At 37.8% G+C, this 288,358-nt stretch overlaps 3 protein-coding genes and 2 non-coding genes across 6 annotated transcripts; 3 read left to right on the top strand and 2 right to left on the bottom strand.

Annotated features, from left to right (window-relative positions):
* Positions 1 to 29,847: 29,847 nt before the first annotated feature.
* Trnaq-uug (transfer RNA glutamine (anticodon UUG)) lies at positions 29,848 to 29,919 on the bottom strand. The gene has a single exon. It is a non-coding gene; the product is annotated as a tRNA-Gln (tRNA).
* Positions 29,920 to 46,891: 16,972 nt separating this feature from the next.
* On the top strand, positions 46,892 to 46,963 carry Trnaq-uug (transfer RNA glutamine (anticodon UUG)). The gene has a single exon. It is a non-coding gene; the product is annotated as a tRNA-Gln (tRNA).
* A 115,920-nt stretch (positions 46,964 to 162,883) lies between these two features.
* LOC134536808 (uncharacterized) lies at positions 162,884 to 199,029 on the top strand. Its single transcript, XM_063376753.1, has 4 exons — positions 162,884 to 162,973; positions 169,446 to 169,587; positions 193,454 to 193,633; positions 197,179 to 199,029. The coding sequence occupies exons 2-4, from the start codon at positions 169,446 to 169,448 to the stop codon at positions 197,559 to 197,561; spliced, it is 705 nt and encodes a 234-aa protein (XP_063232823.1). The 5' UTR covers positions 162,884 to 162,973; the 3' UTR covers positions 197,562 to 199,029.
* Positions 199,030 to 221,752: 22,723 nt separating this feature from the next.
* On the top strand, positions 221,753 to 257,972 carry LOC134536800 (cysteine protease ATG4B). Its single transcript, XM_063376740.1, has 10 exons — positions 221,753 to 221,991; positions 226,883 to 227,013; positions 230,220 to 230,384; positions 232,595 to 232,772; positions 235,825 to 235,904; positions 235,994 to 236,160; positions 238,930 to 239,008; positions 246,003 to 246,157; positions 246,998 to 247,169; positions 257,463 to 257,972. Exons 2-10 carry the CDS (start codon positions 226,896 to 226,898, stop codon positions 257,522 to 257,524), a joined length of 1,176 nt encoding a protein of 391 aa, XP_063232810.1. The 5' UTR covers positions 221,753 to 221,991; positions 226,883 to 226,895; the 3' UTR covers positions 257,525 to 257,972.
* An 8,106-nt stretch (positions 257,973 to 266,078) lies between these two features.
* LOC134536790 (protein phosphatase 1L) lies at positions 266,079 to 288,142 on the bottom strand. Of its 2 annotated transcripts, XM_063376719.1 has the most exons (5): positions 288,064 to 288,142; positions 287,556 to 287,822; positions 282,150 to 282,615; positions 276,658 to 276,788; positions 266,079 to 267,151 (listed from the first exon to the last, which is right to left on the bottom strand). In XM_063376719.1, exons 1-5 carry the CDS (start codon positions 288,115 to 288,117, stop codon positions 266,762 to 266,764), a joined length of 1,308 nt encoding a protein of 435 aa, XP_063232789.1. In that variant the 5' UTR covers positions 288,118 to 288,142; the 3' UTR covers positions 266,079 to 266,761. The 2 variants fall into 2 exon arrangements, with proteins under 2 accessions (XP_063232789.1, XP_063232796.1); XM_063376726.1 differs by lacking the exon at positions 288,064 to 288,142 and having other exon boundaries at positions 287,556 to 288,047.
* Positions 288,143 to 288,358: the final 216 nt, after the last annotated feature.

Below are 288,358 nucleotides of genomic sequence, written 5' to 3'. Positions count from 1 at the left end.
TTTATAAACGTGCTGGTAGAAGAGTTAAGGTTGGACTTTTACCGTAGTTACGTTTCTTGCGTTTCTGCGTTCTTGACTAACAGTCCGACACTTTCTCCCGTATCCCGTGGGGATCTGTATCAACTGGCACGTCAGCTTGGCATTTAGTGCCTGGGTTCACCGGAAGGTCATGCTAGAAATGTGCGAGAAAAACTGCTGGCTGATCGCGCTTGAGTTTATGTTTGCCCTTCCCAGAAAGAGACAGCATACTGCAATCTGAGGAAATAATATTGGTTAGAATATTTATTTTGACACACTACGAGAATATTATGCACAGAAATCGGGTACAGAATATGTAACGTCACGAGATCTTTGGGGTTGAATTTTGATAAGTTCATATTAAATACCTTAGCCACTTAAATACCTTTAGAGTATGATTTTAATCATAAAACCTTTTTTACCCTATTTTTACTCAATTATTAGTGGAACCTCATAAATATATTGGATTTCAGGTAATTGCTGATATTTGATCATTTTTATAAAAGTGTAATTAATTCCAAACATTTTGTGAAATAAATAGACACATTAAATTTCCAGATGTATAAAATATGTAATTCATAACAAAACCATTAAAAAATATATTTTACAAAGTGATTATGTGTAATACGTTTTTTATTGTTATACAAATTAAATGCATTATTTTATCATTCCCGTTTTAGTGAGTTAGTGGATATATTTTACCTTGATGAAATCTCACCTCCTATTTATTAGATAATTTAGCCAATTTAAAACATTTATAAACACGCACTACTTATATTTTTTTATTATGTTTATGCCGTCGTTTACAATTAACCTTCATTATTTTAGCTATGGCTATACTTAGAATAATGAAATAAATACTCCTTACTACAGATACTTTATTTTAAGATTTTTTTAAACAATTGCTTCTTTATTTGAAATGTAGAGTACATATATTAAATTTCATATCTCACACATTGGTTGACTCTTAGTTATGCTAAGTACTTAAACAAAATTTATATTTTTTACCCCTTTCATCTTTTCCCGAATGAATGCCTATATGAAAATTCAGAACTACAGATTTAGTAAATATGGCAATATCTAACCAAATAAAACCAAACTCTTACAATTTTTTTTTAAACCAAAGATGTCAATTTTAAAATATTTATAACAAACTTACAATTATAATACATTTAAATAAATTTATTTTGCAAAAACTGATTTAGTGGCTTCCATTGCGATTTTATTTTTTAAAAATAATATGGACCCCTTTTTCAACTTTATAGGTATTGTTTCGGAGAACGTTGAATAAAAGCATGTAGTTTAAGCTATGTTGATTAATCATTGAAAATATCGTTGAATAAGAGAATGTAGTTTAAGCTATGTTGATTAAGTATTGACAATATATAAAATTAAGTTTAATTTGATCAGAATTCATTATTTATTTTTGTTACAACCATATTTACAATATTTCACCCCTTAAACAAAATAATTTCAGGAAGAAGTAAAAAAAAAATTTTGATAGATTATCCATGTTTATAAATCCTACTGCATAACTTACATATAACTTTAGCTTCGGAGATATTACTTTTACAGTAAAACCAAACTGACCGTCTTCGCACACCTTTTGCGGTTGAATACATAAAAATGGTAAAGATAAAAACATGCTATTAAATATTATAGTGTACGTTATTAATTATCAGTTTATTAGCTTCAGCTTAATTTACATGGATTTATGATTTATTTCTACAAAAACTAACTGGATTTAATGCATTTGGGCCCTAATTTCTAAAAACGATAAAAACTACCAACGTGATTAATTATTAAAATTAATTATGCTCAGTTCCTTACGTACAGCTAGCTTTATTTGCTATGAAGATATGATTTTTTTTTCATTATAAAACAGAACTTACCACATTGTAACCACCTTAAAGGTAAAATTTCATAGACATTAATGATTTCTAAATGATACAATTAAAATTTAGTTCTGTATTTGCTTTTATCAGTCATTTCGAAACTCTTGGTATAGTTATCCAGAGAAGCCTGAAAATATAGGAACCTGCTTGCTACTGTTTATTTGGTAAAATATTGCTGTTTGTACGAGTGTGATTGATATTAGATTATAAGATTCCCAAAGATGGAATTCTTCAACTGTCTAAATATGCGTTGTATACTAATATTCTAAACTGATAATAAATTTGTTTGGAAAAATAAATCTGTACTTAACACGAAATTATGAAACAAAATTAATAATTTTACTTGACATGTGTTGGTATTAATAAATTAAATATAAAATTTAAAAATGTTGGCTGTTTGTTTCGGCATCGCATATAAAGTACTAAATATATTTCTAAGAAAATTTATTTATTAGTAAGACATATCCGTAACTTAAACACTAGATTTTATGTCATTATGAAATTCCACATCCAAAGGGATGAACAAATGGCAATATGTTGTTATAGTAATTAAGTTGTAACAACCCAGGCTCCTTCCCTCCCCACTTATTAAATAGTTTAACTAACAATTTATTATGGAGTCCCATCATGTTCAGTGCATTGGTGAAGTTTTCTGATATCCTTGAAATAATAGCTTTTTATTCCTTTTAAGAAGTATTTGTGTGTTTGTCGTGTATTTTATGATATTAATTTACATTATTTAGTGCTTTTTAAGTTATTCTGACGATTTGAATAATTAAAGGGGAATAACCCCCAGGTATTATTATTACCTGTTTCGTTGTGTATTTACGTTTTTGTGTGTTTTCACGTAATTTTTAAGGGTTGCTTGGTTTTGCTTTGTTCATAATTACGTGTTAACGTAATTTTCTATTTTTTTTTTGCCACGAGTTTTTGTTTGAATAAGATAATGCAATAATTTGCCTGTTGCGTAAGAATGAGAGAGAGAGAAGGGGGGGGGGGGGGAGTGTGTGTGTGTGTGTGTGAGAGAGAGAAAGGACTCGGGATTGCTGTTCCCATCAGCCAGTAGTGACTGGTAATTTTTAAATATATACATTTTTATTGGTTAAAAGTGATGTCACCAGACCACGTAATTTTTTGTTGGTGTAATCTCTATCGAAAACGCCTCGGAGCGAGGTGCATGAAATTGTATACTGCTATAATTTTGTAAGGGCTGTGCTGTGATTGGCTGGAGACATCACGCAGCTGAAACTTACTTCTGATAGTACGCATTTACACGTAGCCTTGTCAAGCACTGAGCAAGGTTACGATAGGTCGTGTGTCGGTCGTTGGCTCATAAATAAATTATATATTAATGTGCGTTAGAGAGATTTTCGCGGCTGTGGTCCGGGCGCTACCGTATTCAAATCAACCTTTTTTCATCGTTTGGAACATAAATCTAGAATTGTGTGACTACAGTTGTCGGTAATAGCACAAAACAAGGATCGAGTGAGCTTCGTCTTTGTTCCGAGGACGTAGTCCTTCGGCTCGTACCGTGCGTTCGCGTGCAACCACGGGATTTAATTACAAACTATCTTTTAATATTCATCCTTCGTTACCTGCGAACAGCTTGTTTGTCTTGAAATCAGAGAAGAAGTTATGTGCGACTTGATGGTAAATTCTACACGTAATTTTTCTCGTGGTTTGGAAGATGGCCGCCATGCGGACTGTGAAATTTTCTTAGAGTACCTATTAATAAAAATATGTTAATATCAGTTGGTGTCTGAGTGACATTATTCCAGTATCCAGTCGTCTGCAGTAACATTATTTTGGAACTGACGCGTGTTTTCTATGCCCAAGTATTTATAAGCGTCCACTCCAGGCAGAATATTTTGAGCTAGCCGAGGTGGTCTGAAGTGCAACGAAATTTATCTTCGAGCCTAACCAAACAAAAGTTATAATACTAATTGCGAATATGAAATATGCTATAATTAACTAAATAATTTGTAACATTTAGTGATCTCGACAGCTGCCCTGGCGAGTCATGAGCCAGTGGTGGAGGCGACCCGTGCTTCTCAGGGTCGCTGGGTCGACGCCGCCGTCGGGAGGGGGGATGGTTGGGTTATTCATGACGGGGCGGGCCGCGTCGCGGGGACCTTGGCCGCCGAGCAGGTCTCCTTGGAGGACCGCCCCCGACGCCTCGCGGCTGGGAGCTTCTCGCCGCAGCTTTCCCTGGCGCTCGCTCCGGTCGCAGCAGGGAACAACACTACGTGCAGTACGAGCAGAGGTGGCCTGGACATGCTCCCGTTTACCGCTAGAGTCGTTCCCGCGCATTCGCACGGTCAATTGCGCACCTTGTCCCAAGACGTTCCACACAACAGGGATCCAGCGTGTCCCATTGTGCACGGTAACGACTCTAGAGATGAACAGACAAGGGCGTCGCCAAGGGAGGGGGGGTGTGTGTAGGGGGGCAGTTGCCCCCTCCTAGAGCCCTAGAGATTCAAAAAAATGTAGCCAAATGCAAAAAAATACATACTTTTCCCACAACTTGCCACCCCCACCCCCCCCCCCCCCCTAGCCCATTGGCTGGCCATCGGCTGGCGACGCCCTTGTGAATAGAAGCATTTCCGGACCGGTAGGCTTAATTAAGGCAATGACTCACCAAAGCGTAACGAAAAATGCAATACTGAGGAGTAGCATACTCGATGGCGGAAAGGAGAATGGTGGAGGGATGATAACGAACAAAGTAGAGATTCGGACAACTGTAGGATTCTTTGCGTTTTTTTACATTTGTGAACCTTCATTATGTACTTTACTGCTGCATTGAATTATTTAAGTGTGAAGTTTTACCTCTAACTCGCGTGGTGGCCAAGCTTTTTTTTATTATTATTATTCAAGACGAGCGTTCCTTTATATCCTGGCGCTACTACGAGGACTGCTGAAGAAAATGCAAATGACTTGGTAATGGCGGGAATTGGTGTTCCCAAGTGGTTTCTTACTGGCCATTAAATTCATAGCTGTCAGCGAAGGTATGCGCCCTCTGTCTTCTCTCTATTTAACGTTGCTTTCCAAAGTGCGACTCCCAAATCTCTGTCGATGTTGTGTTTCAGCGCATGTACAGGTTGTTCTAGTGATTGATAGGGCATTGCGCCGAATCACGACGTGTGCTAAACTTACAAACTTATGTTTGCTTTAATGTATGGTCCATATGTAACATTTGTTAACTATACCTATCAAGTTATGAGATTTTTTTTCCAAACTTAAATGAATACCGGTAGCTGTTCGTCAAAACTTAAAACTTAAGTACACACATGCATATTAATTATTTTTAAAATTTGCGCTCACTGAAAAATGTATACATATTTAAAGTAATAAATATTAATTAATAAATAAATATTAATGATTCTCTATTGTAAATTTTGACACGTTGTTAATCTCACAATCAGTGTAAGTGTACGCAATTACGAAAAGAGAATGACTGTCAGCCATTATTGCTATTTATGGATTAAAAATATTCACTTAGATTTCAGTGTTGTGAAGTAAGAAAAAAAGTATAGGTTATATATTTTTTTCCAAACAAGTGGCCAGGACTGCTTGCTGAATGGTTAAAAGATGCAGTGAAGTGTCTTCGCTTCAGTGCGCCGGAAGACAGCGTTAAACCGCTGCAGCGATCGTGTCTCGTCGTCCTCGCATCGCCAACCGTGTGAGTGAGGCCACTACTGCGTGGAAGCGACGTGTCGTGGCGGGCGCGGGAAGCGCGGACACGCCGTGATGGCATCTCCGGGGCCGTGCGCGGCGCGTGCTCGCCATGGCGAGGAGTCCTGCAGGCGGAGCGGTGCAGACAGCAGGCCGTGATTCCGTCCACGTCTCTCCATGGAAGACAGCCAACTGGTCTCACACCTGCCGCAGTTAATCGCTGGTTTCCAGATTTTAGACGCGCCAATTGCGGATTTATGAGAAATAGGTTTCGATGGTCGAGTCATATATATACATACATATATACACATATTTCTATAGGTAATTTATAAATATATAAATTTAATCAAATTGTGGATTTGATCATCTTGTAAATAAAGTCAGTTAGTAATTTATTTATTTTTAGATTCAGAATTTATTTCGACTTTACCAATAGTTAATCTATCTTTTATGTTACCAATTTAATAGTTTTCTCAAACATGCCTCCTAACTTCAATACTTCAATAGTAAATAAAATGCAGCCATGAATGTATTATGCAATTTATGTTATTCTCAACTACCTTTTCCTGAAGGGTGTCATTGTCCATTGTGTGTTTTTGTTCTTCGTTTTTTGTACTGTTATTTATGGTTGTTATTGTTTGATTTCTGTCGTGTACACCGCTGAAGACTCTTCAATGCATGTAACAAATGTAATAAATAAATTACAAAAAAAATGATGTGTTAAAAAATTAAAATGTAGTTACCTTAAGTTTATTTCTTTATTTTATTATAGAGAAACATGAGTCTGGTGTGTTCTAGCAATTTCTTTAGAGTCTGGGCGTGTATTCGAATTAAATGGTAGTAACTATATTTATTTTTATGTCAGGGCACAGGACACCCGCAAATCTTCTAGGCTCACCAGTGAGCACTTTGATAACCACTGCTCTAGGTATGCAACGCGTTGAAACTATTGAAAATCAGTGAGGTTTGACAGCGAATCTGTTGTGACTGCCTCATCGATGGTTATTAGGGAACCGTATCACACGCTATCTTGGTTATTTCATTTGCGTGTGAATTTATTCCGATAGATTTCTTGTATTTGTTGTTTATTTACAAATTTTCTCACCATATATTTACGAAAAGTTATTTAGAGCTGTGATATGCCATTACTAGAGACCTGAAAATTTCGCGGGTTCATTTCGCGATAGGATAGAATCCAAATACATTTGCCTTTCTTGCTGCTTCAGTGATTGGGCCACAGTGTATCTGAAGGACTCTGGACCAATGAAAAACGTTCGACAGAAGAAGTAAGGAATCAAAAGCTTCCCAGTTAACACGTGTCATGAGTTAGTAGCCAATCAGCAGGTGTAATCTGCACAAGTACATAGAGGATCATGGAGTCTATCCTAGAGGTCATTGAAAACGCGAATTTTTCCGGCCCCTAGCCATTACGCAAGTGTTAATAATTACTTAACACTTTGTGAATTTTCACAGTTATCAAATTATTGTTATTAACTATGTGTTTAGAAATTTATAGGCGAAACATAAAATGTAGAAGAACTATCATGTCAAATTTACAGGATAATATATTAATTAATAGTAATGACAAAGGAAATTAAATTATCATCACGGCATGTGTAACTGAGCCTTAATAAATCCGTTTAAACGGACTCTAACAAGTGCCATTTATTTTCAGTGGTTTAATATACTTGCAGAAGTTTTCTTCTATAGACATAAGTTAATTTCTCAGAAACTACCAGAGCGGGAGGTAAGAAACTAAGCACTTAATTACTGTATTATTATTATTATTATTATTATTATTAGAAATTTGATTGTTAAGGGGGAGAGAAAGAGGTAAAATTTGTTTGGTTGAAAAACATATCTCCAAATCTTTAAAGTGGTTTGTAATATATTGGGTACGAATAGTAAAGATAACAATACTACCAAATGCTTTGAACTATTCTGCGATATTCCATCTTTTAAGGCTTTTCTTACATTAAAAGTTGATAGTTTCATTCACTCATCATTAGTATAAATTATTTAAGGGATATTTTGTATAAATTAACACGATGCCTCTCTTGTATTTGTTGGTTTTGTCTGAAATATTTTCAACAAGTAATAACTAAGTAAGAGTAGGTAATATAATGTGCGTAAAAGGTCACGCAAGTGTACGTAGTTATAATCATTTGCGCGACTTTCTACACTCATTATATTGCAATTATTCAATATCTGTTGAAAATATTGTGACAGAACAAAAAATGCAAATGTGATATCGTTTTAATTAACAGAATTAATTACTTTGAATAAAAGTAATTACGAGAAATTTAGAATCAACTTTGGCATCTAGAGCGTAAGAAATTAAGAAAAAACATGCATATTAAATTACATATTGTATTTTTTTAATTAAACTGTAAAGTGGCTGAATAAAAATCAAGTTTGGTTTTAATATAAATAATCATACTTCCAGATAAAATCAAGCTAGCGCTAAGACACTGAGACCGAATAAAATATATAAGATATTAATGTCTATATTTATTTCGAAATTCTAACTCAAAATAGGTGAAAAGGAATTCAGTTTTGTTTTTAGAACAAAAAATTAATGTTAATGAAGCTAATAAATCAGAAGGTTACTTATTTTAAATATTTTATACTAATACAAAAAAATTCAAACTTTTTATCACGTTTTAAAAACACACACACAAGGGTGTTGCAAAGGTGGTAAATATAGTTTTATTATAAAAGATTATATACTTTTATTAATTAACTGAATCTGATATATTGACAATGATTAATTAAATATTAAAACTACATTTTCATATTTATAATTTTTTGAAATTTAATTTCGTACGTTGTAACAATAGCTTCTTAAACAATTGTTTTCAAACGAAAAATCTATGGACACCACTTTATCAGTTTATAATAGACTAACTGAGGCGCCCGTGTTTCGATGCGGGAGTATACAGGCAGAACACTCTCGCATTGATCATTATACATGCCCCTCCTCGTGAGTACGCCACTAGCATGCCTCAAACGAAAAAAAAAAATTAAATTGAATTTTAAAATCAACTAAACAACTATAAATATAACTGGAAGAAATATTGGATTCAAAAATTTACTAATGGTTTTCAAGTTTTCATTTATTTAACCAAATTTACCTACCTGCAATATCTGGAGTTGCCCGGGTTAATACTATGTTCTTACGCAGTGAGACAACTTACAGTTTGAAGCAGTGCAACGAACGGCATTCCTGGTACATTTAACGAATTAAAAAATTCGCTAGAGGCCATCAAGAATGCAATAGCCATTAGTAGTATAGTTTGGGGGCTCCTGCGCCTGGGTTCTGGGTGTGGTACCGGTGCCGGTGTCCGCCATATTTGATTGTGACGTCACGGCGGCCATCTTGGATGGTTGTGACCTTGACCTTTGACCTTGACCCCGACGGCCATTTTGGATCCGCCATCTTGGATCCGCAATTTTGGATGACGTAATTGTGTGTTCTCGAAAATTCCGGTGATGTGTTTTCCGCCATTTTGAATTATGACGTCACCGTTGCAATTTTCGTTACGGCCGCCATCTTTAACTTTTTTATTTATTATCCGATTTTAACGAAAAAAAATTAAAATTTATAAAAAAAATTCAAATAATAAAATTTTAATAAAAAATATTTAAAAAACAAACATTAACGACACGGAGTTCGGAGTCCTCGGTTCGAACCCGACGAGTGCAAAAAAAAAATAAAAATGGTGACAGGCTCCTTCCTCAATGGTGGTTGCAGGCAGACTGACTCCCACCACTTTTTTCAAAGCATACATATCGTCACCTAGTATGACGTCATGTCCGCCATCTTGTCTTCGATGCTGGAAGCCATCATCATTGTATCGTCGGCGAGAGTGCGCCGATGACATGTTAGTTTAATTCTTATGTGCTAGAGTGCAGTAATCATTTATTATTATTGCTGTGACACCCGCCATCTTGAAATTTGGCCGACATCTTGAAAATCCGTAATTATTTAGCTAGAAATTCGGAAAAAGTTTCAAAATACATTAAATAAATCACTCATTAATTTACATATTGATTCGATCGATTCCCGACCTCGGTTCGATACCCGATCGATGCAATAATATTTAATTTTATGTAAAAAATAATAATTTCAATAAACCATGTTCAACATTCTTAAAGAGACTTTAAATCCTCTACTACCATTATCCTATCAGACATCAAGACCAACATATTGGTAATTCATAATTGTAATGCTATAGATGCGGGAAAAAATTCAAAATTCATTAAATAAATTTGTAATCTATATACTGATTGAATAGATGGATTCCTGTCCTCGGTTCGATCCCTGGCCGATACCAAACAACTTTAATATTTTAAAAATGTACCACCAAGGTGGCAAGTTTGAGAAAAGAAAAACACCACATGTTCTTTTAAAAAAACTTTTTTTACATACATTCTACACTACTACAAGAACACAAAAAACACACAGACAATTAACTAAAGTTTTGTGGATCTCTCGATGTCTGCATCTGCCACCCACGAATTAAAGCGAGGTGGAAATCCCCACCACTTGACGTAGGACAGTCCGTTTCTTCGTTTTATAATCTTCTCCACCAAGTACGTATCGGGATACAATGTAGGCTGAATCTCTTCGGCATAGAAGCCGCCATGGATTGGTTTGTGGCCCAAATCTTCGAGGTAGAAGATCCTAGGTTCTGATTCACGAACAAGTGTCACACAGAACTCAGGACTCCAGTTCGCAGTGAAACCTTTCTCGAAGATACCTTTCTGCTTGAAGATTCGCACAATGTCACCGACGTTAGCTTTACGCTTTCGTGGATCTTTCTTCTTCGTGTTGGAAAACACTGTTTGAAGCAGGCGATTGTCCGTTACGTCCTTTGGCTTCATTTTCGTGGTAGAATGCACCGTGGAATTATACTCGCTTATTAGTTTCGGAAGATGTCAAGCCACTTATAATTTCTGTTAGCCGTGAACTGCCGCCACATCTTGGAACGCAAAGTTCTGTTAAACCTTTCGACAACGGAGGCTTTGACGTTACTAAATGTAGAGTAGTGTTTGATGCCATACTTCTTCATCAAAGCCTTGAAGGTTGCATTGTAGAATTCTTTCCCGAGGTCCGTTTGCAGGTGCGACGGTACACGTCCATCACGCAAAATATTGTTCATGGCCTTGGCGACTTCAGTTGCAGTCTTTGATTTGACAGGTCTAGCCCAAGCGAACTTGCTATAAACATCGATGAATGGCAACATGTACTTGTAACCTTTATTCAATCGCGAATACGGTATCATCTCAACAAGGTCCGCCTGGAATAAATCATCAATTCCACGAACTATGACTTTGCGACGAAGGTATTTTCGTCTAGAAAGAGCATGAAGTTCGTGTGCGATTCCGGTTCGACTCATTGTATGTAGCCGGCTTCCCTCAGTTCTTCAAGTATGGAGACTATTTCGTTGATGTGCGAATAGTTTCCTACGCTAAGCGAAGCATGTAGAATTCTAAGGCGATCAACTAATTCATTGGGGTCGTCCCAATATACATACTCAAATGTCTGACCACTTTCTATCTTTTTTAAACCTTCGCCATGTATTGTTAGTTCACTGAAGAGATTAGCGAGAATGTCGATTTTTTCATGATCTTCGTCTTTATATACACCACTATCTGGAACGTTATCGCGAAAATGTGCATTGATTAGCTCTAGCAGTTTTTTGTACTCTTGTAAGTCTTTGTGAGAATATCCTTTAGGCTCCCTGCGAAACAGCAATTCGTACAGACCCGGAGTCCCGCGCGTTTTGAACTCTTCTACACGAACGATATTTCCTGGTAGAAAGTCTATTTCTTTAGCACCGAGGAACCACTTATTATGTTTTCTGTACACTCCGTAGGTCGTGTCATTATTCCGGCTCGTAAACGATATCAGGTATGGTCGGACCATTGCATTCACTTATGTCCCTTTTTCGGTATTTTCTTCTTGTGCATGGACTCTGTACTTGTTAAGTCCTCTTCTTCTCGATCTGGTTCATACTTTCTCTTCTTTACAGTCGGCATTTCATCTTCAACTTCTGTCTTCGCAATGATGGCTGGTTCTTCCTTGTTTTTAAGTTCATCGAGGCGACTAGTGTTTGGTTTAAATATCTCCTCATTTTCCATCTCATGTGCAAGTCTGGTTCGTCTAGCAAGTAAATATTTTTCACGAACAGACTGTATAGCTCGATGAAGGTCACTGGCCAGGTCCGACATTGTACTCGCTGGAAACATATTGTAAGACTTCCTTTTATAATTTTTATTCGTTCACAGAAACTTCTTTCTTGTGTTTGGCTAAATCTGAATTTGATGACAAGTGAGATAGTGATGCTTTCAGACTACTTTGAAAAGTTCTCAAATCGTCACGTCTTTGTGCATTCGATACTTCGATCATGTCGCGAATGCGAGAATCCGAGGCTTCCACACGCTGGTCGATGGCAACGAGATAATCTAGTAATTCGTTTTTCACAGTTTCTACTTTTTGAGCCAGTAGTGAAATGTATTTGCGGATAACGTCGTCATGAGACTTGAAAGCAGTACGTAAGTCTCGACTGCTGCGTCCAAATTTGGAAATTATATGACTCATGTTTGACGATAAACTGATCGAAACCTCGTCTGTACCTGCCCTTATAAAGCGACAAGGAGCACATGTCTTTGAATTCCTGGAATGTCATGTTGGTGTTTACGTGATCGTCATAAGCGTAACGTAGATTAAGTTCGTCCATGCGAAAAAGTTTTATGACATTTGTGTTGTCTCGTACGAGATGTTTTGGAATACGACTGTACGTCTGACACAGGTAAACGCAGTCTACTTTGGATTGTCTGCCCATGGAAAAGTACTCTTGTATTATGCCTTGTTTCTCGCACATTACATCGTCGAAAACAAACACGGAATTGGCTTTTGTTTCGCTTGGAGGTACCACATCCGCATTATCGCTAAACGGAAAATACTCCAGACCATCCACCGAGCGTAGAACGGCGGCCTTGTGCTGGTACTTTGACTGTTGCAACGACTTGGAATACAAGTAAACGTTCTCGAACCGAAGACCGTTTGGCTCCTATAATAAACTCAGTAGAACGCACGTTTTGCCGCAGTTGGACGGACCCGCCATTATGCAACGTACGGCAGAAGGCAACAGTAAGCCATGTCGTGATTCACGCGCACTAAATACATCGTCTTGCGTAATGGGCACGTGCAAACACACATCTTGCTTGAAGACCTGCATTGTATTAAAGTAATTGTATAAAATCAAACACATTTATACTTTCTGGTCAGTTGTGCGTAATGACTCGAAGAGGTAAGAACAAAAAACACATCGGTGCAGGACTCGTGATTTCGCTGATAAACAATCTGCCATTCGAGCTACACATTCCCGGCTACAGATTCTGCGGCCCCGGCACTAAACTAGCGAAAAGGTTAGCTTGCGGTGGCATGGGCATTAATTCTCTCGACGAAAAGTGCAAGCAGCACGATATCGCCTACTTGCTCAGCAAAGAATCTGGAATCCAGACACCGGGCCGACGAGATATTGGCACAGGAAGCCGAAGATATAAGTAAATCGTCGAACGCGGGACTAGGAGAGAAAATCGCAGCGTGGGGCGTTTCCAAAATCATGAAAGCAAAGACGAAATTAGGACTGGGTGCTCGTCGAGCCAGCTCCATCAAGTCAAAGACTAACTCACACAAGACCAAACGCAAGACTGGTGCAGGCGTGCAAAAAGCCAAGCAAAAATTACAGACTCTCGACAAGAAGATTATAGGAGGATTTCTTCCTTTGCTTTTGCCTGCATTGGGTACTCTCGGCGGCCTCATCGGTGCAACGAGCGGTATAGTGTGGGCAGTCAACACTTCGAAGAATGAACGCAAGCAGTTAAAAGAAGCACAGCGACACAATGTCAGCATGGAAGCCATTGCCACGGGTAAAAAAAAACGGCGCAGGACTCTACTTGCAACCTCACAAATCAGGTCGAGGCATGAGAAAGAAACGAATGAGAAAATCCTAAGTTCTTTGCCGAAACGTCCGCTCACCAACGTAGATTTGATCAGGTACGCTCGACAACTTAAAATACCAAATTTCCTTGGCGTGTTTATGCGAGACACTTTGCCCAGCAAGCCAAACACCCACGAACGTGCCATCATTAATTTAGACACGTCGGCGGGTCGAGGCACGCACTGGGTGGCTTATGTATAGTCTGGTAAAATGGCCGAGTACTACGGTAGTTTTGGAAATTTACGGCCTCCGCCAGAACTGCGACAGTACCTGGGCCGGTCCACTACGTTGTTTTACAATTACGAAACGGAACAGAGGCCTAATCAAACAAACTGCGGACACTTGTGTCTTCGCTTTTTAACAAACAAAAATTAGCTGACAAATAAAAATTGCTACTTAAAGGTTGTGCAGTGACGATAAATTATTAGTCATGTCGATAACACTTACCTTGACAGGTCACGCATCTGAGCTGCGGGCGGTTCATTTCCCGCCTCTGGATTTAGACGGAGAATGGTGTATTGGACTCGTAGATTTTCAAACGTATAATGCCATACCTAATATCTACGAGGAAAACTGCAAGATCTGCTTCCTGAAAAGTGATGGGACCGCTCATGAAATACAGTTACCTGTTGGCTCTTACGAAATTAACGACATTGCAAAGTACATCAGGGATATGTTACCACAGGATGTAGACTTTCAACTGCATGGAAATCCAAACACTCAAAAAAGTATTTTAAAATGCAGTGAAAATGTAGACTTTACGCAACACGGAGCATAGGTACGATGCTGGGATTCGAATCAAAGGTGTATGATACAGGAAGAACGTACGAATCTACACGCGCAGTAAACATTTTGCCTGTGAATGTCATAAGAATAAACTGTAATTTGGCAAGTGGAACGTATCTCAACGGAAGACTAAGCAACATGCTGCACGAGTTTTCGTCGATGGTCCCGCCAGGATATAAACTGGTCGAAGTACCGCAAAGTATCATTTACGTTCCAGTCGTCGTAAAGTGCGCACACGAAGTCGTCGTCAGAATCGTTGACCAGCGAGAACAATTAGTGAATTTTCAAGACGAAGAAATTACATTACGTCTGCACTTGAAGCGATGGGCATAAAGTTCGTAACACCGAACGGTTATAAAAGAAATCGTATTGTCATGAATAAGAACAGTTCTCAACCAGACATCGGTGCATTAACACCTGACAGCATAAAGTATCTTCTCAGTATTGGACAAGTGCCGAATAAATATGGAAGACGAAATCCTCAACGTGGAAGATCCAGTCATTTTTGAAGACAGCATTACGAAAATGGAATTGCACGAGTACCAGCCTTTCCTGCTCGGACCGTACGCACTACCATTGGAAGTACGCATTGCTGTACAGCACCAAGATATTTGTACTTTACCTTCGCAGTCATTTCTACGTATAAGAGGCACCCTTACAAAAGCGGATGGTACGCACCGGACAACGTCATCAATATCCTGCAATGGTATTCTTCACCTAATCGAGCGCATTACATATGTACTCAATGGTGTCGAGGTAGACCAGACGAGAGATGTAGGCATAACATCTGCTATGAAAAATTACCTTTCGCTCACGCCAAATGAACTGTCTGCTGCAAAGATGGTCGGTTGGGCTCTCGAGGATGAATGTAAGCTTCCGGTTTATGCCGAAGGGAAGTTCGAAGTTTGTGTTCCTCTGTCTATGCTTCTTGGATTCGCTGAGGACTACAAGCATATAATCATTAATTCGAAACAAGAGCTCGTACTGCTTCTAGCCAGCACGCACATTAATGCAATTGTCGCCGCTGCAGAAAACCCTCAAGATGTCTCGCTAACACTACAGTCTATGGAGTGGATGCTGCCCCACATCCAAGTGAGCACCGTTTAACGAGTCAAGATGTTGAAGAACATAGAAAATGGCAAGAACTTTGATGTGCCATTCCGATCCTGGAGCCTGGAAACTTATCCCGGCTTGCCTCATAGTCAGCGTATCAATTGGATAGTAAAGTCCAGCTTCGCTACGGAAAAACCAAGATACATCATCGTCGGGCTTCAGACCGGAAGACAGCTCTATGCAGTAGTAAGTCTCTCCGTATTCGATAACTGTCAAATACGCAATGTAAAAATATTTTTAAACAGCGAAGGTTATCCGTACGTTGACATGAACATGGATTTTGAAAGTGGAAGATTTCTTCTAGCATATCAAATGTATGCCAAGTTTCAGCAAGCTTACTATGGGCGGAGACAGTCACCGATACTAAGTCCCGACAGTTTCAAGAACAAGGCCCCGTTAATGGTGTTTGACGTTTGCAAACAGGATGATCGAATAAATTCAAACATCATCGACTGTAGGATCGAGATAACGACTAGCGGAAATAGTCCGCCAAACACGTATGCTTTATGTCTGATACTTCACGATCGGCTTGCATCGTACAATTGTCGAGACAAACTTGTGAAAATTCTGACATAAATACAGTTTCGTTTTCGATAATAATTTAGTTACGACCGAGCATTGCTAGCGACAAGATGTACTGCAACCTGCAAGGTTACCAGAGTAAAAATGGATTTGTGCTCAAGGAAATTAGCGTCACCTCCGGAGACAAGACTCGAACACGCACTTTCCGACCTCCGTATCCGTGGAAACTACTAGACGAAAAAAGTAAACGGTCGAATGAATGGCTATGTAAATATTATCACGGACTAGAGTGGGACGAAGGAAAGATTCCGTACCACCAAGTGAAAAACACTATTGAAGATTTACTAGTTCAAAACGAAATAATCTACGTTGCCAGACCTGAACAGAAGAAATGGCTGAAGAAGTTGTATGATGCCTTAGTTGAAATTGTAGACCTACAGACCGACTACGGCTGTCCTTCCCTGCGCAACCTTAGTGCAATATACGACGTGCAGCCAAGTGACAAGTTTGAATGTGTCTGTGCCTGTACAAACACGCAGTTAATGCAGAAATGGCACACACAGTGTTAGTAGGAGCCTGGATATATAAATGGTGTACATCCTTACGCGCCTTCAGTCGACGTTCGACCTGTAAGAAGATGTTTACGTTTCATCCTGCTAACGTGTACGTGAGCGCAAGACCTAGCTTCAGGAGTGTCGAGTACAGCTACTGGGATTCAGGGTGTCTACGTACATATACAGAAACCTGTGATGGAGGCAATCAGCATTGGCGGTTTGCGCACTTTCCTATGTCCTACGAACCGACTCAGCAGCTGGTATATTGTTGCGAACCTGGAAACTGTGCTGTCTATCACATGAGACCACACACAATCCTTCCTGCTAGCATCGCTGAGGTTGTCGCCTCGTCTGCATGTGCAACACCAAACATGGACGTGTTGCAACATGTTGCGACCTGTGATGCTTCTACGCAGACTTCCAAACGGTGTGCGTCTCGTCGTGAATCTGTCCCAACTGGCACTGAGCCGAAGCCCAGGCGTAGACGTGGTTACAGACGTCACCGACCATGTCTTGTCAGAGTTGTCGACGTCGCAGAAGATGACCAGCTGGAAACCTGTGTCCTGATCCCGTGACCGGCTAACCAGTTGGAACCGGAGTCAACGAACCAGTTGGAACCGGAGTCGACGAGTCAGTTCGTGCGGCATTAAAGACTTTGCTTGTGAAAATGCTTGATTCCTTAACCTAATATGTATTTGTGTATATTTTATAAATAAATGTGTAAAACTTGAACTCGTGTGTTTTTTATTTCTACAATTTTTAGGTACCTAATAGGAAAAAAATAATTTTAAATACAGACATTATTTTGACTCATGTAGTATACCAGTAGACCACGGGTATATAAGCGAGGTTCAGACGACTGGACCCACAGTTAACCTCTGGCCGCGGTGCAGTACGGACGTGCTCTCTCCAGTAAGTTTCGTGAGATTTAGTTACTGTTCCAATGTCGACCGGAATAGAATGTTTACCTTCAGCAGCGGGGACCTCGACGGCAGCAACGATGATGGAGTCGGAGATCCCGATACCGACTGCAGAGGAGACCATGGCGGCGGAAAAGTTCCCGATACCTGCTGCAGAGGAGACAACGATACGTGCTTTTCCATCATCAGCTGAAGTTTCACCATCTGCATTCCAGACTTCAATTAATGAAGAGCGTACAGCGCATCAATGCAAATATTGTGACGCATCTTTTACAAAACCTACGAATGCGCGCAGACATGAAAGAAGCAGTTGTCTGAATAATTTACTGAAACGAATACAACTTCGGTTCAATAAGTGCGGTAAACTAATTTCACGTCTCGACAGCTTACATCGTCATTATAAAAAATGCTCCGAGAATGCTAATTGCGAGTATAATGAACATGGTTATTGTTTTGACTCATGTTTTGAACAAGCTAATGAGACTATATAAGTGAGACCCTGGTGATATGGACTTTAGTCCGTCTTTGGCTGCGGTGATGAACGGATCGGATAGTTAGACTTGTATAACATAATAGACCTGTATCTAGCTATTCTTGAGAACTCGATGGCATCATTACCACTATCTACACCAACCTGGATCGAACGTCTACCATCGACTACAGGTACCATGACGTCAGCGCCGACGATGTCTACAGCTACACCTGCTCTCTCAGCACAGCAGGAGATTTTGACGCGTGCAACATCTTCCGCAGAAAAGACCTCAAAGGCTTCAGAAGTTAACATGTCAGCAGTGTTACAATGGTTGTCAACAGTTCCAGTGGCATTGATGAAGGAAGGAGCATCCAGCGGTGTTCCATCACCCGACTGCACGTACTGTGAGAAGATCAAAAACTTGAAATTACGGGATTATGTAATACACAATTGTAGTAATAACTCTGAACGCATTAAATATCAGTGCAATAGGTGTTTAAGCAAGTTTGTACAATATGGAAGATTAAAACGGCACCTCAGGAATTGTGATAGACTGGCTGTACATTCATCGGAATCAAGCTGTATATTTTGTAACAAATCATTGGCAAATATTCAAAGTGCACAACGACACGAAATATATCACTGTCCTTTTAATGAAGTCGATAATTCGTTTTTGTGTGAAAATTGTGGTGTACCAATATGTCGACCTGATAAACTGAATAGACATTTCAAGTCATGTAAAAGACTTGGTCCATACAACAAGAAGACTGTTTGAATCGAGAAATCCACAAGGCTTTAGTAATTTGTCTGTGTTTTTTTTACTTGTAGTAGTGTAGTATGTATGTAATAAAGTTTATTTTGTGAAAGAACTTGCGGTGTTTTTATTATCTCAGACCTGTCACTTTAGTGGTACTTTTTTAAAATATTAAAGTTGTTTTGTATCGTCCAGGGATCGAACCGAGGACAGGAATCCATCTATTTAATCAGTATATAGATTACAAATTTATTTAATGAATTTTGAATTTTTTCCCGCATCTCTAGCATTACAATTATGAATTACCAATATGTTAGTCTTGATGTCTGATAGGATGATGGTAGTAGAGGATTTAAAGTCTCTTTAAGAATGTTGAACATGGTTTATTGAAATTATTATTTTTTACATAAAATTAAACATTATTGCATCGATCGGGTATCAAACCGAGGACGGGAATCGATCGAATCAATATGTAAATTAATGAGTGGTTTATTTAATGAATTTTGAAACTTTTCCCGAATTTCTAGCTAAATAATTACGGATTTTCAAGATGTCGGCCAAATTTCAAGATGGCGGGTGTCACAGCAATAATAATAAATGATTACTGCACTCTAGCACATAAGAATTAAACTAACATGTCATCGGCGCACTCTCGCCGACGATACAATGATGATGGCTTCCAGCATCGAAGACAAGATGGCGGACATGACGTCATACTAGGTGACGATATATATGCTTTGAAAAAAGTGGTGGGAGTCAGTCTGCCTGCAACCACCATTGAGGAAGGAGCCTGTCACCATTTTTATTTTTTTTTTGCACTCGTCGGGTTCGAACCGAGGACTCCGAACTCCGTGTCGTTAATGTTTGTTTTTTAAATATTTTTTATTAAAATTTTATTATTTGAATTTTTTTTATAAATTTTAATTTTTTTTCGTTAAAATCGGATAATAAATAAAAAAGTTAAAGATGGCGGCCGTAACGAAAATTGCAACGGTGACGTCATAATTCAAAATGGCGGAAAACACATCACCGGAACTTTCAAGAACACACAATTACGTCATCCAAGATGGCGGATCCAAGATGGCGGATCCAAAATGGCCATCGGGGTCAAGGTCAAAGGTCAAGGTCACAACCATCCAAGATGGCCGCCGTGACGTCACAATCCAATATGGCGGACACCGGCACCGGCACCACACCCAGAACCCAGGCGCAGGAGCCCCCAAACTATACTACTGCCATTGCTAGGAGGCCAAGAATTCGTCAACAGTGCAATAGCCGTTGCCATGGAGACGAAGGAATCATCAACGATGTAACTGCCGTTGCCATGGAGATTTAGTGGTCGTGAATAAAACTGAGCTTGACAAGAAAATACCCTGAATAGCTTAAGTACCCGCTTCTTTTATTCAAATACTTACAAATAAGCCCCCAAAACCCTTATTGGGAGCTTTTTTTCAGAACAGCTCACTCTCACTTGATGTCCATGTAGCATAAAGAATATCGCTGCCAAGATTCAAGTCTGTAGGACATATACTTGTAAAATGGAAAATTTGATCTTTAACTATATCTTCCTTCCACCCCAACACATTTTTTTTTAAACTAATTGTTGGAAAACGTGAAATTTTAAATTCCAACTCCTCCCGCAACCACACTTGGGAGTTGATTTTCGGATATCTATATAATACAAGGAACATCTATGTCGAGTTTCAAGTCTGTAAGACATATAGTTAGTTAAAAAACAGGAATTTTGATTTTCAACGACCCTGCAACTGTTCCTCCTCCCTGTTTGTGAACAGATTTTCGTAAAATCCGTTCTTAATGGATGCCTATGCAGCAAAAGGAATACACCAAACAAATTTCAAGTATGTAGATATTATTGTTCCGGAAAGTTCGTAATGAGTGAGTAAGTAAGTCAGTGGTATTTATTTCACACACACATATAGAGACAGAGAGGTTTTTTGATTTGTCAATTTAATTGTAATATAAATGAAGATTTATTATGTTCTTTTTTATTTTCTTAAGGAATACCGCCATATTTACCAAATCAGTATTTCAAAATTTTCAAATAGACCCTAAATATTTTCACTGAAAATTAAAAGTTTTTCCCTCTGCTATTTTATTCCTTTGGGAAAAGAGGGAATATTGAAATTTTTTAATTAAATTATTCTGTACATATAGACCAAATTGAATGGATGGGTTTAGGTAAACTATGCGGGTGTTTTACATTTTTTTAAATATAATGGCTTATGAAATGAGTAGGTGTGATTTCAGCAAGTTAAATTATATTTCTGACAACACTAAAACTGATGTTATAAAACTACATGCTTACGCAATACCACTGTCTAAATTTCTAACTTAAATTATTTTGTTTTGAATGAAATGTTTTATACACCTGCCATTTTATTATTTTTATTACTTTAGTGAAAAAGTTTGGAATTAATCACATAGGCCCTACATTTCTTAAAAACGTGCAATGTCAGCAAATATAATTCAATTTTTGCGAACGAAGCCGTGGGTGATTAGGTAGTTAGGATATATATTTACTTATTTCGAAGTAGAAATTCAGTGGCTGACGCAGGTTTGGGGGTGAAGGAATAAGGGATATACATCCAACCCCCCACCCGAAGTAATTAATTAAAAAAATTACAAAATATAAGGGATTAAGCGATGTCTGTAAGTTGCTGTGTGAGAAGCCACGTAAATACGCCTTCTACTGTGTTGGCCCATATTTCAGTGTGTTATTGTCAACAGTGATGTAAATTTGATTTTAAAGCACGCGATTAAATTTCAATTTTTTTTTTCATACTCCGCCAGTTCCCACCCCCTGAAAAATTCCTGTATCCGCAATTGTAGGAATTATAGTGAGATTTTCCCAATCTAAGATGGCGGGGTACGCCCCCCCTCCTTTTTAATCTCACTTAATTGTGATGCAAATTCTTCTCGTAAGCCAGTCCCGCGGTAGCATCGCGCGTGGAGCAAGAGAGACGAACAACAGTTTTACGACCTGCCTCACGAATGGCAGTCTCCTGGGGGGAATCCCGGGTGAGAGCGCCCCGACGCCTTCCCCCCCCCCCCCCCCCGGCGCTCGTGAAATGTCACGTGACATCCGCGTTCCGGGACCCGGCGGCGACCTTGAGCGCCCGGCCTTGGCAACTGTTCCAAGAACGAGGCGGCAGTTCCTAAATCGCTTCGCTTCCATAACTTTTGTTGCTGCTCATCGTTTCAATAAATAACGTAACTACCCGAACGTAACCAAAGGAATTCGGAATGAATGTGTGAGTGTGCGAGATAATGACAGTATCATTATAATAATTTTAATTATATTTTAATGTTTTTTTCTATTTAAAACTATATTTAACATGTATTAGATTAGTATTTAATATTATTTTAGTATTTTGTATTTAAAACAATATTTAATAGGTTGTAAGTTAGTATTTAATTTTACTTTAATTTTTTTTTATATTCAATATGTTATTTCTAAATTATTTATATTAGTACTAAACTTGAATGTTATATTGGTTGATGATTTATCAGTTATTGAGGTTATTTGTAATTCTATGTTGGATTCCTAGATATAACTTATTATACGTTGTTTATGTCTGGTGGTTCAGTGTAAGAGAAGGCGCGCATGCCTTAACTGCGCCAAAATAAAGTCGAAATAAATAAATAAATAGATAAATATAATGGTTTATAAAACTAATGAGTATTTATTTAATGGCATTTAGAAACTTAAAGGCCAATTTTTATGTCAACCGTAGTATGAACTAGAGGAGCATGTAATATTGCTCGATATAGATTTAAATTACTGTTTGTGTGTAGCTTTGGTCGTTATAACTTAATTTTTTATGTAGATCATTCATAAATCAATAAAAACATAGTTTTCCCACAATCCCACAAACCTGAGTTTTTCAGGTATAAGAGAAGTCCAAACTTTAATGATTTATGAATGATATATTATTAATTAATTATTACACAGATTACACAGAAAAGGTTAATTTGAAAAGGTATATTTCTAAAAATACTATTAAATAAATAAGCATTAAATTAAAAAATAATTAATTAACAATCAAATATAGCGATATTATAAAATATTTTTTAAAACAATCAAAAATTCGAAATTATGGAGGCAAAATAATTTAGGATACAAATCCCTTAAGGTTTACGTAAAAAAAAAAAAAAAAAAAAAACAGTGAATTTTCTCTGCATATTTGTCTCAGTTACCGCACGGTTTCACATGCCGAGATAGTTATTGCAATTTCTTGTCCTTACAATTAATTAATCTCCTGCACTGCTAGAAATTACAGTAAATTTACATAGTTTTCAACGAAGAATTCACCTAAATAAAGGAAGAATACTTCGGTATTTAAAATTACAGATTCTTCGCGGAAACTGCGCCGTATTTTAACTTCCGAGTTATCTGTTTTGTTCTAAACAATAGTAAACATACACTTGGACAAAATACGAGTGTTGACTGTAGACTTCACCAGTTTTTGAATGAAAGTGAACTCGGTGTTCGTAAATGTACAAAGATCCCTGGATAATTTGTACCCAGCATTCTTCGTAAATTGAAGGTGAAAAATTTTAACAGTGTATGGACCAGTCAGGAGCCAGAAGAAAAACACAATGGGATATAATTTAATTGGCAGCACAGTTTAAGAAATTGCAACTTGTCAGTGTCAATTAGTGCAGAACATATTTTTTAACAATGTAACTTAAATTAATACACTGTGGTTTCATGTCTTGGAGGTGGAATGTGCAAGGTTGCATAAATAAACATTAACTGATTCGTTTTTTATAAGTTACTTGAAGGTAAATTTATTTTGTCTGCTGTGAACATTTTTAGGCTGGTTCGTTCACAAGCCATTTTGGGATTTTTGTGGCAAGTCTATGAATCAGTTCCATTAGTGCATGTTCGCCGAAAACCCTGCAAAGTATTTCTGTGCACCGAAATTATTTGCCACAAATGTATATATTTAATTTAATATATTTTGCAAAGACAAATAGGTTTGACCCTTATCACAGATGTGTTAGTCGTGCCCAACTGGACATCCAACGTGTCTTTCTGTATGACAGTACCTAAAGTTATAGATTATCGTTTGCGAGCATTGATTAGTAGATGCCTATATTTTCAACTCGTGCTTAGCTTAAAACCGGAATACGTTGTGAAACTGCAATCACTCATTGCATGGGTTCCGATATTTTGTCACGTTATAATTTGTAAGAAAACAGTAAAAGAGTACAGAATCCATATTTTTTATTCATTCTTCTGCAGACCTTTATAAATTTTGTCTTATTGCTTAAAACTTTCATAATGATTATTTCTTATTTTTTATTAAATTTTTTTATTCAGAAAATATATTTAGTTTAAGTGATGCTTTATTTTGTAACAGCTATAAGTTATTTATTTATTAGTTTGTCAATATGTATAATTTTTCTGAAGCCAAACAAACCACTCTTAACAAAATGGTAATGGTCATAAGCTCCACTTTATGCTTTACGAAGGACAAAACAGAGAAGATAGATATTTTTAAATTAGGCTCATCCCCTATTATCCTCCACCCCCCCCCCCCCTCATTACAAAAGCTGTTCGCGGTCCACCGCGGAGGTGGGTGCATGGTACAGAGAGTGAAGTCGTCGCTTTGGTTAGCAAATGGGTTTTCAAAACAAGTCATTGTTTAAATGCAAACTGGGAGGCTACTTTTTTTATTATATCTTTTGCAATACCTAATTTTTTTTTACTTTTGTTTATTTGAAGTATAATGAAATTATTATTATCTTAAGTATCAATTTGTAAGAAATAATTGTTTTTGTATAAAAATCTTTTTTTTTTGTTAAAATATATTTATGTCTTTGTTAAGCTTTGTGGATTTAAAAGCAAAACATATGGACTTCAAAAGACTTTAAACATCATAAATTAATTTTTCCTTTTGTTTATATTAATATTGTGGTTAAGATTAATTATTGAGTTATTGCACTTAAGTGCAGGAAAGTGTAACATTTTAAGTTTCTCATCTCTACGTATTGTCATATCTATGGTCATCTTCATATTGAAAAGGAAAAGGTAGTACTTTCCTTTCTGTTTTTGTCAGCCATAATGTAGACTTCAAAATTTTTGTGCTCGTCACGTATCCATCGACATCCATGTCGAAAGTTGTGTATTTACTACCGCATTAGGTGAGTTTTACCGCCTTTTCCCCGGGAATCATTGTTTTATAATTATTTATGGGATAGTTATATTTTTTTGTTGTTAAAAACCTTGTTTAGCGGTCCGGGTGTTGGCGACCTCTCGCTGCCCCATGCCTGAGGCATGATCCATAAGCTTCGCCCATAACATCTGGGCACCCCAGGGCTTGTCCCGTGGTTCTACGGTGATGGGAGCCGCCAACAAAAATCCCAGGAAAGTTTTCGACGACTAAATCCTAAGCATGCAGCATGGGTAGTTAACCTGTTTCGGCCACGCGTATCTTCTTGCAATTTCATCGACTATTTCATCAAACTACCCCTTTGGCATCGTAATCTACATTTAATTCCTGAGCAATATTTTAATTCTTTCTGTATCTTAAATTTATGATAATTATTTTGAAAATGTAACTAAGTAATAATTATTGTGAAGATGTAACTAAGTAATAATATTTTTTTTTGGGGCCCCATTTTTGTTTTGACTGTACGAATACTCAATTAATACTCTTTATCGTGTTTTAAATAAATATGTTTTGTTATGGCTGACCCGATATCTGTGTATTTTATGTTGCAATTACCTAACCTTTTTATTTAATTTCTTATCTATATAAATTCTTAACAGGTTATCAACTTTTGTTCGGTAGTTTTCCTCTCTACTCATTATTTATTCAATACAACAAAGTGCCGTGCCATTGAGCCTAAGGTCCTGGAGTCTTCCGTCGTGATTTACCTTGGTGAGGTTTGGTAAACCGAGCCAAGAGTAAATTAACGGCTCACTTCCGACAGAGTACGCCAGTATTGTGGAGCGTGGGTTTGACCCCTTGGTGCTACCCCGCTAAATTAAACTGATATGAACAACAACAATTTAACGTCTCATGAACTCCTCGTTTCACCGAAGTTAGAAACTAAATGCCGTGCAGTGTCACAAGAGGCAGAGAATGGGGATTGGCTGCCAGAATCAGGCAGACGGACTCCGAGGCGCGCAGCTGCTGCGAGGTCAACACAAGAGGCCGAGTCCTGGGAACTACAGCGGCCGTGATTGCGGACACAGGGATGACAAACGCAATGATAACAACGACACAACTACGTTTCAAGGAAAAACATTTTGAATGTTATAAAGTTTTCCACTTATGACACGCATGCAGGCCTGGACCACCTACCATGTAATTTATTTTTGTAAATGGAACATAGATATTTATGTAAAATTATAGATATTTGTAAATTTGTACGTTTACGTGAAAATAACTGTGTCACTACAATACAGTGTTCGCAGCAATACTAGGTTCGGATTTCAACCCGTGGCATTAATGATTTGTGTTGCTCCGGTACCTCCAATAGTTAAAGTTATTTGTAAACCTTTCCCTGAACAGTTTTTCAAATTTAACTGTTCTCATAATATGCATAATAACAAAATTAAAATCCAATTATTTGATGTTATACATAATTTCCATGGTTAAAAAATATATATTAGGATTAAACATCATTGAAAATATAAAATTAGGCCGGAATTTTCTTAAGAAATACTCAGTATTACTTTAAAAAAAATGTATTTCATATGTGCAAAAATAACCGTAGCCATGTGTTGTACAAAGTTGTAATATCTTCCTTGCAGTGTTACAAACTATTTATCAGCACTGGTTTCCAATGAAATCTTTTGTAAAAGTACGGAAGATGTTTTCCAGGGCAGTGAAGTGACCCAGGTGCAGATTGCGCGCGCCTCCCTGCTGCGGCTCGTGCGGATTGTGGACAAGCAGCTGGCCGAGAGCAGCCCAGGCACTGCTCAGGGCCACACGCGGCTGTGAGGCGGAGAGACGGCGGGGACCAGCACAGCGGCCACACGTGTCTTCGTCGTGACGCTGAGGCCCGCAGACACGAGGCGACCACGCAGCTTCAAGGTGGACTCGCAATGGTGCGTCGCGTCCACTCGTCACCCGTCCGTTCGTCCGTCAACTAGCCGAGTGGATCACAGTTGTCCGCACATCCGTTGAATACTTCTCCATTCTGATGCTGCCAACTGACTAGACAATTTTTCTTATGTAGGTATATTAGACTGGCTATCGATGAATCATTAAACAATTTTTCGCTCTGATGTTTATGAAAATATTTTCAGTTGATAAAAATGCCTACAAACGTAAGTTAAAAAATATATAAACCTTTTTAGATGGCAAAGATTGCCGGCATGATGTATCTTGCTAACATTTTGGAGGTTATTTCAACTGCCCGTCCGTCGAAAGTTAAGGCTTGGTAAGTTTTGATGACGGACGGGTGGAATTTTCCCGGCCATCTGTTAAAAATGGTCATTTTAAATTAACGAAGAACGCTGGTTACCAATTATCGAGATATCTCATCAATTCACGGCTATCTTCTTAAACTTACGTACACTAAGATCACTTATTACGAACATGAATTCCAAAGAATTTTTTTTGGTATATTAACAAAACATTCAAAAACTGATAAAGTCTACACTAAGAAACTGTTATTTTGTCCACCTTTATTTAGAAGGGGGAAAAAATCAGAAATCTCGCAAGTCTAAATACAACGTGGTTTCTACGAAGATTCAGCTATATAATATCATGAAGAACCCTTCGTTGATTTGAGGGGAATTCTTGGTTGGAAAGACCGTAAATTGACTGTAATCTCTAGCAGCGTGGTCACGTGGTTGCCGGACGGGTGACGGACGGGTCATGGCGAGTCCAGACTTGAGGTCGGCGAGCTCGCCCGGACGCCGTCCACGAGCGGCCAAGGCTGCGACGGGCGAGCGTCTACTCCGGTTCACCTGCGCAGCGCCGAGACCAGCGGCCGACCACGTGACCCTCTCGAGCGGGGGTCGAGGCCGCCGCGGTCACTCCCCTGGGGTCAGGCCGCGGCTAGGCCACTGGCGGATCCCTTTCCCCTCTCAGAGGTCAAGCAAAGGGTCATGTCGTTTGCCATACTGTGCCTTGTTATGCTTCAGATGAACGATAAACTGGACGGCTTTTACGTAAAAGAAACCGAGGGACCATATTTTTATTTACCTTCACCAAATTTATAAGAATCCTATAAATTTTGTTCATACAAATACAACCAAGCTCCTTGAACCATGTTGCTGCCATTTGCGATGCACTGAACCAATCACCATCCAGGAAGATTTAAAACCTTAACCTTAAGTCTTCTTAGTTTCATGCGTGGGTTGCTTGGTTACTTTTATGTAAAAACAGTCCAATTACGTTTTGTGCAAATGACTTTACAATGACGATTTTGTCGAAAGGACTTTCAAACTTTTAATATAATGAACGAATATTAATACTTTTTCAAATATAATTTAAAATAATACTTTGAAAAATATCTCAAAAATATTTGGAGAACGCATAAATATTAATAATATGTTTTTGTAGTTATATATATAAACACACTCACTTGTAAACAAACTGTGTTATTTAATGCAGTTTTTTGGACAAACGCAACTTCAGTTTTGCACTGTTTGTCACGAAAAAAAATTCCGAAAATCAAAAATAAATAAATAAATAAAAATATGAAGATACATAATTCACAGAAAAAAAGACTGAACCAGCTGATGTCGGACAAACGGAACCAACGATGAAACTAAACAAGTATTATGGACAACACAATGACGACAGCACGGACAAAAAATGTTCAACATATAAATATCATACAGCACAAGAATTCCGTTGAAGGAACTTACTCATGGAAAAAATTATATAAGAACACAGTGGGCTAACAACGACGAGACAGATTAAATGCAGGCAGACAACAACATATAAACACAGCGATGAAGATAAACAAGTACTATGGACAACACAGCGACGATAGCACCGACGAACACAGAAGAAGATTTCCAGTGACAACAGTTGCGATGTTTCGGGAACTGACATCTGATCTCATCATCAGGCACAGAATAGAGAATTATGGGGTTGTTTATGTTAGAGCTCCTCTCCTTGCACAACCAGTGGCAGGCGAGGACTATCTTGATTGATCGCGCACAAAAGGGGTGATATTATTGGCTGATGTGCCTTAAGGGCCCCGCCTACTTTGGCACACATACGGTGCGCAGAGCTTCTGACAAACCACGTGATGTAAAAACTGCTAGGTATCCGAGATATCCTATATCCGAGATATCCGAGTGGTGTCTGTTTACAAAAAAAAAATTAAGAATACTCTAAGGGCAGATGAGTAGTTCTGGTTCCGTATTTTGTTTTTTTAGAAGAGTAAATTTGGCTAAAATGCGTGTTTTCAGAATAAATTAGGTATAAAACGTCCGATACAGATTCTTGAAAGTATTCGAGGGACTTGCATTACATCTTTATCTTCATTTCTCCGCCATATAATGTTACGGTTACCTCTCAACTCTCAGTTGCCCTATGTCCGACGAGAAGACTGCGCGCCAGTTCAGAGCCTTGCGCTTACAGGCGATACCGCGTTAGAAACACCAACGAGCGACGCACTTATCATCCCAAATCACAAACACAAATACGCCCCTGACTAGAATGGACCCTTAAGTCAACCAGCATAAGTTTTTCTTTTCAAAAGAATGGACTTCGGTGGATGAATGGTCAAATCACAGAAATGTTGCAAATGGAAAACGTGGTGGATTTTGCCATAAGTCTGTGTGTTTTCATCATGTTATCCATTTTTCACTACCAATTTATGTTGTCAATTTTCCGCTCTCATTTTAAACTCTCCGTTTACTCTAATGATCTAGATGGCCATGAGATATTTCCCATTCATTCATCCGTCCTTCACTCATTAATTCATTATTTTATTCTTTTATTCATTCCATTCATTCATTAATTCATTCCTAAAGATTTTCTAGTGGCTACAATACCAAATTAGTATTCTTTTAAATCCGCATATGTGCAGTTAAGCGGGTTAGATTGGGAATGTAACAATGAAATTTTATAAAAAGGTAAATACATATTATTGTATTATATCTTACCGAAACAGAAAAAATGTACAGGTTCCACCGAGATTTGAACTCGGATCGCTGGATTCAAAGTCCAGAGTGCTAACCATTACACCATGGAACCGTTATATATAAGCCAATTTTCTTATTATTATCTGAATATTATATACTGATAAAAACAAAGTGAAGTGGTTGCTCGTTATCTTTACTGACCTCGTAGACGTGTGTTGTTACCGACTGATGGGTGATTTTTAAATGGTACTAAAGTCCCAAAAAAGGTGGTTTTAAATTTAATACATATTTTCATCAACTCAAGGCGAATACACATTTCAGTGTAAATAAAGTTTCTCATGTCGTTCTTCTGTCATGAACGCCAAACCAAGTCAAACGTCCAGTGTAAAGAGGGGACCTCTGTCATTTATTGAGGTACATTTGAACAGTCATTGTTGGTAGTGTGATATTACTTGGACCGGCGTACTTAAGAACTATGGGTGTACATGTGTTTAATCAGTTTGTAGTTCAGGTTGGGAAGCTACAGTTCACAGGGCTGAGAGTCACGCCCGAACATTACGGAGGCTCTCCAAAGTTCGCCAATCGTTCGTGCAATTTCGGTAACTCATATAAACCGAGCAAATCAAATTCTCTTCGAAGTTTTCAGACTTCGTAAAGGAGACATTAAATAAATTTAATTCACAAGAAGTAGAAAAAAACTATAAAAAATTATTTGGATGGAGAAGAGAAATAATTTTTCTAATTGCTTGAAAAAATGGTGGTTTTGTGTGTGTATAACTGTATACATAAAAATTTACATCCAAAACACCATTATATATAACTTACTATGTGTGAAGACACAGTGCCGTCTAAAAAAGGAAAGAAAAAAAGGGGGATGGGCAAAATCATTGTAGCCCGGTTGAGTTTAGAAATATTTTTGAAGTGTATACATCTAAGCTCTCGGTGTATGGCATTTCGTGGGAGTAATTTCGTGAAAGGAGCGGAAGTCACATGGAACGGAAATGTGTAACCATGGTGCTGCCATCTGTGGCAGATAGTGCAAACCAATGTTCAAAAAGACAATAGGAAACTTAATAGTATTAACTCTTTAATAAAATTTAATAATATGAACAGTATTTCAATAAAATTTCTTCTCGAAAATCAGGTCCAAACCCGGGGTTTAATATATTAACAAGTATTTTTTCTCTTAAATCGGAGCAGTTTCATTATATATTTTAACCTTTCGCTCTGCAATTCAAATGATTCGATAGTCGACGTAGCTGCTACGGCAGCGAATTCTAGCGCCGGGCGTGGAAACGACATGTGATTCACGTCCAGAAGTGCAGTTGAAAACACAATTTGCGTATATTTATCACGCTCGGAATTATTTTAAAGAATTCTATGTTAAATTTCATTTCCGAGTTTCTTATCATAAGTGTATTTGCAACATGAGAACACATTAATTTGCTCGTTACCGAGGTTAGATGTTTACTCATTTTTTGCGAGTACTGAAAGACTCGCTCGTATTTTTTTATTGTGTTTGTGTTTCCAATAGTATTGCTGAAAAAAATCCATTGAAAACCTAACAATTTATGAAACACGCACATATCACGTTTACAGTTATAGCCTTAGTAACGTGTAGTCTTTAATTATTTTTTTTTAATTGTGGGGTTTGAAAAATTGTAGGTACATGAAGTAAAGGGGAGGGGCCCCGAAAAATTGTTTTGCCCCCGGGCCCTTAGTTCCTATCGATGAGCCACAATAAAAACATAGCAGGGACTAAACTAAACAGTATATATAAATTAATAGTAGTTTAAAAAAGTAAAAAACTGAATTTGACATTGCCATTTACATGGAATATGAGGCAGGGGACAAACAAAATGTTAAACTTGCATTCAGGACCCGAATTCTAAACCTATTTTGTTTTCCATGGCTGACTGCTTCCTCAGTTTTCCTGACTTGACATGTATGTCTCTGTGTCTGATGAAAATGGCCTGAGCTCACCCTCCTGTCGACAATATGGTCATCAGAGGAAGGGTGATCAGATATTGTTGAAGCATTGTTTCCAATTTGTGAACAATCCAGATTAGACCCAGCTGGGAGGCGAATATGTTATCCACCAGCAACATTCCTTGTGGCACTGGTCATCCCTGTGAGACAGGGATGACCAAATTTTAAGTCATTGGTACAGATTGGTCATTTACCAAGAACACAAACGAATGAAAAAAAATAGTAATCTAAGAAACAAAAATTAAAATTTGAGACGGAATTAGGAATAATGTATTTTATACAGAACTCTCATTTAACACAATGTTAATAATGGGTTCAACTGCTACTAGCGCCGTTAGTTCGCAAGCCGCCACGAGCTTCACTAAATCCGACGGAGAATGAAGGTAAGTTTTCAGACCTATCTATATTACCGTGCTCAGAAGGTTCTCCGTGGTGAACGAAAACCCGTGACGTGTGATCCATGTTCCGTGAAAGGGGATCGCAGACGGTTTCGAACGAGGCTAGCTTGGAATCATTGAGAAACGCGGAGTTGCTACGATGGGGGATATACAAACCCCTCAGCAGCTCGCAGCCAGACAGTAGAAGTACTTCGAGACCGCCACGCCGCCGCCGTTGCCTGCCCACGCGACTTCACGCTGCCCGAGCGCTCTTGACTGTCGAACCCGTTGCTGCGGTGGTAAGAAGGTTCGCTCCCGAGGTGGGACACTTGGACTATAGAGGTCGTGTGTTGGTCAGAAGGTTGGACTCGCGGGGCGAGTAGCGAGTGTCGACACCGCCCACGAGTCACGCAGAACAACTCGGGAGTGGCTCGACTGGAAGTGAACGTGGCTTTGCATTCTAACCTGACCGTTGAATAGCATTACAATGATTATTTTGGAGGGAATACCATTTTATGGCAGACAACGAGCGACATTCCGAGCAGAAAGTTAAGTTAGTTGTGTAATACTCTCTACTATTGGCGTTGAATTGTGTGGTGCTCGTTAACCTGGAAGTAGTGAAGATACACCGCAGATAACACTGTTTCTTGAGAGAGAATTGCTTACCGACGACGACCGAGAGGACGTCAGGCCCTGGGATCAGTGCTAGTTGGTTGCCGGGTTGACTGGGGACTACGTCAGGGTCGGGAGGTACGCGCCCGCGCGTCCTGGAGCGAGCATGGAAACGCGGCGGACGTTTCTTCATCAACTGGAGTCGTGGGCGGCACGCAGTTGTGCCGTCGTCCGGGATTGTGCTGTGGAAGTCCGAGCCCGAGTTTTCACTCGCCTGCCCAGCTCGGACAACTCGCCGGGATGTCAGCAGTTCAGCAGGCGAGTTACCGCTTCAATGTGAGCATCCGATTTGCGAGACGATCTTAATTAACGAGGCGGAATTTACGTTTATTTGTTCACTATGAGACTGAATTAATTTGAAATTTCTAGTTTTTTTTTGTGACAAGGGTTTTCATATGTACATAAACAATAGTAGATAGGTTAATACCTAGTGTTATTTATTGTCAATTTTTTGTTAGTTTTGGCTCGTTTGTTGAGATATTCACGACATTAATATTTTCTAGGCCATGGTTTCAAGAAGTAACAACACAGTTCTAGGAATAAGTTTCTCAAGGGCCGAAAGCGATGCATTGTCTTACGATTAGCTTTAGCAAATTTGGGCTTTGATGCAAGCAAAGTGTGTAATGGCCATTGCACGAAACTCAGACATTGCGTTCATTACACATCGAGTTTTTACTTTTTGCAAAAAAAAAAAAAAAAAAAAAGACAATCGTTGAGGGGTTATATAACAAGTACTTGTAATAAAGGTCTTTAGGTATGATAATAGTTATCTAAATTATTAAAATACAATTATATTTGTCTTACAGTCTCGTATTTTAGTCAAACTGATAGAACTTTTACTAGAGAATAGATGCCAGCACGTTAATTATCGATCGTCGATGGCATTACTTCATCGCACAATTGTGAAATCACGAATACATTTGCAGTCAACTATCAGTGTTTGATGTATCGCAATGCATTGCGACGCATACAATCATCAATCATTATGTAACCATGACCAAAAATACCAAAGCCAATATGGTTTTCAAACGAATAAATTAAAATAATAAAAACTAAAGAAATTTGTCATAAAATGTATACGAAATACAAAACATTATCATTATTCACGTTTCTCTTCTCAGAGGAAACTGGTTAAGTAAAAAATAAATAAAATCAGATAAAAAAATTAGTGACAGGCTGATATGATAAATAAACTCAAGAGTAACCCTAACAGTTTCTAAAGATATGTAAATCTTATGAAAGATGGCCAGAGGTAAAATTTAAACCTACTAGTGAATGACACACGTATTCAAGATTCTAATACAGTAGTTAATATTTTTGGTAAATACTTTGCTAAGACATGTGTTAAGTCTTCAGAAACCGTAGATAAAATTATACTTAAAAATTTCAGTTAATGAAAACTGCAGTAATGACAATAATATATCGTTACCAACAGTTAATAAGTCTGGTTATGTGGGTCATTAGAAATCAAGTTAAGCCACTGGATTTGATGACATACCTAGTTTTATAATCAAAGGTTTTATTAACACATTCACGTCACTATTAACACATATCTTTAACACTAGCCTAAGAAATTCCAGTTTTTCCTCTACGTGGAAAAATGCAATTGTGAAACCAATATTTAAAAAAGGGAAACAATAATGTTAACTAATTATAGATATATATCTTGGTTTTGTAGATTTTCAAAGGTTTTCGAAAAAAAAACTAAATATACACATTAATTTTTATCTGAAAAAAAAAATAATTTCTGAAAAACAACATAGGTTTCAATCTGGGAGATCCATTCTAACAAATTTGTTTGGTTATGGAAATGATCTTTGCACCAATAAAACCTCCAGACAGAAAACTGATGCTATATATTTTTACATAAGAAATGCATTTGATACATGCCAAAATACCTTAATTCTTAAAAAATAATGCAGTTCAGGTTTCGACAAGCAGTACTTAGCTTGGTTCTCTAATCGTCTTACGAATAGATACTATTCATTCAGAGTCTCAAATGCATCATCTGAAAGCTTTTCTGTTACATAGGGTATTCTTCAAGGCATAAATAATGTTACACGTGCAATAAAATATCCAAAGATGTTACTATATGCTGATGACATTAAGTTTTTCAAAACCATAAGTAGTAAAAATGATTGTGAAGCCCTTCAACGTGATATTTCGGCTGTTCATGCAAGGTGCTCTGGCAATAGTACATCACGTAATTATGAAAACATATGTTGTATCAAATCGCAAGTGACGCCACTAAACGTGTGGTCCACATAAGATATCTATATTATATACTAAACTTCATTTTAATCAGCATGTGGACAATCTTCATTGTTCTACATCCATAACTTTAGGACTAATTAAATTCATTACTTTTCCCGCAACAACACCTGACGCTTATATTGTGATTTTTCTTCATCCTAATTAGATCCAAATTAGAATACTGATCTGTAATCTGAAATTCAGTAACAGTTAGAGACTCCAATAGACTAGCAAAGATCCTGGGGAAAAAATATATATTTAGATAAATATATGAAAAACTCCAGTCTCACAATTTTCAAGGTAGCTAACTTAAGCTAAACAACCATTCACACAATTTCACAGTATATTTAGTATAGCGAACCTAACACGCCATCCACACTAAATTAAAGTATTCTTAATGTAAATGACCTAACCCACCGACCACTCAATATCCACATTTTTTGTAATATATAAACCTTACCCGCCCACTCGTTAAAATGGCAAACTTCTTCAAATATTACAACACTCGTAGACAGTGGCGGATACAGGAATTTTTTTCTACAATACTATTGACAATAACACACTGGCATATAGGCCTACATTATTAGTCGTAGGCGACGTGGCTTTTCATACAGTTAAACATTTCAACAAATAAAAAAAACTTTTATACATTTTTTTTCAGAATTATCCAAATCAATATTTTTTCTCTTTTTTAATGGCTTAAGTATCTTTGTTACGTCAATTGATTCCTTAAGTCGCACTTTCAATTCAAACTTTTTTTTTAAACCAAAAAAAATATAATCCCGTTATTACACGAAGGCAAATATTCTGGCGTGTACAAAAGATTTTGGGTAGCGTAGGCTTCCCGCTTGAGGTTGTGTATACTTTCATGCAAAGTTGAAATGTCAGAAGTGTTTTCCATTCAGGTTTGCGTGGTTATTTGTGAATACTGTTTAAGCAGTGTTCAGTATGAGTGGGAGAGACAGATAGTGTGCTTTATCTCCAGATAAGACGAATTAAGGACAAGAATGTCCATAAGTGTATTCAATGAATATTATTAAAATAGCTCATGACAGATGAGTGAAATAGTTTTATTTTGGCAATGTAAAACTAGACAGAAAATGACTCTTTCAACTTGAACGCGTCAATATAAAATTAACAATATATTTCACTTCTCAAAAAGATGTAATTAAAAACTTTGTAATTTCTGACTAACGAAAGCAAGGCTCTTGTTTTTATTGCAGTTGTCACAAACCACATTACTCAATGTATTTTTTTGGCAAAAATCCAACCCAATATGATTAGTTAATTATTTAAGTAAATATTCGATAATTTAACAAGCGTGTGTTAATTATTGGAAATAATTTTTTTCTTATTTTGTTTTAAATGTTTTATTAGGATATATGATCTTCTTCAAGCCTGCTTAAAAATAATTCTAGCTTGCTTACATATATTCTTTTTGAAGAATAAGTATCATAAAATAAAATTTTGCAAAATATTATGTTTTGTGTTTTACTATAGGTGCAAAAATTAATTATTACATTTTTAAGCCAATAAAAATAATTGTTTATTTACTTACCAGACCTCCGCTGCAAATGAGATAACACTAATATATGTGCTTAAAAACTGATGTATGCGTTAGAAGGTGGCAAGGAACTTGCCAGAACTAGGAAAAGAGTACATTTTTTGAATGATTCTTTTCCAAACAGAGAAGATTGATTTTAGATTTTTGTCACATAAAACATTCAAAAAGAAAACTAGTATTATTGTTGCTCAAGTGATTAGTTTTAATCACGAAATACTGTTATACTTAAGGAGTAAATGCTGCTCTTAGTGTTGACAGCTATGCAGAAGCTTGGTTTGGTACTTAAATATAGCTTATGTTTATTAGAAACCAAATGGTCTTAATGCATTTTCAATTTTTATTTTGGTGTAACATAAGCTTCTAGCTGATACACAAGAGTTCTGGATAATACGTAGGTGTGTGAGTTTTCTGATATTCAGTAATTCGTTTAAACGTCAAACGTCAAAAAAAAAATCAGGTTCCTGAACTCCATGTGCGTTAGAAGCGAAACTGCTCAGACTAGTTGTAGTTCTACGTCAACTCACACACACACACAAATACATACATACATATACATATATTTGTGATTCGGAGGCTTTTATATTAATGCTAGTACAGTACAATTACAGATTATTTGTTTAAATTGTTATGTATAAAATTAAAATACAGTTAATAGTAGTGTAAAGAGGCTTCATAATAATGTGTGTAGGGGTAAAATTAAAGTATCCGCAGACACAAGGTGACACAAGCGACGGTGCTTACTCAGCTCCCGCTAAAATACCAAATCCAGCTAGCTGGTAGAACATATGGTGAGGTCGGGGAGTTTAGAGAACAACTGTTGATGTTCGATAAATTGGAGAGACTCAACCGCAGTCAGACGTCACGGGAGGAAACAGAGCGCAGTAACGCGTATCAGAAGCATGTGCCTATGCACAATACATGGCAGAACCGGGACGTCAAAACAAAGGACGACAGGCGAGCTTCCGTAAACTACATGAATTGGCAATACCAAGATGAGAGTCCCTATCACAAAAAAATTTTTAAGGGACAATATCACTCAATTGCTAGGTGCCGCCATAGATTTACATGTAGACATGCATGGCGCCACTCTTTTCACGATAGTTACATTTTCCATAGCGCTCTGAGCGTTATAATTTATGTTAGTTATGGTACTAATCTTTACACTTAAATGATGTCATCTCCTTGACTCGCCCCAACGGCTTTTGAGAATTTTCACTTCAAGATCTTGCACACCTATGGTTTGTAAGAAAACACAATTCTCAAGAGCTCATCAAATGCGTGGGACTTCTTGCGGGGATGAGGTGCTTGTCTATGAGTTGTGCGTTGCTGGTGGCTTATTTTATCAGCGCGTAGCGTCATCGCCAGCGGTGGGAACCTTGTCATCGAGTCTTTGTTTGTCTTCTCTCGCTTCCTGGTTCGCAGCGAGTGCTGTGAGTGAGTGGAGTTCTTGGGCTCCTAATCACAGACCGTCGTCCGCCACGCGGAGACACACGTTTTAAAATACGCGTTCTTCAAGGCCACCTGAGAAGTCTGCACTCGCGTGTCGAAGCCAGGAGCAGGCTTGAGCGGGGACGGATTCCACACATCGCCTTGCATGGCTACACTGCGACATTTTTCTTGTAAATGCAACAGTAATAATCACGTAAAATTTCAGATGATTTTTAATTTGTATGCTTACGTGAAAACAATTCTTACCACTACATAATATTGCTCGCAGTAATAATGGGTTCGTATTCTTACCCGGGCATTTTGGCTTTGTGATGTCCCAGACTCTCAAATAGTTATAGTCATTTGTAAACCGTTCCCTCAATAGCATTCCAGTATTACACTGCGCACATTAATTAGTATAATAAAACAATTTAAAACAAAATTATTGACTATTAATTTTTTTTCCAATGGTTTAAAACAGTTATGCTTGAATGAAACATGAATTGACATATAAAATTGTGTGCCAATTTTCGTAATAAATACTCAGTATAATCTCGAAAAACGTATTTCATACATGATAAAAACCATAGCCATGTGTTGTACAAAGTTACAATATCTTTCTTGTAGTATTACAAATTATTTATTGATTTCCATTACTTGCTTTTCTTCCATACTGTTACGAGCAGAAAAAATTGTAAGGAAAGGGTAAGTCCAATTATTTAACTTGAGTTTTATTTCTTAGATAATATTTATTATGCTATTAAATGAATAAAATCAATTCAAGTATATGTCCACAAATTAATTACTATTTAATTAAGTCCCCATTTAATTCTCCCCGCTGGAGCTCGGCTAGTCAGAAACTGCTCGAACCTTACAACGCACCTCTGTCAACACACTATCACGCACTACTCACTCGTTAGTCACACGCTCAACACAGTTCCGGATGCTTCGTTCCCCAATGCACAAATGTTCGCACACGGAGCCCGTCGCCTGGTGTCCACTTTCGCTCACCAAGGGATCAGTCGCAGGTCAACCTCGCCAATTATACAATTAAAAATTTCTCAGCTTTGTTCAGGAAAGGTCTCGGAGCCATTCAGGATATTGCGTCATCAGGGTCGGCTTGACAACCGAAGCTTCCAGAACAATGGCGTTCTCGTTACTTCACTTCACACCAACGGGGCTCTGAAATCATGCCGAACTTTGGGAGGGACTACAGGCACTGCTCTAATTGGATTACCACGTCGCGGGCTGAAGGGCGCTACCTGTCCATGAGGTGGGGACTCCCCTAAACCCACGCTGGCCGGCGCGGCCAGTTGGCCTTCCTCGTTGCCTCTCCTCTAGTATCCTCGTAGCAATACGTTTGTTATTGATCACTTTTTATATCTTTCTAGTATCATATAAATCACTTACCTATGATAATATTTTATATTGTTTTTATTTGTTTCAGGACTAAAGAGAAATTGACAGCTTTATGTAAACTATTTGAAGGCACCATGTAAACTATCAATTATTTAATATGTCTTAACCCTAAAGTTTTCTTTGTTGCGAAGAATGTCTTATTTAAGTTACTTTTAATATATTGTAAATTCACGGTTATTAATATTTTATATAGTAATTTTTGGTTCCATGTGTAAGACAGTGTCATTATTAACTCCTCTGAAGGTCACAGGGACAAAACCTTATAAAATAAAGGCAGGACTCAGTGTAACATTTACATTACAGGTATCTTATGATATCGTGTCAATTAAGAAAACACAAATATTAAAATTTTATATTGGTTGTTTGGAATCGATAATTTTACATTATATTATAATGTATATATTTTGAACCCTTTAGTAATTAGTGCGCATGGTAAATAAACTAACAGTTGGGATGATTGGAAGGTAGGAAGCAAAGATCATGGACAGCTCCAAGAAAATTTTGCAAGAGTAATGTAAACTAAGTATATGCATAAGATTTTTAACTTAACAACAAATTTCTTTATATTCGGGTCAGATATAACCAGTTCTGAGTAGAATATAACACACACAACAGACAACAATGCTGGTAAATATTTTTATTAAAAATATATATCTTGCTGTATTTGGGTAATCAGGCTTGAAAATATTTTATGAACATCAGCGAAGGTTTTACTGCAATTTGTCAGTTTTAGCGTGATACATTAACTGTTGTTGTTCTCGAGCAATGTGACGGGTGAAATCACATCATGATATGGTGTTGATGATTATAAGTTGTACTTATTTGCTACTAGTATTAAAACGTGGAAGTAACTGTCGTAAATTTATGTTGGAATCACACAGTGCCTATTTTTAATCAATAATAACAGCTTTATCACCTTAATTGTCAATTTTTTAACTTCAGGCTGCACGTCCAATTCCACATTCGAGCAGTTTACGTATGACTCAGTTTGACACAATATTAAGAATGTGAAATTCTCATGATTTATTATCATCTACATTTGTTTTAAAATAGATACTAACAACTTTTATTGATAATACCTACCATCATTTGCTGCTGCTAAGTGGGAGATTAAAAAATAAATAAGGTCGGTATCCCCACAAATTTAACACAATACACTTTATACTGAGTACTACAATTAACGAACAGGAGTATAGTTTTCTACGGTTATTTAGAGTACTTTTCAGCTAATTAAATGATAATATTTATCGTCAGTAACTGCTCTCAATGCCACTTACACACACGTTGTCATACATGTTTCAACTGACATATCAGTGTAAGTTGTATAGATTTTGACGTCTTTGCGCAAAGAAAACACTTAGAAATAAATAAAAACTGTCCATGTAAGCTGGAACACACAGCAAACAGGTAATATCGGTACTACATTTGCTGTATAAAACCAGATAATCCGTCAAAAAACTTGCATTCATACAACTTGCAATTTGTCGAAAATATGTTAAGACTGTGGTCCTGGAGTATTGCATGGATGTCTTTTTTTTTAATTTAAAAGTGCTCCAAGAAAAACAAATTAAGGTCGTGTTCATGAGGCCTGAAGTGGAAATATAAAAATATCGTTGAATTTAAGGCATTGCAGCTAAGCTGAATTATTCTTAATTCTTGATAATAACAATTGGTTATAATTTTTAGTGTGTTGGGAACCCATATAAGACAAGTCATGTTAAACTTGAATTTTGTTGTGTTAAGAATTTGTTGTCACAAGTCGATTCTAAAATGTTACCGAAGTTGCACGAACGAGTGGCGAACTTCGAAGAGCCTCCGTAATGTTCGGGCGTGACTCTCAGCCCTGTGAACTGTAGGCTTCCCAACCTGAAGCACATATTGATTAAACACATGTACACCCATAGTCCTCGAGTACGCCGGTCAAAGTAAGGTAAATATGTATTGTACGGATTAGCGCCAAAAAAAATCGTACAAATATGAAATAACTTTCATTATATGCTATGTTACGTCCTCTTTTCAGAACCGCCTGCGGAGATAAAAAATTCCAATTACTTTTGGAGATATCGAATTTTTTAATATTCATTTTTTGGCGATTTTTTTAAAAAAAATTTTAAAAATCCGAAAATACCTTTATTCTGTGCTCTTTAACTTCTTCTTTTCATTAAAACCGGCGGAGATCAGAAATTCCAAATACTTTAGGAGATATGGAATTTTTTAATTTTCATGTTGTGCACTGTTGCGGCGTTTAGCGGGAAGCCTACGATTCACACATCCTTCTGGACATACCCGAATACTCACGTTGGCAAGCCTTCTTTTCTTAAAATTAGCAAGAAGTAATTAAAAATACTTTAAAACACTGTGGATGGTTGGTTATATTAGGTAAGTATAGCTACATTAAAAAAACTGTAAAATCATTTTATGGTTGCTTAGCAAATAACTATTTAATATGTAGCTATCCAGCGCTAGGAAACCGTTTACATGATTTCACAGTATTTTTAATGTAGCTATCCTAACCAAATCAACCATCCACAATGTTTTGAAGTATTTATAATGTAGCTAACATAATATAATTGACCATTAGTTTTCATGAGTTGCATATTTATTTACAATAAAAAAAAAACCGAAGATGCACGATCGGGCGTTTGCCTCTCGTCTGTTGAAAGAAGGCTTGCCAACGTGAGTATTCGGGTATGTCCAGAAAGATGAGTGAATCGTAGGCTTCCCGCGTTCACCATTGTTGCTTGTTTACAAGTATGATTTTTTTTTTTTTTTTTTTTTCGCGACGTAGTTGAACGACTACATCACGTAAAAAGAAAATTACGTGAGTTCCTACTGTTCATTCTTTTTCCCGGCTTGTTAGGTCAGGTCAGCTACATTATAAATACTTTTAAACTAAACAACCATTAAAATTAATTTTTATTATTTTTAATGTCCGTTCAGTTTCAAAGTATTTATACTGTAGCTGACCTGACCTAATCTACCTTTGTCCCGTTTTGTTAGGTCAGGTCAGTTACATTATAAATACTTAAAACTATACAAGTAAAATTAATTGATATTATTTTTAATTTCCGTTTATTTTGAAGTATTTATCATGTAACTAACCTTACATAATGCAAAATTTCAGTTTTTTAGGCATTCACGCACACACGGCAAAATATAAAATGGCGTCTGTTGAATGATTACATAGGGCTTGTATTGCAAAATAAGAACGGCGATATCTCCAAAAGTAATTGGAATTTTTAATCTCCGCAGGCGGTTTTGAAAAGAGGACGTAAAAGAGCATATGATGAAAGTTATTTCATATTTGTACGATTTTTTTTGGCGCTAATCCGTACAATACATATTTACCCAAAGTAATATCACACTACCAACATTGACTGATCAAATGTACCTAAATCAATGACGTAGTCTTTACACTCAACGTCCGACTTGATTTGGCGATCATGACAGAAGGACATGAGAACCTTTATTTACACTGAAATGTGTATTCGTCTTGAGTTGATGAAAATATGTATTAAAATCAAAACCATCTGTTTTATGACTTGAGTACCATTTAACAATCACCCATTAATTCGTAACAACACACGTCCACGAGGTCAGTTAAAGGGCCGTTTAGGCGAGCAACAGAAATTGGCCAATATTCGGCAATTTCTTGCCCCACATGGCCAGCAATATTGTCCGTCAACATGTTTCCCGACAATACTTGCCACCAATGTTGCCAGGAACTTTTCCGGCAATGTTGAAGCAATACGAGTTGATGGGCAATATGCATTTAGACGGTCAAGTAAGTTCAGTGTGTTGCCGGAACTCGCCGACGTTGTATGTCATGGAAGTTGAAGTCGCGGCTGCCGCGTTCATAGTAATACATAGAATTATTCTAAAACGACGTGCAAGAAGAAATAGAACATTATGGATGAGAGCTTATCTAGAAAGACGAAATCAAAGCAGCACGAATTTGTGTAATGAATTAAAACTTGACTCTTATTTATTTCAGAATTTTACACGTATGTCTAAAAGTGATTTTGAAGAGTTGTTAAACTTAATTGGACCAAAAATCGAGAGAAAGGACAGCACAATGAGAACAGGAATCCCTATAGCTACAAAGTTAGCTATAACCTTACGATTTCTAGCTACCGGTGACAGTTTTAAAAGCTTAATGTATTTGTTTAGAGTGTCTACAGCTACAATTTCTATAATGATACCAGAAGTCTGCAGAGCATTGTGTGAAGGTTTACAGCAGTACATGCAAGTAAGTATTTACAAATATAACAAATGTATTAAATTTATTTTTTTACACACAAAAGAAAATGTATTAGGAAAAAAATTCACAAAATTAAGGACCAATCTAGCGATTGTTGCACTAGCTGGCTAGGTAAACTTCACAAAGTACAGTACTGCCATCTTCTTCAGTTGTTTCTGTAACATATTGCGGCACAGGTGTAGGTGTGCTTGAAGCAGGTGGATGAGCAGGTGGTTCTGGCGATGGGACATACTGTGACGATTGCGAATAAACAGTGGTACCGCCTCTAAGTGAGGAAATTTCGTTATGCACTGAAGATTGGGATGAGCCTGCTTCTTGTTGAAACTCTGTACCGGTATAATGCCCCATATCAGCTTCAAATAATAGCTGAGATATTTTGAACTGCACTTGGTTCGCCACATAAGTACTGTATGTACTCAATTTATAGGCGACATGGTTCCCAAAGTGTGTGAATTGGTTTCTTGACTTGTTCACCCCATCCTGAAGAAGACTGTATGCCTCTTCCAACTGCTTCTCTTCTCGTTCCTTCTGCATTTTTCTTTTTTTTTTCTGTGGGAAAACTTCTGTACTGCATTCATTAGAAAGTGATGGGGAATGACCTACCTCTTCATTATTCTCTCCGTCGGAATCCTGAAATATACATATATTATCTTAAATCATATGTACCGCAAACCAACAAAACAATCTGAAGCAACATAACTACCACATATAACTTCAAACCTTCCCGAAAGGAAGAGGGTGGGGTTTTTCCCTCTTAATTCCTCTTACTTGCAAGGATAGTGCAATATATAAATAAATAAATACGAATAAAATTGTGTGGAAAAAACACACGTTTTTTGACTGAGTATAATTAAAGTAAAACTGCAATGATGTACTGGTAAAAAAAATGATACACTTAGGTACGTTTTGTGCGTCTATTAACAGCACAGGTTGGGTAAAATGTATTTACTCAACAAAGTGATATATTAATGCATGTGTTTGTACTTTGAATTTTAGTTAATTTAATGTTTCTTATTTTCAGGTACCAAATTCAAAAGAAAAATGGTTGCAAGTGGAAAGGGATTTTTATAGCAGATGGAATTTTCCTCATTGCTTGGCTGCAATAGATGGAAAGCATATCGCCATACAGTGTCCATCCAACAGCGGAAGTAAATATTTCAACTATAAAAGATATTTCAGTGTTGTCTTATTTGCTGCTGTGGATGCTCAATACAGATTTTTATACGCACATGTTGGATGCCAGGGATCTATATCTGATGGTGGCGTTTTTCGTAACACGTCATTCGGAAAAGCTTTACTCAGTGGGACATTGAATATTCCCACTCCAGAAGCATTGCCAGGAAGAGTTGAACCATCGCCTTATGTAGTCGTGGCTGATGATGCTTTTCCGCTGACTGAAAATATTTTGAAACCATATTCAACAGAGTTAGGAAAAGGTTCTCCGAGACGAGTGTTCAACTACAGGTTGTCACGAGCTCGTAGAATCGTTGAAAATGTATTTGGTTTATTAGCCACAGTTTTTCGCATATTTAGGTCTGTTGTGAACTTAAAAACAGAAACAGTGCAAGATGTAGTGTTAGCCTGTGCCTATTTACATAACTTTCTACGGAGGAATCCTCAAGCAAGAGCACTGTATTCGCCACCGGGCACATTTGACACAGAAGACACGAACACTGGAGAAATAATGTCAGGTTCATGGAGAAACGAATTTACAACTGCAATGAGGGATTTGCCACGATTACCAAGAAGGGCCCAAAAAAGTTCAGAACAAGTCAGGGAAGAATTCAAAGAATTTTTCATGACTCCACTTGGAAAAGTGTCGTGGCAGGACAAACATTTGTGAGATGTGCCAGTATTTGAATGTGTTAAAAAATAGTTTTGTACAGTAACAAGTGTTAGTGGGTTTCAATTTATGTGTGGAGGTAAAATTCAGTATCGCATATATTGATCCCTTGATCCTGATGGCATGAACCTGTATTTTTTTTTGTTGTACATGATGCTTGCTGTTTTAATTTAGTACATAGAAAGATCTTGAACATAATCAAAACTTGTGTTATAACAATTAATAATAATCGTAAGTTGAATGCAAGATATGTTTTTATTTTTATTAAAATTAAAATTGTAATTCTTTGTCATGTCACAAGTTTTTATTTGTGCAGGATCTTTCGACTTACACAATTATAACAGCAAGCATCATATATCACATGATCAATATTTATAGGATTATGCCATTAGGAGCGAGGGATAAACTTGGATACGCGATACAGAACAATTACAATTGTTGTCTCATTTTTTGGCCAAAATATTGTTTTTATAAAAAACACAAATGTGTAAACAATTTCTTTGATAATAAAATGTATAGGCCCCTATGGGAAAAATAAATATATAAGCCTATACTAGCTGTTCAGAAATATAAAATGGGTCTTACCTCATCTTCTACAGAGAAGCTTTCTTTACCCGCATCTGGAATATTACTGCTTAAAATAAAGATCATATGTTTGAAGAGGAACCACGAACTGTCTTCGTCAGCAGCACCACTGCCACTTTTGTTTTTCGTTTGCAGCTTTTTTTTCTCGCTTTTCGCGTAAGTGCGCAAACTTTTAAATTTTGACTGCGCTACTTCCCCCGAAACATCAAATTGTTTGCCAATGTCAGCCCAAACATATTTTTTTAAATTCCTGTCACGGTACTTTGCATGTGATATTTCCCATAGTTCAGGATGTAGCTGAACTTCGTTAGCGAAATGAATCAATCGCTCTTGACTCCACAACATACTCGGAAAATACGGAAAGCTGCAAAGCACACACTCGACTCAAAAGCGCTGGACAGACTGGCAATATTGCCGTGTGTCCCATCCGCCGTGGGACACTCGGCAACCCTCGGCAATGTGTGGCCCGCGCCGAAAGTTGCCGGAAATATTGACCAAGAAAATGGCAATTGTGGTCGTATTGTCGGCAACATTGCCGAGAGTTGCCGAGTATTGCCGGCAACTGTATTGCCGCCACACATTGCCGGGAAAAAATTGCTCGTCTAAACGGGCCTTAAGATAACGAATAGCCACTTCACTTTGTTTTATCAGCTATTGCCTTTATAGATACTAATGAAAACATCAGTTTAGTACGGTTCCATGGTGTAATGGTTAGCACTCTGGACTTTGAATCCAGCGATCCGAGTTCAAATCTCGGTGGAACCTGTGTATTTTTTTCAATTTCGGTAAGATATTATACAATAATATGTATTTACCTTTTTATACAATTTCATTGCTACATTCCCAAGCTAACCCACTTAACTGCGCATGTGCAGATTAAAAAAAAAATACTAGTGTAGTTTTGTAGCCACTATAAAATCTTTAGGCATGAATGAATAAATAAATAATATAATGAATTAATTAATGAAGGACGGATGAATGAATGGGCAACATCTCAAGGACTTATAGTTCATTAGAGTCTAAGGGGGATTTTAATATGAGAGCGGAAAATTGACAACATAAATTGGTAGTGAAAAATAGGATAACATGATGAAAATACACAGACACATGGCAAAATCCACCACGTTTTCCATTTGCAAAATTTCTGAATTTAAGGCAGGTAGGAGGCAAGTGATTTGACCACTCATCCACCCAAGTCCATGTTTTTTAAAAGAAAAACTTATGCTGGTTGACTTAAGGGGCCTCCCTAGTAGCATCAGAAGTTAGCGGAACACTATGTTTTTAAAATAATGATGGGACTTTATTAATCGACACTACGAATCTGAAAATTTTTCACCCACGAGAAGATAATACACGAATTGTCTGTATACTTTTACATTTTTGTTTTTTTCTATCAAAATATGAAATAAAAAATCACCAACTTGTCCAACTTTGGGGCCATTTTATACTGCTTAGGAGAATGACAGAAAAAAAGTACAAGTCTAGAAAAAAAGATAATTTTTTTCTGAAGAAATTCATGTATTTAAAACATATAGTCATCGCTTTGAATTCCGAGATATCTTTTCCACAATTTCCGCAAATCCTGAAAGTTTTCCGCCGTCTCGTGCTGCCGCTCGGCGAAGCCAGCTCGCAGGCCACAGATCAGGTAGCGTGGTGGAGGAACCCGTTCCCGGAGGGGAGTCAGGCTACCTGTGTGTGCGTGCGTGCGTGCGTGAGAGGGAGACAACCCACAACCGGCACCGGTAAAAGATAATCCCGTGACCGAAAGAAATTCTCAGAATTGCTTTTAGTGTGCCTCGCCACAGTACCATGTGCTCGACTTACTCTGTGACTATATTCGTGTATCTCTAAAACATTGCTTTTGTTTAAACTACAAATATCCTAAAGCTTACCATACTAGATCATGTAATACGAAATAAAGTATTGAAACTAATCAATCAACACATTGAAAGTTGTCCTACAAACTATTTATTGGTGGCTTTACAGTCTCGCTAGCTAATTCGACAAAATTTATATTTAATTTTTAACATGAAAATACACTTCTTTGTTTTTCCTTTTATTTTTAATAAAAATTCAAGAAACAATTATTATACTACCCAATATTTTTTAAAATTATTTTAGTTTTCCAAAATGATTTTACACATCTTACAATGCCGGGGAAAAATTTTATACTGGTATTAACCAAATGGTTAACTATTTACAAAAGTTTTGATACTTAAAAATGTAGGTTTTATATAAAATGTATCTTAAATTAAAAGAAAAATCGTATTTTGAAAACTAAATGTCATTTTGCTATGCTTTTTGGTTAGATAGATATCTGATTGTCTGCACTGTTTTAAAAATGTTCATGGAATGATAAATAAAAAATAAAAACTAGGGAAGTTCTATATTAAATAAGCTAGTCAGAATTATGTAAATGTTCCTCCTGGCGCAGGAATCACGAGGAGGATTGAAGATGAGGTCAGTGACCGATCGCTCACATATGTAGTTATGGATGGAACGTTATTAATTACAAAATTCAAAAACCATTTTGAAGTTAAAAAGTATAATTAGTGGCAATGTTTAATAAAGATGACGTAAATTTTCAGATAAACTTATTTCTACAGCTCAATTTATTAATAAGGGCAGGAAATAAATTTTTTACAGCAATTATACAAAATTATTAAAAAATTTTAAATCACAATTAATTTATCCAAAAACCAAAATTAAGTAAATATTGCCCACACATTACAACATCTACGAAAGAACCTTGCAAATTATTTTTGTTAGATGCATTATTTTGCATTCAAGTTCTTTATTTTTTTATACTTCACCTACTTATAATTGTTACATATTTGGCACATGGTCCATCACGCCCAATTAAAGGGCCTGAATAAGTAGAACGCGTTTCTGATCAAATTGCACGCCTGTTACTTTACATGCAACCCGGAGCGGTGTGAAATAAATTATTGTACATTCGTGACGTTGGCAATCAACTTAAATATTTATGAGTTAAAACCAAACATAACTATAACGGATAATCAAAGAAATTTTGAAATTTTGAAAGTTTGTTCTGTTTTTATATAGTACACAAAGCAGTTAAACCATAAATTATTTGTTGTTGAAAAAAATAATCCTTAACCTTTCATGCTTTTTTTCATTTATTTTTATTACCAGATATTTCCGTTTAAGTAATACCTATATATATAACAATATAGCAATCTAGAAAAAAAATTAAGGTAGCCTTATTCCAAATATGTTATGATAGACGTTAGTTAACTAAGAATATAAATTCGCTTTACAACCACAGCTTGTACACAAGTAAAAAAAACATGGTTCTACTTACAGGCCGTATTGAACGTAGGGTAGGTTTATGACAAATACAACAGCAATAAACATATGGCTGAGTCTGCTTTCATGTACACTTTTTTTTTAAGTTATCACTTTTAAAGCGGGTAAAGGGTACCTATCAAGTAGCTAAGCATTACCCAAAGTGAATGTCGTGCTCCAGAAAATGTTCGAACTATGTAATATTTGTATCACTGTTGCGTTACAGACCTGCAACTTTTTTCAGTGCGCGATGTCACTCTCATATAAAAATATGTCGTGTTTAGCGCAAACGTGTTCGAATGAATCCAAATCGAGCTGCCAAAGAATACCTATCGATGTCGGCAACATACATAAGTATACAAACCAACGTTTACAAGTGTATTCATACGTAAATATAAAACTGGCGGCGGACCATGATGCAGTTGGTTCTTCGCGTACAGTCCACTGACGGGATAAGAAGCGTCAAAGATCTTATATGGCTATTCTGTAAACTTGTATGTCATTTCACTGCCTGCTTTAGACAAACAACATCCATTACTTTTAGCTTTGGCTTGAAAAGAATTACTCCGGCCGACTTTCTTATATGACTTATTTCAGCTCCTCGTGTGACCAGTGTGTATACCTAATTTGTCCGCGGCCTTATCTTTGGGTGAAAGTTATTTGTAAGGGAAGTTGTATCGGTAATGTTCATCATGTATTACATAACAATTCGACTTAGATACGCACATGTGTTTTTAAAATATATGTTTAATAACTTGCAATACAAAGTATGTGTTGAATTTCATGTATTGAATTTTTTTTTTACATTATGTACGAACATAATAATCACAATATTTCATGAGAAATTTTTAAAACATTTTACAAAGTAATCTCTAATTTCTTCCACACCTCATGGTTAACCTTACTATTTTATTTCACGTTTCAGTTTATTTAAACTGTTTGGAATCATAATATGACGGACAATGAAGAATATTAGTTTCAGTAAATTTTATGAGAGGATTTACTTATTACATTAAATATACCTCAATTTTTACCTCAAAGGAAAATAGTTGCATATCATTAAATGATAAATATTTGTTTCCCATTAATATAGTTTATGAACATAACTTATTGTGATAATACCTACATTAGTTAAATTGTGTTTTTGTAATGCTCTCCTATTGCAGTAAAATTTTTGGGCATATTGAATAGCATATAGTCGATCTTTCACATAAGCTTTTGGAATACATAAATATGATATATTATGTTCTCGTGATTTTAACAATTAAATATTTCTTCGCATGAAAAAATTAATTAACTAAAAAAATATTTCAGTAATTTATACTCAAGGACTAAAAAATTTTATTTTTATAATATAATAATATTGTATGTATGTATACTTTTCTGAAAAAAAGTAGGTTCAAGAAAACAAGTTTTCTTTTTTTTTTATTTTGTTCTTGAACCTACTTGACAAGCGATATTGAACTTCAACTTTATACTTTCGGTATAGCACTTTTCGATTTATTTTCTCCAAACGGGAATTTAAAGTAATGAATAAATAACATTTTCCTCTCTAATTATTGCAGCCGTATACTGAAAAGTTTAACTTTCCTTTATTTGCATGACGCGGAGCTCCTAACTACACAAAATTTTTGTTATTTATTTTGAACGTTGTATTTATGTTTCCTTACAAACTTAAATGAACCTCTTAACATTTAATTTCATCAAAAGTTATACAATATAAGTATCAAGTTAAAATATTTTTAAGTGTAGTTGTGGCTATTTTCTTGTTGAAAATGACACTCTTAAGTTTGAATGAAAGTGAGATATGATAAAATTATATTTGTAGTTAAAAACAGATAATTCATTTCAAATTCAATATTTTGTTACATGCATATTTCCAAATAAATTTGACAATATATTAAATTCTATGCATTTGAATCTATTCGTATATTCTGCAGCATAATTCCTATAAGCAAATACTTATTACGTACAATGTACTTTTAGTCCTGTCGTATAGTTATGCAAAAAATTGTATCAAAAGTATTGTTTCTTCTATGCGGTTATGGTTTTAAAAAAAAAATAATTAATTTAATTTATTTTTAAATTCGGTTGTCAGTAAGAACATGCATTTAGTGTAATACGACATATATTATTCTGTTTATTAAAACATTACTATCGATAACTCCATTTTAGATTTATCTGTCTATGTTATATTTCAAATTGATTCTTTTTCTTCGGCTTATGACAGCAGCAAATTTTGTTTTATCGCATATGTAATGTTTTTATGTTTTGCATATTATAATTAATGAGTTAGTATTGTTGGCGGGTGAGGCTTTTTCACAAATGGACGCGTTCTTGGCGGCTAGCAGGTAGGACGCGTGTATTACGCAGGCTGGATAGGGAAGTACGACTGCGGGCGAGCTCCAAGATAGAAGCAACGGGAGTAGTATCACTCGGCTATTTGTATAGGTTGGGATAGCTGTGCGAATGGTAGAACAGACCACGGGACTATGGTGAGGAAAAAGGTCCCAAGCTCGACATCCCGACGATGAGACCGTTTACGAACTGTCGATGGATCATCAGGAAAGTTAACAACTTCTTCAGAAACTTGAGTCCCTCTTTCAAAATTCAGTTTAATACCTGGAGATGACTATATTCGGTGTTCTACCAAGCGAAGCATACTCTTAATTCATTACTAGTTGATGTTTAATATTTTGACGCAAAATAAAATTGTGAATCAGCTTACTTTGCTCATGCCAGGTTTTACAAGTTTTGTCAAAGTTAATTAAATGAATAAAAATTGTGTCCCTTTGTTGCTGGCTACCCGTAAGAAATTATCATGGTGAATAATAATAATTTTAAGTCGACATGTAATATTATGATTTTTATGGGATTGTGTTTTGGTAATGGTGTGTGTAACTGTCTTGTGTATTTTATTACATTCACTTCACGTAACGAATTGTCTGAACGTAATGTTATTGTTTGTTTGTTTTAATATTTCGTTTTATTGAACAAATATACATAGTTTGCCACTTCGAGCGACTACAGAAATGACAATACAATTAGTTTACAGTGTTCCAAACATTTTAGTTTCCTCTACTGTACATGGGGCGAATATTTTTTATGTTATGTTTACTGAAACCATTTTACGCGCTAAGTGAGATGTTGCGATTGAGTAGAAGGGAAAATATGTCTTAAAACCCTGCGTAATGTTATGAATTCCATTCATTCGTTTACTCTGTGATCCGGAGGGTCTAATGTTAAGACTGAATACATGTGCACTTCCTCTATGCAGAGTGGCTTCATTGAGATGAAAGCAAAGCTCACGTTGATGAAATACTTATTAATTAAAAAATTAAAATGTTGTTTTATGCTTCAATTTCTGTTAGTGTCGTACACAGATTAAAAATGTAATGCAGAGTTCCTCAGTTTTATGTATATTGAAATTTGCTCATGTGTAGAGTAGTTATTAAAAACATAAAAAAACATATATGACGAATTGTTGTGTATTATTTCCATTAGGCGTGACCATGAAAATAGATAAGATTTTATCATTATGTGAAATCTACATTTTAAATGTTGGCGTTTAAATATTTATGAAAGCGTGTGATCTTAAAGCACTATTTATCTATTTAGGAAGTAGGTAGTTTCTTTGATTTTAGAAGGGTTTTTTAAACAAACAACTAAATTAATTCAAAAATTTGAACTACTGCAAGCAAAAAATACTTTATTCCATTTTTATTTTAAAATTACCCATTGTATTCTACCTTGCTTACACTCTATTATCGAAAAATATATATTTTTTGACAGAGATGAATACCGTAAATTAATACACAAAACATACATGTTTTCGTATGATACAATAATAGCTAGTGACAGTGACGAAACCAAAATTATTTTGATAGTTTGTATAGAAAATCCCCAACAGTAGTGGTGGTATATTTAGGGATTTCTTTGTAGATGGGTACTATTCCACAATAAAAAGGAGTTATCGTCAATTATCAAAGCAGCCATATTTCGTATCTTCTTTGACAGCCTAAATACAGCACCAAATGACGTACTTGGCTAAAAATTAATTCCAGCTGCATGCGTAGATTCCGGGAGGAGGGGAGAATCTCAGGGTGGCCCGAACCTCCCTGAAATAAAAAAGTCCGTCTGAGGGGGCCCGCTTGCATTTGCAAAATCTTCACGTTATCCCGTGGGCCTCATGGGAATCCTACAAATTTTCGCCCGTGATTCCAGCTATACATTTCACTGACACCTTGAGCACAACAGTCAGTGCACACTGAGTTCTTCCATACCACCCGCACTTGTCTTCGATAAAATCTGAACTCAGGTGGATTCAGCGTGACTGACTAAGCCTGCAGTCTGAATCCACCTGTAGGCCGCTGTTGCAACAGCTAAGAAATGTACACTGCTCGTAGTGAACAGTCTGTATGTAACTCGAAACGGGATTCCAGTTCATTCGTGTATACTTATTCATCATATTATGCAACGTTAAAGTCATTAAAAAATATGCAAAAATAAAATAAAATGCTAAACATGTAATAAGAGCCAGAAAATAATAATATGCAGTAATATTTAGTGTAACTAAATACGACGTGAACCCTAGAATACAAAGTTGACGATGTGTCGTTTGTGGGAACACTTGTTTGTTCCTGACATTTTTTTTCTTTACAGAATTTAAAAGTAAGTTTGACATGCACTTTTTATTCAGGAAGTAAGTTAAAAACTTATTTGTCGTTATTGCGATTTAAAAAGCTGATTTGTGTCTAAGAGTAAAAATAATTAATATTATTTTCATCATTTTATTCCCAGTTTTATTACTCAATAATTAGTAGGACGTGATTTCTCGTCGCGGTGCGGAATACTTTTATGAATGAAAGCATAACTGTTCGTGCAAAACCATTCATCACACAAATGTCAGTTCGAAAGTATAATGTTGGAAATTTTTTTAATGATATAATTTTTGCATTCCCCCCCCCCCCCACCCTGAAAACACACGCTAACACATCGATTGTTGGTGACAGCATTTTTTGTAATGTATGTAAATCTCTTAATTATGTAGAACGTTAATTAAAAAATTAAAATACATGTTTTAAACAGAATTGACGATTGTTTGCATTTCATGGATATGGACTGGATCGCAACACTAATTTAATGTTTCAAGTTAATAAACACTGTCAGGAAGCAAGCAAGGCAATATGAGAACATTATCTTTTGGTTGAATGTAGCGAAAGGGAAAAACAGTCACCTTTCTTGCCACGATCTTGTTCGCAGATAACGCAGGTATAAGTAGTAAATGGACTCCACACAATGACAACCCTCCCATTTTTCCGCCCCCCTCGCTGAAACGCCCTCTCCCCCCTCCACCCCGGCGCAGGCGACAGGCTCAGGTATATCGCCCCGCCCAACCACTGGCCGTAGCACGTGGCCAGTGGCCCACCGCGCTGAAGATTTTTACTAGGGAGGCCCCTTAAGGGGCCCTTCTAGTCAGGGGTGTATTTGTGTTAGTGATTTGGGATGATAAGTGCGTCGCTCGTTGGTGTTTCTAACGCGGTATCGCCTGTAAGCGCAAGGCTCTGAACTGGCGCGCAGTCTTCTCGTCGGGCATAGGGCAACTGAGAGTTGAGAGGTAACCGTAACATTATATGGCGGAGAAATGAAGTTAAATATGCAATTCAAGTCCCTTGAATACTTTCAAGAATCTGTATCAGACGTTTTATACCTAATTTTAAAAACAACACACATACACACATTTCAGCCATCTTCTAAAATTGCAATTAAAAAACTAAATAAGGAACCAGAACTTCTCATCCGCCTTTAGCATATTCTTAATTGTTTTTCGTTAACAGACACCACACGGATATATTGAGTAGTTTTTACATCATGTAGTTTGTCAGAAGCTCTGCGCACCGTGTGTGTTCCCGGGTAGGCGGAATCCTTAAGGCAAATGGCTAACATACAAACTGGTCCTAAATTCACTTATTCCCAAGGTTTTACTCAAATTCACCGCCCAAAAGTGATATATTTTTGATTTATCAATGTGTTTACATGTGACTTACATACAAAGGTCCTACATTGAATTGAAACTCTATTTATATTTAATTGAACAATATTAAAAAATTTAACGTCCCCGCTCACTGTAATCAGGTATACTTAGTGAAGGATAGACCATTAACTTAATAAAAAAAAAGTGCACGAAGTGGGACTCAAACCCTTCAAGTCAGAGATTAGAAATCATACAAGTTTGACTCCTACACCGTCCGGAGAGGAAACGTGTGGCGGACACTCCCGAACATGGCCGAAGGGTCCCAAGAGGCAAGTCCAAACTAAGCAAGCCACATAATGTAAGCCCATTAGAAAATAAACATTTTGCCAGTTCATTGCTGGGTTCATTTATGCGACGTTGTGCTATCCAGCTTATCTGTTTGGTATAATCGCTAGGTTCGTCTGTCAATGTGCTGTCCAAGGTTGTTGTTTGTATTTTTTGTTTTTGTTGCAACTGTCCCGTTGTTGTCAGCCCACTGTGTTAATCTGTGCGGCATTGTTTTCTGACTGAATTCATTTCACGGAATCCTCTAGGATGTCTAGGAATTAAAATTTGACATCAAGTGATTTTAGCTTGTTCTTTTGTGTTTATGTATTCATCTTTGTTTTACATTCTTAAGTTTTTTCTGTTATATTCAGTATACCAAAAATGGCTTATGTCCATGAAATTGTTTTAAATATTTTTTTCTTCATTACAAGGATAATTGAAGGAACTTGTTGTGCTAATAATTTTTCTGATAATTGTCCAAGCACGGACCTTAATAAATTTTCTTTACAAAGTATATTACGAAAATAATGCATACGTATTTATTGCATTTCAAAGCCAATTTGGTATGAGTGGACATCATCATATAAATTGCATTTCTGAAAAATTCATCTCCGTTAGGTTAATCCTATTTAAAATGAGAAAACAGGTCTTAAACAAAAAATACGGTTCAAAAAGGAGTGCTGTGTAGTTAACTAAATTTACACCACAGAATCAGTCAATCATTAAACTTTATTGTTCCCTGCTTTTCCCTGGAGTGATCTCAGAATGATATGGTAAACAGAAACAAAGATGTTTGGACCGGGGTTTGAAGCTGGTTCCAGCGGTACTCCGTTAATTACAGATTGGCGATACGTTAACTAAGTTATATGTGGTCAGCTACTTCCCGTCAACTTTAGCAGTCATTATCCAAACCAGCTCGGCACTTAAAATATTTGCGAGTAGTTTATTACAAATAAAAAAAAAACAAATAAAATGTGTAGTCATGAATCAACCACACATACAAATATATGTGACTAATTTAACTAAAAATAATGGTATAACACAGTGTTTTTACAAGTGTGTGTGTGTGTACACGCCTACATCACTACAAAAATCTTATTTTTAATATTTATGCGTTCTCCAAATATTTTTCACATTATTTGCAAGGTATTATTTGAAATTATATTTCAATATGTACGAATATTCGTTTATAAAATTAAAAATGTGACAGTCATTTGAACAAGATCGTCACTGAAAAGTCATTTGCAAAAAACCATAATAGGACGGTTTTTATATAAAAGTAACCAAGCAACCCACGCACGAAACTAAGAAGACTTAAGGTTGTGGTTTTAAATTTTTCTAGATGGTGTTTGGTTCAGTGCATCGCAAATGGTAGCAACAGGTACAAGGAGCTCTGTTGTATTTGTAGAAGCAAAATTTATAGTTTTCATAGGTAGGTAAATAAAACAAAATATCCCTCGGTTTCTTTTACGTAAAAGCCGTCCAGTTTATCGTTCATCTGAAGCATAACAAGGCACAGTATGGCAAACGACATGACCCTTTGCTTGACCTCTGAGAGGGGAAAGGGATCCGCCAGTGGCCTAGCCGCGGCCTGACCCCAGGGGAGTGACCGCGGCGGCCTCGACCCCCGCTCGAGAGGGTCACGTGGTCGGCCGCTGGTCTCGGCGCTGCGCAGGTGAACCGGAGTAGACGCTCGCCCGTCGCAGCCTTGGCCGCTCGTGGACGGCGTCCGGGCGAGCTCGCCGACCTCAAGTCTGGACTCGCCATGACCCGTCCGTCACCCGTCCGGCAACCACGTGACCACGCTGCTAGAGATTACAGTCAATTTACGGTCTTTCCAACCAAGAATTCCCCTCAAATCAACGAAGGGTTCTTCATGATATTATATAGCTGAATCTTCGTAGAAACCACGTTGTATTTAGACTTGCGAGTTTTGTGTTTTTTCCCCCCTTCTAAACAAAGGTGGACAAAATAACAGTTTCTTAGTGAAGACTTTGTTAATATACCAAGAATATTTTTTTGGATTCATGTTCATAATAAGCGGTCTTAGTGTACGGAAGTTTAAGAAAATAGCCGTGAATTGACCAGATATCTCGCTAATTGGTAACCAGCGTTCTTCGTTAATTTAAGATGATAATTTTTAACAGATGGCCCGGAAAATTCCATCCGTACGTAATCAAAACTTACCAAGCCTTAACTTTCGACGGACGGGCAGTTGAAATAACCTCCAAAATGTTAGCAAGATACCTAATGCCGGCAATCTTTGCCATCTTAAAACGTTTATGTTTTTTAACTAACGTTTGTACACAATTTTAGAAAAATGAAAATATTTTAATAAACATTAGAGCGAAATTTTTTTCATGATTCATTGATGGTCAGTCTTATATACCTACAGAAGAAAAATTGTCTAGTCAGTTGGCAGCATCAGAATGGAAAATTATTCAACGGATGTGCGGATAACTGTGATCCGCTCGGCTAGTTGACGGACGAACGGACGGGGGACGAGTGGACGCGACGCACCATTGCGAGTCCACCTTGAAGCTGCGTGGTCGCCTCGTGTCTGCGGGCCTCAGCGTCACGACGAAGACACGTGTGGCCGCTGTGCTGGTCCCCGCCGTCTCTCCGCCTCACAGCCGCGTGTGGCCCTGAGCAGTGCCTGGGCTGCTCTCGGCCAGCTGCTCGTCCACAAGTCCGCGGGAGCCGCAATCGGCGCCTGGGGCAGCCGACACAAGTCACTTCACTTCCGTACTTTTACAGAAGATTTCATTGGAAACTAGTTTGTAACACTACAAGGAAGATATTACAACTTTGTACAACACATGGCTACGGGTTTTTTTTTACATGTATGAAATACATTTTTCTAGATAGTACCTACTGAGTATTTCTTACGAAAATTGCGGCATTTCAATTGACATTTAATCCTATTATAATTTTATTTTATCCATGGAAATTACAGTCGAATATTAAACTATTGGATTTTATTTTTATTATTATGCTTATACTTATGAGAGCAGTTAATTTTGAAAAGCTGTTCAGGGAACGGTTCACAAATAACTTTAACTATTGGAGGCACTGGGACAACACAAATCATAATTGGCCGGGTAATAATCCGAACCTAGTATTACTGCGAACACTATATTGTAGTGACACAGTGGTTTTCATGCAAAAGTACAAATTTAAAAATCGACGCTCTCAATATAAAAGTGTCTAACTCCACTTTTTTTCGAAAATCTTGGTTTTTTTTTCTGTTGTGATATATCATTCTCCATATGCCCTGACTTTGGTAAGCGCGTTGTTCAATTTTTTCAGTTCGAAAAGTTGCCGCACGAAAATTGTCTAACTGTGGCGCTCAAATCTTCACAATAAGAAAACCACCTAACTCCAGTAAAATGTTTCAAGATCTGTTAGCTAAAATTCTCATGATTTATTTATCAATCTAAGGACTTTGTTATTAATATATTAACTGAAAAAATTGTGATTTACATCTTAATAAAATGTATTGATCATAATTGATTATTTTATTCTTAATGCTATCGTATTATTATGTCTTAAATTATAGGTTATGTTTAATGTTATTTTTTGTAAACAGGTGGAATCAACAAAAAAACTGAGAGGATTATCTTTTAAAGATGACAACAATGAAGTGCAAGTAAACTCTACTTTAGATAAACAAAACAATATTAATGATCGATCAACAAGTGAAGTTGTGGAGTATTCAAACAAGCATGACAATTAAAACGCTAAAAAAAAAAAAAAAAAAAAAAAACACTTGTCATATTGATGATTCTGATGCACCGGGACTTGTGCCGTATTCTTTTTCAAAAAGTTCGGGTTTTGAAAAAAAAAACAGTAAATATTCCAAGAAAAGATGTAAAAAACGTGCTGTAAATAAAATGAATTGGAAAAGCAATGAAAATAAACTCAACAGGCAACATGGGCGAAACTATTCAAGCAAAAAAAATATGAAAAAAGGTTGGAATTGTGACGTCATTAAAAAAGCAAAAAATTTGAAACCAATCTGTCATTGTGCTCTGAGTAAAAAAAAAAAAATATCTCAAATGTTTAGAGTTTAACGAAGATCAAAGGACTGATATTTTCGTAAGATTTTGGAAAATGAGTTGGAGTGAAAAAAAGGTTTTCGTAGATGGAACAGTAGAAAGTTGTTGGGTTAAACGTGAGTGTGACCAAGAAAAAAGTGACAATTCGTGACGTAATTTAACTTTTAAATACAATTTACCTTTATTAGGCGAAAAAAAGTTTGCATAACTATGTTCTGTAATGCTCTATGTACTGGACCCACAACTATTCAAAATTGGAAAAAAATCAGACGGCGCAACTAAATCAACTTCAAACGTGAATAGTACTGCTCCAAAAGAAAAGACAAAACCAAGTCATCGGCAAGAGAAAGAATATGAAGAGTTAGAATTGTTTTCTGAATCCTTACCAAAAATGGAGTTGCATTATTGTAGAGCTTCGTCATCAAAATTATATTTGCAGCCAGAGTGGCAGTTGAAAAAAATTTGTATGAATTTTATGTACATAATTTGTGTAAAGATCGTAATATTAAAGCTTTGTCTTTAACAACTTTTAATCAACTAATGGACGAAAAAAATATCGAGTTGTATGCACCGAAAAAATATCAATGTGACATTTGTGTTCGTTATAGAGTAGGAAATTTTAATGAGAATGACTATCAAATTCATATAAAAAATAAAGATGCTAGGAAAGAAAAATATTTGGATAAATTTAATGAAGATTTTGTTTTTACAATGGATTTGCAGTCAGTACTTTTATCACCAAAAGCTCAAGTGTCGTCATTGTATTATAAAACAAAACTTTCAGTTCATAATTTTTGTTTGTTTAATTTGAAAACTTCAAGTGGATGGTGTTACATATGGAATGAAACAGAAGGAGGTTTAAACTCTGACAAGTATGCTTCAATTAATTTTTTAATTTATCTCAACACATGTCGTGCCTTTTCTACCAGAGTCAAATAAAATAATAATATTTTACTTTGATGGATGTACATATCAAAACCGCAATTGTACTCTAAGTAATGCTCTCGTTAAAGCTGCAAAATTATTTGATATTACAATTGAGCAAAAGTACTTAGAAAAGGGGTATACACAAATAGAACCTGATTCTATGCATGCAGCAATTGAAAGAAAATTAAAGAATAAAATAATCTATGTTTCAGCAGACTATGTTGATGTATGTAAAACTGCAACGAAGAAAGCATACACAGTCGAGTACTTGAATTTCAAAGATTTTAAATCATTTAACAATAAAAATTTTATTTTTCAATACGCCCAGGAAACAAAACTGGTTATCCAGTTGTTACTAATATAAGAGGAATAAAATATACACCTGGCGGTGATATTTACTACACATTAAATTTTTAGAATTAATGGACTATACTACCTCAAAGAAAAAAAAAGTAAAATCCTGTTTGACTTATCAACAACTACCCAGACTTTATCGCGCCAGGCTCCAAATAAAGAAAAGAAAATATGAATATTTACAATAATTGAAGAAAACATTGCCCATTGACTATCATCAGTTTTATGACATTCTTCCGTATGAAAAATAAAACGGTGACTTGTTTTTTTACGTATTATTAAAATTATAAGCAGAGTAGCTGCCTGACCCGGCTTCGCACGGCTATACCAATGGAAAAAAATTAAGCCACATCTTCCATTTACAGTAATGGTAATAAAAAAAATTCAGTGAAAATGTATTACAATGCTGTATAATGTACCAGAGATAAAATGAATAGCACCGATGGTTTCCCGACTCGTGCACGCAACGTACAACTGATGTACCCGTACTTCGCTACGGCAGTCTACAGGCAGATCACTCTTGCGCCGCTCATTATACATGCCCCTCCTTGTGGGTACGCCATTGCCGCGCTATGCCCGTTGCCATGGAGACGCAGAAGGCATGAACAATGCAAAATCCTGTTCTCATGCAGACAAAGTACCCACTGTTCCCGGGAAAATTTGGATTTCTAGGTGAAAATTGGTGCTAGTTAAAAAGTTTTTGAATCTAATTATTGAATATACTGCTGGTAGAAAAAAGAATAATTTTTAGTATGGTACTAAATTTTGTTTTAGACAAGAATCAAACAAAGATACCTTTATCAAACCCAGGGTCTCATCCGCTCAAAATAAGTATTATTTTAATACCATGAGAATCATAGCATGCATTAAAGTCCACATTCTGTGCAACTTAAATCACTGACAATGATGGTTTGCTTTTTACTGCATTCACACACACAAATTAAGTTCACTCTACGAGCAAAAACAAAGGGTATAAAATTCACACATATGTCTAGTTAAAACTGTAAAAAACACAGTCCAAAATTATGCAACAATTGAGATAAACGTAGCGCACAAACCATTCTTAGTTTTTATACAGAATGTATCATCATTCATGTTACAACGCTTGAGGGTAGAAAGCTCTTATTATTTGCAACCATTTTTGCCAATAAACATGTTGCTGGAAACGCGTAGTTAAGCCCCTGTAGCCCCAGAAAGAGTCAGCGTAGGCAACCCGTTGGGCTTTGTACGAGACAGACGATGCTGTGGTGAATTACGTGTTTACGACGCAGGGCAGCGCTCGAGAGGACTGTACGATGTCGAATGCTGACCCCCGCCCCTTTTTATTTCCGTTGGTGGCGCCCTCGCATCTTTTGTTCGTGCCGTGCCATAGCACTGCGCAGCGTGACATCGCAGTGTCGCAGTGTGTTGTGATATCACTGGTGGTCTGTCGTTGACTGTTCTGTCGTACAAGCAAACTCGTGGTGTCATTTATTTCGCTGTGGTTCTGAAAAGGGCGACGTTTTAGTGGAGCTCAATGGAGTACACGTTTAGTGAGTACACGGACATGCTGCTTGTTTACGGGGAAGCTAGATAAAATGGACGAGCAGCCCGTCGTCTGTACGAAGAACGATATCCGGGTCGTAGGATTCCAGCTCACAACCATGTTTGCAAGACTGGTGCTCCACGCAGGGTTCGTACTCCCAGTTTTGAAGATGTACTTCAGAGATTTGAGGAGAGTCCGGATACAAGCACAAGGGCAGAAGGTTCCGATATGGACGCTGACAAAATGGCTGTTTGGCGAGTTCTTCATGAGCAACTCTTGTACCCGTACCACCTTCAAAAAGTGCAACACATGGGTCCGGCGGACTATCCTCTTCGCATGACCTTTTCTCGTTGGTACATTCGAAGAGTATTGAGGAACCCCGAGTTAGCGGTTTCATTCAGTGATGAAGCCAAGTTCACTCAAGATGCTATTCACAATTCGCACAACAGTCATGTTTGGAATGTCAATCCGCATGCAACGTGTGTTACAGCTCGCCAGGAACGTTTTTCAGTTAATGTGTTGGCCGGTATTGTTGACGGCGTGCTCATCGGGCCATTTTTTCTTCCGCCACAACTTACCGGCGCCGGATACCTCCACTTCCTTCAGAACGAACTACCAGGTCTTCTTGAAGAGGTTCCATTGCATGTCCGACGTGTGATGTGGTACCAACATGACGGGGCACCACCTCATTTTTCCCTGCAAGTGCGAGAGTATTTAAACCAAACATTTCCAAACCGATGAATTGGACGAGTGGGCCCTGTCGCATGGCCGGCAAGGTCACCGGACCTAAACCCGTTAGATTTCTTTCTGTGGGGTTACGTAAAAGGGCTTATCTACGCTACGCCAGTAGAAACGGTAGAAGAGCTTACACAGCGAATCATTGAAGCGTTCGAAATCATAAGGTCGACTCCACACATGTTCCAGCGTATCCGTGAAAACATGATTCGTCGTTGCCACCTCTGTGTCGCTCTAGGTGGGCGTGTTTTTGAGCCGTTGCTTTAGGCTGTCATGTTGTTAAAACGTATGCAACAATTTCAATGTTGTGAAACAAAGCCGAAGCTGTGATTGATTTCAGAGTGAAATTAAAATCTGTGCCACGATTAAAAAGATTATTTCTCTACTCGAACGCTCGCACATCCACAACATAACACTCTACAACGGGTTGCCTACGCTGACTCTTTCTGGGGCTACAGGGGTTTAACTACGCGTTTCCGGCAACATGTTTATTGGCAAAAATGGTTGCAAATAATAAGAGCTTTTTACCCTCAAGCGTTGTAACATGAATTTTGATACATTCTGTGTAACACAAACTAAATTGTAAAAAACATTAAAGTAATTCACGGTAGCAGACTATTAATGTAATACTAACATCATAATGTATACCTACACTGACGTGAAAACATCTCACAAAGTTTGGTAGATTGAGCGCTGCCCATAGACCATCGTACCTATTTTGCTGGGACTGGGAATGTTTTTACTTTTTCCATTCTAGATATTTTCTTAACATTTTCGGAGGGGGTTTAACCCCCTTCCCCCCCCCCCTGGGTGCGCCACTGAACCTAAACCATCTCCTCCCAAGCTTACAGCATTAGCCCTTTTTTTTTAACAATGACTTGTTTTGCAAACCCATTTGCTAACCAAAGCGACGACTTCACACTCTGTACCATGCACCTACCTCCGTGTTTGACCGCGAACAGCTTTCCAATGAGGGGGGGGGGATAATAGGGGATGAGCCTAATTTAAAAATATCAATCTTCTCTGATTTGTCCTTAATAAAGCATAAAGTGGAGCTTATGGCCATGTTGTTAAGAGAGGTTTGTTTGGCTTCAAAAAAAATATACTGACAAACTAATAAATAAATAAATAAATAAATTATAGCTGTTACAAAATAAATCATCTCTATAACTAAATATATTTTGAGAATAAAAAATAAGAAATCATCATTATGAATGTTTTAAGCAATTAGACAAAATTTATAAATATCTGCAGAAGAATGAATAAAAAATATGGACTCTGTACACTTTTACTGTTTTCTTACAAATTATAATGTGAAAAAATATCGGAACCCATGCAATGAGTGATTGCAGTTTCACAACGTATTCCGGTTTGAAGCTAACCACGAGTTTAAAATATAGGCATCTACCAATCAATGCTCGCAGTCGAACATCTATGGGCACTGTCATACAGAAAGACAAGTTGGATGTCCGGTTGGGCACGACCAACATATCTGTGAGATAAGGTCAAACTTATTTGTCGTTGCAAAATATATTAAATTAAATATGTAAAATAATTTCGGTGCACAAAAATACTTTGCAGGGTTTTCGGCGAACATGCACTAATGGAACTGATTCATAGACTTGCCACAAAAATCCCAAAATGGCTTGTGAACGAACCAGCCCAAAAATTGTCACAGCAACAAAGTTAATTTACCCTCAAGAAACTCTTAAAAAACTTATGAGTTAATGCTTATTTATTTAACCTTCACATTTCACCTCCAATACATGAAACCACAGTGTAATAATTTAAGTTACTTTTTTCAAAAATATGTTCTGCACTAATTGACACTGACAAGTTGCACTTTCTTAAACTGTGCCTTCCAATTAAATTATATTCCATTGTGTTTTGTTTTTTTTCTGGCTCCTGACTGGTTTATACATTGTTAAAAATTTTCAACTTCAATTTTCGAAGAATGCTGGGTACAAATTATCCAGGGATCTTTGTACATTTACGGACACCCAGTTCACTTTCATTCAAAAACTGGTGAAGTCTACAGTCAACACTCGTCTTTTGTCCAAGTGTATGTTTACTATTGTTTAGAACGAAACATATAACTCGGAAGTTAAAATACGGCGTAGTTTCCGAGAAGAATCTGTAATTTTAAATACCGAAGTAATCTTCCTTTATTTAGGTGACTTCTTCGTTGAAAACTATGTAAATTTATTGTACTTTCTAACAGTACAGGGGGCTTAATGAATGGTAAGGACAATAAAATGCAATTACCAATTCGGTATGTGAAGCCGTGCGTTAACCGAGACAAATATGCAGGGAAGATTAACTGTTTTTTTTTTTGTTTTACGTAATACAATTAAGGGATTTGTATCCTAAATTATTTTGCCTCCATAATTTAGAGCTTTTGATCGTTATTTTAAATAATTTTATATCACTATATTTGATTGTTAATTATTTTTAAAATGTGCATTTTCAAGATGGTGGATGAAGTCATAATTCGGTGGAATGTTCTAGAAAACAAAATGGTGGAATCAATGATGGCCGCCGGGGTCAAAGGTCAAGGTAAACTCCAAGATGGCCGCCGGAAGTGACGTAATCCAAGATGGCCGCCGGAAGTAATTTAATCCAAAATGGCCGCCTCGAATCCCTGAATCCCGACCCCTCACCCCCTGCCACCATACATACTAAATACACCTATTCCAATATGTTCGAAGTGATAAGGCCAAATTTGTTTCAAGTAAATTGGAAAATGCCTACGGTGGACCGAACACCATCAAGATATTTCTGGGGCCAGTCACAACGTCCTCAAGGTCAAAAAGGCCCATCTTAGTGAGATAAAGCCCTATTGTAATGCTCCATATTGTGTATATTTGTACCATAATAGTTTTTAGATAATTTTATTAAATTGTTTTAAATAATTTTCAGCAGTTTATGAGTTTATAGTGTAAGGTTTGTACTCAATCTTTTAAGCATTTGTTTTATTTTGTGATCTTATATATTTGTGAGTTAGAGTAATTTAATTTTTTTCTGGTACTACTATTTTCTTATTCTAGCCTTGATCTTACTACTTTTAAATGTAACTGTTGGCGTTGTAAATATTTGAGTATTAAGTCTAAAGTTAGAAACACACAACTTAAAAATTCCATAACTTAGAAACACAACGTGTAATCACATAACTAAGAAACATCATAACTTAGAAACACACCACTTAGAACTATCATAACTTACAAACACACGACTTATAACTATAATAACTTTTAAAAACACACAACTTAGAACAATAATAACAAAGAAAACCGTATCTTAAAACTCACAACTCCAAACAACTCAACTTAAATATCATAAATTAGAACCCTCTTTACTTATTGTTACACAACTTAGAACTGTTATAACTTAGAAAGACGCAATTTAGAATTGGCATAACTTAGAAAAATCCAACTTGTGTGTTTTTAAGTTATGTTTTTCTAAGTTATAACAGCATCCCAGAGTTCGTAAACAAACACGAGGTATTGCTTTGCAAGTGACAATTCGGGAAAAGGGGAACCACAGTCACTGCTTCTGAAAACTGTCATCTTTGAGACAAGTTACTTGACACAGGCTATAAATGTTTTCACTTCTTATCTACCTTGGGTCAGTATTGGCCTAAAGTATTTTTTTGTGGCGTTTGTAGTGGTGGTGACGACGAAACCGTAAGTCATTTTTCCCGCACTTTTCGTTGCGTGAGGCTACGACCACATTCCTCCAGTCGTCGTCGGGTCGGACGAGGCGCCCCGCGACGTCGACTAGGAAGTTATTCGCGGGCCGGTGACGCGACGCCGGCAGTAAGAGTGGCGGCGGGAAGACTCGCACGTCGGCCTTGACAGAGTTTCACACACTCACACACACTCACACACGCTCGCGAGGTGTGACCTCCCGTGGCCTCCCTCCCTCCCACAGGAGACCGCTACGACGACCAGTTCCTTCTCTCGTGACGTCACGCAGAGGCGCGTCAGCTGTCTTCGGCGAGCTGGGCCTGTCGGCACTTACCGACAATTAGCAGAGCGGTGGAACAACTTTAACCCGGCATGACGGCCATTTCGGACCAGCGATTTTGACTGGTCTTCAAACGTTAATAAAGTGTGAACTGCAATACCAAAGAACAGTTAATAAAGAGTGGAATGATATTTAAAGCTAGTTGTAGTAACCGACTCTAAAGAAATAAAATAAAAATAAAAAATAGCACTAATGTTTTAACGAGTCTCTGACATCACCTTGCATCCGTGATTCAGATCACTTTTTTGAAGTTATACTATTTAGGTGCTTTATGAAAAAAAATATATGTGAATGAATTTTTACGATACGCGCAGCATGAAATAAAAATTGGCATGGTGAAAAAACGCTACATACAAATACAAATTATATATATTATTTTATATAATTAGTGATTGATATTGAATAGTGATCCATATCATTTAAAAAAATTAATAGTTGTGAATAATAGTGATATAAATTTAGTTTATAAAATATTTAAAGTGTATTTATATGAGTGAGATTGCTGAGAGAACTTAAATTGCCGGCAGCTTGGCCTTACAAACATAACTCTATATTGTAATTCGTTTTATAAATAAAATAGAAGTATTCATGTAAAATTACATATATGTGTACAATATTTACATTTAAATGTAAAAAAACTGTATCACTACAAAAAAGTGTTCGTGGTATACTAGGGTCAGATTCTTACCAGGGCATTACGTTTAGTGTTGTCCAAGTACCTCCCAAAGAACTCTTTGAAGGGTGCGGGTCACCTCAACTAACCACCAATATGATACTGTTTTATGGGTGGTGGTTACTGTAGCTAACCACAAAAATAAAGTCGTTATGTGGGCGGTGGTTACTTCCTCTAACCACATTATTTTCGTGTGCTCCCTTTTACGGGTCGCGGCGATTCTCTCTAACCACACGTTGTAGTTGTCCTGCGACCCAACAGATGGCAGGAACAGTACCGCGCCACATTTATATGTCCTGTTTATTACTCGAGCCACCACTTTACTCAGACTCGCCATTGTTTCTTGCGTTGCTACGTATTATAGTGCTTTTTACTAGGAATTTTACTATTATATGTGTGGTAAGTGTTTGCTTTTATATTTAATGTGTTTATATAAATGTTTTAATAGTATTTGGGCACTTACAAATGTTCGTTTCTATTCCAGACAGCGTATTTGCATGTGGTTAGTGCTGCTAACCACTGCCCTCCCAGAACTTCAGGATAAATAACAGATCTAATATGCCTCGGCAAAAAGGTTTATCGGAGGATGAAATTTACCGTTTACTGTTTGAAGAAATACCTTCAGAAGAAGATAGTGTCATAGACTCCGATGACAGTTCATCTGATCCTACTTACATAAATAAGAATTTGAACAAAGAAAAAGTTTTCAACACAGTGTCAAGCAGCAGTGAATCTGAACAAAGTGACAGTGATGTGCCAAATGTTTCTAAAGTACTCTCTCGTACAGCTTCATCCAGCTTCGCAGTTACATGGACCCAAGATACTCGTGTTCTTCCAGTGCCTCCCTTCACAAAAGAAAGTGGTGTAGCAGCAAGAATAAAGAACAAAGCAAATATCAAGCCATTGGACCTCTTTTGTGAGTATTTTGATGAAACGCTTATCAACCATATTGTATTTCAGACAAACCTTTATGCTACCCAAACAGGAAAACAATTTGTCCCTACTGATGCATGTGAAATCAGGACATTTATTGGGATAAATTTATACATGGGCATAACCAAAAAACCAAGCTATAGAGACTATTGGAGTTCTGAACCTGACCTCGGTGAGAATTACATTTCTAAACTAATGACTGTGAAAAGATTTAGCTTCCTTTTGAGCCATCTGCATCTAAATGACAACACCGTAGCTCCAGACAGAAATAGTGTAAGCTATGACAAATTATACAAGCTTCGGCCTTTGCTGGATCATCTTTCGAAAAAATTTTTTGAATGTTACCAACCTCACCAGAAACTGGCAGTTGATGAGTCGATGGTAAAGTTCAAGGGGCGGTCGTCCCTCAAGCAGTATATGCGAGATAAGCCTATAAAACGGGGCTATAAGTCATGGATGTTGTGCGATGAGTCATCCTACAATTTGAAGTTTGACATTTACACAGGAAAGACATTAGGGGCAACAGAAGTAGGGTTAGGTGCAAAAGTTGTTCAAAATTTGTTAAGTGGTCTCGAAGGTTGTCATCACATTGTTTTCATGGACAATTATTTTTCTTCTTATGATCTGTTCAGCAACCTGAAGTCAAAAAGTGAAATATATGCGTGTGGAACAATAAACCCTAGAAGAAAACACCTACCTGCACTGAAGGATGAGAAACAACTTGAAAGGGGTGAATTTGATTGTCGTGTTAGTGAAGATGGAGTGGCTGTGTACAGATGGAAGGACAACAAGGCAGTGAACTTGATTTCAACATGCCATGATCCACTGGATGTTTCTTCTGTCAACCGCAAAATGAAAGATGGAACTGTAACAACCATCAAGTGCCCTCAGGTTTTGAAAGACTACAACTCACACATGAATTTTGTCGATAACTTTGATAGACTCAAATCAGATTATGCGATCAACAGGAAAAGTAAGAAGTGGTGGATGAGGTTGTTTTTTCATTTCATCGACTGTTGTGTTACGAACGCATTTATAATGCACAAGGAACTTCCTGTAGAACAATTTACAAACAAAGATTTTCGTCGGGAGGTTTACAAAGGGTTGCTAGCTCCAAGAATAGTTGCTGTGATAGCATCCACTCCATCTGGAAGCAAAGGAATGTCTCCAGTCGCAATCAAGACACATAAACCATTTGTAGACAAGAGTATTCGCCATGAAAGCAGCGGGCACCAACCGGTTCATTCAACATCAAGGAGATGTGCAGTCTGCAGTTCTAGGAAGAAACCAGTTCGTACTGTGTGGATGTGCACTGTATGTAAAGTGCCCCTATGCCTTAGAGCAGGAAAGGAATGTTTTAGAAGTTATCACAGTAAATAGCTTAACTGTTATGGAAGGATAAAGTTACTTGGAAAAGTGTTGGTTATAAACAAAACATTACTGTACTGTTTGTTACATTTGATTGCCTAGTGGGGCTGTGGTTAGTTGTCTAACCACTTTTCATGATCATAGATTATGATTGTTTACAAGTTATTTTAAGAATGTTTCACAGTAGTATACATAAAAAGTAATAAATATTTAAATATAAGTCAGTTGAAATTAATTCGTGAATTTTTTTTTCTCTGCCCCTGTCAGGTATTTTTTTGCTCGCCATTTCCGCCCTTCACAGGTATTTTTTCGATCAAAATTTCTGCCCTTCAAAGAGTTAAAGTTATTATTAACCGTTCCCTGAATAGCTTCCTAGTATTAACTGCACACATTAATAAGCTTTATAAAAATTATTAAAGTCCATTTATTTAATATTTCATTATCTTTCCCATCGTTTAAAAACGTTATGCTTGAATGAATCATCAATTAAAATACAAAATTATGCGAAAATTTTCGTACAAAATACTAGGTGTTATCTCATTATATCATACATGCAAAAATAACCATAGCCATATTTTGTACGAAGTTACAATATTATTCTTGTAATATTACAAACTATTTCTTTGCAACTGGTTTCCAAAGGCATCTTTTGTTAAAGTACAGAAAATGTTATTCGGTGTAAAGACGAATAAAATTTGATTAAATATTTTGGTGTAGGTCCAGATTGTTAGTGTTTGTACGCTGAACGATAAATGTTGTTGGGCTACAGGTAAAAGGAGTAGAAGGCAATTGAAAACACCCAACAACCACATTATTTAATTATGTGCAACCAGGAGAAAAAGTGAAACCTGAGGTTGACTTGATTTTGCATGTTTGTGGATATTCGTGGATATTGTTAAATTCACTGCTCTTTAATATTATCTCATTAACTCCTTGACATTTACTGCAGTTACAATCTCAATTCTAAACGTTATTGATGAAGGTAATTAGGCCATATCATCCCCTAGGATTCTTTTCGGGCCTGTGGTTCGATGCCCAGCAAACAGCCAAATCACGAAGCCCGTTACCGCTACGATGACGATACAGTTAGTGGCGAACTCTACTTCGGTACTGTATCAATAAGCAGATGGCTTGAGCGAGTTACAGCATACACTCTGTTGTTAGGGTGAGAATATTTGGACCGATGCATGATTCAGCGAACATACTTTTGACAGCTGAATAATTTAATAAAATAAAATAACAAATTGTAAATGCATTATTTACTTGTCTCGTACTATATGAAGCTGTATTGGTTTTGTTTACTTCATTACAAAATCCAGCTGTCTACGTCTGAATGTTCACTGAAACACCTGTTAAAATTTTTTCATATTTCCTTGAACAGAGTGAAAACTAATTGAGATGTTGTCTACACGCACATGCAATGCATCAAAAACAATTGTTATGCTTACATAAAAAAGATAAACTTTTAAAAGATTATTTCCCAATAAAATTATCAGAAACAAGTATCATGCGCGGAACAATTTTGAAGTTATAAAATCTCGAATCGCATTGTGTACTGCATTCCATCCCCATACTTTTGATTAATAAAGTGTTAAATTATGAAAACAATTCTTCTATCATGTCAGTTGGAACAGGTATTAGGCTAAGTATTTAAATCTTATTAATTGAATAGTTGTTGGCAGGCATGACTGCCAGAAAACAATAACCAAAATGTTCGCATTAGCTGAATGACACTTTACGTGACAGATAAATTAATGCATGTATGGATGGATTAGGGCTTTGACGTATCGTCGACATATAGATATCGTCAGAGGCGGGTGAAAGGTGGAACGATGAGATCTATCACTGACAGACTGCATTCGGTGTGAGGAATCAGGAGTACCCCAAGATAAAAAATAAAATAAATGAGCGAGTCTTTCCGTACTCGTCAGAGATGTGTAACATTTACCTAGGTAACTAGCAAATCCATGTTTTCTCATGTTGCAAAAAAAATTATAATACGATACTCTGACACGGAATTTAACGTATGATTCTTTAAAATAACGCCAGGCGTGATAACTATACGCAAATAGTGTTTTCAACTGCATTTCTGGACGCGAATCACATGTAGTTTCCTCACCCACCACTAGAATTCGTTGCCGGAGCAGCTATATCGACTATCGAATCATTCGTATCGCAGAGCGAAATTTTAAGCTATACATATAATGAAACGGTTCCGATAAAAGCGAAATGACTGGAAAAATAATAAACTGTGGCTTTGGACCTGGTTTTCGACAAGGAATTTTATTAAAATACTGCCCATCTTGTTAAAATTAACTAAAGATTATTACAATTACGTTTCATTTTATCTTTGTGTACATTGGTTCACGCCATCCGCAACAGATGGCGGCACCGTGGTTAAACTGAGAGATAAGATGTTACACATAAAAAAACACCACAGAAGCCGTTACCACGTTTTATAATTGCGTGAAATTCGGGTTTTGGCCCCAGGTGGAATCGCACCCCAAACCATTTTTCTCTTCTCCCCCCTCCCCCCCAAACCGGGCCAAAATACTACACAACAATGCAGTTCTGTTTTGTTGGCTCATGGTTTCATGAGTGTGACTACTACAAGGTGGTTCGTGTATAATCACAATTGTGCGAGCGCTCTCCCATGTGAACCCTCACTGAAGTGTTTGTCGCCGAACCTCTCTTCACTGGCGCGTGTGCTTGCATGACAAAGGGCACGAGGTTATGTGCAGAGGCACGCAGGATCTGGAGCTCCAAGACTGCCGTGCGCTCTGTGAACCACTCTGATGCCGACTGTGAACCATTGTGGTGCCGATTGAACCACTCTGATGCCGACCCGGTCTTCGAAAATCTTAGTCATGCTGGGGGATTTAGAATATAATCCACGACCTTCACTACGCAAGCGGTTCACTTAAGCGGTAAAGACTGACAAGCACATTTTGAATAGTTTAATAACAATCATGTATCGCAATTTAGCGATGATTTTATAGGATACATATACTGTATTTCTTGAAAGTATTTCTACCAATTTCTTTTGAATTTAAAGAATAGCTGTTTTTGTTTTAAGCGAAAAAAAATTGGTTTGGGAAGGGGGTGGAGGGAGAGAGAACTCGCTTTAATTAGTTCCGAACTGCAGAAATAATATTTTTAATTGGTATTGTTTAAAATTTCAAAATAATTAAATGCTACTTAAAAAACAAATACTAAACCATAGAGATACGTATAGCATGGAATATAAAAATTGATAACGCCCATAGTACATTCTTTCTATAATATTTATTGTAAAAATTAATAATTAAGATTGGTGTTCACATATTGTAAAAGAAAAGTTAATAAAATGTAGTACTATTTAGAGCAATTATATTCTAACACCTGAAGTAGACCCTCTGCTGAAAGATTAGACGAGTTTTAATATCTCAGTGAAATCCCAAATACTAGAGCTTGTAGCGACTTACATAAGCGCAACTTTTCACTTCGGCTAGTAGCTAGTATCACGCTCAAAGTGATTGCGAGCTAAGTGAAATGGTTGAGGTTGGCTTGAGAGCTTCAAACGAAGTTTCCTTAATCGCAAATACACTTACAACTGGCCTTCCGGTTATTTTTTTCACTCTGCATTCATTACTATAACGAAAAATGTCATAGTTTTAGGTAGGTTCATTAGTAAAAAACTCCAGCAAAAATATTTTAACCATTCAGTCTGACAGAATCTTAATTGGTAATTGCTGTAAGACTTTAAATTAATGTCTTTGATACGCAAACAGTATTCAAGAATTGTTTACTTGTCATCAGCCAGTTAGTGTGAATAAAAACAAAGATTAATAACAACACTCTGCAGCTCAGGTGAATGATTAGGCATTGTTGGTAGCTACAAAATACTCAGTTGTACAATTCATGCGTGAATCTGGAAGAATCCATTTTTGTGCGTCTTGATATTTAGTCGGATTCTCCGGACTTGTCCTTCATTTAGCGTAGAAATAAACAATCTTGAGCCTTTAGTTAGTCTCTAAGTTTACGTGATTTTGTTTGGATTCATAATCGAAGTCTCTGAGATTGTAGCTTGATATTCCATCGATGTTTCCAGGCTTGTGTCTTAAAGGTGAATCGAAGTTTCCATGTTTGTGGCTTATTGCATCGAAGTCTCCAGGTTTGTGTCTTGCTGCATCAAATTCTCCAGGTTCGTATCTAACTTCATCGATGTCTCCAGGTTTCTGTCTTACTTCATCGAAGTCTCCAGGCTTGTTTTTTACTTCATCGAAGTCTCCAGGTTTGTGTCTTACTGCATTGAATTCTCCAGGTTTATGTCTTACTGGAATCGAGGTCTCTAAGTTTTGTGTTTTAATGTTCATGGAAGTCTCCAGACCTTGTTGTCTCCGGGCTTAATCGCATGGAATGTTTCATAGGGTGCATCGTCACATGGATGTACACGGAACCTCCGTGGATTATAGTGGACCCCGAACCACGCGAGTAGGTACAAACTTAGTGGTGGTAAACTAGTGATGCCCGAGGTGTTAGGATCGAACCCACTGAGCGTGATTCGTTAGCGATGACGTCGGAGCCGCGGAGGGAGTGGCGACTCCCCCGGGCGACCTCTGCGCGTCGTGCGCACGCGCGCCTGCGTGACGAACTGCAGCTCGCTGCTGACCTTCGCAGCATCGACCCCGAGTCAGGCGCCCTGCAACCCCGTGTCCATGCTTCTCCACAATGATTTTTATTGTAAAATTAAAATGTAGGTAAATTTAAGTGTATTACATTAATAAAATTCATGCAAAAATTCGTTTTTTTTTTTTTTACTAGAAGATATTGTGTTGGATGTTGTAATTTCAGTTACATCAAATATACGTACACATTTTGGTAATGTATTGAAAACTCTCTAAAAAAAAAAAATGCTATTTTGCGGTGAGGGGCTGGAGGGTGGGAATACGCACATATATAAATAAAGGTTTGTTGGGTTAGGTCGACGACATTCAAAATATTACACAACTGTGAAAAAAAATATATATATATATCTCGTAAAATACGATGTATTTTTTTTTTTTAAATTCCTTTCGCGAAATTTCACGAGAGAGCGGCGAACTTCGTAAACATATTTATGTTCGGAGATTGATTTGAGGTTAGTGAATCTTATGCTTCCCGACATACACCGCTGCAGCTATACATACCTCCACCCTCTACCCGCCCAAGCGTTATTCCGATCACTAAAGCTATTTTTACATTTGCTTGGGCTTTACATTCCGTCGGCAAAGACCTTTTGTTGGAGAAGGCAACTCACTCCGACACGAATTAGGAAAGCCAGAATAATAGTGTAATCATGGATTTATTAATTTTATTAAGGTTATAGCCAAAACCACGTACGTAAAAACATGTGATGGTGCAAACAAACTTTTCCCGCAGTGTGTTGCGTATCTCTGCACTGTAAGCATGCATGTGCCGTTCCACCGAAGCCGTGGATGCAGCCGCAGCTTCCTCGGCCATGCCGATCACGGCCCGCGAGAGAAAGCGCTGCACGCGGGGGGATGGAAGCGGGCGAAGAGAACAAACAAAGGGGAACGGAAAACGAGCCAGGCGGAGAAAACAGGAGAGGCCATCTGAGGACGGAATAGTTAATGGGGAGGTGGCGCCAGTCCAAAGGAGAGGATTTCGGGGCGCGGAAGGCAGGGATTCGGGGACGTCACCGAGTTCGGCCTCGGTTCAACTTCTCGTTAGGCGTGGCTTTCATGGCGGGGCCGTCATCGTTACTCGGGGAAGTTAACCGCAATGTTACTGTCACCGTAGGTGTGGCTAAGGTTATGGTGACGGGCGGTACTATTCACCGGACCCACCCTGTAAAAATTTTAACCTTCAATTAATGAAGAACGCTCGGTAAAAATACACAGGGATCTTCGGAAATGAAAGGCTATCTTCTTAAATTTACAGACAGTGAGTCCACTCACTTTGAGCATGAATCCAAAATAATCTTCTTAATATATTAGCAAAATATTTAAAAACTGTATAAGTCTACAGAAATAACTCTCTTCTTTTGTCCACGTGTGTGTTTACCTTTGTTTAGAACGAAATATACAACTGGGAAAGTTTAAATTTTAAATATGGCGCAGCTTCTACGAATATTCATTTATTTGAAATTATGATGAACTAATCGTTTATTTCAGTTAAACTCTTCGTTGCAAAGTCCGTCGTTGAAAAGTCTGTAAATGTTCTGTAAATTCTAACAGTGCACATGCCAAACTCACGAAGATTTTAATAAAGAAAAAATCATATATTTCCCACATTTTCTTCTTCGGCATGGATACTTGATTCTGATTAGTCAATAGCTGTGTCGTGTGTTTTTAGGCACGGTAGAAGTTTGGCCACAGGTACTGCGCAGCCCGACCACACTCTACTTCTATGTTCACTCTTTGGGATTTGCAAACCTTAGGAGAGGAGGAAATTTCACCCGTCAGACCTGATGGGTGGTCCTGTACATACCCGTACAACCCCGTGGTCACGCGTATGCCTGTCGCTGCTAACCTGCTAGTTGGACGTCATTCAGCAGCAAAACAGCCTCCAAGGATGTATCCCACATTATTCCTGCCGAAGGCCGAAAGCTGTTTAGAAATGTCCTAGTAGATTCTCAAGCCAATACAAATTTCTACACTATTAAATACCAGTACACTGCCCCTAAATAAATAAAAAAATTCATCTTTTTTTTTAAATTCAGTTTTCATTTTAAATACTTACATCATTTAATTTTTAAAAAAAAAATATCAGTATACTCTTTAAGACACCCTACCTTTCCCTTTTTTGTGGTTTCTTACTAAATATTATTTAGTAAAAAGCATTTATAAGCATTTATTATTGGAATAGTTTCTTGCTTTAACGTATGCGTCTGCCACCTGGTCCACCGAGGAACAATTGCTCAGACTCACCATACGTACTGAATTATGTAGCTAAATATAGCAAATAATAAATATTTTGTAGGGCGCTCTTTCAGCTTTCTCCTATTGCGTTCATAAATTTACTATGATGCTAAAATATTTTTTTAATGTGCATTTATGTAAAATACACTCATAATCCAGACAATATCTAATTGCATTTGTTTTATCTTGCAAATATATATTTATTAGCATGTATAAGCCATCTCTTTAAACCGGAAAGTTTATCTTAAAATCCAAACACAATATAATAAACTACACACATACTAATTGGCTTACTTGGGTCTCGAACACGGAGCGTAGAAGACATGAGAGACGCCTTTAGGGACATATAATTGAATATAAATAAAATTACAATTTAAGCTGTTGTACATGCATGTTTCTGCGTATGACATTCGTACATATTAAAAAATAAACCAGTATTGACAACTGCCAATTTTCTTTAAACATCTGGCAAGAAGGTTTTAACGGCTCATTCATTTTCAGTGTTTTCATAAATGCTCTATCCCAGATGTAATGTAACACTTCATTTCCCTCATAAAATATTTCAGCGAACCACAGAGTATGTATAGTGTAAAAATACATTCTTATTCTCCTTGGCGTAGAAAGGCCTTTTTATTTTATTACTTATATTAAGACTTGTGTGCTATTTAGAGAGAGAAAGAACGAAATTTACTGGTAATTCTCCTGCATTTCTTGAATTCTCAAGTGCAATGAAAAATACTTATGGCGTGGAGATTTTTATATTTTAACGGTTCTCAACCTTTTTTCGCCGCGGCACCCTTGTCGGGCTGAAAATAATTTCGCGGCATAACTACCCTTAAAGCGGTTTGAATACTTAGGAAAAGAAAGAAACAAAAGTACAGATTTAATGCTCAGTTGTCGTTAATGCGTTGAATGAAACTGTTTGGATGAATTTTTCACTATTTCCTTTATGTTTATTGGAAATTTAGTTTTTTTTCCTCAAATTATTTAAACCAGAATATTGGTTCCTGTATATATATTTGTTATGGAAGTTTACATTTATATTGCAGACTCAGAGAGATATGTTCAAGTAAAACGCACAAGTCCTCTCAATGCAGCCTTCCCAACAACATTGTTTTCTGAATACACCTGCGTTCAGAGCAAATACAAGGAGATAATGGTGTTGCAATTTAAAAAGAACGGACTGTACTGCTGGCATACGCACGCGGCACCCCAGGGTGCAGTGGATCCCGGTCTGAGGACCGTGGTCAGGGCCGCAACTAGGGGGGGGGGGGCAAGCGGGGCATACGCCCCGGGCGCAAAGCTGTGGGGGCGCCGAAGTCGCTTGCATTGTAATTCCTACAACTGGTAACTGGTAAAAAGTTTTTTAACTTGCATGCCAGGAATGTCTAATCTGATTATGATATAACGTCTCAACATGTTTAATGAACAAGTCTAGTGATTATACGGACTACTTTATGGACATAGTGGGTTCATGCATGGAAGGTACAGTAGCACAGACACTGTTACATGTAGGTATGGAAAATGCTTAAATAACACCATTTTCCCGTGGAAGGTCCCCCGGACCCCCCGCTTTATTGGTGTGGTATGTGCAAAAAAAGAGGGGGGGGGGGGGGCGCATGAATCCATTCATGCCCCGGGTGCCAGAGACTAGTTGCGACCCTGCACGTGGTTGTATTCAGTGGTATAACTACGAGGTGGCCTCCTGGAGGAACATCCTCGCTGGTAGCTTTGCAGAACTACCTGCACATTTCTCATCCTGCTCTCTCCCGCCCGTAATTCGCCGATGACAGTCGGTGGTGTAAAGTGCGTAAGGGGCAGGGAACCACTGAAATTGTTCTTCAGCTCACCTAACACCTCGCTCCTTCACTTAGTGCGGATTCCTCGGCTTTCTCCCCGTAAATCATCTGCCATAGCCAAGATGCGATAAGGTGCGTGAATACCAAGTGAGTTCGACACGCTGAAGAACTCGTCAGCTGCCTTGCCGTCACATCCCAGCATTGCTAAAAGCAGACGTGAGGCACTGCCATACGTTGCAAAAGCTGCTGCTTTCGCAACCTGCGTGACGCAAACGCACAAAACTGGCACGCGGAAAAAAACAACGCGAACGTATGTCACTATATGGTGGCTTGCCGATAATAAACACGTTAGGGTGGTAAGCCGTTGGTAAAGAGTAGCTGGAATAAATTTATCCTCCACAAATGACTTCGTCAGTCACCCGTGTCACTTTCTAAAAGTTACAAGATTTGCAAACGTGTTGAAATAGTATTTTTTTTTTCGAAGAAACGTGGTAATGTTTTCTCAACATATTCGAAATATGAATTGTTCTTTTCTTCTGCAAAGCTCATGCCTTCTTAGAATTCTTTGAATATTGGCTGAGCACAACAATATTAGTCAACATAAGTTAAAATAAAATACACTACACATTACTCTAAATATATGTGAAAAACTATTTACTACAGGTCTGCAAGAACACACATAAAAACTCTTTGCGATCATCTACATATTTAAATACAGTCATTTGGCACCAAGAGACTGACGGCTCTGGATAGCGCAGTGGTAAGACGCTGGTCTAGCATTCTCAGAAGATCAGGGTTGGTATCCCGTACCGGCTAATCCTGATTCCTGTTGTCCATGGATTTCTTGAATCACCCCTGGAAAGTTTTCTGACCACACTCCACGGCCATTCCTCTGACGATATACCTGATGTGGGTCGTATGTTGCCAGCTATAACATCTTCGCTGTGGAAAAGACTTCACGCACAAATGCCACAAAAAAAATATATTTCATAGTGTGTAGGGAAATTTTATTTATTTTCTCATACCAGCCCCCGATTTTTTCAACCCCTTGAAATAATGTTTGGTATTATCAAAAATTGTTTCAGACAAAAATTAGAGATAAAAATTATCAGATTTACAAACAATTTGGTTTATTCCACCCCGTGTAGTCATGGTTGGTCGCATAACAAATTATCTAAGACAAAAGTTATAGATAAAAATTATAAGACTAATATAAAATTTGTATGAATTCGATGTTGTGCCTATGAAGGGAGTTGTGATATTTTTGTTCTCGAACCTATGTTTTTTTTATTTTTATTTTTTATTTTTTCAACTCTTGGCAGTTATGGTTGATCGTATCAAAAACTTACTCAGACAAACGATTTGGGTATTAGTCCTAAGAGTTATAATACTTTCAAACGGATGTGATATTTTCATTATTGTGGGAGTTACAGCTATTTTTCTGTTTTTCAAAAAACCTTTCCCATTTCTACCCCTTTGGTCGGATATTGTCCATTAACTAACTCGACCGAGATTTTCCACACTAGATTTTATGAATCAGTTTGGAATTGATTTTTAAAAAATTGAGACAGTTATCGTTTCCACAAAATGTTTGTATGTATATGTGTGTGTATATATATATATATATATATATATATATATATATATATATATATATATATATATATATAGTCGCACCTTGGTAACGGCTACAGTAGGTAGTATTTCTTCGAAATTTACCTAAAATTAAGAAGGAACGAGAAGTACGATAGCTGTCAATTTAATTTTCAATACTTTTTCGAGCGACATCTGTGATATGACGATTATAAATTTTGATGAATATCAATATTTGCTGTCAACCTAGTGTATATAACTTGTAAAAAAAAGTGAAACATTACGTGTGCAAACATTGTTTAAGACAGTATCATCTGTTAGGGTTCATAGGAATTTTCAACGTAAGTTCGAGTGAAGCACAAAAGTCGTGCCAGCGGTTCCTATCCGCAATAATGTGCGGGAACACAATTCCCGCTGGACATCCCATTAGTTCCAAGCGAAAAATAGTGTTCAGACTACGCCGAACTAAGATTAGTATAATGGCGGAAGGCACTAGTATGGTTCGCTTAGATATGTGTCAGTCGGTTCTGCAGTTCAGTATTTTGGCTTGGTGAGGGATGATATAACATTGAGTTAAAATACTTATCACAATAAAAATAACTGACAAAAATCTTCATGCGTCTCTCAAAGGAAATTTTTATTTTTATAAGAGTATAAATTATATTGAAATATTGTACATTACATCTGCAATATCGAATATGTATGCATAGAAGTAAAAATTTGTTAAACTATATAGTTTATAAGAATTATACTCGGCATGAACAGAATATAAATTCACCTTTCCTGAAATAATAAAAACAAACGTAGTTTTCAAAGAATAACCCATCCATCTATAGCTGCTTTAAAGTATAATGGTATTTTTATATCAATTATATAAGGTTTTCTTTTCCTGGTAGCTTGTGTAAATATATTTTATTTTAATTATAATTTCAATTATTTTATAATATTTTTAATTTTTTTATTATTTTATCTTAGCTACATAACAAATGAGTAGTTTATTTTTATACATTGGGCATTAAAATTATTGGAATTATTTTTATTAAATTCTGTGTATAATAAATAACCGCACACATACAATGTACACTCTTATCATTTACACACCAATGTATTAGTAAAAAATAAATATGTAAAAAAGTAAAACATTAATTTTTAAAAAGATGATTTAATACTTACCTCGTGGCGAGTTCTTGAATCAGCACTACTGCCGCGGCTTGCGATTATGTACTTCAAAAATTTAGCTGACGAGAGGATCACGAACAAGGTATTTTCCAGTGATGAAGTATCATGCCGTGTACCAAATATTACAAATTAACGTAATTTAAGAACGCGTGACGGTTAAAATCCCCAGGAGGTTATTAAATTGACGAAGGCGACATCCTCGAGGAGAGGCCACACAGCAACGTGTTGCGGAAAGCTGTGTGGTCCATTTCCCACCGCGGATTCCACATCGAAGACTGGGATCAAATGCGAGTACATATGCTGTGAGCGCGCTGAGAGAAACTGAAGTAAACTTAAGGAATTGTCAAACTATAATGCATTAAAAATTAACCAAATGTTCATCGTGTTTCGTTGAAAATACCCCAGAAAACGAATACCAGGTACTGCGATATGTTGTAAACAAGTTAAAAAATTTATGTGGGCTAAAGACGTGTGTTTTTGCTGTGTGCTTAACCACTTTTTAAATTTTTTTTAAAAAACCTAAGAATATTTTTGTTAGTTCATGTGCAAATAACGTTAGTTCTGTGCCCGAATATTTACGAAGATATCCGTGACTATCCGTAGTTCCCTGGATAAATATGTGTTACCAATCTGCTTCGTAAATTAAAAAAAAAAAAAAAACTTTCTAACTGAGCGGTTTCTGCCACGCCTAACACAGCACTCCAGTAAATTGATTTACCAACAATTCAACGCGGTGACTTCGTATCCTGATTAACACCCGTCACATCTTTCGAACGGGCACGCTTGCAGTTATGCCTCATCAGACACTCTTGGTGTTTTTGTTTGTAACTATTTTCTAAGAGAGAAATTTGAGCATTCAACTGCCAATAACTAAGTCATAATTGGAAAGTAATGAATGAGCGATATCTGTGCTGTATTTTCTGTACTTTTACAAAAGATTCCTTTTGAAATCTTTTGCCAAGAAATAGTTTGTAATGCCATAAGAAATATATTGTATATTTGTACAACACATGACTATGGTTATTATTTGCGTATATGAAATACGTTTTACATGATAATACTGTGCATTTCTTACGAAAATTAACGAATAATTTTATATATTTTTATTGATGTTTCATTCAAGCATTTATCTTTAAACCATGGAAAAGATAATCGAATATTCAATAATTGTAATTTATTTGATTTATTATGCTTATTAGTGAGCGCAGTTACTACTGGAAAGCTAAACAGGGAAAGGTTTACAAATAACTTTAACTATTGGAGTTACAGGGACAAAACAAAGCATAAATGCCTGGACAAGTTGTTTTCATGTTAATGTACCAGTTTTACATGAGTAGTTCTGTTCCATTTACAAAAAAAAAAAATTGCAGTGCAACACATCAACCATTGTTGTGCTCCCTTTTAACTTGAACAGTTACTTCACAGAAGACAGCCAAAGACATGGTGCCGGGTTCTTTACCTTCAGTTTAATGGGCACCAAGTTGGTTCTCAAATGATCCAGAGACTGTTCAGGTTACAGGTTATGCCCTTGCAAACCTCGGTCCATAACCGTGCCGCGTAAAATTCTATCTTCACCTTTACCTTCAATCTTTAACTTGATATTTCATAATGGATGAAACTATAAATAATTTTTTTTCTCATAATCGGAAACAAAGTGAAAATTATCCCTGTACGTACTGAATAATTAATCTAAGATCCTAGAGTATTGTTTACAGATGTTGGTAAAGATAAGTTTCAATACAATGAAAACAAACTTAATTCGTTTAGAAAATTTTGTTCGCGACAGACATCACAATAAACGGTGACAACTACTACAAAATAGTTTTGAAACAAATCAAAATAATATTAATTTTATTACGTGAAGTATTTCCTTGTTACGCAGTTGGAGCAGCTCAGTCTAAAACGAAAATATGAATATATTCTTTTGGGTGTAAACCAAAGAGCTATACAAATTTTAAGCGCAAAGGCGCATATCCAAACAGATTGACTGACCTGGCAATTCAACTTAGTACAGACGTGAATCCTAAGTGCAATACGTGTAGTAGCAGAGCCACTCGAGGAAGCGTCTCTGTCCGCTAGCTAACTCAAACGAGGCACGAAGCTGAAGGCCAACCGTTCGACGATAGAAATGATAACCACTCCACCGGTTGCCGCGTTGATATTTCGCCAAACGGGAGAGAAAGTTCTAGAAATGAAACTGGTTCTATCGAAACATCATAATTCTGAAGCCCATGTGGCCAACGTAATCAAAAACTCTATGATATTTAAGTCATCGCTTGAACATTTTCCATGTTTGGAGTCAGATATTTAAACATTAAAAAAATAGAGGTATTATTTTGTACAAATATACGAAAATACTGAAGACATACCATACAACTACATTTTAGTTGTTGACAGGTTTTATCCAAATAAATTAAAAGCTTCTAAATACCAGAATATAATTGTCTCGTTTTTAGAAGTTTCCTTTTTGATATTATTTTTGGAGCAACAATAGCTGTATTATAAGAAGAGTGTAGAACCACAAAAATAAATGAATGCGTGGCTGCCACACGTTTTAGATATGAAACATCACACTTCAATAAAAAATGTTATCTATAAAAATAAAATATTCAATAACTCACCGCAATGGATAAAACTAAACAATAAATTACACAATAGTATACTAACTACCATACTGCCAGGGCCGCAACTAGGGGGGGGGGGGGGGGCAAGCGGGGCATACGCCCCGGGCGCAAAGCTGTGGGGGCGCCGAAATCGCTTGCATTGTAATTCTTACTACAACTGGTAACTGGTAAAAAGTTTTTGCATGGAAGTTACAGTAGCACAGAAACTGTTACATGTAGGTATGGAAAATGCTTAAATAACACCATTTTTCCGTGGGAAAGCCCCCGGACATCCGCTTTATTGTTGTGGTATGTGCAAAAAAAGAGGGGGGAGGGCGATGAATCCATTCATGCCCCGGGTGCCAGAGACTCTAGTTGTGGCCCTGCATACTGCCATGTGTTTGTTGCCGTGTTTCCAGCTGTCAGTAGGTATACCCGAGGAGCGGTGGTCGGTAGGACGAGTGTGATGCAGCGTGCCAGCAGCGTAACGTAAAATGCAGCACTGAAGCGTCGCTTCATTGACGCTTGCGAAATGGCGAAGATTAGCGAAGGTGCTCGGAAACAGCAATACAAACGTCCGAACCTATTTATACTTTCGGCGAAAACGGTAATAGTCACATAGAAACAACGGCTAAAACGCTGATTAATTAATGTGGCTGTCATTTTCGAGGTTATCAAATAACTACGAAAACAGCTAGTATTGGTATTATTATATTATTATCTCACATTGACTGCTATCAAATTGTCTAGAGACAACGGAAATTTCGTGGATTCGTAGGCTTCAGGGTATAATTCAAAATCATAGGTGTACTTGATTGGTTTATTTCTTAGTGAAAACATTTTTCTCCTTGTTAATTGGCACCACCTGATTCGCTTACTTCTCTCTTAGCTGGCATCGATGTCTCACGGTCGCAGAGGGGCGTGTCCAAATAGCTTCGGTCCAATCACGAACACAGTGCGAGAGTGTGAAGGTTTGCATTCTAACTTGTGACGTACAAGGGGACCACCAAGTATGGTACAAACGGATTTTAATGGGTCTTATATATGTTGTGGAGGGAGGCCCCCAGAGTACTAAACTAAAAGGCTTTTGTCCAATGCGCCTTAGTTTTCGCGCAAATGGTGGTTAAAGTTTTATAGGAACGTTTTACATGGGTACATTTTCCGTCGCGCCAGGCGAGCCAGCCTAGGTAAGGCTCTTGCTACTCTATGGTGGTGCCTTCAGCAGCTCTCTGTTTATTGTGGTGTGTTGATTGTTTCGGGATGTTTTTCGGTGTTTTGGTGGTTGATTCCTGGTATTATTTTGCGCTTGGGAAAGTGTTTGTGAGTATTTTCCTGCACGAAATCGCTTCCACTCTGCATTTTGCGAAGTTCGTCAAAAGATAAACAATGTGCTGTTTTTCTGTTCAACCTTCCATTAAAGATCGGGTAGATGGCTGATTTACCTGTCATGGCCTTTCTGCTGATGTCTTGGCCAATGAATGTTCTGCTCCCTTTACTGGTGCGATTTTTTTTCGCACATTATTCTGCTTTTTCTGTTGTTTTTGTTCTGGGTGTTGTAAATATTGATGTTTCTTGTTTCTGCGAGTGTTTTTATTGGTTTGTTGTGTCGCCTGCTTTTGCGATCTGTTAATTGAGCTGTATTTTGGTGTTTATTTGTTTCTCTTGATTGCTGATTGTCATTGGGTTGGTGTTTTGCCTCCTATATTGATTTTTATTTCCCTTTTTGCTGGTCTTTTTCTATTTTGTGCTTTCTACTATGGCTGATTCTGATACAGTTTCTGGGCATGGTGATAATTCTTAGAGATATTATCCTACTGTTGCGATGCACGAGGCTGGGTTGGGGCGCCCCCCGACCCTACCTGCTCGTCTCTCTCGGCGGCGGCGTCCCGGGCCTCGCTCTACTGTGCGGCGGTCTGGGAGTGTATCCCAGCGTTCTGTTTCTTCTTCCTCTTGCAGTCCCGAGCGCGGTGGTGGTTCCCAGTCGCAGTTAGTGGATTGGGGTCGTGTCGTCCCCTCTACCAGCAGCCTCCAGGCCACATTGACGACTACCGCTGTGACAACGGTGGCGTGTTCGAGTCCTCTCTCGTCTGCTGTCGTCTCTTCTCCGGTTGTTGTCTCTTTCTGCATTTCAACCGCCACCGCAGACAGCTACGTCGCTAGCAGGGCCACCCCCTTCGCCGCCTGCGCCCAGGCATGGCCTTCCGTCGCCGGGTTTGACGCCGTTGCAGTTCGCCGACCGGGTGCCTCCCGGGCTGCATTCGGGTGATTCGTCTGCAGGCATGGTTGCTTCTGATTCTTCTGTGCCTTCTTCTAGTGTGTCTCTTGCTGGCTCTCAGCATGTTGGTGCTACTGTTCCAAGTCTTCTGTATGCTGGGCCTGACCTTCCCGCATCGTGCCAGCCGTGTTCCGTGTTTGGTGTTTTGCCAGGTGCTTCGGCCCCTTGTGGGCTTTGGTTGAATTTGCCGCCGGAAGCCGTCCCCCCCCCCCCCCCCGGAAGTTTTGATTTTCGGCCTCCTTCATCTTTTCCGTCCATGTCATTGCCAGCTGTTGCGGTGCCTACTGCCTCCAGGAATGCCGCCCACCATTTGCTTTGGGGATAGTGGCGCTTGTGTATCTGCCGTCACAGCCACCTTGCAGACAGCGCCCAGGGATGTGTGGTGCCTGGGGAAGCGTTCCTTCGGTGATGGCGTGGTTCACGATTGGGCTGATGACCGTAATGAGTGGATGGATGGTGCGCCTGCTCCGCGTCCTGCGGCTTCCACCAGCAGGGATGATGCCTTGCCACCGCCTAAGCAGCAACGTCCGTGGCGTGGGGCTGTTGTCCAGTTTCCTGCCTTGCCTCAGCCGACTGCTGGTTCCTTCCGCCCTGCTGCCAGTGTGCCTCGTGGGAGGGCTGCTGCGTCTGCGGCTGCGTCCCGTAGCGGGCATAATCTTCCGTCTGCTGCCAGCCCTGCCTCGGCTGCTCCGCCACCTGGGTCTGGGCAGACTCCTTTGCGCTCCAAGAAGCCCCCACTCATTGTCTGTCGTGGCGGGCTGACGCCGACCGCCATTAAGGAATTGGCTGCTCTCGACAAGCAGTTTTCATCTGGTTTTGTCGCTAAGCACTACCCTTCTTCGTCGACTTACCAGATGGCTACTCGTGACGACCACTTGAAGAGATGACGTACTGCTTCGTGCTCGGGGTGTGCACTTTCATTCCTGGACATGCCCGGAGGATCGGAATGCTCGGGTGGTTATTCGGAACCTCCATATTGATACCCTGGTAAGTGACATTTCTAACAGTCTTACAGATATCGGCATTCGGCACATCCGAGCGTTTCGCATGTCGTCTGGTGGTCGTGCTCCTGAGCTCGAAAGGTAGATTGTTTATCAGTGAGTTCACGAGTCCTGCAAGGATGTGTTTTTTGTTTTTACCTCTTCTAGTCATTACCCACAACTTACCAGAAATAATAAATGTGTTTGCTTTTATACAATTTTGTCAGTACGATGAAAGTCGTCAAGCAAGAAGTGTGTTTGCCCGTGTTCATAACACGAGACGACGAAGACTGCGCGCGCGAATCGCGTCGTGGCTTACTGTTGCCTTCTACCGTACGATGCATAATGGCAGGTCCGTCCAACTGTGGCGAAACGTGCGTTCTACTGAGTTTATTAAAGGAACCAAATGGTCTTAGGTTCGAAAATGTGTACCTCTATTCCAAATCGTTGCTACAGCCAAAGTACCAGTGCCTGGCAATGATTCTACGATCTGTGGATGGTCTGGAGTACTTTCCGTTAAATGATAATGCGGATGTGGTACCTCCAAGCGAAACAAAAGCCAATTCCGTGTTTGTTTTCGACGATGTAATGTGCGAGAAACAAGGCATAATATAAGAGTACTTTTCAAGGGTAGGCACGCCAAAGTTAACTGTATTTACCTATGTCAGACGTACAGTCGTAATCCCAAGCATCTGATACGTGACAACGCGAACATCATAGTACTTTTTCGCATGGATGAACTTAAGTTACGTCACGCCTATGACGACCATGTAAACACCGACATGACATTCCAGGAATTCAAAGACATGTTCTCCTTGTGTTGGAAAAATAAGCACGGATTCCTAGTTATAGTCAAGGACTGGCCTCTATATAAGGGCAGCTACGGACAAGGTTTCGATCAGTTTATCATCAAACATGAGTCATAGCATTTACAAATTCGGCCGTGGCAGTCGAGACTTACGTACTGCTCTCAAGTCTCGCGACGACGTTATCCGCACATACATTTCACTACTGGCTCAAAAAGTATAAAGTGTGAAAAAAGAATTACTAGAGTATCTCGTTGCCATCGACCAGCGCGTGGAAGCCTCGGATATTGGAATTCATGGCATGATCGATGTATCGAATGCACAAAGACGTGACGATTTGAGGACGTCCCAAAGTAGTCTGAATGCATCACTGACTCAATTGTCAACAAATTCGGATTTAGCCAAACACAAGAAAGAAGTTTCTGCGAACGAATAAAAAAAGTATAAAAGGAGATCTTGCAATATGTTTTCAGCCAGTACAATGTCGGACTTGCCCAGTGACCTTCATCGTGCTATACAGTCTGTCCGTGAAAAATATTTACTTGCTAGAAGAACTAGACTTGCACGTGAGATGGAAAAGGAAGAGATATTTCAGCCAATCATTAGTCTGGACGAACTTAAAAATAAGGAAGAACCAACCATCACTGTGAAGGCAGAAGTTGAAGATGAATATTAACTGTAAAGAAGAGAAAGTATGAACCAGATCGAGAAGAAGAGGACTTTACGAGTACAGATTCCATGTACAAGAAAAAAGTACCGAAAAAGGGACACCAAGTAAATGCAATGGTCCGTCCATACCTGATATCGTTTATGAGTAGGAATAATGACACGACCTATGGAGTGTACAGAAAACATGATAAGTGGTTACTCGGTCCTAATTAAATAGACTTTCTACCAGGAAATATTGTGCACATAGAAGAGTTCAAAACGTGTGTGACTCCGGGACTGTACGAATTGCTTTTTCGCAAGCAGTCTAAAGGATTTTCTCACAAAGAATTACAAGATTACAAAAAACTGCTAGAGCTAACCAATGCACATTTTCGCAATAACGATCCAGATAGTGGCGTATATAAAGACGAAGATCATGAAAAAATCGACATTCTCGCTAATCTCTTCAGTGAACTAACAATACATAGTGAACGTTTAAAAAAGCGAGAAAGTGGTCAAAACTTTGACTATGTTTATTGGGACGACCCCAATGAATTAGTTAATCGCCTTAGACTTTTACACACTTCGCTTAATAGTCTCCATAATCTAAGAACTGAGGGAAGCCGGCTATGTACAATGAGTAGAACTGGAATCGCTCACGAACTTCATGCTCCTGCTAGACGAAAATACCTTTGTCGCAAAGTCATAGTTCACGGAATTGATGATTTATTCCAGGCGGACCTTGTTGAGATGATACCATATTCCCGATTGAATAAATGTTTCAAGTACATGTTGACAGTCATCGATGTTTATAGCAAGTTCGCTTGTGCTATACCTGTACAATCAAAGACTGCTACTGAAGTAGCCAAGGCCATGGACAATATTTTGTGTGATGGACGTGTACTGTCGCACCTGCAAACGTATCTCGGGAAAGAATTCTACAATGCAACCTTCAAGGTTTTGATGAAGAAGTATGGTATCAAACACTACTCTACATTTTGTAATGTCAAAGCCTCCGTTGTCGAAAGGTTTAACAGAACTTTGCGTTCCAAGATGTGGCGACAGTTCACGGTTAATGTAAATTACAAGTGGCTTGACATCTTGCCGAAACTAATAGGTAGGTATAATTCTACAGTGCATCTACCACGAAAATGAAGCCGAAGGACGTAACGAACAATCGTCTACTTCAAATAGTGTTTTCCAACACAAAGAAGAAAGATCCACGAAAGCTTAAAGCTAACGTCGGTGACATTGTGCGAATCTCCAAGCAGAAAGGCATCTTCGAAAAAAGTTTCACTGTGAACTGGAGTCCTGAACTTTTCCGTGTGACACATGTTCGTGAATCGAAGCCTAGGACCTACTACCTCGAAGATTTGGACCACAAACCTATTCGTGGCGGCTTCTATGCCGAAGAGATTCAGCCTACGTTGTATCCCGATACGTACTTGGTGGAGCAAATTATAAAACGTAGAAATGGACGATCCTACGGCAAGTGGTGGAGCTTTCACCTCGCTTTAATTCGTGGGTAGCAGATGCAGAAATCGAGAATTGCTCAAGACTTTAGTAAATTGACTGTGTTTTTTTGTACTTGCAGCAGTGTAGAATTTATGTAATAAAGTTTATGTTTGTAAAAGAACTTGTGGTAATTTATTTCTCGAACCTGCCACTTTTGTAGTATTTTAATTTAAATTACTTCATTTTGTGCATTGCCCAAGCATCGATTCAATCAGTTAATTAATGAGTGATTTTTTCGTTAAATGTTAGACATTTTTCCAAATTTATGGGTCAACAAATACAAATTTCCAAAATGGCGGTCCTAATGGCTTACTGGAGGCTGGTAATAGAGGATGTTAAGTCTCTTTTTAGGATTTTGAACATGATTCATTGAAATTAATATTTTTTATATAAAATCAAACTTAATTGCATCGATCGAGTATCGAACCAAGGACAGGAACTGATGGAATCAATCTGTAAATTTATTGTAAATTTATTTGGTGTTTTTTTTCATTTTTCCAGAATTTATAGATAAATAAATACACAATTCCAAGATGGCACCCAAATGACAATATGGTGAGTGTCACAGTAATAATAATAAATTATTACTGCACTCTAGCAGGTAAGAATTAAACTAACATGACGTCAGCGCACTCTAGCAGACGAAAACAAGATGGTGGCTTCCAGGAGACGGAGACAAGATGGCAGACATGACGTTATACCAGCTGATGATATACACCTTGAAATTTTGGTGTGGTGGGGGGGGGGGGGTCAGATTGCTGGTGGCCTCTGTGGGAGAAGGACCTGTCGCCAATTTTTTTACATCGCCGGGTTCGAAGCGAGGACTCCGAGCTCCATGACGTAAGTGTTCATTTTTTATATATTTTTTAAATATTTTTTTTATTTAATTTTTATTATTAAGTTCGATTGTTTAATTTTTTATGATTTTTAAAAATTTTCCCAATTTTTAACATAAAAGTTACGGATTTTCAAGATGGCGGCCGTAACGGAAATTGCAACGGTGAAGTCATAATCAAATATGGCGGTAATAATCCTAGATGACGTCAGAGGCTTATCAGAGGCTTTAGACATTGATGCTTAAGCCTCTTTTAGGAATTTGAGTTTTTTTCTAAAGCAAAAAAAAAATTGTGGTTTTCGAAATCCTAATTTTCGAATTGTGGAATTTTTTAAGAATTTTTGGCAGGATTTTTTTTTGAAAAAAAAAAATTTGGCAAATTTTGAGACATGTTGGCACATTTTGAGGAATTTTGGGCAAATGTTTGGCAAAAGTGAAGGTCAAAGGTTCAAGGTTAAAGTTCAAGGTCATCCAAGATGGCCGCCGTGACGTCAGAAATCCAAATGGCCGCCGTCCACTCGCTCCTCGCGCCAGCGCCATGTCCCAGTATGCCCTATTCTATACTACTCAAGTATTTGTTTACCTGAAAATTATTTAAACAGATGTTCTTAATAAAGGGGTGGAACAATATTTGCCAAAGCTTTGTTTTCATATTGATGATTTCACTAAAAAATAATTCTTTATATTTAAGTTGAATACTTTATAAAACACATAATTTACTGTTTTCTGTCCTTTTCTTAGGCTGAAAGTATCGCATGCAGCCACACGATGAACTAAAATAAAAAATTTCTGAGTCCACCTTGTCTGTGTGCTTATGAGGGCAGCAGTCGTAAAGCTATAACAGTTACGTAGTTTTCCTCAAAATCAGTCAGCAGTACTAATGTTTTCACAAATGCAAATTTCAGCACGCATCGCCGATACGTTAGTTAGTTGGCTAACTGAACCCGAAACGCATAACTCATTTTTCTCTTTGCATCTACATGAATATTTCCCCTGAGCTTAGATTTATCACAAGAAGATTTTAAATTTACGAATCTTAAGTTACTCAAGACGGTGAAAATGTCCAATTTTTTGATAAACCATATCTGTCTAAAAGAAATTTTTTTTTCCGTATTTGCTGCAAAGAAAAATGCATACTCGCAAAAGCGTGGAGAATTTCACAACAGTGTTTTCAGAAACCTAACGCAATAATGACCGCTGACCTCTTTAAGTGCCCGCAGAGTGAGGCAGACAGGAGCACAAGATTACAAGATTACAAGATTACACCTGCTCACCCCGAGAATCTCGTTCATAACTCGTAAGCCTTGCCGCGGTAGACGGTGTACTTAGTTCGCTCTAACCTCACACAAATTACTCGCATTTTAAAGAGAAAGGTTCTGCGAAACTGTGTGCCCCTAAGTGTGTTGGCTAATTTTTTTTCTTGCATCCCTTACCATAGGCTACATCTGAAATAGCATGCAAACAGCATAGCACAGTTGCACACGTCACAACACATAAGTCAAAGCAACTTTCGAACAACACAGCGCAGCGGTACGAAACATTCCAACTGTACCCCTCCTCCCACCACCATTTACTTAGGTCGAAGAGTTCAATTGCAAAAGTTTGAATTACGTCGGTTGTTTACCGTAATACAAACTTTTAATGTCACCGTTTTATTCTTAACGTTTTAGGACCTATTAACCACAAAGAATTGCCTCGCAAATAAATATCATATTAAAATTAGTTTTACTGTTTATATTTTCAATTAGTACACCAAAACAATCGTTAGCTATTTAATCTATGATAGTGAAGTATTGTATGCTAATTGGATGTGAATATAAATCAGTGGACAGCACAGAGAAAAGTTAAAAGTTAAAATAACTTTTGGTGCCCTATGCGTGTGCTGTTTTCCAATGTAACCACTTATATCTGTTTGTGTGTTCTCTGATTACTGTTGCGAATGTTGCAGCTTCTATCTGTTTGTGTGCTGTCCGATTAATGTTGCGAATGTAGCCACTTCTGTCTGTTTGTATGCTGTGTGATTGCTGTTGCGAATGTAGCCAAGACTTTACTCTTAATAATATAATTATTTATCATATAACGAGTATGTTCTAGGAGTGATTCTTGCAGTTGGAAAGATTGATTTAAATCATTTAAACCACATTGCTGGTCTACTCTGTATGTCAAAGAAAAACCTCGAGAATGGACAGCAAAGGTGAATACATAAACAAATCAAAATCTGCTGATTTAAAATGTTAATTGACTAGATATCGCAGAGAATTTCGCAGAAGATATTTAATCAAAAATAAATAAATAAATTACAACACAGACGAACACAGTGCGCTGACGATGACGACAACAGACTAGAACAGTAAAATCAGACTAACAACAACCTTTGGGACAACGGGGTGGCAAACAGACGAACCCAACTATGATACTGAACACATAATCTGAACAACACAACGACGACAGCACATACGAACACGTTAGGCTTCATAGGACAAAACAGTTGCGACGTTTCGGGCACTGACATCTGCTCTCGTCATCAGGCACAATCATACAGATTGTTTAAAATAGGATTCTAAGGTAAATTAATTGTTTATTCGTTCTATTGAAAATTACGTTTACGCTTTTTATGTCATTGACACAACGTTCTCAATAAATCATTGGAAACTTAGTAATCATTCTTTAAATTGAAATATAGGTTATTTTTTCTTATTGCGTGTACAGTTGTATTTTAAAATAAAATATTAAAATTAAGAAAGGAATATATTGTGTTTGTAATGCAATTTTTTTAGAATTACCAAACTATATTTGCTTTTGTAAATAAGTTTGAAACTTTGAGGAATAATGTTGCCGGGAGCAATTGTTTTGCGTAACTTATCAAATTGTATTTTAACTAAAAATGTTAAAAGTGTACAATTTATTTGAAAGTGTACAGTTATCAAACCATTTTTTATTTTGAATATATGCATTATATAGCTTTGATATATACTGGGTGCGTGATAAGGAACATTTTCGTCTAGAGGAGTTGTCCCGTGAAACGTAGATAATTGTATTTTAACATAAAATATTAAAGTAAAGTAAGCAGTTAAACACGTTTGTGATGCGACACTGTACCATAAACTAAATTATATTTTTATTTTGAAAATACGATTTATAAAACTTTGATACAAACCGGATACGCCATGAGAAACAATTACCGCAATTACAGATCCACTGAACATACAGTGAAATCACTCAAGATTGTTACGCAAAGTATAGTAAGTTTAAAGAAGAATGCATTAGTTTTGAGCGTGTTGGTGTGGGAACCAATAGGTTCGCTTCGCACGTTAAGTCACTTAGCTGGAAAGACATGGGCCATTGAAATGTTTGGCAACTTCCTGTGACCTTCTGCAGACAATACGCTACCGGATGTGGCAAGCACTGAAACTACTTATCTTTCCGGGGATCCTTTTATTTTCCAGGAACCACTAACACTATTCTTTCGTGTATCATAGAGGCAATTTCCGTACTTAGTGGCTCCTGTCAGCGATAATTAAACGGGAAATGATGCTCGTTTTATCTAACCTTCTGTTTACGTCTTAAGCTTGTAAATGGTATTACAGGTCCTGTGCAAATTTTTGTGCTCGACATGGTATGAAACGTAACTTCACACACTATTTGATTTTAATTTTTTGTGCACTATTTTGACAACGCATTTTCACATCTTAAGTCGCTTGCCTACTCTGCATGAGATAATCGGCTGTTTCTTCCGGGAGATAACGGGCCAGTTAAAAAAACTCTTACAACGTAAAAATATATCTTTGATGTACGGATATCTACGCCCTGGCATTCCTAATAATTGAAAGAAAATTTGAAAATTCTATTTTAAATCCAAACAGGAATCAATTTCCCGTAAAAGGGATCATTATCATCTCCGACATTGGTTTTCGTAGGTCTTAATGGGAGACGGTTGTTTTTATATGTGGCCAGTCAAATCCTTAAATCTTCAAATACCATCAAATATCTGGCTCTTGAAAAATTTTGTGTTTGGTTCAAAGATTTTAAGAAAAAATATTTGAGAAAGGGAAATACAAAATTTCAAACACTATAACAGGTGTAGTTGACAACAGCAGTGAATTTAACTTTACAGAAACTATATTAAAAAAATATATATTTATCGGTTGGCCACCAGATACTATTTTTTTGTGAAAACGTCTGGTTAACAATTCAGGGGAAATATTTGACACAAAAATGTTATTTTTTATATATATTTTAAACGTGTAAGATATTTGTATAAAAACAATCATGGGTTTAATTTTTTTCAATACTTAAATTTTTCTTTGTCATATATAATTAAATTCCTCATTCTTTTGACCTATTTTTGGATTCCAGGAATCATTTTTGAGAATCGAGGAGTAATAAATAAAGTAATATATGAACAAAAAGCAGAAATTTAAGTTTTTAAGAAACATTAAATTCAATAAAATGTTCTCTGAAGTGCAAAAATCATTTTCAGAGCATTAGCTGGTGACAAAAAAAATATGTATTTGATAGTTTCTGCAGGTATAAATAATGTAGCCCTTTTCAACCACACAGCTACTTGAGTTTCAGTTTATAAATTTTTCTCACACGAATGTTTTTCTTCAAATTATTTTCCTCGAATATCACATCTTTCGAGTACTTAAGATTCGATAGTATTTGAGAGTTTTATTGGTCCATCTCTAATATAAAATTAAATATAGCAAAGTAACTCAATGTGTACACTAAAAATCCTTTAGAACACCGAATTTCACTATATTTATATATAATCATTTTATCTACATTATTTACATCTAAAAACTCCCAAGATAAAATTAAAAACAGCTGTAAAAACTTTGGAAAAATATTTATTCTCATATTTCGGGCTCTGTATTCACCTTTTCCAGGACAAAGGAAATAAAACAAAGTATAATCCCTTGAACACCGTCGAATGAATATGTAATATCTTAAATGATTGGATCAGAAGAAAAATGTGCCTATATAATATCATAAAATTAAGTCAAATAGAACAAATAAAAACGTAAGTTTATTAGGCCTGTTTTGTTTTTCCTCTACCTTAATGTACTTATATCGTTTCCCAGATATATTATTAATGTGTAATTAAAGCAATTAAAATTACTGTAAGTATTGATTCGGTAAATTAGGTACATAAAACGAAAATTTTAAGCAGTTGAATATTTTAACAATAGATAATATATTTTTCCTTGTGCATTATTTAATGTTTGGTCCTTGAGACCTAAATACGATTTCCATAAGTAGATTTAAAGTACACTTTGTTATTCGAATTAGTGATATGAATTAGAGAAAATTTGGACCCGATCCTTTTCTATAATAAAAACCTGTTTGCGTGGCCACTATGCGTGTTAAAAGTTAAACTTCACAGATAATGGTAAGTATACGAATGTATAATAATGTGTGCAAGTATGCGAGCGAGCAAGTATTAAAGTGCCCAAGCATTAAAATCCTCAAAATATTCAAGTGGGCTGTACCTACTGCAAACATTTCATCGAGAGCCCCACTCCTGGTCGATCCACTTATCCTTGATCTCTGAGCGTAAAGATGGACCCACAATGATCCGTCACGTGCGTCCGTCCGCCATCCGTCAGTTCGTCCAATACTTTTCCATTTTGATGCTGCCAGACTAGAAGGTGGTGAGAATGTTTCTTGTTTAGGTTGGCAATCATTAAAGTTAATTACTTATAAATCATTAAACTGAAATATTTATATTATACTTTCAGAATTACTTACTTAATTTATTACACTTCTATGCCTCGGAAATTTTTGTATCTAACATCAAACATAAAAATGTGTTCAAACATAAGTTAAAAAACATTTGAAGGAAGCAGTTAAACAAATCAGACAACTTAAAAACCTTTAAATATAGTAAAGTTTGCCGGCAAAAGGTATATTGCTATAATCTAGGAGGTAATTTCATCCACCCGTCCTTCGGAAGTTAAAGCTTGGTAAGGTTTTGATGGACGGACAAATATAAATATCCGGGCCTCTGATTGGTTGCAGGTCAGGTGATTGACGGACGGCTGAGACGGAGTCAAGCTTCACACTCGCGTTACGCTCCGATATGACGTCACCGTCCCAGCTTACCCTACCGCACGGTTTTTTTTTTCCCTAGAGATTGAGGCTTGTCTCGGCACGGTGCACCCGCAATGTATTCACTCTACAGAGGGGGCGGAGCCCGTGGAGATGTCGCGTCGGCGCCGCACCACGTGAGGACGTCGCGAGGACGACGTGAGGAAGTCGCGAGGACGACGTGAGAACGACGTGAGGACGACGTGAGGACGATGTGAGGACGATGTGAGGACGACGTGAGGACGTCGCGAGGACGACGTGAGGACGACGTGAGGAAGTCGCGAGGACGACGTGAGGAAGTCGCGAGGACGACGTGAGAACGACGTGAGGACGACGTGAGGACGATGTGAGGACGATGTGAGGACGACGTGAGGACGTCGCGAGGACGACGTGAGGACGACGTGAGGAAGTCGCGAGGACGACGTGAGGAAGTCGCGAGGACGACGTGAGAACGACGTGAGGACGACGTGAGGACGATGTGAGGACGATGTGAGGACGACGTGAGGACGTCGCGAGGACGATGTGAGGACGATGTGAGGACGACGTGAGGACGTCGCGAGGACGACGTGAGGACGACGTGAGGAAGTCGCGAGGACGACGTGAGGAAGTCGCGAGGACGACGTGAGAACGACGTGAGGACGACGTGAGGACGATGTGAGGACGATGTGAGGACGACGTGAGGACGTCGCGAGGACGACTTGAGGACGACGTGAGGAAGTCGCGAGGACGACGTGAGGAAGTCGCGAGGACGACGTGAGAACGATGTGAGGACGTCGCGAGGACGACGTGAGGACGACGTGAGGACGTCGCGAGGACGACGTGAGGAAGTCGCGAGGACGACGTGAGAACGACGTGAGGACGACGTGAGGACGATGTGAGGACGATGTGAGGACGACGTGAGGACGTCGCGAGGACGACGTGAGGACGACGTGAGGAAGTCGCGAGGACGATGTGAGGAAGTCGCGAGGACGACGTGAGAACGACGTGAGGACGACGTGAGGACGATGTGAGGACGATGTGAGGACGACGTGAGGACGACGTGAGGAAGTCGCGAGGACGACGTGAGGAAGTCGCGAAGACGACGTGAGGACGACGTGAGGACGACGTGGGATTTGAGCCACGCCGGGCCGAGCGCTCGGACCGGATAAAACATGACGACGGGGTTTAGAAAAAAAAGGGGGGGGGGGGGCAACGCCCGGGGGCGGCGACTTGGAACGTTCATCCATGCACCTTAACTCTGCCTAGTGCAACTCGTCTCAAAAACGCATTTTTAGGCTATCTGAGAACCCCTGAGTGCTTTTTTTTATAACCTGGAATTCTTAAATCAAAAGTTCCACTTATCAAGTGTACATTCTTACAATACCACTCCTTACAAGTATTTATAGAGAAGGCTTCTCTTTAATTTTACATATTCAGTGGCCATAAATTAAGCCATTCATTAAGTCATTTAAAATGTCTAATCAGTTGCATTATCACTAAAATAAAAAACTTTATAAGGAACCATGGCCCCTCTCTACCACTCCCTGAATACGTCTTTGTGGCAGAAGGATACATAGACCATCAGTACTATGTTTTGAGACTGTTGACTTTGAGACAAGTTACATGAGGCAGAATATAACCTTTCCATATAATATCTCTATAATAGCTACATTGTTTTTTTTAATTGGCAGGACACTAATTTTTGAGAAATATCGCTATTACACAGGTTTTTTAAAATTTCAGCACGTTTATCGCTATTTCTAATTCCCGTCCAATCGTTTTTTTAAATCCTCGTCAACATAAAGGTCATTAAATACTAACACACGCTATACAGATCAAGAGTCCCGGTATTTTTCTGAAATGATTTCGCAGAAAAAAGTAACGAAAATGAAAATCTCAACAGTTTGTAATGTATGGTTGGGCCACTCAAATCCTCAAATTCTTAAATATCGTAAAATCCTTAGTATTTGAAAGATTCGATATTCGATGGAAAAGATTTCAAGAAAAATATTAGAGGAAATAAATTAAATTAAAAAATTCAGCACTGGTCAGCTCTGAAGTTTAAGAGGTCAGATTTTTTCTTTATTCCTACCCTGTTATAATTTCCCAAGATATTGTATATCTAAAATGTAATTATATAAAAAAAATTACAATATTGATTGATTCTGGAAACATAGTTCATGGACAAAATATTTAAGGTATTAAATGTTTCAACACCATTGTTAATATTTCTAATTTATTGTACAATATTTTATTTTTAACAATAATGGAAGATTAGTGACGCTAATGTTTTTGATGAGACGAGACCTTCCGACTTCTTAAAAAAAAAAGATCTCTCGTTCGGAACAGGGCAACGCACACCACGTTTACCGCTTTGAAAAACATTTCACGTTTTTTAATTGAGCTGCATGACATCGGGATCTCCTTAGCGGAAGGCGAGTCACATGACCGCTCGATTACCGAAGTCCCAAACAGATACGTCGGACTATACACTTTTGCGTGCCCCAAAATTTGCTTTAGGATATACTATGAGAAAAAAAATGCCATCGAGCAGCTATAGTTGGCTAGGTTATGCACTGGTGCCCTATTGGGGTATGAAGTTAGGATGTGGTTGTGTGTAATCTTTGCCATGTTGATAATTAGAGTAAAAATTATAAATACCCTCTATCTACCCAATTTTCCTATCTTTATAGCCATTTTAATTGTTTGCTTAAAATAAAATTTTACATTAATTTCTAACTTATGTATTGTACAAAAATTTTGTTTAACGAAACTCACTTCATGATGGGATGTATATTATTGTTTCGGGAAAAATACATGCCCCTAATCATAAGCCTTTATACAGCTACGGATTGTCTGACCAGTCGCCAACCAGAGAGACTTCAACTTCAGGATCGACGTTCGCCAGTAACGCCACGTGGTGCCTGACGCGATGGGTTCTGGATGGCTTGTTTGCCGATGCGGTGCTTGTAATTTGGTTCCTTGCGGGGATCCGGGTATCGAACACACCTGCCTCGTGGGTGTCACACCTCACTTTCAAACTAGAGTTCGCGTAAGTTGTCAAGAACACAGTATAATGCGTGTGCGCTAAATGTATCGAGATAAACTTAAAAATGCAATCAGAGTTAACCCAGTCTCGCCAAAAACCACTGAACCTTGACAAAAAAAAACGAACAAAAAAAACTCGTAACACTTAAACATTTTTTGTTGATTTCTATCATGGATTGTCTTTCAGGTCTGATTTTTATGATGAGGTTGACGTAGGGGAAAATTCTGGTCTAATTTGCTTCTGAAGAGCTAACAAATTTTAATTAAGTAATCAAAACATGCAAAACAGCTTCCACGAACATAAATAAACTTCCGCCTTATTCATACCTGAGAGGATAAAAGGGAGGGGGGAACTGAGAAATAAACGTCTTTGCTTCTGACTCACGAGGGACGTATGTGGTGGTTGCGCGGCGGTTATGTGCACGAGGTGATGTCGAGCAACGTGATGCGGTTATTTCCTCCCACGCTCCCGAGACCTTGAAAGTGAACGTCTAGAGCTTCTCCAGTGAAAGTCTGACCGCCAAGCCAGTGCCAACTGCTCCCATACGTGGAATAATGAGTTCGCCAACTGATACCGACCACTGTGAAGTCCCGCAATATTTGCTGCACGGTGTAGACTACGTATTTGTTATTTAGCATAGTACCAGATAAACAAATGCTTTTACTCCACAACCATTGATTAAAAACAATTTTATGAATGTACGCCATTGCTAGTTTTCATTTTATGTCTTAGAAAAACCACAATAATGGATAATAAATATGACCACACCAACAGAAAACAAAACTAAAGTCGGCCGATATCAAATGTTAAATGTGTAGACAACATTGAGAATTCCGTGGAAGGAATAAGCCGGGAAAATATCACAGCACAGACGAACACAGCTAACTGACAACAACGATACTGTTGTAACAAACATAAAATACAGACACAAATAGAACCATGGACAACACAATTACAAACAGACAACGATGATACAGAACATATAATCTAGACAATACAATGGCAACAAAGCGACGATTTGGCGAAACCAACGATGAAATTAAACAGATTTTCTAAACAAAACGACGACAGCACAGAAAAACCTATATTCTGAACAAAATGAGAATTGTACAAATGAACTTAGTAGGTTTCCTAAGAATAAAAGTTTATTAATTAATACATGAATTCAAGTAAATAAATAAGTCTATACAAATAAATACAATTGTAGCATCTCTGTGTGATTGTTGGATTACTACATAATTTTTTTTTTCCTGTAAGCAAATTAGATAATTAATCAAATATAACGTAAAAAAGTTTCTCTGTGAGAAATAATTAAACTCAAAAACTGCTGGTGCTATTTACAGGAAATTAACACATGAATTTGATAGTAACCTCAGGATTAATTAAGCTTGTATTTTATTGTGAAATAGTAAACCGTTTCGATGATATGATGATCATTTTATACCAAAAAAGTTTTACTTTAAAACATTACAACTCGTTAGGAGCAAATACAACAGCAAACTTGAAGGCTTAATATTTTTAGCATGGCAGGCGTAAAAAACTGTTCTCTGTTGTTTTTTTAACTAGCTAAGCCTGAGTTTCGTTCACATGAACAGAATAATTAAAACAGTTTATTACGATATAAAATAATAAAACCACAATTTAAACCACCACACGATATTGTTTTACACCAACAAATTATAACCCAGTGTTGAAATGCTATACAGCTATGTGCAGATTGTCAAAAAATTGTACTATAATTCACTACGCAATAAAGTGGAAAGTTGTTTCTCAACGTTAAATATATCTCTGAGTACACTTAATATGAAGATAATAAACTTGCTTACATAATCTACATTAAAAAATAAAGAGGCTTAAATACTTATAAATTTCCACAATACGTATATTACTGTTTATTTTTGTTATTAATGAAACTTTATATACGCCTGCCAATTTACTACTTAGGCCTAGATTATTTTTATTTAGATATGGTTACGTGCGCACTAGGAGGCAAGACCACGAGGCCTTCCAGTGGTAGTCAGTAGCCCATCACGGCTACTGACGTCACGTGCGCATACCTCTGAGAATTAGGGCGGCCAGACCTCGCCACCCCTGACCCCCGCTGCCTCCTCTCCAGGCGCTGTCATCTATCCCTTAGAGGCCTGGGAATTCTGCGGGCTTTCAGAGGCTGTCACGTGGATTTACGTGCCATTATCGCCACTGTTCTCGATGCTTCGGGCATCGGATTCTGGTTGGCCCGGGATGACGCGACACGTCACAACCACTCCAGTACATTCCAGAGAGACGGCCAACTGGTATGAAAGCAGTGGCGCCTGTCTCCGCGGGAGTTCCAGCAGGCGAGTTGAGTGGCGTGTGAGTTCGGCGAGCGGCGAAAATGCATAGCGACGGGACCGCGCGAGAGCAACTGAGTGGCGCGAGACTGTGTGTGCGGACAGGCGCGTGGTAAGGGGCGAACCACTGTTGAGCCCAGCTCCAGTGAGTAGAGTGGACTGTGGACTGGACAGATACTTAGTGATTTGTAAACAAATATTAAGTGTGGTGATGTAATTAATAATGTAAATATTATTAATAAATATTAGTATTAAATCAATTGGACTATCCTTACGAACCCGTTTTCCCCCACTCGTAACAATGTGTATATCATCACTACTTATATTGCTTACAATTTACCATTCTTGCGTGTTAAGCTAGTTAAATACATAATGCTTCGCAGCTCGTGAAATAGTCCTACATAAAAAATTATATAGTCAGTTTATACTTCCGAGAAATTAACTTTTTTTAGTATCTACTAATCTATATTTTCAAATATTAAACAACAAAAAGTTCAAACGAATGAGTAAAAATATTACTATAGCGATCTACATTTCACGATATTTGACCTTAAAACGAAAACCCCTAACATTACTCATTGTATTGTAAATGTTCAATTTATTGAAATTATTCATCACAAATTTAAAAAAAAAAATAGTTAAATTCCAAATTTTCTGTTCACATAGGTAAATTTTGCAGACTCCAGTTCAGGAAGTTTCTTAAATACACGCGCAGTATTAATTTCAACGCAGCACGTGTCGTTTAATCGAGCCGAGCCGTGGTGAAGAGGTAAAATGCTGTATTAGCAGTCGAAAGGACCCAGGTTCGATTACAGACCCGCTCTATCTTAATTTCTGTTTTCCAAGGTGTCCCGTAGTCACTCCAGGAAAATGCTGGGAGCGTTCCTTACTTTATGCCATAGCAGACACCTTACCCAAATACTCATGCTTGTAAAATGATCATTGACACTAATGACATTCCTTTCAAAAAACCACAAAACTTTGTTTTTCCCCGAGCGATTAAACATCGATTTCTCACACTGCGCACTTGATCACATTTCAGCATACCCAACTCGCTTTCATTTAACGATGTCTGTTCCTGTTTCCTGCACTCGTGTCGTTATGTTGAAGTGGCTCTCTAACGTCATTCCAGTCAAATTATGCAAAAACATTCCCAAGGCCTACCGTCCAAATAAGAGTTGGCCGGTTTAATGGCGGATGGTTGTCGGCCGGAACTGAAAGCAAGTTTAAATTTAAATTCCAATTAAAAGTAAATACAATTTATTTTCCCAAACAGGTTTCGTAAGAATGCATAGCTATAATTTTAGCATACAGACTCCAGTTTAGTTAAAAATGTTATAGCTTTGATAACGAAATTTAGTTTTTCATCTATTGTTAAGGTTAACATTTAATACAATTATTGAATCCTAATATTTTTGCTCCAGCGTTAACATTCATGTAGCTATTATATTCATATTCATATTTTAGAGAAAAGTAAATTAATTATGTTACATGTATTCGGAACGCAGTTTTCTAATCCTGACTGAGTGACACGATTGCACATTTATCAGAGAAAAGTTTCTTCTTACTGTATAAACAGGTTGATAAAATCTTATAACCACATGATCTAGTTAAAAAATAATTTCCGTAACTAAATATACTTACCGAAGAGACAAGTTACTAACTTTCCTCTGGCAAGATTCAAGTGTTTTGCGTGTTATTTATCCTCTTTTTTGAAGCTTGTACTAAATCCACATATTAGTTTTAACCTTGCATGAAGGTAGGCGATGTAACAATTAATCTGTCAATGAACCAGCGTATATAATTAGAAAGAACAGTGGATAAAGAGGGAAATGAACAATGAAACTGAATTATTTCATGAAACCAAGTGAGTCAAAATAAACAAACCTGGCTTCTTAGAAAGTTTTCTCAGAAAGAACAAAGGCCAGATAAGAATTTCTGGCTTGAACAAAGTTAAAATTTTCAAGCTTATTTGCAATGTATCTTAATGGAGCTACACCAAAGTCGCATTCATTACCAATAGATTAATATAATTTCTTGGTTGTACTAATTAATTGTTCTAAAGCTACTTCTCAGTTTAAAATAAGCTAATACCAGTAGTATATATATGTTCTGCAATGTAAACGTAAGGTGTTTAATATGTAACAATCATAATTCTTGTACATCTCCATATCTCTTGCTTCAATTTGTACAAAGGCGAATTTGTTTTTAAAAAAATACGTTATTCATTGGTACTACTTTCAAGAACGGTCAAATTCGAGACGAGTTGCTCGACACAGACTATAGAGGTTGTTACATCCAGCTGCAACAATCTTACCAATCCTTGTAACCTTGTGGCCTCGCTTTGGTGAATCACGCTTCATTATGCTCTTCTAGGAAATGCGCAGTCACCGGACGTCCACTGTGAGGTGAGGATGGATGAGTACACTCCACTTGCCCTAAAGTCATTCGACCTAAAATGAATTTCAGCTGAATGCCTGTTAGGTCGAATTACTTTTAGGGCAACTGACTTTTAGGCCTAGTGACTTTTAGGTCAAGTGACGTTTAGGAGATATGACTTTTAGGTCAAATGACGCGCACCGGGATGGATTGCAAGGCAGGCAGCGGGTATTCTCAGGAACACAGCCGGAGTGCGCCACTTGTCGTCCGGGCTATAGAGGCTCTCGTGATGGATGTCGCACAAGGACTTCTCACGCCTGCGTGCCGCCCCCCGCCCCTCCTCCCAGATCCTGGGCGAGGCATCTGGAGCGAGGCTGCACACGGCCGCGCGCGGCGGTGACGTCAGTAGCTGGCGCATCCAGCAGTCACCAGCCGACACCTCCCTGGCGGCCGGATCCACGACCAGCGCAGAGAGCTTCGGACTGGCAGCTCAGCTGAAGCTGCTTCCACGGGAATCTCAACGCACGCAGGGGGAAAAAAAATTTTTTTTTGTACTCTTAAAAAAGATTCCTTTGGAAACCAGTTGCCAAGAAATAGTTTTGATATCGCAAGGAAAGATACAACACATGACTATGTTTATTTTTTGCATTTACGAAATAAGTTTATCGGCATAATACTGGGTATTTGCTCCAGACATTGGAGCATAATTTTACATTTTTAATTGATGTTTCATTCAAGTATAATATTTTTAAACCATGGCAAATATGTACGAATATTAAATAATTGGACTTAATTTTGTTTTATTATGTTTATTAATGTGCGTTGTTACTTCTAGAAAGCTATTCAGGTTACGGTTTACACACGACTTTAACTATAGGAGGTACTGGGACAATACAAAGCTTATGTACATGGGTAAAAATACGAACCTAGTATTACTACGTACATAATGTTGTAGTGTTACAGTTGTGTGTATATAAATGTACAAATTAGCAAATATCTGGAATTATACATGAATGTTCATGGACCATATAAAAAAATACATTGCATGGTTCATAAATTCACTCAACTACAGTATTTTCTCTCTAAGTGTTTTAGGTAGATTTCATAGAAATACCACCTATTGTAGCCGTTACAATGGTGCGACTTCCTGAAAAAAATTTTATAGTTTTTCGTTTCATGGTCCATAGAAACCAAAACCATCGTCAACTCAAAAGTTTATATATATAATATATATTATATATATATAACAATTTTGTGGACACGATAACTGTCGCAATTTTTAACAAATAAATTCAAAACTGATACATAAAATCCAGTAGAGGACAATCTCGGTCGCGATTGTTAATAAGCAATATCTGACCAAAGGGGTAGAAAAAAGCAAAGTTTTTTTTTAAAAAGAAAAATCGCTGTGACTCACCTAATGTAGAAAATATCACACTGTTAGAGCGTATTATAACTCGTAGGAATAATACCAAAATCTTTTGTTTTTGATATGACCAACCATAAATGCATGGGGTTGAAAAAAACAAGAGTTGGAAGACAAAAAAAATCATAACTCCCTTCGTAGGCACAACATCGAATTCGTAAAATTGTTTTGTTAATCTTATAATTTTTATCTAAAACTTCTGTCTGAAACAATTGTTGATTAGACTGACCATTGCTGTAAGGAATTGAAAATAAGGGGTAGAATTAAAAAAAAAATAATAACTCCCTTATTAGGTACACTATCAAATACGTTGTATTTTTTGTAAATCTTATAATTTTTACTTAAAACGTTTGTCTCGAACAATTACCATTACTGCAAGGGGTGGAAATAACAAGGGTAGAAACACAAAATGTCATAACGTTTTTACTAGAGATTTTTTCTAATTCATTTACGTTTATTTTAAACGCCTAAACTATGTTTATATAAAAACTTTGATCCATTGTTTATATTGTTTAACACATAGTAACCCTGTAATAGGTAGACTCTATAAAAGTAATTGTGTTTAGTAATAAAACATATACATCTCTCTTCAGTTGCAGTGTATTGAAATATTAATAATTATTGTTATAGTATCGTGTAGACTATCTGTTCTTGTTTTAATAAATTTTGATTTTTGAATATTTTTTATAAATTTTAGAACGTTTTTATTAAAATCGGATAGTAATTTCAGATTTTCAAGATGGCGATCATGATATCATACTAGCTGGCGATATATATGTATATACACCTTGGCATAAGTGGTTGGAGGTCATTCTGCCGGTGGCTTCCATGGAGGAAGGATCGGTCGTAATTTTTTTTGCCCTCACCGGGTTCGAACAGAGGACTCCGAGCTCCATGACGTAAGTGCGTTTTTTTATTGAATTTTTTTAGTAATTTTATTAACTAGAATTAATTAATTTTTTTATTGATTTTAAATTTTTTCCCGATTTTCTAGAATAAGAATTACGGATTTCCAAGATGGCGGACGTAACGAAAATTGCAACGCTGACGTCATCATCCAAAAAGTCGTAAGAGACTTGTCGGAGGCTGCAGATATGGATTCTTAAGCCTCAATATGGATATTTAAAGCCGTTGGCATTTTTAAGGACTAAAACGGGAAATTTTCCTTCGAAACGGGAATTTTCCCCGCGAAACAGAGAAATTATTATTTTTTAAATTTTTTGAAATTTTTTGGAAGACTATTTTTCGAAAAAAAAACTGGAAATTATGACGGATTTTGGACACATTTTGGGTCATTTTTGGCAAATTTTGGCCAATGTTGTATGTCAAGGTCATGGTCAAGGTCAATGTCATCCAAGATGGTCGCCGTGACATCACAATCCATAATCGCAGTCGGCACCTCAACCCAACCCAGCGCCTCACAAGAAACCCAGCGCTCGGAGGAACATTTCCATATTACTCATGTCGTTTTACCTCAGGAACATATAATTGTGTTTGATGAAATTAATTAAACACATCATTTTATAAAATTGTTATAATGTTGCAATGAATATTTTTTACTTTAGACATTTGAAATAAGCTCTCGATTTATAAAATGATGTGTATCAACGAACATTTTCTATACTTCAGCCTAGTAATAACTCATGTTGCCAGACAAAAATTTTAAGAAGTATGAATAAACTTCCTTACTATTTTATATTTTTAAAATTCCTTGCATTAAAATGGGTCATAAAATGTTTGGGAAAAAAACAGCGTTACTGTGTAAATATGGCCTCAATGTATTTTAACTGGTCATAGTATTTTTAAGCGGTGCATTTGTAGAAAACTACTGCTTCTTACGAATGTTTGAATTAATAAAATGTTAAAAAAATCGAAGCTTACTTAATCAACTATCCCAAGTCTCTAATTATATATTGTTCTTTGTTCCATCTGTATGATTTTACAAAACTTTTCTTTTTTATGTTTCTGCTTGGTCGCACGTTTGCACAGTTGCACTTGTGCCCGCTCAACAGAACGGTTATTTCTTAAAATTTTGTTTGTCATAATTGGTTTTATACCAAAAAAAATTAAATTATAATTTACACGCAACCTGCACATAATTTTTTGTGTTATTCCGTAAATATCGAGAATGGGACTTAGATTCATACGTCAGTGTTTGTTTCGAATGGCTCCAGAAATTAGTTCCATTAATGGCCGTAACTCTTCGTAAATCGTCCTGAGAAAATTGACGGCAGTAAATCAGTTCTACTGCGTTGTTGGGTAATAATTCCTAAAACTTAAAAAAAAGTGACTTTGCTAGATTTCTGCTTCACCCTCGCGTTCGTTACAAATGAGATACTTTCATTTCCCAAGTTAAGGGCGATATACGAAGGGGGGGGGGGGGAATCAGATGCGTACAATAAATAACTTACACGTATCTCGTGGCGCGTGATTCTCATTTGTTGCGTGGTAATTTATACGCCTGTACAGTCGTGGCTAAGCTGTAAGTTCTTGTCCGTGGAAGAATACGGTCACGGAGACTTCCATGTCCACGAGTCTCCTGTACTTTTACTGCTTTTGTGTGTTCGGACCGGCTGGTTAATTTATCGCAGTCGCGCCGAGAGTTTCACGCGTCGCACAGGAGCGCACGTAAACCGAGAGAGATATTATCCTCTGATGTATCTTTTTTTTAAAAAAAAAATAATAATAATAATAATAATAATACAAATCCTTCCGTACACAACGTTTCGGCTCGGGCGTGCGCGATTGACCCACTCCATGCGGGCACCAAACAAGTTACATAAGGCTGTAAAAACTTTCTCCCTCGTGATTCCTGGACTATTCTCAAAGCTGGGCTAGTTAGAAGTAGCACGCTCTCGTGATCTCACAGATGGTCCGCCCGCGATTTTTTTTTCCTAAACCTAACTAAAACTAAGTGTATTTTGTTGGGAGGGTCTGGGTTAGGGAAGACTCTAGGTGCGTCCCAGGCCGAAGCCTTTACGCCTATTCATGCTGGGTTTAAGCCATGCAGACAAGGGAGCATGCATCGTGTGCTTGTTCGGGGATTGGCCAGCCATGGCTGCGATTGGCGCCATGACTAAGTCCCCTTCTTAATTCTAGACTATAACTAGATAAGTTGGGCCCAGGTAAAACCTCCATAGACAGAGGGAAAACCCTGGGCACTTTCATGCGGGATGCAAAATGTCATGCATTAATTACGAGCAGGTTGGTTACAGGAACAGAAGGATGGTTCAGGAAGAAGAGTTGGTCAGAGTAGAAAGAGTCTACCATGCGGGGGGTTGGGCGGTCCGCCCGCCTCGCCTTCCCGGGGTGGTACCCGCGTGCACGCGACACCACGTGCTCCGCGACGTCTACGGCGAGATGCTTCTCGGCTCCCGGGCCGGGTCGCATCAGCGGCCTTGCTGCGCCTTCCCCCCCGCCTGCCCTGGCGCAGAGCTTCAGGATGAAAACTGCTCAAGATATCCGAGTAGGGTCTTCTTACGATGCGAATTTAAGAATTCGCTGAGAGCCGGGAAAGTACTTTTGATTTCGGATTTTAAGTTTTCAAACTGTTTTTTTTTTTTAGAAGAGTTAAAAATTGCTAAAAGGCGTATTTACAGAGTAATTTTTTTTGGCGTAATATAAACCGGTACAGATTATTGAAAGCACTTGCCTTCATTCCTATGCCATATAATGTTACGGTCACCGCTCAAATTTCACAGTTGTCCTATGGACGACGAGAAGGCTGCGCGCCAGTTCGCAGCCTTGCACCTAGAGACGATATCACGCTAGAAATACCAGCAAACTTCGCAATTATCATCCCGCCTCACTAACACAGACTCGCCCCTGACTAGACAAGACCCTAAACAACCCAAAAGCCAAGACGTAGCTACAGACTTTGGCCACAAGGTTGTGATATGGGATACTGACGAAGTATAACTTGACCCCCTTTTTATTGAATAATTGAAATACTTAAAAATTTTCAATTAAATTTTGCAATCTCGAAATCATCAAAAATTTATCTTTTGAATTTTGTGATACTTTATTTGTGTACATAGTATGATACATTTTAAGTACATACCATCTTAAAAATCAAAAGTCCGTTTAAGCATTTTTGTAATTATTTTTTAGTTGGCCTACTGTAAAAGTATTGGTTCTTCCCAAAATACGTATTTTGTAATTTTTTATCTAATGTAAATAAGCCAAAATTGTTTTTCGTTTCATGGTCCATATACCCAAAAACCATCGTTAACTCAAAAGTTTATATAATTGTGTGTGTGTGTCTGTGTATTCATATCACAATATTGTGGACACGATAACTGCAGCAATGTTTTTAAAAATTACTTCAAAATGTAACAATATCTAGGAGAGGAAAATCTCGGTCGAGTTCGTAAATAAGTAATATCCGACAAAGAGTACAAAACGAGAAAGTTTTTTGAAAAATTGAGAAACTGCTGCAACACCCACAATGCCTTAAACACAACATCGAATTCGTACGAATTGTTTGTTGCTCTTATAATTTGTAGCCAAAACTTTTGTCTGGAACATTTTTGACGTGACAACGTCTAATAAATCGATGAACGTCGGCTGCACGCACGAAAAAGTGTCCCACTGCGGATGTCCCACTACGGATGTTTCCTGTTTGCTCATTGTACGCATGCGTGGCATCTCTCGTCCACTCGATTGGAACAACCATCGATTTGACTTTTCAATAATATTTTCGTCGTTTGAATTATTATTATTATGTAATATAACGATCGTCCACCGATTTTCAGCACAATCGGTACGGTTATTTAAAAGTAATGTTGAAAATTCAAATACGTTTTGAACCAACAATGGTGTTTTACAGTTACACATAATAATTCAAATTACACCCGGGATCTTTTGCACAATGTTTTAAAAATATTGTAACACTTTATAAATAAGTTTGGTGTATTTGGGATGCGTATTTGTTATAAAATCGTGTTAATATTATACCCCTACTGTGAACAAAGTTTATATATATATATATATATATATATATATATATATATATATATATAACATTTGAAACTACGTTACCTTAGTATGGTTTCGTGGGCGTGTGGTTAGCGTATCTAACTATTCAACTAAAGATGGTCGGTTCGAAACCCGTCAGCTGCGAATTTTTTTTTGTACTTGTAAAAATAAATATGGCACACGCAACATTTCAAAAGTAATAAATGAATGCAAATAAAAGTAAATTTATTAATTCAATTGCACATTTCATTTCACTCCTTTGTATCCATACAAAATAGTGATAATTCAATAAAAATGATTCAATTTTATTCATAAAAGTATGCAGAAGTAGATTTTATCATGCAAAAGATTGAAAAATTAAAAAAAATTCTTCCTCAAAGAATATAATATTTTTAATGCCTAACTGGTTTGGTTTCAAAAACCTATTATGGCTCAGTCTCAGGCCGAATATGATATTTCCTTTTCTTCTGGATCAATCATTTCATGAATGTTTTGTTATGACGTTGTCACGTTAAACTATCGTCCGTAAACCCAATTTACAGACAACCAATTTTTTTTATAATACTAACCATTACTGCAAGGGTTTGAAAAAACCTGGAGTTGAAATAAAAAAATAACTAAAACTTCCCTGCCATGCACTCTATCGAATTAATTTCTATTTTGTTTAACTTTTTAAATATTGATGAAAACTATTGTGTAAAGTAAATTTTATGTAACAAAACATTACTGCAATGGATGGAAATAATTGTAAAAGAAAAATAGTCGTTTCTTTTAGGTATATTTCAAAGAAATACTACCTATGTAGCTATTACCAAGGTGCCACTTCCGAAAACATTTTATGTAGTTTCCCATTTCATGGTTCATAGACCCTAAAACCTTCGTCAAAACAAAAGTTCATATATATAATAGATATACTATCAAATCAGTTTTAATTATGGTAAAACTTCTAAACTGTATACAAAACATTTGGATCAAATAATTTTTGATGAAACGAACTATCATCCTAAAAACAGGCGTTTGAAATTAAAAATTAATAATAAAACCTCCTTAGTATCTAATTTATTTGAATGTATTTTTTCAATTTTAATATTACCTTAAACCTTTGTCCAAAAAAAAAATTCATACGACCACATGTTAGTGCAAGGGATGAAAAATAGTGTTTAAAGGTTAAAAATAATCGTATAACTGCCTTAGTAGGCATAATATTAAATTCGTTAACACGCTCAATGCTGGATGCATCGAGTTAAAAACATTCAAAATATTTTCGCTGCATTGAATATGATAAAATGTTTAATCGATCGTTTTTTTGAAAATTAGCAAACATATAGGGTGTTATGTACATTAAGTTCTTAGAATGTTCCAGGAGTTTATAGAAGTTTCCAAAACATGTCCAGAATATATGGGTATTTCGAAATCTACCTACGCCTGTAGGCTGTGCAAAAAAGGGATTTTTTGTATAATTTGTAGTCGTGATTATGTTTGTCTCTGTTATTGTTTTTGTTTAGTAATAAATCAAAACTGTTAGGCTGATTTTGCATAAGTAATTTCCGACACTAGAAAAGCATTACTGTATGTGATACGCAACAGATTCCCGTAGATTTCATGCAAGTGATATAATATTCATGTGGACCACCTAAAGCCTGTGAAATGCCATCGAGATCGCGGGAAGGCTGGAAGGAGCCACACCAACATCCTGGTTTTTCCTGCGGTTTTTTGCACAACATATGAGCCTTGCGCTATCAGATTCTTCCTGGGGACCAACATACTTACTGAAATACACAAGATATGTATTAAATAACAAGCAATGTAATTTTTTAAAATATAAAAATTTAGTAATTCAGTATTTTGTGAAGACTACGAATGTATAGCATATTTGCCTTTAAATACGGTACTATACGCCAGCAAAGTTCACATCAATTACGGACATTGCAAGATATTATTTCCAAACAACTTAACAATGAGCATTCATACATTTCCCGTACTCAGAAGGCTGTGTGATTAAGACAGGACCAGTGATTCAACGTAAAAGCAAATCAAACGTCTTCGTGATTCCAAACCGTAAGCGTTCGGGGGCCAAATGTAGCATGACGCACACTTATATAGGGCCAATTCGGAAACATGACTGCAGCATACTCAACCTAGCTATTCCAGACATCTCTCTTTGCTGGCTTCCATTATGATAGCCCGCTCAATAGTAAATTATAAAATTATTCACTAAGCAATTTCGAAATTTTTTTTGCGCTCAACGTATGCTCAACATACTGACACATGGCACTTCAACATAAAGCATGATAACAGAATTTCGTTTGAAGTATTAGTAATACATATTTTTTTTGTTTACGATTTTATAATATTTTTTTTAAGAATGTAGAACTGTTTCTTTTTTTTTCTTTTTTTTCACCGAGCTACAAAACATTCGCTTTGTTTTTTTTTCTAGGATAGTTTACAATAAACTGTATATGTATAATTTCTGAACAATTTTCGAGCATGCATTGCTTATGTTGAAAGATATCGACGCTCGAAAGTACAATGTACATTTCAATGACATGATATGCAAATGGGCTATTTTTAAGTCCAGGCAATGAATGTATCCTTTTATTCCTTCCCTCGAAGTGTTTTCCATCCCTGTAGTTTTATTGGGGAAAATGAAAGTCTTGGCTGGGTCTGACATCGATCTCCTAAACTAGTTAATGTTTACGTTCTACGTCAGTTTTGATAAACAGTTGGTTTCACCGCATTCATTTGTCTCATATTCAGAGCTGGCTTGAGGGTCTTGCGTCCCACAGGGTTTCCCGTCAACCTTGTGGGATGAAGAGTGGACCTATGAAGTGTCGGAGTTGTAGTCGGCTCTAGTATCTGAGTGAAGCTCTCAGCAAGATCCAAAAAGGGCGTGCGATGCGAATATATAGCCTCTCCCGCTTACGGCAACCCATAGCCTTCTCGTGGCGCCAGTGTTTAAACAAATATGGTAAATGCCGGGGGTGCCCACTCCTCAGATTTCCTCGGTATGTCGGAACGGGAATTCTGATGGACTAGTAAGCTGTGAGTAGGTGACTACGACTTGCTCCTGCAGAAAGTCCACCGGGGGGTTTAGGACCCCCAAACCCTAGGTGGTGACTCAAAGCATTGGATTCAACGTGAAGAATCCAGGATGCATATGGAATAGCGAAGGGTGGTAGCGTGGCGGTGTTTCGCTCCCTGTCCGGGCACCCAGGCTCTGGCAAAGCTGTAACCTTCGGGCGGTGGATAGTCTAAGGGATGGTAATTAAGGCAATCCTTGGTTTGGTGTTACCATACCTACCCGGGCTCTGGCAAAGCTGTAACCTTCGGGCGGGGGATATGCTGATATTGAAGTACCCAAGGACATCCAAGTCCGGATTAGGGGGTGCTCTCCCGCTATGAGGCTGCTTGGGAAAGCACTATACCTGAAGATGAAGGGTGCCATGGGATTGATCCTTTACTGTGATAGTTCCCTGCTGAGATTTCCTCTAATGGCTCAGGATCAGGATTGGAGTAGGAAACGTGGTGGTAGTGGTCCTCCTATGCTTGGAGAACACTCCGAAGGGTCCCCGCCCTGTTGACGAGTGGAAGTGTTGAGCTACTTAAGCTCGGGTACTAGCCTGCTGAGCTAGTAGAGGTTGGATAGGCCTCAGCTGGATCACGAGTAACTGGGTGACCGAGGGGTCCCAGGGATGTGAGAGGTATGGTTCCGTGTCGTTGCTACTCAGATCCCTCAAAGGGGGCTGGCTCTGTTGGAGGTCTGGGGGTGGACGGTGGAGCTGGGGGTGTTTCGGTGGGGCCGAAGTTGGGATGGGTCTCCTCAACCTCTCGACCTAGCCGGGCGCTCTCCAGTAACATGCCGCGATTGGAAATGGCGAATCTATTTCCCGGTTCAAGGAACCCATGTTAGGCTCTGGTAACAGTGTCTGGCATGTAAAAGACCCATCTTTCTCCTAACCAGGACTATGCCCTAACGGGATTACCTGCCTGGGGGAGTATTGATGCAAATTTGAGGTGTGAACCTAATGTACATGTCTCATATTCAGAAGATGTGAGTTCAGTACTTTCTGAATTGTTTTTTTTTTTTTGTTCCGAATCTCAACTATCAGGCATTCAATATTTCATCAACATTAACATTCTGAAAAAAAAAAAAAACTTACATGTAAGGGTTATACGTGTCAACTTATTACGTTAAAGCAAGTTTCAGAAAAATATTTCCTGATTTTGCCCATAATAAGTAAAGTAGTAAATACAGTACAGATACAACGGATTTCAAGTAATTTGATTAGTTGGAATTAATTTCTGGGAGTCGCGTCCACCCCATAACTGCACAACATTTGGTTTTATTTAGCCAGGAATGGATCAATTTTTGTTTAAAATAACCATTTGAATTTACGAACAATATTTGTTACAAATTATCCAGGTATTTCCGTATATTCACAGATATCTTCGTAAATATTGCAAGAAACTGGATTTTCTTACTTTGAACATAAAATCATAGGAATCGTCTTGAAATGTTTAGAAAAACATTCAAAAACTTGTTTAAGCACGGTTTCACACGCCATATTGATTTTTTTCTTTTTTGTCAAACCTTTTATTTAAGGGCTATTTCTATAATTTAGCTCAATAACTCCCTTGCATTCATTTTGTTCTGCCATAAATAATTTCAGCGGATTTTTATTTTGTGTAAAATAATGGGTGTAAAAATTCGCTCAAGTCTTCGTAATTATCATCACTTACGCGACTTTTTACACTAAATGAACAACTGTGGAAAATATTTTATGCAGAACAAAAAAGGCAAGGAAGGTATAGCCCCTAAATATTATTTATGAAGAAAAAAAAATCCTAGCGTGGGAAACCAAGCCTCAAGTCTACATCAAACACACTTTTCTTCCTTTCGCGTACCTCTGTTTATAACGGAACATAGAACTGGGAAGTCCTGTCCGATATAAATTTTTGGATGTCCATTTATATAAGATTATGAAGAACTCTTCATTTATTTGAGGTAAATTCTTCGTTGAAAAGACTACAAAATTATTGTAATTTCTAACACTGTACAGTTAGTAATATAGGGTAAATAATTTCATATTTTAGGTTTAAAATGAAATGCTTGTAAAGTATTTTTAAAAAACACTCTTAATATAAATAATTAAATTTTGCTTGAGCATTAAAAAAATGTTTGCCTTCCATGTCATTAACAAGTGCCATACTACCAAGAATTAAGTTGTTCTGAATTCTGGCGTTTATTTTTTCCGGCATGAGCGAACTTATGATCCTGGACTAATTTGTTTCTTTTTTTTTCCGTTGAAATTCGGTTAGATGCGCCGGGGCCATCGAACGTTACGAAGCCAAATGCACGTCTGTTACCAAGCACGGTTACAAGCGAGAAAATAGTATATAGTCTAATTTGTTCAAGGTTTTCCACTTCTTCGAGGAAAGCTGATGAATAAAATATGCTCAGGAAGTTTGGCATAGGAAGTTTAACTGTAACTACATATAAGTGGCTCGACCGTCTGGCCACGGACAAAAATTGAGTCCCTGAAATTTCGAGGATAAAATTTTGGGGATGGAATTAATCTATTCAATGTTACGATATTATTTTTACCAATAATTTTCTTTTCTTATGTATATATAATTGTAGTGGTGGTTCCATTGGAGGCTACAGGATAAAAAAAACTGGTGTGATAACGAAGGTGATAACCTGACCCTTCAATAGTCGGTTTAGTTTTTTTTCTTGTAAAGTGTATTATTTTACTTTTTTAAGCTACTCTATCTAGTTTAGTTATTTTTAATCTTTAGTACTCTTAAAAAAATCAGAAAAAAACAATAGTTTAGATCATGACTTTGCAGATATCAGAAATACGTTTAAAAAAAAAGCATTTTAAGAGCATTAAATGACAAAATTTCGGAATCTGGAAGTAATTCCAAACAAACTAAAAACATCCCAATTGTTCCCCCACCCAAAAACTTGGAAAATCATATAATATTTAAGGTGATTTTGACTTTGTATAATTATGAGAAACCTTTGGTTATTTTGCTGGATTGCGCGTGATCCTCTTGCGTAACATAAAGCTATATTTGGTAATTATTGACTCACGGTCGTAGAAGTGTATGTCAAGATTAATGCGGCTCAATAATAAACTCATTGCAAAAATATAAAATTAAGTAGTCGTAGTATATAAATGTTCCTCAAGGGATTGGTTCCTGGTTGAGGAGCGAAGTGCCGACCGAACTGTGACGTCACGGCGGCCATATTTGAGTCAAATTTTCTCACAATTTCTCAAAAATGACTCAAAATGCATCAAAATTTCCTGTTTTGAGGGAAAATTTCCCGTTTTATTTCCCAAAAATGCAAGAGTCTTGAAATGTCCCCAAAGTGGCTTAAATTCCACGTGGGCAAGCCACCCTAAGCCCCTGAGGTCATGAACTTGACCTCACCCGCCATTTTGAAATTTTCGTTAAGGCCGCAGTCTTGAATATCCGTAAAGATTAAGCCATAAAGTGGGAAAAAATTTCAAAATTCATAAAACAATTATCGAATAAAATTTTAATAAAAAAATCATTCCACAATTTTTAATAGAATCATCACAACCGACATCCTGGAAAACCGTAATTTTTAAGCTAAAAAAATCGGGAAATTTTTAAAATGAACAAAAATATTAGTTAATTAAATTTAGATAGTATAATTTATAAAAAAGATACTGGGTTACAACCAGACGATGGCAAACATAATGGTGGCAGATACTTCCTCAATGGAAGCCCCCAGCAGACAACCCCCCCCCCCCCCTAAATTAAAGTCAGATATTACATCAGCCAGTATGACGTAGTGGCAGCTATATTGTTGGTCGACCTGGCCACCATCTTGAAAATATGTAATTATTTACCTGGAAATTCAGAAAAAATTCCAAACACTCGCAAGGAAAAAAATTGTGCTAGAATTCTTCTATCCTTTTTTAAAAAAGGAGGAGTTCACAAGCTGACAGAAGTTGCAGATTACGTCTTTAAAGTAAATATCAGCTCACTAAAAAAAATTTTCTGAAGCTTTTAACGAGAGTTAAGAGAGCCAAGGCCCTAAGCTTAAGGGGCCCGCCTACCTGGTCACACAGACGGTGCGCAGAGCTTCAGGAAAAACAACGCGATTTCAAAACTACTCAAGATATCCTAGTGGGGTATGTTTACGAAAAGCATTTAAGAGTTCGCTGAGGCCCGAAAAGTACTTTTAATTTTGGATCATGTTTTTAAACTGTATTTATAGAAGAGTTAAAATGGCTAAAACGCATGTTTTCAGAGTAATTTTTAGGCGTAAAACAACCAGTGCAGATTATTAAAAGCACTTAAGGGATTTGCATTACACCTTTATCTTCATTTCTCGTCCATATAATGTTGCGGTCACCGCTCAAATTTCACAGTTATCCTGTGACGACGAGAAGACTGCGCGCCAGTTCAGAGACTTGCGCTTAGAGGCGACACCGCGCTAGAAGCACCAGCGACCGTCGCGCTTATCATCCCGCCTCACTAACACACATACGCCCCTGACGAGGCGGGCCCCTTAAGTTTAGTCTGACAAATTTTGGTCCAGTTACAATGTTGAAAAAATTTCGTCATTTAGGGAGGAAAAATCATAAATTCCTTCTTGTCCGCCACACGCATTGCGATGTTGACGGTAAAACATTATCATTGAAAAAGCAGGAGGTTTTTTTTTTATTCTCCAGTGAAGTTTCCTAATTGTGACTTACACTCATGAAAAAAAAACAATTTCGAATCCTTTGATGCAGGTGTGGCTGAGTGGTTTATTTGGTTTGGGAAGAATGCGGAAATGGCCTAACGCCTGAAATGTCCGCCCAACACTGTGGAAGATCTATTGTAGGCAGGATATGACAAACCCCCCCCCCCCAACATGACGAGTGACTAGCAAGTTGTTCTCGTCAGTTCTGGCCAGTTCGCGACAAACAGAGAGGTTCGGCTCCTGAAAGCCCCTGTGTTCCCCGGCGCGGCCTCCGAGGCGAGGTCCGCCCCTGAGCTCGCGAGGAATGTCCTCTCCGACGTCCAGTCAATGGCGGTTTGTTCGCACCGCCTGTCGTCCTCGCCTCGCGTCCGCAAAGCCCGTCGAGGCGCCGTCAATATTTGCCGAGTCGCGAGGTCGCCGGCTCGCCGCGGCAGTTAACCAGCCGTCAGCTTCCCTGCGCTCCGCTGAGGAAGGGCTGTTTGCCGCCTCGCACGGACCTACAACCACATTACAACCATGTCGTGGGTAGTTGAAGCACGTACATTGGAGGCTTATACCACACAGCTCTACACTAAATTAACATACGTGAGTGTGAAAAATAACTTGAAGCAAGAGGTGTGACTACAAGAATATTTTAACCATAAATTGTTAATATATATATATATATATATATATATATATAAATTATCTGAGATCAACTTAATTGAATTTTTTCAATTTAAAAAAAATTGAAGGTTTTCTTCCGTCCATAATGATGTATAATTAATAAAAATATATATGTTTATCTAAAATAAAACAAGCTATTTTATGATGTCAAGTAGTATGTGAATGTATTTCCGGGCGCAGGCTTCAGGCTGTGGAGCCGAGAGCCGACTCCGCCATCTTGGTTTGTGACGTCACGGCGGCAAAAATTCCTCAAAATTCCTCAAAAATGACTCAAAATGACTCAAAATTTCCCGTTTTCGAGGGCAAAATTCCCGTTTCGAGGAAAAATTAGGATTTCAAAAAACCACAAATGTCTTTTGCCTTAGAAAGAACACCAATTCCTAAAATAGGCTTAAGCATCCTTAACTCAAGCCTCAGTTAAGCCATTTCTAGGAATAAGGATACCTTGACCTTTGACCTTGACCCCGACCGCCATCTTGGATCCACCATCTTAGATCCGCCATTGTGTTCTCGAACATTCCGTCGATGTGTTATCCGCCATTTTGAATGATGACGTCACCGTTGCAATTTCCGTTACGGCCGCCATCTTTAACTTTTTTATTATCCGATTTTAATGAAATTTTTTTTAAAAATTATAAAAAAATTCACTTAATAAAATTTTAATCAAAAATATCGAAAAAACATATATTTACGACACGGAGCTCGGAGTCCTCGGTTCGAACCCGGTGAGGGCAAAAAAAATAAAAATGGTGACCGATCCTTCCCCTGTGGCGGGGTGCTGGCAGACTGACCCCCACCACTTATGTCAATGCACATATACCATCAGGTAGTATGACGTCATGTCCGCCATCTTGAAATTTGGACGCCATCTTGAAAATCTTTATTTATTATCCGATTTTAATGAAAAAAATTCCAAAATTCATCAACAAATTAACGTATTTAAATTCTGTTTGATAATATCGATGTACGTCCTTGGTTCGATTCCCGACGAGAGTAAACAGTCTATCCTTCCTCCATGAAAGCTACCTAGACTGATCTATCACTACCAATACCAAGGTATATATCGTCAACTGGTATGACATCATGTCCGTCATCTTGTCTTCATCCACTGGAGACCACCATCTTGTTTTCGTGTGCTAGAGTGTGCCGATATCATGTAGTATAATTATCTGGTCACCACACCTTTGACCTTGACCTTGAACTTTGACCTTGACCTTGAAATTTGACCTTGAACTTGAACTTTGACCTTGACCTTGAAATTTGACCTTGACCTTGAAATTTGACCTTGACCTTGAACTTTGACCTTGACCTTGAAATTTGACCTTGACCTTGAAATTTGACCTTGACCTTGAAATTTGACCTTGACCTTGAAATTTGACTTTGTCCTTGATGTCCATCACGGATCCGTCATTTTATGTTCAGTACATGCAACCAGGAGCGACCACCTGCTGGAGTACACCATCTTGTGCATGTACTCGTATTACCATCATGCTAGTTTTATTCTAACATGCTACAGTGCAGTAATCATTTATTACTGAGGTACCCACCATCTTAAAATTTGACCGCCATCTTGAAATCATGTAATTATTTAGCTAGAAATGCGGGAAAAATTCCAATAGTCTCCGAAAAAAATCATTTATTAATTTACAAATCGAATCGATGAATCCCTGTCCACGGTTAAATTCTTGACCAGAGACAGTTGTAACTAATTATTAAATAAATGTTAGGTTCTGTTTTCCATTACCTTTCGCGGAGTTTATTAATCATTCACTCTACGAAAATCAACTCAAGTCAATATACCGGACCAACGAATTAAATCAGTGCCGATTAGCCTATTATGAAAGTCTAATTTTTCAATAATCTGAATAACATATAAGCCGTTCATGTACAAAGCCACACATATAGATCAATTGCCTTCAGTCCATGAGACCGAGTCATGTCATTATCAGACGTATAGGCTAGTCATTTCAGGACCACATGACCTTCGTAATCCATCGTGACATTTTTATACATTCTAAAGGACCAAGTAACCTTGTAAAATATTTTAGTAACACCAAGAGGTGATAAACTAGTAAATATTCAATCACTACATTTTGTACTACGCGCAGTCAACAAAAAAGGAAGCACCGACAACGAAAAGGCAGCACATTGGAAGCACCGACAACGAAAAGGCAGCACATTTGGAAGCACCGACAACGAAAAGGCAGCACATTTAGAAGCACCGACAACGAAAAGGCAGCACATTTGGAAGCACCGACAACGAAAAGGCAGCACATTTGGAAGCACCGACAACGAAAAGGCAGCACATTTGGAAGCACCGACAACGAAAAGGCAGCACATTTGGAAGCACCGACTACGAAAAGGCAGCACATTTGGAAGCACCGACAACGAAAAGGCAGCACATTTGGAAGCACCGACAACGAAAAGGCAGCACATTTGGAAGCACCGACAACGAAAAGGCAGCACATTTGGAAGCACCGACAACGAAAAGGCAGCACATTTGGAAGCACCGACAACGAAAAGGCAGCACATTTGGAAGCACCGACAACGAAAAGGCAGCACATTTGGAAGCACCGACAACGAAAAGGCAGCACATTTGGAAGCACCGACAACGAAAAGGCAGCACATTTGGAAGCACCGACTACGAAAAGGCAGCACATTTGGAAGCACCGACAACGAAAAGGCAGCACATTTGGAAGCACCGACAACGAAAAGGCAGCACATTTGGAAGCACCGACTACGAAAAGGCAGCACATTTGGAAGCACCGTCATCGAAAAGACAGCACATTTGGAAGCACCGACAACGAAAAGGCAGCACATTTGGAAGCACCGACAACGTAAAGGCAGCACATTTGGAAGCACCGACAACGAAAAGGCAGCACATTTGGAAGCACCGACAACGAAAAGGCAGCACATTTGGAAGCACCGACAACGAAAAGGCAGCACATTTGGAAGCACCGACAACAAAAAGGCAGCACATTTGGAAGCGCCGACAACGAAAAGGCAGCACATTTGGAAGCACCGACAACGAAAAGGCAGCACATTTGGAAGCACCGACTACGAAAAGGCAGCACATTTGGAAGCGCCTACTACGAAAAGACAGCACATTTGGAAGCACCGACAACGAAAAGGCAGCACATTTGGAAGCACCGACTACGAAAAGGCAGCACATTTGGAAGCACTGACAACGAAAAGGCAGCACATTTGGAAGCACCGACAACGAAAAGGCAGCACATTGGAAGCACCGACAACGAAAAGGCAGCACATTTGAAAGCACCGCCAAGGAAAAGGCAGCATATTTTGGATGCATCATCGAATAAGGAAGCACATTTGGAAGCCCCATCAACTAAAAAAGGCAAAAAGGAAGCACAAGTTACGAGATCTAAGTCTTAGTAAGAAATCATAATACAAGAAATAAAAACATTACATTCTTATAATTTAAATTATTTATTTTATTGCTTTACATTATACAAATGCAAGTAAAACAAGTCAATATTGTATGTAGCCAGCATTCCTCAGTTCCTTGAGTATGAAGGATATTTCTTTGATGCACGAATAGTTTCCTGCACAAAGCGAACCATGTAGAAGTCTTAGCCGGTCAACCAATATGTTTGGATCTATCCATGATGTGTAATCATTCTCTTCTACCACCATCTTCCTTGCACCTTTATAATAAATATTATGATCTCTGGTGTCTTCCGTTTTACCACCAACCTCAGGGTAACTTTCATGTTTGAGACGGTGATCATCACAAGCTTGATCAGATTTATTTAATATATCACGTCGTTTCCATCGTTTCGGTCTCAGGACACCGCCACATTCTTCGATCTTGGCAGCTTTAGGTGCTTCATCATAGTCTATGTCTTTGTCAACAGCCTCAGAGTCACTGTAACAATCACCGTAGAAGGAATCGTCTTCACCCAATTTACCATAATAATTCGATCTTGATGATGTTGAAGTGTCTTCATCGTCTTCGTGCTTCCTTTTTAGGAGTCCATCATTTTTACAAAGTATGAAAGATCTACTTGAATTCGGCTGGAATATATTCTCACTTTTCACGTTAAGGATTCTTCCATTGTCTTCATTCTTCCGTAAATCATCAACCTTCTTCAATTTAAGTTCTTTGTCGAGATCGGAAGAGCCAAGAAAATTATTGTCGTAATGCAGATCACTCTTCCTTAGGCTAGTAGATTCATCGTTGTCCTCTAGCTTGTACACAGGCTTGGCGCTACAAGTTCTGCCATGTCTTTTTAGGCTCTCTCTCCGTGTAAACGACTTGCTACATCGAACACAACTTATCATATTGCGCAGTGGATTTTTAACACAGTCATTCTTCTCGTGTTGTCTTTTATTCTTTCTCAAGATAAACTCTTTACTGCAAAACTTACACCTATGTTCTTTCGATACAGCGTCAGATCCCAAATCGGAATTCATATTAGTTACTGAGACTAATGCCAGATACCAATTGAGTGTTTTAAATTATATTCAATACTTAAATAGAAATTTTTTCATATTTCATCAGCGAGAATTAATATATCTCATGCAAAAGTACTTTATGCATGTAGTTCTGCTTTTCAACAACAGATGTCGCCACATGTTGCTTGCAGGTAAATAATATTTAGTTATTTTATGCAGGATGCGGGATGCTCACTAACGATCGCAAAAGAAGGATGGCTTCGTTAGACTCCAAGGAAAAGGAAGTTCGTCTTGCATGTTGGTGCTCCACAGATGTCTCATGGCGTAATATTAATTTGACTGAGTAATGATATTTGTTAATTCCACCTGATAAAAATATTGCAAGTTTTGATTTAGTAGCATAAATTATCGAATTAAATGTAACTCCAAATAAAATGACATGTCTCATTAGAACAAAAAAAATTCCATGCAGAGAGCGGTTTCTCAGAATAGTCAGAAACACTTGAAGAAACCACAGGAATGATTGCAAGAACACGGGAAAAAACCATCAAAATATTGTCAAGAATAATCAGGAGCACACTGAGAAAACCACTATAATATTAACAATAATAATCGGAAGCACACGGAGAAAACCATCATAATATTAACCAGATTAATCGGAAGCACACAGAGAAAACCACCACATGTTTTCTTTGATATCATAAAATTACAAGAAAAAATATTTAAAAATAAAAATAAATTAATAAGAAATAAAAAAAATAAAAAAAATGCATAAATTTCTTGCTTGTACAAGAACTCTATCTTTGCTCAACAATGATAAGTTAACAAGCTAGCAGAAACTGTTTATGCTTTTTTTTTTTTTTTTAATTTTTTATTAATTTATTTTTATTTTTAAATATTTTTTCTTGTAATTTTATGATATCAAAGAAAACATGTGGTGGTTTTCTCTGTGTGCTTCCGATTAATCTGGTTAATATTATGATGGTTTTCTCCGTGTGCTTCCGATTATTATTGTTAATATTATAGTGGTTTTCTCAGTGTGCTCCTGATTATTCTTGACAATATTTTGATGGTTTTTTCCCGTGTTCTTGCAATCATTCCTGTGGTTTCTTCAAGTGTTTCTGACTATTCTGAGAAACCGCTCTCTGCATGGAATTTTTTTTGTTCTAATGAGACATGTCATTTTATTTGGAGTTACATTTAATTCGATAATTTCTGCTACTAAATCAAAACTTGCAATATTTTTATCAGGTGGAATTAACAAATATCATTACTCAGTCAAATTAATATTACGCCATGAGACATCTGTGGAGCACCAACATGCAAGACGAACTTCCTTTTCCTTGGAGTCTAACGAAGCCATCCTTCTTTTGCGATCGTTAGTGAGCATCCCGCATCCTGCATAAAATAACTAAATATTATTTACCTGCAAGCAACATGTGGCGACATCTGTTGTTGAAAAGCAGAACTACATGCATAAAGTACTTTTGCATGAGATATATTAATTCTCGCTGATGAAATATGAAAAAATTTCTATTTAAGTATTGAATATAATTTAAAACACTCAATTGGTATCTGGCATTAGTCTCAGTAACTAATATGAATTCCGATTTGGGATCTGACGCTGTATCGAAAGAACATAGGTGTAAGTTTTGCAGTAAAGAGTTTATCTTGAGAAAGAATAAAAGACAACACGAGAAGAATGACTGTGTTAAAAATCCACTGCGCAATATGATAAGTTGTGTTCGATGTAGCAAGTCGTTTACACGGAGAGAGTGCCTAAAAAGACATGGCAGAACTTGTAGCGCCAAGCCTGCGTACAAGCTAGAGGACAACGATGAATCTACTAGCCTAAGGAAGAGTGATCTGCATTACGACAATAATTTTCTTGGCTCATCCGATCTCGACAAAGAACTTAAATTGAAGAAGGTTGATGATTTACGGAAGAATGAAGACAATGGAAGAATCCTTAACGTGAAAAGTGAGAATATATTCCAGCCGAATTCAAGTAGATCTTTCCTACTTTGTAAAAATGATGGACTCCTAAAAGGAAGCACGAAGACGATGAAGACACTTCAACATCATCAAGATCGAATTATTATGGTAAATTGGGTGAAGACGATTCCTTCTACGGTGATTGTTACAGTGACTCTGAGGCTGTTGACAAAGACATAGACTATGATGAAGCACCTAAAGCTGCCAAGATCGAAGAATGTGGCGGTGTCCTGAGACCGAAACGATGGAAACGACGTGATATATTAAATAAATCTGATCAAGCTTGTGATGATCACCGTCTCAAACATGAAAGTTACCCTGAGGTTGGTGGTAAAACGGAAGACACCAGAGATCATAATATTTATTATAAAGGTGCAAGGAAGATGGTGGTAGAAGAGAATGATTACACATCATGGAAAGATCCAAACATATTGGTTGACCGGCTAAGACTTCTACATGGTTCGCTTTGTGCAGAAAACTATTCGTGCATCAAAGAAATATCCTTCATACTCAAGGAACTGAGGAATGCTGGCTACATACAATATTGACTTGTTTTACTTGCATTTGTATAATGTAAAGCAATAAAATAAATAATTTAAATTATAAGAATGTAATGTTTTTATTTCTTGTATTATGATTTCTTACTAAGACTTAGATCTCGTAACTTGTGCTTCCTTTTTGCCTTTTTTAGTTGATGGGGCTTCCAAATGTGCTTCCTTATTCGATGATGCATCCAAAATGTGCTGCCTTTTCCTTGGCGGTGCTTTCAAATGTGCTGCCTTTTCGTTGTCGGTGCTTCCAATGTGCTGCCTTTTCGTTGTCGGTGCTTCCAAATGTGCTGCCTTTTCGTTGTCAGTGCTTCCAAATGTGCTGCCTTTTCGTAGTCGGTGCTTCCAAATGTGCTGCCTTTTCGTAGTCGGTGCTTCCAAATGTGCTGCCTTTTCGTTGTCGGTGCTTCCAAATGTGCTGTCTTTTCGTAGTAGGCGCTTCCAAATGTGCTGCCTTTTCGTAGTCGGTGCTTCCAAATGTGCTGCCTTTTTGTTGTCGGTGCTTCCAAATGTGCTGCCTTTTCGTTGTCGGCGCTTCCAAATGTGCTGCCTTTTTGTTGTCGGTGCTTCCAAATGTGCTGCCTTTTCGTTGTCGGTGCTTCCAAATGTGCTGCCTTTTCGTTGTCGGTGCTTCCAAATGTGCTGCCTTTACGTTGTCGGTGCTTCCAAATGTGCTGCCTTTACGTTGTCGGTGCTTCCAAATGTGCTGCCTTTTCGTTGTCGGTGCTTCCAAATGTGCTGTCTTTTCGATGACGGTGCTTCCAAATGTGCTGCCTTTTCGTAGTTGGTGCTTCCAAATGTGCTGCCTCTTCGTAGTCGGTGCTTCCAAATGTGCTGCCTTTTCGTTGTCGGTGCTTCCAAATGTGCTGCCTTTTCGTTGTCGGTGCTTCCAAATGTGCTGCCTTTTCGTTGTCGGTGCTTCCAAATGTGCTGCCTTTTCGTTGTCGGTGCTTCCAAATGTGCTGCCTTTTCGTTGTCGGTGCTTCCAAATGTGCTGCCTTTTCGTAGTCGGTGTTTCCAAACGTGCTGCCTTTTCGTTGTCGGTGCTTCCAAATGTGCTGCCTTTTCGTTGTCGGTGCTTCCAAATGTGCTGCCTTTTCGTTGTCGGTGCTTCCAAATGTGCTGCCTTTTCGTTGTCGGTGCTTCTAAATGTGCTGCCTTTTCGTTGTCGGTGCTTCCAAATGTGCTGCCTTTTCGTTGTCGGTGCTTCCAATGTGCTGCCTTTTCGTTGTCGGTGCTTCCTTTTTTGTTGACTGCGCGTAGTACAAAATGTTGTGATTGAATATTTACTAGTTTATCACCTCTTGGTGTTACTAAAATATTTTACAAGTTTACTTGGTCCTTTAGAATGTATAAAAATGTCACGATGGATTACGAAGGTCATGTGGTCCTGAAATGACTAGCCTATACGTCTGATAATGACATGACTCGGTCTCATGGACTGAAGGCAATTGATCTATATGTGTGGCTTTGTACATGAACGGCTTATATGTTATTCAGATTATTGAAAAATTAGACTTTCATAATAGGCTAATCGGCACTGATTTAATTCGTTGGTCCGGTATATTGACTTGAGTTGATTTTCGTAGAGTGAATGATTAATAAACTCCGCGAAAGGTAATGGAAAACAGAACCTAACATTTATTTAATAATTAGTTACAACTGTCTCTGGTCAAGAATCTAACCGTGGACAGGGATTCATCGATTCGATTTGTAAATTAATAAATGATTTTTTTCGGTGACTATTGGAATTTTTCCCGCATTTCTAGCTAAATAATTACATGATTTCAAGATGGCGGTCAAATTTTAAGATGGTGGGTACCTCAGTAATAAATGATTACTGCACTGTAGCATGTTAGAATAAAACTAGCATGATGGTAATACGAGTACATGCACAAGATGGTGTACTCCAGCAGGTGGTCGCTCCTGGTAGCATGTACTGAACATAAAATGACGGATCCGTGATGGACATCAAGGACAAAGTCAAATTTCAAGGACAAAGTAAAATTTCAAGGTCAAAGTCAAATTTCAAGGGCAAGGTCAAATTTCTAGGTCAAGGTCAAATTTCAAGGTCAAGGTCAAATTTCAAGGTCAAGGTCAAATTTCAAGGTCAAGGTCAAATTTCAAGGTCAAGGTCAAAGTTCAAGGTCAATGTCAAATTTCAAGGTCAAGGTCAAAGTTCAAGTTCAAGGTCAAATTTCAAGGTCAAGGTCAAAGTTCAAGGTCAAGGTCAAAGGTGTGGTGACCAGATAATTATACTACATGATATCGGCACACTCTAGCACACGAAAACAAGATGGTGGTCTCCAGTGGATGAAGACAAGATGGCGGACATGATGTCATACCAGTTGACGATATATACCTTGGTATTGGTGGTGATAGATCAGTCTAGGTAGCTTTCATGGAGGAAGGATCGACTGTTTACTCTCGTCGGGAATCGAACCAAGGACGTTCATCGATATAATAAAACAGAATTTAAATACGTTAATTTTTTGATGAATTTTGGAATTTTTTTCATTAAAATCGGATAATAAATAAAGATTTTCAAGATGGCGTCCAAATTTCAAGATGGCGGACATGACGTCATACTACCTGATGGTATATGTGCATTGACATAAGTGGTGGGGGTCAGTCTGCCAGCACCCCGCCACAGGGGAAGGATCGGTCACCATTTTTATTTTTTTGCCCTCACCGGGTTCGAACCGAGGACTCCGAGCTCCGTGTCGTAAATATATGTTTTTTCGATATTTTTGATTAAAATTTTATTAAGTGAATTTTTTTATAATTTTTAAAAAAAATTTCATTAAAATCGGATAATAAAAAAGTTAAAGATGGCGGCCGTAACGGAAATTGCAACGGTGACGTCATCATTCAAAATGGCGGATAACACATCGACGGAATGTTCGAGAACACAATGGCGGATCTAAGATGGTGGATCCAAGATGGCCGTCGGGGTCAAGGTCAAAGGTCAAGGTATCCTTATTCCTAGAAATGGCTTAACTGAGGCTTGAGTTAAGGATGCTTAAGCCTATTTTAGGAATTGGTGTTCTTTCTAAGGCAAAAGACATTTGTGGTTTTTTGAAATCCTAATTTTTCCTCGAAACGGGAATTTTGCCCTCGAAAACGGGAAATTTTGAGTCATTTTGAGTCATTTTTGAGGAATTTTGAGGAATTTTTGCCGCCGTGACGTCACAAACCAAGATGGCGGAGTCGGCTCTCGGCTCCACAGCCTGAAGCCTGCGCCCGGAAATACATTCACATACTACTATGTCATAATGTTGTTACCACTTATATTAAACAAATATATTGTTCGTAATTGGTATCTGTCGAACTGACGTGACAACAATGCCAGGTTATCTGTAGCTGCCCGGTAGTGTATTTCCAAACCCTAGATTGACTCGCTGACGAGTTCCTGGACTGTGCTCTAGTTAGCTGCGCCTTAGGAGGAGAGGTTTAGGCGATTGGTGCATGGAAAATATTACGACAAAACTAATTTAACTGTACATATTTATTTTTGATGCTTCTTTTTAAGACATAATATACCTAGGATATTTTTAATAAACTTTTTTTACTGAGTTATGTCATTTTAAATGCATTTATTTTTATTCCAAGCCAGAATTATTTAGAAAACACATAATTATGTTAAACTTAAGTATAGTTCAAGAAACGAGTGTACGAATAGGTTTCTGCACCTATAAAAGTAAGAAAAAAAATTTCATCGTCAAAATTACAGTTTAATATTGACAATTTCCATTGATCACTGCTGGACTAATTCAGGAGCGATTTAAAGAATAACTTTAAATGAAAATGAAAACATAATTGGCAGAACACTATTGAGTTATGTATATATTTTCATATCCTTTTGTTTTTGATACGATCCGACTCAAAACACGCCCTCTGGAGTGACAGTTCTAGTGCTGCGTATAAAACTCTCGCCACCGGGAAGAATGTCCCCGCGACGTGGCGCTGAGGGCGGCGCTTGTCGGAACCAGGTAGTCCGGCGGAGCTCGGGCCGGCTGGCCGCAGCCTGTGGGTGGGGAGGGGGAAGAATGGGGTGTAGAGGGATGACGAGAGAGGAGGCTCTGTCAAGGTCGCGCTCATGGAGCTAATATTCAGTAATACATCTGGAGAGGACAAGGGAAGGCCAGCAGAGGATGCGAGGTGAAGCCGGGTATCGGCTTTTGTTCCCTGCTTCCTACGCTGGAAGAAAACGAAAAAGAACCAAAATTGCCTCGCGCGGCCGAAAAATCCTCCAAACTAAACTCGCAACAGCTCCGAAACTATCAAAACAATCAAACTGAAAATTTTACTGGAGTATCTGTAAACATTTTTCCCCACATCGCTTTAATATTTTTTTCGAAACTTGAATGCTTTCATTTTTAAAAATTAAATACATATTTACTGCCAAAAAATTTTGTGAATACGCAGAGTAAATTACAACATCGAGGGAAAATTTTTGTTTGCAATTATAAGTGGGGGGACACCAGCATATGAAATAAGGAAGAAGCCTCAAATTTTATTTATATACCCCTTTTGACGCATTCAACCCCATACTTTTATTTTTACAGAGAGTTGAAGTGGGAATAATGTTTCAGTGGGTAACACTACCGCGACATATGTCTTCGGAACGCACTTCTTTTTGTTATTATACGTCTCAAAATTTATAATTTCATACACAACGTTTATAAAAACGAAGTCTTACTTACCTCATTTAATCTATTACAAACCTCTTGTAATATATGTGTATTAGTAGAAGAACCAACGTAACATGCAAACCTTAGGTAAACACTGGTAGAGAATTGTTTGGAATAACTGTAATGCTATGCATATACTGACAATGTAAGAAACTTTCAATTTTATTAATTGTTTGCATAAGAATTAATAATTTTAAAAAATCATAGAATAGGCCTTTATAGACTGAAAACCTTTCACGTAGTTTCAAGTCGCGTACATAAAAGTTTTTAATATATATAATTACCAATTATTGTTGAATATATTTAACATTTTTATACATGTTACAACACACATATAATAACAAACCTATATAGTATATTAAAAGACAAACGCCAAATTTTAGCATTTTGTATTTCTTTTCTCTGTGTGAATAAAATAACAGTTCTTAACGTAGTTGCTAATACTGTACTATATTTTTAAAAAAAATTACGAAAACCCCTGACATCGTCACCATAACAATGATAAATTTGCAAAATAATTAAGGCACATCTTTTAATGCTACGAAGCACACTCTTAAGAGAAATGTTTTAAACTTATGTTGGGATGTAACTAATATCTTAAAAGCATTGTGAAACCGTTACTTTGAGGGAAACCTTAATATACCGAACACCATACCATCCTTTAATCGAGTACGATTTTCGTTTCTTAAGACCCATTTGTCTTCAAAATCCACTTTACTGTGTAAGTAATAAATCAGTCTTAAAATCAGTTAATTATTTTGTCTTCCTATTTCGTATTCTAATTGAGATAAATATCAGATAAGCATGTGTTACTTGTATCACGACATCAAGGTATTATTTATCAGTAATTAATATTTCATTTTATTTTTTTGTTAACAAATGTGCATAGGGCAGTGCACTAGACATCACTACCTGTGTGTAGTGTTGCGTTACACTTTTTAACGCATTGGAGTTTACATAAAATGATAAATCCAAAATTTCGTTTGAAAGTATAAATATCAGCGATCAATTTAATTAATGTCCAGTATAACTCGGTCAGTAAAACATTCGGAAATATGTATAGGACCTGTTAACCTAAATATTTGTTAACAGTTAAACTGAACTAAGATGTGTTAGAGTGGTTTTTTCTCTCTCCGTATATTAGAGGTATGGGACATCAAAATACGCATCTGTCACCCATTGACTTTAGATACAGAATTATAAACTACATATTGTGAAAACATTCTGCAGCAGTTTTTGCTGAACGGAAAAACACGGATGAGAAGACAGACTAAAAGTGTTTGGTAAGTGATTTTTCGTCAAATGAAATGGAACAGGACAGTGCTTATTAGAATGAAATTACAGAACTACTTTTGTGCAAGGAAATGTATTTTACAAAGACATTTCAAGAGAAATCACCTTTAAATGAAATAGATCTTGCTGACATGGAAGAAATAGACTTAGATTTAGAGGCCAGGTCCCTTTCAAGTGACGAAATTTCTCTTGAAGGGCTGAAATATGTTTCTGGCTATATAGCTCATCGTTTCAGAAATAAATATCCTGACCTTGGCACTACGGATTTCAATTCGGAGGACGATAGCTGGATACATGTACAATCAAAGGGTAACTTAAAATGTCCCACTAATGAATTTTTGGAATTAATAAAGATCGCTGAAATGTGTTTTGATAATGTTCATGGCAACAATTTGTGCAAAAAAGAGCGGATTTTTGAATCACTGACTAAAATTATTTGCGGAACTACTGAAAATAAATATCCAGAAGAAGTTATATACTGTTTTGTCAGGACAAGAACGTATATGCGTATCAAGTATTTGAACATGAAATATTTTAACGAACAAGACCAAAAACGCAAAGAAAGAAATAAGATTAGGAAAACTACCCTCTAAGATTTTTCAGTGTGATAGTGTCCACTTTCCTTCACCATAATATGTATGTTCATAATTTATTTACGATGTTTTTTAATTACTATATTTAAGAAAAGCATTTATTGTGAATATCGCAGCAATTATGTAGGGCTTAAGGTATTTATTGTATTCCAAATATTGAGTATGCCATTTTTATTGCCTTTATTAAAAATAATATATATGTTAACAATGTAACAAAATTGCAATATTTTTGTATTGCTATTGCAATTTCGTTTCTTGTAAACATTATTGTAGACTTTTTCATATTGAAATTAAATTTGCTATAGGGTTGTTTATATTTTAATTTTGCAATTATAATATTTTTTTATATGTTGTTTACTGTTTACAAACATTTGAAAAATATTTCCTTAACCATATTTCAATTTCCATGGCAATAGTCTTGTTAGCTTTTCGGGTAACTCTTTTACATGGATGATAAGATGGTGCGACATCTAAAACATATCACACCACCTTTACATAACTATAAAACTAAGAGGTGTTTTATTTACATAATATTAAAGCACAATGTTTCCTTGTGGCGTAGGTGATTTAGAATTTCCATTTATCTAGAAAAATGGGCTTTCAGAATGTTTTTTAACACACAGTGTTTCGGAAGGTTTTTGAAGAAAAAAATTGACTACCCGTTTTATTTTTTTTCAGCTGAATTCGGGCACGTGCATGAAATATAATTAATCCGTAGGAAGCGCAATGGTTTAAAGTATTGATGTTGAAGATTTGAAAAGATTTATTGAAATAGTGTGAGAGAACGAGTGAGTTGAGTGAGAAGATGTGCGCTCTCAGCCACATGACGTGCGCAGTTGCGAACAAATAAATAATCCATTCCGCCTCCCCATGGCGAAGGATGAGTGAAAGAGAAAACCTGCTAAACCTTCCCCTCCTCCGGGCACGATAGAACCGTATCGGCTGTGTGTTAGAGGGAGAGGGAGATAAAACCTTCGAGGTTCTGTTAATTCCTCCTAGATGGCAGGCCGCAGAGCGACCACCAGCAACACCCTTCCCGTATGAAGGCCATCTCGCCACTGACGAGCTGGAACTAAGCTCCTGACCTCCCTACATAGTAACAGTCACCCACATAGGCATCTAGACTCTTTAATGATCATATGATACAAAATTCATTGCTTTCGGGCCTGTGACCGTTTTTTACCATGCACCAATCGCCTTAAGGCCCGGTGCACACGTGCGGACATTGTCCGCGCGGCGCCGCTGCGGCGCCGCAACGTTGCCGCAGAAACACATTCACACAGTACGGACAAATACCGCACAGTCTGAACGATGCCGACTAACGAGATGGATGGGTACAAATTTAAACGGGTGTTCTTTGTGTACCTAGTGTACAAATGTTTATTGGATACAACTAGGAAACATTGGGTGCATCCGTTCACCCACTCAAGACTCCTGAGAGGCAGATTTGCAACAAGTTTTTTTTTCCTTGTCATCCTTTTCGTCAAACGATTCGCAAAATTTACGGCACATGTTGATCCACCCACTTCTTTTTTTTATTACGGTCATGGTATTCTTCAACGGCTACGTTCCATATCTCTGGAAAACTTTTAACTTCTGCGATGAAGAGTTCAACATATAATATGTCTTCAAATTCACGTGGTGCTGCCATCTCACTTTGCGGCAATCGACCGCACGTGTGCACTGCTCGATTGACACCAATGTACTAAGGAACGTAGTTGGACGTGCGGCGCCGCAGCGTTCCTGTGGGATCTACGGACAAAAATGTAAGCGCAGTGGACGTGCAATGGACGTGCGGTGCCGCTGCGGCGCCGCAGCTGTGTGTGCATTACTTCTTATCAGTCAAGCCTTCCGAGAACGCATCTCCGGCGCCGCAGCGGCACCGCGCGGACAATGTCCGCACGTGTGCACCGGGCCTAAGGAAGATGGCCGCGTGGTAGGGGAACCTCGCTAGAAAAGGGAAGGGGGTCGGGCAGAAGCAATCCGGCACGACGACGAGAATTTATTTATATATGTGTGTTTGTATATATGCATATATATATATATATATATATATATATTACGTACAGAACGTGATGTTAGTAATCTCTAGTTAGGTGCAGGGTTCAATACTCCAAAATAACTTTAAAATGCTTAATATAGATTTGCCGCAGCATTTATGTAGCTATTTAGCCTTTAACTAAACTTAGTATTTTAACGCACAATAATTCCCATTTTCAAATCATTCAATTAACGCAGGCTCTTCGACGGCCGTGACTGCTGAGGCTCGCTCGAGGTGAGTTCGCACGGTTCAGGCCCAGCCCCTGTGATGTTAAGACTCAGTGCATAAGAGTGAGACGAGAAACCAGTAGGCCTACCCTCATTGTTAATTAATCTCAATGAGCAACAATTGCCACAATGTTTCATGGATTCTTAGATTTTTAGACATTAATAAATCCCAAATAAATCCTTCTTACATTATGCTTTTAACCTAAAATGCCACTGTTTTAACTCAGGCCAACGAGAGTGCAGTTCAGGCGCGTGTTGGCGAGTTAATCTAGGGTTTGGAAATACGCGCCCGGTTAAGAATATGAACCCAGTTTTACTGCTAACACTATTTTGTGCTGACAGTCGTTTTAATGTTAATATACAAATGAATAAATATCAGTTATTCTACATGAAAATTTCTGATCAATTTACAAAAAAGAAATTGTAATGTTTAGAGAAGAAAATGTTGAAGGTATGGTCAAACATCACGTGGTTATGCACAAATAAATCTGTCATTGAAGATTATCTTGTGCTCCTAATCACTGTATTTTCCATTTTGTGCTCTGTAAAGGTTACGTTTTGTCTCAAATAATATAGTTCAGCATAGGTGTTAAAATGGAAGACGTAGGACCCGAAGAACGCAAATTGGTTTCAACAGTTTTTTGGCCATCACAATTATTATTATTATTATTAGGATTTAAAACTTTCTGCGTAATTATTTATAGAATATAACTACATTAAATGTATAAAGTTAATAACAACTGATTTCCACAAGTAGTTTACCGTGTGAAGTCAGTGGTTTTCAGTTTTAAATTCAAAAATGAAATTATTTCTGTTGTAAAAAAAGCCAACTTACTATTTTATGGTGATTGATATTATTTTACTGTTTTATATATGCTTTAACAAAGGCAATTTTTCAATATTAAACAATAATAAATATATGTGGCATTGAAACTGATGAAACAAATATTGCATCTGGTGCACATGGTATGTTCGTTAATTTAATTATGTATTGTTAATTGTTAAATTCAAAGTTCCAGAACAATCATTATATTAAATACAGAGATTGAGAGGGAATTTACTAACATTAATTAAATTAAAATGGGTTATTTTGAAACTACCTGTGTAAAGATTTAATTTACATTGTTAAGTTTTAAAAAAACGGAGATTAGGATTATATTATAATAAAGGATAAAAAATGTTAATATATTTACAACAAACGAAAGTGTAATTGCTGCAGAAAATATATAGAATAAATAAAATTAACAAATGAAGTCTATAAAGATCAATTTATATTTAATTACTCTTTTTCATTTTAAATAGTTGACCCAAAATATTAAATTCTGGTCAAGATATTATCAACGCTCATTATTATGATGAAGAAGATGATATTTATTTATTTATTTTTAGATGTAGAACATTAAAGAGCTTTGAAATATGGCGTAGACTGCATGGCGGCTTAATACGGGGTCTCAATAGAAGCTAGTGGGTGGGAAGCAATCCGTCAAAGCAGTTGAAACCCGAAAAACCGAAGTACGGAGGTTGGTGGACATACGATTATGCGCGCTCGGATTATGTCCTCAAGACATGAGAAGAAGACAGAGATGAAGCACAGGAAAACACAAGGTTACCATATTGGTGCATAGCACGGCACAGACATACACGAGGCGACGAGAATTCACCAGCCGACCAGCAAAACTATTTATTATTAAAAATTAAGTATTCTGGGAAAGATTTTATAATCTAAGTGAATGCATCGTATTGTTACGAACGAAGACAGGACCTCGAGACATGCCAGGTTCGAAGCTGGTTGGTGTTCCTGCCAGGCCACTGGTGTCATGTGCCATGTGGCGTGCCATACACTGACGTAAGGTATGCCACGCGTGTCTCGCCGCATTATAAGGGTCATCGCTACCCCCTTCCTCCTCCGCTCCCCCTGCATCATCTTTCTGAGCAGCCTTGGGGATTCCGCGGGTCGCCACGTGGAGTGGCGAGAATGGACGCTACCCTTCTAGACTGTTCGGGCGTCGGGTCGGCCCGGGATGATGCGACTCGTCACAGCTGCTCTCGTCGGTTATAGAAGGGCGCCATAGTACTTAAGCAGCGACGCCAGTCTCTGAGACAGTTCGGCGACGGAGTCCCGCGACGAAGTTCCGAATGGATTCCGAGCGAAGGTAGGAGCGACATCGGCGAAGAGGGTGAGAGACCCCCCCCCCCCCTTTTACCAAAATTTGAGAGTGGCGCGACGCGGAGTTCGACTGGATCGTGAGAGTGCGGCGACCGAGTGGCGCGAGACTGTGTGTGGACAGGCGCGAGGTAAGGGGCAAACCACTGTTGAGCTTAGCTCCAGTGAGGAGTGCGAACTGCGGAACTCGACAGACATTGAGTTACTTGAGAATAAACTTTTTTAATTGCCAGTGATTTGTGATCGAACATTTTTAAGTACAATTATTTATTATTAATGTAAATGTTATCAATCAATAAAACTGTAATAAAAATTAATGGGGCTAGCATTTACGAACCCAGTTCTCCCCACATTAAAAATCGTAACAGTATTTAAATGAAATGTTCGGTGGACCACCGAAACACGAGACCCGACGAGCACAGAGAGGTCGACTGGCTGCTGTTGTCATGGCGTCTCGGCGGAGCCACAGGACGTCGAGCCGCGGGGCGACAGAAGTATAGCTGGAAGTCGCGTGCAGCTTTACTGAGTAAAGATTTAGAGCTAGGAGAGGGAAATTTGTGCGAATCAAGTCTATGGGAATGTGTGAAAAGGCACCAAGCTGCAGGCTTGCAGGGAAGTATTTTGGCGCGGGGAGTGCGGGGAAAGAGTATCTCGGGCAGAGTGGTAACTGCGTTGGCAGGAGAGTGGCGTGAGGCTGGGGCCGGTAGCACATGAAATACTGTAACAGCACTAAATAAACGAGAAAAATAAAGCTACCGATGACTAGCGAGAGTTATCTTTGTGAAGAATGCAACTACCAGGCCGATAGTCTGAAACAAATAGAAGTGAAATATGTACACCCAAATATGAATTTCGACTAAAAATTACAAATTTAAAAAAAATTCAACTCCATTAAAAACTAATTTAATAAAAGTGTCATAAACATTATCTAAGTAGCATACATATTTATGTTAATATCTAACTTTTTTTAAAGTGGCAGTTTTCAAATTTATTTTGCGTGTATTTTTTTTCTGCCAGTGATTTAAACGTAATAACCTAATAACTGTTAACTGTTTTGGATGGTTCATAAAACGTTTTCTCATTTGCGTGAGTGTTATAGATGGATTTGAGAACGTTTAAGAACAATTATATTTCAGTCCTAGCATGATCGTGGATAAGAGATGACGCATGGTTAGGGCTGCAAACTGGCTCCCGGTACCAGTTTCAGCAGAGAGGATGTGCGCGGAGAAACATGATGTGGAAACAGTATTCCCGGTAGGGGAAACGTTAACGGCGGTTCGTAATTCTCAGCAATTTGCAACTAGAAAGCACGAGAGCGTGCATCGGCCTTAATTCCGTCAGCCAAGGACAACAGTAGATAGAATTACGGAATAAAATCTTCACCACGTTATGTAACCCAACACCACATTTTGCACTCTTTTAACTTTCCAGGAATTATAATTCAAATCTTTTCTGGGTGACTTTCGAGGACAAAGTGACAAAGATTATTATGAAAAACTTCAGTTATTTTGTGGTACAACGGTTTTTAGATTTATTTTCAATTCTTATCCATAACGTTTTTTTCTGAAATCCTAATATACTTTATTTTCGTTGCAGGTACGGTATATTCACAGTCTTAAATTCTGAGAAATTGTTCTAATATATTTTCTTTCGTGTTTATTTGAATATAATCAATGCAAACTATGTTTAAACAACTGCTTTAATAAATATTTAATAATCCTGACTGCAGACACTTTCAACGCATGACTCATGTACTAGTGTCCCACTGACTGGGTGTTTCGGTTTTCGAGCAACGTGTTGGAAGGCAAGTAGTCTGGACCCAACTATGGTATTGGAGATACATATATTTTTTAAATCCTTGTGTATCAATACACTAGAAACCAATACAAGATTATTTCATTATATTTGTGCGACATATGGTGCCGTTATTTAATACCAGTTCACTATATGACATAATATATGTGCAGTATTAACATTGTAAAATGTAGAGCCTTTTACGATAACAATAAAATAGGTTACATAAAATCGTGTGTTTTTTATTTTATTTTATAAATATGTCAATCATACGAATCTGGGCTTTTTAAATACCCAGTATACACATTTATCCATAAAATAACTTTATAACTATTATTGACAGCATATTTTTTCTAGTAAAATTTTAAAATGTTTGTCTTGCTTGCGGAACATAAATGAGAATATAGTTATTGGGGATATTTACAAAAAAATTAAAATAAGACATATTAGATATATTTATTTAACGAGATAATAATACATTCATATACATCTCGATCTCGTTGACACTCAATATAACACCCGCCAGTACTCGCCTTCGTGTCACTGTACACAAGGCCTGGACAAATTGGAATTGTATTATTTACAGGTACACAAAAATTAACACAATTATTTACTCCAATAGGAGGTTGTAAGGCGCCTAAGACGCCCATTGACAAATGATGAACATAACGTACACTTTAAATTAATATACACGAATTCTATGTTTAAAAAATCAATTAATTTTAATATTGTGCAAATGAAAATTACTTCTTATGTATTTATATGAAATTAACGATAAAAAATATTTGATAAAAGTATACTAATATATAGATATATATTTAAAGTGCATCTGTGCTGTTTAACGATGATTGTAGCATTAAGAAATTAAGTGACCACAAAAGAATGTAATATAAAAATTCAAAAAGGCGTAACTACAAAAAACCTGTCAAAACCTTTCTGGCAAATAAACACATATTATATACATAAAAGACAAAAATACCAACGGTTTTTTTTTCATAAAATTATACATTTCAAAGATATAAAAATATTTAAGAATCAAGAACCGTGATTTTCGAAAGGGCATAGGTACCAAATTCGAAATAACATCAAAAGATTTCCAGCGACGCAAAATTTGTTAAACAAAAAAAAGGAACAATTTTCACCAATTTTCATTTAGAGCTTAACATTCTTATATATAAGCCTTTTTATTAATTATAAACATAGTTATTCTTAAAGGTGCCTAAAGTACCCACTGAAAAAAAAATCAATACAACCAAAACTTTAATTGAATAATTAAAGCTTGTTCCACTAATGTAGCAGTATTTCATAAGTTACTCTATTGTTACACTTCCATTATCAATTTTATACACAGCTCTGTGGAGTAGGTTAATCTTTGTGCATCATTATATGCTTGTCTCCAAGGTATACATATCTCTTTGGCGTTACAGAGTCAGTGAGTCAGTAATAAGAGTAACTATATATATATATATTGTTACGAACGCAGACAGGACCGCGACGCGCGGCAGGTTTGGAGCTCGCTGGTGACCCTGCACGGCCACTGACGTCACGCGCCGTCCATTGACGTAAGGCATGCCACGCGTGCCTTGCCGGTTTACAAGGGTCCTCACTACCCCCTCCCCCCTTCCGCTTCCCACGCACCACCCCACCTCGGGTCATATTCAATTCATATGGGAATTCTGCGGGTTTCCCGAGGTCACCGCGCGGAGTAGCGCGAATAAACATAGCCTTTCTGGACTTTTCGGGCGTCGGGTTGGCCCGGGATGACGCGACAAGTCACAGCCGCTATCGTCCCTTCGAGAAGGACGCCACGAGTATATAAGCAGCGACGCCAGCCTCCGCAGGAGTTCCGAGAGTTCGGAGAGTTCGGAGAGTTCGGAGAGTGAAGGGAAGTGCGACATCGGCGAAGAGGGTGAGAGACCCCCTCGAGAGTGGTGCGACGCGGGGCGACTGTTCGTCTATCAAAGGTAAATGCAGTCTACTTTTTCGTGGCTACAAATATATAAGTACTCTTGTATAATGTCTTGCTTCTCGCACACGACGTCGTCGAAAACAATTCAAGAATTGGTTCTTGATTCGCTAGAAGGACCACATATGTATCCATGCCTTCCACCGATTGTAGTATCGTAGCAAGACGCTGGTACTTTGGTTGTTGCAGCGACTTGGAGTTCGGGTACAAGTAGTCGAACCGAATCCGTTTTGTTCTTCAGCAAACTCAGTAAAACGCACGTTTTCCCACAAGTTGAATGGACCTTCCATTTTGCATGTATGGTAGAAGGCAATAACGAGCCATGTCGCGATTCATGCGCACTGGCTTCTTCATCTTGCGTAATGCACACGGTCAAACACTCCTCTTGCTTGAAAACTTCCATGTTACTGACGAAATTATATAAAAGAAAACCTTTTTATAGTTTTAGTTCAGTTGTGTGTAATGTCTCGAAGAGGACTCCTGAACTCGATGATAAATAATAGGTCCCATGAGCTACAGTTTCCCGGCTACAGGAACAAAACTAGACTAATGATAAGGTAGATGCTGAAAATATATTAAAAATTATTTTCGATGGCCAAAATATGACTAGACAACCCATGTGAGATTTATTATTTTATGTGATATTTGTATAAATAAAACTCTTATTCAAATAACACATGAGTGTAGGTCGATTATAGTGTGGATTTTAGACTCTATGTTAAGTCAATGCCATATTTTATCATTAATTACTGGAATTCTTTCTGGGATGCGACTATCATTGTTTTGTCTCTTTAATACTAAAAATTATATTAATTAAATCAAATAAAAATATTTTTTGGATGTTTTTAATGTAGGTTAACTAATGAAAAAAAATTTGCATATCATGATTGTGAATTTTTGTCATAATTGTGCTAAATATATGCATTAATTTATAAAATCTTTAAAAAAAATAGTTTGTAAGAATATAGTTAAGCTTAAATAAACCGGAAAGGAGACATTTTTGGAGAGAAGGAATTTTTGGTCAACGCCTGGTGGTCACTTTCCTGCGTGTGGCTTGCCCGTAGTATATATACTAGAAACACAACTTATCATCTGATCCTTCGACGTCTCTGCGTCCATAGATAAAATATATTTAACAAACATTATATAATATATAACCACGCATAAGGTCATAATTATGAACAATTGTGTGATTTTTGACCATCATTTAATGACACAAAGTAAATACCTTCTGACAAAATTTGTAATGAAATTGAAAAATCTATAAAGCTGTAGTAATAAATTAATAGAAAGAGACCTCAAAAACTAATAATTATTAAAAATTAAATAACTAATATGTCATGTGAGACCGTATCTTAAGTACAGTACTCTATAAATGCTACCTAAAGCCAAATTTTAGCATCGAATGATAAAAAGTATTTATAGCCTGAAAACCAAGATAGCTACTTTTAGTTTCTATTCCTTCCTCTTTAATCCTCAATAAGGTGGTATTCTCTCAGCACTCAGGAAAACATTTGGTGGTGCGGCTGTACCGTAAGCAACTACTTTACGGTTCTGGCTTCAGCAACTTTGGTCACAATCGGTAAAATATCTTCTAATTCTAAAGAAATATATATTTAATAACCGGATGGTTCCTGATGGGAGCCATCAAACCCATAGTTAACTCTTTCCTAATACTTGACAACACGATGGACCTCGAAATGATTCGCATAAACGAACATATTACTTCTGTAGGGACTAAGGGTGCGTACTTGTGCCGATATGTCACGTAACGGAAGCGCCAACACCGCCATTGTTAGGCTGCCACGTTCGTGGGGTCGTTGCCGTGCCGGATCATCGCAGGACAGAGTAGTTTTATTTTTAACATGAATACCAGAAGCAAAAAAAAAATCAGTACAATGACATTCGGAACCAGTTTTAATATGCTGCTTTATGGCAAGATACATTTCAGAGAGCACAGAGAATCGCGTCCTTCAAAAGAATATTTCAAATAATTAACAACTATTTCGCCGAGGCAAGAAAGCAGAGAAAATGGCTTCTAACAGTTCTGTAGTAAGTTACCAAAACAAGAAAACAGTACCGATACGCTAACCTAATCTCTTGTCATCACAATATTACGTCTTACTTTTGTTTCTGCAGACGTTAATTCACCGCACCTTCCGTGTTACATCATCCGGCTCGGCGTGAACAGTTTGGACTGGGTCCTGATGTTCTTACAGCCAGAGTGACGGCGAGTGAGTCGAGGCAGGAGCGGGTGGACGGTGCCGTATGACGGGGCTCCCCTGACCCGAGCCGGGAGGAGCTCGGCAGACGCGCCGGTCGGCCAGTAAGTGGCTCAGTCGTGACGAGAGGAATGTGGCCAAGGTTCCTCCGGTAATACGAGGTTCCCTCCCTCCTCTCCTCCTGCCACTGGAGACCGCGCCTGCTGCTCCCGCAGTTTCCCCTCCACTGCCATCTTCTGCTGCTCTGTTCGCCTCGTGGGAGCGTGCGGTGACGTCGCCTCGCCATCGCCACAATGTCCCGCCCAGAACACTGCGGGAATTGTGCTTTGGCCACTCTGATGATGGTTTTTAATTGTGAATTACAATCTCTGTCGTTAAAGACAGTCATTTCCCAAAAAAAAAACAGTCGTTTAAAACTGTTTCCTCAACGCAAACACTATTTAGCCAATGTTTTGGGCGTCTAACCAGCACGAGTTGTAAATAAAATGTTTCACCCTGTCAGCATGTGATCTTACAGACTTGGCTACAACCTGGCCACGGCACACCGCCATGTTGCCTGCTTCCCATGGCACTGCGATCGCGCGTTTTTCTGGGCCAGTGAAGATATGGAAAAGAAAAAAAAAGCGAAGATGTGTACGAAAGGACTGTGTTTGTTCTTTGTGGAGAGTATATTGAACAGGACCACCTGCGGTGGTTGGGCTCTTGTTATATATGTGCTGACAGTGACCAAAAATTACAAAAATAAAAACTCATAAGTAATACAATTGCTTAATGTTATGTTTTTGATATCGATCTGTGCGTATTTGTTGACTTGTGATATTATTTTTGTGTTAATAATAATATTTCCGGTACTGGGAACAGGTTGTTTTAATATCTTGATTAGCATGATATTTATAATCGTAAAATTACACTATCAAAAATGATTGTGATCGGGTTATTTTGGTATAATATAATAACTATTGCAGCCATCTACCATCTACGATACACGCAATATATTTTTTGCTGTAAGTGTCCAGCACTGGAGTAGTATGAAAATTACGAAGGTGGCACTGAAGTCGGAGAGAGTTGCCTGGTGCCGGTGTCTACCATCTTGTATTGTGACGTCACAGTGGCCATCTTAGATGACCTTGACCCTGATGGCTATTTTGGATCAGCTATCTTGGATTATACAATTTTGTTTTTTCCCCATTATGTTTTTTCGCCATTTTGTTTTACCACTATTATGTTTTCTCTTGGAATCGAATGCCCCTCTACCCAAATGTTGCTATTTTCGTTTGGCCACCATTTTGTAAATCTTTATTTTTTAAGCTAGAAAATTGGGAAAATTTTTGCATTAATATAAAAATGGAATAATAAAATTTTAATTAAAAATACGATTCTGCCATTATGAAATTATAATATAATGGTTGCACTTTTTGTTACATCTGCCAAAAATCTTTATTTTTAACATAGAAATTCGGAAAAAAAATTTAACTAATAAAATTTTAATATACAAATGTTCCACCATCTTAGATTCAAGAACATTCCACTATTTGTTATGATCGCAATATTGAAAAAAAAAATTATTTTATGCTATAACATCGGGAAAAAATTTTAATTCATAAGAAATTAAATTAATAAAATTTTAATAATGCACATACTTATTTCATAGAGTCCTTGATATGAACCGGATGAGGTTATTAGGTTAAAAATGGCGAAGATACATTCTCCATGGAAGCCACCGGCAAACTGACCTCCCGCCACTAATGCCAGTATAACATCATGGTGGCCATCTTTATTTCAGTAATCTCAATAGGAGCGCTAGTGCCACATAGTATGCACGACATATACTAGAGGATGCTGTCATTATATTAGTTTAATTTTTGCCCGCTAGAGTGCAGTAATTCTTCATTGCCTGAGCACCTGCCATCTTATTGGCTGTCTTGGCTGCCATATTAATATTCTTTAATATTTTAGCTAGAAATTTGGGAAAAATTACAAAATTCATAAAAAAAATCACTTATTAATTTATTAAATCGATTTCTGTCCTTGGTTCGATCCTTGACTGATACAAAAAATAATAATATTATCAAATATCATATTAAGAAATAAAAAAACAAAATTACAAATAAAAAATTATTTTCATAATTTCTATTCTACTACAAGAACAAGCAAATTACTAACATTTCTCGATTCCTACAGTCTTCTTAGAGTACGAAGCAAGAACTTTACATGTCTTAACATGTATTTTCAGGGCAATTCCACATGGCAGTTGATTAACATTTTTCCACTCAGCACAGTGTTCTCAGTTTCGTTAAAAGGACAGTGATATATTTCATGATGCCTTGCATGTTTTATTCTTACAAATCGCAACCAATCTTTCATAATTCCTGATGTGTCTTTTTAATCTTACGTAGTGATAAACTGGCTACAACACCTATAGCACTGATATTTAATGCATTTAGAGTTATTATAACAAACGTGGTTTACGCAAACACGAATTCTCAAGGTTTTTTTATGTTGTCACAGTACGTACATCTGGATTATGGAATACCGGTATTTACTGTGTCCTTCATATAAGTCACTGGTACTGTTGACAACCATTGTGTTGCTGCTGAAGACACTGCACACGTTAAAATCTCCGAGGTTACTGGCAACACTGGAGAAACTTCAACCATGGAAGTATACAAGTTCTGCTCTGCTGGCACAGGAGACGCAACTGTTGTTGCTGTTGCCAACAGGATCTGTGTATTCATCGCCGTCGTTGACATTGAGATCTCTAAAACTGTCAGCAATGTTGCCATCGGGGTCTGTGCTGTTGATGGTAGGCTTTACATCCAGGTCAACATTAATGATGGTAATGATGGCATCGACTTCTCAATAATAGCCATATACCGCACTGTAACATAGCTACAGGGGACTGAGATTCGCTTCGTCCAGTCCTCACTTACATATTCGCAGCGACTAGCATAAGACGCGAGTCAAAACGACAACCAATTTGATTTTTACAAACAGGTTCTCACTCGCACTTAACTGACACAGTGAAAATTTCATAATGTCAATTTAAACGATCTAGTCGTGAAAATAGTTTACTACATTTGATGCACTGAAACAGTATTCTTTGTGAATTATTCCGACATCCACCTCTTTCATGCCTGCGAGCGTTTGAAGTGGTAGCGAATGATGTACCACAGTATTGGCCTTGGCGCGATGAAAGTCCATCGTTCATTGAAGTCCTCGAGGTTGCTGGCGAAACTTCAACCAGTGGAACAGCACCTGTTGATGTCTCCTCTGAAGTTGTTATCACAGATGCCATCGAGGTCTTCACTGCCGTCGCCATCGCTGCCACCAGGTTCTGCACTGCTGATGGTAAAATGGCCATCAAGGTCGACATTCAAACACCAACTTAATCTCAGGAAACGTATTGAAGAGAGTCGATCCGTACTGCACCACGGTCAGAGGACGACTGTGTGCCCCGTCGCCTGGACGTCACATAAATACTTGCAGCGACTGGTATACGACGCGAGTCAAAAAAAAATTATTTTTATATTAATACATGAGTCAAAACAACAGTCAGTTTTTATTCTTTTTTTTAATTTAATACTTTTATTGTCTATCAATTCAAAATTAAAAAATAAGATTCGAACTTGGCTAAATGGAAACGAAGCTCCAACTGCTCCAAGTGCTCCAATCCACCAATGCTCAACTGCACTAAAGCTCTAAATGCTGCAAGTACTCCTCCTCGTGGTATGCCGTGGATAAAAAAGAAATTAAATCCTTACTAATATTATAAATGCGAATGTGAGTTTGTTTGGTTGTTTGTTTGTTTGTTACGCTCTCACGCGGAAACTACTCAACCGATCACCATGAAATTTTGTACGAATATTTTCTAGAGAACAGTAAAGGACATAGGACCATTTTATAAAAAAAAAAAAATATTTTTTCCCGAAGGGAAAAAAATTGATATTGGTATGTATGATTGTCCGACTGATATTTTGAGTAATTTGAATTATATTTAATGCATCTGGCGTTTCAATAAGTAAATTAAATAATTCGCCAAACTAATACTGTAATACCGGCGGTCAATCCACTATTTAATTTTTTTTTCACCACCAAGCCATACTTAAACTTTTTTTTTTTTTTTCATTTTTGAGGTTAGGTGTCTGTTTATTTTCTTCAGTGATTGTTCTTTGGACGTTGATGCTGAAGGTTATATTTTACTTTCAAGAGAAATTTGTAATTTAGTAGAAAATGATATGGATCTTATTACTCAAGTTTTCCCGGACTTCCAACAAAATTTGAATAGTGATCAGTGGTTGTGCGCAAGAACAATATTGGTGCCAAAAAATTATATTCTTAATAAAACCAACACATATTTTTAAATAGGTGCAAGGGGAAATGAAGGAGTATTTGCCGATAGATACAATCATAGATACAGAACAAAGCACTAAATATCCTGCGGAGTTTTTAAATTCACTTGAACTTTCGGGTATACCCTCACATAAACTTCAAATGAAACTATATGTACAAGTTATGCTAATTCTAAATCTAGATGCTCCTCGACTATGTAATGGAACGAGGCTTCGGATCACACAATTAGGGCAGAATATACTTCGTGCTACTATTTTAACAGGTGTCCGTAAAGGGTAAAGTGTTATCATACCTCGAATTCCAATTATCCCCACTGATCTACAGTTCCAATTCAAAAGAGTTCAGTTTCCCGTCAGGCTTAGTTTTGCTGTTACCATTAACAAAGCGCAAGGGCAAACATTGCAGGTAGCAGGGGTGCATTTGGAAAAGCCAAGCTTTTCCCATAGCCAACTATGTAGCCTGTTCGCGTGTGTCCAATGCCTATTTGCACCGGACGGAAAAACATATAACATAGTATACAGGAGCATCTTAGAATAACACTCTGATTTAAGCTCTTTTAAAGAAAAAAATATTTCATTATACGTTAATGCTTTGAACTTTTTAGAATGTTATTATTTCAAATTATTGATTTTTTTGTAATAGTGAAACATATTTCAATAAAGCATGTTTTCAGTTTTTTAAGCTAAATTGTATGTTAGAATTTTTAAATACTGATGATCCCAGTTACACAATAAAAACCATTACCATATTATTTAATTTTATTTGCAATTATCTTTGATACTTATTTGAGGACACAACACGAGCGAAGCCGCGGGTAAAAGTTAGTGTGTCTATATTTTCATACGATAAATAAATATTAAAAAGTAATTCTCGTTTATAAAATACATACAAAATATTTTTTGTGAAGTCCCTTGCAGTTTACCACGTGAGTTAAAATAGTGTGCAGATTTTTCCAAACTGTTCTGTTTGTTATCTAAATATATATAACTCAAAGGTGACTGACTGACATAGTGATCTATCAACGCACAGCCCAAACCACTGGACGGATCGAGATGAAATTTGGCCTGCAGGTAGATGTTATGACGTAGGCATCCGCTAAGAAAGTATTTTGATTAATTCTACCCCCAAGGGGATAAAATACCACTCACTGACTCACTCATCACGAGATCTCTAAAACTATACACCCGATTGACTTGAAATTTGTATAGTTACTCATTTTGTGATGTAGACGCTCACTAAGAACGGATTCTGCGGAAATCCGATCCCAAGGGGAGTTTCGGGGGCGTAATATATCAAAATTTCCAGTTTTTGGGTAGGAAATCACCATGGCAACGGCTGTTGCTTTGTTGATGCTTCATTCGTCTCTATGACAACGACTATTTCATTTTTAGTGCAGTCCTCATCACCGTTGAAATTTTGGCGGGTACTTTAATTATCAAAAATTGCCCTTTTTTTCAAGTATATATATTTTACAGACTTGAAACTTCACAGTAATGTTCCTTATGTTACGCAGGATGACATTTTCCGAAAATTAGATCCCATGGGTGGTTAAAACCAGGCAACAGTGGGCACTTTGTCTGCATGAGAACAGGATTTTGCATTGTTCATGCCTTCTGCGTCTCCATGGCAACGGGCATCGCGCGGCAGTGGCGTACCCACAAGGAGGGGCATGTATAATGAGCGGCGCAAGAGTGATCTGCCTGTAGACTGCCGTAGCGAAGTACGGGTACATCAGTTGTACGTTGCGTGCACGAGTCGGGAAACCATCGGTGCTATTCATTTTCTCTCCGGTACATTATATAGCATTGCAATAAATTTTCACTGAATTTTTTTTATTTACCATTTCTGTAAATGGGAGATGTGGCTTAATTTTTTTCCATTAGTATAGCCGTGCGAAGCCGGGTCGGGCAGCTAGTAGTTTATATTTATGCATTATTTATAATCGTCGTCATTTAGGCATTGATACACACGAAATACGTGGTTTAAAGGAATATATGAAGGAATCTCCCCCAGCATTTATTTTGAGTAATTTTGAAGGATCGTGGAACACAAATCAGGATGGCAGAATGGTTCTGGATTCGAGTCTGTGTCCTCCTAAATGTGAGTTTCATTTTTTTAAAACTGCTTCATTTTTCTCGTAATATCTTGTAAGTCAATAAGGCTTTGAATTATACGATTTTTTATAATATTATTTTGTTCTACCTACTTCTCCTACGTGTGTTTCGTTGTTTTTCCCCAACAAACATGGGAGACGTTCTTTGAATGATTCTTGCAAAGATAAAGATTGATTCAAAACATTATTTTGACATTAAACGTTTCTTTATTACACTGTATGGCATACAGAAACACTGAATAATTGACAAAAAAGAATACAAAAACACACAGAACAAGCCAAAATCAGATTTTAAATGTCAAATTTTAAATGTGTAAACAGCACAGAGAATTACGTGGAAGGAATTAGCCAGAACAACATTACAGCACAGGCGAACGCAGTGGGCTGACAACGACGAGACAGTTGCAACACTAACAGTGAATACAAACAACAACCTTGACATCACAGCGATAAACAGAGGAACCTAACCATTATACTTAACAGATAATATGGGCAACAACACAACGATAATACAGCTACGCATAGAGAATCCCAGAGATTAAAATAATTTTAATGTCAAAATTATGTTTTAAATAAAAATGGGAGAAATTGAATGTGTGACAGCTGTAAACCGTCTGCGGAGACAGTCTGGAGTCTAATATATCCTCGCGCCAGGATAGAAGCAAACCCAACGTGTGCAGAACATGGCGACGTCCACCTGAGTACACAGGTGGTCTCGGAGAAAGTAAATTGTCAATATTTGGGCGAGAGTCCCAAAATACTCTTGCGCTAGCGGCCACCACCTCATTCAGTCGCAGAGTAAGTATTGCCCGGTTCCGACTTCTCTTTCGTTTCCTGTTAGCGTAAATTACAAGTGGAGTTGTATCGCTCAGAAATTTAAAGAGCGAGCAGGTACTCTTGTCTTTTTCGCGAAAAGATTTCCTCCCCAGCTACGTGTTAAAACACTGTAGCATCGTCGGTGATTATTGATTGCTTGCCATTCTTCCAGGTACATTTCCAATGTCAGCACACAAATCACAGAAATTTTGAGCAGATGTGAATGCGTTCCGGATGACCCGTCCAAATAAGGCAATGGCTCCTCTTGTAGATGGTCACCAATCATAAAAAAATAAATTTGTGGCACAAGCACATCTTATTGCGGTCTAATTAAAGTTTACATTTTACGGGGAAAAAACCTTTCCTTATGTATTCAGTGATAACATCTCAGTCTCTCAGTTTTTAAGCCTGAAGAGAGCTTACTTTAAATTCACACTTACGGAGGTTACATTAAAAATCACAGGATTATTTTAAAATTAATTATTTCATTAAAATTTGAAAAGAACCGCCATAGTATTTAAGTTATATATACTCTTTTACCAACAGGCTTGTCTCGGGACAGTCACACAATTCTGTCCTGGTGTTGCGAGATATTCGCCAGCGGCAGCTTTCAATAAGCGTTAAATCGACATTCTCCTGACATGACCCGCCCGACGCAACCTTCGATTCTGCATTTCCTGAAGGATGGTAGGCTGTTATATAAGCTTGTGCAGCTTCTTTTGTCTTGGATAGGTTGGCTGATGGCCCACCTTTGGCCTGGAAAACTATAAACTGGATGTAACAAAATTCAATATTGAAACTCCTTGGGATCTTGGAAGAGAAAAATCAAATAGGTAAATTCAATTAAGTATTTACATATCTGTATGAGGAAATTAGGATTATTTTTTTGGAAAATTAAAATGAAGCCCTTAAATAGTTATACTTAATACTGTTAAAATGTGCTGTCACCTGTTATTTCCTGTCCTACACATTCAAACAACCCAAGCATATGCACCATAAATCTATCAAACTAATTTTTTTATTGTATTATAATTGTAAGTATTTTAATTTTCATATTTATTTATTTGTAGTGATAGTGAAATGAAAAAAAAAATGTATTTATTTGCATTGAGTCCTAGATTTTTGTTTTCAATCTTCATTTCTTAATTGTTTCTATAAATGTTTATTTAATTTTCAAAGTCAATAAAATTAATTTATTTAGAACTTACATTTCATTCTTATTGTCATAATTCAGTCAAATTCATCTTGAAATATCAAGAAAGTCAGAAACTTTGAAATTCAAGATGTTGTTCGGTTCCTTGTTCGCCTGTATCCCTTGTTGCCGCAAATAGCACAACCACAACTACACTCATTCCAGTTTAGAAAATAACTGTTTTCGATCTCTTACCTCCACGAGCCACCCGTCAGTTGCCCCTGAGGTACAAACTGAGCAGGTCTCGCACTCATGACTGAGGGCCAGTTTCTAGCAGTTACCAAAATTAACATTTAAATGATGTGTGGCTAGATTTTACCAAGGATGTGCAGCAACAACAATGCGGATTCTGACTCGACAGCGGTGTTCTGTACGTTTCCAAAGTAAACATATAGGGCCTATACACAATATTGGCTTGATAAAGTTTTAATAAAAAATAACGTTTAATTTAGGTTATTTGCATCCAAACATATTTTCGTATATTGACTATGTTATTATTATTGTTGTAGTCACTCCCAAAAATTAATACGATTACAACACCACAGTCTTCACAGGAAAAAAATTTGTATAGAGACAGTCACTAGTAACCTCAGCCATTCAACTACGTTACATCTATGTACACAAGCGTAACCAGGTTTTGTGGAAGAGGAAGGGGGGGGGGGCGAAGTTAATTATACTATATATTTCGGCTGAACCTGTTTCTAGGTGTGGAGAGGGGAGTCTGTGGGCTCTGACCCGGTAATATTTTGAAAATATGATCCTTGAAAACTCGTATTTTTTTTATATATATATATATCTGGTGATCCTTCAGTGCTTCTTCGAAACCTGAAATTCTTAAATAAAAATTTCCACTTACGGAAGGTAGATCTTTACACTGTGCGAAACTGCTTATGGATTTAAAGTCCCAATGCGTGTTTAATAACACGACTACTCTCTTATATTGCATGTTCAATCACCAAAAATTGAGCTATACTTATCTCATTTAAAGCTAGTTAATGAGAAACATTGTGTGTCTGGAGGGGAGGGAACCCCCCTGCCCCTCCCTGACTAACCACCTTGTCTATGTATGTTCAAGCGAAGCCTGTTTTTGAAATTTAATCCATAGAAAAAATGTATGGCCAAAAATCTGTTGAAAACAAGACGGCATCTTTCTGTTTTTGTTCTAGGCTCAGGAGGCGTGCGGTCATTCCGTGGGTTCGTTCCTCGGTGACTTAATGACTATGTCGTCACGCTCAAAGTTATATCCACTCGAAACGATTGTGGTTCTAGTTTCACCGCGGCGATACCCAGGATTTCCGAACTTAATCCCCTCACCGGTCGGTCAACGAGTGGTTTAGAGGCCGCTGCAATCGTTTGGAACGTTACGCAACCGTTGAATGGTTTAGTTCCAGACCTCTTAAGTATAACTTGTAGAACGCGAATGCCACTTGTAGATTAAATTGTGTGCGTATCTCTACCCGCAGTGGCTGAGTCGAAAGGTCTTAGTCTGCAGTTTCTAGGATCCCTCCCAGGCATTGCACTGCACCTGTTTTCAAACTAGGACCTTTGTACAACGCAATCACTTACTCTCAAATGTATTTTTTCCCCATACAGCCACTGCATAACCTCAGCCTCGCAATTTCAACTATGCTGAGCCATTGTACGAGTATTTCCTTTCTATACATATATATTTAGGTAATCCGTTTTACTTAATGAATGGTTTTGTTCCTGTATCTCAGAGCTAAAAAAATCTAGGTATAGATTGGAACCATAACATCGGAACACAATCGATGAATTTTTATGTGTATCATCAAATCTCTTTGTATACGGTATATGTTGGGAGTAATATCGTAAATGGAGCTAAAGTCGCATAGAACGGAAATGTGTAACCACGTTGCTGCCATCTCTGGCGAATGGCGCAAACCAAATTTCACAAATACAAAGGAAATGTTTATAACGATACTAGCTGGCCGACCCGGCTTCGCACGGCTATACTAATGGAAAAAAAATTAAGCCACATCTCCCATTTACAGTAATGGTAAATAAAAAAAATTCAGTGAAAATTTATTACAATGCTGTATAATGTACCGGAGAGAAAATGAATAGCACCGATGGTTTCCCGATTCGTGCACGCAACGTACAACTGATGTACCCGTACTTCGCTACGGCAGTCTACAGGCAGATCACTCTTGCGCCGCTCATTATACATGCCCCTCCTTGTGGGTACGCCACTGCCGCGCGATGCCCGTTGCCATGGAGACGCAGAAGGCATGAACAATGCAAAATCCTGTTCTCATGCAGACAAAGTACCCACTGTTGCCTGGTTTTAACCACCCATGGGATCTAATTTTCGGAAAATGTCATCCTGCGTAACATAAGGAACATTACTGTGAAGTTTCAAGTCTGTAAAATATATATAATTGAAAAAAAAGGACAATTTTTGATATTTAAAGTACCCGCAAAATTTCAACGGTGATGACTGCACTAACAATTAAATAGTCGTTGTCATAGAGACGAATGAAGAATCAACAAAGCAACAGCCGTTGCCATGGTGATTTCCTACCAAAAACTGGAAATTTTGATATATTACGCCCCCAAAACTCCCCTTGGGATCGGATTTCCGCATAATCCGTTCTTAGTGAGCGTCTACATCACAAAATGAGTAACTATGCTAAATTTCAAGTCAATCGGGTGTATAGTTTTAGAGATCTCGTGATGAGTGAGTCAGTGAGTGGTATTTCGCTTAATAAACTTCTAGCGCCTGCGTCATTGTCAACACACACTTAGTACGTGTACTGCATGTTGTATCTAACCCCCTCCAACGCATTTGATTCTAAATTGGACTTTAAGTAAGGATCCCTAATGTTATTGATAATATAATATAGCCTATAGCCTTCCTCGATAAATGTACTATCCAACACTGAAATAATTTTTCAAATCGGACCAGTCGTTCCTGAGATTAGCGCGTTCAAACAAACAAACAAACTCTTCAGCTTTATAATATTAGTTTAGATGAGCAGTATTTTAATAAAATTACTGGTCGAAAATCAAGTCCAAAATCTTGGATACTATTTTCTCAAGTATTTTTAGCCTTGATCGAATCGGTTTCATTATATAGTTTATTTAGATCTGCAAATAGAATGATTCAATAGTCGACATAGCATACTCCAGCAACGAATTCTAGAGGTGGGTACGGAAACTACGTGTGATTTGCGTTAAGAAATGTAGTTGAAAACACAGTTTGCATATATTTATCGCGCTCGGCATTACTTTAAAGAATTCTACGTGGATTTTCTTGTCCGAGTGTCCTATTATAAGTGTATTTACAACATAAGAACACACGAATTTCATCTTTACCGTAATTAAATATTACACATCTCTGGCGAGTACTGAAAGTCTCGCTCACAATTTCTTTTCTAAAAAATTTTAACGAGCTTTATAAGAGCTAGATTTCAATGCTTTACTTCTGCCAGACAAGTTTTAGTCCAGCATAAATTGTATGAATCTGTTGCTGTAGGAAAAGATTCCTAATTGGTAACAAATTAAACATAAGTTACTTCTTGCTGGTCACACTCATATGGAGATTGATGAAAAAGACAGTTTTATTGAAGGTGCAGTGTTTTGTAATCTTCTATACAGTTGGCTCCTTTGGTTCTGATTTACAGATTTTAGACTTTTCATTGCTCCATAATTTTCTAACCACTTGCTATGATGTATTTTTAATGTTTTAAAAACAAACGTAGTATAAATTTCAAATTTATGTTTGTGATTTTTCTCTTCAGATTTTGATTTTCGTTAAAAAAAAAAAAAAAATAAAAAATAAAAAAAAAAAAAAAAACAGTGTGTATTCAGTTACATGAATCCATACAATGAGCAATATCTTCGTGAAATTACCGTTACGTGCCAAGGCTGAGTGCCGTGCGCACTTTACGGCATCGGGCGAGGCGTGAGAAACAGTTCTGTTGTCGGCGATAACGCATCTCAGGCACCTTGCGCAAGAAGCCGCGTTGTTCGCCAGCCATGGCGGCGCCGCTTGCGCAAGGCGAGAGACAAGCGGCACCTGGGATAGTTCGGAGGTGACAGCCGTGGGAACACGCTACCTTACGGTAGCACGCGACCGCGCGCCGTCCCGCGGCCCGCCGCAGAAACTAACCGCGCGCGGCCCGGGCTAGGAGATCTCAACTCAAGATGAGGCAACTAACCTCACGAAACTGCGGCTGATCCTCGCGAGGGGCAGACAGCATTGAAAAACAGTCGTCATTTTCTCTACTACTCAACCCATCACATCATTACATGTAATGTCTGCAAACCTGAGAAAATCGCGTAATTTTTTGGTGACATACTTTATTAAATATGTTTGTAAAAATTAATCTACAGTTATTTGACATACTGTGAAGAACGAGATGCCAATGAAAAAACAAAATATACATTTTTTTTTCCACTAAATCTTATACAACCTGAAGAGAAGTTGAAATGTGGTTGCAAACATTGGAACACGTGGCATCGTCTAGATTATGCACACTTTTTTTTTAGTCAAGCCTAGAATCTCAAAATAACGCGATATTCGCTGGACTCCAGTAATATTGCACTAATCTGGTAGTTTCCTGGAGACTAGCTCTGGATCAGATTGACCGTGGCTTTAAGCGTTGCATGGTCATCGTTTCCGAGGCATTGCCACGTGAAACTATGATACTAAATGAGGGGTCGCCACGTTGAATTCCGACCTTCATAGCGCAGTCGGATGCAAGCCGGTTTTTGGTGCGAAGGGTTCTTGGTTCGACACCCGGGCGAAAGCACACGGGTTTGAATGCAATTGTCTAAATGAGGCACAATTCTTGTCCCATTCAGTAATATTGACAAAATAAAAACTAATATTTAAAAAAAAAATAGATGGGTTGACTCGTTGGTAGTGAAAACTTAACAACGTGGCAATCATGTAAAAAAATATAAATAAACGTATCGGTGATAGCAAGCACGTTACGCTCGCGTAGCAAGGGTCGTGGGGTCGATCCCGACATTCTGGAATCACTCAAATTGACGAGCACTAAGTTGGCATTCAAATAGTCCGGAGTCTTCTATAATATTGGAGGTCCCGTCGCTGTGAGCATCTGCAGACATAATTATAATAACAGTTTAACGTGTAACCTTAAATCACAAACGTAATCGGGAAATTTAAAAAAAAATTGTTGAAGAAGTAATTTATTTTACCTACTTTTACGAATATCATTCCCCCCGCGAGATCGTGTTACACAAATTTCACTTGGGCGGCACTTGAAAAAGTGAGAACCACGCTGTCGGCCTTCGGCGGATGACCTGTGAACCGAAACACGGCGAACCGAGACCCACGCCTCGCTCTGCAGTGAGAACATAAAATAACCGGTTGTCTACTTGCAACCCAACTTAAACTGTGATGGTTAATTGTAGGCTTGCCTGAACGTTGCCTTGCTCTTTTCAGATGTGACCAAATAAATACTTTTTAACTAAAGGAACTTCAACGACTTAATTTCGTGAATTTTTTTTGTTTGAATCGAGAATGATTGTATCAAACCAATTATTATTTCTTCATGTATAGGCAGCTAAGGAAAGTATCCGTTACGAATTTTAAATTTTCACTAAAAGAACTGTTTAATATTCCTTCTTGTCCAGATGTCCCGAGTTTTAATACTGGTTCAGCCATCATTTTTTTTTTTTTTTTTTTTTCGTGGTTTCCTGATGTCACACCAGGCAAATTCTGCGATTGTTGAGTCTTTTCCTATGTCTCTGTTCTGGGTTGTTATTTATGTCCTCAATGTCGACAAGCTTATTTATTCAAATTTAGTAGTTTCTAATACAAATCCGTCCATGAGAAGGCATTAAATAACTCAAACTTGCTGGCTGTTATTTGTTTTTTTTTTTTACTTTATAAGTGCACATCATCACGTAAATTATGATGTGGTTTATTTTTACCGTGAGTAAAAAACATCGGTATTTTTCTTTTCTAAAAAAATTATTTCATATTTTGTATGGAATAAATTAATATCTTAAAAATAATTCAAATTTAATCAAAGGTGCAAGTAACTTATTTTCACAAGCAAAGTCATTAATCAATCAACATTTCTTTGAGGTCGAAAGTGAAGTGATTTTTAAATAATCAAGCCCATATAAGGTATGGGAAAAAGTTCGTTTCAAAGCTACGGATATGATGTTTGCTAAAATCTTAGATAAACAGTAATTTTTTTTTGCTGTAGCGTTTTAGATCTTGCAGCTATTTAAGTATAAATTGTACGCGTTAGTGAAATCACTGCTGCGCCTGGTCAAGAGACACTGGCAACATATAAAAAAAAACCAGAAACTGTATCAGCATTTGTTAGATAACATTGTATCATATCCTATAAAATCAGAAGGTCTAATACTCTATCATCTAAAGTGGCTCTTGTAGATAATTTTTGACGTGACAACGTCTAATAAATCGATGAACGCCGGCTGCACGCAAGAGAAAGGATGACTCATTGTCCCGTTACGCCCATTGCCCCGTTACGCTTTGTCCCGTTACGCTCATTGTACGCTTGCGCCGCATCTATCTCTCTTCCACTCGATTGGAACAACAATCGATTTGACATTTTCAAGGCTCATTAAACTTGAAACACTCCCATTCGTTTCCTACTTTTCCTATCATCGTCCTATCCTTAACAGAATAACACAGATTGAAAGAAGTTAAATAGCAAACATTTATAAACGTTATAGTTAAAATAATCTCTTCGTTAAAGTAATAAACATATTTGAATTAATGATAGCAAATAAAAGTAAATGTATCAATTAAATTGTAGATTTCATTTCACTCCTTCTTTGTATCCATACAGAATAGTGATAATTTAATAAAAATTATTCAATTTTATTCATAAAATATGCAATCATTTCATCAATGTTTTGTTATGACGATGCCACGTTAAAATATCGTCCGTAAACCGACTTTACAGACAACCAATTTTTTATACGGCATTTGGTAGGAGTAATTAAGTGAATAGAAAGGACGTCGCATGGAACGGAAATATGTAACAACGGTGCTGTCATCTGAGTCGGATGGCGTGAACCAAAGTTCATAGAGCCAAAAATAAACGTTATAGTGTTAACTGTTTAACGAATTTTTTCAGTATGGGCAGTATTTAAAAATAAATCCTTGTCATAAATCAGGCCCAAAGCCGTGGTTTAGTATTTCAGTCTTTTTTCTCTTCTATCGGAGCGATTCATTATATAGTTCAAATTTTGGTCTGCAAATGGAATGATTCGATAGTCAAATAGCTGCTCAGGCAACGAATTCTAGCGACGGGTGAGGAAACTATGTGTGATTACAGTTAAGAAAAAATGTATTTAAAAAAACAGTTTGCGTATATTTATCACGCTCGGCATTATTTTTAAGAATTCTACTTTGAATTTCATGTCCGAATTCCGTATTATTGAGTGTATTTTTCAACACAAGAACACGTGAATTCGCTTGCTACCGAGTTTAGATGTTACACATCTCTTCGCGAGTACTGATCGACTCGCTCACATGTTGTTGTCCGAATACTGGGGAAGGCCGTGTGCTGGAGCCTCAGTCTCTGAGCACCGGGTTGGTTCTTGAGTGGTTCTGAGCCTACCAGAGTCTTGGAGGTGTCGTCGCCTCGCGAGTGCTTCATAGGGTTCAACGGACAAAACAACGCAGATTGGGCGGAGCCTCACGCGGAAACTCACCGATAGTTTTCTGCAAACTGATCAAAATTTATTGCTGGGAGCGTGCCCGTTTTGAACATGGTTTTATTAAAAAAAAACTATTTCCTAAAGTTACATGTTTTCATTTACAAGTGGTTATTTTCCATACTGCTGACATAACGTGCGAATGTTAGTAATATTTTGAACCTATTCTGATGTGGTTTTATTTTCAACTCGCTAATGCCTGGCATGCTTTGCAATGCTTCAATCATTTTTTTTTTTTGTAATTTGAAGTAGGTACACATATAAAAAGCATTTCTCTGTCTCTCTCTATTTAATTCTCTATACGCCTCTCTAATGCTTTATCTCGCTATCTATCTCTCTGTGTACATCGCTATATATCTCGTATATCTCTCTATATATATTTACCAATACAGTATATCTGTCTCCCTCTATATCACTCTATTCCTCTCCTATATATTATACCTTTATCTAAATATCTCTATATAAGTCACACTATAGCAATGAAAATATTCAAAATCTTTGTTTTTAACTATTTATATTTTATCTATCTTTGACCTGCCACAGGTGTGACATAGGTACATAAAAACACATGCGCATTCAAATGCACCATTGTGTCAAAATATCAAAGCAATCGGTGAATAATTTTCTGAGATTTAAGATTTTTAACTAAGAAACATTTACTTTTTATTTATATAGATTTTTATTTGTTTAATTATTTTAAAAACCTTACGAAAAAGCACTTATTTCGTAATTAAAATATAGCATAATTTTGGTAAAACAATGATCATTAGTTTGAAATATAATAGTTTTTACTTATTCGAGAAAAAAAGATTAACCATCATGACTTACAACAGGATTTTAGTGATTGTATGAATAATACTATAATGTGTTCCTCCCACGAGATAGTATTGTGTGATACTCTTAAGCCATTCCGAGGGAATAATGGCTACTCAAATGAAAATAAGAGTAGCGCGGTATAGTTATCGGGATCTCGATCTGCGGACGAGTGGAAGTTGCAAGTCTCGTCTCGCGTTTATCGTGCGAGAACGTCTGTAGATTGCATACAGAGTGATGGCGGAGCTTCACAGTAGCGAATATCCGTGTCAACGTGTATACGCCCGGTGCCTGCAAGCATGTGACACGTTCGCTTTGTCAATCAGCCTCCAGGATGCTTACCGAAAAAAAGGAAACGTAAGCATATACAGAGAGACTTAACTACGACACAACTCAACCTCCATTGTGTTAGTAATACCCTGGTAACTCAAACACATTTTGTGCTACCATTCATGTGAAACGTTACCTTGACATTTTGAGCGCACCGTTTTTTTGCACAATTAGCAGCACTGAAAGATGCAGCTAGGTTTGTTAACGTTAATTAAACAACCGCAACTACTTCAACATCAAAACTGTTGTTAAAATAATTATTCAACATTATATTCGCATTTCAACACCAAAAAAAATAATTATAAGAGCAGTCCAAATGTTAGCATCAGCAAACTTGTAACATCAGTTTTAGAAATCTGGTGTTTTATAACTAACCGATAGTACTAACAAAACAGTTTCTGTGTTCGGAATAAGACAGGAAGTGCAAAGCACATTTATCATGGATTTTTTGGACATGATAAAATTATTGGAAAGTACAATTTCAACTCATTGTTGAAATTGAAATACTTTTATATGTTTCTGTTAGTTATAAAAGGTTTTTTTTTTCAGCAACCCCACGCAGTTGTGCTCCTGTGGGAGGGGGGAAGCAACCCCCGCCCTTTTTTTCTGTTTTTCTCTTCCCATAACCCGCCCTAGAACTAAAATAAAACCTGGAAAGATAACAAAAATAATCTACTGCGTGTAGCACATGACCTTTGATTGAAGTTGTTCTAATTTTTTGTAAAAATTTATTATTTTTGTACATTTTTAGTGTTACTGTGTAGTGTGTAATTTTTTTTAAACCTCGGTCCTCTTAAAAATAAGACAAAAATCTAGTTCTGATAACGACTTTTCAAAATGCCATCAATGCGTTAAAATGGCTTTTTAAGGGAATATTTATTATCTCAACAAAACTTTGACTCCCCATTTAACTGGAAGGTGTTCCACACGGATTGAAACCTACTGCCATACACTCTCCCCAGAAATGTAAGCCGAGTCCGCCCTGACACCACGGTATGTATGTTAGCGCTGTGCGCAGCGGAGCCTCTACGGTCGCTCTACGCGCGGCTGCGTCGCCGCTGCTCCGCGGAAGACGCGCGGCGGCAGATGCGCGCGCGCTCCTCCTCGGACTGACATTGAATGAACGAAGAGTGAAAGTACAAGCCCCTGGTGGGGACCGCTCAAGGTCGCTCGCTCACAAGGCTCTCTCTCTCTCTCTCACTCACTCCCCGCGGGCGCCCGGGCTGATGAGGGTGGGGGGGAGAAGAAGCTGTTAAGGTCACTGCAGCAATCAGGATCATCCTCTTAATACGTAACAACCCATCCTTCTTCTTGCTCCCGAGGGCCTCGAGCCTTCTTTATCGGGCGTCTTCCATCTCTATCCCCTCCTTCCTCGCCGACTTCTTCTTCTCCTCCCGCCGCTAGGGGCGCTGATGGGCGCCGCCGCCCCTCCCTACGGCGCCGCGGCCGCCGTCGTATAAAAGAGGACGCGCGCGCCGCGACGCGCAAGGATTTTCCCCCGAGCGGCGTCGTCGTCGTATTCGAGTAACAGAGCCCGCGCCGAGACACAGGTGAGTCTACAGCTAGGGAGACTGCCTGCCGCTCGAGAGAGCCCGCTGGCACGCTGTGTGGTTGAACTGGACCGGTTGCCAGTTTATACTCGGTGATTTCTTCCAAATCAATTGTTCACATGTTCGGTTATAATGCATTTGGTTAGTATACTATTGAGATACCTGCATCGTGCACTCTACGAAAAGCGGTCGAAAGAATATTCAGCCCAAAAAAAATAGCGCTTGTAACTCAGTACACGTGATGGAAGTGAAAAATTCTTTGTCAATTCAAACCTCGAATCGAAAGTTTATCATAAGGGGTAAAGCGGCAGAGAAAGAAAGAGAACGAAATAAAGAGAGAGAGACAGAAATAAGACAGTTTTCTAAAAAATATATTACTCACTGTTGAAATACACCATAAAGAATAACTGTGTGTGTAAGTGTTTCTTCAAACAATTCTTCCATTTGAAATACGCCAAATCTCTGAACGAAATATGAAATTCATAACAGTTAGCGCAATCTTTGCGGGAAATGAAGGAACTGTCTCAACAACGCTCTCTACGCTGCTGGTTGAACAAGGCGGAACGCGAGTGCGCTGGTAGCAAATAAGTTATAAAATTCAAGACACTCACAGCTGATTGCATAGGATACCTATATCTATTTTCTTAAACAAATGCATACGCATAGTCTTTGTGTTTTTCTTTCATTCATCTATCTCAATCGTTCAATTTTGTTTTAGGGGGAGGGGGACGAATCATTGCACTAAGTGAAGAACGAAAACGAGCCCAGCAACGTATATAGCATAGTGATATTTATATATATATTTGGCCAAGTACCTAATCTCTGTCCTTTTCGCGTCAAAAACGTTTCACAACAATGTGACAGCGTTGTATTAAAATTCTGCCTTTTTACTCTTATGGCGCCCAAAGAAGTTTCACTTAAAAAAAGCTGCGGAAGTTTTATTTGCACCGGCAGAATTGCTAGTGTGTCACCACCCGCGGTGTTAGAGGCGTCTGAGCTCGACTTCGTCCCTAGTTATGAACGAAAAACAATCAGAAGCGTCTTATGTTAATGAAAAAAAAAAATATCGTAAACTTACTGGAGTGTGCCTATCTCCGCTGAAGAAGTGGCGGAAATTTAGACAAAATAGACAGAAGGCCAGTGTATTTTTTGCGTGGCAGAGCGCGTTCAGGGCGACACACAATATGCCGTTTCGCACTGCACAACGCGACGCTTAGAATACAAATGGCAAAGTATATGTTCGGTTGCTTACAAAGTTACGCATCGCTGTAAAATAATACATAGTTTGATCAAAAATAGGATTCCCTACAATCTCGTACACATACATACTTTCTCGCCAACAAGGTTGTCTAGAAATGTCAGGCCAGTCACATAAAAAGCATTTCCATGGTTCATTAATATGCAGTTGTTGTTTTTTTTTAATCTGAGCGTCCAGATTACGGTTTCTCGATGTAGATCCTCCTCAGAAACTTCCAAGTTGCGATGAAATGGCGTATCCATTTCCCTCTGGCTTTAGGGAGGTCGTGTTGGTGGGCGTTCCTGCCCTCGCGGGAGTAATCCAACACGTTAAACAACCATTGCAGCGGCATGCAGAAGATTGCCTCGCCTTGCCCAAGATGCGGGGAAATAATTCAAAGTGGAAGTTATTTAGCAAGAAATAAACCTCAACTGACAAAAGAAAGGTGATGTTATTTCCTCGCAATAAATTATGGGTTTCTGTTGGCAGAGATTACTTGAACGTATTAATGTAATTAGCTGTACAAAATTAAAAAGATTGAGTCAGCTATTAAAAATATAGTAGTTTTATACTTCGCACGTTGGATTCTAATCGGAGAGCTCATTGTCTTGTAAGGTGGAAGCTATAAGGTATTTTATTCGATTGCTCCATATACACAAAAATAGGTCCAACCAAACATTAGGATTCACTGACTTCATTTTGTCTCAGGTAATTTTTAGTCACCACTTTATTTCGTGGCTTTTAGTCACAAAGCTAACTGAATTATCTCAATTAATACTGTAATATAAAAGGGAAACTTGGTTCGATGACAAAGAGTCGTCAGGTATTAGAGTTTCGTTTCAAGAAATCAACATAAAATTATGAACTACAAACCAAAAAAAATTTTAGTCGAAGATAAGAGTTTTCTATATAAAACTAGTGAATTATTTATCGCACCAGTTTCGCATGCTTAACTTCGAGAGTTTCCCAAAATTTTCGGGTGACTTTACATCATATTAGATCATGGGTTCCGAACCTGGAGGTTCTGCGAGGGTAATAATGCTGGTAATTTTTGGTATGTATATAACACGTAGAATGGCAGATTAACGCCACGTGGCTTGCGCTCTCTCACGCTGCATGTACTCTAATAAAAAGCGTGGTGATGTGTGTGTAAGTAGGTGGCCTCTCGCTGTGTTTTATCTCTTTCTGGTAAAAGTAAAAACAAAGGCCAGAAACCGTCTCAATTTGGAACATTGCGATGTGAACATTGAGATGCGCGTTAAGTGAAACAAAACCTAACAAAAATTTCGAATGCAAAACAATTCCAACCTTTGCATTAACTGTCATTAAAAAATTAAGGACATAAATTGAAATTTTATTTGCATACCTATATTTTGTGCAATTTTATGATTAATAAAAACTATTTGTATGCATGAGTTATTTTCTTCGATAAAATTTTAAGGGGGGATATAATAAGTTACTCTGATAGGTCATAGGGGTAACAAGACTGAAAAGGTTAGGAACAGGGGCTTTAGATTATCCCACAATCATGTAGTCATTCCCCAATGGGGTTTCACTTAAACCTAGGGACTGTAAAAACCAGCTCTTCCTGAAAGCATGTGTATATTCTAAGTTCATATATCTTCTAGAACAGTCTGGAAACTTCCAGAACATTTTAGAATATTTTAGAAAATTCTGGAAACTTTATGTACGAATCATTATCAATCAACTTTTCAAAAAGGATCAAAGTAACATTTTTGCTTATAACATGCAGCCAAAATGTTTCGAATATTTTCTATTAGATGCATCTAGCATTTTCTCAGAACTTATAGAATATTCTCGGTAATAATGGTATGGCTAAGAGCTCTACATTGATCGCTAGTGAAAACTCCTATAAAAATAACTTACCCATTTACGCCCATGCGGTAAACAAACTTATTTATCCGCCCTTTGCGTAAAGAATTTAAGTTATCAAAAAATGTCATATTATAGTTTTTAGTAGTATTTAGATGATAAATAACAATTTTTGATAGGCTCATATTCTGCCTACTAAGGGACTATTGAATATTTTCTGTGAGCTCAGTTTGTTTACCCCTTGCAGTAAGGATCTTTCGTTTAAAAATTGTTTCATACCTAAGTCTTAGGAAATATTAAGAAGGTTTACCGGGTTTGATGCTCTTCCTACTTTTGTCGTTCAACCCATAATGTATCTGGTTTATGTTTTTTATAACCTTCCCCATTTCTACCGCTTGGTCAGATTTTGTCCATTAACGATCTCGATATATATTTAACATCGCTTTATTTTACGTATAAGTCTGAAGTATTTTGTTGAAAATTACGCCGATTATCACGTCCATAAAAAAAGGATATAGATGACTTTGAGGTCAAGGGAACATGAAACGAAAAACTAGGTGAACATTCTCTGGTAGTGGAATTATGATAATAAATGCTAAAGGAAGATTTTTTATTTATTTTATTTTAGTAATATATCTTAAAGTGACATTCGTTTGCGTTAGTTCCTCAACCTACCAGAATTCCAAGAAGAAACCAGTTAAAGTGTTCGCTTTGCATAACAGCAGTTGCAGGGTTGTTCCTTGTTAGGTCTCGTACCTGAGAGTGGATGGTACGCAAGTATGTTTATCACCGTGACAATATTCCTGATCGTTCACACAAAGAAGTTGTGACCATCATTTTACGGAGCTATGATTTGTATACGATGACTCGTGAGTTAATAATTTGAGTAAAAAAATTAGATGCGGAATAACGATTGCGTTCCATTAGGAGCGCATGTATGGGTTTCAAGATTATGTCAAAAAAGTACAACGTAACGCCTTGGCTGAATGGAGTCTCGTGCTAAACTCGCCAATAGTTTTCTATGAACTGAACAATATGCAGAGCCATGACCATGCTTGTTTTTGACATAGTTTCGTTCATAAAACAATGGCTTAATCTGGTTTGGTTTCATTTTCAAGAAATTATTGCCAAGTTAACTGAAAATCACGCGCAAAGTTATGCGTTTGTGTCTTTTTTGTTTGTTATCGTTGAGATGGAAATAAACTTAACTAAAACCAAAAAATGCTAGTTCTTACTTATTGGAGTAAAAAGTCCGTCGCCATATTAGCAAACGTTTTCAAGGCATTGCAAAGGAATTAAAACTTTTTTTTTATTCACTCAATATTGGACTATCAAACACTCTTAAACCTTGGCTTCGCTAATCACGTCAAATTTTAGTTATTTTCTGAACGAAACTAAGGAAATGAAAATGTTATCACCCATCATTGGGTGTGAGCCCAGGCCCTAATTTTTTATCAGAGAATTCATTCAGCTTACGGCATTTCAACGGCAACTTCAACAAGTGTTAGGTAATGTCATAAATGTGATAATGCTTGTTTGCGAGAAGGGTTCATTACGCAATATTTTTAATTAAACTAGTTTCCTTGACCATTTATCTTGTCTTTTTCAGAAATCTAACATCTAAACCATCTAAAACCAATTTTCGTTAATTATAGAAATTGAACGTAAACTTAAAATATATTAGGTACCATTATCCTTTTTTTTTTTTTTTTTCAATATTAAGCACAAATGTGGTTTGAATATCCGTAATGAATAGATATTTTAAATTTAAAAAATGTGTTTTTTGAGTCAATCTTTAAATATGATTACTACGTGAAATGTTCCTATAGGTTACCACCTGTTAGGGCTTGTATCCAACCCAAGGCAAGGGAACAAGTGGAAACATCGACTCACGCAGTTATGTTTACAGTGCAGGGCCACCGGCTGACTAACCGAATTTCTAGAAGACAAAACGTAAAATAAAATCAGTTTCCGTCTGAGCCCGGCACGTCGCCTGCTTCCCGCGGAGCGTTTGAACGTCACAGCGCTACGATCGCGGTCCTCTCGGCCAATGAAGTAGTCCTCTGAAGCCCGCCAAATTCAAATATGTGCGCCACTGTTCGCGCCTTTATTTGCAGGGCTTCATTTCTGGACACATTGTTCCTAACAAAGTTACTTGGATGGCAGATACCAGAGAGTAATGAGACTTCTGAACCTAAATATAGGAGTTCCACAGGTTAATTGGTATTTTTGGCCTAATATATTTTCATTTTGTATAACTACTACTTTATGTAGCATTGGAATAAAGGGACCGATAGTTTATTGTGCAAATGATACCAAAATACATTTTTACTCTGAAAATTGACCTTTATTATAAACTGCGAAAAATGAATAATAAAATTAAAGCTTAAATAAGTGTTAATTTTATTTCCAGATATATAAATTGAACTATGTGTATTACATTTAATGCAAAAATTTCCAATCTACCTAGCCAAATTAAAAATAAAATTCATGTGTGAAAAAAAAATAAGTGTAGTTGAAGAAAATATGTCACAGACAAGAGTTCCAGAAGTAAATCATTTAGGTATTGTGCTCAATTGGTTTCTAATATGAAACAGGCTTGTTTCATATCTTACCAACCAGTTTCGAAAACTGGTGTTTACAATTTTTACACTAATATCGGTGTTATTTGTTGAAGGTATTAGAATGGTTTACCTAATATATTTTTTTAGTCTGTTCTGCAGTAAGTATTTAGGCTTGGAGGGGAGGGGGGTTGACAAGCTAAGCATAAATCAAACCACTTATTACAATACAAACAATTGTTTTATTTAAAATTTTAAAAAATCTTCAGCATACACGAAATAATTCAAAACTTTTTACAGTATATGACATTTTAATGTTGAAAATTAGAACTACTAATAACTAGTATTTATAGACGTAAATATCAGTTGAATTGTGTCGCTGATAATTGTAATAAAAGACATAAACAGAAAATAAATTTACCTAACCATCTACTGCATACTATAATTTCACAGGAATATTATTAAATTTTTCTTCTAAAATTTTAGGTGACCGTCCTTAAAAAATAAAAGTATGTGTATTAAAATTTGAGTATATTATTTTAATAATTAAAAATTTTCTTTAATTTATGAGTAGGGCTTTCATTTCTCTTGAAGCTTATTTTAAATCTTAGAAATTGTGTAAATAATGTAATAATTTATCTTACATTTAAATTATAGGTATACCATTATTTTTATTATTCTGTATTTTGACATTCCATGTCTTTAAAATGTTAAGAAAAAATTAAAGCACCGCAAGTAGCGTAGAAGCAACCAGAACACTGTTGTAGTTGGATCGAGTTGTTTGTGTGGACGTCGGGAGCAGCTGGTCACCAGGGTGCGTGTGTGCGCGTGTGGCCGGCAGATGAAGCTGCAGCTGCGCTGCGTGGCGGTGGCAGTCAGCGTGCTGGCCACGCTCGCCTCGCCCGCCATCAACGAGGTGCGGCAGCCGTCCAGCCGCCCGGGTCGCTTCCTGTCGCTGCCCGTGCCCAACAAGTGCGCGCAGAGTGAGTACCTACACCCGGTCCTTCCCCGTCGCGTGCGTGTTTACGCTGTAGCATAACCAGGGGCGCAACAACAGGGGGGGGCAAGGGTATTTTGCCCCCCCCCCTTCTGAAACCTTGAAGTGGGGGCAAACGGGGGCAAAGAAAGTGCTCTACAAGTCGGATATGTTATTTCCACTAGCTGTGTAATCAATTTTTAGATAATAAAACTGCTTAAATAGCAACTTTTTCCACCTTGAAATACAAATTTTCCCGGGGGAGAACCCCCGGAACCCCCGCTTCAATAGGGGGGGATCGATGATTCTTTATAAAAAGGTATATGCCCCCCCCCCCTTTTGAAAATTTAGTTGTTGCGCCCCTGAGCATAACTGCGTACTAACTTCCTTGCGTTCTCATCTTCCAGCATTCTTCCACATTCGCATACTTCCTTCCGCGTGGCGGCCGAGAACGTTGAATTTTTATTTGTAGTCTCTCGTTGCTAGGGGGGGGGGGGGGGATGGAGAAATGTTTTTTTCACCCTCTCACTGCTCGCTGGATGGGATCAGATACCTGCTGATTTGCGATGGTCGCGTGGTGATCGCAAGTTGCTCTTGGTTTTTTTTTTTATGGGCTCGATTGTCGAACTTGTTGTCTCGTGACTATACATACATAGATCTGCGCGTATGCGTCTGGCTCGCTTCTTCCTTCAAGTGCGGCGCAAATATACCTGGCGCACACGAAGGGGCTGGCACTAGATAGGGGCTAGGAAGATCTTTCATGAAGTTGGTACCTCTGACAATGCCAATAATGCTCAAAACCCGTATTATTTATAGTTAAACTTTGTCTTCGAACGAAAGTAATTGTTTTTCCGACAACCCAAAAATCGTTTATTTTGCCATTTTAACTATGTATTGGTTACAAAGCTATTTCATTTGAATGTATCGACATTATTACCTTTGTTATAAACCTATATAAAACTGTTTGAAGTAGTGGTTACACTGTGGCAAATGTTTTGTTTATAGTGACGCGCACGCGTAATTATTATTCGCGGTCATGTTTCAAGGTAACTTTTCAAAATTCTAATTAATTATTTTCCAAGATGAGCTGGAAGATATGTTGGCTGCAAGTTAAGAGTAAAAACACTATCCTATGAAAGGAAGCATGTGAACCCCACTGCGCTGCTATCACGCGTCCTCTCAGCCAGTGACGCATACCCCTGAAGCCCGCCAAATCAAAACTCTTCGCGCTACTTGGCAGGGTATCGTTTCATTACGTATGTTCCGTAAAAGTAGATGCTGTTTTGGCATTTTCTGCCACCAATTCAATTTATTCCCCGAATATAAAAACCATATTATGTTATATGTAATTGAATTGACATTAATATGAATCATGTAGAAAGCAATACATATTAAGAATTATGATTTTCCACCATAGACAGAGAGATTTTTTACAGTAATGATGCCACAGTAAAAACAGTTAAAATACTTTACATTAATGGACACTGAATATGCTTATTAAAGATAGTAGCCTTCTCTCTAAACACGTACTAGAACATTATCATAAGAAACGGTAGTGTAATATTCAACCTTTCGCAAGTGGCTATGTTAAGCTATGAATTTATATGTATAAAAAGCACCAAAGGGTCATCATATAGCTTCAAATGTGTTCTCAGGCTTTCCTTATTCCATACTCCTGAACACCAGGTCCACCCCCCTTCCCATAAAATGGTATCAGCAAAATATATTTTTATAAATCGCTTCCCCAGCCCCTCACCCCCTCCAGGGACTACGTATTCCTTAACAAATCCTGGCAGCGCTCATGGTTGCGTCTTTCCTTTTTTTTTGTGATTCCATGTATTACGGATGCGAATTCCTGTTTTTGTTCCCCGTCTTTATTGACCAATGTTGGTGCGTATACAGAGACCTACTGCCCACCCACAATCTCCTAATGAGACTATCCATGAACATGAAAGTAACGTCTCTTTCTCTCTCTCTCTCACACACACACACACACTTCACTTACCCTTAGCAAGGGGGGGGAGGAAGATGGCCTCCTTCATCTTTCTTATACAGAGGGTGGCCACGTCTACGTGATGACATGGTAACAGCGTGAAGCCTTTTATTTTCCATCTGATAGTCTGAGCTTTGTTGTTTAAGAGTCCAAAATATTCGCTGAAGTATTGCGTTTCCATTGTTTAAATAGTTTTAAATTACCTTTATTTTATGGAGATTAGTGTGTTTAAAGACGAAGATTCTAACTGATGCTCACTAACCAACATGGAACGAGGTCAAGCATGGTTGTGGGCGACGACTGGTGGGGAAGTGACTTCAGCTACGTCACAGCTGACGACTCCCAGCTCCGAGCTGCCGTAGGACCGCCGCTGTAGCCTCGCGCGCGGAGGAAGACACGGGCGAACCTGACCTTCACCCCCAGGGAAACACCGACAGTGAAAGTCACGAATAAATACTGACTACTTTGAGACGGGAGAATTGTTCGTCGGGTCTTCCGAGGTCACGCAGCCAGTTTATCGCTCGCTCTCTCTCTCTCTCTCTCTCTCTCTCTATTTCTATCTCTCTCGCACGCGAAACTGTAAAAACAAAACTCGGCAAACTTTCAATTCGCATCCGTTATTCAAAAATCACAACAACAAAAAAGGAAGCAAGCAACTATCAGCGTAACGAGGACTTGTGGAAGAAGAAGAAGGGAGGAGGGGGGTTGTGAAGCGATGTATAATAATATATTTTTCATATTCATCTTTCTTGGGGATGGTGGGGAGAGGGGAGATCTGGTGTTGAGGGATATGTAATAAGGAAAGCCTGAAAAAAACAATTTTATGTTATCTGAGAACCCTTCGGTGTTTTTTCATACATAGTAATTCATAGCTTAACATAGCCACTTGTTAAAGGTTTAATATTACACTACCGTTGCTTATGATAATGTTCTAGTAAGTGTTTAAAGAGTATGCTTCTCTCTAATTAAGCATATTTGGTGCCAATTAATGTTAAGCAATTTTATCTGGTTTTACAGTGGTATCATAGTTGAAAAGAAAATTATCTGTATTAGGGAGAACTCTCCCTGACTTCGCAATGGACGAGACGCGAGTGGAATAATTTCCTAGCCGCTCAAGTTCGACACATCTGCGACGCCAAGTGTCAATATTTTCCGAATCATGATTAGATTGTTTCACTGGCAATTATCATTATGCGTGCTTTTTTCGTGTGTAACATCTTAACTATCAGTACACGGCAATTGGTAGGAATTTCTAAATATAGTTAATCTTTGTTAAAAACTACATTTACACAATAATGTGATGTCGCACGTCTGTCGCGCTATTATGATTGCTACACAAAACTAAGATGACCTTGTAGGCCCGCGGCTATGGAGGATTCAAGGGTGGAGGACGGGGGTGGAAATAGGTAGGATACATCTCCCCCCCCCTCCCCTTTTTTTACATGTTATGAAAAAAAATTCAAAATATAGGTGAAGACAGTATTTTACTATGTGAGAAGCCACGTATCTTACAGCTACTGCTTTAGACCCATATGTCAGTGTTAGTGTAAACAGTAATGTCAGGTTTTTATATGTAAGATCTTAGCTCTAGTTATACGGCATTTGGTTGGAGTAATTTCGTTATTGCGACGGAAGTCAAGGAACGGAAATGTGTAACAAACCGGTGCTGCCACCTGTGGCGAATGGTGCGAACCAGAGTTCACAAAGGCAAAATGAAACATTGAAGTATTAACTGTTTAATGAATTTCAACAAGATGGGCTGAAATTTAAAAACAAAAATACCTTATCGAAAATCAGGATTTTCGATTTTATTGGAGCCGTTTCATTGTGTAGTTTAAAATTTCAGTCAGCTATTTAAATGATTCAGTAGTCGACACGTAGCTGCTCCGGCAGCGAATTCTAGCGGCGGGTGCGAAAGCTACGTGTGATTCGCGTCCAGAAATGTAGTTTTAAAAACAATTCGCGTGTATTTATCTCGTTCGGCGTTATTTTGAAGAATTCCTAGTTTAATGTCGTGTCCGAGTTTCGTATTTTTATGTGTATTTGCAAAATGAGAACACATGACTTAGCTCGTTACCGAGGTTAGATGTTACGCATCACTGGCGAGTGCTGAAAGACCCGCACCTCCTGTGTCCGCCACTGGAACAGGCCAGCCCCCGGGAGCGGGGACACGTGTCCGGCGGGCCGGCCTCTGGAAGGCACGCGCCGTGACGTAACGGACCGGCCGTCGCCACCTCTACTCGTTGCCACACCAAGAGGCGCGGGCCAAAGGTCGTGTCGCCAGGATCGCTGCGGGCGTCTGTCGCAGGGCCGTCCTAGCAGGGACGGATCTAGGCCTTCCTTCGCCTGGGGCAGAAATTTGGATTTAACATATCCCCCACCACCACCCCATCCACCTTCTTTTTTTCCAGAACAGCTATAAACGTACCAGGCAATATTTTTTGTGCATCCGTGTACACTCAGAAGTCGAAATACGGTGTAGTTTCGACGAAGACGGAGCTATCTGAGATTACAAAAAAAAAAAAAAAAAAAATCTTCGTTTATTCCAGGTGAATTCTTCGTTGAAAAGCCCGGCGAATGTACTGTAATTTCCAACAGTGCAGAAGCTATCATTTCTGTCAAAGCTTCTGGAGTGCGAAAAGGTGAGGCGGTCTCAGCGGAGGCAGATGATGCGGCTCTTGACGCGGTGGTAGTGGCGGGAGGAAAGAGTCCTGGGAGGGTCATCGGGAGTCGGCGTTCCCAGACAGTTCCCGGCTGGCCGGAGACCAGCGCTGTCAGCATGCGTGGGAAAAGAAGGGAATGCAGCCACGGAAGCTCCAGAAGGCATGGCACAATCTCCAGGCTTTGCTGCCTCGCTACTGTGACGTCTTACATTGGTGCTTCGCTCTGACTGATCGTGTGTAAACGCAAAGCTCAGCTGCAGCAGTGTTCACATAACTCACTCCATCCTCAGCCAATCTGGTTCAATTCCCGGGATCAAACCTAGATTTTTGTGGTGTTAGAAACGTGGGCTGGATGTATTTACAATAATGCGTTGATAGCAAGCACTTCAGAGCTTTATTTTTTTATAAATAATTCAAGATTATTTTCCCTGGAATTTAGTTTTTCCTGGACCTCATTTAACATCGTTCACTCATCACAATGGGCTACAGATGTGAGATCTCTTCCTCGTTTAGAGGACAGCCGGCTACACCCCGAGGACATGCCTTCTTTCGTCTCAGACACTGCGCGTGTGGCAGAGCGACTGTGGGAATAGATGCAATTCTGAACTCACCGTTATGTTGTGTTTGCTGGCACTGGAATACAGGATGTTCATAAAAAAAGACCCAGTTTCAATTGCGTATTATAACAGTTTAATTTATGCTATTTACAACAAATCATACAATAAATTGAAGGTAAACTAAACAATTTTTCTTAAAAAGATTTAATATGTGCACATTTAGTTATACGGCACCATAAGTCCCATTTTCCCTACACTTTGTTTAACATGTCCGGATTAATGGAAGCAATATCATATTCAGTTCTGTGTCTCAACTCTGGTAAATCATTAGGTAGCGACGGAACGTAGACACGATCTTTTATAAAGCTCCAAAGGAAAAAAAATTTCATGGCGTTATGTCAGGTGAACGTGGAGGCCAGCGAAAAAGATCTCTGTCGTCTCGACTATTACGTCAAATCCAACGGTCTTCGACGTTAAACCACTCTCGTGCAAAGAGCTTTCCAATGGGGAAGGCCGAGATTACAGATTCACTATCAGCTAATTGCAGAACACAAACGCTTTACGCTCAGGAGTCGCCATTTTGCCTAAGTGGTGCTCCATACGAGAAAACAACAAAGAGTAGGCATACTCGTGCATGCGCTTATTAAAACTGTTTATTACTCTTTAATTGTGACCTTTAATCAACACTCTACAACACTTGCAGTTTATACGATCAAAATTTATAACCAAGACATTACTTTATGGATTTACTGTATTGTGCTTCAGAAAAGCACCCAGGCCCAAATGAAACTTGAAAGATATTTTCCTAAGATTCTGGAGAGAACAATTTTCCTCCAAAAAAGTTACTTCTTGTCACAGTTCCTTACCGACCAAGAGTTTCTCTATACGTAGTATTTTTTTTTTCTGGCATTCCTGTTGTTGAAGACAACTTGGGCGTGTACTGACGGCGTGTGGAAAGCTTTAGTATCTAGCTGTGGCAAGGTATGTGGAGGAGGCTTCAGTTCTTAGTCAACATCATAACGCAATCTGACTTGTTGGCTTGAGGAAAAAAGAAGTCACAAATCACATGTTAAAGCGTGATGTCTTTCAGTATTTGCCAGAAATGTGTAATATCTAACCTCGGTAACGAACAAATTCCTGTGTTCTCATGCTGTAAAAACACATAATACCAAACTTGGACACGTTAAATACTTAAAAATAATGACGAGCGTCATAAATATACACAATTTGTGTTTTCATCCACATTTTTTGACGCGAATCACACGTAGTTTCCGCACCCGCCACTAGATTACGTTGCCGGAGCCGCTACGTCAACTATTGAATCATTCGATTTGCAGAGGCAAATTTTAATTTATATAGTGAAACGACTCCAATAAAAGCGAAAAAGACTTACATACTGAACCCTTCATTTGGATTTGATTATCGACTAGGAACTTTATTTAAATAGTGGACATCTTGTTCAAATTCACTAAACAGTTAATACTATAAAGTTTTCCTTTTTATATGCGAACTTTGGTTCATGCCATCCGACACAGATGGCAGCTCCGTGGTTACACATTTCCGTTCCATGCGAGATCCGTTCCATTCATGAAATTACTGCTACCAAATACCGTATACCTAGAGCTAAGATGTTAGACATTAAAAAAATCTGAATAGCACAAACGCGAATTGTTTGCACTTCTGACCTAGGGTCAGTATATGGTAGGTTTCTCAGCTTTCCCTGACTCAGCTGGCCGCTGTCCAGTCTCAAGAGGAGCAGTTGGCACGGAAGAGCTGGGTGTTGTTTATTCTAGAGACGATGGCGGACGCTCTCACCTGAGATTTCTTTTTTCTTCTCGGCCTATGATCTCACCTCGCCTTGTGTCATCGCTTGGCAGATTCCTCCCTGACAAGAGATGCCCACTGGGTAGGCGCCAGCAATGCTGCGTTTTTGAGCTCAGGGATGCAGCCACTTGTCTGGTTAGCTGAGTGAGACAGGGGGGTTGCGGTCTAAGTTGGGATGGGTAGCCTCAGCCTATTGACATAGCTGGACCTCTAACACCTTTCCGGTTTGCGTGTACGGCGTATCCGTACCCACGCTTTGGGGGCCCTGGGGCGGCAGGGCCACTAGGCTAAGAGCGCCGGGTAATAAAAGAAAAGGGGGAAATCCCCTGTGTCATGAAATCATGACAACAGATTCCTATCCGTTCCATAACTCTGACGTTATGCTTTTGAAATTCAAAGTCACCCGGGTTTGAGTCCAGGTGCCGCCATTCCGATATTTGCCGACGATTTCTCGAAATCACTGCGGGGCATTGCTGGAACTGTTCTTTGCCGTTGGCCCTGTTACAGAAACATTACAATACTTCATTAATATGCAGTTACGTCTCTGAAATGAATCTGAAATGTGTTCTGTATAGTGTGGAGCTCAAGTAAAAATTTTAAAAAATATATAAGTATTGATGAAATGCTAAAAATAACGCCAAAAGTTAGTTGTTACTACAGTTTTCAAACAACAAAATTAAATTAATGATTATAGTCTAAGACGATAAAGCTTGATATCAAACTTTCTCATTTACCTAGAAGTCGGTGGAGCGTAATCCATTCCAACATTGGTAAAGCCGAGACTGATAAATGTTTTCTTCTACTATTTACTTCTTGCAATTTTCCGTTCCATGCAACTTCTGCCGCATTCACGATGTTACTCCCACGAAATGCCGTGCACCGAGAGAGCTAAGATGTTCAACATCAAAAAGTAAATAGCGTCGAGCGACAGTTATTCCAATTAACAGTAAGTTAACGAGTAGGAGATATTGGCCGTGGTACGTACGTTGTATTGCGTGGAGCTTCCAGAAAGACCGTTGAACCTGAACACTTTTCCGTGTCGGATCCCCAGTGAACTTTCCATCGCCATCGCATCACTCTCGTGTAGCTGAGGGTCGTGGGTTCGATTCCGACAACCCCGACATGTGAGTCGAATTGATGGGCCTCGTGTCGTGTGTCTAAGTGGCTCGCGCACCAATGGTATTCCAGGACGCCCCGTTGCTGGAGTTTCCGTGCGCGACCGCGCGGCGCCCTATCGAACCAGAATAGGACCATGTCTGTCCATGTCCTGTGAATAGGGCGTGAAGGCCACGTGGTGGCAGGAGGACACCGAGGGATGCTCGCATTGTCGCCCGGGGCTCAGGGAAATGTGCTTTGTGCTTTTATTTGTATATATATATTTATGTATGTGGGGTTGGGGGGGGAGTAGCGAGAGAGAAGCTGACTTCACGCATTATCATTGATTTAGTTTTCCATAAACAAATTATTAAAGATTCCGAGATTAATGAAACGACAAAATTATGTTAATTACAAATGATCAAATTAATATATTTCGTAAGATCAATACCAAATATTTCTAATTGTAAAAGGACGTGTGGGGGAAGAAGAGGGGGAGGCTAAATTCGCAGTTATTTTGGACGAGCCTAAAACATTTAAATTAATGATCAAATGTTGGTTACACGAACATGTTTGTAACACACTAGTCGGAGTATCCGCTCTTCGCTACGACAGAACACAGTGGCACTGCTTATTATAGGTACACACCCCTCTTCGTGGGGGCGCCACTGTCGTTGCAAAAGCCGTTGCCATGTATACGACGCAGAAGGCATCAACAATGAAAAAGCCCGTAGACATGGTAACGAAGAAAGAATCATCAATTAAATAGCAAAATTTCATGAAACCTTGATAATCTTTCATGTTATACTACAGTTCCGCCCGCGTGGCGTCCAGTGCAAGGGCCACTCAACACGGACCCTCCTTTGATACGAATGAAATTGAAATGGGAGCTTACCTTTTGTTTTTTTGCTCTTGGTTGTGAAAAAAATGTGGTTTTTATTATTATAAATTTCCGGCTCCCTCATCGTAATATAAAATATACACCAGTTTTTTTTTTTACGTTTAGTCGTAAGCTTTTAAACACAAAAGGTTTCATCGAAAACGGTCCAGTAGTTTTTTGCGTGATGCTCGAACAATCAAGCAGACCAACAGACACACACACTGCTGTGGTTTTACTGTTATATCTCCGGCTTCCGTCATCGTAGCAAGATCACAATCTTTTAAACACAAACGGTTTATTTTCAAAATCGGTTGTGTCGTTTTTTTTTTTTTTTGCGTGAACCTCGAACAAACAAACAAACAAACAAACAAACGGCCAAAGGAAAGTTCTATAAGAATGCAGATAGATAGGTTGGGGACAGCCACGCAGACGTAGCTGGGAGGTGCTCGGGACAGCCCCTCGCCGCTGCGTGCCTCACAGCGGAGCCGCGGGGAAAGCTGCGTGCCTCCCAGGAACCTGGCCGCGGGTCCCGTTGCGGCTGTACGCCGGCACAACCAACACACTTGTTTCTGTTTGCGCGTTTACCCACGTCTAGTTCCTCCAGATGTCACGTCTCGACAATTAAGCCTGCGAACTTTTCATACACCCATTACAAACATCATCAATCTTAGGAAGAAAAAAAAAGTGATCGAGTCTTTCAGTACTCGCCAGAGAGGTGTAACATCTGATCTAATCTCGGCAACAAGCAAATTCGTGTGTACTCAATTTTGCAAATAACGCTTGCAACACGAAACTCGGACACGAAATTTTAACTTAGAATTCTTTAAAATAATGCCGAGCGTGATGAATACATGCAATTTTTTTTACAGCTACATTTCATTTCTGGACGCGAATCACGCTTAGTTCCCGCACACGCTGCTAGAATTCGTTGCCGGAGCAGCCACGTCGAATATTGAATCATTTGATTAGCGGACCAAAATTTTAAACTACGCAATGAAACGGCTCCGTTAAAATTGAAAAAGACTTGAACAAATACTAATCGCCTGCTTTGTACCTGATGTTCAAAAAGTAATTTTATTAAAATACTGCCCATATTATTTAAAATCATTAAACATTTAATACTATAGAGCTTCCCTTGGGTTTTGTAAACTTTGGGTCGTGCCATCCTACTCCACAGATGGTAGCACCGTGACTACACTTTTTTCGTTGCATGCGACTTCTGTTCCATTCACGAAATTACTCCTACCAAATGTCATATACCAAGAAATAAAATTTTACACTTCAAAAATAATAATATATAACCAGGAATTATGTATACAAACCATAGTCACATCAACATGTTTTGCCTTGTTTTTATTTTCTAAATAATACTCTCAAAACTCATCTACTTGGTCTTAAATTCGGTGTTAAGTTATCCACATTTTTCTGTCTCAGTGCGCAAACATTTTAGACCATGTCAGTTGCAATAGCGTGTGGGGAATTATCATTGGGGAACATAAGGCCGGATTATAGCCATGGGAAAGGAAACGAGGTGGTGTCAATAGAGAGGAAAATAGACTTGTTGCGCCTTATGGAAAATACCTGATAGTTGTGTCCATAAGAAAGCATTGACTGGATCTTTGACCGCAATATTGAGAAGAGTAAGATATCCGGTCGTTGCCTCGCAACGGTCCCTGTTTTGTTTGACTTCAGTGTTGCTAACACGTGCTCCATCTGAACTCTTCTAATACCTTTGGGCATTGTGCCTTGACATCATGAATTTTTAAAAATATAGGCCTTAGTTGCATTACAGATGGATTACTTAAATGTATGGCTCACAAATCACAGGAACTTAGTTTGGACCCTTGTTGAAGTCAGTATTCGTGGCCCGGTGTACCCGTTATAATTGCAGTTACTTACGTGATATAAGTTAAGTTCTCATTATTTCCTTAGGACGCTTACATGATGGAATTTGTTAATTATCTTGGGGAGAATTTTTTATGCTTTATAAAGCTAATAAGTATATATATATCAAAACTCAAATAAAAATATTCTATTTCTAAATACAAGACGGTGGCGAATGTTCCCACTTAAGGTTCGGCAACACCCTCCATGCTGGCTTATTGCAATTTAACATAATTTATTTTTGTTTCATTGCAATTGCTACGAATGTTTTGCCTAGCATATAAGTATATTATTTTTTCACCATAAATTTAAATTTCATAGTCCCATATTTCTGCATTAACATTTTGAATAAGCAAAAAAAAATTCAAAATATAGTATGATGCTTAACCTTATAGCACAAACTTTGTATGTGCATTTTGTTTTTTGTATTGATGTAACACGACGAGAAAGTTTGTGGTCTTTGACCTTGTGATCCATACACTGTAGCCACACAGATAATTTCGGACTTACGGTTTATTTTGACTTTCGGTGTTTGTACACAAGCTTTCGTGCTGCAGAAAATTTACCAAATACAGAAATCAACAGAGAGTGGACAAACAAGCTATTTCCGAAAACTTGAAGGAGCCTTTAATCTACAAGATCCTTTATTTGTGGATATTAAGGGATGGAAACCACTTTTGTTGACCTTCATGCAGTTTTTTTTGTGAAATGAGGAGTGGCGGGTGTCCTTTCATGCATCCATTTGGCCTTATATGGATGCCCCTATTTTTTTCTCTCCTTGGATTATGGTTCGCTGACAACCTTAGGCGTGATTAACACTCTATGGCCGCTTTCCTGATGGTTTTGAAAAGGTTCCTATCCATAAACCGTGGCCAATTCCTGTCTCAGTTTTTATGCATTTTAATCGCATTACATGTTCGTCTGTCACAAATTCACTGTTTACGAGGCGTTAATTCCTAATAAAAACACATGTATTTATGAACTCCGAATCGATAACTTAGTAGTTGTAAGCCTAATCATCGTAATCTTGAAGGAAATTTGTCGTTAAAGCCATTCTGTGTAAAAAAAAACCGTGTAACGTGAAACAGTAACAATATATCGATTGCAGCTCGGCGATCTTGGCTAACTATCCCGACTCTGATATTTTTCATCGCGCGCAATTAGAACGTACTCCGAACTTTTCAGTGTTCGAAATGATTTTGACGAAGCAAGTTGCAGTTGCAGTGATTGTCCTAGACGAAATGTGGTTTTGGTTTTTACGCATGGGGGGGGGGGAAATAGAAAATTATAGGAAACTGCAGGCTAAAAAATTGGTTGTAACAAACAAAAATTTTCACTTAGTTAAAGCTAATTAACCTTATTAGAGTTATTGTGACTATAAATACATTTAAAACAGACCGACTAGAATATGCGGTGTTTGCTCGAAAGAGTATCCCCATTTTTAATCAAACAAGACACTTGGATGGAAGAATGCTATATTCTGTGAACTGCCAAAAAAAAAAATAGAAAAATTACGAAACTCGCCAAAACATTCGGTCAGGAAGTCGGGGGCTCATTTACGTCTGTAACCTCGTTTACTGAACCACGAATACTGCAGTTCCTGGCGTGTCGAAACCCCCCGAGCCAATATGGCGAGCCGGAAGCGATGCCGTGACTCTGTACACAGCGAAGATCCTTCTTCTGGGACGCGTACGGGTGAGTGCGCCGTCATCCCATCTTTGAAAAAAAAAACGGCATTTTCAAGGAGGGAAAAAAAATGGTCATGCGAAGGGGGGGAAGGGGTAGTGACGCAACGTGGACGTGTAATCCGTGGATGGAGCTCGGTCGCGGTCGGGTGTCGGAGCCTGCCGGCGCTGCCCACGCGAGTTTCGTCACGGCGCGACCCGTGTTCCTGGACCATCGGTCAACGTCTCCCGGCGACCCGGGCGCCGCCCCGTGGCGACCCGGCGGTGTCGGCGCCTGCCGGGCGGCTCGGGAATGTGGTTCGCCTGCTCGCCCGATCCAGCATTCATTACCACACACAAGAACAACATCCTGCACTTTTACGAAACATTCTTTTGGAAACCACTTGCCAAGAAATTATTGGCAATGGCAATGCTTCAAGAAATATATTGCAACTTTGTACAACACGTGACTATGGTTATTTTCGCAAATATGAAATACGTTCGTCGAGATAATACTGAGTATTTGTTGCGAAATTTTTTCACATAATTTTATTTTTTTATCTTTTTTTTTTTTTTTTAGCCACGGAAAAGGTAATCAAATATTCAATAATTTTACTTAATTTTGTTTCATCATGCTTATTAATTTGCGCAGTTATTACTGGATAGCTATTCAGAAAACGGAGGTACTGGGACACCACGAAGCATAAATGCCCGGGTAAGAATGTGAACCCAGTATTACTGCGAACACTATTTTTTTTAGTGATGCAGTTGTTTTCACGTAAATGTACGAATTTACAAATATTTATCACCAAAAAAATTTACCGTGTTCTGCTTTTTACGTGACCCTCTGTGAAATCTAATGTGGTTCGCGACGAAGCTGGAATAAACTAGGGATCCGATTTTATGGAAATACCCTTGTTTATCTTTAACATTGTATGACATAGAAAAATCTCAAGAATGGACATCAATGATGACTAGATATACACTTGAAAATCCAGCTAAAATCAGCTTATGTCAAATGTTGATTTCCTAGACAGCACAGATAAGGCCGTGGTAAGAATAGACAGAAAAAAATTACACTACAGACAAACACATTTGGCAATAAATGACGTGACAGTTGCAACAAGAACAGTAAATACAGACTAACAACAACATTCAAGAACAGTAAATGCAGACTAACAACAACATTCAACAACACAGCGACAAATAGACAAACCTAATGATGAAGCCAAATTGATATTCTGATACCTGACGTTATTGTATTGGTCACCATACTTTAAAGTAGATTTTAAAACACGCCACCTTTTGCGTCGTAGAAAATAAGACGTTCAATACTTTCTTTGTATAATTCTTGCAATTGGGAAGTTTGATCCAAAACATTATGTCAGACATAGGTTTTTTCTATAAAACACGCTGTAAAACTAGCAATGACGTATATCCGACATAATGTTTTAAATCAAGACGGTCAATGTTGGAGTCATAGCTGTCCTTGCCGAGTAGCTTGCACGATCGGTCTGTTTCATCCGTAGAGTGAATTACGAGAAAATAACGAATTTCCTAGGTTAGTACGACTTTTTTTAATTGATATTAGGTGTTGCTTAGGTAACTTCTCTATTGAAGGAACGCGAAACTAAGATGAAATTGTGCATTTTGAAGCATTTTCAATGTACAGGTTGACTAGTGTTTCTCTGGTTATGTTTGCCGATTTCTTATTTTCTTCGTTGATACAAGCGAACGTGTCATGTGTTCTAAGGCGCGGTAGTTGTCGGGCGCGGAAGATTTGGCACTGCGCAGCCTCTACCTACGTGTTCGCAGTACGATCTCGCCATTGTTCTATGCCCGTCTTGCGCTGGTCACTGTCCACCAAAATCCACCTCTCATACCTCTCCTTATGCATATTTTTAATGACTTGTCTACAGTTGGCGCCAACAATTATGATAATGAGTAGTTTTACCTATTTATGGGTGTCTTGAGCACAGGCAACGCACGGTGCTAACAGCCGTGATGAAAATATGCTTGCCAAGGCAAGATGATTTCCAGGATGAATGTAAAAGGGACATATCACACACACACACACACAGTCCTGAGCACAAGGAGAAGGTTTGGAACATCTTATCCTCGATCGAGAATCGAACCCACCAGCCAGACACGTTAGCCACTAGACCAAGAGGACGGACTGCCAACTATACACGATATTATTATTGTTTCCATTGATAGTTTTACCTCAAGAATAAACTTCAAGTAGTATCGATTTTACATCCACTCGAACCCAGAACCCCTCGAACTTAAATCGGTGTGCATCCGACTGCGCTACGGAGTGTCGGCACTCTTATGCAATCTGACCTAGTTCTGGACTCGCGTCTTTGTTCCCCCCCCCCCTTTTTTCTCTCTCTTCTCCCCCCCCCCCCCAAAAAAAACTTTTAGAACCAAACAATATATCTGATTGCTTTTTGACTTCTGGTTTGAACCACGTCTTTATATCAATGGTTCGCCTAACGTTCGGCGTGCCTTGTTGCAGCCATATTTTAGGACAGATGACAATTTCGAAATTGTCAACCGCCTTTGAAAATGGCTGCAACAAGACACGCTCCGTAGAAGTATCCCGAGTACGAGACTGATACCCTGAAAATGGCGATTGCAAGTCGACCAGAACGTCGGTAAACTATTCGCTTTGGACGCGAGTAGAACCCAACGAGTCGAAAGCAACCTCAGACAATAGCCGCGAAAGCAGTGATATCCAAATTAGCTCCACAGAAGTTTATTTCCACTAACAGAGCTGAGATTACTACTTATTTCACACGTGACGCAATCCTGCTGGATGAGGCGTAGCTACGTGTGGCGAGTGGTGCAACGCCTGGAGATTAATTCTCCGTCTGTTCACCTCGGCAGAAACCTGTCTCAGCAGCCGCGACAATCTCTACACGCTGGTCGTGCCCCGCGCTGGAGACTGCTCGCCGCTTGCTCCCCACCTGCCCCCTCCCCCTGACTAATAGCACGACACGGGCGCCTCTTAGCCTCGTTCCGCCCCAATTTGCCCCGCAACCGCCGTCACGAGTCCCGCGAGTCGCTAGTCACGATTCCCTCGTTTCGAAACATTCGCCCCAGCTCGTTCCTCCCCCTCAGGCCCCCGGCGACGTTTTAATTGCTGCGTTTTACTTATCTTTAGAGTTTCACCCATCGCTGCTCATTAGTGACTTATCCCCCTCCCTGAGGCGCAAAAAACACGAACCCTGTCTCACGACCGCGCCGAGACCCTGGTGTCTCACGGAAACCCTGGGTGCCTCATGGAGCCTTTGTGTGCCTCGCGGAGTCTCTGGGTGCCTCACAGTGCCCCGAGTGTCTCACGGTGCCACTGGGGGCCTCGCGGGGCCTCTGACTGCCTCATGAAGCTTCTATGTGCCTCACAGAGTACTTGGGTGTCTCGTGGAGCCCCTGCGTGCCTGACGAAGCCTTAGTGTACCTCGCGGAGTCCCTGGGGGCCTCGTGGAGCCCCTGCGTGCCTCACGAAGCCCTAGTGTGCCTCGCGGAGTCTCTGAGTGCCTCATGGAGTCCCTGGGCGCCTCACGGAGTCCCTGAGTGCAGACCCGCCGTCTGCGACGCCGGAGGTGTCGGAGGATGGAGCGCGGGCTCGCCCATAGAAAAAGGAGGGAGCCTCTTACAAAGAAAACTGAAACCATGTTTTACGCAACATTTTAAGCTATATGTTGGGTGGGCCATGACTACAAACAAAATATCTAGAGCTGGAGATTAAAATCCAAATGTTAGCTTAATAATGATAATTTAATTTCTTAACGTCTTATTGCTTAGCAAAATACAATAACTTGACAAAACCTTAACACTGGCTTGTAATAAAAAAGCAAGTTCTATATGAATGAGCAAGGGAGGCAGGTTTACTGGTATGCCACACCACAAAATATATGGTTACCAAAGTTTTACTGGTTTGTTTGGCTGACAATATCTGATACGTTACTTCTCACAATCAATGTAGCTATGTTAGTATTGTACTATGAAAGCAACTCTCTAGCGGGCGGGCAAAAAATCTCTTGGTAATTAGAGTTTCTGCACTATACGCTCGCTGGAGCGAAGCCGGACAAACTCCGCTGTTGCCTGGCAACGACCGGTTTCTCCTCCCAGTATGCCGGTCATGTTGAACCTGGCGATGAAGCCAAGTGGAGAAAAGGTTTCAACTGGACGGCCTATTGAAAATAAACTAATATTGATGTGTAAACATCTTAGCTTTCAGTACACGACATTTGGTAGAAGTAATTTCGTTAATGGAATCGCAAGTCAATTGGAAGGGGAATGGGTAAACACGCTTCTGCCATCTGTGAAAGTCTCAGAAATCTCTAAAAGATGGCGGACCCGCTTGATTCAACCGTATATATTGCTTTCGTGAAATTCGTGGAATTTACACTACGCATAAGTATTAAAAATAAAGCTTTTTAATAGTACAACTATCATTTATTACTTTATGTAATAATTTAAAGTCACATAAAGAAATAATGATAACTATAGCATTACAATCTTGACAACCCTAGTTCACATTGAAATTTAGAGATAGCGCAACGTTCATCATACTGTAGAGACAAAAAAAATTGTTTGTCTACATACATTCGATGCCAAGTCGAATAAACATATTTCGTGATAAAATTTTTACTGTTAAATCTTAAATGTTGAGTCGGCTCAGTAAGGTTAAGGTTTGTTTCTAGGAAGTATTAACAGAATAATTTCAGTCGTTTAAGTGAAAATAAATATACATACACTGGTCTTATATTGTGTGTTTTAAAACTGGGTTGGCATTCGTACATAGGATGCAGTTACAAAACTAACATTAAATAATTCAGAGATTGATCTTGAAATATTTACAAATTCATTTTCTCAAAAACTTTACCTTAGTATGTAGTTTAATATGGATTTGATAAAACTCGAATTTAATTATTTAATAAACATAAATATACCCTCAAAACAATGAAAAATGTTTAAAAAATCAGGCTCGGAAGAGGCCAATACCCCTAACCCCCCTCCTAGTATTGGAGCCGCTGTTGATAGTACGGTCCCCGCCAGAATAAAAAGTTCACCTATGAATTTTGAGCCCCGCCTTACTGGTAGGCAACCCGAGGATAGTACTGTCGTGCACGTAGCATTATCTTCTTTGCAGGGGAACCATTTAACGTTTATGAAAGGCTGGGAAATTTCTCGTATTTCACCAAATAAGAATAAGATAAAAATACGGTATTTGTCTTAAGATTACAGCCACTGATAAGACATATTTGATGGAAAATTTTAATATTTTGGAAAAATTTTAATTGATTGAATTAAAATAATTTTTTTAATGTCTACTTTAAAAAAATTCTTATTTTTTTTCTAAATCATTGATTTGTTTAGTGACACAGTGATATAAAACATCTACAGATATTGTACTATTTCTAATTTTTCTTACTCCACAATATGTTTTCTTTTTCATGATCAAAGCCGCAGTTGATTGTCAAAATTAGAGTTGAATATTTTAATTACTCTCAGTAATTGCATCAAATTTTATCCAGTTACGATGTTAACCTTACTAACCACTTTGATGGAATTTTATTTTTGCTTTTTACCTATACATTAAAAATATCCATATGTAATTAAATAAAGTCTTGTGTTTTTTACTAAGATTTTAGACGAAATTCGTAATTGTTTTTAAGATTCGTTATACATTTCGCGTAAATATTTAACGACATACTGTAAAAAAAATCAGAACTTTGCACGATGTTCCCAGCTATGATATTATAATGCATTCATGGAACACTTATGAAAACGTATTTCATGTTATTTTGGTACATATTGAACTCAAAAATGTAGTGTTTTCAATTTAAATATGTTGGAATGGAGATACTGTGGAATGTAACACTTTTTGACGCAGTTATTAATTCCAAACACATCAACAATGGCAGAGGGTATTTGGGGAACTACCTCCCTCTCGAAGTTATAAAAAATTATTCATATTTCGTTGAATGGTTATCATGTAGAAGGCGGAATGCTATGTTTTTGAGTCACATTACCTGGAACATCAACCATCACATGAAGTGACATATGTGCAAATAGCTCCTTCTTTTGGCGTGAGTTTTTTGAATACACAAATTATAATTTTATCTAATTCCCTTTTTTTCTAACCCCATCCGCACTGAAAAAATTCCTGTATCCGCAACTTAACAAGTAGTATCAAAGTGGAAGTCCTCAGTCAAAAATAAAATCTACGGTCTACATATAAACTTGGGGTATGTTTGACGAAGATAGTCACCAAGCAGACCATTGTATTAAATATTTGTGGAGATTGTGTACGATATGGAAAATAATCAATCAAAGCTATGTATTTAATAATATTATATAAATGGGATGAACAAATAAAATGTAATAATATATATTTGCTTAAGAAACATTAGCACAATCCAGTAACATGCAATTTAAAAATAGTAAGAAAAGAGCGCGTGTAACTCAGTACACGTGATAGAAATGAAATTTCTTTGGTAATTCAAACCTCGACTCGTAAGTAAATCGAAAGGAGTAAAACAGCAGAGCGAGAGAAAGAAATAGGGAAAGAATACAATTTTTTAAATAAAAATGAATTAACAAAATTAATACTACTTATGATAATAGCTGCTCAGGATAATAATAACTATTGATCAATCAATAATAATAATTAATCAACAATAAATTTTGCTCACTGTTAAAATAATCACACCATACAATTTTATATTAAGATTTTCAGGACCTTACTAAAGCATTTAAAAATACACGTTTTAAAAAGTAAATCAACTTTGATAAATGTTATTCTCAACCACATTTATATCTAATATTACTTTTTTACTCAGCAAAACCATTTACACAATTAAATAAAAAGATAACACAGCGCGGAGAATTTTGGCTTTCATTTATTTTTCAAGTATTTAAGAAACCTTACTTTTAAGTATTTATTAAAAAATTTACTAAACTGGAAATAAATAAATAGGAATAAACAAAATTATTACTCACATCAAAATAAGAGCTCAGGATATCAATAATTGTTCATCATCCAATATCCATTAAATAGCAATAAATATTACACTGTTTAAATACCCACACCATAACGAAGATTTGTTTAGTAAATATCAAAGCTAGGATTGATTACAATAAATTAGTTTTTCACTTTATTTTATTTTAAGTAGAGGTTAGATGTGATCGAGCTTTCTAATAGACTGATTTTGTAGTTCTTCAAATATCGTCTTATCATTGAGTTATAGTGCAAAAAATTCTGCCAATAGGCTACATAGACACACTGCAATGCATTTATAGGCATTGATAATGTTCTGCTGTCAACGAATGAACATTGTCAACAAGTCCGCCAATCCGCGACGTGATACTAAACGGCTTGGACCTTCCTCGCGGTAATTCTTTACATTATAACCATATCGCAACAAAGTAAAATAAAAACAATATTCCACGCACGGGATTTATTTACACTTTTTTAAATTAGCATATTCTCAGTTGGACTTAAAATATTTACACACACGTGGGCTCATAATTATAATATGGTAGGTGATTTAGTTAGTCAAATAATTAATTCGTGGCATAATTACCCTGTCAAACTAAAGCTTTTGGTATGATACCCAGGTTTAATGAAAGTGACTATTTTTGGGTTTATGTTCATACACGTGGGTCCAACTTCTTCCTGTGAAAATTTCGTTGCATGGTGCGCGCGCATCGTTTTACCACAACGCGCCTAAAGACATATAACTTTTAAAAAAAATCCCAGGTGCTACGTGAACTCTTGCGACCGCAAATACTGCGTAACCTTGTGCCTGTGACCTCAGATCGACCGATGCCTTCTGCCAAAAGATTGCGAAGTGCGTGGCGGGTTATTTCGGGCGACTGGGTGGCGCAACGGTATGTATGTCAGAGTCGTGAGCGGGAGGATATCAACCGCGCGTTGCGGGCAACGTTATTTCTTTTTAACGAGTGGCGTGTGGCAACACTGCGGCGTCTCGCGTGACTCGCGCACTCAGGGCGGGAGGGGGGAGGGGAGAGCGTGCTGACCTCGTGCGGCGTGCTCGGCTAGGAGAGGTGTTTATCACTCTCTCGGCGCAGCCGTGGGAGGATCGCGTTTCACTGAGCCCCGATCCGTCCCCGGTCGCTCGCTCGTGCAACTTCGCAGTCGGGATTTAAATATGTGTGTGTGTCTTTCAGTACTCGCCAGAGATGTTTTAACATCTGACCTCGGTAAAGAGCAAACTCGTGTGTTCTCATGTTGCAAATACACTTGAGATACAAATCTCAGACTTGAGCCTGATAGATATACGCAAAATGTGTTATCAACAACATTTCTTGACACTAATCACACCTTTTTTTCCGCACCCGCCGTTATAATACTCTGCTCCGGAAGATCATTCCGTCTACATAACGAAATTTTAAGCTATGTAATGAAACTGCTCCTATAAAAGCGAAAAAGACTTGAAGAAATACTAAACCCCGGACAAATAATTTCATTAAAATACTGCCTATCTTGTTGATATTCATTAAACAATTATAACAATAAAGTTTCCATTTGGCTTTTTGAACTTTCATTTGCGCCATTCGCCACAATTTCATTAATCATCTTCGACAACGTACTCACGCGATATTGTTTAAATAAATGCGCATTTGAACGTCGTTAAAATCATATGGCATCTTTGGTTCCTATTTCTTTCCGTTTATTTGAGGTCTAATGATATTTTTAAAAATTAGATTTTTAAAATTATCTTTAGATTTTTTTTTATGTTCAAGAAGTGGCGTACTCACGAGGCTAGGCATGTATAGGGTCTAATAAGCAGTGCGAGGGTGTTCTGTTCTGTAGCAAAGCATGGGCATATAGTATATAAGACTATGTACAAGTATGTAAGTGCCTAAGTACGCAAGTGTTCTATAATGCAAACATGCCATCGAACGTCCCACTCCTGATCGTTGCACTTTTAGTTGCCCCAATCTGGGCGTCAAACTTCCGTCACGCTTGGACGACGACGTCGCCTCGATTCGCCGTTTACCGGCTGTGAGAAAATAACCGTCTGGGACTGCACGAACGCGAATAGTTCGGCCGCTCGACTCGGGGCGTGTGAACAGGATGCTTGTCCCGAGGCGCGAGATCGCCTTCAAAGACCATAAACAAGGCAACGGTATTTATTTGTAATCATATTCCGTGAATGTTTATTTTGGACAACTCATGATAACTAATGGTCAATTAGGTTAGGTTAGCTACATTATAAATACTTTAAAACATTGTGGACGGTTGATTTGGTTAGGATAGCTACATTAAAGATACTGTGAAATCATGTAAACGGTTTCCTAGCCCTGGATAGCTACATATTAAAAAGTTATCTGCTAAGCAACAATAAAATGATTTTTCAGTATTTTTAATGTAGCTATACTTACCTAATATAACCAACCATCCACAATGTTTTAAAGTATTTATAATGTAGCTAACCTATCCTAATCGACCGCAAATTTTAATGCCACACCGGTTTATACAATGAGATAGCACGGAGGGGGGGGGGGGGGGGAAAGCGAGCATGAACTTCGGGGAACTTCGGGTGTGGCTCTCTCGTCTGTGAAATGAAGGCTTCCCCTCTTCGCCGCGTTGCGCGAGCGTTCAGTTCCCGGACCGCGATCTCGTTGCCCGCCATCGACGGCGGCGGCGACGCGAAAGGAGAGCTTCGTGCGCATCGTGCGGGGTAACGGAATGGCCCGGCGTGCGCTCCTTCTGACGCTGTTGTGAGCGATGTCCGGAGCACGCACGCGTTTCCAAAATATTGCAAAGATCGTTGCTTCAGCTGTATTATTTACTCCCTGGTGTTTGCCCCCAAGAACGTTTGGTTTGGTGAGGGCCGAATGAGGCCATCCCCTTGACCCCCTACCCCTTATAGTACTGAATTATTTTATTTAATATTAAATAAAACTCCTCACTAACAAGCTTAAAATAACTAAAGAAACGCTAAATGTATGTAAAATTAGAGACAAGTTTTCTCTTTAAACACATATTAGGACATTATAGATCATAAATGGGGGCAATGTAAGGAACTAACTTTCATAAAAGGTCAATGTTATCTAAAATTATTAGGTTTCGAAAAAAAAAACAACCACGAGTTCTCATTATGTACCCTTAAAAAAAGCATTTCCAAGCATAATGTTTTTAGTATTTTCTGGGTTAGGATTCCCTTAGTATTCCACAAACACCCCCCCCCCCCCACACACACACACACACATACACACAGAAACAAGCCTAACCAAAATATATTCTTACATATATTTTTCTCCTTAGCCTTTTACGCAAATCCTAGCCATGCCTATGTGCCCAGTATCTTCGGACAACACTTTAAATTATGCAGATTTGATATTGTTTATGCTTTTTCCGGATTATAGAACACAGTTAATTACTTGTGATCTTAAATATTTTCCTTGGTCGTGTATTACAGCAATTCGGACGTGTGTAATTTTTCCCTCTACAAATGATATTACCCAACTAAGAAAGTTGTTAAAATTAATTTTTTTTAATAAAGTTATTCTCAGCAAAAATTGTACTTAAGTTTATAAACACATGAATTTATGACAAACTACTTTGGTTTCGACCATTGTTTCATAAGCTTCGATTATTGTATATCCAGGAATTTTATTTTAACTCCCTTATTAACCCGTAAAATTGTTTTGTTTTTCATTTACTGTGATAATTATGGTACATTTTAGGTAATTCAACATCTTTCTTGGGGAGAAGGGGGAGGGGTGTCCATTGCGCGACACAATAATAAAGAACAAAATAAATATTAAATACAATTTTTATCAATATTTTTTGAGAAATAGTTACAAATTATATTTAAATAAAAAGAGTCTTGCTACTTTTTTTTAAATTATGTTTCCCCCCACTTAGGAAAGTGGTAGCTCCCACACTCCCCTAGTCCTCTGTGAATTAGCCAATGCGGTTTGGCGTACCTGTAGCCTTGTTTCCACAGTGCGTGGCTTGGCAGGTCTGTGCACTCACCGCACTGACACTCGTCATACGTCGATCCACCAGCCTGTGACGTCGGAGCATCAACCGACCTATCACAGGGGAAGGTCGATCCACCTCGAGCAATAACCAGGTCTTCACGCTCTTACTGCGCGAGGTGCGACTCAACTTCAGACCGGGCTCTCCGGGTCACGTGCCGTTGGAACAAGGCTTGTGTAACGGTATAACAACTATCGACTTGTATCGATGCCGCGATGCCTCGAGGAAAGGTAACAGTGTGTGCGGGTGTTGGTGTCGCTGACGCGGTGTGTCTCCGTGTGTCGCAGGGCCGAAGGAGTTCTTCTACCGCGGCCACAACTACTTCTTCAGCGGCCACCACCCGCAGTACCGCAACTCCCGCCTCGACTGGCTGGACGCGAGGAACGTGTGTCGCGAGTACTGCATGGACCTCATGACCATGGAGACGCAGGAGGAGAACAACATCGCCTTCAACCTGCTGCAGCAAGGTAGCCCGCGGCGCTGGACTCGCACATTCCAGGGGACCCCCGGGGTTCCAGTGGATCCGGTCTCCCTATTGCGTGAAGCCGGATGATGGTCTGGGCCGTGTTTGTGGTACACCCAAAACATTCACTGAACAATAGTGTCTTCCATTGTGGAAACGGTTTTTAATGACTGTATGTTATCGAAGTGACTGTGTTTAACGACGTTAATCCTATTCATACTTATTAAATTGTTCCTCTAACGTAATATTTTTTATTTTTTTTATCGTCGTTATTATTAGTTAAGGGCAATTTTGTATACTCACCATTATACCACTCTTTAATTTGCAGTTCTGTCACTAATATTTGCTATAAATTTTTACTTAGTGATATATAATATGTGTTAGAAGTCTAGCAATTGTTTATAATTGTTACCGCTTGCGGCGAAATTTCTCAGCAATTATATACCACGAAGTAAAAATATTTTGAAGATGTTAATATAAGAGAGTTACAATTTCAAGTTTACCAAACAACCCTTAGCTAATAGAAACGCTGAGAAGATGAAGAAAAAAAAAACATGGCGTATGAGACCCCATCTTAACCATAATCCCGCAATGTTTTGGGTGTGTTGAAACGTGGCGATGGTGGGTAAGAAAGACTTCATGTGCTGTAAATTTCCTAACTCCATGATTTTGATGTGTAAAATCTCTCGATATACGGCATTTGGTCGGAGTACGAAGTCGGAACGGAAGTCGCGTGGAACGGAAATGTGTAACCATGGTGCTGCCATCTGTGGCGGATGGCGCGAACCAAAATACACAAATACAAAGAGAAACTTCGTAGTATTAACTGATTAATAAAATTCCTGGTCAAAAATTTGGTGCTATCAAAGCCGCTTTGTTATATAGTTAAAACCTTTGCTCTACGAATCGAATGATTTGATAGTCGAAGTAGCTTTTCCAGCAGTGATTCGCTTCAAGAAAGTAGTTTAAATTATAATTCGCGATTATTATAAAGACTTCTAATTTAAATTTTGTGTCCGAGTTTTGTATAATAAACGTATTTTCAACATGAGAACACATGAACTTGCTCGTAACCGAGGTTAGAGTAGGACTCAATTTTTTTAAATTCTTTTTTTACCCCAAAACCACTTTGGGAATATGGAGGCTTTGTCTAGGCCAAGTCCAATTCCTTCCCTCAGCATCCTTGGTCTTTACTGTGCCCTTGCCATCTCTTGAGAACTCCCAATTAAATAAACAAAGTACGCCTCTCGCCTTCCGGTAACGTCCTGAAACCGTGCGCCCTGAATTTGACGCAGCTTGCGACATTCAGCCATTACATTAAATGGGAGTGATAGCAACTGAAAGACATTTGGCTTCAACGACTTTTAGATCATCACGAGTTTTTATTAATTATTTTTAAATTTAGTCGGCTTTAAATATTTTTTTCTGATACTGATAAAAGAGAGACGGTTAATAATAATACTACAAAATGATACATTTTCCTATAAATAAATCTAATTTTTAACGTCAGGGATTTCACAGTGAAATCTTTTTAAGTCAGCCAAACACGTTGACTTGATGTAAGCTTTTGGACATACGCCATTGCTAAACAATGTTTAGCAATGGCGTATGTCCAAAAGCTTACATCAAGTCATACACTCCCATTGCACAAATCTTTCAAAGATAAAGCCAAACACGTTATACTTCCAACCTACCATCAAACTATGTAATATGCCTTAAAAAATACTTTTTTTAAATAATAGTACTATAAAAATTGTTTTCACTAAAATTTTGTTGAATCCGCAACTACTTAATATATGATATTCTCTTCTTTGTTACTAGAAAACAGATGCAAATATGTTTATATTTTTTATTGTAATCTTTGATTTCTTTACTATTGATAGCTACCAACAGTCATACATTCCTGTTGTTTTGCTTCGAGTCCTTTGTGTGTAAAACTTCATACCTATTACAACAATTAGTGGCAACTTCAATAAAAAAAATGGTTTGCTGTTGGAGAAACCTTTTGATGTACTGAGAGTTTTAAGATATCTAAACATGTTATTACTAATAGTGTATACAAGCTGATCATCTATTTCAAAATTTATTTTCTAATATAAGTCACAAAATAATCACACATCAATTCGCTTTTAAATAAAACAGCAGTTTTTTCTTCTTCAAGATCAAGGCAAAATTCTTGCAAGATGCATACCTTACATTAGATTTCTAACGAAAACTTTTCATAATTTCATTTGCATAACAATACCTCGCAAAATATCACATATTACAACAAACCTATACTTCATGCTTGTGTAACGTTGTGCAGTTTTCAGCAAAAAGATATTCTCAAAAAGTGTTTTACACATATTGCGTGGTTGCTGATTTAAATGATGATACGTAATGATAATAAGGAATATAATTCCAGTAAAGCGAAAATTACTTTTTTTTTATTTAAACTCTTACAGTAAAGACAATTGGTAATATGTTTTCATACAAGTTTTAGACATGTCTATTTTTGTTCAGTGCCAAGTATCAACAAATATTTACGTAAAAGTGCTCTTATATCCATTGTTGTTAAATATTTTTAAGGCGGTAAACAACTTTTAAAAGGGAGAAAACTTTCGATCAAGTAGTACTGAGCCAACTGTGCTAATGAACTCATTCTGCATGCAATAGTGTGCGTGGCAGTTGTCGAGTGAGATACAGATTGCGTTTCGTAAACTCTAATTCATTTTTGCAAGTAAATTTTTAAGAGTCATTAGGAGATGTTATTTTTAAAATACGAGCAAGTGCAAAGTAAAATAGGTTGTTTGATTTAGTTGTCTGTACAAGAATAGCTGATCGAGACTCGCCAGTGGAACGACTTACGCAATGAACGCAAGAACGCATGAAACTCAGAACGCCAAACGTTTCTGTATGTAGTTACGTTCCGTTTATATACTTCGCAAGACGCAGAAACAACTTTCAAGCATCAGTCAACTTTCAACTTCTTGTGTTACAACTTGCTTTTCCAACCCTCGATATTTTAAGTAAAGTGTTTCGAAAACATTTACATACGTAGATTTCATGTGCATAGAAGGCCACGATATTGTTTTTATTATATACATAATTTTTTCACATTTTAAACTTCGTACAATAAAATAATATGATACTTTTTAATACAATTAGTGAAGATTAAAAACATTTTGTTTATAAAAATTAAATATTCAAAAGAAGATCTGGGGAGATTTTTCTACTGTCTTACAATTTAAATTTGTAGGTTTGGCGACGACATCTTGAGACTTTCGTGCTTTAAAATCAAAGGTTCTTGCGTTGGTTGCATGTTGCGTAATTACGTTTCTTGCGATTTTTTACAAACCCTGCATTGTGTGTCTGCGTCTCCAATGACATCGACTGCCATGAAGCCAAAAATAAAACGTAAACTACTAACGCGTAGTATAGAAGTTGCCAAAAGCTTAACAGTTTCACTTGATGAGCACGTGACGACTGAATGGCCCCAAAGCCGTAGAGGGTGTCCGCTCGGACGCGAGAGGAGGAAGTGAGTGATGGCCGGCGGACTTGTTGCTCCAGGTGACGTGCCGTACATCTGGACGAGCGGCCGCCTGTGCGACTTCAAGGGCTGCGAGGGCCGCCGCGACCTGGAGCCCAAGAACCTGTACGGCTGGTTCTGGTCGACGACGCGCCAGAAGATGTCGCCCACCAACCAGGTGCCCGCCGGCTTCAACTTCAACCCGTGGAGCCAGACGGGCCACAAGAAGCAGCGCCAGCCCGACAACGCCGAGTTCGACATCAACGGCACCAACGAGTCGTGCTTGGCCGTGCTGAACAACGTGTACGGGGACGGCATCGCCTGGCACGACGTGGCCTGCTACCACGAGAAGCCGTTCATCTGCGAGGACAGCGACGAGCTGCTCAACTACGTCAGTTCCACGAACCGCAATCTCCGCCTCTAGGCTCCGCCCACCGCCTCCCCCTCCCCACCACCCCTTTCCCCACTACCATCAGCCCACTATTTATTGGCGGTCGCTCCGCGTCAACCCGGTCTATGCAGCACGTATCATCACAGAAACATTTCACAAATGTAACCTACATAATTCGAAACATTGAAACGTTCCTGCAACATATCAGAAACATTTTTTAGAGCCATGGAGCTGATTATTATAATTCAGCTCATACGACTACCAAGAACTAGCCATTCAACACTGAGAAGTGACTACGAGATTCAAAACTTCCTGTGAAAAAAATGGTGTTAGTTTTGATCGGCGTAATTTACATAAAAGTAAAGTACAGTTTTCCCCTCAAAAATGAAGTATTTGGGTTTCATATTATTTTCTATTTTCATATTATTTTAGTGTTTTACTGGTTAATATAAAGATTTGCTAACTATAAAATTAGAACGTTGTCTTTTAAAGCACTGAGAATGCCACTACGACTTCCAAGGCTTTCATAACTCGTTGTAGGACGGGCTTAACATAGAATAACCTCTAATCTGAAAGACTTAAGTGGTTGCCAGGAGCTTTATTGGACGCCTCCGCATGCTATACTTGGTGCTTTACCATCTTATCCCCACCAATTTTTACCAAGTACATGTCCTGAGAAAATAATTTCAATTTTTTTTTCAGCAGTAATCCTTTTTTTTCCAAATCCCCAACACAATTGTCTTTTTTTTTTTCCTGAATTTTGCTACGAGAAATGATGGTGTAAACAAATGTAGTGAAAAATTGTTTCTTTTTATAAGCTAGTATGACTATGACTGAATAAAGGCTGAGTGATAAATATTTACTGTAGACTTAACATTGTAAGGATCGTTTTTAATCAATAAATCTTTACTTGTAAGTTACAATTATATTCATGTGTATAAATGACACAGTGATGAAGATTTGATCTCGTTATCCAACCCATCAAGATTTGAAACTTCCTACATGTTTTCAAATGAAACTCTGTTTTATTATTAGTGGGAAAAAATCTTTTCAACCATACCAACAATTTGTAATCATATTTTGTGTCAAATGCCAGTATTTTATTATGTGATGTAAACAATAAAGTGTGATTTCCATACTTAAATATGAGAATTGTATTTATTGAATGGTTATACAGTCTGGAAACTTGTCTTGAACAACACAAAAAAAAATCCCGTTCAGCACAGCCTACCGTCGCAGGTATATTTCGAAATACTTATTTATTTTGGAATGTTCTAAAGACTTCCAAAGCATTTTAGAAACTTATGAAACATCATAAAAAACATTCTACATGTCAAACATTTTTGTACAACACAAGCAGCTTAAATGTTTAACATGTTTGCTATGTATCCAGCAACTTCTTACAATTTCTAGATTATTCTCAATAAGATTGTCATAGCCATGAGTTTGAAACTGTCCCGGCGCATGTATACGTAAGAAGCATTTTGTCCCCTAAGCTAAGCATAAATGAAATATATTCGCTCTTTGTGCTAAGGGTTGCAGTTATCAAGAAACATTTTATATAAAATATTTTGGTAATATAAAAAAGATTTACAAAAATGTATAGAAGAACGAGCTTACAAATTTAAATGAAATAATTTATCTTAATAATCATTTATTTACACACCTTACAATAATGATTTGTTGTATTAAAAATGTATTTAAAACAAAAGTTGAAATGATTATAAGAAAAAATACCCAATGTTAAAACAAATTTCATATCCTGCCTTTTAAAGGAGTAATTTTATTTTGTTTTAACCACTATATTTCACACCTTGAAGAAATAAATGGTTGCATAGAAATTTTATTGTAGAAAACATCAGATAGTATTCAGAAGGCTTAAAATAAATTAGAATGGATGTGATAGCACTCCGACTAGGTGAGTTATAAAAATTGTTTGTCCTTCAGCCATTGATATTTTTCCCACGCGTTTTATTAATGCTTAGTTGTATCAAAAATATTTTCCGCTAAATTTTTAGATAATATTGTTACGACTTAATAATGTGGGGATAACTGAGTTCGTAAAGGGATATCCCAATTAAGATTTATTACAGTTTTATTGATTATTCATATTTACATTAATAATAAATAATGGTACTTAAATATGTCCGATCACAAATCACTAGCACTTGAAAATGTTTATTCTTCAGTCACTCAATGTCTGTCGAGTTCCGCAGTTCGCACTCCTCACTGGAGCTGGGTTCAACAGTGGTTCGCCCCTTACCCCGCGCCTGTCCGCATCGCCGAACTTGTCGCGGGTCTTCTTGTGGAACTCACTTGGAACTCAACGCGGAACTCTCGCGGAGGCCGGCGTCGCTGCTTGAGTACTGTGGCGCCCTTCTCGAACCGACGAGAGCGGCCGTGACGAGTCGCGTCATCCCGAACCGACCCGAGGCGGCGTACGTCCACGCCACTCCGCGCGGCGGCCCGCGGAACTCCCCAAGACCGCACAGCGATAGATATCAGCGGGTCATTACCACAACGCCGAAATACCATAACGCCGAATGTCAAAATTGACCACAACACCGACAGATAGAAAACTGCTGTGTACCACAACGTCGAAATAACAACTTAATGAATTTGTGTGTGTTTCTTAAATGTACCTTAACGCTGAAATACCACAATCAAACCTAACCTTACCTAACCTAACCTTACCTAACCTAACCTTACCTAGCGTAATATAACCTAACCTAACTTAACCTAGCCTATCCTAACCTAGCCTAACCTAAAAATAAAAAAATAAAAAAATGCATAAACAGTTTCTGCTAGCTTGTAAACTTATCATTGTTGAGCAAAGATAGAGTTCTTGTACAAGCCAGAAATTTATGCATTTTTTTATTTTTTTATTAATTTATTTTTATTTTTAAATATTTTTTCTTGTAATTTTATGATATCAAAGAAAACAAGTGGTGGTTTTCTCTGTGTGCTTCCGATTAATCTGGTCAATATTATGATGGTTTTCTCCGTGTGCTTCCGATTATTATTGTTAATATTATGGTGGTTTTCTCAGTGTGCTCCTGATTATTCTTGACAATATTTTGATGGTTTTTCCCGTGTTCTTGCAATCATTCCTGTGGTTTCTTCAAGTGTTTCTGACTATTCTGAGAAACCGCTCTCTGCATGGATTTTTTTTGGTCTAATGAGACATGTCATTTTATTTGGAGTTACATTTAATTCGATAATTTCTGCTACTAAATCAAAACTTGCAATATTTTTATCAGGTGGGATTAACAAATATCATTACTCAGTCAAATTAATATTACGCCATGAGACATCTGTGGAGCACCAACATGCAAGACGAACTTCCTTTTCCTTGGAGTCTAGCGAAGCCATCCTTCTTTTGCGATCGTTAGTGAGCATCCCGCATCCCGCATAAAAGAACTAAATATTATTTACCTGCAAGCAACATGTGGCGACATCTGTTGTTGAAAAGCAGAACTACATGCATAAAGTACTTTTGCATGAGATATATTATTTCTCGCTGATGAAATATGAAAAAATTTCTATTTAAGTATTGAATCTAATTTAAAACACTCAATTGGTATCTGGTATTAGTCTCAGTAACTAATATGAATTCCGATTTGGGATCTGACGCTGTATCGAAAGAACATAGGTGTAAGTTTTGCAGTAAAGAGTTTATCTTGAGAAAGAATAAAAGACAACACGAGAAGAATGACTGTGTTAAAAATCCCCTGCGCAATATGATAAGTTGTGTTCGATGTAGCAAGTCGTTTACGCGGAGAGAGAGCCTAAAAAGACATGGCAGAACTTGTAGCGCCAAGCCTGCGTACAAGCTAGAGGACAACGATGAATCTACTAGCCTAAGGAAGAGTGATCTGCATTACGACAATAATTTTCTTGGTTCTTCCGATCTCGACAAAGAACTTAAATTGAAGAAGGTTGATGATTTACGGAAGAATGAAGACAATGGAAGAATCCTTAACGTGAAAAGTGAGAATATATTCCAGCCGAATTCAAGTAGTTCTTTCCTACTTTGTAAAAATGATGGACTCCTAAAAAGGAAGCATGAAGACGATGAAGACACTTCAACATCATCAACATCGAATTATTACGGTAAATTGGGTGAAGACGATTCCTTCTACGGTGATTGTTACAGTGACTATGAGGCTGTTGACAAAGACATAGACTATGATGAAGCACCTAAAGCTGCCAAGATCGAAGAATGTGGCGGTGTCCTGAGACCGAAACGATGGAAACGACGTGATATATTAAATAAATCTGATCAAGCTTGTGATGATCACCGTCTCAAACATGAAAGTTACCATGCGGTTGGTGGTAAAACGGAAGACACCAGAGATCATAATATTTATTATAAAGGTGCAAGGAAGATGGTTGTAGAAGAGAATGATTACACATCATGGAAAGATCCAAACATATTGGTTGACCGGCTAAGACTTCTACATGGTTCGCTTTGTGCAGGAAACTATTCGTGCATCAAAGAAATATCCTTCATACTCAAGGAACTAAGGAATGCTGGCTACATACAATAATGACTTGTTTTACTTGCATTTGTATAATGTAAAGCAATAAAATAAATAATTTAAATTATAAGAATGTAATGTTTTTATTTCTTGTATTATGATTTCTTACTAAGACTTAGATCTCGTAACTTGTGCTTCCTTTTTGCCTTTTTTAGTTGATGGAGCTTCCAAATGTGCTTCCTTATTCGATGATGCATCCAAAATGTGCAGCCTTTTCGTTGGCGGTGCTTCCAAATGTGCTGCCTTTTCGTTGTCGGTGCTTCCAAATGTGCTGCCTTTTCGTTGTCGGTGCTTCCAAATGTGCTGCCTTTTCGTTGTCGGTGCTTCCAAATGTGTTGCCTTTACGTTGACGGTGCTTCCAAATGTGCTGCCTTTTCGTTGTCGGTGCTTCCAAATGTGCTGCCTTTTCGTTGTCGGTGCTTCCAAATGTGCTGCCTTTTCGTTGTCGGTGCTTCCAAATGTGCTGCCTTTACGTTGTCGGTGCTTCCAAATGTGCTGCCTTTACGTTGTCGGTGCTTCCAAATGTGCTGCCTTTACGTTGTCGGTGCTTCCAAATGTGCTGCCTTTTCGTTGTCGGTACTTCCAAATGTGCTGCCTTTTCGTTGTCGGTGCTTCCAAATGTGCTGCCTTTTCGTTGTCGGTGCTTCCAAATGTGCTTCCTTTTCGTTGTCGTTGCTGCCTTTTCGTTGTCGGTGCTTCCAAATGTGCTTCCTTTTCGATGCCGGTGCTGCCTTTTCGTTGTCGGTGCTTCCAAATGTGCTGCCTTTTCGTTGTCGGTGCTTCCAAATGTGCTGCCTTTTCGTTGTCGGTGATTCCAAATGTGCTGCCTTTTCGTTGTCGGTGCTTCCAAATGTGCTTCCTTTTCGATGCCGGTGCTGCCTTTTCGTTGTCGGTGCTTCCAAATGTGCTTCCTTTTCGTTGGTGGTGCTGCCTTTTCTTTGTCGGTGCTTCCGAATGTGCTTCCTTTTCGTTGGCGGTGCTGCCTTTTCTTTGTCGGTGCTTCCAAATGTGCTGCCTTTTCGTTGTCGGTGCTTCCAAATGTGTTTCCTTTTCGATGCCGGTGCTGCCTTTTCGTTGTCTGTGCTTCTAAATGTGCTGCCTTTTCGATGCCGGTGCTGTCTTTTCGTTGTCGGTGCTTCCAAATGTGCTTCCTTTTCGATGCCGGTGCTGCCTTTTCGTTGTCGGTGCTTCCAAATGTGCTTCATTTTCGTTGGCGGTGCTGCCGTTTCTTTGTCGGTGCTTCCAAATGTGCTTCCTTTTTTTGTTGATGGTGCTTCTATTTTTTAATGTTGTTTTGACTCTAGTATTTTAGTAAATTGATCTTGATTTGACTATCGTATTATTCCATACGGTGCATGTATATAAGCGAGTCCTAGACAGCAGGACGCTCGGTTTGTTACTGACGTCGGTGTTGTAAGGATCGCCTAGTTTGTTTCTTCTGGTGCATAAGTCGCGTAATTACCTGTTCTTGCGAACTCGATGGCATCTTTACCGACTTTAACGACGAACTCGATGGAGGTTGTACCATCGACTGCGGGAACCTTGACGTCAGCGTCGACGATGGAGCAGATCTCGTTGGCAACGTCGATGTCAACACTGGAGGAGACTTCAACAGACGTGGTACCGCCAGCAGAAGAGACTTTAATGCCGCTAGTGCTGGCTGCACAGGGAAACTCGGCGAACGCTGGTTCGCCATCAATGGAGACTTCAATGGATGCCGAATCGACAACAACTAACGAACATCGGTGCTGTTACTGCGACAAGATTTTCTCAAACAACAGCAATGCTCGACGACATGAGAATAGAGAATGTGCCAAGAACCTATATCGTAAAATGTTTGTTTGTGAGAAATGTCATAAGCAGTTTTGCCAGAAAAGATAATATGAAAACGCACATGAAGGCATGCAAAGGTCCTGCTGTTCGGCAGAAAGTAAAGGTTTCGGCGCAACAACGATGCGTTGATTTTCATAAGAGTATGCCTGGAGATGGTGCAACTGCGGCAATGTCAGTATCTGGATCGGGTCTGAAAGGTTCGTCTTCATCACCACGGTATCCTTGCAGCTACTGTGATACGTCGTTCGCATTTGCTCATGATGCATGAAGACATGAGCGGAGCAAATGCACGAAGAATCCATCTCGCATGAAGTTTCGGTGTGATGAGTGTCATGAATGGTTTACTAGAATTGATAATTTGCGACGACATGCGAAAAACTGTAAAGGTGAAGTCCGTGCCCCTACTGCTGAACTACCTGCAGAAATTTCGACTCCTCGGTTTAGGTTGAAGGCTCGTGAGCGTACAAGCAAGAAAACCGATGTGCAGCAACCGATTGGTATGACGTCTGAACAGGAAAATAAACCTAAGACTGTGTTCGGCGCATTACAAGTGAACGATAATGGCTTCTACTTGGCGCAGTATGCATTTCGTGGAACATTGAAGGACTACTATTATTTAAATACGTTAGGTGAGTCGAAAGACATTTGTAATTTTCTTGATGATATCAGAGAGGACATAATCAATCAGCTTACTGATGATGTAGCAACAAACGGACCTTTGAAATATAACTTGTGGTTGGACTGTATATATGGAAAGCCATATCCGTTCGATGACAAAGTGAAGAAGTGTGTATTCAAGACATCGGCTGCAGTAATTTACAGTTCTAACGATGTGAAGCAAACTGTTAAAAACGGTATCCAGAAACTCTGTCAAGAAGAGGTGGACTATGTCTGTAAAGGTTCTGGCTGGACTCTGTCTAGTATAAACCGATTGGAGCTAAGAATTAGTCATTTCACACCGCTGCGGAACTAAATGATTATAAGATTGCTGGCTTTCGCAAATAATCCTGTAGTAGAATAGAAATTATGTAATAAATATTATGTTTGTAAAAGAACTTGTGGCGTTTAATTCCTCGAACCTGTTACTATTATGTTAAATTGATGTTATATTTAATTTTTTTGCATCGTCCTAGATCGTACCAAGGACCTTAGTCGATCTAATCGATCCGTATATTTATTGTCAATTTATTTAATGAATTTTGGAATTTTTCCCGAATTTCTAGCTAAATAAATATGGATTTTCAAGATGGCGGCCAAATGACAAGATGTCGGGTGTCACAGCAATAATAAATGATTACTGCACTCTAGCGGATAAGAATTAAACTAACATTACGTCAGCGCACTCTCGCCGACGATACACTGATGATGGCTTCCAGCAGACGAGGACAAGATGGCGGACATGACGTCATACTACCTGACGATATATATATATATGCTTTGAAAAAAAAAGTGGAGGGAGTCAGTATGCCTGCAGCCACCGCGGGGGAAGGATCGGTCGCCATTTTTATTTTTTTTGCACTCGTCGGGTTTGAACCGAGGACTCCGAGCTCCGTGTCGTAAATGTTTGTTTTTTAAATATTTTATTAAAAATTTTATTATTTAATTTTTTTATAATTTTTAAATTTTTTCATTAAAATCGGATAATAAATTTAAAGATGGCGGCCGTAACGGAAATTGCAACGGTAACGTCATAATTCAAAATGGCGGATAACACAATGCCGAAATGTTCGAGAAAACGAAATGACGTCATCCAAGATGGTGGATCCAAGATGGCCGACAGGGTCAAGGTCAAAGGTCAAGGTCACATCCTGATAGAGGCTTAACTGAGGCTTGAGTTAAGGATGCTTAAGCCTCTATCAGGACATTTCTAGCCGCTGGGATTTTTAAGGAATAAAAAGGGAAATTTTCCCTCGAAACGGGAATTTTTTCCCTCGAAAACGGGAAATTTTTTCTTAAAACGGGAATTTGTGAGTCATTTTGAGTCATTTTTGAGGAATTTTGAGGAATTTTTGCCGTCGTGACGTCACAAATCCAAGATGGCGGACACCAGCACCGGCACCACCGCCTGGCGCCTGATCTCGGAACCCCCAAACCATACTACTATTTATTATTACTGAGGTGTCCGCCATCTGGATATTTGGGCACCATCTTGGAATCGTGTAATTTTTTAGGTAGAGATTCGGGAAAAAACCAAAATTCATAAAAAAAATTCACTCATTAAAGGAATTATTGAACTGAAAATTGTTTCGATCTCTGGACGATATAAAAATAATTTAATATAACATAAATTTAGCATAATAGTAACAGGTTCGAGGAATGAAACACAGCAATTTCTTTTACAAACATAATATTTATTACTTAATTTCTATTCTACTATAAGATCACCCTGCAATGGTTAGCAATTTTATAAACATTTTGTCTACATACCCGTGAAATGACTAATTCTTAGCTCCAATCCGTATATACTAGACAGAGACCAGCCAGAACGTTTACTGACATAGTCCTCTTCATGACAGAGTTTCTGGACACCATGTTTAACACTCTGCTTCACGACGTCAGAACTGTATTACTGCAGCCGATGTCTGGAATGCACACTTCTTCACTTTGTCATCGAACATATATGACTTTCCATATATAGAGTCCAGACACATGTTATATTTTAAAGGAATGTTTGTTGCTGCATCATCAGTAAGCTGATTTATAATATTCAGCCTGATACCGCCAAGGAAATTATAAATGTCTTTGGCTCCAAATGCTACAACAACTCCATAGCTCCAAAGCTCCAAAGCTCCAAAAGCTCCAAATCTCCAGCAGCTCAAAAACTCCAACAGCTCCATAGCTCCAACAGCTCCAACAGTTCCAAAACTCCAACAGCTCCAAAGCTCCAATTCTCCAACAGCTTAAACGCTCCAAAGCTCCAAAGCTCCATCAGCACCAAAGCTCCAAAACTCCAACAGCTCCAAAGTTCAAATAGTCATTAACTCCATCAATATTTGATTCCAACTGTCTTTTGGCTCAAAAGCTCCAAAGCTCCAACAGCTCCAAAGTTCCAATAGTCATTGGCTCCATCAATCTTTGATTCCAACTGTCTTTTGGCTCAAAATCTCCAAAGCTCCAACAGCTTTAAAGCTCCAAAGCTCAAACAGCTCCAAAGCTCCAAAGCTCCAACAGTTCCAAAGCTCCAAATGCTAAAACATCTCCAAAACAGCAAATGCTCCAACAGCTCCAAAGCTCCAAATGCCCCAAAAGCTATAAAGCTCCAAATTCTTCAACAGCTCCAAACTCCAAATTATCCAACAGCTCCAAATGCTCCAAAAGTTTCTATGATCCCACAGCTACAAATGCCCCAAATCTCCAACAGTTCCAAATTCTCAAAAAGCTCCAAATGCTCCAAAAGCTTCTATGCTCCAACAGATCCAAATGCTCCAACAGTTCCAAAAGCTCCAAACCTTCAAAAGCTTCAACAGCTCCAAAGCTCCAATGCTCCAACAGCTCCAAATGCTCCTACAGCTCCAAATGCACCAAATGCTCCAACAGCACCAAATGCTCCAACAGCTCCAAAGCTCCAAATGCTCCAACATCTCCAAAACTCCAAATGCTCCAACAGCTCCAAAGCTCAAAATGCTCTAACAACTCCAAAGCTCCAAATGCTCCAACAGCTCCAAAAGCTCCAAAGCTTCAAAAGCTTCTATAGCCAAAGATCCAATGCTCCAACAGCTCCAAATGCTCCAAAGCTCCATAACTACAAAGCTTCAACAGCTCCAAATTCTCCAAAAGCTTCAATGCTCAAACAGCTCCAAATGTTCCAAAGTCATTTCACGGTTATGTAGACAATGTTTATAAGATTGCTAACCTTCGCAGGGTGATCCTATCGTAGAATAGAAATTAAGTAATAAATATTATGTTTGTAAAAGAAATTGCTGTGTTTCATTTCTCGAACCTGCTACTATTAGGCTAAATTTATGTTGTATTAAAATAACTTTATATCGTCCAGGGATCGAACCAAGTTTCGAATCAATAATTTCTTTAATGAGTGAATTGTTTTATGAATTTTGGATTTTTTACCGAATCTATAGCTAAATAATTATACGATTCCAAGATGGTGCCCAAATATCCAGATGGCGGACACCTCAGTAATAATAAATGATTACTACACTCTAGCAGGTAAAACTTAAACAAGTGTGATGATAATGCACTCTATAAGACGAGTACACACACAAGATGGTGTCCTCCAGCAGACGAAAACAAGATGGTGGCAATGTCCTCTAGCAGGTGGTAGCTACTGGTAGCATGTACTGAACACAAAATGTCGGACCCATGATGGTCGTCCAGGTCAAAGTCAAATTTGAAAGTCAATGTCAAATTTCAAGGTTAATGTCAAATTTAAAGGTCAAGGTTAAATTTTAAGGTCAAAGTTCAAGGTCAATTTCAAAGTTCAATGTCAACAGTTAAGGTCAAAGGTATGGTGAACAGAAAATTATACTAACATGTCGTCAGTCCACTATAGCAGACGAAAACAAGATGGTGGCCTCCAGCGGACGAAGACAAGGTGGCGGACATGACGTCATACCAGTTGACGATATATACCTTAGTATTGGTGGTGAGAGGTCAGTCTAGGTGGCTTCCGTGGAGGAAGTATTTGTCCAATTATTTATTTTTTGCTCTTACCGGTTTGCGGTTTCGAACCAAGGATGGGAATCGATCTAATCAATCTGTTTTCTAATATGTTTTCATTTTGATGAATTTTGAATTTTTTTCTATACAATCGGATAGTAAATAAATATTTTTAAGATGGCGTCCGTAACGATATTTGATACAGTGGTGACATTATTCAAATTTTCGGTGTGCCTTAAGAGTTTTTATTTTCTTTTTTATTGAGAATTTTTAAATACATTAATAAATTACTGGTTTACTCTCGCCGGAAATCTAACTGAGGACCGAAATCGATTACATAACTAAACATTTGAAGTAGGTAATTTTTAATTATTTTTTTTCGGAATTTCTAGCATTGAAATTATGGATTTTCAAGATGGTGGCCGTAACGAAACATGCAACTGAGTTTTTAATTTTTTTAAATTATTAATTTATTTTATAAATTTTAAAACTTTTCTCATTAAAATCTGATTGTAAATAAAGATTCCAAGATGGCGGACATGATGTCATACTCGCTGACGATATATATGTACCTTCACATAAGTGGTGGGAGGTCTAGCGAGTTATGGGAACGTAAGAGTTCCTGGTATCGCTGTCACACGCTCCCGGCCGAGCATATGAGGAAACGGCGGTGGGAGGTCAGTCTGCCAGCAGCTACCGTGGAGGAAGGATCGGTCGTCAATTTTTATTTTTGACCTAACCAGGTTTGAACGGTGGACTCTGAGCTCCATGGCGTAAGTGTACATTATTTTTTTAAATATTTTTTTAAAATATTTTTTTATTAAATTTGTATCATTAGATTTGAATATTTAATTTTTTATGAATTTTAATATCTTTCCCGATTTTATAACATAAAAATTACGGATTTTCAAGATGGCGGCCATAACGGAAATTGCAACGGTGATGTCATAATTCAAAATGGCGGTCATGGTATCCTAATTCCTAAAAATGTCTTATCGGAGGCCTTGGAGATGGATTCTTAAGCCGTTTATAGGACATTGTGTTCTTTCTAAGGCAAAAAGTTTTTGAGGTTTTCGAAATCCTAATTTTCGAATTGTGGAATTTTTTGAGGATTTTTTGGCAGGATTTTATATTCCAAAAAAAAATGGAAATTTTGCAAATTTTGAGGAATTGTGGGCAAATTTTGGGAAATTTTGAAGGTCAAAGATCAATGTCAAGGTCAAAGTTCATGTTTTAGGTCATCCGAGATGGCCGCCGTGATGTCACAGTCAGAGATGTGGCTCGTCACCACTCACCACACCCAGAACCCGTGTCCCCGGGAATACATTCGTATACTACTATGACCATCATGTGGGAAAACTACAACATTTACATCACTGAGATATGCGTGCCGGTAACTCTTATTAATCAATAGAAAACTTCGGTACTTAATTCACCACAAAAACCCAGACCAGTTTGTGGTGCAGTGCGCAACTCTCCCACCGTAGTTTCTCCTTGGCAGCGCGACCGAGTTCAGGGCCGACTGATTCGGATCTCAATCTTTCTATAGCGGGACTGTCACCAGGGGGTGCAGACGAGTAATATGAAGTGCAACCTGTGTTAACAGTGTTTCCAATGTAATTTGTACAGCCGCCGATCTTATTGAGCCACTCTGGGGCCGGTGACCCACACCAGTCCAGGCTAACCTGGTGCCCTCCTGTTTCAATCTCATATTTAAATTAAAGTAAATTACTTCCGCATCACTAAGTTCAACCCAGTTCTCAGTCACGGGACTGCTGGGTGGTGAAATTCGGCGCCCATATGTGTGGCGAGCAACAGAAAATACAGAAAGAGTTAAGATGGCGATGGAAAAGAGCAGACGTTGTGGGAAAGTGTAGACATGCCGAGCGGACTATTCGAGGTACTCCTCTAGGACGCTATTGCTCTTCGTCACGGGACGATGCCACAACATTCCCCGCTCTCACCCTCTGTTCCTGTTCCAATATCCCGTGATAGCAGCACTGGCATAGGCGCTGATAACTTGCACAATCGCTTCCGAGCCCAGGTGCCACAAGTTTCAATGCTTGCAGGATTTCTCCTCTCCTTATTACCTCAACACCCTCCTCAACACACTGATCCTCTCCCCCTCCGTGCACCCTTCCTCGCGGAGCGGCCCACTCCCACCTACCCCGCTTTTCGAACTGCCCATATGTTCCCATGTGACAAGACTGACAGACGGCAGCACACAGCAACCCACATGTTTGCGTGCTAATGTGTGATGTCGGCATCACTGCGATTGGTCACACTACAATCATCGAGACCACCAGCACAATGCTACCATGGCCAAGACCTTCATGTGCCAACACTGTCTTTTGCCTAAATACATGGACATACTGACAGGTGAGATGCAGTGACGCAACACGTGCCGATGTGCTCCAGTAACATCCAAACAGGGAATGGACAGTAATACAGAAAAAAAATACAATGGGACTCAGTGTGGACAGGGAAGTACGAAGCCAGGCTATTAATGTCTATGAAGCCGACCCCAATACCAACTCCACAACCCACACGTGCTGAGCAAGTCGACGTGAAAACTGACCCACGTCCAGACTGCATGCATTATGCAACAGCCCAGGAAAGCACGCATAAATTCGCTCTGCCTGCTAATCAGGACATGGGGGTAGTGCCGCGAATAATGTATAGCCCAGGATGATTGATGCTGCCAGAGTTCAATAGATTTTCACATGAAGACCCCAGTACCTTCTTGAAACAATGCGAGGTGCGTTTAGCCAGGGCAGGCATATCAACAGACGAGTGGGCAGAGCACACGAGTGAGCATCTGTAGGGCATGGTCCAGCATTGGTGGGGTTTGTGGGAACAGTTCGGTATTCTGTGGCCTGAGTTCACGGACACTTTCGTGCATCGTTTCGACACCGTACAATCCTTGGTACAATGTACGTCGAACTTTTACAGGAGAAACAGCGAGACGGTGAACCTTTGGAACAGTTTATTGCACATAAGTTACAGCTGTTCCAACATATCTCCCCTGACATCGAACTGACAGCCACTCTCCCGGCAGTCACCCTGATGCTTTGTAATGAGCTACAGCTGTTTACGTGTTGTTGCTGACTAGCCTGTGGAGGTGTTTGAGCAACAAGCCATGGCCACCGAGAGCAACTTGCAGAAAGTATAATAGCGAGAACCTACGAGCATGAGGAGACTTGACAACCCTTCCTCAACTAGGGGCCACCTGGTCGCGACCCAACCGGAGTTCACGGGCTATTCTCTCCACCTATGCAGCAACATGCCATTGAGAATGCACCTAATCCACTGGCCAACCAGCAGCAATAGGAGTGGTGTAATGACTCGTAACAATGGAGTTACGACCGACCACCATAGTTTCAGTGGGGGTGTCCCACTGGAACTTACCACTGGCATTGTGACTGCCCACAGCATCCACCATAATGCCAACAACCGCCAGCATCGCCACCAGGAAATGGAATTCAGGGGGCGCGGATTTAGAAAAACCACCCCCGCACCAGATGATCAACCGACGGGAGCTGCGGACAGCCCAAAACCAACCCTGGGCCAACTGTCCCGACCTTACAATCAGCTGCTCTGTGTTTCAGTGGAGGTGAATGGCAGACCTGCTGCAGTGGTGATCGACACTGGCTCCAGCCATGTATTTTTAAACCTGGGCATCATACCACCTAGTGTGCTGCAACCACATCAGGCTGAGTGGCACCTGGCCACTCCGCGGATCTGAAGGTAAGCCTGCAGTACTTGACCACTACGGTAAAAGCCCTTGTAGTAGAGGATTTGCAGAAAGACATTTTGTTCAGTCACCGTGGTTAGCAGAACATGATGCGATGTTAGAAATGTAACCAGCACACATCCATGTGGGAAAACATGATCGCCGCACTGTATATGCCATGGGTCTCGTACCTGAGCTGCCTGGTGAGATATTGAAGTTGGAACAATTCCATCACAATGTTCTTTTCCGGTACAGAGGTCAATCATATACTGTGTGAGCGGCAAGATGTGTTTGACATGTCTAACCTGCCTAAACACACCACAGTGGTGGGGCACAGGATTCCGACTACCAATGACAGACCTGTTTGTGAGCCCCATCGGGGTTATGGCTTTAAGGAGTAATGTACCATATGGGAGCAAGTTTCGGAAATGCTGCGAGATGGCATCATTGAGCCTTCTAACCGCCCTTACAACTCGTGTGTCATGCTAGCACCAAAGAAGGATGGCTCATTGTGTTTCTGTGTGGACTTCCGACCGTTTAACACTGTTATAGTCAGCTCTAACCCCCACAGATCATTATCGAGGCCACCATAGTGGGTTTAGGTCGGATGAGAGTGTTTACTACACTTGACCTCAAGCAGGCTATTAGCGGTGCCCATACACTGTGAGGACCTAGAGAAGACAGTGTTCACCATACCAGATGGGCGGAGATTTGCGTTTCGAGCAATGCCTTTTGGTTTAAAATACACCCCAACCACCTTTCAGGAGATGATGACTCGAGTACTGGAGGGCTATGTAGGACAGTTTGCCATAGCCTAGCTGGATTATTCCATTATCTTCTCCGACACTTGGGAAGACTACATCACACACTTATAACCTCTGTTACAGCACTAGCTACCCACCACCTCATGGCTGCAATACCAAAATGTGTCATCTAGGAACACTGGAGGTGGAATTCCTAGGACATGTAATGAGTGGGGAAGACAACCGCCCCAAGCCCAGACAGCTGCACATTTCGCTGAGGCTGAGGTGCTGCAGATTCATAAACAACTGCAGCAATTCGTAGGGCTTATCAACTTGCCCCGATGTTATGTCCCTGAATTATTATAATTGATTGCACCCCTGTCTACCTTCCTCTCCCATACATATTGCTATAAGTGGGGTGCCGTAGCCCAGAGGGCCTTTGACCAGGTTAAGACCGTGTTCACCCTGTGCCACATGCTGGCCCGAGTTTAACATGAGAGATGCCTATATATTTACAGACATATCCGAGCGCCCTCGGGGTGGGAGCGGGATTGTTTCATGTGATTTCCCAGGGGGTTCGGCTTGTCATTGATTATGGTAGCATGAAATTTGGCCAGGCAGAGCATTATTACCACAGTAATGAGCAAGATTGACTAGCAGTCATGTAGGCGATAAAGAAGTACCACCCACACATGGAAAGAAAAAGCTTCCTGCTATGCACCGACAACAGGTGTCTGACTAGGCTGCACATTATGCAAGGGAGAAAGGTCATACTGATCTGGTGGGCATTGTTGTTACAATCCTTTGACTTTGAGGTCAAACACATCCCTAGAATGAAAAACCAGTTGCCGACTTGTAATCATGTGAACCTGTAGTGAAAAGCGAGCTAGTCGACAGCGAAGACTGGGATGATATACTACCCCATGACCACCTGGACAGACTAAATGACCATGAACCGACCTGCGCACGAATTACCACCGACTCAGGCGGAGAATGAGCCACCTGGCACCTTCATGGAGGTACTCTGATGCATGCTCGAGGCCAAAGAACCTCGCCAGAAGCCGACTGGTGGTGCCAGCAGATGGCCTCTGGATTCATGAGATCTGTGGCATATGATACAGCACTGTGTTGAACTATACACCCGGGAAAATGAGGAGTAGAAGATGTATTTTCCACCCGGGAGGTAATACTTAGGTTCTTTCATGGCTACAGTTTGATGGGCTATCCCGACAGAGACCATACGTGACATACCATCTGTCTGTGCTATCATTAGCCTGGTGCTGCTCGTGAAGTGCGCGAACACATGCGCGAGTGTGAGATATGTCAATCACAAAAAGTGCAGAAACAGGATGGGGAAGAACACCAAGTCCCACAAGAGCACACCATGGCTTTTCAAACAATAGTCATGGACATAATCGGCCCATATCCAAGCACACTCCAATGAAAATGGTTCATCCTAGTAGTCACGGATCTGTTCACGAGGTGGACAGAGATGTATATTAGCAGGAATGTACTGACTTCCACGATCATCAACATCCTGATACGGGAGTTTCTGAATGCCAGGGTGTAGTACGATAGCCAACAAACAAATTGAGATCCATACTATGCCTGCTTATCAACCAAGGGCGAAATTCACAGAATGGTGAATTTATAACTGTGGATACTTCTCGTAGTGGACCACGCCCAATGGGATATACACATCGCTGATTCACGGTTCTGCGCTCACCACCGGGTGAACACATCCACCAGAATGACCCCCATCGAGATGGTGAACGACCACAATTTGTCATTGCTCAGCAAGTGGGTGACTCACAGCACTCTCCACCCGGCAGAAGAGACAGAAGAGCAACTTCAGTGACAAACCAAAGACTACAAGAGGGTGCAATTATGGTAGAGCGTGTATGCGCAGGAGATAATGCCGTGACCAAACATCCTCCACCAGACATCCAGGCAGGTGACCAGGTGTTCGCCCGAGTGCACCCATTATCAGCAATGCCTTGGAACTACTGTGCAGGCCTAGTGGCACACTCGGGAGGTCCCTGTACTATTAAGCAGAAGCTCGGTCTTACAAAATTCTTGGTACGATTTGATGGCTGCCATGCAAGAAAACTACACCACGATGACCCGTGCCATTCTATACCTCCAGGAGAAGTGTTCCCCTGGATGCAAGACACTAGGACATACCAGACAGAGTGGCATCCTGTAGGGAAACAGACATAGCGACACCACCCATGCTGGAAGTAAAATAGAGTTTAAGCCCCAGCCTCTAACGTGTATGAGCTGATGCAAATCCAGAGTGAACACCACACCGATAATGTTCCCAAACCAAACAGCCATGACAACTCGTGGTTACGAACGATAATCACTAGGAAGCCGAGGACAATGTGGATGCTATGCCCATAAATGCCCCTGTGGTCATGGCAATGGTGGTGACTTCCTGCGACCTGGGGAAATAAAACCTTAGAAACCACCATAGGATTCCCGCCTTGAGAGCATCCCGACCGAATCTTTGTCAGGAGTGTCGGAGACACCAGAGGATGAAGCATCACCAGACACACAGGCATCCCCACCAGAACATGGTGAACCACCATCATCGGCATGAGAATTGGATGAGAGTTCGGATCCTGAACAAACACTACACAGATGCTGCCGAGGACGATGATGACCGCAAATGCGCACTATCATAGATGTTTCACAGTGTCACTGGGAACTAAACACACAGCACGAACAAGGGCCGGCACCCCTTGTATCCGAGCCAGAATATGCCCAACCCAAACCACCCAGAACATAGGTATGTGGTTCCTGGGGCCATTTAGAGTCACTTGCCGGTGGAAGCTTCAGAATCCGAATTGACAAACCCAGAGACAAGTCAAGGAGACTGCATCTAAGATGATGTCGCCCCTGTCCTGCCGACGGCAAAGGGGCGAGAATCCCACAAAAGCATACTATGGGCAAATCTCCAACCACTAACACCTTGCTGGGGTACAGGGATAACCAAGTATCGACACCCATCAATGGCAACTTTTTTCAGCACCCAAGAGTATCAGCGGAAGTGGGGGTCACCGGATGGCCGCAGCGATTTTGCCAACGCCCTAAGTACCTGGCAGTGTACTGCATGGGTAGCATCCCAAAGGCTGAGTCTAGCAACGCCGCGACTGGGTGCCAACCACAGGACGACCCATCACCAAGATGCAGGCCATATCAGCGGCGGCCACCATGAGTGATGTGGGGGGATATGCTGCCCATCATGAGGGTGCAATCACACTATAGGGAACCGATCGTGGGGCTAGATTGGGATTCTCGAAGGGGTTGTCTGATGTCGTACCTTCTATGATAGAAGCCCGAACTCCACCCGTCATTACCAGTACTTGTTGGCAGAAAACACACTCTCATATCATGTCCGCACAAGTCAAGTTAGTGATTGTGTCCGCAACTAATAAGTGCTTAATCACTTATATGAGTACCAGTGTATTTAATTTCCATAAGATAAATGTAAAGTCATTATATTAAAAAAAGAACGTGCATCATTAAGTATGCATGTGACCACTTCAAAGTGCCTGGCTTGACAAATGCCTTAATATACTTTGCGGCCCAGGCCAGATTTTATATGTAGTGCTCACTGAGATAACGGAGTAGTCCGCAAGCGATGAACAGTCTCTGGTTTGATTGTTTTTTTTAATTAAAAAATTACCACACAAATAATAGGCAAATATTTAGACCTTCTGTCAGTTGTTCTCACATGGAAAATTTAACTAAGAAAATTATAAGATGTTTAGACATTAAGTTTTATGTAAAATATTTATTTGTGCTATATGGATGTTGTGTGTGAAGGCGCTGACTCTCCCCTTTCCCGCCGCTCCCTTCTTTCGGTTCGGCAGTCTTCAGGAGTTCGCGGTACAAGGCCGAGGTGACCACCACGTGGAAAAGCTGGAACATTTACAGCACTGAGATCTGTGTGCCAGTAACTCTTATTAACTAACCGAAACCTTCGGTTCTTAATTCCCCACAAATACCAAGACCAGTTTGTGGCGCAGGGCGTAACCCTCATTCCATAACATCTCCTTGGCCGCGCGACCGTGCCATAGAGTTTTAAATAAAGTTCCGGAACGAATGAACCAGTTCGCAATATTTCTATATTAAAACTGCCACCAGACGACATAGACGATTAAAGTGAAGTGCAACATGTGTTAAAAGTTTTTCCAGTCTAATTTGTAGCATACTGACATAGGCTTAGCAACAGTCCCTCAGCTCATGTGAATAAAACCATGCCTGCCAAAATGTTTGTTCCATTCATTTGTTCACCACCCAACCTACTTAGGAATCAACTACCTATGTGGGGAAGAGAGTCTTTTAAGGATGTTGTTAGTTAATAGGGCCTCACCAACAGGTGCAGCCACCGAGCTTAGTGAGCCACACTACAGCCGGCGAACCAAACCAACCCTTGGATTAGATGTCTAGGCTAACCTGGCATACTCCTGGACCAATCTCATAATCGTCGCCTGGTCGACTAGCCCCTGAAATGATATTATTTTGCCGGCTACTCAGTGTTCCGTAGAGGGGGGTTCGGGCCACGTGGCGAAGGGACTTAGTCACCAGAATAACAATTGACACACTCGAAGACAGTTTCCAGATTCTTTATACACGGTAAATCGAACCCTTTACAGGGGGCTGCCGCGTTTCCGCCTATGACTGTTTCTGTAGGGCGAAGCCCGGTTCCGCGCACTTATACTGTACTGGAAAAATACGTGACGTCCCACTCGTGACGAGCATTACCCACGCCGCTAAGACTTGAACTCGCTATGACTCGCGCAATAAGCTGACTGTCTGACCGGACAACACAGTGTCCGGGAGGGCCCGTAAATCACTGTACACGCAATGGCGAATATCCAGTCCACAAAAGTACTCCCCGACTCGCAAACCTCCAGAGAAACACGCACGTGACAAGAATGACAAACTGCCAACCGCGACTGAATGACGAGGTGACACACTCGCCTGAATGACAATACGGCTGTAAGAAGTGAATTTCCTTCTCCTCGGCAAGGCCTGAACCACAGCAAGACACCGCGCCCGTTCCACTCTCACCGTCTTGGAGCGATCTCGCAGACACGTTCGCTGTCTCCCGCGCCCAGCTGCCGACTGCCTGCTTCCCCACCTGGCGCGCCTGAGTGCCCGCGTCCCTCCCCTCTCTGCGAGCCCGCGAAATACGCTCATTGGTCACAGGCGGAAGCCACAGCCTTGGCACCCGGTGAACAAGTAAAAACTTATTATACATAACTCTTCAAATAATAAAATAAACTATTTACAATAAAGAATGTTAAAGAATATTTATAATAATTAGTCACGTCCAGTTCTTGTGTATTTACATTAAATTTCCACTGGCATGCGAATCTCTCTTCCCTCCCCTGCCCTAGCCGCACAGCACAATCGTCGCACACGCAACACAGGGAAGGAGAAGGCGTTGGTGTGGCATAACGGGCTGTGAGAGCTGGGTAAGGAGTTTGTAACGTCACTCCGATACATTAACGTTGACGTCGACCCAAGTGTCTCCTTGGCTCCTTCAGGCCGTTATGCCTCGCCAGCGCCATCTCTTGCGTGTGTTGTGCGACACAAGTGACGGTGACGTGCGACGTTTTGTTTCTTTACAGGATTTGACATGTTATTTTATTGTAAATATATTTTTGTTTTACGTTTTTGTATATATTTTGCTTATATTTTTATTATAATTAATTTTGTATTGAAGGGTTGTGTATTTGTATAAGTTTTGATTGTTCACCGGGCGCCAAGGCCGTGGCTTCCGCCTGTGACCAATCAGCGTGTTCCGCGGGCTCGTGGAGAAGGAGGGAGACGCGGGCGCTCAGGCGCGGCAGGGGAGTTGGAGGGCAGTCGTGGACCCGGCACGAGAGGCGACGGACGTTTTGGTGACCCCGCTCCGGGACGGTGAGAAAAGCGGGCGCGGTATTAACAGTGGTTCTAGACTTTGCCGTGCGGAGACGTTTTTTCAACTTTGCAGTCGAGCTTGTTAATTTGCTATTCAGTCGCGAGCTCTCATCTTATTTATTTTCACGCACGTGTGTTCTACTCTCAATTCTGGCGAGTCGCGGTTCATTTCTGCAAACTGGTCATTCGCCGTCATAGGTTCTGTGCTTTTCATTTCTTCCTCGCCAGTATGGTGTCCAGTCAGACAGACATCCTATCGCACGCGGGTCATAAGAATTCTATTCCTTACTGTGGGAGTTATAGTCGTCACGGGCGGGACGTCCCGTAATTTTCTTAACCAGATTAGTGCGTGGAACCGGGTTTCGACCCACATAGAAATAGTCACAGGCGGAAACGCGGCAGCCCCATGTAAAGTGTTCAGTGTCTTGAGTATAAAGGACCATCAAACTTTGACGCCGACCGCCAATGCTCTTCTATGTCGCATAGACCGCTATGCCTCCTCAACGTCTCGCAAAAGCGTGTGCACCGAACGCGCTCGTGCGCGCAGAAAATTGTAGTTCGTGCGACGAGGCGAATGCCATGCAACGAGTGCTGCGCCGGCGGAAGGATATGGCCGGGTGTGGCATATCCCTCCGCCGCACTACAACAAATTAATTTATGTATATTTTTCCACAGATTTTTATTAAACATTATTTTTCATCAATTAATATTCAGTCCTGTCAAAATTATGTCTCACTGTGTGTTTTGTCCCGAACCTAGCTGGTTCAGTTTCCTGTGAAATTCACACGTTTCCGCGGGAGGGCTGGCGGGGGAGGGGGGTCGCGCGCGGCGACACAGGCAGTGTCCTTCAGGAGCTCCGACAGGTCGGCAGCCTGCGCGCAACACGGAACCATCAACCTTTGCTTTCACACATGTAGTTTCAATAGTTTAATATTTTCATAATCGTTTACGTACAGTTTCGCGGCCGGCCTCATTCTACCATCAGTGCTCCAAGATGAGTGTTCTACATAATACGTAAGTACTGTGGAGAGTCTACGAGACTTTACGTCGGCGCTTCACGCCCAACTTAGCTTACCAGCTTCTTAGTTTTGGCCCCCACGGGGCAGCCAGAAGGCGACACGTGCCACCGAATGTACTAACGAATCAGTCCCTGGGACACATCTAGGTATCACGTAGAGTCGCCGGAGACACGGACCTACGTGCCACTAGCCCAGTTTATTAAGTGTTATGTAGTAGTGAAATGTTTGCTTGTCAAAGTGTAATCTGTCATGTTAGAGTTTAGGTATCACCGCGACACGGTATCGTGCCACCAAATGTACTAACGAATCAGTCCCTGGGACACATCTAGGTATCACGTAGAGTCGCCGGAGACACGGGCCTACGTGCCACTAGCCCAGTTTATTAAGTGTTAGGTAATAGTGAAGTGTATTGTTCGTCAAGATATCGTTCGTCATGTTAGAGTGTATTTTTGTAACTGTCGCATCACGTGTACAAGGCCGCCCCTCACTCGCATTAAAATCGTGAGCCGCCACTGAGGAAGTGAGCTGCGCGTGTGACTAGTCGCGTCGGGAAAACCGTTACGTAAAAATCATAGGAGGTAGCGGGGACGGCGTCAACTTTATTCGAGTTGTTCTCATTTCATCTCTGGAGACTAAAGGTTTGTTTGACTCGAGGTCTCTTTTTGACCTGTCAACTCTCGGGGCGCCCTTTTCCGGAAGCAGTATGGCGGATGGTCGTTTTACTCGCGGTGGCAAGTTGCTCTCAGGTCACTCAAGTCATGCTCTCGATGCTCCTCCTCTCGAGGAAGAGTTGCGAGGGCAAGTCGTCTGCTTGTTGTTTTGGCGCGACTTTGACGATGGAGTCAATATGTTATCAAGCTACATTTGGTGATGATGGTAATATTTTAATAGATGACGACATTGAAGCGGAAAAACATTACAATATAACTTATTCGGCGTCCTTTATTTAACAATCAAAAGATTTGCAATAGTTTCCTAGTACTGGTTAGCTTATGCATACCACAGGCGGTTTAAAGTCAAAAAGCAATAATTATATTTTTTTTTACCTTTATCAAGCTCTCTCATAATTTGTAGTCCAATATATGGTAAATCAATAGCTACTTCATCTTCAGATGAATCTTCCATTTCCAAACAAATTTCTGACGATGTCTGCTATATTTTCCGCCATCATTGTTTTACAACAAATCGCGTTTTCTTCGTGTATTAAAAGTTACCGACTCTTTTTGCCCGCAGGTCAACTTGCTCTCAACTCTTTCAACTCCCGAGGAGCACGAGAGACCTCGAGTCAAACAAACCATAAGTCTCTCGGCCACGCGGCCCGAACCCCCCTCTACCGAACCCTGAGTAGCCGGCAGAACAGCAGTATTGTCAGGGACTAGTCGACCAGCCTACGACAACGTCATTCCGCTAACGCGTGTCCAAAAATTGGGTTTAGCAAATTTCTGTCGGAATTAAGTCATTCCGCTAGCGTAATTATTCCCTATAGCGTTATGAATAGATACCCAGTATATTTATCACACTTGTCATAGTTTGAAAGATTTTTTTCACAAAATTAATTTTGTGCCCGAGTTTCGTATTATAAGTTTATTTCAACATGAACAACATTAGAACCCATGATTTTAGACTTTACTGAGGTTTGATGTTTATAATTCATTGGCGAATACTGAACGCCTTCTTAGCAATTCTTTTTTCTTCAATATGTCACCGCATCAGGGTGTATATCTTTTCTCTCTTTATTAATCCTGCTCTAGATGTACCTGCAACCCCCGTGATACTTTATATTTCTTTTTTCCTTCCTCTCATTGATATGATTATTCTTTTATATTCTGTGGTTGGTAGACATGGCTATCTCAAAGTTAATATTTTGGTTTTCTTTTTTGTAATTCCAGCTGTCAATTTCTTAAAATAGAGTACAATTTTAAGGGAGTCGAGTTGTTTGAGCTTGTTTTAAAAGAATAAATGAAAAACCTAGGTGTTTTGTAACAATGACATACTACCTGCATATCAGCTCACACAAATTACCTCGCAGCGATTAAGTTTAAGGTATCTATTAGTAATATGAATACTTTAAACCATTTGGGGTTAGGAATTTTTTTCTTTCCAGAATTGGGTTGATAAAGAAACGGGGAATTTTTTATTTTTAACTATTACTTGACTTTAGGAAAAATTACTGTAGAAATAAGTCATAACTTTGTGTAATTCGATGAGTCATCATTTATTTTGTCTCTAATTTACATTGAAAGGTATTCGTCATTACCTACTTTTTCTTTAATAAGAAATTATATAACATGAGTTTTACCATGGGAACAAAATACCTGAAATTTGTATTTGCTAGAAGTAATGGCCTGTATATTTAACTAACCTAACTTACCAGTTACCTTAGTTATAACATGGATGCATGAAAACCTTACACAATACCCTTTTAAGGAATGATTCAAAAACATGTCAGGAGTTAGAAATTAATATATATATGTTTATGTGTACATATGGGTGTGTTAGAAAAGATGCTACCCTTCAGAATTACCAAAATTAAAAGTATTGTTGTGGAGAGAAAAAAAAACCATAGTGATAAACATTTTGTTTGAACTTCTGGCATTTTTCTGATTATTTTGTGTAATGACATTGCAATATTTCATGTAGTTCACAATTTAATTGGTTGGTTAGGTTGTGTAGATGATTATTTTATTATGTTGGCTACACTTAAAATACTTTAAAATTGTACATGAAGTTAGGTTAGGTTTGCTACATTGAAAAATCATACAATTGTGTAAAAAGTTGGGAAAATTAACAGATTGTTTTTCTGAGAAATAAATCTGTAAAAATTCCATGTCACGTCTTAGGGATTAGGGTAAATATCTTATGTTGTGGCTTTTCCTTAAAGTAAAAATAAAATTACGAAAATACCTTTATTCAACACTAGGGATGTTCAAGTATTTACGCTGAATATAGCGATAATAGATACATAATAGTTTATAAGGAATCATACTTACAACTTACATTACAATACCTTTGTATGGACTGTGCTGCCACAATTTATTGTTTACCCATAGGGGATCTATTTTTATTTTGGAGATCTTTAGTCAAAGGAGGAATTGTTTTATAATAAAAGTAATTAATATGGCAGCGCATTGCAGTTGTAGAGAAATATTAATGTTAATATTTTCTGTTTGTTGGTTGTTTGTCAAAATGTCTTTGAGTTATGAAAGTAGGTTTTTTTTTCTTTTTTTTTTACTTTTCATATAAGGTAAGTTAGTGTTTTCAATCACGTAGTAATGAACGTTTCATAGGTTAAGGTTACGTTAGCGACATTAAAATATTTTAAAATATTGGGGATGTTTGGTTGGGTTAGTATAGCCTAAATACATTAAAAATATGGTGACATCATGTTACTTTAGGTTAGCGATGTTGAAAATACTTTACAATATTGTGTACGTTTGGTTGGGTTAGTATAGCTACTTTAAAAATACTGTGAAATCATGTGAACGGTTGGTTGGGTCAGGATAGCCACATTGTAATGCCTACAGGCATAAGGACGGGGGGAATGCCATAGCATGGCAAGTATTGCGAACGGGTATTTGTAACACAACAACAATTTTTAAACAATAATAAAGGTTTAATAAAACTTAACAAAAGTTTAACACACACAGCAAAAGTGAACGAGCCATTATCAAGGCTACAAAAGGTTTGATTTTACGCCGGCGCAATGTGGTACAAAACATGCGTGGTCCCATTAAGGGGCCTCGAAAGAGGGCGTCACAAGGTAAACGCATTTGAAACTGCCAAATTACTAGATTGCCAAAATGCAGGGAAAACCCACTGCCTTATGCGCATTATGTGCGTTACAAAAGTAAGTTACATTATCGTAAAATGAGAATTTACTATACGTTTTACGTACGTCGACGACTCAGGGGAGAACAGTTACAAACCAATGAAGTTAAATTAAATCAAGTTACATGAAATCCAACAGAAATTTTCCAGGTGGCGATCGAAAGGGAATTTAGACAAAACACACAAAATTCAACAAACGTTTACATTATGGCAAGGGCCACCGCCTTACTCCAACTTACATTTTCTTTCCCCCGAGGTCGCGCATTTCGTACAAAGTTAAAGTCTAACTGACTGACTACATGCTGGCTAACAATTACTCGAGCTCTCAAAAGAGACTAAACGAGATCAGACGAGCTAGTTGATACAAGTAGAACTAGAAGAACAAGACCGAATAAATTGAAAATGTCTGCTTTTATAACATATGTGCCGCGCAGCACGCATGCGCCGAGCGGAGGAGGAGAGGGAAGAAGCAAGCAGGCATACACTAGGAGGGGGAAGGAAACAGGGGACGACGAGCCGCCGCCCGCGCAGACGCGCTGTGTTTGAAGGAAGCGGCGATCCTAACGCTTCAACATCTTAATTTGGTAATTCCTAAGAAACCATAAGAAATATTTCATAATATTTTTATTGTAGCTATAATAACCCAACCAACCATTTGCAATATTTGAATAAAGTTCATCAAAACTCACAAACCGACACAGATAAACAATTAATTGCGGTGACAGTGGCAATGCACAGGTATTGAAATGTGAGTTATAAACTGTGATTCCTCAGAAAATAGTACGAATTTATTAACAATGTTTTCAGGGTAAGTACAGGAACGTCTCTAGTGTTGCAAAATGGTATTTTCTTAATTTTTTTTTTTTACTTTGCAGTAAAGCAGCAGCACAAGATATTTACCCATATTAAGAGTTAATCCCTTGATTCTGATGGTATAATCATGAATACATCAATTGTTGGTACAAGATGCTTTCTATTTAATTTTGTAGAAAAAAAAATCCTTGAAAAATTTCTAAAGATGTGACATAATTTGTTTGCATTGTGATGTGCGAGTTTTTGTTTGGCTTGGACTTATCAACGTAGGCGTACTAAATTAAAATAGCATCATTTACCACAAGATTAATGTATAGGATCATGCCATCAGGATCAAGGGGTCAACTTGGATATGTGATATGGAACAATTTCCAATGAATATAACAACAACTTAACCCTAGATAATGAAGTAATTAAATTATCTCTTTTTCCTTTTACATAATGATCAAGGAAAACATCATTATGTAAAAAAATATATTTTTTTGTGTTTGTTTGTGTGCATACACCTCTCTCTTTTACAATTACTCAAAGACCAAATTGTTGTGTAAATTTTAATATTTTAACAAAGATTTTACATATCATTTATGTGACTGACCTTACTTGACCGACTATCTACATTAATTATGATCACCTATAAGTGCTACTACTTAGCCTTCTAAAAACATTCGCTATAAATAATACACATTGCAAAAATTAACACAAATGAGAAAAATGTAAAATACCATAAGTATTATTAGACAAAAATGCATAAATAGTCACATTTTTTGGAGTCATTATTAATGTTCAGCATTGCTCATGCAGACAATTAACATTCGTCAAAAAATATATGGGTTACACTAGCAATTCAATTAAATAATAATTAAGTTTTTAATATTGCACAAATTTACATAATAACAAATCACTAAAATCATTATAAAATGCACCACTACCTACCATGACCTCTCTCACAACCAACAAAAGATGAAAAGAATTTTAAAATGTCTGCAACATTATCAATTTGATTGTGTACGCTCTTAACAGTTCTCATTCAAACTCATCACTTTCGACAACACTAATAAACCAAAACAAAACAAAAATTTTAACTTTTAAAGGAAAACACATAAAAATATTGTTCATTTAAATAAAAATGTTAATAAGTGCATATTAATTAGTAAAGGAGCTCTATTTTATAAATTTAAATCATAAACTAAATGATTTCAAATTTTTTGTTGCAACTGGCAACAACTTTTTTTTTGTCATTCCCGTGACATTAATGAATATGTGGTAAAAATAATATACTGTTACCAGTGGGGAAAACGGGTTCGTAAGGATAGCCCAATTAGTTGTTATACAGTTTTATTAATTACTAATAACTACACCTTAAATGTAATCAAGAATACACTCACCCCAATCTGTGTCCGTAAAATCAGTCTCACGCCGATCAATCACACATCAGCCTGCACACTGGAGCTTGGCTCGAGAGTGGCTCGCTCCTCTGCAGTCTCTGTCCGCACACCACAGTCCTCGCTACTCACCCACACTGCACCGCAACACCATCCCGGACTATCGCCTGTCACACTCAACTCACCGAGACTCATTATCACGGGTCATCCTTGCTGGTATCACTACCAAAGAGACTCTTTTTCAGTAGCCGCTGTCACGCGGGTATCGTATGTGTCACTCGCCGGTAGGTAGAGACTCTCTCGTCACTCCACCCTCTCTACTCAGGGCCCTTTTTAACCTGCGGAGACCAGGCGTGAAAGCACCCAGAATCCGTGTGTAAGCGTCACTGGTCAAGTGTGGAAACACCCAGATGCCATGTTTGATGTCACAAGTGTCCCTGACTATGGCGCTCTCACCCATCCCCCGAGGCGACGACACCAGAACTTTAGAGACATCTTGGCGTCTGAATGTTGGTAAATACCAGGCCATGCCGAGGCCCGCTCTCCAGGGCTCTAGCAGGGAGCGGGGGAAGAGGAAGGCAGTGATTGACAGGCTGCTAATGACCAGGCAACACCGCAAGTCTCTTGCTGGGGGTGGGAATGGGTCGTGGCCTCCCGAACACTCCGCCAGCCGGTGGCCAATGTAAAAATACTGTATTGTACATGGTACTAATGGTAGAGTTACATGAATATCTTTTTTAATTGCAATATTGAAATGTGCTGTAATATAACTTATTACATATGCCAAAAATAATATTTTGTTGGTTGGTTCATCAAATAAATTTGCTTTGTTTAACAATATGGCATTTTAATTTAATAACAGAAATATTTATTAATGATTGGTTATCTCAAGTTGAATTTTTCTGTTACAGTTGACTGTGAAATATGGATATGATGTTTGAGGCATATCTGACACATGAATCAAGTCATCTGGAACCAGATGATATTCCATTTACCAGAGACCCAGTGTGGATCCTTGGAAAGAAATATAATGCTATACATGGTGAGTGATTAGACCTGGTGATACGTGAATGCAGAAAAATGCTATAATTTACGTACTAATCTAATAATTTTTACATAATTAAAATTTTAAATATATTCTGCAGACATCACTTGAATCGTAAATTTTATAATATTTAAAATTCACAAGCTATAAATAATTTGTAATTTTTAAGTTAACAGTTCAGTAATAGTCACTTTGTTTGCATTGACTGTCTTTTACTACTTCCACATCCCGAAGGTGTAGTTTGTATAGAAGGGAAAAAAAAGATGCCGGTGTAAACAGTTCTTACAAGTGTAAATCCAAATGCATAATTGCCCTATTAAATAGTATAACAAATTATATAGTACTCAATGTAATTGAGTACTTACTCAATTTTGTTTTATGTAAGGTCTAGCTTTTCATTTATTTAAATGTTTAAAATTTTAATTCATAGATATTAAATTATTTTTGAAAAATTTTGTTTGTAAATTATGTAAACTGGTCAAAATAATTAGGGGATCAGATAAAATATTTGGAGGATAAATACCAGATCTTTGCTGTGTGTGTTTTTTTTTTTTTTTTTTTTTTTTTTTTTTTTTTTTTTTTTTCCCACGTTCCCTCCAGATGAGACGCAGATTATCAGGTTCCACGCTGAATCGCATCTTATCAAAGAACAGATCGTAACTCCAATCGGCATGCCCCCATCCACGATGTTCCTCCGCCCAGTTTCTATGGGCTGTACAGTCCTCTCTTGTGACTGGGACACACACACAATGGGCCTATGTGCATAAAGGTCACCTGCATGAAGACGATTACGGACAGTTTGAGGTGACACCTTGCGTCCTGTTGCTGTTTGCAAGGCACTTTGCAGTAGCGTTGCATTCTACCCCATGTTCTGACGGGCTGTCAATACACGCTGCTTGTAGCTCATACTACTGCTGTAAACACATATTATCTTATCCCTTAATTATGTGTCAGATCTCCTGGTAATTTTTGTATGAGCCCCTAATTATTATCAGTGTATGTAAACAGTCATTTGCTGATGTTTTGCTCCTTTTTTTTTTACTGATACAAATTTTTATGAAGTAAATTTTTGGTTATTAGAATATAAAAGTACTTTTGTAAGCAATTCCCAGCAATATAACTCAGAAAAAGAACTTTTAGTAACTGACCTAAACACAATTAGTTTGGCAAAAATTTTAATTATGAATATTTTCCTGACCTGGTAAGCATATAACATATACCATACATCTGGCCACAAAATTTGCTATGAACTCAAAATGCCATGTTAGATTTGGGAACATCTTTTGAAATTGGCCAGGATATAAAAAAAATACATGTTAGGTGAAGCAGTATTTACAACTTCAAAATTCCCACTCATTTTATGTTTGATAATACAACCTTCTAAATCTTACTACTCTAACCTCTTGAGATGGTGTTATATTTAACTTGTACCACACAACTTAATTTTCTAAGGGGTTTAAGACTTGTCATATTCTTTTCTTAAAAATTTAATTCAATAGGCCTATTCATAGAACACAAATACAGGCACATGTTATACTTTGAGGTTGTGAGATAAAATACAATTTTGTATACAATAGTCACATATGTATATAGGCCTACAATTAAAATCAGTTAAATATGTGTATTTTTTTTTATCAAGTAAGTTTATGGTTTCTAGGGATGAGCTGATATAATCTTGGAATCCTTAAGTACCATCCAATATCTAGTATTTTAAAGATTTGAGATTTGAGAAAAAAATATGATAAGACAAGGAAATGTAGTAAATTTAAAAATTGATTACTGACAACTCTGAAGTTTACTAGGACTATTAGTGTTTTTATATTTACCTATCCTATCAGTTATCACAGTTACCCAAGATACACCAATCTCTCACTTAGCACATCTTCAAATTGCATGAATTCTTTTAGAACAGTGTTAATTTTACTGCCCCAGTCTTGAATAGCACATCGGTAAATTTCAGTTAGCACGAAATTGCTACATGCTAAAAAAAAATTCAAGCATGATGCCACGAAATCTGCTTCAACTCGATAAACAACAGATGTGCCGTGGCTTACATTTAGCTATACGAGGGGAGAAGAGATGCACGTACAGGTCTGACAACGCTACTGGCTGTTGTACAAAGTTCAGTTGCGGTTATGGAGTGTAAAGGACCGAATGTTTTAACGTCCGCGCATATTCTATGGGCCGTACCGTTGTCGCCTGGCCACAGACTGGGCCATGATGAACTTAACTCTAGCAATGTCTGCCCATTCATCTGCCGGTAACTGTACACACACAAGCACCTGCAGTTGGAATCATATTGGAATCATGGCTTCCAAGTGAGAGCATAATGCATTTTGTTCAAGTGTTTAAGCAAAAATAGAAGTATTGCAGCATGCAGAATGTCATGAAGGCCACACTTATGTTGGTCGCACTTTAATCTTAAGCAAGTCAACTGTGCACACAATTGTACAAAATAACTCTATCAAACGTTTATATAAGTCTGATGCTATTGGTTGTACTAGTGGAAATATATTTGACATTAGATACCGGAACAGATGTGAACAAATGATTCACATGGAAGAGATTCTTAAATGAATGATGCAATGAAAAAAAAATCACAGGCCAGACAGGATTGGTGTGAACCAAGCGATGATACGTGAATAAGCACTTTAATTTTTGAAAAATTAAAATTTAAATATTCAGTCAGTAATATTGGTTTCACTGCCAGTAAAGGATGGTTTGGAAAGTTCGTGGAAAGGTACGCGATGTGAGTTGGTCACACCTGGGCGCACAAACATTTTTAAGAACACATTAGTCATGTTAGGTGAGGAATTGGTGTATTATACTTACTGTTAATATGTAATTATGTACTAAATACAAATAGTATATATATATGTATCTGTGTGTGTGTGTATCTGGAAACTGTGCTTGTGAAATGTAAATTTAAAGGTTTCAATATTTTAACACAATAGTTAATACAGTACCTATTTTTAATATCTTGTGTGTTTTATTTTTAACTCTTAATACCTAGATTTGAATTCAAGAGGATAGATTCAAGGTTCTCTTGGTGATTCAAATTCAAGATTCAGATTTGAAAAAATGGGAATCTGACTTGCATTTCATGACATGAATTTATGTGTTGTATGGTGTATTGATTCACATTTCTATGTGTATTTTGGTTTTATTGCGATTCGCCTAAAGTCTCATCCTTGTCGATGCAGACCTGGAGGCCATCCGCCGAGACATCCGCTCGAAGCTGTGGTTCACGTACCGCCGTGGCTTCGTGCCGATCGGGGACACGAACCACACCACGGACAAGGGCTGGGGCTGCATGCTGCGTTGCGGCCAGATGGTGTTAGCCCAGGCTCTGGTGCAGCTGCACCTGGGTGAGCGCGCTGTGCCCAGCAGGGAAGACAGGGAAAACCACGAATTGTCAGAAGGAATTTTTAATATGGGGTAAAAAAAAAGGATCAGAGAGACATGTTAGATCAAGAAATTTAAATGAAATTGTTAGACTGACTCTCATCCACAAGGTGTCCACATTCTGGAAAGTCATAGAAGTTTGAATTGGACAGGGAAAGTCAATAGACTTTGTTTTAATTCCAGGAAAAATCAATAATTTCTTCAGTGATGATAGTTGAGGGGAAAACTGCTAGTCTGCCATCACCCAGAATGTAAAAAATCTCTTCTTTTTTTTTTCAGATGGTGTTTTAGTTCCTAGTCACGCACTATAAAATGGTGGTTTGAAGGACTTTATAAAGCCTGTTTATTTTTTTGCACAAACTTAATGTATATAATAGCTTTCTCACCTTTTTTTGATGTTTTTACTATTTTTTGTAATTTTTTTTTCATTTGTTTTTGATAGAGTTACATATGAAAATAAATCTTTAAAAAAAAGTGGAGAGGGTACTTTGCCAGCTATGGATTGGTGGAAGCTGGAAATGCTTTATTTCTTTCGGAAAATTGCAACATAGGTATGTTATTTTTAATAAAATAGTCAAGGGAATATGAAATTTTTGTCAGGAAAAGTCAGATAAATTTTATTACATATTTGTGTGGACTCTCTGATTTTGTATTGCTATCACATTAACTGCTTCATGCATATTGAATTTGGGTTCAGTATTTTTTTGCAATGCAAGTAGTTTTGAGCAAAATTGTATTTTTGTTGGCCTGTGAGGCTGGAGTCCTTATGTGGTAGTAACTTGCAAATATGATTTTAGAAACTCTGCTTAGTGCATGGTTTCCAGGGCTTTTGTTTCTGTGTAAACAGTTTTGTCACAACGTGGAATATCCTTAAGTACGTTATGATTACAAAAGTGTTAGGAAGAAGTGAAAAAATGTGTGTATTGGTTGTTTTCTATGAAAATAATGCAGATTTATGTTAAATAAAAAATTATATAAGATGTGTGGGCTAAGAAAAATTTCAGGGAATTATTTGGTGGTTTTGCTGGCCATCTTGAATATGAATTTGATAGACTTGGTATTGATTACAATTATCGGAAACATTTTTTTTTTTGTTAGTTTAGCAATTGGTTTATTACTATATTAAATTATTTTTAGTATTATTTTTCTTGTTTATTGTTAATATGTTTTGGCATATTTTAAAACTGAAACTAAACAAAATTGTCACATTAAAAGTAAAAATTGTTTGTGAAATTTGGGTTTAGCATAGGTTAGGGCATTAGTTCTTACAAAAGTTAATGTTACAGTAATTTTGACTTTCTAACAATATAAAATTAATATTTTTAAATTGTATTGTAATTTTATAGGTATGTGCAAATGCTCATTTACCTGTATTCCAAGTCCTTTAAGTAAATCCAAACTGTAACTTGATCTTGTGATATTTTCAAAACCAACTATCTAAATTCTGAAAATTTTTGAAGTATTCATTTTAGTAATAAATTATAAAACTATAAAGAGACATCTAACAGCATCTTGTTAACCCTTTCTCCTTTATGGGCCAGGTCAACCAACCATGATCGCAAGAACAATTCTTATGCCTAACTGTAGGTGTAATGCACGCTAGTTCATTCGCAGACACATTGGTTCACTCTGTGCATTTTTTGTGCCAATACAAAAGTCAGTGGCTCGGAGGAGACATCAAAATATTCCAAAACAGGGGAAGTTTGTGAAAAGTTTTCTTACGCCCATCTTTGATGGTTCTGTATTCTCTTCGCAAAAGGAAGACCAATAATCGGTAATGTCTTTTGCTTCTTGCGGCTCACCCGAGGAAGGGAACAAGGGTCAAGGTTCTGAAACAATCTGTATTATCATTACCTTTTTCTCCCTCCTTGTTTAAATTTCTGTACTGAGTTTTTTTTTTTTTTAATTTTTGGTTTAGGTTTTGTAATCTACTGTTTTAAATTGAATTTTTAATATATTTTATTGGAGTTTTATTATATTGACCTTGCACTATCTTCATGGTCTTTGCTCAATGTCTTCCTATATTAGTAATAATATACTTATAATGTTATAATATGCATAAAAAATACCTGTTGCCATTGATAAAAAAACATTTTTTCATGATTGACTTTGTCAATGTTGCACTGGTATCTGATTGAGGATTAAATAGCTTGGAACTGCAAACTTGCTTCAGGACGAAAGTGGACATGGCACATAGAGACGAGAAACTCTGCTTACCTGAAGATACTGCACATGTTTGAAGACCGTCGCGGGGCTCCGTACTCCATCCACCAGATAGCTCTGATGGGGGCGTCCGAGAGGAAGGAGGTGGGCCAGTGGTTCGGGCCGAACACTGTCCTGCAAGTGTTGAAGTAAGTGAAGTGCCGGTTGCCGTGGTTTTGGTTCTCTTCAGCTTGGGAGCAGAGTGACAGCTTTAAAAAAGATTTCTTCACTTGCAGGCTGTGTTTATGTGTGAACTCACACACTGCTAAAGTCACTTGGTGTTGTGAACTATTTTGAAAGACATTCGGTTATTAAAGCACATATGACTGCTGCATTTCTAATGAGGTTTGATTAATTTTGACTTTAGTTTTGTCTCTTTTTTGCAAACAGTTCACATCATACTTTAAGATAAACAGAAAGCAAAACATGATTTCACTCAGAAAGTTGGCTATATTATAAATTGAAAAATTGGCAAAAATGTAGTCAATGAATGGATAATCTGCCCAGTTTTATTACAAAATCAAAACACTTTCAAAGTTAAATTCAGCCTTTGTTAAATTTTGTCAATTTATCTTTGTTGCTACAAGTAGTTCAAGCTTAAATTAATGTTTTCAAAAGCTCTTTAGATTTTCTTTCAATTTCCTCCCGCAAAACTCCTGAAAAATTTTTGTTACCTAGAGAGATTTCCAGAGAGACCACTTGAGTTCTTGAGTAGATGTTTTAGCAGCACATCTTTAAACCAAATACTAAATAAGAATAATGAGGAAGATATTTGTATGTTAATCCAATTTATGGTCTACTTTTGTTCTCAGTTTCATCCAAATCTATTTCAGTTTTCTCATGATGATTTAACAAACTTTTTTGTTTTGTATTGCTTATTGTCACTAATTCTAACTTTGTGGTGTGTGTGTGTGTGTGTGTGTGTGTGAGAGAGAGAGAGAGAGAGAGAGAATGTGTGTATGTATGTGTGTGTATGTATATATATGTGTGTGTCTATATATATATATATATATATATTTTTTTTTTTTTTTTTTTCGGGGGCGTACCGGTGTTAAGGTTTGAATACTGGTGGAAATTAATGGGCGCCACCACGTGAGTGGGCACGTGGACCCGGCTTGAAACTCTAACTCAGGGCGTTACGTGGCCCGTGTGCGGCGAGATATTAGCCCTCCTGACTTTTGTTTTAACGCAACGCCTGTCCCTAACTAAGCCCGCTCTCAGCATCGGGCACGCTTCTAATTACCGCAGTGGGCTCTCAGGGCGTCCCACACGCCGCTGACTGGTTAAGGACCCACGTGGCCCCCTGAACACAAAGACACGTGACTCAATTAAGTTGGTTTTTATTACTCACGTTACACGCCCTTCCGTGATACTGTTATAAAACGCCGAGGCACGAATCGAATTAGGTGAGGAGGCGAACCACGCATGTGGTCGCCTCAAGCCGTTACTTATCACACAGATGACCAAAATCTCCGGAGAGTAAATAATTATTAATGAAGCAGTCTCTCCGACCGAGAGAGGCCCCAAGGATAAAAATGAAAACAATTTGAATAAATTACTTAACAGAACTACTTCTCGGTGAAACAACGGTGATGTCCTCGGGGTGTCTGCAGAGACGTCCGCTCTCGGCCGGCTGTAGAAGGAGACTGGGCAGAGACCAGGGCTTGCGGAAGGCAACATGGCGCCCTTCGCGCCGAACACAATTACAGTTAACAACTTAGGTATTGCGTGCCCCGGGTTATTATTGAAAATAACATAAACTCTTTACAAAAATTAGCACATCCCATCCATACCCAGACCGTCTGTAATAATTACTTATATGATATAAAACAGTTTAAATCAAGTTACATGCTAGTTCCTCCGCCGCCCGCTAGAGAGCGTCCTTGTCCATTCTTACACGTATTTTACAACAAAAACATCATAATTTAATTAAACCAAAGACACTCACATACATAGCCGTTGTGACACTATTTTGGGGCGAAAAGGAAAGGATTACAATATTTATTAATACATATTAGTGGGGCGGCGCACTGCAGCTAAGTGCCCTCTTGCCGGGCTACCAACACACACACGTACGCACAAGCGGGAGGTTTGAACGGAGATGGTGGTGTTTGGGGCGGTGGCATATCGGGCTGAAAGGGGCCGCAGGCCCGGACGACGTCAATATATATAGTATATCCATATGCAGACTTGTTCTGTTATGAATTTCTGTACACTAAGTGTAGATGACTAAGCATCTTTTCAAATAGTTTGAAAGCTTTATTAAATGCTGAAACACTGTGACAGAAATTTTACTTTTGCTGTATTAAATGGATAAATATGTAGCACCAAATATTGATATGACCAATCTTGCCAGTCATATATAATATATAGAATCATACTTTTTACATCTTAATTTTAACAAACTTAGTAATATGCCAAAAATAGTTCTAATGCAAGGATTCATTTTTGTTGATACTGCCCAGTCTCCCTTAGAAAAGGCATCTTGTTGAGAGCTAGGAAAAAATAACCATGCCTCTTGTCAATAGGATAAATATATCGCTGCAATTCATTTCTATCTGTAGCTGGGGGTGTACTGTTTGTTTTGGGTGCTGTTGTATTATCTACTAGAAGAAATGTGTTGTATTTTAAGGTTTTATGAGTCCTTGTGTGGCCAAATTTTTTTTGCCAGATTTATACAAATTTCCTTTTCTTGGTCATTCTTAAAATGTGCTTCTTTTCTTTTTTTAAATTTGTTATTTCCCAAAAATTAAGGTTGAAGCAGCCGGAAAACAGTCAACTTGTATACCTACTGTTTTGCAAACTTCAATTAAGCCTCATCATTGTGCTGACAGTTCTAATCTAAATTTTAATGACTTGACTGGTTCTCAAATTGTGTCTCTGAACAACTGTATGTATTAAAGAGGAAGACAAAGAAAATAAACCTTTCATTCTGCTTAATTTTCGAAAACGGCATTGCAGTGACCATAGTAAAGGCAAGTGATGAGCTAGGCGAATGTTGTTACTGTCACACAAAATCTTATTTAAGTGTAAATGAATTATTTAAACATGTTCAGTTAAGCCAGAATTAACTGCAATGTAGGTCTTTGATAGCGTAAGCTATGCAAATTTTTTACTGTAATGGCATTTCAAAGCCTGGCTGGAGCTTGAACTCGATGCCTTTGAGGCTTGCAATAAATAATAGTTAATAATTTTTTTCAGGAAGCTATCCGTCTATGATGAGTGGAGCTCGCTCGTCATACACGTGGCTCTGGACAACTGTGTCGTGATGAACGAAGTCAGTAAGTAGCAGACCCTACATGGTGGTTTGCAGCCCTGCCGAGCCGAGTGCTCCGTGCTTATTGAAACAGACTCGCCGTCTGTGTTCCAGAGCAGCTGTGCAAATCACAGAGGCTGCCACTGGACCCTGCGTACCTGCAGTGCACGGGGCAGTCCTTGGACTCGCTCCAGCCAGGCGTGTGGAGGCCCCTGCTGCTAGTGGTGCCGCTGCGACTGGGGCTCAGCGAGATCAACCCCATCTACATGCAGGGACTCAAGGTGAGGATCATCATCATCATGATCTGGTGAAACGTTCTTACAGCTGCTAGAGGGTCATTGAAGCTTGATGGAAGTGTAATGCCCAGAGGGAAACTATAAGTTCCACTTTCATGAGTGGGGCACTCAGTTTTAGAGAGGTGAAGGCTCAGGAGTGAGGTGCTCAATGGCATTTTTGCATTATTTATTTATTTATTTATTTATTTATAAATATGTGACATGTCCACCAACAGTTGAAAAACATTTTGAGGTGGGTACGACATAAAACAATTAACAAACTTCAGGAGAATACCAACAATTACATAAATGACAAAGCAGGCACTGCAAGCTTGCAGTGACCACTCCTGACAGGATATGTACTCAGGACAAGAAAAGATACTGCAAGAAAAAGCCCAGACAGATACTACATATGAAAAAACCTCATCAACCCACATAAATGTGTATTTGCTAGGGCTACATGTAAAATAAAAAATTAAAAAAATTAATTATAACGTACCCTACATCTAAGATATGTATTTATGAAAGATAGGAATAAAGTTTGTTTGTTTATGTAATTGTTAATAATGGTACACAGTTTCTTATCAAAGAAATATAAAAATTTTATGAAGCTTGTTAAAATTAGTGATTAATCGATACATATCATGTCTATTAAGAAATGAACTAAGTACCTATGTAACATACAAGCAATTTTTCACACTTTTCTTCTTGCACACACATTATACCTCTGTCTGTGAAGTTCACTTCTAACGTTCTAACAAGCTGGTGGGTACGCACCCTTTTGTTTTCTAAATAAAAATATGTACAATGTTTCAAAAATGGCATTGTAGAAGGATATCTCGACTCCCTTAATACAGTTTTGAAACAGCTCATCTTTGTACATATAAAATTCTGGCAAGCTGAGTGAAATGATTTACACATTGATTAATGATACAAACATGCCGTGTGGTCAAGCACACGAACCGACACACGTGCCTGACACTAAGGTCACACTGTGCTCTTCTCTTTCAAGTTAATTACTTGTGACACAGTGAAGGGTTAAACCCTGGGGTGGCTCCAGGGCCGGGCGAGCCGGCCATTGTTACACCGATGCACCAGTAATGTCAAATGTTTGTCATTAACACCTTTTATATTAAAATTTCATGAGACAAATTAGCAAAACCATCTTAAAAATAAGTTCCAGGTGATTATAACTACTATCTCCCTCCCTCTCCCTCTCTCCCTCCCCCTCCCCCTCCCCCTCACCCTCACTGGTGGCTATTCATTAACCTCCCCGCAAAATCTAAGTCCGCCACTGGTTCCAACTGAATGCTGTGTCAACACACAGACATAGTGACCATCTCTACTGCTATGCTATAGGCTATTGGGTGTAAATATGAAAGCAATTTTTGAAAATGATATGTATTTTCATAGCACACAAATTTTAGGACATTTGTATATTTTTTCTGCTTAAGCAGCTATTAACGTTAGTCTCTTAATGATTATCATAATTACCATACTTAGCTCAGGATATAGCAGTGGTTTTTACCAAAATTGCTAAATCTGAAAGTGGGGATCTCATTCTAATCAGAAACCTGTATCTTGCTGCTGGGAGAGATGAATTTACGATGGGAACAGCTTAGTTGAAAAACCATAGGTTTGCCTCGTCACCTAAGCCACTTTAGACTGGTGTTAATTACTGCCTCCTGAACTTCTGCTCAGTTGAAAAACTATATGATTTTCCTGTGAACTGCATCACTTATGCCACTTTAGTCTTGTTTATGCTTTCTGAACCTTTAGGAGGGAAGGGGAGTGTCAGCAGGCTTGACAGATGAGACAGGGTAACACTTTGGAATGCCATGAAGTGGAGGGGGGGAGTCAATTCACTGCGACTGCTAGCCAAGCTACTCAGTCCCCCTTCTCTTTCACTCTCCCAGGTGACCACTATGTATCACAGCATTCTTTGCTTTCTGACAAATGGCTTATAAACTACAGCCATAAAACTCTTTTCTTTTCTTCTAATTGCCACGTGCTGTTTCTAAATAGACCATGTAAATCAATCTACTGACATAAAGTGGCACCAGAAACACTGTTAGTAAATAAGGTTAAAATTTATTACTTTAAATAATTTTTTTTGTTTTCTGTGTGATTGAACTGTGATTTTTACCTCCATGAAATATTTTTCACAAACTTACAAATCAAAAAGTTTGGGGTCGCATTATATTAAGAGTCCATTTGTTTTGGGTTAATACAGTATATACCAAAAAAAAAAGTTTTTCTTCAAATAATTACACCTTATCATTGCCTGTAAATGAAGCAATTTTTTTATGAAGATGTGTGTATGTCTAGTTTTCAAAATAGAATTATGTTTCCAGTTGTAAAATTATTAAGATTCACAGGCTAGGTTTGTAGCCATATTAAGGTTGAAGAAACATTGGCAGAAGATTTGGTTGACATAACAGTCATCATTTTGAAGATAGCAGTAACATTCAGCAGTTTTTATTGGTTTCTAGAGCAAGAAAGTGAGTTCTTTGAACAAGATTTATTTACACATATATTTGGGATCATTTACTGTGTAAAAGTCTTATCTAAACTACTGTGTGTAGTGTGTATATTCAGTATTATCAGGCCAACTTTTGTGAGTATTTTCATTCAAAGGAGTGTGCAAAGCTAAAAAAAATCTAAGTCAAATTGAAGACTAATTTTCTTTAATTTTCACTGAAGAAAAGTTCAAAAAAGTTCCACAGATTGCTTAAAACAGTTAAGGTTTGTAATCAGTGTATGGTACTTTTTCAGACGTGCTTCATGTTCGAGCAGTCACTAGGAGTTATTGGAGGAAAACCAAATCATGCCTTGTACTTCATTGGTTGTGTTGGTAAGTAATAATGTTCGCAAGCTTTCACGGCCATTGTCTGAAGTAGCTTGACTTCTGGGTTGTAGCCGTGTCCTTAGTAAATAATTCACTGACGTTTTGATGGACATTGTAGTCGCCATCATCAGTAGGTAACTGCTCCCTGATGATGGCGACTGCAATGTCGACCGAAACGCCTGTGAATTATTCGCCAAGGACATGGCTACAACCCAGAAGCCAAGCTACTGTGTTGGTAAGTGTTAAGATTTTTTTGTGAATCCTTTGCAATGTTATGTTATACCAAGTTTATGATTTCTAAATGTTTTACCAAGTAATTTATCAGACTGTTTTGTAAATTACAGCCAGCTGACATGAATTTTGATTCCTTTAGTGACAGAATATGGCACTTGAACTGGTTAGATTGTTTATAATTATAACTGTAAAGTTATATACTTTATAGTTAGTAGAATTTTATGATGTTATTTAGGCCCTATATTTATTTTTTGATTTTATAACCACATTTTTAATATTTTTATTACAATTTAAACAATTTCATCAACTCCTCCTGTTTGTGTCTCAATATATCTGAAGTATATTTTCAAATTTTTGCATCAAACACTGGTGTTCAGTATTTATTTTTATCCTCAGCCAGTGTTTTTGTTATATGTATCACATTCTGCCATGACCTGCTCAAGGCTAGTGAGGTTGTTGACTATAGCTGCCTGGTGAGCTTGTTCATATGTAGAACTTTCGTTGAAACTAGCAACACCGGTGTTGCCCGTAACTCACTACAACCTTTGAATATATATACTGTATAGAAGTCGCCAGCCCAGGTTAAAATTTCTAATACGGTTTGAGGTAGTTGGTTAATTCACCGCCGCAATCGCCACCATCTCTAGGGCATCGACTTGTGGTGGTCCCTAGCGGACAAGTGTCGAACTCTTTAAACGCCCCTTCCCCCTCCCGTTGGACGACCTTGAGCTGCAGTGACTGATGGTTGGGGGGTGCGGGGATTGACAGCGGGCGACATTGCTGCGCTCTAACGTGTAAATAACAACTAAGACGATACAGGGCGTTACGGCAGCGCACTGCAGCGGTGAAGTTCCCAAGCTGTTCATCATACGCTTCTGAAAAACGTAGAGTAAATCCTATCCACTCGCGACTTCTATACAGTATATATATTCAAAGCTACAACTCTCAGGCTGTTTTAAATCCTGGTCATCCTTGCATCTCCTGTTTGCTGCTGCCAGCCACCATGTCCCAGGCTTTCCATCCCTCCAAATACACCATACAGTAAGGATTTTACTGTCCTGAAATTTTACTGTGGATGTAAACGTAAACTATAAGGTAAGTGCACCGAATATGGCCTAGCTAAGGTTTGGATGTGCCTACACACAAAACCAATGACTAAATAGGTGAATAATTAATGTGTGTTGTAGAGAAGTATATTGTGTACTCAAAAATTGTTATAAGATGTGTTTTGCAACGTGTATATTTTTTAATAATTTCATTTTGTGCGAATCTGTATTGTGGACTTAATATGGCCTAGTGCTCCTTATATGGCCTATTAGACACAATCGTGATTATAGCAGATAAAATATTACTATTAAAGTTTTACATAGCTGTAAAAAATATTATTCACTTAAATAAATATATAATTGATTGAAACATTTTAATTATATATATTTAAATATTGCTTCTAGTGATGTTAAATGTTATTTCTATAATTTTTACTTAAATTTAATAAGAATTTCAACCATGATAACAGATAACATTCATTATTTTTGTAGCCTACACAAATTTTCTTGCTTCAAAATATGTAGAAATATACCTATTTCTTTACTTAAAATTTTTAAAAAAATTCTAAATTGCATGATTCAAGAATAATATACAGGAATAGGTAATGACATTAGTGATTGTCACAAATTGTTTAACATGAATTGTCAACAACTGCTATAAAATCAAATTAACTGGCAAACCATCGATTAATTTAAAATATAAGTGTTAATGACATTATTATGGATGTTTAAAATTAAGTCTAATTTTATTTTTCACAATATGGACAAATAAACTCATCAGTGTCATCAGCCGTAAGTCCTACACATTCTTCATGGAGATATTTCTCACAAAGCTTACATTTTCGCATGTCAATAACTCTCTCTTCTTTGCACAAAGCACAGTACCATGACTCGTATTTGGTCGGCGACAGATGTTGAAGCTTTGGGCAATCTGTCTGTGCGTCTTCCAGCATCAAGCTTTCACCCACCTGGCCTTGAGACATTTGCCTTCGTGAGAGAAGTTTTCCTTTTTGCATCAGGAGCTTCCTTTGACTGCTCTGTACTTGGTCTTGAAAATAGAGATTTTTTCAGGTGAATGGCCTTGTAGTTTAGAGATGATTTCCTCTTTGCTGCTCTTGAAATTTCTTTTTGAGGTGTTGGCAAGAAAGTTTTGAATGAATCACTTGTGCTGTTAGCAGAGCTGCCTTCAGTGTTATGTCTCCTCAGTACTTCCTGGACCAATTCCTCTTCTTCATCACATGGTAAAATAGGCACTCCTGAACACTCAGGTCGCTGGTTGGAGTTTTCTTGCTGTAACTCTACATGTGCTGGCCTACTATTAAGAAGGCTAGTTTTTTCGGTGACAGAGCTGGGTGCATATGCTTCATCAGGCAGAATGTCAGCATTAAATGGGTAAATCCCTGTAGCTCTGAAGCCTGACTTAATGTTGGACGGATTCATGCATTTGTCCTACACTCCAATGAACAATGATCCAAAGCGATGTTTTGTAATTGTCCTGTCACCATGATTACTCCAGTATAACAACACAGCTTCATCCCAATAGTGCTCAAAAGCTCTGAACACCGACTTATCCAGAGGCTGGAGTTCATGTGTCGTATTTGCTGGAAGGCAGAAAAGTGTTATTTGGTACTGATCAGCCACATCAACAATTTCATAATCCAGATGGCTTTTAGCACCATCGAATATAATGATGCATGGCCCTGGTGTTTTAAATCTACTGAAATGATGTATCCAGCTTACAAATGCCTTCGTTGTCATACTACCTCGTGGTGTCATCTGGCAGACAGAGCTGGGAGGTAAATTATCTACATATTTTGGCTTCATACGGACACCTTTGAACAGTATCATGGGGGGCACAGCAGAGCCCAATGCGTTGCCACAAGCAACAATGGAAACACTTTCTCCATGCTCTTTAGCAACAATGTGTACCCATTTACTTCCTGTTTTGGCATACACGGAAGGTTGTTTGTGCAGACTTAACCTACACCCCTTTTCGTCGACGTTATATATACTCTCAGGTTTCCCCATTAGATTTTTATAGATTAATAGTTATTTCAGTTTCTTGTAATAGTCTGACACAATAAACTTGTTGACCTTTTGTGCTCTTGCTGGGTTGAAGTTTTGAGCCGTACGTTTAGCAATATTTTTATTTCTTTCCAGAAACCCCTTGAGCCATTTCCGTCCAGCAAGGCCTTTTTGAATAGAAAACATATTCTTTATATTGTTGGTTATACAGTATCGGTAAACACAAAGTCTGATAGCTGTTGCTGTTAAAGGATATCCAGTGTTTGCCAATTTTATTATACGTTCACACAAATCCTGCTCTTGTTCATGGGTAAGAATGCTTCTTCTACCAAGTTTTGATTTAAATGTTTTACCTTGATCGATATATCGGCGTAAAGTCCGACGTGGAACAGCAAATCTTTCTGATGCGTCATGTTGATAGTGTGTTCGACTTGACCGCTTCAACAGCATGTTGCAAGTCTTTCTCTGTCCACTGAGCACGTTTAAGACGAGGACCCATCGCCTAAAACATAGAAAAATTCATACAAATAAATACATTGTAAAAAATCGAAACACAGATTTTATGTTCCTAATATGGCCTACATTACCCTAATATGGCCTACACAGGCCATATTAGGACACTTTACATTTAATTAAATAACCACATTGAAGTTATGTTTTTAGTAAAATGAAAGCATATTTCATTACACCATCTTAAAGAGTATAAAATTCTTAACATTTTAAAGTAAAGTTAAATATTGTATGACTTACGTGTAAGAAACAATTTATTCTTTCATTACGTTAGTAAATTAGATGGCTTCGTCAACCAACATATAAAAACACAATAAGAACGTCCTGTAGCGAGTCATTGTGCCCGTGGCGCTTTCTCTTGCCGTTAGTTGGAAGCATTCGATACTATCTGCTGTACAGTGGTGCTACCTGCTGGATTTTTCTGAACTAAGTACTTTTTCTGTAAATAGGCCATATTAGGGAAACAGGCCATATTTGGAGCACTTACCTTATAATAAAAGTTTTATTCCAGTCACATGAAAACACTATGGTTTTGGTAGATTTTTTTATGCTTTTGTTTTGCACACTGGCAACAAGATGTTATGGGGCTGTGGCCTCTGATCTATAATAAGCGGGGTTTTCTGTGAATGCTCGGATTTTAAGGGCGCCACCGTGCTACAGGCACGGACCTATGAGAGACTCTTTACCAGGCTCGTGACGTCGCCCATGTGAGACGTGATTTTAATTTCCCCCTGAAAACAACCTAGTACTAATACCTGCCCGCTCTCAGCGTCGGGCACGCTATCACATACGCAGTGGGCTCTTAGGCGTCCCACATGCCGTCACACTCAACATGGTCACACATATTTAAAAAATAAAAGAATTCATTGAAATTTACACGCCCTTATTTATTTGACCAACTTCGATTACACACGCACACAATTTAAACTGTAACAAACGCCCGCGGCACAAATCGGTTTAAAGTGCAGTAACCAACCACGTGGTCATACCTCGACTTACATATGAAGCTTAAGAAAAGATCGATACTGGTCACAAGGTAATTATTTAAGCAGTCCCCCGACAGAGAGAAGCTCCGAGGACTAAAGAAAAAAGATTTGAAAATAATTAAAGATGAACAGAATTACTAAGCAGAGATGAACAAGCGGTGAGGTCCCCGGAATGCTGACGCGTCTGCTCTCGGTCGTTGATGGCGGAAGACTGGGGTGAGCTCATGGCTCTGCTAGTCTAACATGGCGTCCTCCCGCCGAAACAATTGCCGTTAATGGTATTTTTGATTCCGTGCCACGGGGAACTAAAGCAACATGAAAAAGGTTCTTAAAAATTTACGTGATATTTACTGAATATTAAAAAAAAATAATAGAAATTACAATTATTAAGGAATATATTTAAACAGGTCCTCGCTTCGGTTTCCTTCGGTGTGCTTCGTGAAGGTCCTGAAACATCCTTATAATTAATTACACAATTATAAATAAAAGTACTTACATAAAAACCCTCCCGGCCGATGTGCCGTCACGTTGCACTCGGGAAACAATAAAAACAATTTACAAAGTTACATTTAATTATATTTAGGGGTGCGGCGCACTGGCTCTACAGCACCCTCTTGCCGGGTGACCAAGACACGCACACACGCACACATGCGTAAGCGGGAGGTTCGAATGGAGGGTGGGTGGTGTTTGAGCGGTGGCATATCGGACTCAAAAGGGGCTGCAGGCCCGTACGACATCAAAGAAATGTTTTGGACATATTTGTGAGTGTTTCACAATCTGTGTGTGTTACACCGTAAATACTCTTCATGCCTACATTTTTGTCAGTGGTAAAGAAAATCATTTACATAAGTTTAATTTTTGGATAGCAATATAACTTGTTTAAAACTTTATTTTTAAGCAGTTTTTGCCAAACTGAATTTCATTTTTTCTGTGCCTCACTTTAGTTTATGGTCTCACATTGTATACTATGTATTTGGAGACTGTCCACATAAAACATGTGGGTACATTATCTCTGGAGAATTTTAGCTTCCTAAAATAAAGCATTAGCACATGTATGCAAATAGTAGGTCTATTTCATATTATGTTTAGTTTTGGTTATTACGTGTAAAAATAATATTCCTGTGATGTAAAAAGTTGTAAGGAAATTTTATTAAAGGTCCTGATATTAGTTCACCAGGTATTTGTATACATACTGTTAAATGACTCTGTTTGACAATATAGCGTAAGCAACGGTTTTGTGTCATACACTAATTTATTATATACAGCTCATAAAAAAACAGGAATCAACTTGTACAATTAATGGCACTGCCCGGATCGTGTCCAATGTCTCTCATGCCATAAAAACCACTGGCTCCCTTGCTGCTGGCCCGACCGGTCCTGTCAGTCAGGGTGGGTGTGATGGCATTCCGCAGTGCCAGGAGTGGGCGGTCCATCCATTCGACAACACTGCGTTGTTGGTTTTGTTAATGTATATAAGTAGGAAAGCTTGTCTCATTCTTAGTCTGCAGTTTGCGTTTTAATGAACATTCTCTCGCTTTTCAACGCACACTTCCTGCCATTAGTGCTAATCTTTATTCGGTGTGCTCTGTTGCCAGATACATACCATTGAGCACAAAAGTTTTAGACACAACTTTATAATATAATTCAGAAATATTAAAATGTATTTGAAACTCTGTAGATTGTAAAGATAAATTTAGACTGGAAATTTTGAAAGAACGTTTTGTTTTGTATTGTATTTCTTGCCAAGCTTCTTCTATAATGTTCAATTTTTATGTGGTTTCAACTATTTTTGCCAAAAAAAAAAATTTTATATCATTTACTTTTTTATATTTTTGATCTGTTTGAGCATAGCACAAAATAAAATTGAATGCTTTGTTTATAAAAGTGACTGACTGCTACAAACGATTTATATATTCAAATAATAATAATGACTTATTGTTTTTCTTAGAATTATTTTTTTTCTCATAATGACCACAACTGTAATGATACTGTTAATAAATGCTATCTTTGGTCTTAGATAAAATCACACACAAACACACACACACACACACACATATATATATATATATATATATATATATATATATATATATATATATATATATATATTACAAATAGTATTTTTAATGTCAACAAGTTCAGTCACACTATGGTAGGAACCGTGCTGCACTGCACCCCTGATGTTTGCGCGTCCCGCAGGGAGCGAGGTGGTGTACCTGGACCCGCACACGACGCAGCCGGCCGGCCTCGTCGAGGAGAAGGAGCAGGAGCACGAGAAGGCGGTGGATGCCACCTACCACTGCCAGTACGCCAGCAGGATGCACATCCTGCAGATGGACCCGTCTGTGGCCGTCGTGAGTCCACGTCTCCCTGCCCGCCGCAGTGCTGCCGACTTTCAGCCACACAGTAGACAAGATTTCGGAATTTTTTTTTATTCCCATTTTTGTTTTCAAACAGAAATTCTGTGTTTTATCTGTTATTTTTCATGAATTCTATTTATTCTCACCGCCTTGACCTCTACACTCAAGGTCAAGGTTGACAAACAAATCCACCTGCACTCATTTCCTTGAAGCCTGAGTCAGTGTGGTTTTGAAGATTACATATTTCATTCCAATTAATTCTAATAGCAGGGTTCACTATCATGGTAACAAGTAGTAAATAGGGTACTTACTGTCATTTAGAAATAAATTAAATCGGATTTCCACTATGTCATGCAGCATTTCCTTACACAATTGCATTGATCATGACTGTTTTCAGCCAAAAAAAAAAAAAAGAATCAAACTATTAATTAATAAAATAAAATATTTGTGATGATCATAGAAAAATTTAAAAAAGTTATGTGTATCGAAAATGAGAATTTGGCTCGCACAGGAATAGTGCTAAAGCTCAAAGGTTTAGAAATTGTACTTTGCAAGTGTACAAATGGAGCAGAGTGATTTTTAATCCAGGATAGCATTAAACCTGTACAGCTCTTAATATGTCAGCACTTTTCATTTGAACTGAGTGATGAAATGATAATACGTAGGGCCCGATCCCGAAGAACCTTGATTTGAAACGTGATCAGTCATCCTGTATCATTTGACAGAATGCCTTGGTTTTGACGAAACTCAAAACCAAATAAGTAAATAAGGTTTTCCTCTATATGTCTGGCCGGCACACACGAGGTCGTGACGAGCAGCGGTGTGTTTGCGCAGTGCTTCTTCTGCCGCACGGAGAAGGAGTTTGACGAGCTGTGCCGGCTGATCCAGGAGCGACTGGTGGGGCCTGAGAAGCAGCCCCTGTTCGAGCTGAGCAGGGATCGTCCTCAGCAGTGGTCTCCGGTCCAAGAAGGTGCAGAGGAGGCGCTGGGAGCCACTGCTTGCCTCCGTGAGTCTTACCTTCTTCCGACTTTCAGCACGTGAACATTTCTGCTTCACCAGTCAATGTGGATTTTATTCTTATTCAGATCTTTATAAAATAGTAAATAGTGGCGAAATTTTCAGTTATCTTCTTTAAATTGCTAAGTTTGAATACTGATTAAATTCACAGAAATTTTTATGTCTGTTTACAAATATCGAGAGTTTCGTAAACTTTGCCTTCCACCCAGAAGTTTGAGTTAATCACAATTTAAATGTTATGTCTTGTTAGTTTAGCAATAAATGTAATTTTTTTTAGCATAGATGTATATTTACTGGGTCTTTCTTGTGTTTAATATTATTTATTCTTCTTCCTAAATGAAAATTCAGGTGATGGGATGGAAAGCAAAAATATGTTTTGGTTAAGTGCATTCGCCAATATTTGATGATATTTACTGGTCATTTCATATAAGATAGCAACTGTTACTGCATTACTTTATTAAAGGATTTTTTTCCCATAACTTTTTTTTGTGCGTGCACTCCCAACTGGACCTTTCGATGTAGCACATATGTTGCATTACGCAGGGGCAGATCCAGGGCCGGGCGACCCGGGAAATCGCCCAGGGCCCCGCGCCTAGTGGGGCCCCGCATCTGCCCTCACCCTAGCACCTGTCATGTAAGGTGTTCGAAATTAAGTTGTACACCCCTAATGTTTATTAGAACCTCTTTTATATGTATTACCCGCAACATGCAGGGGACGAGTGTCAGATAATCGGGTTGGCAGTATGTGGATCACATTACCTGACACTTTCCAGCAGGCGATGCTGATTAGTGTTTGCTTCATGTTACAGTTATCACAGATACGGCGACAAAAAGGCTTTGCTCTGAGTGTCGTTTTCCTCTGATATATCTCTGGGGAAGGTCGGTGAAAAGTACATACTGTACAGTTGTGCTTTTTTTTTTTGTTTTATGTTTATATTACTGCTGCCTGTTATCACAGGAATTGAAAGTATAGGTCTCTATTAGGGATGGGGCGACCGAATCCAATATTCGCCGAATCCGCCGAATCCTAGGGATTCGAAGGTTCGGCGGGTCTGATATAGGATTCGTCAAAGGATTCGGTTTTTACTATTTACGGGAAAAAAAATACAGTAAAAAATACAGTAAAACTCGCTTACGAGGTCCCGCATGGTAGGTTTTTCCGTATAAAGCGTTTAAATTGCCCGAGGTCTCGTCATTTACGCCATTAAATGTGTGTTATAATGTCCGTTAAAATGTTTTCTGAAACTTCTTGTCTCAAATAATGGCACACGTAAATATGAAGAAAAGACAAATGAACAACAACATACGAAGAAATATGGATGATGTACCATAACTACAGTACAAACCCAATAGTTATTTTAAGATAATTACCATAAAAAGAACTAAAGATTCTTTGTAGAATACCATAATTACTACAGAAGCATGATAGCTACCATATTTGCACTATAGTTACCGCAACAACTGAGATGTATATTTACCGTGATAGTAATGTATTATTTATTTATGACATATTAAATTAAAGAACATTGTTTAAAAAAAAGATGATGTTAAACTTTGATATGTACGGTTGGCACATGTTGCTAAGAAATAATGCGATCTGAAAGAATGCAGTACTACTACGAAAAGTGAAAATGGTACTCGTGGATTTTTAGGTTATGGCAGTCTCTTTCGTTTTTCAGTAATATCGGCCGAAAATTAATGAGCGTACTGTATCGGAAGTCGGCAGAAATGCCGATTCAACTAAATATTGGCAAAATCGGCTTCTTCAATACAGCTCTACATTTAATGACATGAGTAAACATACTTCAGACTTCAGGATATTGAAAAAGACTTTAATTTCCATGTAGGTTTATTGTGTGTATGTTTTTTTTGCAAGTGTAAATTGAATGAAGTAAAATGTTTTTATTTTTATTACTTTCAATTGATTAAACTTTAATGACCAGTTACAGATATGTATTTATGACACTAATTTTGAGGTTAAGCAATTTTACTAAAGCATTCCAGCCAAGCAGGTTGCCAGCGAGAGACGCTTCTCTTTTGCTGGAAACACTATCTCCAATCGTAGAGCTAATTTAACTCATGAACGTGCAGAACAAATTATTGTTCTGAATGATAGATTAAAGAACAGAATTTAATACTGTGTGACAATCTCTCTCAGAATTATTGTGCTGAAAAGTGGAAATGTTGAAACAATGTGAATGTACTTTTCAAACAACATGATTTTTGGTGCTAAGTTTGTTGAAGCTCAGTAAGGACTCCAGAAAAATTGACAAGGGTGAAATTTTTCCAAAGATATGTTACATTTACACAAACATATACTTGGTTATGTTAGTTGGATGATATCAGTTACTAATGAACCAATGGAAACAGGTAAGATTCAATGAAAAAAAATGTTATTTTTTTTCTAGCAGTGCAAAATGTAAACACACTCTGTAAATAGTTACCCAAAATTAATAAGCCCACTTCATTTTAATACTTTATTCAAACATGATATTAAGTTTAAGATAAAAATAATTTCCCAAAAGTGTAACTGTACCACAAAAGCTCGAGCTCGGCTCGAAGTAAAATTCTTAGGCTCGCAGACCTCTAGCTTATTTATAGAAAAAATCCTAACCGCTAATCTGTACTAAAACTGAAATTTCTCAAGAAAAAATTGTTGTCTTTATATACACTTATACCAGAAATGTACCAATCTACATGTGATAAAGTCAAGGGACTTTTAGTGCAATCAGAATACATCTCACTTACATTAGATATGTGGACATCATCTATTAAAAGATTCGGGTTTGGGTTCGAGATTTGGCAATTCCAGTCGAGGATTCGAGTTAGGATTCGGATTCGAGGAAATCAGGATTCGCCCCATCCCTAGTCTCTATGTATACCCTAAACTTCCTCTCAACCTTCTCAATTTACATGACTGTAGTCAGAGGCTGATAATTAGCCTTCCCTTCCCTTTTACGATATTCAAAAGTGGAGGGGGTGTGAACGTACGCGTTACAGACCAATGTTGTTACTGCAGTGTCGCCAGATCAGTGGAAATATTAAGTCATGTATCGTGCAGTGCACATTTTGAATCTCTATTCGTTTGTCCTGTTATTTTGTTGTAACTACTTTCAATGATATTTATTAATAGGGTTAGTTATTTTTAATTAGACAGTTTCATAATAAAGGCTGAAATTTTTATTTGTTAGTTTCAGTCAGATTAATTTACAATGACCTCTCGTGATCGTGACTTTGGTAGGAAATATTATTTTGGCAGTTCCAAACGGAAAAAAAAATTTAAAAATACAAAGAACTTGAAAAAAATTAAGTGGTTCTTTAACAAAATATTTAAAGACTGATAAAATTACTGGAGATAAGGAACAGTTGTGCATTCAAGATTCAATACCATTAACAGAAGTTAAAGACATAAAATTACCCAGTAGCCAAAGTGAATCTCCCCTGAAAAAAAATGATGTGTTCCGAGTGTATGTCTGAGTCATCTGAACATCTGTGCGTGCAATATTCAACGATGGCAGAGGAAGAAGTTACTGTCGCTGCAGAGTTAAGACTCAGTAGCCACAGTGATGTGCCCTGAGTCGATGTCATCATCATCTGCACATGTGCCATTAGAGGATAACGATGCGGACTTCGACATCCGTGAGGAAATCGATACCTTACCTACCAATGTAACTGTGAGTGACCTTTTTTTATGGCCTAAACAATTAAGTGTCTTACAAATAACTAGTATAGTTCGAAATGGCCCCATGAGGGTATACAATAAATCTTACCCCAAAAATGAAAGTGGTCGACATTTTACACACACACACATTATATAAAAACACTTTGTGTAGAGCAAGATAGGCGATGGTTAGTTTTTTCCGAGTCAAAAGATGCTGTTTACTGTTTTGCATGTCGTTTATTCTTTCTAAGACCTAATCCCAACAGTGAATGAAGGTATGAGTGACTGGAAGCATATATCCGAGGTGCTCTAGTCTCACGAAAAGAGCAAGTTTCACAAAGAATGCATGGTAAAATGGCTTAGTTTAAAAAACGGCCTTTCTTGTGAAAAAAACTTTTGATTCACAAACCCAGGCCCAGATTCGAGCTGAACAACAACGCTGGAGAGACATTTTAGAAAGGCCATTAGCCATCGTACAGTTTTTGGCTACTCATAACTTGGCTTTCAGAGGGCATGAAGAGAGGTTGTCCAATTCGAATAACAGTGGAATTTTTTTTGGATTTGGTTAATTTTATTGCATGATTTGACCCAACATTGCGAGAGCACTTGCACCAAACTATAAACAAGACAGTTGCCAGAGACCACTACCTGAGTAAAACTATTCAGAATGAATTCATCGACATAATGGCCAATCATGTTAGAGCTAAAATAATAGATAAAGTATTAAAGAATAAGTACTTTGCAATCATTTTGGATTGCACTCGAGATATATCTCGGATTGAACAATCGTCAATAATTCTAAGAATAACAAACCAAGACACTGCAGAAATTGAGGAAAATTTAGTAGAATTTGTAGCTGTAGAAAAAACTACTGGTGAAAAGCTGGCCGATTACATAATAAACAAATTGGAGGAGTTAGGCTTGTCCATTTTCAACTGTAGGGGTCAAGGCTATGACAATGGTGCTAACATGCATGGGGAAAAGAGCGGTGTACAAAGAAGGCTACTCAACATTAATCCTCTTGCATTCTTTGTACCGTGTGAAAGTCACAGCTGGAACTTAGTATTGGTAGACGCTGTTTCATCTCATGCTCAAGCGCAGACATTTTTTGGTCTTTTGCAAAGACTGTACACAGTTTTCTCTTGCTCAAGTGAACGATGGGGTATTCTGAAGTCGCATGTCAACATTTCTGTCAAACCTCTTTCCGAAACCAGATGGGAGTGCAGAATTGAATCTGTAAAAGCTGTGAGGTATCAGCTAAGCAATGATGCTTTGTCAAGTCTTCGTAAGAGTAACACAGATTGTGGTTTAATAAGTGAGTGTCAATCGTTAGAAAACGAAATTACTACATACGAGTTTGTTGCATTTCTTGTGGTGTGGTACAATATTCTTGTCAAAAAAAAACACCATCAGTAAGGTATGGCGAAACGTAAATGTGCATTTAAGTGTGGCAGTTAAGCACTTAGAAACATTTGGTCAAGTGGTTAGATGAATATCGTCTGAGTGGCTTCAATACGGCATTGGTAACAGATAGAGAAGTAGCAGAAGAAGTTGGCATCAATAGCGTGTTTAAGAACAGCAGAAGACGGTGTAAAAAGAAAATGTTCTTCTATGAAAGAGAAGATGAAGCTCCCGATCTTCCACCTGAAGATAATTTCAAAATAAACTATTTTCTGGTGGTAGTATATGCAATGACGAATGAGCTATCAGCCAAGATTTGCAGCTTTGAAGACCTATAAAAGCAAGTTTGGCTTTATGTATCAAATAAAGGGTCTACAGAACATGAGTGATGAAGATCTGATGAATAATTGTCAAGAGCTACAAATTTCATTGAGCGCTGGAGATAAAAGTGATATTGACGCTGTGGAACTCTATGAAGAATTTAAAATGTTGGCCTTTGTCTACGATGGAGAACAAGACGATGTATTTTCAGTTCTTAAGTACATTGTACAAAATAGCTTGATAGATGTATACCCAAACATTTTTGTAGCATTGAGAATAATAGGTACAATTCCTGTGACAGTAGCATCTGCAGAAAGGAGTTTCTCCAAGTTAAAACTTATTTAGACTTATATAAGAAACTCCATGACACAAGATCGACTATCATCTTTAGCCCTCCTCTCCATTGAAAATGAGTTGTCAAACAGTCTAGATTACACTGATCTCATAGAAGACTTCAGCCGGAAAAAATGTCGCAGGGTTATATTTTAATGAAGTGCAGTAAAAGCAAAAAGTTACAAGAGCTTGTATTGTGAGATGAGTTGGTGTTGTAATATTTTGCCTTGAAATGTTGTAGTTGGTTTTTTTTCCTATAACCATTTATTTTCATAAGTGAGGGGAAAAAATTCACCCATGTGATTTTGTACCAAATTAATTTTACAACTAATTTACATAATTATATAGTGAGTATTTGTACAAAAACAATTAAAATTTATTTTCGTATTTTTATTTTTCTTCTTTGTATAATTAATTATATTTTATGTGCAAAAAATAGCGTATGTATGTAAATAAAAAAAGGAAATATTGTTTTTTGTTTTTGCTTTTGATTTTTTATATTTTTTTATGATTTCACTTTTAAAAATATTCACAGGTTTTATAGACTTATAAAATGACCAGATTTCACCAGAATTAAATTGTACGCATTAATAAAACTAACCCAATTACAAATTACCACGAAAGAAAATTTCTTTACCATCGTCGAAATTTAGGTTCCATGTAGGCTCAAAAGTTTCATTTTCTAATTTTCCGGGATAGTGACCACAAATCCCCCTTTCCCTAGTGGTATTCCATACTCCAGTCTAAGACCTCCCCCCTCCCACCGAGATACAAGGGCCCCACTGAAATAAATTGTCTAGGTCCGCCACTGGCATTACGTATTTTTATTTTGTATCATGTACAACAAATAGCATATGTTCACTTCCAGAAGTTCTGGATTAAGATGAGAGTATGCAAAAATCTATCCGACAAAGTTCATATGATTTGAAGCTTTTAAGAAAGATGTGTGCTGAAATATGCATGCAAAATGTGTCTTATTAATTAGAAAGAATGTTATTAAATAATGGTGTGTTTGTTAGAACAGTGACTATGAGTATTTATATGAAAATGAATTGTTGAAGTGTTATATAAACTCATCCTTCAGCAGATAAAAGTAGCACGGCTCTAACAGCAAAAGGAAACTGAGGGCTAGTTTTGTTTCCAAGTAGGTGAGGAGAAGGAGAAGTAGGGAATAGAATATTGAGTGGATCAGGAAGGAGAACAAAATGTTTCTAGATGAAGACTGATACACTAGGTCACACATTGAAACTGTAAACCAGCAATCTGCTGTATTAATGTTATGTACCGTGTTTATCAATATATGGGTTGCCAGATTTGAGTTTCAAAAAGTGGAGTGTGATCATTATGTGAGTTCTCCACTTTAGGTAAAAACTAAATTAATGATGTACTCTACTGTTTAATATGTGTGTAAATATAACTTCATGATTGAGTATAAACTGTTTTATTCAAATATGTCAGCACTGTGAACTGCACTGTTACGTTACATCTGCTACCCGTCTAGTCTATATTTAGCAAGTGACTTGGCTGGTTGCTGCACTGGTGTATGACTAGAGGGGTGGAAACAGGAAATTCTAAAAATAAATTACCCACTGTTTTTGTGCGTGACTACATCTCCAGCACTGTTGATAGTTTTCCTTCCCTCTTCCACCGTTGCAAACACACATTAACCGGCAACGTAATGATCTTCCCATGCCCATCACAATAGGTTTTTATGAGACAACTGTGCTCTAAGACTATTATTTTCGTGTGTTTTCTCACGCTTTTACTGAAATATTTTATAATAAACACTGCAGCCAACGTGCTGCAAATCGCACACATATAGCAGTAATCTATATTCAGGTTTGTGGAAACTTTCCGGTCGTAGGTCTTTGAAAAGCATGCAGTTAAGTATTAGTGTTGTGAAGTACATACAACTTTTATATTCCTCCAGCCCCGCATAAGAAACGTAATGTGCATGCTAATTTTTGTACTATGAACTGATAAGAAACAGTAGTTTTCCAACTTTACTCTCTTGAGGAAGGGGATGGATAAAAAAATGCAATTGACTGGAAGGGGAAAAATGGGTGTAAAAAACCCTTAGTCTTCTCCTTTTTGTTTTAGTAGTTTGGGGGACTAAAGGATGAGTCATAAAAGCATGGGGAGGAGTGAGCAAAGGACTGCTGCCCCTGTAATAAAGTAAGCTTGCAGAAGAAGGACCCTATGGCAACATACTGCCAAATAGTTAACGGTCCAATAAGCTGGGGCATGGTAAACAATTATAGAATTCTACTAAAGAAAGATATATAGTATATACATACATAAACTTATACATAATGTGACCCCTATTCGAGGGCAACTCTTACGTGTAAAATGTTAAAATGTTAGATTTGTATGCCCAAAATTATAGATGTGCTCCATATGCAGGAGTATCTGGTATACAAAGACTTCCCTTGTAATTATAGAATTCTACTAAAAACAAATACAGTAGAATCCCGCTGATGCGACCCCTCACGGTTTCCGGAAAAACGGACTTATAAACGGAATGGTCGCAATAGAGAATTCGAGCCAATTTTAAACCCCCCCCCCCCCCCCCCCCCCCTCTTCCCTCCACACAATTATAAAGTGAATTTGCGTCACGCGAGTTCGGCTATGCTAGCCTGCTGGTTGTTATTTTCGTTCAAAACGTGGCAAAGGAACTTGTGTGGATCAGGTAGAAAACATTCGGCTATAAACGAAAGATATAAGAACAATGCTATCCTGAAATGCTGTGACATGTTTTTGGAGTAGATAATCACAGCGACAGACCGACAGGATGCGCTCCCGTCCTTACCGTCAGCGATGTTTATTTTGACAGCTCAAGCAATTATCTTTTCCACGTCCCTTCACAGCGTAAAAAAAAACACGTGTGACGGGTAAGTGAGGGGAAGGAGAGCGGAACTGCTGGCTGCGCACGCATCTACTCGCCAGTCGCCACCGTCTGGCGGCGCGCGCGTGCGTGCGTATGTGCGTGTGTGCGTGTGTGTGAGGCTGTCGACCTTGAACACTTCAGCTTACTGCAGGGCTCGCTCTCTTTTATCTCTGTCTCCCCCTCCCACAAATATATTGGCTGGCAGGTCTCGCCCTCTTCACCTTCTTTATCTTATCTCTCACACACACTTGAAGCACCTAATACGTTGCGCTGCCTTCCTTCTGTACTGCATTTATAATTTCTTCTCTCTTTTTAAGAATCGTGAAGAGTAGACTTCGGAATGCCATATTTCTGTGCTATCTTCGTCTTGGAAATTGTCTTCTTATCCACTTGCTGGATAATCTCATAATTTTTCATTAGCGACAAATTGGCTCGCTTTATACTCATTTTCACGAATCCACGAGTCCGTGTAAATTGAAAAACGAGTCACAATCGTCAAACGGGACCGGGACCGGGACGGCAATAGACGCGCGCGTTGATGCTATCAGGTGATGCGCGCAGTTTACCGGTATTGGCTAGCGTGGACAGTCTAGAGGGGTGGTATCTATTTTTAGCCGTCTTTTGTCTGCCTGCTTACAGTACAGCGCTCGCCAAGATAAACGTGAACACACAGCGCCCAACAAAGTGTAACAGACTTGTTTTTCAGCCGATTTTACTCAAATTTTCGACTTTCTCTGCTCAAATTTTTCATGGTTTCTCAAAAAACGGTCGTATAAACGGAATGGACGCATCAGAGGGGGGTCGCATCGGCGGGATTCTACTGTATATGTAATGCAACCTATATTGAGGGTGACGACTTACCTGTAAAATGTTAGATTTGTATGCCCAAAATTATAGATGTGCTCCATATGCAGGAGTATCTGGTATACAAAGGCTTCCCTTGTAATTATAGAATTCTACTAAAAACAAATATATGTAATGCGACCCATATTTGAGGGTGACTCTTACCTGTAAAATGTTAAATTTTATGCCCAAAATTTTAGATGCGATCCATATGCAGGGACGTCTCCTCTGCGGTGTAGATATGGTACTACTGGCTAAAGTTCATTAAGCCTGTGATCATGACTCTGCCTTAAAATTAGTGAAGACTCAAGATAAAAGGTTAAGGATCATTAAATAAAAAGGAAAAAATCACTATAAAAACCAGTCATTCAAAGCAATGCTGTTTTTTTTTTTTTCCTTAGGTATTCATGTTTCTGCCAAAGAATTGATAATTGTACAGTTTCTGCATGTGAGTGTTAGCTCTTTGAAACAAAATAAAATAATGGAAAAAACTGTAGAAGTTATGTATTTTTATTTTTGAGCTTAGTTTGACCCAATAGCAAAGACTTAACATTTTATCCCCCCCCCCCCCCCTTTTCCCCTCCGCATTTTATGTGCTGGTTCCCTGATATATGGTAGGTAGAGATTGTAGTTTTACACCAAGCCTCCAGTAACAAGATAAATAATTTTAACTACAAGTTACAGTATTTAATTCCTTCTCACAGTTATGTTTGAATTCTACCTGATAAAATCTTCACAAGTTTTTTTAATACTTCAACTATTGGTTTCCCTTCTTTGTTAACCACCCTTCACCCCTGAATTGCCATGCTGCTATTCAAAGGTTTTACTTTTTTCAGCTGTTGATGATGTGCAGCGCCAGTTTGACGATTCGGATGAAGACTTTGAAATATTAGGTTAAGATTTTGAAGATGAAGACAATACTCAGCATTTACTATGTGGTAAATTGTGTTACGCCTCTTGCAGTTTGTGGAATTTTTTTTTACCTTCAGTGCGGATAACGTTTGGAAGAGACTAGTAATATAATATGTGATAACGTGTTATGTTTTATTTCAGTGCCTGTAGTTTTACATGGCGGCAGTGTAAGTATGTGTGTAAAGTTTTATTTTAACGTGTGTTATGTGTACATATTTTACATTTCTCAGTGCTGTGAAAAGCACTAAAACTACTAGTGTTGGGTTGATTCCAATTTCTGTTCTCAAGTTGTGTTCAAATTTTATTCCTCATTTTTTAAGACAAAGCTTACAAAACCCATGTACAAAAACCTGTTACATATTTTGAAAATGTAATAATGTACGATTATGTTTATGAATCTACAGTGATAATAAATACATATATCATTACCATTACTGTATTATGTATTACTTTATAGCAGTTGTTTATTCTAGGGATGTGCGAATATTCAAAATTGCAAATATTCGTGCAAATCAAATATTTTATTCGATTCACATTCGAAACCAAATTAGGTATTTGAAAATTTCAAATATTCGAAAGTTTTCGAATGTATTAAAATATTACTTTTATTTGACAAAACGTGTGCTACAATAATATGTTGAACCTCGAGAAATCATTTTCCGAGAGACTTAATGGAAGAAAAAAACACTGTAAGCGGACCTTTACTTACATCAAATTTTAGGTTAGGTAAATGGGCATACTGAGAACAGTTAAAGCCAATGTAGCGTGAAAATTCGTGGGTGCGCGGGAAAAAGGGGATATGTCAAAATTACTTAAATTAAGATATTAAACATTTAAAGTTCTTTCAAGTATGCAAGATCAGTAATTAATCATTCCAAAAGTTCAGTGCCATAGAATAACACACAAGGGTGCTAGACTTAACCCATTCGGACCAATTTGTAGAGCTTGTTCTCCTTTATTTCATACCATAAAATTTTTTTGCCAATATTTGACTTATCCCCTTATTCCCGCGCACCCGCGAATTATGATAAATGCTTACGATTTTACTGCAAAATTTACATTGTGTGTAGCATAATTAATTTATTATATCCAGTTGTCCTTAGCACAAGTTTTGGGCGAGCAATGTTTGTGCCATATAAAAGTGTAAAACTATTTAAAACAATGCCAGCGCATCAGCTTTCAATAATAACCTTTAAAAACTAATGCACACATACTCTTTGGTCACCATTCTATTAATTTTACTAATACAAATCTAGAGAATTTTTTTTAACGATAGAAAAGTAAACACAGCGGCCATCATGGCTACAGCAAAAAAGAAAGGTGTCCGTTTGTGGTTATGGCCAGCAGAGCAGTCTAGGCCAGAGAATTGTGTTGCTAGAATTGCTCCAGCGCAATCACTTTTTAAACTACTGAAAATGTTACGTAAATAATTAGATAAAATTAAAAAGACAAGATAAACCAAATTCAGTAAAAATTATTTTGCCTTGACATGCTTGATTACAAAAGTCTCCGAGAATGTAATATTGACCATGCTCACGAGCAGTTGTAATAAACAACTCTTCGATATATTGATTGGTAATCGCTCGAATATTTATTGTGGAGAATAAAACTGATACATCGAAGATCTGTTTACTTTCATAAACTTTTTTTGCCATTTTTAATTTTCAGAAGAAGAAGAAGTGAAGTTCAGAACGTTGTTTTTCTGCTTCTGGGAACATTGTCACTTCCAAGAGGCAATGCCTGGATCTAGAACATGTAAAGGAATTGGTCTTTTTCCACTGCAATTTACGTAATGTTGATGGCAAGGTGTAGGCTTGGCTTTTGATGAAGTCATTTCTATATCACTGATTGTGTTTTATTACTAAACCATTAGAAGACATAAAAATGTATATAAAGCTAAAGAACATTACTCTTTTAAACAACAATTTATTTTATGCCAAATTTTGACTAATTATTCAGATTTTTACCTAGAACTTAATTAGAAAATATTCACAAATTATTCGCTATTCGCAAATATTTGCAATTATTTGATTCACATTTGATTTGCATTGAAAAAGTCACATTCGGACAGCCCTATTTATTACATCCATAAGATAATTTCCATAACTTTCTGTAATCAAACCAAAAAATTAAAATAACTTACTGTTGAAGCATTAAAATATGTGGTAGGTACTAAATGAAGCAGTACACCAACTCTAAATTTTGGCATAAACAGGGTAGAAACTACACAATGTGTACATTTCTAGATGAAGTAATAACGAAAGTAAAAAAAAACGTGGGGACGAGCTTAATGTACATTAGTACTCACATTGTAACATGCCTTCTCAAAACAATTAATACTTTTTTCTTGGCCAAACCTATAAGGTTTCTAAAATGTTAAGTGCAAATAAACAAGAAGATAGGTAAAACCACATTTTTCTTCATTTGAAAAACAAAATTTTAGAGTCACTTTAAGTAATGAAAGAAATACTTATACAATTATAACAGGTAAAAATATAAAAAGCATTGCAGCTTTTCTGGTAAACATTTAATTTTTTTTTACCAACTAAATAACCAAAGTAAAGATATGAAGATACAAGACGTTCAAATACAGCACAAAGATTAACTTATGTTTGTTGCGTTCATAAATAAAATCAGATGGGCTCTGTAGTAAAAAAAAAAAATGTTTTCTAGATATATTGAATACTTTGTTATTGAGATTTGTTTCCAGTGTTAAAGATCTGGGACCTTCAGCGTGACGTTTTCAGAAATGGTAACGATCAACTCGCATAAACAGCTGTGTTCCACATTAAAAAAAAAAAGGTTGAGAAATTTTGGGGAAAACTTTTTAACAACAGAATTTCGTCATTTTCTGAAAATTTTGTACTTCATATTTTTGGGTCCCTAAATATGGCAGTCAATACTATTAGTTTCATAAACTAAGTTTTCCAGGTGAGTACATGTTATTTAATTTACGTAATTCATATATATAAAAATATATTTTGGTGGGTATTATTAGAATAAGTACAAAGTAGTGGTGTGTGGGATCCTGACTTTCGGGAAAAACTTCAGGAGGGTGTTACTTTTTTCCCTGTCGGGAGGCAATAATATGTGGCCAGGGTATTTTTGGGAAAAACCAAAAATTACTTAAGTTTCAAAAGCTTCTATTAAGGGGCCCGCCTACCTGGTCACACAGACGGTGCGCAGAGCTTCAGGAAAAACAACGCGATTTCAAAACTACTCAAGATATCAGTGTGGGGTATGTTTACGAAAAGCATTTAAGAGTTCGCTGAGGCCCGAAAAGTACTTTTAATTTTGGATCATGTTTTTAAACTGTATTTCTAGAAGCGTTAAAATGGCTGAAACGCATGTTTTCAGAGTAATTTTTAGGTGTAAAACAAGTGGTACAGATTTTTGAAAGCACTTAAGGGGCTTGCATTACACCTTTATCTTCATTTCCCCGTGATATAAAAATACGGTCACCGCACAAATTTCACAGTTATCAATTGACGAGAAGACTGCGCGCCAGTTCAGAGCCTTGAGCTTAGAGGCGATACCGCGCTAGATATACCATCGAGCGTCGCGCTTATCATCCCGCCTCACTAACACACATACACCCCTGACGAGGCGGGCCCCTTAAGGCCAGCAAGCCATTTGGCCTACAACAAAAGAACAGACAACAAATGTTTATGAAAAATGGCACGTTTAATACCAAAACTATTTAAAAATTCCACTTCTTCCAATAAAAAATTTATGTATATTATGATTGTCAAAACTAAAAATAAATGGGCAATGAATGGCCTGAAACGCAGCTCTGAACGAGACATTATTTTAATAGTATACCCCTTTATCATTTCCTGTGTTTAACAACACACATTTCAATTTTATATCTGTATTAATTATTGTGTTTACTTGAATTAAATCGAAATATCTAACTTATTAAATTGAAAAATCAAGAAAAAAATTAACAAAAAATCAGAGACTGCTGAGATTGGCCCGTGCATCACTAAGGGGCACGGTTAAGTTACGGCTGACAAGAGATGGCAGCACTAGTTCTTTTTTTCCTCACATAGTGAAAATATGATTAAATTATATTGTTACTGTTTCTGAGGATTGTGAGGTCTTCAAAATTAGGAGAGTTTTAAACGAGTAGATATTATTACTCACAATAATGGTGTAAAATTTTATGTGCGGCAGTAGGTCACGTTCCACGTTATGGTTTTAATCATTTAGTTAATGTTTAGCATATCTGGAGCTACTTTGCAAGAAGCAACGATAAACTAAGTGCCAAATGCAAGACGTGCAGTAAAAGTCTTAAAACACGCTATGGTAGCACATCAGGTCTCATAAGGCATCTGATGCAACACCCAACTGTGAAGAAAGAATATGAGTTACAAGACCTGTTACAACCACCAGGCCCATCAAAACAAAGACGTATTGAAGATACCTACCACTGATTTTCTCATTATCCAAAGGCAAAACTCATGACAAGAAATGGTTGGCTGCTTCTATGCTACCTGATACACTTGCAGTGTTTTGCTCATAACTGACAGCTTGCTCTTAGTGATGCTAAAAAACTTACGAAGGAATGGGAGGTATGATAAAAAAAAAAAAGCTTGTGGCAATGTAGATCATTACAAGCACAGCACATCAGTAACTTCTGCATTTCACAAAATTCAAAAAGAAATGGGACTACTATGCCCGGCAGATATCTTGGCGTCTGAGCTCCCTAGTCCTGTCTGGTGGGGAGGGGAGAGCGAAGAGAAAGCGATACCCTATTGTCAAGGTCAGCGGCCAGGTTTGTACTAGCAGAACAGAAAACATTCGGCGCGTGACTTCCTACACTACGTAAGTCTGTATCCACGTCCGTGGGGGCCCCAGGGCGGTAAGGCCTTTTGGCTAAGAGCGCTGGGTTACCAAACCAAAAGTGAGAAATCCTATGAATTTTACTTGTATTACATAAGTGTAACATTGTGTAAATTGCAGTGGTTGTGCTCGAATATTTGTACTCATCTGTCAGGAAAAGTAACCAACTATTATCTAAACCTGCAACGTTTTACTTTGTCCTATTAAATATACTTACGGTGTCTGCTAATTATTATGCTAACCAAAATTAATTGAAATGTTAACTCAGTAACTAGCGAAAACCAGACACGATTTATTTTGGAAAACTAGGTTACTTAGTTCTCAAAGTTATTTAAAAGTCTTGCAAGAAAAAGCAAACGACCAAAACATTACGCAATTGTAGGTCTCCGCGCGAAAGCTATCTCACAGTTGATGACGCAGGAGCCAATTTCCGTTTCCGTACCTAAAACGTTCCATTTAGCGCTGGATGTACATTTAAGTAAACATGGAGCTTGTTATGTTATATTTGCTGCTTTAACTTCATGTCAGTCGTTTAGGAAACACCTGACTACCAACGTTAATGGCATTTAAAAAATGTTTGTGTATGTGTGGCTTTATATTTTAATGCACCTATAATCGATTATTTATTATAAATGTAAATACAATTTGCATTGTACTTCCACTTTAGAATTCATATTATAACCTTCAAAACCTCATATACATTATATGATTTGTTTAATGTAAGTGTGAAGTTCTCTTTCCATGATAATTGATTGTATTATGTGACGAAAAACAAAATTAAGTTAAAATTAATTACTATTATTACTATTCTTGTTACTTTCTCTAGGTACTCCCATTTTCCCCGTTCTGTCATTTCGTCAATGCTTCATACTCATCATTTCTCCACAATAGGCTATCAAGACCTTGTTAATAGCCGCCCAACTCACACACACCCTAACTGCCCAAATATTTTACTCCACTATACACTACGTAACAGTAATGTAGTAAAGATATATTTCCATTGTTTATTAAATACTTAAAATACCTGTTTTTTTCTGGCGTAGTCTGTGGGTCATGTAGTCGTTCTTTGCTGACTTTACGAATCCTGACTATGGACCGTTCACTCACACCCGTGTACTTCGCTGCTCTTGCCGTCTGTCTCTGTAAAGGCTCGAGCAGACATTTATTTTTCGCTTCTTCATCACAAAACTGCATCACAGTTTTTATTATTTCCCGCTCTCAGCTATGTATCACTTTACCGCGCCTCTGCGAGCTGCCACCTTCGCCTTCCATTTTCGGGTATACACTGAAGGGCGATATTTTCCTAACAGCCATTACACGGCTCTCGGCTACGTGTCGCCTGCTTACCCCCTCTTCTTTCTCCGGTCCCGCTGTCCTCGCACCCCCGCGCTGAGAGACGCCAAGATAACTGCCGGCCACAGTAGACAGTGTGACTAGATGGAATTCAAAGTACCTCATGCTTGACAGGCTACTTAAAAACAAACTTGTTCTCACGAGACATCTGGCAGATAAATGTTGACAATCTTAGTGTGAGTGAATAATGGCGACTTGTTGAAGGTTACGTAAAAATTCTTAAACCACAGCATGAAGCCACAGAAGAACTTTCTGGAGAAAGGATACATACAGCTTCAATGGTTATTCCAGTTTTGTTTTCAAACATTGAAACATTTGAAACATTTTTGAATAACTACACAAACTCATTCTAGTGAAGTTGGGTCAGGTGTCACATTTTGCAAAGCATTAAAATTTGGATTGAAGGCATGCTTTTCTTTATATCAAAAGCAAGAGCCATATTTTACAGCAAAGTTGTTAGACCCACGCTTCAAGGCTGTTGTGTCTGCCAATGAAAAACAACTTACTGTTAACATTTACAGCAAAAACTTGACAGTTTTCTAAAAGTTAGACACTGAATCAGGTAAAGTGCTTGTTTAATATAAACTAAACACATCAACTTAATCATAATTTGTAAACAAGTTGGTATCTCTAACAGAAACATAAAGGAGGTAAATTCTTTATGTGGGTAGCTTTTGCTAAATTTAATATTCTTTGGATGTAAAATTTATTGGATGGTATTCTACAGTTCATAGCAGTACTGCAATAAATAGACTAACAACCTGGTTTCTTACATGTAGTTAGCATCTCAGATGTTTTTTAAAGGTTTGACCTGCAATACAAACAGGAAAGAACAAGCTTAATTTCTTTTAACTGATAAACCACAAGAGCAAAGGGAAAAGAGTGTGTGTGTTTTCTTGAAGCATTTATTAATGACATTTAAGTTTGGCGAGTTTATTCTGTTATACACACTGTAGTACTGTCACAGTTTTTCTTTTAGTATTTTAACAATATATTTGTGCAAACTCTTTGGTAGGTATTAGAATCATCAGTGGATAAATGGATTTAATAAAACACACACGCACACACATATGCATAGTTTGAGTGTGGTGAGAGCCAAAAAAATTAACACAATAGAAAAACCTGGTTAAAACCAAAAAAACCTGGTTGTTAGGTTTTTTTTTTAAATAAACCTGGTTTTTATCCAACCCTTACCCGTAATTTAACCACCGAATTTGGAATATCATAAAATTTTCTCAAACAGGAACTAAAGAGCTGTATCGCCTCCTGCCTCTTGAGGATGATGTGTTTAAAAAATATTACGATTTTTGATCCCTGCAACAAGCCATCAGGAGATTGGCACAAAGTAGAGAAGCTTGCCAACAGGTTTCCGAATGTCATCGGACCAGATGACATGGACAGAATAAATTATGAGTTTATCTCTTATTCATTATGGGAACCTGTACCAGCCTTACCAAAACAGAAAAAAAAATTTTACTAGCACAGTGTCAGCACAGGCAAAATGATATGGTTTTCCCTGTGCTCTCAAAACTTGCAAAAACCATGTTAATTCTTCCCCACAGCAATGCTGCTGTGAAAAGGGTTTTCAGCAGTCTCAAGATGGTTAAACTGCTCACAGATCATTAATGGAATCACCAATGTTAAATGTGCTGTTGCATTGCAGAATGAGAACATCTGCAGGTCTGGCTTTCAAGCCCACTGACGAGATGCGGAAAAGAGCATAGAACATGAAAAAGTAGCTAGTTAATGATGTGAAATACATTTGTTTTTTAAACTTGTAAATAACTTCAGTTGTATGGATGTATTTAGAGTTAGTAAATAAGAAAAATACCAAAGCCTATACTGAAGAGAAACTTTTTAAATTACTTTTCATTTTATTGTGATACCAACTAGTAAGTGGAAAATCTTAACAATTTTTTTACATTTATTTGATTTTTTTTTTTAAAATTATGTTTTGGAATGTGATGTATATTTAAAATTACCGTGAAAAATAAATGATGTCAAAGTTATAAATTTTACAGGATAAAGAGGATTTAGGAACCTAATTTGGTGGCAGGCCTGGTTTAGCGAATTAAAAATAAGAAAATATTAGTAACATTGTAACTTAAAAAACAAAATTTGGTTTTAAATTGTATTATTAACCCTACACATTGTAATTCTGAAGGATTACTGCAGCATTGTATATATATATATATATATATATATATATATATATATATATATATATATATATATGTATGTATGTATGTATATATATATATATATATATATATATATATATATATATATATATGTATAAGTAGCTTCTTAGTTTCTTAGTTAAATGCAAAAAAAAAATACTATTTCACAAAAAAAAAATTATATTTTGTACGAGAAAAAGTGAGAAGTACATCAAAAATTAGATCTGTCGGAAATTTCAAAAGACCTACTGTACATGCTTTTTGTATGTTGACTTGCTACAACACTCAAAAGACTTTCGTCTACTAATATGAGCAAATACAGTTCATCAGTCAGAACTTTGGCACAGCATTTGTACCTACATAATGATTGTTGCATAGTCACTGAAAAACCTCCACAACTTCATAACAAACTTCAACTATACATTATCTTTGGTGCGTGACTGAGATACATGCCCCCAGCTGAGGAAGGTTAACATCATCACAACAACAATAGCAATTGAAATATTTCACAACCTCTAATTAAAATGTGTATAACCTTTCACAAAAATATTTTCTTCTGGAACTAATACCACATCAAGTGGGTTACTATAGACAAATTCTTTGAAATTCTTTGGTACCATTTTTTAAACAAACAAGCACCTTTATCTATTAATATTGCCTAACTTAACTATTTCCAAAAAATGACAACTATTTCCAAAAAATGTAAACACTAGTTTACAACTTTTAAAAATATCAAATCTCACAAAAATTAAAGCTATTCTTCTTTCAGATCACAAAAACTTTCTGAAAGTGATACTGAAGGGTTATTTCATCAATTGACAAAAGCCTCCAAATGGAGTAAGGAGTCATGATTTCTTGACAGACACGTAACTCCATTTGCGTTCTTTGAAATTGATAACGACAACGGTGATGTTGTCCAAGGAACCCCTGTAGTATGACTGCAAAGTAATGCTCTTTGCTCCAAAGTGAGGCTCGTTGATGCGCTCCTTGATGAAAGCCACAGCCTCCTCGTTGGTGAATGTGTCCCACAGGCCGTCCGACGCCAGCACGAGGAACAAGGGCTTGTGATCGTCGAGGTCGAAGGTCAGGATGTCCGGGTCCGCTATGACCAGCTTCTTGTCCTTGAGCGGATAGTCCCCGAGAGCCCGCGAAGTGGCCAGGATGCCTGCCACGCGCCACACCCCATTGAATGTGATGAATCCACCAGCCTCTGTGATACGCTTCCTCTCTCTCATCTGACAACATAAAAACCAATCAAACAATACCATTTCTTGTCAATAAGCCTAGATATAACTTATGAAAAGTGCTGTAAAAAATGTCTACCCTAATGTTAGGCAAAAAATAATTGCACGTCATCTATACCTACACTGGGACTTTACCGCTGTATTAACAACAAATAGTCTTTAAAACCTTTTACCATATGTTAAACAGTTTGCAGAAACAATTTTTAATGATTTGTGTTAATTAATTAATCAAGGCTTAATTTCTCATCTCAACTTCGGGCTCATTAGACAGTAGACACATTAGGGGGAGATGTCATGCGAATGGAGCACTTACGAAATGACTGGGTGGGGGAAACTGGAGTACTGCTTGAGAAAACCCATCGGCACCTCAACATACACCATGTTCCACACTTGCAAAAAATTCAGGTTATGACCCCTCCGGAAATCAAAACTTGGTGGAAAGAAAGTGATCTGAGAATTTGACCACTGTGGCCTCTGTTTCTAAAACTTTACATATATGTGAGGTGAAGTGTGTCGAGAGCACATGTCCCTCTCTATCTGAAAACCACATAAGTAAATTGGAAACCAGCAGTAACATTATGGGTCTTGAGTCAGTTAATCGACAAGATGGGGAAAAGGAGGATGCTATGTACATGTATACAAAATAGATGATGCCTTTTCTTCATGTATTGGTTTATTGGTCTTATTGGGATCCCAGAAATCAGAGGAATGTCAATGGCACAGAGGGTGTTGACAGCTGGCATCACGTAAATGTTAACATGAGTGCAAAATTATAAATACTATTATAAAGGCAATATTTACACTTTATAGAAAGTAAATATTTAATTTCCTTTAATATTTATTTTGTTTAGTTACATTTTATTCCGTATGTTTATATCTGTAATCTATGATTAATTCAGACTGTAAATTTCTTTGGTTATCGTTTTGTCTATGTATTACTCTATGTTATTTTTTAATTTAAATATTGTCAAGGCTAGCATAGCAGTATTTTTTGAAACCACTATTAATTTAAAGATGAACACGTCAGTAATGGTTAGTAATTTTACTAGTTTTTGTTTTAACAACAAACTAAAGAAAATTGTTTACTAGTGACGGGGAAAATATTCTTTTAGAACGAATTGAGACTTGATTAAGACAACAGCTAGAATGCAATGATTTTGACATTGATTTATAATTGAACATTTATAGAAGATTGAAAATGGTTATTAATGCCAATATTAACTGAGATTTTGAAGAAAATAATAATTTTAATCGACGAAGATAAGACTCAGACATCAAGATTTTAAATAATTAGTTTAAGAAGAGAAGTCGACAAATATCCATGTTCAAGAGATCGTCAAATGACTTTAATTTGCTTTGAAACTACGAAGATTAAATGCTGTTTACAATTCCGAAGAAAGAAGAATCCTGTCGAAGATTGAAAAGTCGCAGTTCGAGCCCGGGAAGGAAGACCGTCGCGCAGTCCAGCCCAGTTGCAGCCCATAGTCTGAAGGATGGAGTCGTGACAGCGCGTATTCCTGCCGCACGCTAGAGGACGGAGGAGCAACACCAACATCGCAGTCCTGAATGAGTCGAACCAAGGAGTCTCCGAGAACCTACACGTCTTGTGGGTATCCTGCAGCAAGGTTTGGTCCCTTACCCCATCACCCGAAGACTCGCTGAATATAGAAGTACCCTAACGAATTACAATTTAAACAAAACGAACATATTTCGCAGAACTAGAATCTGTTATAGTATATTGAATATTCTTTGTAAAGGAAACCGAATAACTTGTTCATCTTTAGATTTACAAATCAAATTCCGGAATCGCGATCCCGATCTAGATAGTATTAACAAGTATAGATGGGAATAACGTATTGCTATTTTGGTTGACTGGTACTGCAAGTTAAGTACCCAGTAGTCCAAGCTCTACCGGACTGAAGTTAGTTAAAATAAATAACATCCAAATAATTAACATTAGATTGTAAAGATAATTCACACAAGTGAAAGAATTTTTAGATGCTTTGAAGTTGAGAGTAATAACAAATTCCATCTGTAGTTTAAAATAAATTATTTTAAGTTAAGATTATTTATATAAAGTGTGATTTTGTGCATGTCAAAGTGTATTGTCACCATCGTCACAAACATTACACACAAATATAAACCGTACAGTTGAATTTGTTTACACTTTATTCCAAGGTCTATTCACGATACATATTCATATTAGTATTTAAATACTTTTGACACACTTTACCTTGACTTTCAGACACAAGCTTCTAGATACAATTCTTAAAACTAAGAGAGGTAGGCTAGAGAAACCGAAATTATTAAATACATTAAATAATTTCAATATTTACACTAGCTGACTCCACACTATCAAAGACAAAATTTGTGCTTTTCCCATAGAAGCTTCAAAGTGAATAAATAAGTGGGAAAGCAGCCAAAATAACTCAATAGAATATTTTAATTAAAAACAACTGTCCCCAATTCATTACAGCAGGTTTCACCCCACACAATACACATCTCATATGATACCTTTATTGTAAACGATCATGCAAAAAATGTTTGCAGCCAAAGTTTGAAAGTATTACTTGTAAGGTTTTCTCTGTAGTAAAGTTATTCACAGACCAGATAATAAACATACACCATGAATTCAAATTCATATCAACAGATATGCTTTAAAAACTCTGCACCGAACAAACTTTAAAAATTTGTATGATTGTCTGGCTATTTTAAATCAATCTGAACGTCTGCCTCTCCATTTCAAAAACGTGACACTAATATGTTTCCCATCACACAGCTTACATTACATTCTGTTACATAGTTTAAAATACTGTATCTCTGTGGTGGAAAAACAGCAGAACAAATTATGAGACCCAAAGTTAAATTTCTAGTTTCATGCAAATACAGTGCCTGTTCTATCTTCTAATCTGCTTGAGGTCATCTTCAAGGGTAAAATTCTGAGACGTTCTAGTGTATCTTGCAACATGAATAGCTGCTTAACTAATGCATAATATTGACGTATTAATTAATTTTGCTTCTATTTTCAATTTTACAATTAAAATAAGTGACCCCTCGATTTAATGTACAATGTGAGGATAATCTGTCCACTGTCGCCGACCGTCCGTTAATGAAGACGGTAATAAACTTGCTCTTGTTTAGTTTTTTCATATATCATTTTCATTATAAATAATTGTATGGTATTTTCTATATACTAAAGAAGCCCAAATATGTATATATAATGAATAATTACAAATAATACAATATTAATAAAAAAATTATAGTTACATCTAAACTAATAATAATACTGTCTGAACACTGGATGAAATTTGAAAAATAAAAAAATATTGAAAATGGCTATTTATGTTAATGAAAACTAAAAAATTAACTTTTTAAAATTTTTGTGTATTTGTCTGTCTGTATGTTCCAGCAACAATCAAAAACTATTTGATGAATTTATTATTAGACTAGCGACCCGCCTCGCAGGCGCGTAGGAAGCAAATATTTAATGGGGGGGCAAAGGAGAGTATCATTATAAGTGGTGGATTTAACAAAGGGGGTGTCCGGGGGCTCTCCCCCGGTAGAAAAAAAATTGTATTCTAAGGAGCAAAATGGTGCGATTTAAGCATCTTTCGTACATAAAAATAGAATGTACTACTAGCAGAAATTTTAACTTTTTTTTATAACAAATTTATTTAAGGCTCGGCATCAGAAAACAGTGTTCACTTTTAAGTTTTCGCCTTGTAGAATTAATTTTAAAGGCAATTTGTTGAATTTTCCCACTGCACAGAGTACATAAATTACAAGCACCTTCAAATTTAGTCCTCAGATATCATCAAGTTATCTAGAGCTGTAGAAAAGGCAAAGATGTATTTATAATTAAAAATATGTTTCACTAATTGCATCATAATTACATGACGGTGGTTGAAGATTAATATTTATAGTGTGAGATAATATATTTTGCCAACTATCTATATCTATAGTTACATTTTTTAAATATGTGCTAACAAACAACTGCAATAATCAAAACAAGCTATAATCAAATATTTAAGTGAGGCTGAGCCTTGAGTAAACAATTTAACAAGACGTCATTATCCCACTCAACGCCCACTCTTAAGTAAATTCATTTGAATATCAGGACAGGAGAACTCTTAATGTTACACACCTTTAATTGAATATTCTTAGATGATGCCAATATTCAGAATGTATTGACACAAGCGTATGGTGTACCTAGTGTCCACTGAATATTAATTTAAAACGTGACAGAAAACTGCTCCAAAGTTTTGAAAATTTACTATTCGTAATATTTTTTATTTAAAGGAGTACTAGAAAGTATTTACATTGTATTCAGAAAGATCAAAATATTTTTTTTTAGCATTTAAAATTAAAAAGTCACAACAATTAATTTTTTTGAAAAATGCAATTCAACTTTAAAAAAATAAAAAATTCAAGATGGAAAAAAGATTTTCGCAATAACACTCATATAATTTTATTCAGGAAAGTCGAAATTTTATTTTGGTATTAAAAATTTAAAAAGTCAATATTTTAATTTTTTTACTGTCAGACTCCCCTTAAGAATAAGTTTAAAATGCGAACCCCACAGAATAGGCGAGTTAAGATGCTTAAAAATAACTGCAAATATGCTTGATAAATTCTTGTTCAATGATTTGTAGATTCAAAGAAATTTTTTTATTACTCGATGGAATAATCACGAGCGACGAGCTGAAAAAAATAATGTACCGACACACTAAACTTTAATGTTAAATAGGTATATTACAAATGGTTTTCGGGATCATGTAAAAATTCGTCTCAGTCTAAACTGCTCAAAATTAATACCTGAGTTAAAGGAATCCAACTCTTCTTTAGGATCTTTGTCTTCACGGGCATTTTAGCCTAATGTGCACTGCTTTTTAGGTTGTGGTTGTGATGAACTGCAGGACTGTGCAGAACGGTTTTTGAAGAAAAAGTTGATGCTTCTCTGAGTCATTGTACGCCGCAAAAATTAAAATACTGTTATAAATTTTCTCCTTAAACCCTAAATGTTTTTCATCACTGCCATTCCGCACTACTCACTCACGATACTACACATAAATAAGTTTATTTTAAACAGTTCTGTAGTACATCTCGCAAAGTTTCTTGGACTTAAAAAGCAAGACGTACAGCTGTTGAATGATGACTGATATGGAAAGCGCTCTGCATGTCAGGTCGTTACCGTTTGTTAGAAACGAGGCGGGGTGAATGCAAGGATCTGAAGGTCAGGTAGACAAAGGTGGACAAAAACGGAGCGTAAGCTACTGCAACGAGCGGAAACATTAATGGTCTTATTTCCCACAATAATATTTCCGCTATCAGCACTGTGAAACGTGAATATTTAGAAGAAAACAAGAACAGTTGCCGTATTTATTGTGCCTGTACACTTATCGAAAAGTCTTAATTTATTATAAGAATAAAGTAACGCACAGACAAGAAAATCCCACAAAACCACTAACTGATGCAATGGCCGGGCAAAACCATCACTTTGCCCGGCCATGAAATGTTATGGCCGGGCAGTCGCCTGGGTCGCCCCCCCGGTTCCTACGCGCCTGCCGCCCCGGCTTCGCACGGGTGCAATGCTGATACTAAATATACCACAGAATGTCTGCGTAATATCTTCGAAAATATACATTTAAATTACATGCTGTAAAGGGCCATATTGATCTATATTAAATGCACAATGTATTTAAGGTACTTAATTGGATATGGATTAATGCTGTATTGCTTAAAATCGCTTCGTAAATAAGCCATTATATCTCGTAAAAAGTAAAGGATAAAAAATGGTTATTATGGGTTATCCCTAAGAGATAGACATATACCATCACTGACTTTTTTTTAGACATTTTTAAGGTGTACAATACTGTACTACATTATTTTGATCTATCTCATAGGGTTCAGCCAGCATTTGCAATGTAAGCGCAAAAAAAAATGTGTTTATTTACATCACATTAGAAACCTCTAAAATTATCAGTGTTTCTCTAATATATTATGCATGTATTATACATATAAACCTTCTCTTGAATCACTCTATCCATTAAAAAAACCCGCATCAAAATCTGTTGCGTAGTTTTAAAGATCTAAGCATACATAAGGACAGACAGCAGGAAGCGACTTTGTTTTATACTATGTAGTGATAGGTCTCTGGCCAACTTAAAAACTAGGCTATATTTTTAAAGAATTCCACCCTTAAAAAGGTGAAAAAGGGGTAAATACGTCAGTTGGGGTGAAGTTGACCAGTGGGGTGAAGTTGACCAATTTTATGAAATTTGTTTTGTTGACCTGACACAATCCAGGCAATGAAGATAAAAAATTATGTGGTTATGCTTTAAAATCTAGGAGAGTTTCTCTTAAAAGAAGTGATTTTGGGACTGAAATTACAATTTTAGACAGAAATTTAGAAACAAATAAAAACCAAGAACTATTTGTTATGATTAATAATGTTGCTAATACTTTATTACTGCCGGGTATAATAAAAAAAATAATTGCAAATAAAATTGCTATGATTGCTGATTTGAGAGGATTGAAGAGTAAGTAAATAATAAAAATTGCTGAATAAATTAAAATTTCTAAGGTAAACAAATTTTATTGAAACTGTGCAGTTTCTTTAGCATTTTGGGGTGAAGATGACCACATGGTCATGTTCAACCCAATGTCTAGTAATTTATGTTGAGAAGTGTCTAATTCAGAAAAAAGTTCTGCCTCCTTATAAACTAAACAAACGAGTCCATTATGTGTTCCAAGAAAAAGTGATAGCAGAATGAACTAGAATGGAAATTCAGTTCAATGTTTACTAACAAATAGTTTCAATTTCCAGTAGCTTACCTGTGGTTATTTGGTCTATTTTTTCTATTATTGTAAGGTTTACTTCACATTATCAGTTAAATGTTTTATTATGCTAATAAATATTTATTTTTTGGTTTTCATAACTTGTAGGTTCCTCTATTTTAGGAAATAACCATCAGTCATATTCTGGAATAGCCTAAATGATGTTTGTAAAATATCAATTTAATTATTTTCCAGTTTTGTGCACAAGTAGTTTAAGTGATAGGTAGGTAAATTAATCTGCTTCACTTGAGTTTTCATAATTGGCAGTCTAAATAAATAACACTTTATTTTGTTCTAAATTGTTTATATATTTTTTATTACACAGTAAAAATTCAAAATAAGATTTATTTTTTTTCTCAAAATAATTTTTTTGGTGTTTCTCTTACATATAATGTAGTCAACTTAACCCTAACACTAGCAAGGTGAATATTAAAATGAAAATAAACTTAATGGTCACATTCATTCACCCCACTGGGGGTGAACATGACCAATTACGTAAAAAAATTAAAATCATTAAAATATTAGTATTTTTTTCTTTCAATGACAGCATTTCAGAAAACAAGTATAAATCTATACATGTACATAGTTGGATAAATAAACATATTAAAATTTGTTAGCAAAAATTCATTATGAAGATGAAATCTGGTCACCTTCACCCCAAATGACTACCATTTTAAGATAATTGATTGTATCTCTGAAACTAATCAAGCATAAGAAAAGATATTGGGTACCAAATATTTAACATACTAAAACCACCAACCCCAATTTTACAATTTAGCAAAACTCAACCCCTAAGGGGTGAAAGGGAGTAAATTAGGTTTTAAAATAAATACTTGTATATCTCTGAATCTATTCAAGCATAAAAATAGTCATTTGGTACCAATAATAAACATATATTAATACTACCAACCACAATTTCAACATTTTGTGAAATTTATCCCCTTAGGGGTGGAAAAGGGGTAAATTAGGCATTAAAATGATTAATTATAACCCTGAATCATAAGAAAAAATAATAGGTATCAATAATTAACAAACAAAAACTACCAACCACAATTTTACCACTTTGTGAAATTAGACTTCAAAGTGGTAACTAGGTGAACACAGTTTTAAGGTAAATAATTATATCTCCAAATACCAAATATAATAAAAAATAATAAACTATATTGGATATCAATAATAAACACACAAAATCTACAACCACAATTTTACCATAGTAAAAATTCCACCCCTAAGGAATGAAAAAGAAGCAATATGATTTAAAGATAAATATTTAAAACTCTGAATCTAATCAAACATAATATAATATATTGGGTGACAATAATAAACACACAAAAACTACCAACCACAATTTTACTATTTTGCTAAATTCCAACCCTAAGAGGTATTAAAGGGGTAGGTATATTTTTAAAATTAAAAATGAAGATTTCCAAATCAATAAGAACTAGAAGTAAGAAACTAAAAAAAATAACTTGCATCTACAGTAAACATATTTTTTTTTTATTTATTGAACTTCAACTTAATTTTAAGGGGGTGAAAAGGGGGGTACATATTTTTAGGTTTATTTTAAAAAATCATACCTCCAAAACTAGTTACGTAGTATGACATAAATTTTGATAAATAAAATTAAATAATAAAACTACAAAATACTTTTTACTACTTTGCAAGATTCCACTCCTACGGTTTATAAATGGTTTAAGTAGGGCTTAAAGAAAAAAAAAGCATATTTTCAAATCTACTAGATTTAAGGGTAAGAAATTAAGAATGAACAACAAACAAATACAGTTGAACTGTATTTTTTCAATTTTTCCTGATTTTGACTTTTAACAGTGTGAAAAGGGTGCAACACTTGTTTTATCATAAAAAACTGTATATTTCAATAGCAATTATGCTGGATGTAAGAAAGTGAGCATGAATAACGCAAACAATTAATTACATACGGCTTTTATCTATTCCCAACATTTGACCCAAAAAGGCAGTGAAATGGTGGCACATTATTTTTTATAGTAATAAATCATATGTATATCCATGCAAATTAAGATGAAGGGGGAAAAAACTGAGTAAGAATAACTTACATTATATGATTAAATAACATATTTTTATATTTACTATTACTTATATTCTACCGTAAAAGGGGTGAAAAGGTAATCAATTATTTTACTGTAAAGAAGCTAATCACGGGAAATGTAAGTTGTTCAGTATGATTTATAAACATGCGTGCGCAACTCCATCTTGGTTACATCATCTGTATTGTTACAAAATAGCAAAGTAACTCCCCAGTTTTCTTCCCAATTTTTCCGTATTGAAACTTTGCAACAATTTCGTTGTACAATGTAGAATTGTATTGTGCAGCTTTGAATTTGCTCTCCCAGTTTTACTTGATGAATAGTTTGGTATCACATGAACAAAAAATGCACAAGTTCGAAACTGCAATTCTGTACAAAAATTGTTTGTTTTTTTTTTCACCTTGGGCATTTTTTTTGTTCGTGTGACACCAAACTATTCATCAACAAGTATAACTGGCAGAAAAATAATTTGAAACTGCAATTCTGCGTGAAAATTGTTTTTGTCAACTTGTGCATCAAGCGTAGAAATTGGCTTGTCATAGGTACTTACATGTAACAAAATTACGTGACATCTTGCCGAACACGTGGAATTCTTACCTGTTGTGGTTTGTGGTCGAACGACAGCGGAATGGCATTGCCTTTGCCGTCACACATTACTCCCCTCGAGTCGCCAACATTTGCCACCACCAGTCGAGAACCTTCAACCAGTGCTATTAAGGCTGTGGTGCCTAGGAGGGGGGAAAAGGTTCAATATCAGGACTCCAAAAAACAGCATACTGAGAGAAACATTAAAAAATCTCATAGTCTGTGGATTCTTTGTACAAAACTCCTTTAAAAAAATTTAAAAAATAAACCTGAAATTTGTATTTGTATGGAAAATTTTCTTCAGGAAAATTTTCCCCTCACATAACTGGTAATAATTTCACTTTGCATGATTGCAGTACACACTTTGCACCAACTCTGCTGCAAATTGTGTAACATGCGCAATCTTCCCACAGCTATTCCCAACATCAGAAAGAAACAAACTTCTGAGTAGGTACTAACTACACTTGCTAACTATCCAATATTAAAAATTATATTAACTAGAGGTTAGTAAAATGATTATTTCAACTTATAATAAATTATGTTCACAATCTTTTAACTCCTATTTTTACTCAACATAAAACTTTTTTGTTGTAATTGTTGTGACTATGCAGTGGAAGGATTTAAACATGCCACAAAAGAACCACGTTTATCGGTAGAGAATGCAAACTATTTTCAGCACGAGTCAGGTATTGATTATTCAAACCAAAAAAAAATAAAACATTTGGAATACTTTTTACAGCATACATTTATGCTACTACATATTTATTGTCTGCATTTTAAACAGCAAGAACCTAGTTGCTAATGCTACTCGCGTAGTACTTACTTAGTTTAAAATTAAACACATCTATTTCCTTGAAATTACTCCTCACACATATTCTATTGTCTTAAATTCATTTAATTCACATTTCAAGAAATGGACTTATCAATATTTTGAAATATCGGATTTCTATCACCACTCCAAACGGAAACTGTAACAATCACTAAGCCCAAATCAAACTACTATTGGAATTCAACTCAAATAAGGTAAATGTACCAGTAGTCGTCACGCTAAGAAGAGTTTTAGAAAAAAAAAAATTGTGTACATAACCTCGTAGGTGTATTACTGCCCCCTACATGTTTGTTTTTAACATCAAACTTTACTCTACAATGCTATCCAACACTCTTCGATAAAAACAAAATTTTTTTTTTTTTTATAATTTTGAAAAAAGTGTGATTTCGAGCCAGTAGTCGTCATGCAAATATTCATGTTTGCCAGTGTTCGTCACATGTTTGTGCCAGTAGTCGTCATGTGCGATTTTGGCTGCATTAGTTTTAATTCATGGATCCAGAATGATAGTATTGTACTATTTGGGCTTCAAATTTTATTTGGTACTATATTTTAAACATCAAAATGGCAATTCATAAAGATCGTTTAGTAATATAATGAATAATCCTCATTAAATTTTGAATTTACTTACAGCACTCACGGAACAAAGAGGGACAGCACAAATAACATGAAAATATTATAGAACTGTAGCAAACCGTACGTATTCTGTACTGAGTAACGTGTGTGTCGTTTAGTAACGAGTAACGAAACGTTACACACGGCTGCATTTTGTTACTCGCATTTTTCGTATGTTTCACGCATGCGCGCGCATATTCGATGAATTTACGTTACAAAGAACGATGTTTGTTTATTAAGTAAAGTATAATTTGGAAATTCCTCGTCCAAGTTTTTTTACTGTTTATTAAAGGTATTATGTGTGTAGACAAAGTTTGAGATTGGAACAGAAACAACGTAAGTAAGTATTTTTTCACAAATTAAAAATGTGTATGTTTTTGTTTTTCACTATCGCGTATTTTCACGTTTTTTTGTTCTTATCTTAAAAGAGATAATATAATAAAGCCACTCTAATGAGATTTAATTGTTTCTTGGTTAACAAAAAGGGTTTAATTATCAAATATTGTTAATTGTTTATATTATATTTATTATTATTTATGCAACATCATACTGTACGCGTACGCAATACGACTCGATTCGTTGCTGCAACATAACATAGCATGTTATGCGGTATCAGAAGTAAAATTTAAAAATGAATCGGGGCCCATCTTCCTACCCAAGGGCGATTTGCCTTTGTGTTTATCGGACAATGTGTTTCTTGGCACACTCTTTTTTTCCGCTGCTCGTTTTATACTCATACCATTCGCTACATCTTTAAGAGCAGCTTCCATGGCTGACTTTTCATACAACAGTACTTTCCGTTTTGGCATTTTGCCCTGTAATTAAAGAATGAGACACATTATAATGTTTAATTTACTTAATAATGTCAAAATATATATATTGAATGACCCCTAAATTAATGTAAACAACAATACCTACACAATTTCTGCAATCAATAAAGTAAAGTAATTTCCGACCCAGAAGTCGTCATACACATGCATCGGAAGTCGTCATAGGTGACGACTACTGGATCTGATCATAATAATGTACTTTGCCTATCAACAACAAAGAACCAATATTATTTAAGAACTCTAGGGTGTAACTTAGCACAACTTTAAATAAAATATTAAATGTACCAGTGTTCGTCAGGTATGACGAACACTAGCAATACAAGTTTTTTATTGATCCAGTTTTCGTCACCCTAACTAAATCATACAAAGAAAACGAATTTTTTTAAATAAATACTTTCACCTCTTCAAGAACATTTAACCAACACATTCAGCACAAAACATCACGAATAAACATGAAAAATTACAGAATTAGAAGTAAAAATGTGCACATACCTCCTTAGTGTTTTAGTATAGGAATTCCCCTATTTATCTTCACTGCTCTACGAACTTTTGATGCACGGACTTTTTTTAATTGAAAATAGGGTTTGTTCAGAAAACTATTGTGGTAATTTCAGCTAGAAAGTCGACCAAATTTTTGTCAATATTTAAGTTGGCGATATATTGAGCTACTTCTCTATTATTTACATTTGAAGTTGCTAGTGACGACCATTGGAGCAGTGACGAGTACCGGTGCAATTACCTTATAAGATTAAAAAGCAATGTAAAATCCTTGTTTGACCTATGTATTATACGAAAACAATGACAACTCGATATCAGCTTAGGAATATTCCCAGTTCAAAACAAATCATTTATGAAAAGCTAAACAACAAATTAAACAATTTGGTGAATGCATGAGCTTGACACCGGTGTCACGAATGAAACTAGCATTCGATTAACTTAGTAGGCTTAATGTTTACAAATGAACTTACTAAAAAAAAAAATATAACTTTAACCAGTTAAATGTGAGTAAAGGAGTTAACGTTAAAATAAGGTTTCAAATATCTATTAACAATACGTAAAGAGTTCAATCAAAGCAAAAATCATCAATGTTAAACTGACTAGTATTCGAAAGAGAATGCTAGTTACATAATATCATCTAACACACCATTCACCCTCAAACAAATGACAAGTTATAAATACCATTGATCATACCTTATTGAGCCACAATACAGTGGGAATTTGATGGAGAGTTAAATTGTCGGAACTAGTTACGATCTGGGAATTGTGATAGCTATGAATGTCCAACGAGGTGTGCTCATAAAGCTAAAGATGATTTCGAGTGGTGTCTCACTGCAGTCACCCAGAGTCCTCTCCAAGGAACCATCAAAGAATCCACAACACTTGGATGGGTTGTCGTCGTCCTTTTTTCCAAAATATCATAGTTCAAATGTAGATTGACAATGTGGCTCTTGATTTGACTATACACATGTCTCATAGAATCCCATTGGTTGAGTCTGTATCTTGACTCACTCCATAACTCAGGATCGATGAAATTCACTCAAAATTGGCACAGCCAATAAGGATAGTTCTTATAAAAATCAATCTTTGTGCTATTGATTTGTAATTTCACACACAAACCATATAAAGTAACTACTTCACTATTTAATAAAAAATTAGCAGACTTCTAATTGACCAGAAATTAGAATTATCACTCAAATCTTCCTAACACAAATATTCCTTTTGGTTGCTCCCCACTCAGTCAGTTGTTTTTAAGTAAAAGAAATAAAGGCGGAATTTAACAAAACAAAATAGTATAGGTCCAATAAATTTTGATTTAACAAGCAATGTTAAATATAGTTTCCATAGAGAAAAAAATAAATGCTTCAGAGACTATTACACAACAGTAATTTAACCTGGCATCACTCTATGAACTTTAACATGAAAGAAAGAAAAATTTTAATTAAATAATAATTTATAGTTGTGAGAATATTTCTCCACAGCATGGTTATTTTGGTAGCTATGTGTAAAGAATTGAATTTGAAATCCAGTTTTATTAATTTTAATCTACCAACACCCAAACTTTTCTCTCAGCATAATATTCCCTGACACTTTGCAATAATACCATAAAAAACTGTCATATAAACTCAAACCTTTTCTTTATCATTGCTCTGACGATTACTGATATTCGCTATATAAGTACACTACAGAGTTAAACTAGACATATGTAGGTACTCAAATTTTTCTGCTAAGCAGCAATTATCACATTTATTACTTTAAATTGCCTCCCATGTTACTTAATGGGTGTACGAAAACAACTAGCTGAGAATTTCTCAATATCGTCGGTTTTCAGCTCCAAATTGCATGCATATAATATGTAAGTTTGGCCACGAATAGAACTGTGATAAACAAACCAAGAAATTACTACTCAGCACACACTGAAAATGACTAAGATAACAGAATTCCAACTCATATTCTGTTTTGTGCCAACACAAAATATAATGTGTACATCTCTATGCAAATACATAGACACACTACACATTAAACAAAATAAGAAACATGCACCTCACACCTTACAGGTTAGCAAATTGTTGATGTGCCTGGGTGTAAAATAATTTCATAAATTACCTGACGTATATTTCTCCGACTGTTTTCATAAATTTTACATGTCTTCCAAAAATTATAAATTCTTGGACTCCTCCAGATTTTCCCTGTCTTACCTAATGCTAGCCACCTTGGAAGGAAAATATAACGTAAGTGATGCAAAAATTGTGTAGACAGCTTATTAAGAGGCCACTCCAGTGTTTCAGGGGCACTACGCAACCCGCGTTAACCTCATAACATTCAATGCTATTTTCACTTTGCTTATAACTAATTAACTAATATAGATTTCGAAATGATGCTTGCTTGATATGTAAGACTACAATGCTCTTATCAAAGCCCCTTTCTTCAAAAACGTGCATAAATTATGGTTTTATACTAATCTTTACTAATATGCATAAGTGTATTGTCTAGGTTTGAACCATAATTTATGCACATTTTTGAAGAAAGGGGCTTTGATAAGAGCATCGTTGTCTTACATATCAAGCAAGCATCATTTCAAAATCTGTATTAGTTAATTAGTTATAAGCAAAGTGAAAATAGCATTGAATCTTATGAGGTTAACAAGGGTTGCGTAGTGCCCCTGAAACACTGGAGTGGCCCCTTAAAAAACCAACGGCCATCAAAAAACGTAGGAGCTACCATGACGAACGAACCTGCCACATCCATGCTCTTCTTGGCGTCCTCGACCAACAGCCGGTCCACGGCCAGGACCTCGTCCGTGAGCAGGCGGCCGTAGTTGATGCCGCCGCTGGACTCGAGGTAGGTGTGTACGGGCACCTCGGCAGCGTGCAGGTCCTCCGGCCGCGTGGGACGCACCTCACGGGTGATCGGGCGCGACAGGGCGTCCAGCCGGCTCAGCAGCAGCGGGTCCGTCACGCCCGCGCCTTTCCTCGCGCACTCGTCCGTCGCCGACGCGCTCGGCGTCTTCCTGAAGCTCTGCTTCCGCGCGGCGCTCGCCGGCTGCTCCGTCTTCGCGGAGCGTCGAGCCTGGGGGCTGCCGGTCACACTCTGATAAAGTGGCTTTTTCAGGTGCGCCCCCTCCGCGACCAGCTGCTTCAGTTCCGCCACTTTTCTGTTCACGTTCTTGATTAGTTTGTCCCTCGCAAAATTTGCCGCAAACTAAAAAAAAAAAAAAAAAAAACATTTTATTAGCGGCTTTCTTATACACAAGGCAAATCAATCAACCTAATTCTTCTGATAACAGATACTGATGTAGGCTACACTGTATTTGTAATATATCAATATACATATATACATGCACACACGCACAAGCACACACGTGCGTATATACAGACATGTATGCAGCTAAATATATATATATATATATATTTATATGTATTTATTATTTAATATATTAAGATCTTATTATAATATAAATAATAATATAAATATATGTTCTTATTAGATATGTTGTTATTATTAATTATATATTAATCTATATATATAAAAATTAAGCTTCCGTATGTATTTGGCCGCAAAACTCGGAAAGTATACGATGGTTTGGATTGAAATTTTTACAGAACATTGCATCTTAACAGAAGAGTGTTTATATGAAATAAAAGTTTGGGAAAATCCACCGGAAAAGTCGGAAAAAAAAGTTTCTATAACTAAATATCATGGTCACCCAACTTAGTTGTGACCACGCTCGACGATGCTGTACCATATTGTCGAAGTTCAAGCACATCAGGCTACTCGACCATTGTGCCTTGACGACTATAATTTAAACAAATATGTATATATATATATATATATATATATATATATATATATATATATATATATATATATATATATATATATATATATATATATATATTTTTTTTTTTTCAAGAAAGAATAAAAAACTTTATTTAATTTGAAAGTATATTCTTTCGACTCTATTGATAAAAATACGTTTAAATTAAAAAATATTCAAATTTTTGGAGCACAGTAAAAAAAATGCATTTAACCACGAATATGCGAGTTAACCTTCAGAACGATCCAACAGCAGTCATATTTTCAAGACAATTAATTGAAGTTGGTAACGGCACTGTACCTACAAATCCAGAAACAGGAAAAATCAGCTTATCATCTGATTTATGCAACATCGTAGATTCAAAAGAGGAATTAGTAGACAAGGTATTCCAAAACATCGAAACAAAATTCAAAAATCATGCATGGTTGAGCGAAAGAGCCATTCTAGCGGCTAAAAATTTTGACGTACACGATATGAACAATAGTATTATAAACAGAATCGAAGGTGAAACAATGACATACAAATCTATTGATTCAGTAGTGCACCAAAATGAAGCAGTGAACTTTCCAACGGAATTTCTCAATTCACTCGATGTTCCAGGATTACCACCACATATTTTGAATTTGAAAATTGGTGTGCCAATTATATTGCTTCGAAATATCTGTCAGCCTAAATTATGTAATGGTACACGATTAGTAGTTAAAAAATTAATGGATAATCTTATTGAAGCAACAATTTTGATTGGACTTCATAAAGGTGAAGACGTATTACTTCCACGAATGCCACTTATTCCGACAGATATGGCGTTCGAGTTCAAACGACTTCAATTTCCAATACGCCTTGCGTTCGCTATGACCATCAATAAAGCACAAGGACAATCTTTGCAAGTGTGCGGTTTGAATTTAGAAAATGAATGCTTCTCTCATGGACAGTTATATGTCGGGTGCTCCAGAGTCGGTAAACCATCTGATCTATATGTTTATGCAAAAAATGGGAAAACAAGGAATGTAGTCCTTCCATTAGCTTTACAATAAAAATATTTCAGCTAAACACATTTTTATTTCTTCTATTACATTCCACAGCCATGCACAGTAAAATATTAAATTAAACAATGAATTAATATTAAACTGTGCCACAGCAAAGCGTGGCCGGGTTTAGCTAGTATAATATAAAGATTTAACTGATCTATAATGATATATTTAAATAATTATATATATTATAAGATCTTATTAATATATAAATACTATTCCTTTTTAATTGAAGTATTTAATAATATGGACACATCATACTAAAAAGAATATCCAAATCAAAAATAACTTAATATTTAATATTAAACACTGCATAAAAATTATATAAATAAAAAAGCAAAAACTTACATGTATATATTCCCAAAAATTAACATTTAGTAGTCAGAATCAAACTATCAATCATAAAATAAAATAATAAAAACCAGATCTATATTGAAAACTTTAAATAGATAAATTAAAATCACGCACGCACGCACACGCGCACACGCACGCACACGCGCACACGCACGCACACGCACGCACACGCACGCACACGCACGCACACGCACACACACGCACACACACACACACACACACTACACACACACACACACACACTACACACACACACACACACACACACTACACAACTGTCGTATACAATACACATGATCTAAACCTTCAATGCTGGTTGTTGCTGATTAACCTCTGACAACAATGGTTCTTTTCTCAGCATCTGAATGTCTCAATATTCTTGATATAACTTTGTTAACATGTGCTGTCCCCAGATACACAGTTTATATTCTGAATATCCACAGTTTTTTTTTTATTATTATTGGTACTAACAACATACAATCAATTGTCAGAGCTAATTAGTGGTTGATAGCTTATATTTCTAAATGTTCAATTTTAACAATAAATAGTTTTTGGCAACAAACAAAATGGTTTGAATATCATTGGTACCAAAAATTTATACCTATGTGTATTATAATCAGTAATCTCCTTAAGATCATCAATAACCTTAAAGCATTCATAAACATTAAAATTGGCTTTTGCTTTAAAATAGACATTTGACTTATCCTTAATAGGCGTGAACTATAATAAGTCGGAAAAATGAAATGTTTCTTGTAATAAACTGAATGCAACAAAACTTAGTTCTGTATCTACATTTTATGCTCTATTGTTTGCCATAACTATGCAACTACAGACAAAATGTCTTGTAAGCTGAAAATATACTGTAACTCTCTAGCTTCCAAGAAAATTATTAGCATTTTAATAAATGGAAAGGGAGTACATAGATTTAAATTATTATTTTGGTCAAAAGCCATTGCTATTTTGCTCTGTATGTCATTGAAAAAAAACCTTGTTCTTTGTGTTTTCTCTATGACATACAGTGCAAACTAGCAATGGTGGTGTCTAAAATAATGATATGAATCAATTTTCTCTGTTACAAGAATCATTCAATTAATAGAACACAAAATGACTATTCACAGTGACAACATACATAAGAATAAATAACTTTTTCCAATTGTTGTCCACTATGGATTGATGGTAACGGGACAATTACACAAGTATTGTGCAAAAGCACCAGCATTGTGAACCAAGCACAATAAGAAAGTCTTTGTGTGAAACAGTAATCACATTTTGGGTTTAATGAATACAAAACAGAAGGGAGAAAAATTAGCACTAACTTCAAGATTCACATATGTATTCCACTTCCTAACATCCGTTACTGAAAGAATGTGGGAAGTCCGTATTAGAGACGAGATACTTTGCAAGGCCTTATAGAGATCTCCGCAAGATGGCAGGTCTCAAAAGCTGCCCTACAACCATTCCTTGTCCAATGAATAGCCAAGACTGACCTGATACATTAATTATATGAGCAAACTGATTATATAATGGGAACTAGTAAAAATTTAAGAAACGTTCAATATTATTTCCAGTTTATTCTAATGTACAGAATTTTTTTTACCAGCCTAAACCTTAATCACAAGTTTAAGTTAACTAAAGTTAAAATTTTATCATTTAACAGTAAATACCAACCAATCAGAATAAGATACAACGCTGACGTTAGTCCAGATTTATAACGATGCAATAAAAACAAGATGCAAAAAGTTCAACAACTGTTTCAATTAACAGTTTATATACCAGGCAAGATGCAATAACCCAATGCAAGCATCGATAAACTACCAAATTCTTGGGCTACAGCTTTCATTTCCGCCTTCCAAAATTGAAGTGAAGTGTTCCAGAAATTTTTAAAGCTGCAAACATCATGTTCATAGAAGGCAACAATGTTGTTTTTATTATATAAATAATTTTTTCACTAATCAAACTTTTTCACAATGAAAGAAAATAATCTTTTTAGAACAAATTATTGACAATTTCATATGTTATCATGATAAATATGAATTACCAAAAGAAGCACAGAGGAAGAAATTTATTTCCTGCTGATTTACAATTTCAAGTTGTAGGGTTGGTGAGACATTACAACATTCGTGCTTTATAAACAACAGTGATTCAATTGCATTGATTGCATGTTGCAATGTTATAACAAAAATGTGATATATGTGACAGTGCATCCCTTGCATAGTTTATAAACCCTGTCTAATACATTGACTGTTACAAGAGTTGCAATTTACCATTTTGTGCCAAACCAATATTGTACAATAACATTTTACTTTTGCTTTCCTTACAAACAGAAGTGTGAATATGGCACCTTCATGTGAATAATAAGATCACTAAATTGAACAATGTGTATTCCACATTGGTCAGGCCAGTGAAGCAGTATGCGGCTGTGGTCTAGAATTCTTACTTAGTGACAGAGGTAAGGGAGCTGGAGAAGGTGAAGCGTAGAGCAGCGAGGTGAGTGATGGGTATGTGGAGAAGGGAAGGGAAAGAAGGGGAAATGCATAGCCTGTCTAAGATGATTAAGGAGTTTGGGTGGGAGGCATTATAGGAGAGGAGGGTGAAATAAATTAGACTTTAAGATGAAAAGCTGGTGGCAGCTGGGAACTACAGTGCACAAAGTAGGTGTAGAAGGCAAAGAGATCACAGGTGGAAGCTCCAGACGGAATGGAGGCGGGCGGAAAGAGGGAGGCAAGCCTTCCTAGAGAGGAAAAGGAGTAAGTATAATGGGACCTGAGAAGAGAACTAAATGAGAGGGGGCAGGAGAGAAAAGAGAGGACTCCTTGTCATCGGATGAAAGCCAAATTGCGAGGGCAAATACAATCAAGAGTCTAAATTGTATACCTAATTAATACTCACGCATTATACATAGATATTATAACCTACAATTTCGTTATTTACGAATCACTCACCTCTCCCCCATGGCCATCAAACACGGCATATAAAGAAACACCAGTTTTGTTGATATCTTCCTCAACAACAAAGCGATCTTCCATTCGAGGGCGTCTGCCCTGGACAGCATAAGCAGCGATGTTACCTTCCTTTAACTCCCAGCTCAGGTGTTCTCCACTCGATACCGAACCATTGACGAAATACTGTAAACGCTGGACTTTCGAAGTTGACCGTCCGATGGTATATTGCAGCCTACCGAGCAAATTGCGACTCCACACATCTACTGCCTGCAAATAAAAAATAATAACAAAGAATACAGCACTAAAAATTAATATTTCTGGCTTAAAAACGTATATCCGAAATAACCTCCACATGTAACTGATAGGTGCTGGGTTTAATGGCACCCCAACCACCAATTTAGAAATTAATTTCATGTGCGAAATATAAGTTTGATAAATAACACGGTCTTCAAGCTCGTCTTCCATCTTTAAAATTTAAAACATAAAAATAATAAAAGTGATAGCTTACCAAAATTACCTTACCACAAAAATCTAAATTTCCTACACGGGCCAAAATATTCATATCTTCAAATATGTAGCTAAAAATAAATAAATTGTATTTCTGAAAACATTCTTTAACTGAGTATTTTTAGAAAACGTTATACAAGTTTTAAAATTAAAATAAAGAAATATAACCCTTTATTTTTAAATCATATGATAGAAATATTTGCCAGCAAAAATTGTAATGAACAAAAATAAACCAATCAAAGAATGCAGAAAATATTTTTTTATTTAGTCTAGGAGTCGTATTCATATTTATATCA

Source organism: Bacillus rossius, chromosome 1 (genome assembly GCF_032445375.1).
Source record: "Bacillus rossius redtenbacheri isolate Brsri chromosome 1, Brsri_v3, whole genome shotgun sequence".
In the NCBI taxonomy this organism is placed as follows: Eukaryota; Metazoa; Arthropoda; class Insecta; order Phasmatodea; family Bacillidae; genus Bacillus; species Bacillus rossius.
This window is presented reverse-complemented; position numbering and strand designations above follow the sequence as displayed.

Excerpts from the sequence above, each read along its gene's own strand:
- LOC134536808 (XM_063376753.1), top strand. The coding sequence starts at position 169,446 with ATGAAGCTGCAGCTGCGCTGCGTGGCGGTGGCAGTCAGCGTGCTGGCC. Across the intron at positions 169,588-193,453 it reads GCCCAACAAGTGCGCGCAGA|GGCCGAAGGAGTTCTTCTAC; the intron begins GTGAGTACCTAC and ends CGTGTGTCGCAG. Across the intron at positions 193,634-197,178 it reads CTTCAACCTGCTGCAGCAAG|GTGACGTGCCGTACATCTGG; the intron begins GTAGCCCGCGGC and ends TTGTTGCTCCAG.
- LOC134536800 (XM_063376740.1), top strand. The coding sequence starts at position 226,896 with ATGGATATGATGTTTGAGGCATATCTGACACATGAATCAAGTCATCTG. Across the intron at positions 227,014-230,219 it reads GAAATATAATGCTATACATG|ACCTGGAGGCCATCCGCCGA; the intron begins GTGAGTGATTAG and ends TTGTCGATGCAG. Across the intron at positions 235,905-235,993 it reads TGTCGTGATGAACGAAGTCA|AGCAGCTGTGCAAATCACAG; the intron begins GTAAGTAGCAGA and ends TCTGTGTTCCAG.
- LOC134536790 (XM_063376726.1), bottom strand. The coding sequence starts at position 288,020 with ATGGAAGACGAGCTTGAAGACCGTGTTATTTATCAAACTTATATTTCG. Across the intron at positions 282,616-287,555 it reads TTGATGGCCATGGGGGAGAG|TTTGCGGCAAATTTTGCGAG; the intron begins GTGAGTGATTCG and ends TTTTTTTTTTAG. Across the intron at positions 276,789-282,149 it reads GAAGAGCATGGATGTGGCAG|GCACCACAGCCTTAATAGCA; the intron begins GTTCGTTCGTCA and ends CCCCCCTCCTAG.